Source organism: Chlorocebus sabaeus, chromosome 17 (assembly GCF_047675955.1).
Source record: "Chlorocebus sabaeus isolate Y175 chromosome 17, mChlSab1.0.hap1, whole genome shotgun sequence".
Classification (NCBI taxonomy): domain Eukaryota; kingdom Metazoa; phylum Chordata; class Mammalia; order Primates; family Cercopithecidae; genus Chlorocebus; species Chlorocebus sabaeus.
In genome coordinates this window covers 7,647,898-7,917,366 of record NC_132920.1, presented here as the reverse complement: position 1 = coordinate 7,917,366, position 269,469 = coordinate 7,647,898, and the positions used below count along the sequence as shown (strand labels likewise).

At 43.5% G+C, this 269,469-nt stretch overlaps 2 protein-coding genes across 2 annotated transcripts; one reads left to right on the top strand and one right to left on the bottom strand.

The window, feature by feature from the left end:
* Positions 1-78,545: 78,545 nt before the first annotated feature.
* TXNDC5 (thioredoxin domain containing 5) lies at positions 78,546-107,534 on the top strand. The gene is made up of 10 exons (XM_007973750.3): positions 78,546-78,839; positions 84,579-84,728; positions 89,587-89,692; positions 93,998-94,094; positions 97,469-97,584; positions 99,618-99,704; positions 100,364-100,507; positions 103,162-103,244; positions 104,655-104,784; positions 105,848-107,534. The coding sequence occupies exons 1-10, from the start codon at positions 78,574-78,576 to the stop codon at positions 105,968-105,970; spliced, it is 1,302 nt and encodes a 433-aa protein (XP_007971941.3). The 5' UTR covers positions 78,546-78,573; the 3' UTR covers positions 105,971-107,534.
* On the bottom strand, positions 106,316-267,664 carry BMP6 (bone morphogenetic protein 6). Its single transcript, XM_007973751.3, has 7 exons — positions 266,111-267,664; positions 145,657-145,849; positions 127,488-127,636; positions 126,599-126,796; positions 109,878-109,954; positions 108,945-109,055; positions 106,316-108,851 (listed from the first exon to the last, which is right to left on the bottom strand). The coding sequence occupies exons 1-7, from the start codon at positions 266,766-266,768 to the stop codon at positions 108,702-108,704; spliced, it is 1,536 nt and encodes a 511-aa protein (XP_007971942.1). The 5' UTR covers positions 266,769-267,664; the 3' UTR covers positions 106,316-108,701.
* Positions 267,665-269,469: the final 1,805 nt, after the last annotated feature.

Below are 269,469 nucleotides of genomic sequence, written 5' to 3'. Positions count from 1 at the left end.
AAAAGTCCCAGAGAAGTGAGCGCCGCCTCTCTGTCCTCCCTAGCCACGGCCTGTTTGTCGCCCAACCCAGCCGCTTCCATCCATCAGTTTTCTTTTTTTTTTTTTTTTTTTTTTTGAGACGGAGTTTCGCTCTTATTGCACAGGCTAGAGTGCTGTGGCGTGATCTCAGGTCACCGCAACCTCCATCTCCCGGGTTCAAGTGATTCTCCTGCCTCAGCCTCCCAAGAGGCTGGGTTCACAAACATGCGCCACTACGTCCAGGTAATTTTGTATTTTTAGTAGAGATGGGGTTTCACCATGTTGGTCAGGCTGGTGTCAAACTCACCACCTCAGATAATCCATCCTCCTGAGCCTCCCAAAGCGCTGGGATTACAGGCATGAGCCACCGTGCCCAGCCGATCCATCAGTTTCTTTACCTCATCAACCCATTCCTACCTAAGCCTTTTTTTTTTTTTTTTCAAGTTGCACCTAATAACTTGAATGCCCTATCATCTCTGTCCTCTAGCCTCACTTCTCTCTTAGTCTCAGAAACACACTTGAAATTCCAATTCATGTGTAGAAGCTTTCTCAAACAACACTTCAGTGTGTCATGGAAGAAAGAACTCAGAGCTCTAGGAAGTGTGATAACTGATTTAAGAATCTGCTTGTGCCACTAGCTGATTGTATGATCTTGGATAAGTTACTCCACATCCCTGGGGCTCTGTTACTGCCTCTATGAAATGGGGAGGGAGGAGTTTAGATGAATTTACATGATCCTTCCATACTCTAAAACCTATGGAATTAAGGAATAATATCTATTCCCTACCATCCTGTCAAAACCTGTGATAATGACATGCTAACAAATAATGCCACAAATATATTCTCTTATGAGACAGAAAAATTGTACACTTAATTTATATGAAATTCATCATGTGTGCTGCTATGCCCCCAGCATACTACCATGATTGGACAAGTAGTTGTGATAATAAAATATTTATAATGGGGATTTGCTTTTGTTTATGGCAGACTACTCAATTTAAACCAACCTTCCTCAGAGAACAAATTTTTTAAAAAACTTGGTTGGATACATTGGAGTCCTAAGAAGTTAATGAATAATTAGTACTGAGATCTGGGAAAAGAAAGAAGTACAGAGAGGTGAGCATCTGGGCCCACTGTTTCCTTAGGGACCTCTGCATGTTCCATTAGAGGTAGCTGAGAATCTGATAAGCTTAGCAGAGTTTTTGACAAACTCAGTGGACTAGGGAACAAAAAAACGGAGTTTGGGGTCTGATACAGCAACAGTCTGGCAAACCTCCCAAAACTTTGGATTGGGACCCTGAAAGGCTATATAGCATGGGAGTAAATGTGTATAGAAGTAGACCATCCCTCACAGACACGGCAATTCAGCTGTGAATCACCTCAATCCGTGGTGGGATCAAGATTGGTAATATCCCTAGATGTCTATAAAGAGCAAATTTATATTCCTCTTTGTAGAAATATATCATTGTCCTAGCCCTTAAATTCTCTCTCAGTTTTTATGTGTACTGTCCAGAATTCAGGCAGTCATTATTATATGCATAAGGAGTCAAGACAATGTGATTGAATACCAAGAGAAACAATAGACAATATAAATGGACTCACAGGGGATCCTGCCATATCTCAGTAATGTCATTCTCTTATACAGATTTTAAAGTAACACTGACTAATATATTTAAAGAAATAAAAGATGAGATTGGCAACTTAAGCAGGAACTAGAAATGCTATAAAAGAACAAAGTTCTACAACTAAAAATTATGATAACAGAAGAAAAACTCAATGGACAAGATTTATGGCAGATCAGAGACAGCTAAAGAGAGAAGGAGTGGAGTAGGAAAATCTGAAGAAAATATGTAGAATGAAGCACAGAAAAATAAAAGTTCAGAAGATACATAAAAGAGGCTGGGTGCAGTGACTCATGCCTATAATTCCAGCACTTTGGGAGGCTGAGGTGGGTGGATCACTGAAGGTTGGAATTTGAGACCAGCCTAGCCAACATGGTGAAAACCTGTCTCTACTGAAAGTACAAAAATTAGCTAGACATGGTGTCAGGCACCTGTAAGCTACTTCAGAAGCAGAGACAGGAGAATCGCTAGAACCTGGGAGGCAGAGGTTGCAGTGAGCCAAGATTGCACCATGGCACTCTAGCCTAGGTGACAGAGCAAGGCTCAATCTCAAAAAAAAAAAAAAAAAAAAAAAAAAAAAAAAAAAAAAAAAAGAAAGAAAGGGAGGGAGAAAATAAAGAACATACATAAAAAGTAAAAGATAGGGAATACAGTGAAAGAACATAACGTATAGTCCTGGAAGGAAAGGAGAGAGAAAATGAGACAGAAGCAACATTTCAAGGGATAATGGCTAAGAATTTTTCAAAATTGATGAAAGACTTATAGTTCTAAGAATCATTGTAAACCTCAAGTAAGATAAATAAAAACTGATAGTAAAATTCTGCTGAAAGGCAAAGAGAAGATTTAAAGCAAACCAAGTGACGGGGTAGGTGAGGAGAGATTATCCTCGAAGAATGAATCATAAGACTGACAGCTAACTTCTTGACAGAAATAATAGAAGACAGTAGAATAAAGTCTTTGAATTTTGGAATTCTATCCCTAGCAAAAACAACTATCAAGAATGACAAGGAAACAAAGACATTTTCAGGTAAACAACAGCTGAGAGAATTTACCAGAAGCATCCCTGTAATGAAGGGAACACCAAAGAACATTCTCGGGCAAGAGAAAAATGACTAATTTTTTAGAGATGGGGGAGGAAATGGAGAGCAAGAGAAATGGGGTAAATAAATGAGTAAATCCAAATGAATGTTGTTCTTCAAAAAATGATATTAATGCTATGCTTTGGGATTTAAAAACATAATTATTTAAAGTCTCAACAAAAATGAGGAGGGATCTAAACAAAATTAAAGTATTATAAAGTCGTTTGCATTTTGAAGTAAAAGTGTTAATGATGTTAGCTTCTTTTTATAAAATTAATTTTTTTTTTTTTTTCCAGTAAGAGTCTTGCTCTGTTGCCCAGGCTGGAATGCAGTGGTCTGACCTTGGCTCACTGCGACCTCTGCCTCCCAGATTCAAGCGATTCTCCTGCCTCAGCCTCCCAAGTAGCTGGGATTACAGGCACTCATCACCATGCCAGGCTAGTTTTTGTGTTTTCAGTAGAGATGGGTTTCACCATGTTGGCCAGGCTGGTCTCAAACTCCTGGACTCAAGTGATCCACCCACCTTGACCTCCCAAAGTGCTGGGATTACAGGCATGAACCACCGTGCCTGGCCTGCATGGTGTAATTTCTATAACTAAAAAGTAGTGGAAGATAATAAAATGCCAACCTAATGGGAGAAAATTATTTTAAAATACCAACTTAATTCAAAAGAAAGCATAATGGAAGGGGGAAGGAGGTACAGGAGAAGGAACTAGAATAGGCAAGAGAAGCACGAAGCCTAGGAGGATGTAAACCCTAATATGTCAAGACATACGTTAACTACATAGCAACTAAATGCTTTTATTTTTATATATATATATATATTTTTATTATACTTTAAGTTCTAGGGTACATGTGCACAACGTTCAGGTTTGTTACATATGTATACATGTGCCATGTTGGTGTGCTGCACCCATTAACTCGTCATTTACATTAGGTATATCTCCTAATGCTATCCCTCCCCCCACCCCCACAATAGGGACCCGGTGTGTGATGTTCCCCTTCCTGTGTCCAAGTGATCTCATTGTTCAGTTCCCACCTATGAATGAGAACATGCGGCATTTGGTTTTCTGTTCTTGCGATAGTTTGCTGAGAATGATGGTTTCTAGCTGCAACCATGTCCTTACAAAGGACACGAACTCATCCTTTTTGATGGCTGCATAGTATTCCATGGTGTATATGTGCCACATTTTCTTCATCCAGTCTGTCACTGATGGACATTTGGGTTGATTCCAAGTCTTTGCTATTGTGAATAGTGCCGCAATAAACATATATGTGCATGTGTCTTTATAACAGCATGACTTATAATCTTTGGGTATATTCCCAGTAATGGGATGGCTGAGTCAAATGGTATTTCTAGTTCTAGATCCTTGAGGAATCGCCACACTGTTTTCCACAATGGTTGAACTAGTTTACAGTCCCATCAACAGTATAAAAGTGTTCCTATTTCTCCACATCCTCTCCAGCACCTGTTGTTTCCTGATTTTTTAATGATTGCCATTCTAACTGGTATGAGATGGCATCTTATTGTGGTTTTGATTTGCATTTCTCTGATGGCGAGTGATGATGAACATTTTTTCATGTGTCTGTTGGCTGTATGAATGTCTTTTTTGAGAAGTATCTGTTCATATCTTTTGCCCACTTTTTGATGGGGTTGTTTTTTCCTTGTAAATTTGATTGAGTTCTTTATAGGTTCTAGATATTAGCCCTTTGTCAGATGAGTAGATTGCAAAAATTTTCTCCCATTCTGTAGATTGCCTGTTCACTCTGATGGTAGTTTCTTTTGCTGTGCAGAAGCTCTTTAGTGTAATTAGATCCCATTTGTCAATTTTGGCTTCTGTTGCCATTGCTTTTGGTGTTTTAGACATGAAGTCCTTGCCCATGCCTATGTCCTGAATGGTATTGCCTACATTTTCTTCTAGGGTTTTTATGGTGTTAGGTCTAACATTTAAGTCTCTAATCCATCTTGAATTAATTTTCGTATAAGGAGAAAGGAAAGGATCCAGTTTCAGCTTTCTACATATGGCTAGCCAGTTTTCCCAGCACCATTTATTAAATAGGGAATCCTTTCCCCATTTCTTGTTTCTCTCAGGTTTGTCAAAGATCAGATGGTTGTAGATGTGTGGTATTATTTCTGAGGGCTCTGTTCTGTTCCATTGGTCTATATCTCTGTTTTGGTACCAGTACCATGCTGTTTTGGTTACTGTAGCCTTGTAGTATAGTTTGAAGTCAGGTAGCGTGATGCCTCCAGCTTTGTTCTTTTGGCTTAGGATTGTCTTGGCAATGCGGGGTCTTTTTTGATTCCATATGACCTTTAAAGCAGTTTTTTCCAATTCTGTGAAGAAAGTCATTGGTAGCTTAATGGGGATGGCATTGAATCTATAAATTACCTTGGGCAGTATGGCCATTTTCACAATATTGATTCTTCCTATCCATGAGCATGGTATGTTCTTCCATTTGTTTGTGCCCTCTTTTATTTCACTGAGCAGTGATTTGTAGTTCTCTTTGAAGGGGTCCTTTACATCCCTTGTAAGTTGGATTCCTAGATATTTTATTCTCTTTGAAGCTATTGTGAATGGGAGTTCATTCATGATTTGGCTCTCTGTTTGTCTGCTATTGGTGTATAAGAATACTTGTGATTTTTGCACATTGATTTTGTATCCTGAGACTTTGCTGAAGTTGCTTATCAGCTTAAGGAGATTTTGGGCTGAGACAATGGGGTTTTCTAAATATACAATCATGTCATCTGCAAACAGGGACAATTTGACTTCTTCTTTTCCTAACTGAATCCCCTTGATTTCTTTCTATTGCCTGATTGCCCTAGCCAGAACTTCCAACACAATGTTGAATAGGAGTGGTGAGAGAGGGCATCCCTGTCTTGTGCCAGTTTTCAAAGGGAATGCTTCCAGTTTTTGCCCATTCAGTATGATATTGGCTGTGGGTTTGTCATAAATAGCTCTTATTATTTTGAGATACGTTCCATCAATACCGAATTTATTGAGCGTTTTTAGCATGAAGGGCTGTTGAATTTTGTCAAAGGCCTTTTCTGCATCTATTGAGATAATCATGTGGTTTTTGTCTTTGGTTCTGTTTATATGCTGGATTATGTTTATTGATTTGCGTATGTTGAACCAGCCTTGCATCCCAGGGATGAAGCCCACTTAATCATGGTGGATAAGCTTTTTGATGTGCTGCTGGATATGGTTTGCCAGTATTTTATTGAGGATTTTTGCATCAATGTTCATCAGGGATGTTGGTCTAAAATTCTCTTTTTTTGTTGTATCTCTGTCAGGCTTTGGTATCAGGATGATGTTGGCCTTGTAAAATGAGTTAGGGAGGATTTCCTCTTTTTCTATTGATTGGAATAGTTTCAGAAGGAATGGTACCAACTCCTCCTGTACCTCTGGTAGAATTCGGCTGTGAATCCGTCTGGTTCTGGACTTTTTTTGGTTGGTAGGCTATTAATTATTGCCTCAGTTTCAGAGCCTGCTATTGGTCTATTCAGGGATTTAATTTCTTCCTGGTTTAGTCTTGGGAGAGTGTAAGTGTCCAGGAAATTATCCATTTCTTCTAGATTTTCTAGTTTATTTGCATAGAGGTGTTTATAGTATTCTCTGATGTAGTTTGTATTTCAGTGGGGTCGGTGGTGATATCCCCTTTATCATTTTTTATTGCATCTATTTGATTCTTCTCTCTTTTCTTCTTTATTAGTCTTGCTAGCAGTCTATCAATTTTGTTGATCTTTTCAAAAAACCAGCTCCTGGATTCTTTGATTTTTTGGAGGGTTTTTTTGTGTGTCTATCTCCTTCAGTTCTACTCTGATCTTAGTTATTTCTTGCCTTCTGCTAGCTTTTGAATGTGTTTGCTCTTGCTTCTCTAGTTCTTTTCATTGTGATGTTAGGGTGTCAATTTTAGATCTTTCCTGATTTCTCTTGTGGGCGTTTAGTGCTATAAATTTCCCTCTACACACTGCTTTAAATGTGTCCCAGAAGATTCTGGTATGTTTTATCTTTGTTCTCATTGGTTTCAAAGAACATCTTTATTTCTGCCTTCATTTCGTTATGTACCCAGTAGTCATTCAGGAGCAGGTTGTTCAGTTTCCATGTAGTTGAGCGGTTTTGATGGAGTTTCTTAGTCCTGAGTTCTAGTTTGATTGCACTGTGGTCTGAGAGACAGTTTGTTATAATTTCTATTCTTTTACATTTGCTGAGGAGTGCTTTACTTCCAACTATGTGGTAAATTTTGGAATAAGTGCGATGTGGTGCTGAGAAGAATGTATATTCTGTTGATTTGGGGTGGAGAGTTCTGTAGATGTCTATTAGGTCTGCTTGGTGCAGAGCTGAGTTCAATTCCTGGATATCCTTGTTAACTTTCTGTCTCGTTGATCTGTCTAATGTTGATAGTGGGGTGTTAAAGTCTCCCATTATTATTGTATGGGAGTCTAAGTCTCTTTGTAAGCTTCTAAGGACTTGCTTTACGAATCTGGATGCTCCTGTATTGGGTGCATATATATTTAGGATAGTTGGCTCTTCCTGATGCATTGATCCCTTTACCATTATGTAATGGCCTGCTTTGTCTCTTTTGATGTTTGATGGTTTAATGTCTGTTTTATCAGAGACTAGTATTGCAACCCCTGCTTTTTTTTGTTTTCCATTTTCTTGGTAGATCTTCCTCCATCCCTTTATTTTGAGCCTATGTGTGTCTCTGTGTGTGAGATGGATCTCCTGATTACAGCAAACTGATGAGTCTTGACTCTTTACCAATTTGCCAGTCTGTGTCTTTTAATTGGCCCATTTAGTGCATTTACATTTAAGGTTAATATTGTTATGTGTGAACTTGATCCTGTCATTGTGATATTAGTTGGTTATTTTGCTCATTAGTTGATGCAGTTTCTTCCTAGCATCGATGGACTTTACATTTTGACATGTTTTTGCAATGGCTGGTACCTGTCGTTCCTTTCCATGTTTAGTGCTTCCTTCAGGATCTCTTATAGGGCAGGCCTGGTGGTGACAAAATCTCTAAGCATTTGCTTGTCTGTAAAGGATTTTATTTCTCCTTCACTTATGAAACTTAATTTGGCTGGATATGAAATTCTGGGTTGAAAATTCTTTTCTTTAAGAATGTTGAATATTGACCCCCACTCTTTTCTGGCTTGGAGAGTTTCTGCCAAGACATCTGCTGTTAGTCTGATGGGCTTCCCTTTGTGTGTAACCCGACCTTTCTCTCTGGCTGCCCATAACATTTTTTCCTTCATTTCAACTTTGGTGAATCTGACAATTATGTGTCTTAGAGTTGCTCTTCTCGAGGAGTATCTTTGTGGTGTTCTCTATATTTCCTGAATTTGAATGTTGGCCTGCCTTACTAGGTTGGGGAAGTTCTGCTGGATGATATCCTGCAGAGTGTTTTCCAACTTGGTTCCATTTTCCCTGTCACTTTCAGGCAGACTGATCAGACATAGATTTGGTCTTTTCACATAATCCCATATTTCTTGGAAGTTTTGTTCATTTCTTTTTACTCTTTTTTCTCTACACTTCTCACTTCATTTCATTCATTTGATCTTCAATCACTGATACTCTTTCTTCCAGTTGATTGAGTCAGTTACTGAAGCTTGTGCATTTGTCACGTCATTCTCGTGTTATGGTTTTCATCTCTATCGGTTCTTTTAAGGTCTTCTCTGCATTGATTATTCTAGTTATCCATTCATCCATTCTTTTTCAAGGTTTGTCCTTTCTTTATGCTGGTTATGTAGTTCCTCCTTTAGCTCTGAGAAGTTTGATCTACAGAAGCCTTTTTCTCTCAATTTGTCAAAGTCATTCTCCATCCAGCTTTATTCTGTTGCTGGCGATGAGCTGTGTTCCTTTGGAGGGGGAGATGCGCTCTGATTTTTTGAATTTCCAGCTTTTCTGCACTGCTTTTTCCCCATCTTTGTGGTTTTATCTGCCTTTGGTCTTTGATTATGGTGACGTACTGATGGGGTTTTGGTGGGTGTCCTTTCTGTTAGTTTTCCTTCTAACAGTCAGGACCCTCAGCTGTAAGTCTGCTGGAGTTTGAGGTCCACTCCAGACCCTGTTTGCCTGGGTATCAGCAGCGGAGGCTGCAGAAGATAGAATATTGCTGAACAGCGAGTGTTGCTGTCTGATTCTTGCTCTGGAAGCTTCGTCTCAGGGGTGTACCCCACTGTGTGAGGTGTGAGGTGTCGGTCTGCACCTAGTTGGGGATGTCTCCCAGTTAGGCTACTCAGGGGTCAGGGACCCACTTGAGCAGGCAGTCTGTCCATTCTCAGATCTCAACCTCCTCCAAAAAATAAATTTGGAAAGGAAATTCTTTAGGGAAAAACAGCAAAGTATACCTAAAGAAAGTAGAAGAAAGGGATAAATAGATTAAAGAAATTAATAAAAATAGGATTTACAAAGCCAAAAGTTGTTTCTTTGAAAAGACTAGTAACACTGACAAGCTTCTGGTAAGACTGGTGCAGAAAAAAAGTGATAACATAAATAACCAGTATCAAGAATGTGGAAGGGAACATACTTCAGATCCTACAGATCTTAAAATGAGAATTTTATTATCATAAAGATAATAAGATTTTAGACACAACTCTATGATGGTAAATGTGAAAATGTAGAGAAATGGACAAATTCATATAAAAATATAACTTAACAAAACTGACTGAAAGAAATGGAAAATCTAAGTAGTACTATAATTATTAAATTGAATATGTAATTAAAGGTCTGTCCATAAAGAAGACTCCAAGATTAAGTGATTTTTACCAGTGAATTCTTTCAAACATTTAAAAGAAAAATAATGGTAATTGTATTGATTATTGCTGCAAAACACAGTATCCCAAAACTTAGTAACTTTAAACAACATTTAGTTTCTATGGGTCAGGAATCCAGGTGTGGCCTACCCAGATGCCTCTGGTCCAAGGTTTTTCCACAGGGAAGCTGTTGGCTGGGGCTGCAGTCTTATCTGAAAGTTTGATTGGTAAAGTGTGCACTTCCAAGCTCACTCATGTGGTTGTTGACAGGCTTCAGTTTTTCACAGGCTGTTGACCGAAGGCATTACTTCTTCCTTTGCTGTTGGCTGGCGACCTTACTCAGTTCCTTACCATGTGGGTCTCTGCATAAGGCTGTTCACAACATGACAGATGGCTTCCTCAGACTGAGCAAGTGATGGTGAGCACTGAAGACTGAAGCTACAGTCTTTTTGCTCCCTAATCTTGAAGGTGATATCCCATCATCCCTGATAGATTATATTCTTAGAAATGAGTCACTAAATCTGGCCCACACTAAAGGGGGTTTATTATACAAGGACATGAATACCAGGATAATAGAATCTTTGTGATATGATCTTAGAGACTGCCTACTATAGTAATCTTACACAAATTATTCCAGAGATTGAAAGAAGAAATACATCCCAATTTGGTTGTATTATTATGGGACCAGCATAAAGTTAGCATCAGATTATGATAATTGTATTACTAGAAAGAAAAATTATAGACAATGCCATTATGAACATAGATGCAAAAACTGAACAAAATATTAACAAACAATGTAGTAATTCATCAAGAAAAGAATAATACATCACAAATAAGTTTGTATTATCCTACAAATCCAAGATTGGATTACCATTTGAAAATCAAATAAAAGCCAGAAAACCTGATCGAGAATATGGACAACACAGATTTGAACAGGAAACTCATAAAAGAGAGTATCCAAATGGCCAATAAAAATGTTAAAAAGTTGTCAAACTCACTAATCATGGGGAAAACAGATTAAAACCACAATGTAATACTATTACACAGACATGCACATACACCACACATGCCAGAGTGTCTATAATTTTAAAAATTGATAATATCAAGTGTTGGTCAAAATCCACAGCAATGGAAACATACATAGTACAGTTGGGAGTATAAACTGGCACAACATTTTGAAAAAAAGTTTTGCATTATCTACTAAAGCTGAACAGAGTTGTGCCCAAAGACCTGGGAAATTCATTTCTAACAGAAATTGTGCCCATGTATATTATAAAACACATATAAGACTTTACTTTTATAATGTAAAAGCCTCAAATTGGAATAAATATCCAACAGGAGTCAAGTAGATAAATTGTGGTGTATTCATCCAATGGAATACTATACAGCCTCCCAAAATGAACTAACTCAGCTGCCTACAATTATATAGATAATCCTCACAAACATAATATTGAATGAAGGAATTTGAATGTAAAATTAAATATAGTATATGGTTTCATTTATATAATGTTTAAAACAGTAAAACTAATACCTGATAGTGGTAGAAGACAAAATAGCAGCTACCTTTAAGAGATGGACGCATACAGGGATTGGAAGGTGGGTCAAGGTGGCGCTTCTGGGGTGCTGCTAATTTTCTAACTCTTGACTGGATGATAGTTACACTGGTGTATTCTCTTTGGATAATTCATTGAGCTGTGCACTTTTTAAAACTGTGATTATGTTTATCCAAACTAGTGTTTAATATTTACTGAACTCTATGCTAAATGCTAGAATTAGAAAAATGAATCAGAGACAGTGCTTGACTTCTAAGAATTCAGAGTCTAACTGTGGACAATGACTTATAGACAATCCACTAACATATTACAAGTGCTATCAAGGATTAATGTACAGAATAAGATTAGGACCAGTCCTGCCTTGTAGGATCAGGGATTGGTTTTTTTTAAGGAGTCGACCTGTGAATTGGTCTTATGATTTGCCATTGTGAAAGTTGTCAGAATCAAAATGGAGTCATTTGTGTTAAAAACCCTGACAAATAGAGCTGAGGAAGGCCATGAATGCAGGGCACTCATGCATGAACTACCACAAAAGACTTTGCAAAAACCACAACCCTGTACAAAGGCCATTGCAACCCTAACACACACAAAAACACTTCTGTCAAGACGTCTGCCTAGCAACTGCCTGTCTAGCCTCAGACTGGCACCATCCTTGCTATTGATCCTTGTAGCCATGGATAATTATCTCAAAACAATTATGTAATCCTCATTTTCCTTTAAAAGACTTTTAAATCTGGTTTTTAAATTAATCTCCCTGAATTAGCACATACTTGACTATGACACGCATATTCCCATTACAACCCCTATTCCCAAATAAACATAATTGTCTTTTAGAGAGTTTCCCTCTCTGTTTGTTCTTTGGATTGGCACTTTTCAACAAGTGAAAAAGAGGGAGAGGGATGTTGTATTAGTCTGTTCTCACATTGTTATAAAGAAATACCTGAAACTGGGTAATTGATAAAGAACAGAGGCATAATTGGCCCACAGTTCCACAGGCTGTACAGGGAGTGTGATGCTGGCATCCGCTCAGCTTCTGGGGAAGCCTCAGGAAACTTACAGTTCTGGCGGAAGGCGAAGCGGGAGCAGGCATGTCTTACATGGCCAGAGCAGGAGCAAGAGAGGAAGGGGGAGGGGCCACACACTTTTAAACAACCAGGTCTCATGAGCACTCACTATTGCGACAAAAACACTAAGGGCCCTGTGGTGTTAAACCATGAGAAACCACCCCCGTGATCCAATCACCTCCTGCCAGGCCCTACCTCCAGCACTGGGGATTACATTTCAACATGAGATTTGAGTAGGGACATGGAGCCAAACCATATCAGATGTTCTACGTAGAAAGTGCGTGAAATGAACAAAGTTTAAAAATGCATGCATATCAACTCAGCCACTCGAAAGATAATGAGAAAACTCAATACTTTACACATTTTGCATCAGTGCTAAAGACTGCTGAGAGGAAGGTCTGCCTCCAGTGGGCATGAGTAAAAATAGAATCATCAGAAGTTTTCCTTTTTAATCCTAAACTCCACGCCTAGTGCTATAGTCTTGAGTATTTGCATCCCTTTTTCTGTAATATGTGGGTAGGTTTGTTTTCACATGTTGGTAACTTAAATTCTCTGAAGAGAGACACCTCATCAGAGTGTGATGAGTCTTACCTTGATCAAAGTCGTGTTCACTGGCTGTCATACACAGATTTTCAGCGAGTTTTTGGCTGGCTGAGGTGAGGTTTAGCTAGATTCTTTAGGCTTGGGTGAGAACTGCATGCTTTGATTGTAGCAGTTTTGTCACTAGTCTCTTGGTCACATGTTGCATTCACATGTTGAAATCCTAAGCCCCTGGCCAGGAGAGGTGGCTCACGCCTGTAATCCTAGCACTTTGGGAGGCCAAGCTGGGTGGATCACCTGATGTCAGGAGTTTGAGGCTAGCCTGCCCAACATGGCAAAACCCTGTCTCTACTGAAAATACAAAAATTAGCCCGGCGTGGTCACGTATGGCTGTAGACCTAGCTACTTGGGAGACTGAGGCAGGAGAATCGCTTGAACACAGGAGGTGGAGGTTGCAGTGAGCTGAGATCGCACTGCTGCACTTCAGCCTGGCCAACAGAATGAGGCTCCATCTTAAAGAAAATAAAAGAAAAGAAAAATCCCAAGCCCCAGGGTGACAGTATGAGGAGGTAAGGCCTTTGGGAGATGTCTAGATTATAAGGGTGGAGACCTCGTGAATGGGATTTGTGCCCTTATAAAAGATAGCTGCCTTCCCCCTTCCACCACATGAGGACACAGTGAGAAGGTGCCATCTGTTAACCAGAAAGCAGCTCACACCAGACAACAAATCTGTCAGGGCCTTAATCTTAGACTTGCCAGCCTCCAGAACTGTGAGCAATAAATTTCTGTTTTCTATAAGCCAGCCAAATCATAGTATCCTGTCATAGCAGCTTAAATTGACTAAGACACCTGGATCTTAACTTCTTTAGAGTAGATTTATTTTATATGTTCTGTAGTAGCTAAGCACTAACAGAAGTAAATATTTAAATCACAAAATTATGCATATCTTTAGGGGAAAATGTGAGCACTTCTGTGTCCCCCTTTACAGTCTGCTCTCCAGATGTTGATGATGCTTCCCAAAGCACAGCAAGAAACACACCTAGTCCGTGGCTTTCTGGGTTTCTGTCTGCTCACACTGCTGACGCCAGCACTACCATCCCCACTTGCAAGCTGGGACATCCCCTAGATAATTCTCCAAATGAGTGGGCAGTTCTTTCACTAAACTTGCATTGAGAGGAGACACTGCGGTCCTATTTTGTGTGTGCCTCTGCTGTCACATTTAACACAGGGCTCTGTAGTCATCTACTGAGGTGTCTGTCTCTGACTAGACTAAGGCTTGTGGTGAGGCCCATCATATCCATGTTATCCTTTGCCAAGCACAGTGGGAGGCAAAGGGAATGCCCCACAGGTGCTTAACATGCATTTGCTGAAAGAAAGTGCAGGTGGTAAGTGGCCCTAATAGTGGAGCTGTGGCATCAGTGAAGCTGATCTTTAGTTCCATGAGGCAGTGGACTGACGAGAGCAGCCTTTGTCGTCCAAATGAAGACACCTTTTGAGCATGAAAGTGGGCATCACTAATACCTATGGCAGGACGAACCCAGGATTTTCTGGAGGAAACAGACGTGTGGTCACTTTCTTACGACTGTCAACACAGGATTACTACAAGGTGTCTGTGAGTCGCCCTAGGAAGCCCTGTCTCCCCTGTGTTCCCAATCCAGAGCAAGCTTAGGGAACACTCTTGTGCATTCTGGATCTCTGGAAGCAAAGGTTGCCCTGGGACTAGAGTTGGTTTCCTCCACCTGCATTTCCCCAAGAATCCTAATGGCGACACACTGTGTGTTCAACCGTTGAGCTCCCATCTCTTGTAGAATCTGTGGGTTCCTGCTAAATCACCAGAGTGTGGTGTTGGTGCACCTGGTGTGAGCCATCACAGTGACCCATGCAGGTGATGAGAGGCAGGGCTTTGTGGCTGCTTGGTTGCCATGGCCAGTGTTTACGTGACAGCACCACGCTGTGCTTGCAGGGAGCACATGTGTGGTACAGCATGCGCTCCCTCTGCCCTGATCTTCTGCTTCAGAGACAGGACCTTCCCCAGAGCAGGGTTTCCATCCTCCTTCTCTGTCTACATTAGGGGAAAGCTTGCTGTTTTTTTAATCTCACTCCCAGCACTGCCGAGCCACAGACGGGGTGGTTTCCCTGATGGCATGGGGATAAGTTCAGGAGACAATAAACGTCTTGGTAGACAGAAGACTTCCTAAAATATGTAGTCTGACAAAAAGGGAGATGAATGACAAAGATATAAATTTGCAATGAAAGAAAACAGTACCCCTAGCACCAAAAAATACTTTCCATGCTATGTAAGTCATGCATAAACATTACAGCCGATTCACATTTGATAAACTATTAACTTCCCCATTTCTTTGATAGGAAGGCTGTGGAGTGAGATAAAGCAGGATTGCACTATGGAGGACAAACATCTCAGCATCCAGTACACTTCAAAATGTTTCTTTTTTTTGTTTTCGAGACTGGCTGCTATTTCCTCCATGCCTCTTGTTTATTAATGTGTTGACTCATCTAGAGCCCAGCGCCTTGTTCCACACCAGAGAGATGGACTTGTGCCTCTGCCAAGTGGAGTCGGCTCGAGAGATAACAGCCAGCGACAACAATGGTCTTCCTCAGTCCCTCGGCCAAAAAAACCTTTGGCACAGCGGGCTGAGAATAACTTATCATCAGTGCCCTGGAAGGCTCTGAAGTTCTGGGAGCACGGAGTGGTGGTTTGCCAGACAGAGATAACAAGCAGGATGCTGCAGAGAGCCAGACGTGCTCCGAACTCAGGGCCCCACCTGGCAGACGCAGAAAAGGAAAAAGGGATGAAGCAGCCAATTAGCACATGGTTTCCTGGTTGCCCAGTCCATGCTGTCAACACAATCCAACATTCTGAGGTTTGCCAAAAGGATCTCATTTACTCCTGGGTCATGTAAAGAGTACTTAATTTCCCCCCACCCCCACTCCTTGCCGTCATCTTAAGAGTACTTAACTTTAAAAAACAAAAACAAAAAACAAAAACGAATGCAAGCAACTCATCTTGAAGAGTTTGCTCACTTTCCATTGCTCTTGGGAAAAAAATGCATGATTATCTGACAAGGTGAGGGTTTGATTGTCACATAAATCATTCTCTCGATAGTTGACACATCCTTGACTCTCAAAGGATGGGGTTGATAACCTAGAGAGGCAATTGAGAATAGCCTAGGACTGGACCTGCTTGTTTTGAGCTGCCTAAAGAGCCTCTGAAACTAGTGTTAATTGTTCCACTCACTAACCTTGCCTTCATGAGGTAGGAGGCGGAACTCAACTTGGGAGACGGGGCTCAGACACTGGACCAAATTAAGGACTAGCTAAAAGAGGACCAGGGTGGAAGCAGCTTTGCATAAGGCATGCCCACCAGTGTGCCATGTCAGTTTACCATTGCCATGTCAAATCCGGGCGTTACCGCTCCTTTCCATGGCAATGATCCGATGACTCAAAAGTTACTACTCCTTTCCTAGAAATTTCTGCATCAACCATCCCTTAATCTGCATATAATTAAAAGTGGGTATAAATACAACTGCAAAGCTGCCCTGAGCAGCTTCTCTCTGCCTATGGGGTTGCCCGGATCTGCAGGAGCAGTCATGGAGGTATGACACTGCTGCTTCAGTTAAGCTGTTTTTGTCTACCTCCAGCATACCTTGAATTCTTTCCTGGGCAAAGCCAAGAACCCTTGTGGGCTAAGTCCCACTTTGGGGCTCACCTGCCCTACACCATTTAGATGTAGAGATGGGCTACACTGCTTTGTAGCCTTCTTTAGCCCAAGTCATTAGATGCACACGTAACCATCACCTTTAAAGATTCTGTTGTAAACTTGTGATAAAAATGCCTTTCATGGTCTCATAGACATATTTTATAATAACTAAAATAGTGATTATTTTCATTACAAGCTCAGTATTGTACTATACATCACTTAACTGCTAAAGTACAATGTAAGTCCTGAATGGCAATGTCAGTGTTATTAACCATTATTAATTCAGGGACAGTGGGGAGTAAGGAAGATGAGTTCTGTTTCATCATTTTTCAAAGTCACAGAGCTTGTTCTTCAACAGTGACTCAAAGCAAATTTCATAACCTGCTTTTTTATAAGAATTTTGACACATAGTTAATATTTACCTAATGACTTACAATTCAACATGAAAGCTCCCATGTCAGTACTAAGTAACTTAATTACACCATGTATAAATACAGTACTGTCGGCCCTCCCTACCCTTAGGCTTCACATCTGCAGATTCAACCAACTGTGTGGATCAAAAATATTCAGAAAAGGCTGGGCGCAGTGGCTCATGCCTGTAATCCCAGCATTTTGAGAGGCGGAGGTGGGCGAATCATTAGGTCAGGAGTTCAAGACCAACCTGGTCTACATGGTGAAACCTTGTCTCTACTAAAAATACAAAAATTGGCCTGGCATGGTGATGTGTGCCTGTAATCCCAGCTACTTGGGAGGCTAAGGCAGGAGAATTGCTTAAATCCAGGAGGCGGAGGTTGCAGTGAGCCGAGATCACGCCATTGCATTCCAGCCTGGGCGACAGAGCAAGACTCTGTCTGGAGAAAAAAATAAATTCAGAAAAAAACAATTAAAAATAACAATACAACAACAAAAAATAACACATATAAGAATCAATGCAGCATAACAACTATTTGCATAGCATTTGGACCATATTAAGTATTAGAAGTAATCTAGAGATTTTTAATGGATGCAGGAGGACGTGCATAGATTTTATGCAAATATAGTGCCATTTTCTATAAGAGATTTGAGCATCCACAGATTTTGGTATCCACTGGAGGTCCTGGAACCAATCCCCATGGATACCAAGGAACGGCTGTATATTTTTTCCCCTTACCTAACACCTATTCACTTTTGGACAGCACTATAAAATAATCAGCATCATCTCCAGAAGTATTTATCAGGCATCTATCATGGTATTGTATTAATTAGAAAGGCAGAATGTTCTTCACTTCAGATTTTACAGCACCCCTTTTTCATAATATGTGGATAGGTTTGTTTTAAAATGTTGGTAACTTAAACCTCCTGAAAAGAGGGACCTCGTCAAAGTGTGAGTCTTACCTCGATCAAAGCCTGATCGTACAGCCTATTTTCAGCAAGTTTCTAGCAAGTTAAGGTGAAGCTTAGCTAGACTGTTTAGGCTTGGGTAAGGACCACACACTTTGCTTGTAGCATTCTTAGTCTCTTGGTCTAAGCAAGGCTGTGATTCGCCATCTGAACTCAATAGTGCCATTTCTTGCACTGGGTGGTTTGCTAATTTCGGATAGATAACCCAAAGAAATTTCAAGATCAGAAAGAGAGAAGGTTGACTTACTTGTTATAAGGGGATTTTTGTTTACAGAACCATAAAAATATAATCATGAATTTTGTGGATATTGCCTCCTTTGGGCCAGCCATCTAGGGGACAGGTGGGAAGTGATGCCGTCGTCTAAAAGCCCTAGGGTTGCAGGTGGCTGCTGGCAAAGCGACCCACCATCCATCCCTTGCTGCATCGGGATCAGGGGCTGTTCCATGAGCTGCTGCCCTGAGAGGCCTCAGTGTTTCTGTTCGTTGCCACCGGCTTCTGCATGGAAATCACCCTGAGTATTTACATCCTTTGATATTATTCCCGTTTCCCCCTATTTGCATGTCCATTAAGCTGATACTGTATAGGCTTGATGATAGTGTTTTGTTCTCAGTGATTTTCTTCACACAGTAAAATAGTGCCCAATGGGACAATAAAGTCTTCTTGCTCCATAGAAGGCCTGCATTTTACATGTATATATGAGAAAAAGCTGGTTTCTATTAGTCTACAATGTGTTAAGATGTGGTTAGTGAAAAATTGCCTTCCAAAATTCAGTTAATGTAGAAAATTAAGTGTTTTTTAAAAATTTTCAGACTGCTTATTATAGAATGAAATTGGCCCTTGTCTTATCTCAGCCACTTTACCCCCAATCTGGACATTTTATTATAAATACAGTTCTGCTTTCAGACCATCACATTTTTGGAAAAGAAAATTGTGTAAGGTGAAAGTGATTACATTCAACACATTTAAGGCAAATCATCTGAAAGTTAAAAAGAAGTAAAGACAATCTGAATTCCTACCATATTACTGTATTTTCTGAAATTTGAGGTGCACTCAAATTTTTTGCATGCTCCCTTTGCTGAAGTGGAATAATATCTTACGGTGGATATTTATACAGGTGGTCCCTGACTGATGATGGTTCAATTGAATGATTTTTCAGTTTTACGGTGGTGTGAAAGTGATAGGCACTCAGTAGAAACTGTACTTCAAATTTTGAAGTTCGCTCTTTCCCTGGGCTAGCAATACCATGTTCTGTACGGTAATCTCTCTGGATGCTGGGCAGCACCAGTGAGCCACAGCTACCAATCCGCCATGCAATCACAAGGCTAAATGACTAATACTCAACAGTGTATTGCATTGCCAGAAGACTTTTGCCCAACTGTAGGATAAGGTGAGTGTTTGAACATGCTTAAGGTAGGCTCGGCTAAGCTATGATGTTTGGTAGGTCAGGTGTATTAAATGCATTTTCAACATCTGGTATTTTCAACTTACAATGGGCTTATTGGGATGTAACCCCACTGTAAGTCAAGGAGCATCTGTATTTCATGAGGGAGTGTTCCTTTTCTCTCCAGCTCCCCCAAAGTCTGTCATCATTTTAAAATTAGTGACGTCTTAGAATGAAAGGAATAAAGAGTTTCAAGAATTAAACAGAGATATAATTTTTCTAGATTTCCTCAGATCCTGTAATTTCACATATTAAAGTTTAAAGATTAAGTTTTTTTATTTTTGATTAAGTGGCTGTGATACATATACTTAATGTCACATACAAGAGTGATCATCCTACTCTACATTTCTTGAATAAGATATAAGCAAAATTATTATCCATTATAACATTTAGAATTCCTTAGTAACTGACAGTTTGTGACTCAGAATGGTAAGAAATAAAATATAAAATGCAATAATGTTTCCACCTGAAGGTAGGCCTGGGAAATTCCCTATATACCCTGGCAACTGTTGTGTAATGCATATGTGCATATACAAGCAATGTGTACAGGCTCTGTGCATTAGGCCATTCTTGCATTGCTATAAAGAAATAACTGAGCCTGGGTAATTTTATAAGGAAAAGAAGTTTAATTGGCTCATGGTTGTGCAGGCTGTACAGGAAGCATAGCACCGGGCATCTACTCAGCTTCTGGGGAAACTTCAGGAAGCTTACAATCATGGCGGAAGGTGAAGGGGGAGCAGGCATCTCACATGGTAAGAGTGGGAGCTCAGGAGACTACTGTACTTATGACTATAGTCTCATTATAAAGGATACAACTCAAGATCAGCCAAATGGAAGAGACTTATAGAATAAGGTCTGGGAAGGTCCCAGGTGGAGAGCATCCATATCCTCCTCCATGGAATCTGAGCACATCACCCTCCGAGGACATCACTGAGTTGTTCACCAAGCAGGAAGCTCTACTGAGTCTTGGTGTCCAGAGATTTCACTGGGGCCTTATCATATAGACACGATTGATTAAATCATTGGCCACAAGATTGAACTCGGTCTCTACCTGTCCCCTCCTCTCCCTGGAGGTTGGACTGGCTAAGAATTCCAACACTCTAATCACACAGTTGGTCTTTGTGGTGACCAACCCCCATCTTGAAGCTAGGGGCCACCATGGATCACCTCATTAGCATAACAATTCCTGTCATTCAAGAAGTTCCAAAGGCTTTTGAAGTTCTGCCCCAGGAACCGGAACGAAGACTAGATCTGTGGTCTCCATTATACCACGTTATATAGATTTTGTATAAGGTTCTCATTAGTGACTCTCTTACCTTTCTACTGCCTTCCTTATAGGCTACTGCAATCTTGCAGTGTATCTTGCTGTCATCTCAACTTCAGCAAATTTAAAGTTCTGCTTAGCGTCATGTCCCAAATTAGCTTCCCAAGTTCCCCATGATCAATAAAAACCGCCTCGCTCCTGGGCATTAGAGCTCCAAAGTTTAGATTAACCCTTGACTCTCTCTTATTATTAACATTTTCTATAAATCTTGTCTGACTGCATTATTTAGATTACTCTCTAGCCTTTTTGAACATGCTTCTGCTTATTAAGTGTTAAAAATCCCAAAGCAAACAAAGCAGTTAGAATCTGGGTCATGTGAAGCTCTATACACTTCTTTACTTGTCCTTTCTCCCAGAGATTCCAGTATGTCAAGAATTTCTGGGCTAGATTTTAGTTGAATTGCAAATACACATTTAGTCATCCTCAGCCCTTCTAAATCTAAGGTCACCAGTAGTGTTTGAGGGAACTGCTCCCTGGGTCCTCAACAAACTGCCGCTAGATATCTTGCAAAGCAGGTTTTTGCATTTGAACCTGGAGGGCGGCTGCGTAGAATGGGAGCGGCAGGAACACTTGGCAGATAGTAGGTGGTTGCAGGTTACAAACAAGCTAATCTCTTTTTTCCTTTTCTTTCTTCTTTTTCTTTGTTCATCTATTCTATACATCCCTCAAAGCAACATTTCCTGGCCTACTTCTTTAGTGTATCCATTCACTCATTTGAGCCTTTGTTTATTCATCTATCCAGTCTCGAGTACCTCTTCCAGGCCAGGTACTGTTCTAGCACCAGGATGGAGCAGTGTATAACAAAACATGGCACCCATCCTCTGCAAAATCCCAGTCTAGAGGCTGAGGCAACAGATAAGTATACAGATACACAAGATAACTTTTGGTTGTGATAAAGGCTATAAAAACAATGTTAGGCTAAGGTGATAGTGATGGGAGGTGGTGTGTAGCTTAGGTCGAAAGATAAGACCTTTCTGAGGAGGCAGCATTTGATCTTAAGTCAAGTTCTGAAATCAGAGAAATTGGGCCAAAATTTGTCCAGCTTGAGTTTGCTATTCACATCAGGAAAACCTTCTGCCTTGAGAGCCCTGACATCCTTTCTGGGGGCCAGTGTGATAAAACCACATGACCAAGTTACTACATCCTACCCTTGTATGGCCCCCAGAAGCTCTTTTGAGGACACTAAGGGGACCAGTGTCCCCAAAAGAACTCCTGGGGGCCATATGAGTTTCCTGCTGAAGTGATAGCTCAGGATTGAGCCTTTTTGATGCTGCTCCTTTACATTCCATGGCTCAGCCTCTCCCTGCCTCCCTTTCCCTCTCCCTCCCCTTCTCTCTCCCTAACTAAACCTTCCTGTTTATGTAGGGTGGCGAGTGAGTCTATTTTTATGGCATACAGGCCACAGGCAGCCTGGCTGCCCTCCATGAGGCCCTTCTGCTTTCAGGCCTCTTGGTGGGGAGCGCACCTCTGGGGATTCATCCCCACCAGCACTGCAGTGACAGTGACCTGGGAAGAATGCTGGGGGCCAGGAGCACTCACAGGCATTTGCTGCTTTTTTATAGGCAGCCCCTAGGTGACTGAATGCCGTATTATTAAGTCATGCAGGGGGAAAAAAATCACTTTTGGACTGAGACCAAATATGAGTATGTTCAACACCAAAGGCAACTTGCTCAGACTATTTTATAAAGAGATGTTTTTTTAAGTCTCAACTGTGGCTTAAAGATACACTTTTGTTGTAGTCCTTAATAGCAACTCATCTGAAATACGGGTATGTCCATTTCTAGTCAACTGCATCTATACATCAGAATAATGTGTTTAATCCAACTTGTAATCGATTATGAAATACTTGTATGCAAATCCTTTTGTCTAGAAGTTCCAAAAATTCCTCTGACTTCCTGTTCTGGTCCTTCCACTCACCTTGTGCTCACCATTCCCCATGTCATACTGGGCTATCACTTTGTATGGCCTGGCAAGACTCTCGCTCCCTTCTTCCCCATCTCACTCATTACACTGAGAAATGGAAGTGGAGAGAAATAGAAATGTACACAGCATTCCCACTGGCATATCCTAAGGATAAGCTGGGAGTCCTTTCAGGTGTTTCTCCTTTGAGCTCCTGCCAAACTGATAGCTATAGCCTGATGAATTCACACAGGAAGTTAGAAAGTCAACAGGAATTTCTCCCAAGCCAGAACACTACCCTAGCTATACTACTAGGGTATCGCCTGCTCTATAAAGACTTCATTAACCACTCATCAGGAATAGCCTGCTCGTGAATAATGAAAAGTTGCCTGTAGAAAACATATTACACCCGAGGGAATCAATAGTATCAGTGCAAGAAAATAGAAATAGACAGCAATTCCCAACACTGCTCTATCAACAGGGTCTTAAGGCTCCAGGTAAAGCCCCCCACCCGTGCTCCAGGTTCATTCACTCCTGGGGTTCTTGGTTCCAATATTGGACACTTCTGGCTATTAGAGAGTTCTTTCTTTTACTGGGCTGAAATTTCTCTCTATGCACTGGAAATAGTTGTGCGTCTGATGGGAGGCATGGCGAGTAGACAGGCTACAGAATCTTTCATGTATTACATCCCTAGATGGAACACGTTGATTTCAGTGAAGATTTTTATATCAAGTTTTTTCAAATTCCCTCACCAATCTGCTTTTCCTCCTTCTGAATTCTTTCTAATTTGTCTCTGTCTCTCAAATTGTGATGCTCCAACCTTTTTCTTTCAGTACCCTCTCACTTGCTTTCAAACCTCCCTCTTCCCTTCGATCCTGATCCCTTTTGGCTCCTTTTCCTCTGATGGGAATACTGGAATGGTATCCACTAGGTGATACCCCCACCTGAGAAGTTTAGCTGTATGGTACTCCTGTTATGTATTCCTAAAGACCCTGATGGTGCGTGTGTGGATCTGAATCTATATATTTGATGGAGTTGGTAATTCCTGTGTATTTTTCTTTGTACTTGCAAACCCAGGAAGGGCAGGCATAGGACTGTACTAGGAGCATCTGCCTTCCCAGACAGAACTCATCCAAATGTCCCAAGACAATAGTAATAACATTACATACTTATGTTGAGGACTTATTTGATAACAGCTACTGTCTTTTTGGGGGGATGGTGGACAGAGTCTCACTCTGTTGCCCAGGCTGGAGTGCAGTGACACGATCTTGGCTAACTGCAACCTCCACCTCCCAGTTTCAAGAGATTCTCCTGCCTCAGCCTCCCGAGTAGCTGGTACTACAGGTGCCCACCATCATGCCTGGCTAATTTTTGTATTTTTAGTAGAGGTGGGGTCTCACCATGTTGGCCAGGCTAGTGTCGAACTCCTGATCTCAAATGATCCACCCACCTTGGCCTCCCAAAGTACTGGGATTACAGGCATAAGACACCACATTTGGCCAACAGCCACTGTTTTAAAAGCATTACATAGGTTTCCTCCTTTAATGTAGCCTTCACAAACTTACACAGTAGACAGGAAGCTATGGCTCAGAATGGTTCCATAGCTGACCCAAGGCTGTGCAGCCAGCGCGGTGGACCCGGGATTAGAATCCACCTCACAGCCGCTGTGACATCCTGCAGCCAGTATTTTGGTGTTTGTTATGGTGTTATCTTAGTCAGTTTGGGTGCTATAACAAAATGCCATAAACTGTGTGGCTTATAAACAGCAGAAATTTATATCTCACAGTTCTGGAGGGTGGAAGTCCAAGGTCAAGGGACCAGCAGATTGAGTGCCTGGTGAAGGGCCACTTCCTGATTTGCAGATGGTGACTTTTTGCTGTGCCCTCATACGATACAAAGGCAAACAAGCCCCGTCTTCTGTAAGGGCCCTAGTCTCATTCATGAGGACACAAATCCTCCTCATGGCCTAATCACCTCTTAATACCATCACACTGGGGATTAGGCTTCAACATAGGAATTCTGGGGGCAGACAAATGTTCAGACCATAGCAGTTGTCTAATATAAATTATTTGTGGATTTACTCATAGTTAAATTAACCAAAACCTAACCTGTCTTCCAATTTTATCCATTTTGAGTATCTGAGGAATTTTAAGCGAAGACTCAAAATGTTTTAGAAGTCAATTTGTTAAGTGAAAATCTGTGGATTTGGCTATATGAAGGTGTGTGCTTGTATTCTTCATGCTTGTGCTCTTAGCATGGTTTGCACTGTAATTATTATAAGCACATCAAAATTGTATACATGTCTTTCCTACACAATGAGCTGTAACAGAATGGCTGCTTTTTGTGTTTTTAAATAAACTTTATTGAGGTACAATTTATGTACAATAAAATGTGTACACTTAACAGTTTGATGAGTATTGACAAATATATAAATCCATGTACCAGCACCCTAGTCGAGGTACAGAACATTTCCATCCATCCAGAAAGCTGCTAGAAGTAGAATCATGCATACATAAGTGGAATATTTATATCTGACCTCTTTCACTCAGCCTGTTTTTGAGATTCATCTGTGTTGTTCTGTGTATCAACAGTACTTTTATTGTTATTGTTGAGTAGCGTTTTATTACTATATGAACATACCACAACTTGTGTATGCATTCACTTACTGATAGACATTCGAGTTGTTTTTGTTTCCACCTTTTGGCTATTTTAAATTAAGCTGCTATGAATATTCATAGACAAGTCTTTTGTGGATGTGTTTCCATCTCCTTTTTGCAAAATCCTGGGGGCAGATTTGCTAAGTGATATGTTAAGCGCATCCTTAACTTTGTAAGAAACTGCCAAACATTTCCAAAGTGGATGTTTTATTTTATATCCCCACCAGTGGTACAGGAGAGTTTCAGTTGCTCCACATCCTTGCCAACACTTGGTATTGGTAGTCTTTTTTTTTTTTTTTTAAATATCAAGTATGCTCTGAAAGATACATCAACATTAATACAGAAGAAATGGAGTCAAATCATTTAATCAAAATAATATAATAATATAATTCTGGTCGAGTGTGGTGGCTCACGCCTGCAATCCCAGCACTTTGGGAGGCTGAGGTGGGCAGATCACGAGGTCAGGAGATCGAGACCATCCTGGCTAACACAGTGAACCCCATCTCTACTAAAAATACAAAAAAAATTAGCCAGGTGTGGTGGCGGGCACCTGTAGTCCCAGCTACTCAGGAGGCTGAGGCAGGAGAATGGCATGAAACCGGGAGGCGAAGCTTGCAGTGAGCCAAGATAGCACCACTGCACTCCAGCCTGGGCAGCAGAGTGAGACTGCATCTCAAAAAAAAATAATAATAAAAATAAAAATAATATAATTATAAGTCTCAGGAAATTGGGAGCTGGAAACTTGGCAGGGGCTTCCACATTATGGAACAATTTCTATAGCCGCAATGAACTGAAGAAAAATACACTTAAACATTTATTAATGTATGCTTTGCCTGGAAGGAGTCTGGCAAAAACAACAAGTCTTAAATGTATACATTGATAAAAGTGTTAATGATTTTTCCCAACGCTTCCCATTCACCTTCACCCTAGAGAGAGTTCTGACTTGGCTCATTTAATTTCTTCCCTTCCTCAGTCACTCAGAAGGGTGCTTCCATTTCTTGGTCACTTATTTGGACTTTTTTGGTGTCCAGGCAGTAGGAAAAGCAGTTTATTTGAGAGGTAAAAGTGTCATTCAGGCTAGAGCTTGGATAGAACTAATTCTGAGAATGTTCTAGAAAAAGTTATCAGAGTAGCTATAAGTATGAAAAAAGTAGACAGCAGAAAATTATTGTGGCAGACTATATACATTACCTTCTCATCATAAAAACAAAGCACTCATTGTTTTTCCTGAATTGCCTGGTGGTAGATGGGGCATGTTCTTAACTAAGCACTGCTTTGACAACACAGACAGATATGGTGCCATCCTCTTTTCAATAGGAAATGTATATGTGCATATAGTTGTGTATATGTATTTTTCCTATATCAATTATTTATATATATTCATATTCACATCCTTATACATATCTATGTTTTATAACTTGAACCTATTTTTTCAACTTTATTGAGGTATAATTTATAAAAAATTATATAATTCAACTTGTACAGCATGATTTTTGATACATGTGTACATTGTGAAATGATTATCACAAGCTAATTAACGTATTCGTCACCTCAGATAGTTACCTTTTGTGGGGGGTGTGTGTGTGTGCATGCGTGCCCATGCAGTGAGAATACTTAAGACCTCCTCTCTTAGCAATTTTCGGGCATATGATGTATTATTATTAACTACAGTTACTGTGCTGTACATCAGGTCTCTAGAACTGTTTTTTTTTTTTTTGAGCTAGAGTCACTGGAGTGCAGTGGCGTGATCTTGTGATCTTGGCTCACTGCAACCTTCGCCTCGTGGGTTCAAGCAATTCTCCTGCCTCGGCCCCCCAAGTAGCTGGGATTACAGGCGTGCACCACCATACCCAGCTAATTTTTGTATTTTTAGTAGAGACGAGGTTTCACCATGTTGGTCAGGCTGGTCTTGAACTCCTGGTCTCAGGTGATCTGCCTGCCTCGGCCTCTCAAAGTGCTGGAATTACAGGTGTGAGCCACTGCGCCCTGCCAACTTACTCATTTTGTAAGTGAAACTCTGTACCCTTTGACCAGCATTTCCCTATTTCCCCACCCACAACTGCTGGCAACCACCATTCTCCTCTCTGTTTCTATGAGCTGGTTTTTGTTTTAGATTCTGTATATAAATGAGATTATTAGTAGTCTTTTTATTTTTAGCTGTTCTCGGTTCGGTATAATGGTATCTCTTTGTGGTTTTAAGTTGCATTTCTCTGATGACTAAAGATAGTGAGCATCTTTTCATGTTATTTTTGGTCATTTGTACATTTCGGGGGGTAGTGCCAATCTCTTTAGTTTATGGGCTGTGTGGTTGTGTGTTGTTTGTTCCATCGTTGAATAGTAACAGTTATTTATATTTTCTAAATTTAAGTGCTTTGCCAGACTCATTAATTACAAATATTTTCTCCTGGTTGATGGCTTGCCTTTTAATTTTCTCAACAATTAGTTCATGTTTTAAAAAGTCGTATTTAGCAAAATTTAACCAGGCATGGTGGCACATACCTGTAGTCCCAGCTATTGGGGAGTTTGAGGGGGAGGGTCAATTGAGCCGGGTGGCAGAGGTTACAGTGAGCCATGATGGCATCACTCCTCTCCGGCCTGGGTGACAATGCAAGACCCTGTCTCAAAACAAAAAAATACTATTTAGTTGCCACGTTGCCTTTATTTCCAATTCTTCATTGCAACTTTATTGAAGTATAGTTGACCGCAATACATTACATATGTTTAAGGTGTACAGTTTGATGAGTTTTGACATATATACACCATTGAAACCATCATCACAATCAAGATAATGCATATTTCCTTCAGCTCCCCAGAAAACAGTTTCTTTTGAAGAGCAAAAGTTTTTAATTTTGACGAAGTCCAATTTATCAAACTTTTCTTTTATGGCAAGTGATTTTTATGTTATTTTTGGGAAATCTGTGAAAATCTTTGCCTCAAAGAGCAAAATTTATCTCCTATAATTTTACTTATATTTTCTTACACTTTTTTCTAAATAATTGTAACTATAGTGTACATTTTCCCCTTTAGCCACTTATTATTTGAAAAAGTTTTAAAACATTTTCTAAATAGCTCTTTTTAACCAAAATTTTTAAATTAGGTTTTAATTTTTTTGTTATGATGAAGTAATGTGTACTTTTAATTATATTTTTCTTTTTTATATGTATTATATATTCGATCTGTATTTTTTGATGAATTGAGTTGTCAAGGCTAATATAGGGATGTTGAAGTGTCTCTCTTTCTCCCTTTTATCCCATTACCCTGTGTTGTGATTTCCATTGTTGTGGTTCTTTCTAATTTGGTCTTGAGGTCTCCGCCTTGAGAGTGGAGAAAACCTGGCCGGGCACAGTGGCTCACGCCTGTAATCCCAGCACTTTAGGAGGCCGAGGCGGCGGATCACAAGGTCAGGAGATCGAGACTATCCTGGCTAACACGGTGAAAACCCGTCTCTACTAAAAACACAGAAAATTAGCCGGGCATGGTGGCGGGCGCCTGTAGTCCCAGCTACTCGGAGGCTGAGGCAGGAGAATGGCGTGAACCCGGGAGGCGGAGCTTGCAGTGAGCCGAGATCCCGCCACTGCACTCCAGCCTGGGCGACAGAGCGAGACTGTGGCACGCACGCACACACACTCACACACACAGTGGCCAAAAACCAAGAAGCCACTCTCTGGGAGAGCCCTGACAGGGTGGGGTGGCAGAGCTAGGTTCACATGAGTCCATCAAGTGAGACAAAAGGAGGGGATGAAACCAAAATGACTGAAACAGAAGAAATGTACAACTTACAGATCCCGGAAAGGTCAGAGTTGCCAATAGGAGGCTAAGGAGAAGTCCAGGGGTGTCAGGGAGCTCAACCAGGGAGAGGGAGTGGGGAGTAAGGGAGAGAGGGGAGTAAGGGAGAGAGGGGAGAGCGAAAGAGAGAGGACCTCTGGGATTACGCCTTTATTAAGATCCGTGGACATCATCCCTTAGGGTTTCCCATGGGATTGCGGATTGGCTAATTTAAAAAAACGCGGTTGGGCACGGCGACTCATGCCTCTAATCCCAGCACTTTGCGAGACCGAGGCTGGTGGATCACTTGAGGTCAGGAGTTTGAGATCAGCCTGGCTAAGAAAGCGAAACCCCGTCCCTACTAAAACTACAAAAAAAAAAATAAAAATAAAAATAAAAAAAAAAATAGCAGTGCCTGGTGGTGCACGCCTGTAATCCCAGCTACTTGGGAGGCTGAGGCAGGTGAATTGCTTGAACCTGGGAGGCGGAAGTTGCAGTGAGTCGAGATTGCAGCACTGCACTCCAGCCTGGGTGACAGAGCGAGACTCAAAAAACAAATTAATTAATTAAATTTAAAAATGTGCAAAAGGGGGAACTTACATAACTTTGGTGTTGATCATTAGGTTTTATTGTGGTCAGCAGCTGTGGGGTGAAGAGCAGGCAGGCTGTATCACAAACAACCACACAGGAAGGGAATATTTTAACTAGACCAAAGGTGACAGGGTGCGATCGGGTTTCAATAACTTACGGCAGGCCCAAAATGGATGCCAAAGCAGCAACTACAGTAGATAAATGTATGCTGCCTTGTTTTATTTTGTTTTTAACACTTGGCACTGCCTAATCTTATAATCCTGTATGTAGATCTTGTACTTATTTATTTATTGTACACTAACTGTCTCCCTCACTAGATTGTAAACCCCATGGGAACAAGGGCATTCTCTGGAACGTTCCCACTGCTGGGAACATTTTTTGGCACATAGTAGGTACTCACTGTTGAATGAAATGAAAGTTTAGTTCACAGCCTGTGAGCAATGAAGAGACCCATCCTAGTTCTTAAAGAGGATTAGAACTTTGTGGTTTTTCTCCCATAAAATGTCTCAAATCTGTATTGTGAATATTAAAGTTAATAAGCTTTCTCTTCAAAAACAATTTTTATAATTGTTTTATGAACCTAGTTATAATCTACATTAATTATCCCCAGGTGTACATTCTTAATCCCTTTCATTCCTGGACTTGTATTTTAAGATCTCTGTTGAATTCAGCATTCAACTTTATATGTTATCTAACCCCAAAGATCATTTTCCTTCCCGTAACACTAGAAAACATAATCACAGGAAATTCCGAAGAATTTCAGTTCCTAAAGTGGGAGATTGTAAGAGCTGAAAGGAAAATGAGCTATAATAAGCCACAGAAGGTGAGAATCTATGGAAGTTTGGGTTGTCAGTTGATCTCTTCAGCATATGAAGCTCTTCTTCGTGTCATCATTTAATATACTTGGTGCTAAAATGACTCTCGTGAAGTAACAAAATCAAATCTGTATTTTTTTTTTTTTAAATTTATTTATTATTATTAAACTTCAAGTTGTAGGGTACATGTGCACAACGTGCAGGTTTGCTACATATGTATACTTGTGCCATGTTGGTGTGCTGCACCCATCAACTCGTCATTTACATCAGGTATAACTCCCAATGCAATCCCTCCCCCCTCCCCCCTCCCCATGATAGGCCCCGGTGTGTGATGTTCCCCTTCCCGAGTCCAAGTGATCTCATTGTTCAGTTCCCACCTACGAGTGAGAACATGCAGTGTTTGGTTTTCTGTTCTTGTGATAGTTTGCTAAGAATGATGGTTTCCAGCTGCATCCATGTCCCTACAAAGGACACAAACTCATCCTTTTTTATGGCTGCATAGTATTCCATGGTGTATATGTGCCACATTTTCTTAATCCAATCTGTCACTGATGGACATTTGGGTTGATTCCAAGTCTTTGCTATTGTGAATAGTGCTGCAATAAACATACGTGTGCATGTGTCCTTATAGCAGCATAATTTATAATCCTTTGGGTATATACCCAGTAATGGGATGGCTGGGTCATATGGTACATCTAGTTCTAGATCCTTGAGGAATCGCCATACTGTTTTCCATAATGGTTGAACTAGTTTACAATCCCACCAACAGTGTAAAAGTGTTCCTATTTCTCCACATCCTCTCCAGCACCTGTTGTTTCCTGACTTTTTAATGATCGCCATTCTAACTGGTGTGAGATGGTATCTCATTGTGGTTTTGATTTGCATTTCTCTGATGGCCAGTGATGATGAGCATTTTTTCATGTGTCTGTTGGCTGTATGAATGTCTTCTTTTGAGAAATGTCTGTTCATATCCTTTGCCCACTTTTGGATGGGGTTGTTTGTTTTTTTCTTGTAAATTTGTTTGAGTTCTTTGTAGGTTCTGGATATTAGCCCTTTGTCAGATGAGTAGATTGCAAAAATTTTCTCCCATTCTGTAGGTTGCCTGCTCACTCTGATGGTAGTTTCTTTTGCTGTGCAGAAGCTCTTTAGTTTGATGAGATCCCATTTGTCAATTTTGGCTTTTGTTGCCGTTGCTTTTGGTGTTTTAGACATGAAGTCTTTGCCCATGCCTATGTCCTGAATGGTACTACCTAGGTTTTCCTCTAGGATTTTTATGGTATTAGGTCTAACATTTAAGTCTCTAATCCATCTTGAATTAATTTTCGTATAAGGAGTAAGGAAAGGATCCAGTTTCAGCTTTCTACTTATGGCTAGCCAGTTTTCCCAGCACCATTTATTAAATAGGGAATCCTTTCCCCATTTCTTGTTTCTCTCAGGTTTGTCAAAGATCAGATGGCTGTAGATGTGTGGTATTATTTCTGAGGACTCTGTTCTGTTCCATTGGTCTATATCTCTGTTTTGGTACCAGTACCATGCTGTTTTGGTTACTGTAGCCTTGTAGTATAGTTTGAAGTCAGGTAGCGTGATGCCTCCAGCTTTGTTCTTTTGACTTAGGATTGTCTTGGAGATGCGGGCTCTTTTTTGGTTCCATATGAAATTTAAAGCAGTTTTTTCCAATTCTGTGAAGAAGCTCATTGGTAGCTTGATGGGGATGGCATTGAATCTATAAATTACCTTGGGCAGTATGGCCATTTTCACGATATTGATTCTTCCTATCCATGAGCATGGAGTGTTCTTCCATTTGTTTGTGTCCTCTTTGATTTCACTGAGCAGTGGTTTGTAGTTCTCCTTGAAGAGGTCCTTTACATCCCTTGTAAGTTGGATTCCTAGGTATTTTATTCTCTTTGAAGCAATTGTGAATGGAAGTTCATTCCTGATTTGGCTCTCTGTTTGACTGTCACTGGTGTATAAGAATGCTTGTGATTTTTGCACATTAATTTTGTATCCTGAGACTTTGCTGAAGTTGCTGATCAGCTTAAGGAGATTTTGGGCTGAGACAATGGGGTTTTCTAAATATACAATCATGTCGTCTGCAAACAGGGACAATTTGACTTCTTCTTTTCCTAACTGAATCCCCTTGATTTCTTTCTCTTGCCTGATTGCCCTAGCCAGAACTTCCAACACTATGTTGAATAGGAGTGGTGAGAGAGGGCATCCCTGTCTTGTGCCAGTTTTCAAAGGGAATTTTTCCAGTTTTTGCCCATTCAGTATGATATTGGCTGTGGGTTTGTCATAAATAGCTCTTATTATTTTGAGGTACGTTCCATCAATACCGAATTTATTGAGCGTTTTTAGCATGAAGGGCTGTTGAATTTTGTCAAAAGCCTTTTCTGCATCTATTGAGATAATCATGTGGTTCTTGTCTTTGGTTCTGTTTATATGCTGGATTATGTTTATTGATTTGCGAATGTTGAACCAGCCTTGCATCCCAGGGATGAAGCCCACTTGATCATGGTGGATAAGCTTTTTGATGTGCTGCTGAATCCGGTTTGCCAGTATTTTATTGAGGATTTTTGCATCGATGTTCATCAGGGATATTGGTCTAAAATTCTCTTTTTTTGTTGTGTCTCTGCCAGGCTTTGGTATCAGGATGATGTTGGCCTCATAAAATGAGTTAGGGAGGATTCCCTCTTTTTCTATTGATTGGAATAGTTTCAGAAGGAATGGTACCAGCTCCTCCTTGTACCTCTGGTAGAATTCAGCTGTGAATCCATCTGGTCCTGGACTTTTTTTGGTTGGTAGGCTATTAATTATTGCCTCAATTTCAGAGCCTACTATTGGTCTATTCAGGGATTCAACTTCTTCCTGGTTTAGTCTTGGAAGAGTGTAAGTGTCCAGGAAATTATCCATTTCTTCTAGATTTTCCAGTTTATTTGCGTAGAGGTGTTTATAATATTCTCTGATGGTAGTTTGTATTTCTGTGGGGTCGGTGGTAATATCCCCTTTATCATTTTTAATTGCGTCGATTTGATTCTTCTCTCTTTTCTTCTTTATTAGTCTTGCTAGTGGTCTGTCAATTTTGTTGATCTTTTCAAAAAACCAACTCCTGGATTCATTGATTTTTTGGAGGGTTTTTTGTGTCTCTATCTCCTTCAGTTCTGCTCTGATCTTAGTTATTTCTTGCCTTCTGCTAGCTTTCAAATGTGTTTGCTCTTGCTTCTCTAGTTCTTTTAATTGCGATGTTAGAGTGTCAATTTTAGATCTTTCCTGCTTTCTCTTGTGGGCATTTAGTGCTATAAATTTCCCTCTACACACTGCTTTAAATGTGTCCCAGAGATTCTGGTATGTTGTATCTTTGTTCTCATTGGTTTCAAAGAACATCTTTATTTCTGCCTTCATTTCGTTATGTACCCAGTAGTCATTCAGGAGCAGGTTGTTCAGTTTCCATGTAGTTGAGCGGTTTTGATTGAGTTCCTTAGTCCTGAGTTCTAATTTGATTGCACTGTGGTCTGAGAGACAGTTTGTTATAATTTCTGTTCTTGTACATTTGCTGAGGAGTGCTTTACTTCCAATTACGTGGTCAATTTTGGAGTAAGTACGATGTGGTGCTGAGAAGAATGTATATTCTGTTGATTTGGGGTGGAGAGTTCTATAGATGTCTATTAGGTCTGCTTGCTGCAGAGATGAGTTCAATTCCTGGATATCCTTGTTAACTTTCTGTCTCGTTGATCTGTCTAATGTTGACAGTGGAGTGTTGAAGTCTCCCATTATTATTGTATGGGAGTCTAAGTCTCTTTGTAAGTCTCTAAGGACTTGCTTTATGAATCTGGGTGCTCCTGTATTGGGTGCATATATATTTAGGATAGTTAGCTCTTCCTGTTGAATTGATCCCTTTACCATTATGTAATGGCCTTCTTTGTCTCTTTTGATCTTTGATGGTTTAAAGTCTGTTTTATCAGAGACTAGTATTGCAACCCCCGCTTTTTTGTGTTCTCCATTTGCTTGGTAAATCTTCCTCCATCCCTTTATTTTGAGCCTATGTATGTCTCTGCGTGTGAGATGGGTCTCCTGAATACAGCAGACTGATGGATCTTGACTCTTTATCCAGTTTGCCAGTCAGTGTCTTTTAATTGGAGCATTTAGTCCATTTACATTTAAGGTTAAGATTGTTATGTGTGAACTTGATCCTGCCATTATGATATTAACTGGTTATTTTGCTCGTTAGTTGATGCAGTTTCTTCCTAGCCTTGATGGTCTTTACATTTTGGCATGTTTTTGCAATGGCTGGTACCGGTTGTTCCTTTCCATGTTTAGTGCTTCCTTCAGGGTCTCTTGTAAGGCAGGCCTAGTGGTGACAAAATCTCTAAGCATTTGCTTATCTGTAAAGGATTTTATTTCTCCTTCACTTATGAAACTTAGTTTGGCTGGATATAAAATTCTGGGTTTAAAATTCTTTTCTTTAAGAATGTTGAATATTGGCCCCCACTCTCTTCTGGCTTGAAGAGTTTCTGCCGAGAGATCTGCTGTTAGTCTGATGGGCTTCCCTTTGTGAGTAACCCGACCTTTCTCTCTGGCTGCCCTTAAGATTTTTTCCTTCATTTCAACTTTGGTGAATCTGGCAATTATGTGTCTTGGAGTTGCTCTTCTCGAGGAGTATCTTTGTGGCGTTCTCTGTATTTCCTGGATTTGAATGTTGGCCTGCCCTACTAGGTTGGGGAAGTTCTCCTGGATGATATCCTGAAGAGTGTTTTCCAACTTGGTTCCATTTTCCCCCTCACTTTCAGGCACCCCAATCAGACGTAGATTTGGTCTTTTTACATAATCCCATACTTCTTGCAGGCTTTGTTCATTTCTTTTTCTTCTTTTTTCTTTTGGTTTCTCTTCTCGCTTCATTTCATTCATTTGATCCTCCATCGCTGACATTCTTTCTTCCAGTTGATCGAGACGGTTACTGAAGCTTGTGCATTTGTCACGTATTTCTTGTGCCATGGTTTTCGTCTCTTTCATTTCGTTTGTGAGCTTCTCTGCATTAATTACTCTAGCCATCAATTCTTCCACTTTTTTTTCAAGATTTTTAGTTTCTTTGCGCTGGGTACGTAATTCCTCCTTTAGCTCTGAGAAATTTGATGGACTGAAGCCTTCTTCTCTCATCTCGTCGAAGTCATTCTCCGTCCAGCTTTAATCCGTTGCTGGCGATGAGCTGCGCTCCTTTGCCGGGGGAGATGCGCTCTTATTTTTTGAATTTCCAGCTTTTCTGCCCTGCTTTTTCCCCATCTTTCTGGTTTTATCTGCCTCTGGTCTTTGATGATGGTGATGTACTGATGGGGTTTTGGTGTAGGTGTCCTTCCTGTTTGATAGCTTTCCTTCTAACAGTCAGGATCCTCAGCTGTAGGTTGTAGCTGTAGGAGATTGCTTGAGGTCCACTCCAGACCCTGTTTGCCTGGGTATCAGCAGCAGAGGCTGCAGAAGATAGAATATTTCTGAACAGGAGTGTACCTGTCTGATTCTTGCTTTGGAATCTTCCTCTCAGGGGTGTACTCCACCCTGTGAGGTGTGGTGTGTCAGACTGCCCCTAGTGGGGGATGTCTCCCAGTTAGGCTACTCAGGGGTCAGGGACCCACTTGAGCAGGGAGTCTGTCCCTTCTCAGATCTCAACCTCCGTGTTGGGAGATCCACTGCTCTCTTCAAAGCTGTCAGACAGAGTCGTTTGCGTCTGCAGAGCTGCTGCGTTTGTTATTATTTACTGTGCCCTGTCCCCAGAGGTGGAGTCTACAGAGACAGGCAGGTTTCCTTGAGCTGCTGTGAGCTCCACCCAGTTCGAGCTTCCCAGCAGCTTTGTTTACCTACTTAAGCCTCAGCAATGGCGGGTGCCCCTCCCCCAGCCTCGCTGCTGCCTTGCCGGTAGATCACAGACTGCTGTGCTAGCAATGAGGGAGGCTCCGTGGGTGTGGGACACTCCCGGCCAGGTGTGGGATATGATCTCCTGGTGTGCCTGTCTGCTTAAAGCGCAGTATTGGGGTGGGAGTTACCCGATTTTCCAGGTGTTGTGTGTCTCAGTTCCCCTGGCTAGGAAAAGGGATTCCCTTCCCCCTTGCGCTTTCCAGGTGAGGCAATGCCTCCCCCTGCTTCAGCTCTCGCTGGTCGGGCTGCAGCAGCTGACCAGCACCGATCGTCTGGCACTCCCCAGTGAGATGAACCCAGTACCTCAGTTGAAAATGCAGAAATCGCTGGTCTTCTGTGTCGCTCGCGCCGGGAGTTGGAGACTGGAGCTGTTCCTATTCGGCCATCTTGCTCCGCCCCCCCTCAAATCTGTATTTAATACAAGAAAACTTTCCAACTTCCCCTGCCATTCTCATGTTTAAGAACCATTTATCTTAAATTTTTTTTTTTCTTTTTTGAGACAATGTCTGTCTCCGTCACTTAGGCTGGAGTGCAGTGGTGCGATATCGGCTCACTGCATCCTCCGCCTCCCAGGCTCAAGTGATTCTCCTGCCTCAGTCTCCCGAGTAGCTGGGATTACAGGTGCCTGCCACCATGCCCAGCTAATTTTTGTATTTTTAATAGAGACAGGGTTGCGCCATGTTGGCCAGGATGGTCTCGAACTCTGCCCACCTTGGCCTCCCAAAGTGCGGGGATTACAGGCATGAGCCACCATGCTCAACTCATTTTTCTTATATTGAATATTGACAATGAAACAAAAAACAACCACTTTTCCTCTCATGGCCCTACTTGCAGGGCTGGAATCTGTGACACTACTGTGCGTCCCTTATTAATGTCCTAGTGGTAAGTATACTGAGGTGTGGCCTGATGGCCCATTCTGTGTAACTATCTCTACTCTCTCCAGGAACTGAGTCATACCCATATACATGAGAGATCCAATACCAGATGTCAAAAAGTCAATGTTTATTTAGGAAAGGAAATATGTCGTTGAGTGATTAACTCCTAAAAGCAATAGTTAAACTTTTTAATCATTGGAATTTATTTTAAAGCACCACATTTCTTCTTTGCTTTGTAGTCGGGATTATTTACTGGACACTTGGGTTTTCAATAAGAAAACCACATGGGCACTGTGAACATCAAGAGCTTCCTTTCTGTGACTAGTCTGTAAAATTAGCCTGGGAAATGAAGGAGTTAATAACTTCCTGCTCTGAGAGGAGCTTTTGAGCCTTTCCGGGGACTACCGGGGTGGATTCCACTCAGGTGTGAACTCCTGAAGGCAGGAGAAGCCTGTGCACATGGAAGGATGCTAAAATCTACAACTACATGGTGGTGAATGGTGTAGGCTGCTTATAGGGAATGTTTCACTCAAGGAGCATATGGTCCCTAAAACCATTCTCATTGAAAAAGGAGAGGCCAAGCGTGGTGGTTCATGCCTGTAATTCTAGCACTTTGAGGCAGGTGGATCACCTAAGGTCAAGAGTTCAAGACCAGCCTGACCAATGTGGCGAAATCCCATCTCTACTAAAAATACAAAAATTAGCCAGGCATGGTGGTGGACACCTGTAATCCCAGCTACTCAGGAGGGTGAGGCAGGAGAATCACTTGAACCCAGGGGGCGGAGGTTGCAGTGAGCTGAGATCGCGCCATTGCACTCCAGCCTGGGTGACAGAGCGAAACTCCATCTCAACAACAACAAAAAAAAAAATAAAAAAATAAAAAGGAGAGTAAAAGGTGGCCCCATCCTTCTGTTGTGGGCGAGTTGCAGGATATCTCATTGACCTGACACATAGTAGCCTCAGTCACTGAGGCTGACGGGCACTGGTGATCTTGCTTGGCTGGTTCATTTGGTTACAGACTAAGGATACCCTGTCTGGTTCCTTTCAGGTCAGTTCTCGTGGTTCAGGGGAAACACTCTAACCCATGGTCACAAGCATTACCTTTGACCAATTCACCCAAACCCAAAACACTTAAACTTCTATTATACAATTATATTATTGGTTCCATAGAAGACGACAATGGTAAACAGCCCATAGAAGCCACTTTCTAAACACTATCCTTTCCTCCCCCTCCAGGCTTATTGAGATATGATTGAAAAATAGAAGATTAAAGTGTAAAACATGGTGTTTTGATGTAACCTATCTTATGTAATGATGGCCACAAACAAGCATAGTTAACATACCCATCACCTGACATAGTTATTCTTTGTGTGTGTGGTGAAAACACTTTAGGTCAATCTCTTAGTGAATTTCAAGTACACAGTGCAGTATTACTGAGTGTAGTCACCACGCTGCACACTAGAGCTCTAGGACTTACTCATAACTGAAAGTTCGTATGCTTCCATCAACTTCTCCCCATTTACTCTGCCCTCCCCCAGCCCCTGGAAATGACCTTTCTCTGTTTTCCTAAGTTTGACATTTTTTTAGATTCCACATACAAGTGATATCTTGCAATATTTGTCTTTCTGTGTCTGGCTTATTTCACTTGGTATATCATCCTCCAAGTTTATCCACATTATTATAAATGGCAGGATTCTTTCCTTTTTTAAGGCTGAATAATATTCCATTATACAGTCTATCCTCTTGGTTTGTCCAGGTTACATTTTTTTTCTAGAGAGAAGTGTTTCTTAATGTAGGTGAGGGTATTTTAATTGTTACGTAGTAGGAAAATTAGATTGTCTGGAATGTATTTAAGGCTTTGTTAACATATTCATTTGATCAACATGGAGTATTTGTTTGGGACCAAGTTCTAAGAATATAAAAGCCAATAAGAAATAATTCTGGTCCTCAAAAAATTTACAATGTGATTAATATGCAGTTTAGTTTGTTCAGAAGATACAGCATTTTTTGAGAGGAAAACAGTAATCTGATGCCACATGAAATTCAAATATTCTCACACAATTCTACAAGTTTTTTATTTTTTCCTTCTTAAAAATATTAAACTTATTTATCTTGCCTTTGCAAGATAAACAGTAAATATCTATTCTAAAACTTTATTTCTAATAAACATTATAATTTATATATATTATATATCAGTATGTATATATATATGTACACACACACACACACACACACATATATAAAAATTATATCCAAGTGCTTTTTTTTTTTTTGAGATGGCATCTCGCTCTGTCACCCAAGCTGGAGTGCTGTGGCACGATCTCAGCTCACTGCAATCTCCATCTACCTTGGGCTCAAGCGATTCTCCTGCCTCAGCCTCCTAAGTAGCTGGGACTAAAGGTGTGTGCCACCACACCCGGCTAATTTTTCATATTTTTAGTAGAGATGGGGTTTCACCATGTTGTCCAGGCTGGTCTCGAATTCCTGACCTCAGGTGATCTGCCCACCTCGGCCTCCCAACGTGCTGGGATTACAGGCGTGAACCACCATGCCCAACCTCCAAGATTATTTTCATAGGATCGATGATTAGAAAGAGTTCTGAACACCAGGACTTGGGCAATTTTTAGTCTATTAATAGATATTGCAGGAGATATTCTTCTTGCATTCAGTGTTTATATGTCCAGAAGAAAATGGATTTAATGATTATCTGGTATTTTTCAGTAGTGTAAACAATCAGTTAATTTAGTACACAGAGTGAATGACATCACTCATGGGCTGCCTCTGCAGCAGCCACAGATTCTGAGTTGCTGGGAACTCATCTGACTGGCAAAATTGTGGAACGCTTTATTGGGCTCATGATACCTACTTAAAACACTCGGGGAGGCTATGCGGTTGCCTTTTTTTCAGCTCAAAGGAATAATTCTATTAAGTTTTTATAGGCTTAAATGCCTAATGAACGTTTTTATAGTTTAAAACCCACACCGCCACATTTTTCTACATAGGCCCCTTCCTTCACCATAACATCCAAGCTCTGAGACACGTGGCTAAGGAATCAAGAAAGATTAGGAGGAGAAGTGAGTCTAGCTGGCAGTGTGGGGTATCTGGATGTGGAGGTCACATCTGGGGACCTTATGCCTCTGTGGGCTGTGGGCATCTTGAGACATGCAGTATCCACTACCATCTCTGGAAAAGTCCCCAGAAGGTTCTGGATTCTCTCACCATTGGCACCAAAGAGAGTGTGTAGATCCTCTATGTGCCCTTGCTGTCCAGCAACAATGGGTAAAATACCAAGATCACATGCAGTGTTCATATCAAGCAGTGAGGACATTAAAGGGGTTAATTCTAGGGCCAGGCATGGTGACTTATGCCTGTAATCCCAACACTTTGGGAGGTTGAGACACAGGATTGCATGAGCCCAGGAGTTTGAGGTTACAGTAAGCTATGATCACACCACTCCACTCCAACCTGGATGATGCAGCAAGACCCCATCTCCTTAAAAAAAAATAAATAAATAATAAAAATAAAGCACTAAAGAGGTCAACTCGAATATTCCCTTAACTCAAAAGAAGTTCATCTTTTAAGACCAAGGAAAATGAGTCTTGGGTAAATATGGAAGAACTGTAAAAATTCCGTTTAGAGAGACAAAAGGAAGAATAGGAAGAATATTGGTCCAGTCAGATTTGACCTAAAGCCTCTGTATGACTCATGATTTCCAGTTCTCTCATAATGTGGATTGACTGGTTGGTTGGTTGGTGTTGATTTAGACAGCGGCTTGCTTTATCACCCAGGCTGGAGGACAGTGGCACCATCATGGTCTCAACTGCCTGGGCTCAAATAATCCTCCCACCTCAGCCTCCCAAGCAGCTAGGACCACAAATGTGCGTCGCCATGCCCAGCTAATTTTTTTATTATTTGTAGAGGTGGGATCTCGCCATGTTGCCCAGGCTAGTCTCGAACTCCTGGGCTCTAAGGATCCTCCCGCCTCAGCCTCCCAAAGTGCTGGGATTACAGGTGCGAGCCATAGCACCCGGTCTCACGATTTGGATTTTATTCTGAAATATGCTACCATATTTGTGACTTTGTTTTGTCCCTTTGAGAAAATGATATAGTGTAATTGGAAACTTTAAAAGATTGCTTTCACAAAAATACCAAGAACGCAGGTTTAAAAAAAAAAAAAAAAACTGACTAATTATAACTAAGTATTTGAGTGTCTTTCCCTAGTTTTTTAATAAACAATTAGCCTCATTTATGGGTTCTTCAAAAAAGGAATTAACTGGTAGATGACTAGTAACAGTAGTTCCTTCTTCTTTACAGAATCAAGCTGTAATAAAAAAAGGTAAATATCATCTGCACATTGGTGAACTTATCTAAATTGAAATAATCACATTACCTCTGTTAGTTAAGAAGGTGGGAAAGGAGTTGCATATTTACTTTGGTCTGCCTTGAATGCTAGCTGAGAGTCTCATTTTGTTCCACATCGTATTACTCACGAGTCATTTATAATGGGCTTCCTGAATTCATACTGGTACCTACACATTTAAAAAAAGCAATTAGAGTCAGCCAGGAATATTTTCTTAGGTAACAATATTTTTAAGGCTAAAAAAACTAGTGCCATCAATGTATGGCATTCAATAAATGTCCTTTGACTGTGGTTTAAAAGCCTGTGGCTTAAAAATGATTTTTTTTTTTTTGCCTTGAGGTATAAATAAAATTGTGAATTTAATTTGAAGTAGGACACTTTTCCAGCTTCTGTAGATTTAGCTGGGCCCAAGGGAATATAATTCTTTGTAAAATATTTTAACTCTCAGTATTGTACATTGAGTTATAAATATTGATGTGGCTTTCAAATAGGTTTTTCATTAAAAATGTAACTTTTCCAAATTTGTCTACTTCTTTACTATGATTTGGACTTCCCTAATTGTATCATATGTTGGAATATACCTATAATTTTATAAAGAAAGTTAGTTATTGATGATAAAATAAGCATAAACGTATTTTCTCACTAACTTTAAAAAAGAAAAAGTGCTATTCCGTTAAATGAACTATGACCTGGGTGTTGTGAACTATCAACATGTAATATAGATTAAGTGATTATATTTAATATTTAATAATATTTAGTAGTCCTAAACTTATTCTTACTGTTGTTTATAGCATAAATATACCCCTCTATATAATACTGAAAACAATATTTTATTTATATGTATTCCACAAGAACATTTGTCCATCATATATCAAACACTTACTATATGCTACAAGTCCTTACAAATAATTTTTTTCTGTTAAAGGAGGATAGTAACTGGGAAAAAAGTCTTCCTTGTGCTCTTTTCAGTGGCAATTAAGCATTCAACTTTAAAACGGCAGTTCAAGTTGCTTTAGTTATTTATAATGCTTCCATGTTTAAAGACATCTTTACTAGGCAGAGCGCGGTGACTCACGCCTGTAATCCCAGCACTTCCGGAGGCTGAAGTGGGAGGATCGCTTGAGTCCGGAGTTCCAGACCAGTCATGGGCAACATGGCAAAACCCCATCTCTACAAAAAATTATAAAATCAGCCCAGTGTAGTGGCACATGCCTGGAGTCCCAGCTACTTGGGAGGGTGAGGTGGGAGGATTGATCGAGCCTGAGAGTTGGAGGTTTCAGTGAGCCACTATTGCGCCACTGCACTCCATTCTGGGAGACCCTGTCTCAAAAAAAAATCTTTACTAACAGTTTTCAAGATACATGGAAAAGGTAGATACAGGTTTCCCAAATTCTTATCATTTTTTACTAATATTTTTGGTGTTTGCCTTTCTTTCAGTTCCTTTAGGTTCCTATTGGGTGGCTGGATGGTAGGAAATGTTACGCCTTCGAACATACCCAGTGCTGCTGCAAAGTGCCCCTGCCCGACAATTCTCCAATCTCTGACGGATTTCCTTTCAGGGTCTCTCCCTAAAATATACCCATACTTGACTATATTATAACTAATAGTTCCAAGAAACATTTGGGTAATTGAAAGAAGATAGAATTTTTAAATGGGGGTGAGTGAGCAACTTCCTGAAACCTGGCTCTCCCTTGTGCATAGCCCTCCTTTGTGGCACATTCAGGTCCCATGTAAGGGCAGAAGGGGTGGGCCACCTGCCTGCCCCTCACTGCTGTTTTTTAACAAGGAATAGGACAAGTAGTAAACTAGAAGCAGCTTTTCCACCCTCATGCAAGAGCCTTTTTCCCCTTGAAATGGAAGCAATGCCACCTCTGTCTTTAATTCACAAATCTTTATGGAGAGTGGCAGAATTGTGTTAGCCTTCAAAATGAAGGGCCCGATGTGGTGGTTCATGCCTGTAATCCCAGAGCTTTGGGAGGCTGAGGCAGGAGGACCTCTTAAGCCCAGGAGTTCAAGACTAGCCTGGGCAACATCACTATGTGAGACCCCTGTCTCTACAAAAAATTTGAAAAATGGAGAAAACATAAGCTATGCTATTTCTGAGCTTCCGCTGTCAGGAGGGAGATAGACAATCAACAGGTGACAATGAAATAAATAGTCTTCCAGTGGTGTGAAGAGGTAGCAGAAAAGTGTCTGCCCGACAGTGAGGCCAGAAGATCAGGGACCATTCCTGGAGGAAGTCAACAACTGAGTCCCACGGAAGGAGCTGGCCATACAAGAAAGGGGTATTGTAGACAGACAGCAGCCTGCAAAAAGAACTGGAAATGAGAGAAAACCCGTCCCGGCTCAGAGAACCTGGAGGACTTCATTATCTTGGGAGTGACAATGTATGGCTGGGAGTGGGAAGAGCCAAAAGAGGCAGAGGTTGGAGACTGGGAATTTGGGTTTTATTCTGGAGCAGTTGGGCCTTGATCAATTTTTAGCAATGCTGTGATGGTATGAAATTGGAATCGGAATTTAAAGGATTGGCAGTAGATAAGACTGAATGGTGGGAAATCAGTTAGGGGAAGGATGTAGCTGGAAAGTCAGGCAAGGGAAGCTGAAGGCCCCCAACTAAGGCCACGGATGCAGAGGATGGAGAGGAGAGAAGGAGCTCTGAGAATTAGTGAGGAGTTGGATGGATGGGCTCAGAGCTGACTAGACAAAACATTGCACCCTTCAGCTGTGGAACTAGGGACTCTCCAAGTCAGAGCGTCCACTCTCAGCTCCATCACTCAAGCCTTCCACACAACTTTCCTCTATCCTTTTGCTTCTCACTTGCCTTTTTCCTTTTCCCTGTTTCCCATCTTCCTGAGTAAAGCTAAGTTATTTATTCAAAGTTGCTTTCAATCTAGAAACTTCAGAATACTGCTTAGCCCCTTCCTTTCCCCCAACCCCACCTGGTCACTGTCATTTATGGATGTCACTTGGGAGTTTCCCAAATCTGGCTCCTTTCTGTCAAACCACTCCTGCTGTTCTGACCAGGCCTCAGTTTACCTCTTCAGATTTCCCTTCTTTCTACCATCTGCCATTTAAATCCTTGTTAGCTCTGCTTAGTGCTAAGAATGATCAGAGACAGCAGAAAGCGAACCCCATTCCTATTTAAAGATGGGACTTAAGCAAAGAACTAACAATGTTTGGGAATATTTTTAAAAAATAATTTTCCCCATCATTTCTAGTTGAATAAGAGTTGGTCTAGTAATAGGATTATAACAATGTTTTCTAGAACACACCAAATTATATACAGTAGTGCTTTCTTCTAAAATTCCCAATGAGGCTGGGCATGGTGGCTCATGCCTGTAATCCCAGCACTTTGGGAGTCCGAGGTGGGTGGATCACCTGAGGTCAGGAGTTTGAGAGCAGCCTGGCCAACATGGCGAAACCCTGTCTCCACTAAAAATACAAAAATTAGCCAGGCATGGTGCTGTGTGCCTGTGATCCCAGCTACGAGGGGACTGGGGCAGGAGGATCGCTTGAACCTGGGAGGTAGAGATTGTAGTGAGCCGAGCTCGCACCACTGCACTCCAGCCTGGCAACAGAGCGAGACTCTGTCTCAAAACAAAATAAATAAATAACATAAAATTGCCAATGAAAAAGCTACTTGTCCTTTTCTATCCTCATCTCCCCCAAGAAAAAGCTAAAATATTTTAATGAGGAATAAAAGATTTTTTAAAAGTCACCCCTATTGTATAAGAAAGCGATTATCTGTTCTAAAAAAAGCAGAATGATTGCAAGGGATTACTTTTGATGACGGCAAATAGCTTATTCAAATACTCTACACCATTGCACTTATTCTAAAATATAGATAATTAAAATGAGAAACCACTTCCCAAGTATACTATGGCTAATACTACTCTTTCTTTGCTTTTGTGTAGGTAGGACAAGTTCTTTAAGAGCTCTTGCCAAATAATGTGTTCTATTTAGGGCAGCCACTGATATCAGATTCACTTAATAAGTGCTAATCTCTTTTTAACAGACTGTATGTGATACCGGATTAATAAAATAAGCTCTCATCTCTCATGATTACCCTTTGTTCCTGGGAACTTTCTCTACTTGCCTCAAGGATGTTATGTTTGAAGATGTTTATGCTTCAGAATGTTTAGAAAACTTCTTTCTTGAATGGGAAAGGCCTTTCTATATTGCCCAACAGATATGTTTCTGGAATGGGAAAGCACAGACTATAAGCCATGGAAGCTTATGTAGCTTATCCATAGCAGAAGAATAAGAGTGCCTCCTCCTCCTTCTTTGAATTCAGTTTAAAGACAGACAATATGTGAAAGTATCTGCATTCTTTGTTGAAAGTTATAATACAAATATGATCCTGAGAAAGGTGATTTTGGAGAACCAAAATTGGTGAACTTCACACATTTGTGAGAATGCAAAGGCGACTTTAGCACTAATGGACTGTCCAGTTAAGGGGTGACTGTGGGATAGGATGGGATATTATTGAAATCTGGCAAATCTCTGTTGGTGAAGTGTTTCAGAACTCCCAGGAAATTGTGAAGCTGCCAGGCTAAATTGGGAAAGGGGTGAGGGAAGCAGGGAGGTCCCTAGCACACCTGTATAACTTGGCCTACGTTGATCTGAGGAGACCCCCTTTGTATTAGCCTGTTTTTATGTGCTGATAAAGACATACCTGAGACTGGACAACTTACAAAAGAAAGAGGTTTAATTTGACTCACAGTTCCACGTGGCTGGGGAGGCCTCACAATCATGGTGGAAGGTGAGGAGGAGCAAAGTCACATCTTACGTGGATGGCAGCAGGCAAAGAGCGAGCTTGTGCAGAGAAACTCCTGTTTTTAAAACCATCAGCTCTCATGAGACCCGTTCACTATCACGAGAACAGCATGGGAAAAACTCACCCCTATGTTTCAGTCATCTCCTACTGGGTCCCTCCCACATGTGAGAATTATGGGAGCTACAGGATGAGATTTGGGCAGGGACACAGAGCCAAACCATATCACCCTTTTAGATGAGAAGTTGTTTATACACCAGTGACCCCTGGCTATAGACATGGTATTGGGAATACACATAATAGCAGAATTTGGGTTGTGATGACAGAAAATGTAAAGAATGCTAAAGGTCAGAATATTTGGAAATAGAATATTTGGAAACAGAATATTTGGAAAAGTTCCTTCTTTTCCACTTGTTGGCACTATCACAGGAAGCAAGAATCTTGATGTGCTTAACTCTGATTTTTCTCATCTCTCAACACGGAGAATAATACAGCTTCCCTTATAGACCTCCAAGGAATGCAGTGAGAAGAGGTCATGGGGGAAGATGGAGGTGAGGGTGCTTTGCGAGGGGACTTTAGAAAGACAAGGTGTTGCTCTGTGCCTTGGTGAGTGCCTGTGGAGCAACCAGGAGGCCAAGGGATTCCTGTGGAAAGAAAATTGAAGTGAAAAGGGGGGCCATCTAAGAGGACTTTGCTTTATCTCCATTGGTGGAATTTTAAGTAATGAGCATGTTTTAATAGGTTACTTGTAATTTTAAAATGAAAGTGTACAGAAATAAAATAGGATTTTTAAAAAGGAATATTAAATCAGTTATAGAAGTTTAATGTAAAAGAAATAACTCATTTTTTCTTCAACTTTAGTTCCACAATCCTTCATTATTCTGAAATCCAAAAAGCTTTGAAAGCAAAGATTTTTTTTCATATGTTTTCAGCAAGCTTATTTGATCATAAAACATAATTTTTGCTAATGTGAGGCTAGTTTTTATTTCTGTACTTACACTTTTTGTAAATGTACACAGTGTTAACATGCTATGTAATATACAGGAACTAACTTTTGAAAAGCTGAAAATTCTGATATATCAGATTTTATATAAGGAATGGTGCCTACCTGAATATGTATATTAAGTTTATGAATAAAACACATGCTCTAGTAGTTTCATTCAGGGTAAATTTATGAGCCAGTAGATTTATTCAGGCTAAATCTATGAGCCTCAGATCCGGTAACGTTTTTGAGAGCATAATTCAGTACAACAAACATTTACTGAGCAGGTTCTGCTATGGCTTGCACGTTTGTCTCCTCTGTTGAGATTACGTTGAAACTTAATCTCTAAAGTGGCAGTGTTGAGAGGTGGGGGCTTTGAGAAGTGATTGGGTCATGAGGGCTCTGCCCTCATGAATGGATTAATCCATTCATGGATTAATGGATCAATGGGTTAGTGGACTAACTGGGTTGTCATGGGAGTGGTACTGATGGCTTTATCAGAGGAAAAGAGATGTAAGCTAGCACACTCAGCCGCCTGACCACATGATGACTTGTGTTGCCTCGGGATTCTGCAGAGAGTCCCCACCAGCAAGAAGGCCCTCACCAGATGCAGCCCCTTGATCTTAGACCTCTTAGCTTTTATAACTGTAAGAAATAAATTCCTTTTCTCTATAAATTACCCAGTTTCAGGTATTCTGTTGTAAGCAACAGAAAATGGACTATGTTTCTTTGTATGGCAATATAAAGACTAGCAAGTGGTGATTGCTGCTCCCAAGGAATTTGCATTATAGTGGGGAAAACGCTTCTTTTTAAATTTAACACAAGGTACATTGAGCTCACTGCTGTAACAAGATGATAATCAGATCACAAAGATGAGAGAGAGCCCAGGGCCGGGCCAGGAAGGTGACGGAATCCAGTCTGCAAGCAGCAAGGAGGGAGAGAAGATTGTTTAAAGGCTCAATATTTTCAGTCCTTTTTCTTTCTAAGTAGTACGTTGTGTTGTTGACACGCTTGTGTTGTTGACACCCTTTCTGTGAGCACTAAGGGGTCCTACGGATTCAGCATTCCCCAAACGTTCCCCAGGGTGATGAGACACACTGAAGGTGTAAAGATTGGGAGAACGGCGCTCAGTCATTCCACACTATGGCGAGTAGTAGTTGATAGTCTTCCTTACCAAAGGTGGCGCTGTGGCAGAGAAGACAGTGCAGGGGTTCAGAAATGCCAGTTGCCCCTAAAAGGGTAATGGTAAAGCCCCATTTTGGGGGGGTGGTTGATATTGAAATACATTGGTCTTAAAGCCACCAGTAGAGTTGTGGATAGTGAAGACAGACACTGATGATTAAAATGTTATTAAAACCAGTTTTTTCACTAACCCTATATTGGCCAGACCAAGTGCTGAGATTTAATAAATGAGGGACCAGAGAATTCTTTTTTTTAAAATCTCTTGGTGCCTTATTTATATCCAGGGTGGCTTATGGCTTTGGTGCTTCTATTATTGCCCCTTTTTCCTTCCTTCCTTCCTTCTTTCCTTCCTTCCTTCCTTCTTTCATTCTTTCTCTCTCTTCCTTTCTTCTCTCTCCTTTTCTTTCTCTCTCTCTTTCTTCTTTCTTTTTTTCTTTTTGTTTTCTGTGGAATCTGCCTCTTTTTCTTTTATTTCCACTTTTATGATTACTAGAAAGTCATAGCTCCATAATGTGGATATAATAGCATATCTGGAATGACTGTGACTCCAGAGTTGCAGGTAGAAGCAGCTCCAGGTCATGTAAAGAAGCTGTGTGTCCTTTAATGGAAGATAATTTGAGCATTAAAAAAATATATATTTCCAGCCTTCCATCAAACACAGGAGAGCAGTTGCAGAATTAGCAGGCAAGAAATACTGTGTTTATGATCCATGACAACTTCAGTAGCTGTTTGACATGCATGAGCTCTGGTAGCCTACCTGAAAAGCCCTGGTGATTAGCAGTACAGCAGAGAAAATTGCAAAGGACTAACAGCACAACAGCATAGGCACTGGTTTAAATCTTAGCCTCTAGAGTCCCAAGTTGTGAAAGCTCTAATGGGAAAGGGCTCCAAACTCACATCATTCCACGCAGAGGGAGCTGTGGCTTGTGGCTCTGGGGAAAGCTAATGGCTCCTTGTCATGACCATAATTTCATTGTAGTGTCAGTTGCCAAACCTGAAGAGAAAATGGAGAGAATAACTTTTATGAAACGATTTCCTCTCAAACACACAAAACTTGTCCACTTAGTTGGAGCTGCATTCCTCCTAGGGGATGCCATCTTCTGGGCTGTCAAACCCATAACATTTGTGGGTGGCAAGATGATGTCATCTGTGTTCAGCAGCTTGCAGCAATTTCCACTGTGCGCCCTGCGCAGAAGTTGAGATGATCGCCATAAATGGGATCTAAGCTTACACATGAAAGCCTCACTTTTCGTTTCCATTGAGTTCACAATACTCTTTAGCAGGATGACAATTGTGCTGTCGTCAACACTACATCATGCTATCTCCCTCGAAATGGCATCATTCAAGCGTGTGAGCACAGCTGTGAAAACAAAACAGATTTTGCTGTGAGCTTAGTACATCCTCAAGGCACATTCTAATTGGTTTGCTTGTTTCAAAGTAATATCAAAAGTATAATGTAAAAAGTGTTGCTGTTGCAAGCGAGTCAGAGAGAAGTTCAGGAGCTCTGGAGGCCTCGAGAGATCAGGCGTGGGTGGCGCGGCTGGGCCCCGTCAGAAGAGCCCCTGTCATGAGTCTTGTTCCTGCATGGCGGCCCAGCGTGAGCTTGGGTAGAAGTGCTCCTGAACAGCCCATGGAGAAACCGCCGGCCCGCCATGCAAATTCCCCTTAGTCCACAAGGCTGGGGGGCACTTACATCACAGCTGATAACCATGGGGGACCAAGTGAGTATTTCCCAATCTGAAGACAACATTTACTATAACCACTGTCAAGATCTGCAAGGCTGAGCACCTTTGACAATGAATAATTCCACATCTGGAGAAACATCCCAACAAATAAATGTAACAACAGTATATGATAAGCAGATACTGTCAGCTCACAGTGCAATGCAGAAGAAGCTTCCTGATGTTGGAATAAGTGTCAGCTGACAAGATGTTTCCTAGATGAATAGGAAAGGCTGACATGACTGACTGTGGATTAAAACGTGAACCAAAGGAAGGTTTACTTCCTTTATTCTACAAACGGCAAAAACTGCCTAACTCACAGAAGATGCCTATTTTGTGGCCACCAGAAATGGCTTTACTATACTTTGTGTAAAAAGTGTGTCACTTGGACCCCTGGGACACACACTGGAGAGTCACCGGCAGAGAGTTCTGATCAGTTTGGGACTTCAGGTTGTTGCCCTTCTGGACAGCGGGACAGTGCTGGAGCTCTCTTAGCTGCTCAGTCTTGTCTTGTGTTATATTATAAAAAGTGCAGAGAGGGAAAGAAAAAAAGGAAGTTCACAGGACAGCAGAAAAAAGGTGTCTCCATGCCACTGCACTCCAGCCTGGGGGACAGAGTGAGACTCCGTCTGAAACAAACAAACAAAATGGTGCCTCCTTGGAAGAGCTGTGTATCCCTAGGCAGAAGCCATCTAGTGGGAGCCAGCAATGATTCATTCCTGGGATTCATGTCTCCTTCCAAAATGGAAGGATATTCGGAGGCTCAGTATCGCCAAGTGGGGGAAGACTTAGAGGTGGTTTACGTTGCTGGGGATGCCATAACAAAGTACCCCAGACTGGGTGGCTCAAACACCAGGGTTGGTTTCTCCTGAGGCCTCTCTCCTTGGCTTGTAGATGACATCTTCTCCCCATGTCCCCAGGTGGTCTTCCCCGTGTGATTCTGTATCCTAATCCCCTGCTTGTAAGGACACCAGTCATACTGGCTGAGGACCCACCTAACGGCCTCCCTTTAACTGAATTATCTCTGTGGAGAACCTGAGGTCCTGGGGGTTAGGACTTCTGTGTTTGAATTTGGGACGGGCACAACGTGGCCCATAGCAGAGAGCATCTTCAGAGTCCGTGTCTCCCGCAGCTGAACTCCGGCACGCTCTCGGCCTCACTGCACAGGACTGCCGTGGTGTGACTGGGACGGACCACTAGAGAATCTCGGGCTGGGTGTGTGGTTCAGGCCTGTAATCTGGCAACTTTGGGAGGCTGAGACCAGTGGATCATTTGAGGTCAGGAGTTCGAGACCAGCCTGACCAACATGTTGAAACCCCGTCTCTACTAAAAATATAAAAATTAGCCCGGTGTGGTGGTGCACACCTGTAGTTCCAGCTACTCTGGAAGCTGAGGCAGAAGAATCTCTTGAACCTGGGAGGCGGAGGTTGCAGTGAGCCGGGATTGTGCCACTGCACTCCAGCCTGGGCGACAGAGTGAGACTCTGTCTCAAAAAAAAAAAAAAAAAAAAAAAAAAAAAGAGAATATCAAGGATGACACCATTTGGGTTTGTCTTTATAGCTCTACTGTAAAATTCCATCACTAGCCTTATTTGCATTTAAAAACCGCTTATCATCCTACACAAGGGACAAAGTTTAGAACTGCTATGGAAAAATTTTTTTCCTAGGGGAAGAGTTAATTTCTCCCTTCACTTCTGCCAACAGAAGTTTCCAGGGTGTCGGGCACTCCTTAAAGTCCTTATGAGGCCCTCATTATTGTGTCTGTTTTGCAGACAAAAAACTTTGCCAGCAAGTCTTTGGCAGAGACAACCCTGTAACTCAGAAATTCCAGACTCCTCCAGCCTCAGTGACACAGATGTGAGCTGCTACCACTGCCGACGAGTAGCTCTTTCTGGTGGGGTATCGTGGAGCTGCTTGGCTGCACATAGCAACACAACACACCTCAGAACCCCACCACTCTTCCTTTGATACAAGAGGGCGGTTGCCACTGTGGGTGTCAGGGTTTGGCTGGAGCAACAAACATCACATTTGTGTTTATGAAAAAATGCAGAGTTTTTTTAATTGAGCAGAAAAATTATACTTACATCACTAGGGTTTGTCCATCATTAAATGCATGTGGTATATTTTATATTATGTCTGACCCATGTGTGTAAGGCTTTAGGTTCTTCTCTGTTTAAACACTGAGCGAGGAGGCACAACTGAGTAAATACTAGGTATCCAAGACCTAATTTTTATGTTGGCCAAAAGGTTCTTGGCTTCACAGTTCTCCCATTATTATTAAGTCTGAAGACTTAAGATACTACATTGATTTTGTTACCTGAATGCATTCAGTTCTTCAAATTTCTTAACCTTTTATGTTTACACATATGGATTGAAAAGAGAGGATAAAGAAGACAACAATGGCATAGCCACAGGAGATGAAATATGGAATAAAGGCTGGGCGCAGTGGCTCACATCTATAATCCTAGGACTTTGGGAGACCGGTGGCAGATCATCTGAGGTCAGGAGTTCGAGACCAGCCTGGCCAACATGGTGGAACTCTGTCTCTACTAAAAATACAAAAATTAGCCAGGCGTGGTGGCATGCACCTGGAATCCCAGCTACTTGGGAAACTGAGGCAGGAGAATCGCTTGAACCCGGGAGACAGAGGTTGCAGTGAGCCAAGATTATGCCATTGCACTCTAGCCTGGGCTACAAGAGAGAAACTCTGTCTCAAAAAAAAAAAAAAAAAAAAAAAAAGAAAGAAAGAAAGAAAGAAAGAAAGAAAGAAAAGAAAAGAAATATGAACTAAAATTCTCTAAAAAATTTTTTTTTATTTCTATGGAGGTATAACTTCACTAAATAGCAAAGAGAGAAGAAGAAAAATATACTTGTTTTTAAAAATATTTTTCTAAGCTTTTCATAAGGGGTTCTGTTTATGAGTAACTTTGAAATTAATTTTATTGTCTTTGGTACCAGAAATTTTGACTCAAACAGAGAAAGTCTGGGTATGTGCATTCAGTGAAATAGATGTATTGAGTGATGCAGTATCCTTCGGAAGTTAAAAGGAATAAACTGATGCATCTTTAGACCATTGAATATCAAGCACTGAGAAACTTCTTTTTCAGAGACAGGTGTTAATTTACTCTGAATTACTGTACACGTAATAAGTGGTAGGATATTTCTAAATCAGCTATTTATTAAATAAAATACAATAGGGACTGAGGAGTCTTTCATTGGTTAGTCAAGGTATTCAAGTTTGCTCGAACGTCTTAATTTAAAGCAAATAAATTTACAGATAGATTAATTGTGAAGGCAGTGTCCAATTTACAGTCCATATACTCTACAATGCAAAAAGTACAAAAAAATCTAAATTTTCAGGTTTAGAATGTGCAATTTGGAAGGATCATATAGTTTAAGAGAAAAGGAAGGGAAAACAAAAACTGTTGTAATCACTACACCTAAGATAATTGTGCTTTTTTATTTTCTATTTATTATTTTTTCATTTTGAGACAGAGTCTCGCTGTGTCACCCAGGCTGGAGTGCAGTGGCACAATCTTGGCTCACTGCAACCTCCACCCCTCTGGCTCAAGCAATTCCCCTGCCCCAGCCTCCCAAGTAGCTGGGATTACAGGTGCATGCCACCACGCCCAGCTAATTGTTTTGTATTTTTAGTAGAGATGGGGTTTCACTGTGTTGGCCAGACTGGTCTTGAACTCCTGACCTCAGGCAATCCACCTGCCTCGGCCTCCCAAAGTGCTGGGATTGTAGGCATCAGCCACTGCACCCGGTCTGTTCTTTCATTTGAAAAAGATGTTCTGGGTCTCTCAGGTAAAGGTGTCTGGGTTGGGGACACAATTTATTTCTAAACACTAATTCCCCACTCAATTCTACATAAATAACCTAAAAAATGTAAATTTAGCAAAAGCCTGTACTTATACAGAAACCTAAGGAAGAAAGTCGTTAAAACGGCAGAAGTAAGTCCCACCTTGAGGGATGACACAGCCTCCTGGGAAGTGACGGGCAAAGTTCTGTTCCCTGTGAATCTCTAGGCTTGGAGGGTAGAGTTCTGGAGGAAAGACTGGGCTGCGAGACTTACCTGGGGCTGTGGTCCGAATGTTTGTGTCCCTACCAAATTCAGATGTTGAAACCTAATCACCAATGTGCTGGTATTAGGAGGTGAGCCTTTGAGAGGTGGTGAGGTCACGAGGGTGGAGTGCTTGTGAATGGCATTAGTGCCCTTATAATAGAGACCAGAGAGCTGCCTTCCCCTTTTCACTATGTGAGGACGCAGTAAGAAGGCACCATCTGTGAAACAGCAAGATCTCCCTAGAAACAGAATCTACCAGCACCTTGACCTTGCACTTCCCAGCGTCCAAACCTGTGAGCAGTAACTTTCTGTTGTTTCTAAGCCCCCCAGTCTGGTGGTATTGTTACAGCAGCCTGAATGAACTAAGCAGCAGCCTGAATGAACTAAGATACCTGGAAAGCTCCAGGTGAAGGGAGTCTAGGTATGTGGACTGCCAGGATCCCTGTTTTGGGGGGTCAATGCAGGAACTCAGACATCCAGATGACTGCAATTAGTGAAGAACTGTGGTTCTGTGCCTCTGGGGAGAGGATCTTATGCTTTTCCCAGTGTAAAGATGATCCTAATTTGGTGATGATAGTCTGGTAAAATTGCGCTGGAGGCTACAGAGCGAGGACCCCCACGCCAAACAAGAAGTTGTTGGTCCTGGTGGGAGCAGGATCCCTGGATGGGGGCTCACAGAAAGGCCAGTCTTTGTTGGCACAGTGAAAGCTATATAGAAAAACGAGACTGAACAGGTAGATACACGTGTGCCAGATCGGAGGCCTGGTCACAGCAAGCCTGCTATCAGGCAGAGTGGCTTCTCAGGCAGAGTGGCTTCTCTGTGAACAGAGGCGCAATGACACAGAGACAGAGTTCCCTGTGCAGCATAGCCTGTGGCTCAAATGCTGTCCTCTGTCCTCAAACAGATCGATGGATTAACGATAATCAGTAAGCAAGAACAAAATTAACATGGTGTCTAGGAAAAGATTCTTTATCATGACATCCCACCAGTAAGATTCAGAGATTCCAGACTCCTGGAATATTTTTGAAATATTTTTGAAATCTATTTTTGAAAAATATTGTTGGCAAAAAATAAATTTCAGACAGCATCTGCTTTTTACTCTCAATGGCATTCAAGAAATATGATCTCCCTAAAGTAAGATGAACCGTGAGAGGACATGTCAACAGAAGACTCAGCTGAGACGTAAGCAGAACCATAAAGGGAAGTAAGGGGGCACTGAGGAAGTGTTTCAGAGCTGTACAAATAACATTAAAGTTTCAAAATGCATCAGAACCAGTAGAGCAGAATCAACCCTGCCAAGAACTATTTCAGTCATACAGAAGAGAGCCCAGAAAAAAAAATATATCTGCCATAATGCAAAAAACTAATGCCAAAAAAAGGAGAAAAGAATATGGGGGATTTCATGGCCATATGATGGAGACAAAACATGTGGATAATTGGTATTTATGAAGAAAACACCAGAACAAATGGAATGAAAAATTAATATTTAAAGACATATAAAAAGTCCTAGAAACCTAAATATTTCCATTAAAATAGCTCACTGGGTACTGGACAAAATGAAGAGAGACAAACGGTGAAACTTGAAATTTACATATAAATAAAGACCATCTTGAAAAAAGGTCATACACCAAAAAAAGAGAGAGAGAGATTGGAAAGGGAAATATAGATTGGTCTCAAAATTATAATATAGATGCTAAAATCAGTGAAGCAACCAACATTTGTAGAGTTTTGAGGGAGAAACTTTGTGACCCAAAACTCCTTACGTAACCAAGCTGGTTTTCACCTGTCAGGAATGGAAAGATTCAAGGGCTCATGAATAAATAATCCATGTATTCTTCATGGAGGGAAGAGCTCTCAGAGAAGTAGCCTCTTGCTGCTCAAACTATGGGCCATAGCCCAACAGCATCTCATCACCCGGGACCTTGTTAGAAAACCAGAAACTCAGGCTTCACCCCAGACCAATGAATCAGAACCTGCAAGCTATCAAGATCTCCATGTGATTTATATGCATATTAAAGTTCAAGAAGGACTGCTGTATTAAACCAAGTAATTAATCAAACTGTAAAACCCTCAAAACAGTGAAGTCATAGTTGAGGACTGTAGTGAACATTTAAATAACCATAGACTCAAATATTAATAAATGTATATTGAAAGTCTACATGTACGTTTATATAATTTCAGGGCAATTCTTCTGGTGGCTGTGGATTAACCCAACCTTCTTCACTTTTTGCTTATGGTTCTCAAGAATAACTGTAGAACGTGCTGAGAATGAAGTATTCTGAGATGGAGGGAACTGCCTGAATCAGCGTGGGCCTTGCTCCTGTCCTGCCTAAAGACTGTAACACTTTGAGTTATGGAGGAACTGCCCAGGACAGCCCAGGCTTTGTTCCTCTCTCCCTAGAAGCTGGATGTCTTGCAAAGCTTTAGCCTAGTGTGACATATTGCCCCTGAGATATACAATCCAGGGAGGGCTGCCTTTCAGGGTCCCTCAGCTGTGGTGCAAGTAGAGCATGTACCTTCAAGACTCCATCTCTCCAAGCAGCTTTCTGAGCCTTGGGGGACCAGCTCATAAGGGAGCCCAGGCTTATTTGCCTCTCGCTGCCTATCTGCATATAATAAACTCACTTCATATAACTCATTGCATGTGAGCGTGTTCTGTCTCACTGGACTCAGGCAAGTTGGCAACCAGTGCACAGTGAACCTACTTCACAATAACATAAAATAGTAACTTGAAAATAAATGTTGTCCGAAATCTAACATAAACAGAGAGGAAGAAGGGGTAGGTGACAGGAAATAAAATGTGCCTATTGTGTCGTCTAGTTCAAAGATATTCAATAGAAGTCTTAATCTTGAGATGTTGTATTCTTGGAATTGGTAGACATATATTCTTTTGAGCTATCATTATACACAAAGAATCATTGTAAACGTTCTGATGATCATCTTTCCAAAACAGACCAATTAGTTTTTACAAATGACACCATACTATTCATACATTTTTAAAACCTACCCATTGAATATGATGTGCCTAGGTATGTATTTTGTTGTTGTTTTTATGTGTGTGTGTGTGTGTGTGTTTACTGTAAGCCTTTTTTTTTTTTTAATGCTTTAAGTTCTAGGGTACATGTGCACAACGTGCAGGTTTGATACATAGGTATACATGTGCCATGTTGGTTTGCTGCACCCATCAACTCATCATTTACATTAAGTATTTCTCCCAGTGCTATCCCTCCCCACTCCCCTCTCCCAGCAATAGGACCCGGTGTGTGATGTTCCCCTTCCTGTGTCCAAGTGATCTCATCGTTCAGTTCCCACCTATGAGTGAGAACATGCGGTACTTGGTTTTCTGTTCTTGCAATAGTTTGCTGAGAATGATGGTTTCCAGCTGCATCCATGTCCCTACAAAGGATACAAACTCGCCCTTTTTTATGGCTGCATAGTATTCCATGGTGTATATGTGCCACGTTTTCTTAATGCAGTCTGTCATTGATGGACATTTGGGTTGATTCCAAGTCTTTGCTATTGTGAATAGTGCTGCAATAAACATACGTGTGCATGTGTCTTTATAGCAGCATGATTTATAATCCTTTGGGTAATATCCCCAGTAATGGGATGGCTGAGTCAAATGGTATTTCTAGTTCTAGATCCTTGAGGAATCGCCACACTGTTTTCCACAATGGTTGAATTAGTTTACAGTCCCACCAACAGTGTAATAGTGTTCCTAATTCTCCACATCCTCTCCAGCACCTGTTGTTTCCTGATTTTTTAATGATTGCCATTCTAACAGGTGTGAGATGGTATCTCATTGTGGTTTTGATTTGCATTTCTCTGATGGTGAGTGATGATGAGCATTTTTTCATGTGTCTGTTGGCTGTATGAATGTCTTCTTTTAAGAAGTATCTGTTCATATCCTTTGCCCACTTTTTGATAGGGTTGTTTGCTTTTTTCTTGTAAATTTGTTTGAGTTCTTTGTAGGTTCTGGATATTAGCCCTTTGTCAGATGAGTAGATTGCAAAAATTTTCTCCCATTCTGTAGGTTGCCTGTTCACTCTGATGGTAGTTTCTTTTGCTGTGCAGAAGCTCTTTAGTTAATGAGATCACATTTGTCAATTTTGGCTTTTGTTGCCATTGCTTTGGTGTTTTAGACATGAAGTCCTTGCCCATGCCTATGTCCTGAATGGTATTACCAAAGTTTTCTTCTAGGGTTTTTATGGTTTTAGGTCTAACATTTAAGTCTCTAATCCATCTTGAATTAATTTTTGTATGAGGAGTAAGGAAAGGATCCAGTTTCAGCTTTCTACTTATGGCTAGCCAGTTTCCCCAGCACCATTTATTAAATAGGGAATCCTTTCCCCATTTCTTGTTTTTGTCAGGTTTGTCAAAGATTGGATGGCTGTAGATGTGTGGTATTATTTCTGAGGGCTCTGTTCTGTTCCATTGGTCTATATCTCTGTTTTGGTACCAGTACCATGCTGTTTTGGTTACTGTAGCCTTGTAGTATAGTTTGAAGTCAGGTAGCGTGATGCCTCCAGCTTTGTTCTTTTGGCTTAGGATTGTCTTGGCAATGCAGGCTCTTTTTTGGTTCCATATGAACTTTAAAGCAGTTTTTTCCAATTCTGTGAAGAAAGTCATTGGTAGCTTAATGGGGATGGCATTGAATCTACAAATTACCTTGGGCAGTATGGCCATTTTCACGATATTGATTCTTCCTATCTGTGAGCATGGTATGTTCTTCCATTTGTTTGTGTCCTCTTTTATTTCACTGAGCAGTGGTTTGTAGTTCTCCTTGAAGAGGTCCTTTACATCCCTTATAAGTTGGATTCCTAGATATTTTATTCTCTTTGAAGCTATTGTGAATGGAAGTTCATTCATGATTTGGCTCTCTGTCTGTTATTGGTGTATAAGAATGCTTGTGATTTTTGCACATTGATTTTGTATCCTGAGACTCCGCTGAGGTTGCTTATCAGCTTTAGGAGATTTTGGGCTGAGATAATGGGGTTTTCTAAATATACAATCATGTTATCTGCAAACAGGGACAATTTGACTTCTTCTTTTCCTAACTGAATCCCCTTGATTTCTTTCTCTTGCCTGATTGCCCTAGCCGGAACTTCCAACACTATGTTGAATAGGAGTGGTGAGAGAGGGCATCCCTGTCTTGTGCCAGTTTTCAAAGGGAATGCTTCCAGTTTTTGCCCATTAAGTGTGATATTGGCTGTGGGTTTGTCATAAATAGCTCTTATTATTTTGAGATACGTTCCATCAATACCGAATTTATTGAGAGTTTTTAGCATGAAGGGCTGTTGAATTTTGTCAAAGGCCTTTTCTGCATCTATTGAGATAATCATGTGGTTTTTGTCTTTGGTTCTGTTTATATGCTAGATTACGTTTATTGATTTGCGTATGTTGAACCAGTCTTGCATCCCAGGGATGAAGCCCATTTGATCATGGTGGATAAACTTTTTGATGTGCTGCTGGATTCAGTTTGCCAGTATTTTATTGAGGATTTTTGCATTGATGTTCATCCGGGATATTGGTCTAAAATTCTCTTTTTTTTGTTGTGTCTCTATCAGGCTTTGGTATCAGGATGATGTTGGCCTCGTAAAATGAGTTAGTGAGGATTCCCTCTTTTTCTATTGATTGGAATAGTTTCAGAAGGAATGGTACCAACTCCTCCTTGTACCTCTGGTAGAGTTTGGCTGTGAATCCGTCTGGTCCTGGACTTTTTTTGGTTGGTAGGTTATTAATGATTGCCTCAATTTCAGAGCCTGCTATTGGTCTATTCAGGGATTCAACTTCTTCCTGGTTTAGTCTTGGAACAGTGTAAGTGTCCAGGAAATTATCCATTTCTTCTAGGTTTTCTAGTTTATTTATGTAGAGATGTTTATAGTATTTACTCTGATGTAGTTTGTATTTCTGTGGGATCAGTGGTGATATCCCCTTTATCATTTTTTATTGTGTCTATTTGATGCTTCTCTCTTTTCATCTTTATTAGTCTTGCTAACACTCTATCAATTTTGTTGATCTTTTTAAAAAACCGGCTCCTGGATTCATTGATTTTTTTTTTTTTTTTTTGAAGTGTTTTTTGTGTCTCTATCTCTTTCAGTTCTGCTCTGATCTTAGTTATTTCTTGTCTTCTGCTAGCTTTTGAATTTGTTTGTTCTTGCTTCTCTAGTTCTTTTAATTGTGATGTTAGGGGGTTGATTTTAGATCTGTCCTGCTTTCTCCTGTGGGCATTTAGTGCTATAAATTTCCCTCTACACACTGCTTTAAATGTGTCCCAGAGATTCTGGTATGTTGTGTCTTTGTTCTCATTGGTTTCAAAGAACATCTTTATTTCTGCCTTCATTTTGTTATTTACCCAGTAATCATTAAGGAGCAAGTTGTTCAGTTTCCATGTAGTTGTGCGGTTTTGAGTGAGTTTCTTAGTCCTGAGTTCTAATTTGATTGCACTATGGTCTGAGAGACAGTTTGTTGTGATTTCTGTTATTTTACATTTGCTGAGGAGTGCTTTACTTCTAATTATGTGGTCAGTTTTAGAATAAGTGTGATGTGGTGCTGAGAAGAATGTATATTCTGTTTATTTGGGGTGGATAGTTCTATAGTTGTCTATTAGGTCTGTTTGTTGCAGAGCTGAGTTCAGGTCCTAGATATCCTTGTTAACCTTCTGTCTCATTGATCTGTCTAATATTGACAGTGGGGTGTTAAAGTCTCCTATTATTGTGTGGGAGTCTAAGGCTCTTTGTAGGTCTCTAAGGACTAGCTTTATGAATCTGGGTGCTCCTATATGGGGTGCATATGTATTTAGGATAGTCAGGTCTTCTTGTTGAATTGGTCCCTTTACCATTATGTAATGGCCTTCTTTGTCTCTTTTGATCTTTGCTGGTTTAAAGTCTGTTTTGTCAGAGACTAGGATTGCAACCCCTGCTTTTTTTTTTGCTTTCCATTTGCTTGGTAGATCTTCATTCATCCCTTTATCTTGAGTCTATGTGCGTGTTTGCACGTGAGATGGGTCTCCTGAATACAGCACAGTGATGTGTCTTAACTCTATCCAATTTGCCAGTCTGTATATTTTAACTGGGGTATTTAGTCCATTTACATTTAAGGTTAATATTGTTATGTGTGAAGTTGATCCTGTCATTATGATGTTCGCTGGTTATTTTGCCCGTTAATTGATGCAGTTTCTTCATAGCATTGATGATCTTTACAATTTGGCATGTTTTTGCAGTGGCTGGTACCAGTTGTTTCTTTCCATGTTTAGTGCTTCCTTCAGGAGCTCTTGTAAGGCAGGCCTGGTGATGACAAAAATCTCTCAGCCTTTGCTTGTCTGTAAAGGATTTTATTTCTTCTTCACTTATGAAGCTTAGTTTGGCTAGATATGAAATTTTGGGTTGAAAATTCTTTTCTTTAAGAATGTTGAATATTGGTCCCCACTCTCTTCTGGCTTGTAGGGTTTCTGCTGAGAGATCCACTGTTAGTCTGATGGGCTTCCCTTTGTGGGTAACTCAACCTTTCTGGCTGCCTTTGACACTTTTTCCTTCATTTCAACCTTGGTGAATCTGACGATTATGTGTCTTGGGGTTGCTCTTGTCGAGGAGTATCTTTGTGGTGTTCTCTGTATTTCCTGAATTTGAATGTTGGCCTGCCTTGCTCAGTTGGGGAAGTTCTCCTGGATAATATCCTGAAGAGTGTTTTCTAACTTGGTTCTATTCTCCCTGTCACTTTCAGGTACACCAATCAAACATAGATTTGGCCTTTTCACATAGTACCATATTTCTTGGAGGTTTTGTTTGTTTCTTTTTACTCTTTTTTCTCTAACCTTGTCTTCTCACTTTATTTCATTAATTTTATTTTCAATCACTGATACCCTTTTTTCCACTTGATCAAATCGGCTATTGAATCTTGTGCATGCGTCACGACATTCTCGTGCCATGGTTTTCAACTTCAGGTCATTTAAGGTCTTCTCTATACTGTTTATGCCACTTAGCCATTCATCTAATCTTTTTTCAAGGTTTTTAGCTTCCTTGCGATGGGTTCGAACATCCTTCTTTAGCTCAGAGGAGTTTGTTATTACTGACCTTCTGAAGCCTACTTCTGTCAACTCGTCAAAGTCATTCTCCATCCAGCTTTGTTCCATTGCTGGTGAGGAGCTGCGATCCTTTGGAGGAGAAGAGGTGCTCTGATTTTTAGAATTTTCAGCTTTTATGTTCTGATTTCTCCCTATCTTTGTGGTTTTCTCTACCTTTGGTCTTTGATGTTGGTGACCTACAGATGGGATTTTGGTGTAGATGACCTTTTTGTTGATGTTGATGCTATTCCTTTCTGTTTGTTAGTTTTCCTTCTAACAGTCAGGTCCCTCAGCTGCAGGTCTGTTGGAGTTTGCTGGAGCTCCACTCCATACCCTGTTTGCCTGGGTATCACCAGTGGAGATTGCAGAACAGCAAATATTGCTGCCTGATCCTTCCTCTTGAAGCTTTGTCCCAGAGGCTCAGCTGCCTATATGAGGTATCTGTTGGCTCTTACTGGGAGGTATCTCCCAGTTAGGCTACACAGGTGTCAGGGACCCACTTGAGGAGGCAGTCTGTCTGTTCTCAGAACTCAAACGCCATGCTGGGAGAACCACTACTCTCTTCAGAGCTGTCAGACAGGGACGTTTAAGTCTGCAGAAGTTGTCTGCTGCCTTTTGTTCAGCTATGCCCTGCCCACAGGAGTCTAGAGGCAGTAGGCCTTGTTGAGCTACAGTGGTCTCTGCCCAGTTCAAGCTTCCTGGCTGCTTTTCATTTGACTTTTTCTTACCTACTTTAGCCTCAGCAATGGTGGATGCCCCTCCCCCAGCCAGGCTACTGCCTTGCAGTTCAATCTCAGACTGCTGCGCTAGCAGTGAGCAAGGCTCCGTGGGCGTGGGGCCCAGCGAGCCAGGTGCAGGATATAATCTCCTGGTGTGCCGTTTGCTAAGACTATTGGAAAAGCGCAGTATTTGGGTAGGAGTGTCCCGTTTTTCCAGGTAGTCTGTCACAGCTTCCCTTGGCTAGGAAAGGGAAATCCCCTGATCCCTTGCGCTTCCCAGGTGAGGCGACACCCTGCCCTGCTTCAGCTCACCCTCCTTGGGCTGCACCCACTGTCCAACCAGTCCCAGTGAGATGAACCAGGTACTTCAGTTGGAATTGCAGAAATCACCCATCTTCTGCGTTGATCACACTGGGAGCTGCAGACTGGAGCTGTTCCTATCGGCCATCTTGCTGTTGTTGTTATTTGTTTTTTTTATGCTTGGGATTCTCTGAGCTCCTTGGATCTGTGGTTTGATGTATTTTGTTAATTTTGAAAAATTCCTTGTAAATATTTCTCTGAACAATTATATCTCTTTTCTGGGATTGTAACCACTCATTGTTAGATCATTTGATATTGTTCCACAGCTCTTCAATGTTCTCTCTCTGTGTGTGTGTGTGTGTGTGTGTGTGTGTTTTAACTCTTTTTCTCTTTGTGTTTTGGTTGGGAGATTTCTAATATCCTATCTTCAAGTTTATTGATTCTTTTCTTGGTTCTCTCAAGTCTACTGAAGAGTCAGCTAAGTCACAATGGTTTTCTTTCCCCTGGTATTTTCCTTTTTAAAAAAGTGTTTTAAATATATTTTTTAAATCCCCTAGTATTTTCATTTGACTTTTTCTTACAGTTTCCATCTTTTTGCTGAAAATGTTCATCTCTTAATGCATGCTGACACTTTCCCCCTAGAGCATCTAATATATGAGTTATAATTATTTTAAATTCCTCATCTGGTAGCTTTAATGTCTGGGTTCTTCCTGAGTCTGGGTGTGTTGATTGCATTGTCTCTTGAATTTGGTTGTTTTTATCTTGTTTTCCATGTGTGTCTTCTAATTTTTGATTGAATATTGGGCATCAGGTACAGAATAACCAACACTATGGTAAATAGTATTTATTCCTGCAAATGGGCATGCCTCCTGTGCTAGGCCATTAGTGTTGGCAATGCTATATTATGAGATATTACATTCTCCTGAGTAAATCTACTTAGGAGTTGAGGTGGGTTTGAGTTTTGTTGTTGCTATGGTGACCTTCAGTACATCACTGGCTTCAATTTTTCTAGCATTACCTTGTGCTTAGGGTGGAGGCTGGGGTTCCAGGAGTTTTTTCCTCAGAGCTCCTGCTTCACCCTCAGTTTTCAGTCTTACCTGTTTGTGACAAAGATGGGGAGGCCTATCTCCATGCTCTTGCCCTCTCCACGGAAATAGATTGCTGTTGCTCATTACTTGTTGCTTGCTTGCTGGTGGAGAGAGGGAAGGGAGGTTCTCTCTTGTCCAGATCCAGCTTCAGTCTTAGGCAAGTCTGTCTGCCTAGGTCTTAGGAATGGGACTTTCTCAGTGATCCTGCTCTTCTTCCCAGTGACTCCCAAACTGCCTCATATCTGTGCTGGGTCTTGAATAGGACAGTTCCTCGCCCCTCCCCCACATGTTGCAGACCCCTATTCATATTGTCAGATATATGACCCTGGATCCAGAACTCTTTCCTGTGCCTTCTACAGGGGTAGAGCATGTTACTTTTTTCTTTTCACCCTTTTCCCAGCTCCCCCAAATTTGCCAGTGCCCTGGAAACCTAAAATATAATTATAGGAGAGGAGCATTCAGACAGGATTTTGTGACTTTCCTACAACAGCAACCACTCCCATTCTTCAGGTCTGCACCACCAAAGAAGGTTCCCTTGGTCTCACTGCTCTGCTTCCAGACTTTCTCATGAGCATCTAGTGGAGGCCCAGCAGAAGGCCCAGCAGAAGGTCCTGCATGTGAGTGCAAACTCCCTTTGTGTCTGGAGCTCTCAGGGGTGCTGTACTCTTGTGCCAGCCCACACTTGACCTTTGCTCTTAATCATAAAGTTTAGCCAGATTCTTCTTACCCACTTGTACAGTCCCAGCATCTCTTCCTCCTTGTCTCTGCTACAGAGACATCAGTGAGGGTGTGCCATCTTTCCTTGGAGAAGCCTGACTTTCCTTGGATTTAAGGATATTTGGTTGCCCTCTGCCCTCAGCTCTTTGATGAGTTCATGAAAAGTTATCATGTTGTAGCAGATCTGGTCTTTTTTGTTTTGTTTTGTTTGTAGTTTATTTTTCTGTTTTTAGGGTAGGGGAATAATTTTTCCTGCTTTCTACACTCTAAGTGGAACCAGACATAGTTTCAAATAGTTTATCTCTTCTTTACAAAAAAAAAAAAAAAAAAAAAACTCTGAAGTCTCTAACAGATGAAGAAATTTAAGCACAGAACATTTTAATCACCTGAAGTTATACAGCCAGGAGTAGTGCTGATAATCAAGCCTCTCAGTAGTCTGATGGCAGAGGCTGCACCATGAACCACTAAAATACACCACTGTGCACATTGCACGTGGTCTAAATATGCCATTTTAAATTTATTCAATGCTTTCCTGAGGGGTAGCAGTTTGCTTCCCATCGTTTGCTATTATAAACAATGCTGCAATGAAATTGTAAAGTTATCTCCCAAGGATAAGGTCCTGGACCTATTGCTGGGTCAAAAGGTATTCTTATGTAAATTTAAAATACCTGCTGCCCAATATCAACTAGGAAGAGTCCTTTAAAAACTACATTGAAACTCTTTTCAATGACAAAATTACAGAAGTGGTATGAAGACAAACTTACTGCAGAAATTCAAATGCAAATGTTAGTTATATGCACATAACCTAGAAATACTTAACAAGAAAAAACTAGGTATGTCATGATTACATAAAATATATGTAGATTCTATCATTTCTACCATAAAATATGCACAAAGCTATTATAAAAAGTTAAAATGCATCAAAACTCATGCATATAAACACAGACCATACATGGCACCATTCGCAGTCAAGAGACATATAAACAAACATAAAGATGCAGTATTAAATCATAACTGCACTAAATTAACTGTAGCATGTACTGTACTACTATAATAATTTTGCAGCCACCTCCTATAGCTATTGCAGTGAGCTCAAGTGTTGTATCAGCTTCAAATGCTGTGTGATGCTTATCATCTCCCTTCAAGCAGTTCGTCTCTTCAGTAAATGGCGTATCACAGTAAAAAGTGATCTTGTGGTTCTCATGTATTTTTCATTGTGTTTGCTGCAATACCATAAACCTGGAATAACACCAGGGGACCCGTACAAGGCAGGACTAGGGATGCCGGAAGGGTTCCCAGGAAGCAGAGAAAAGTCATGACATTACAAGAAAAAAGTTGAATTGTTTGATATGCACTGAGGTCTGCAGCTGTGGTTGCCGCCATTTCAGACAGGTGAGGCATCTTGTAAACAGACGACATCAACTTATGGTATTGATAAATACAGCACAGTGGTGCAAATGTATTTTCCCTTCTGTATGATTTTCTCAATAATATTTTCTTTTCTCTGGCTTACTTTATTGGAAGAATACAGTATATAACACATATAACCTACAAAATGTGTGTTATTTGACTGTTTATGTTAACTGTAAGGCTTCTGATCAACAGTAGGCTATTAGTAGTTAAGTTTTGGGGAGTCAAAAGTTACACATGGATTTTCGACTGTGTGCGGGTCAGTGCCCCTAACTCCCACATTGTTCAGGAGTCAATGTGTGTATATATATAAAATACACACACACACACACACACACACACACACACACACACACTGTGTATATATTTTATATATATATATGTCTCTGTGTGTCTTTACTCCTGGCCCACTCTAGTCCTACCTCTCTTCCTATACCAACCACTATTGCTGTCTGCCACGTATAGTGGATAGGATTTTGAAAGCAGAGAGGAGAGCATTTCAAGCAGAAAGCACAGCACGAGCAAACAAAGAGAGCTGGAAATGACACACATCTGGCAGGAACAATAGGAAAGCAAGCCTGTCTGAAGCAGAGTTATGCAATGTCAGAGACAAGTTTGCATAAGGAGAGGGAGCTACAGAAGCCAGGCAGAGGACTTGTGGTATGATATCATTGGAAATACAGAGCTATTCTTTATTATGGGACAGAGCAGTGAGATGATAAAGCTGTTGTCTCAAGATGATCCTGGCCCAAACAATTGTACATTGTTTGGATGTTTGGATGGGAGCACATGGAATCAGGAGTCATGGCCAAGACACTGTGGAGATAATCCATGAAGGAGGTGGCGAAGGCCTGAGCCGCGTGGTCATATTAGATATAGAGAGGAAGGCATAGAATATTACTTCTCAATAAATTAACTGACACGTGACCCACTGGAAGTTATCAACATGTCAAAGAGATAATGAGCTTGTTTACTGTGTGTATACAAGGCTGAGTATTACAACTTCTTAAGATAAATGTTTTATTAATTTTCCCTGCTTAAATTCCATAGTCAAGTATTATCATTTCTCCCCTACACTCTCCCTCTGTTGCCACCCTCTGCCTTTGTTTCCTCACTTAGCTAAATCATAAGCCTGACTAAACCCAGCTGCCTGTTGTGTGACTGAACCACACAGCAGAACATACCTGGAGAAACTCCGGGTATGTCACACTGACATCAAGTGGAGCCTCAAGGCCACCAGGCATTAATACCAAACTGCCTGTTTCCTTCCCTCTCCCATTCTCACCGTGACCTCTATTTCAGACCTTTGCTGCCCTCCCCAAACCTCCAGCACTTCCCCTGTCTTCAGTGTCAGCTCATGATACTGCTTTCTACTACAGTGGAAAACAGAAGCCACTGGAGGGGACAGGTGCCAGCTCCTACCATTAGCCACCTGGACCCACCTCTCTGGATATGTGCCCACCCACTGTGCCTGCCCTCCTCTTATCACAGACAACCACTGGGGCTCCTTGGAAAGCCAACCTCTGCCACTACTCACTGGTGACATCCGCCTGCGCTCCCTCAGGGCACTCCTCCAGAAATTCTCCCTTCTGTCTCCTGTGGCAGCCAATGTTTTCTTCATTTCTGGGTCATCTAACAATCAAACATGTTGACTCTTCTTTCATGTTAAAAAACAAAAACAAAAACACAAAACCCTCTGGGCCCCTCTCTGCTTTAGTCACTATTGTATTCTTTTCCGTGCTTTATGAGGCAAGTTCTCTGAAAGAGTCATATTCATTGTTTCTAATTCCTTTCTTCTCCCTCTGGAAGCCACTCCAGTTGGATTTTTCCTACCCCCTGTCCACCAAAACTACTATCACCAAGGTCTCCACATCCAAAGGTGAGTGCTTAGAGCTCGTTACACATGAACTGTCCACAGGATGCCCTGTCAATCAATGTACTATCCAAACTGGGACATGTGGGAGGGGGAATGGCTGGGAGTAACGACTAGACCATGTCAGTAGGTGTAAACTGGGATTGTCTGGGGCAAACCAAGATGTATCAGCAGATTCGAAACAGCCTTTCCTTCCCTCTTTTGAAACATTTCTACTCTGGGCCTGTGGACAACAGTTATCAGTTTTCTTCCTGCCTTCCTGACTACTCCATGCCGGTCTCTATTTCCCATTCCTCCTAATCTCCTGGTCTTCAAAACAGTGAGATGCCCCAGGACTCAGCCCTTGAACCTCTTCCCTCCTCTGTACTCACTCCCACGGGGATCTCCTCCTGTCCCAGTGCTTTAAATACCATCAAATGCTAATGACTCTCAAATTTATATCTGGCTCGCATCTCTGCCCTGGACTTGAATAGCCATCTGCCCACTCTGTGTATCTGCAGACTTCCCCAGTGTAATATGTTCAACATTGAGCAACTCTTTCCCAAAACCTGTTTCCCATCTCAGATTATAACAACTCAGTGCTCCTAGCTGCTCTGGCTGAACGCCTCAGTGTCATCCTTAACTCCTCTCTTTCTCTCACAACCCTCAGCCCACATCTGCTCAGTCAGCAAATCCTGTTGGCACATACATCAAAAGAGACCCGGAACCTGCTTCTCATCACCCGCCCACCTCCGCCTTAGTGTGAGTCACCAGTATCTTGTGCTGGGATGGTTGTAATTGCTCCCTGAGTGGTAGCCTCGCTTCTGCCCTTGCCCCCTTCGCATTCCTCACTACAGCTCTCAGAGCCATGCTGTAGAAATAACTGGAAGCCAGATCCTCTCGTGTTTCTTCTGAAAACCCTCCGATGACTTCCCTTCTCATTCGTAAAAACCAGTGTTCTCATTCTGGACTGCCTTCTTATCCATTCGCTCTGTAAGTCCTTCATAGTTGCTGATCCCTCAGCTGGAACTAGATATTCACATGTGTTACTCCCTCACATCTTTACTTGAAAGCCATGTCCCCAGTGAGCCTATCCAAACCCTGCCATCCCATCTGAACCTTGACACGTCACACCTCCTTCCTTGCCTTGTTTTCTTCTGGGCGCCTGCCACTGGCTAACATAGTATTTATCTTCTATATCTTATGTATTGGCTGTTTCCCTACCTACAATGGAAGTTCCATTAGGGCTAGGGTTTTTGTCTATTTCAGTTGTTGCTGATCCTCAGCACCTAAAATGGTGCCTGACACAGACTAGATCCAATAAATATTCGTTGAGTGAATTCTCTTGCAATTAAATGCACACAATGGAAGAGGAGATGTTGCAGCTATAATAAGCAAAGGAAACCAGACATTGATCATTCCATGTGAAATATGACTCAAACTTCTATATCTAACACTTTACAGAGTGTTTTACAGAGGATTATCAACACAAGGGACACCACAAATAAAAAGGAGTCCACAATCAAATAAGTTAAGAAACACTGTATAGGACACTTTTAGGGATTCAGATGGTGCGATCACAAATAAAAATGTCTGATAAATCATTTAGGAAATAAATTTGCATCTTTTTCTTTCTTCCTCCATTAGCACTTCATCCAACCAGTTCTTAAGTAGTCTTAACAAGACACGACACAGTGTCTTGGCCAGGCGTGGTGGCTCATGTCTGTAATCTCAGCACTTTGGGAGGCCGAGGTGGGCAGACCACCTGAGGCCAAGAGTTGGAGACCAGCCTGGTCAACATGGTGAAATCCTGTCTCTACTAAAAATACAAAAGTTAGCTTGGTGTGGTGGCGTGCGCCTATAATCCCAGCTACTCCGATGACTGAGGCACGAGAATCGCTTGGATCCAGGAGACAGAAGTTGCAGTAAGTCAGGGTCGCAGCACTGCACTCCAGCCAGAGAAACAGAGTGAAACTCTGTCTCAAAAAAAAAAAAAAAGGGACTCAGTGTATCAACAGTTGACATTCTTTCAGGCTGTCCAGCTTCACTGGACACCTTTCCTGTGTTTGTGGAGCCTCTGACCTAACCCCCACAAGGATAGAGCATAGACCATTGAGCCCTACTGCAGTGAGGCTTCCATTGGAAGCTAGTTTTGTGAAGAAGCAGGAGTCATGCAAACTCCATCCTGCAGGATAGTGGTTGCAGAGGTTCCCATGGTCACATTTAGTGTCCTGTACCAGAGGTGGGACAGGAGGAATCTACAAGTCGAGGTGGTAGCAGTGGTGACAGTATTGTGATCCAATATGAGCAGTATTGCGGTATAATTTGGGCATTGTTCCTGGCTTCTCTATCTCCTAACCCTATCCCTAACCCTAACCAAGTGTTCCTCAAACATGTCTCAGCCAGAGCTCTTCTCTTAAGAAAACACCTATTAACTTCCAGCAAACATCAGCATTCCTTTGGTGGTCTGCTCCACATCTGTGCTCTCAGAGCCCTGCTACAGTCCTCCACAGGAGCACCAGGGACTGAGATCCTGGCTGTGTCTCCTCCAATCCCAGTGCTTCTCAGCCCTAGGAAGTAGGACAGAGCCATCAGTATCGCTTTCAAGACCTAGATGATTACAATATGCAGCCAGAATGGAGAACCCCCAGGTAGGATAAACATTTTCCTGGATTCTGAACTTGGAATAGTGTTCTGGAATTCAGGCAGCTATGAAGAGCTGGCCCCTAAGTGCTGTGAGAGGCATATCCCCATGCCCGAGTGCAATGCCACAGACCCACGGCCAAGGCCATCACTGCAGGCCAGCACAGCTGAGAGAGGAGTGGAACGACTCAGTGAGCAACCTGCATCCTCAAGGAGAAATCTCTCCTGTTATTAAATCCAGGTGCTGGTGAGCACCAGCTTCTGGATCAGCCTATTGGCCCTGCACCTGGGGACTTTGGGAGAAAGAAGAACTCCTGTAATAGCATCTAGCAGACAAAGAGCTGGGAGAATGACAGGGGCGTGAAGGAGAAGAGCCAGCACTTGCACAGACTGAATGAGCTCATGGGAGCTGGAGCGAGTGTTCTGTGCACTTTGAGAAACAGCACAGATCATTCAGCTTAGTGGTCATGATCCAGTCAACAAAGAAACTCTCTTTATTCTCCACCGCCCCTAACCCCCCGCCCCCGAGACCTCACAGATCCCATGTGGATTTTAAAAGCTTTTATCTGCCAAATACCTGAATCTATTATGTTATAATGTAATGTAGGTTTTTGGTGCTTATTAATTGTTTAGTAGGCTGTGTTGCCCAAGGAGCTTGTGAGTAGTGAGTAAATATGAACTTTCCATTAACCATTTCAATACACTGAAAATAGCTCTACTCCCTGGGTCACTCCAGCCTGGGAATTTGCTTTGGTCTTTTTCTTTAGATTTTCTCTGATGAGAGCAATCCTCTAGCTTTTTCCCTGCTTCTCAACAATCACATTTGAATGGTCACATGAGCTCATCAAGAAAACACAGTTTTTCTTCTTCTTTAGAGGCACCTACCAGGGTGTTCTGACCAAATTAGAACAACACGATGCAAATGCTTCAGTACCTGCCTAAAAACAGTACTTTTAGCCCAATAATAACTCAGGATGCACCTGTTAAAGTGGTTCAAATGGTGGCATTTCAGTTTCTGAATGGCCTGGGGTTGTCTTGACAACGTTACATCACATTTGGGTCTTGTGTTATCCTCTGGAGGTGGAAAACAAAAGCTATATTTTTCCCATTCAGTAGCCATTCCTCCCATGTCAGTTCTCATGTGCTCCCTGGGATAAGGACACCTTCCAACGAGAGGCTTTGCCAAGGCCTGTAGGGCTGCTGTGGGGAGGGAGTGCAGCTCCTTGAAGGCTGTAGATTTGCAATAAGAAGGCAGTGTAGGCTTGGTGTGGTGGCTCACGCCTGTAATCCCAGCACTTTGGGAGGCCGAGGCGAGTGGATCATGAGGTTAGGAGATTGAGACCGGCCTGGCCAACGTAGTGAAACCCCGTCACTACTAAAAATAAAAAAATTAGCTGGGTGTGGTGGCCGTGCCTGTAGTCCCAGCTACTCGGGAGGTTGAGGCAGGAGAATCACTTGAACCCAGGATGCAGAGGTTGCAGTAAGCCGAGACTATGCCATTGCACTCCAAGCTGAGTGACAGAGTAAGACTCTTATCTCAAAAAAAGAAAGCAGTGTAGCAATACTATTTTGCTAGAAGTAGTACTAACTTCTAACAATACAGACCGACATACCTATTGCCTCTTCTGCTTGGGAAAGGCCATGATTTTGAGGGGGGACTCTCTCAAGCAAGCCATCCTCTGAAGGTAGACAGATGTGACTTTTCATCCATTCCTTCATGCATTCATTCAACAAACAGGTATTGTATTAGTCCGTTTTTGTGCTGCTGATAAAGACATACCTGAGATTTGGCAGTTTACAAAAGAAAGAGGTTTATTGGACTTATAGTTCCAGGTGGCCGGGGAGGCATCACAATCATGGCAGAAGGTGAAAGGCACGTCTCACATGGCAGCAGACAAAAGAAGAGCGCATGTGCAGGAAAACTCCCCTTTTTAAAACCATCAGATCTCATGAGACTCATTCACTATCATGAGAACAGCACAGGAAAGACCTTGTCCCCATGATTCAATCACCTCCCACTGGGTTCCTCCCACAACACATGGGAATTGTGGGAGTTACAATTCAAGATGAAATTTGGGTAGGGACACAGCCAAACCATATCAGGTATTAAATGCCTGCTGTGTACCAGACATCATGTTAACACCTCGCAGGCCATGGGGCTTACAGTTTAGAGGGAAAGTCCGAGGCTCAACAAAAAATTACACAACCAAATAATTACCCTTCTGTGAAGGGATATGGGGAGAAAGGACAAGACATTAGTGCAGGAAGCCTAACCCCAGCTGGAGCTCAGGGAATTTTTCACTGAGAACATAGTATTACTTCATGGCTGTACAAATTCAGTTGTATCTTCACTTTTAGGCTTTCTGAGCTGGAAGCCAAGCTGCTCGGCGATGGGAATCTAAGCAGGACCATGTGTGGCTGCTACCATATGAAGCAGCATGTCAGTCCTTTGGGAGGGCTGGGAGTTCAGAGGAAGATGACGCTGAGCAGCTTGTGTGGAGTGGCGGTCGGGTCATGCAGGAAAGGCCGCATGTGAGAGAAGGTGTTTTAGTGGAGTCTGGGAAAGAGATATGGTTAGAAAGACGGGTTCCCTCATCCAACGCTTGTTAAGCCTCGACTGTATCCAGGCATTTGGGTGCTAGGGAGAGAGTAGTGAATGTAGCCCCTGGCCTTCAGGGAGCTTACTGATGGAGAAGACGGCCACCTTAACTAGCTAAGTCTGCAACAAAATGGCATCAAATGATAAAAAGTGTTATATGCAGAAATTAAACTGTGGTACTGGCGAGAGCTCAGTGGGCAGAGGAAGGCTGCTGCAGAGAGGGGCTTGGAAAAGGCATCGCCAGGCACTGAGGAGGTGGCGTGGGGGCAAGAGACCTGAGCGTGCAGGGAGTCCAGTCGCAGAAAACAGGAAGGGAACAAGCACGGGGCACCACACACAAGGACCTGAGAAGGGGAATGCTGGGAGGGTATTTAGAATCATCCCAAATGGCTAGAATCTAGGCGAGCAGAGGGCAGAGTGGTATGGGATGAGATTGCATCTTTCCTGAAGGCCCCTGCAAGCCAAGGCAAAGAGCTGGAATTTCACTCTATGTGAAGGGAAGCCCCTGAAGGAAGTTAAGCAAAGGAGTGACATGATTCAATTCTAGCTGCTGGATGAAGGATGGATTGGAAGGACTTAAGGGTGGAAACAACATTCAGGAGGCTACTGTAGCAGACAGGAGGAGAAGGATATGGCAGCATTGGAGAGGAATCAGTCAGTGGGAGCTGTGGCTCAGAGATGGCAATGATTGGACTTGCTGATGGGGAGATGGAGTAGGAGGCAGGGATCAAGGCACTGCAATAAGGAAAAAGGGGAACAAAGTTTACAACTCAGAGGCCAGGTACGGTGGCTCACACCTGTAATCCTAGCACTCTGGGAGGCAGATCACTTGAGGCCAGGAGTTTGAGACAAAGTTTGCAACTCAGTTTTCTGGTTTGTGCAACAGCGAGGAAGCACCATTTACTGAGGAGGGGAAATCGGAGGACAAGCAGATTGCTTCGGGGAAGCACAAGGTCAACTTCAGCACACCTGCAGGACAAACAAGAGGAGGTGTCCTGTAGACAGTGAGAGCTCAGAGAGAGGCCTCAGCTGCAAATGTACACTTTGGCATCAGCATAGAGATGGTGTTAAAGCCATGGCTATGGATGAGATCACCTAGGGAGTGAGTGTAGAGAGACAAAAGTGGGTTGGAGGCTAAGCGCTGAAAACTGACATCAAAGGTTGGGTTGAGGAGCCTGAGGAATGATGTGGGGATGGCAGGAGGTAGATCAGAGAAGCAGAAAGGATGGTGGATTCAGATGGGGCCAATGGCAGTTTTACCAATGTGCTGAGAAGCCCAGGAAGATGAGGAACATAAAGTATTCATTTGACTTGTCAACGTGGACATCTTCAGTGACTTTGAGAAGACTTGGTGTGTGGCAGGTTTGAGAGTCAGAGTGGCATGAGCTGAAGGATGAATGAAAAGTGAAATACACATAATTCTTTTTTATTTTTATTTTTATTTTTAGATGGAGTCATACTCTGCTGCCCATGCTGGAGTGCAATGGCACGATCATGACTTACTGCAGCCTCTAACACTTGGGCTCAAATGATCCTCTTGCCTCAGCCTCTTGAGTAGCTCAGACTATAGGCATGTGCCACTGAGTCCTGCTAATTTTTAAAGATTTTTTTTTTGTAGAGACAGGGTCTTGTTATTAATACATTGCTCAGGCTGGTCTCGAACTCCACCCTCAAGCCATCCTCCAACCTTGGCCTCCCAAAGTGCTGCGATTACAGGCGTGAGCTACTGCGCCCAGCCTTCTAATTCTTTAAAGAAGTTTTGCTGTGAAGGAAAGTTAGGGAACTGGGATAGTAACTGGGGGTATGTGAGGACAAGGGAGTAAAAAATTTTTAAATGTTTAAGTTGGGAGACACTAAAGCTTGCTTATACACTGATGAAAATGGTCCAGTAGGAAGGTGTGATGAGTAACTTGTGCAAGAGAGAAAGAGAGGAGCTGAAGAACAAAGCCTTTGAGCAGGGAGCAGGGAGGGCATATGAGATTCCTAGGGCTGCCATAACACCACACACTTGGTGGCATAAAACCACATACATTTATTCTCTTACAGTTTTGGAGGTCAGAAGTCCAAAACCAGTTGCACTGGACTATAAATTGTCCACAAGACTGCAGGTCCCTCCAGAGGCTCGGCGGGGAGTCTATTTCCTTGCTTTTTCCAGCATCTAGAGCTGCTTTTCCTGGCTCTTGGCCCCTTCATCTTCCGAGTCAGCAGTGTAACATCTTCAAATCTCTTTCTGCTTTTGTTACGTCGCCTCCTGCTGTGTAGTCAAATTTCTTTCTGCCCCTCTGTTATGAGGACACTTGTGATCACATTTAGGACCCACTGAGATAATCCAGGGTAATCTCTCCAGTTCACAACCCTTAATTTAATCACACCCGCAAAGTCTCTTCTGCCGTATAAAGAAACAATCAGATGTTTCAGGAATTAGGACCTGGATGTCTGTGAGGGGCATTATTCCGGAGGACTGGGCTTTGCCAGGCAGGGGTATACTGACTTGCTCCTTTGTAGCCAGAGAGACAGGCGCCTGTGCAGGGGTGTGTAGTTTTGGCGGGGGAGGAAAAAGGGAGCTCGTGGTTTTGGCTTCATTTTTCTTAGAAACATGAGATAAAGCTGGCAGCTGAGAGGATGGCGACTGACAGGGTGGGGTGGGGAGAGGAGAGGAGGGGCGGTGTCAGTGGAAATATGGAAGCATCTCAGAAAGGGGGGCAGCACACTGCCTAGGGAGATGTAGTCCGTTTTAGGGCAGGGGTGAGGAGGAATTTAAGGCTTATTTTTACAAATGTGAAGGAGACGTGCTGCTTGACTGTGCGATTTTTCTCCAGTGGAGTTTGGCTACCTGGTTGAAGACACAGGGAACCCGAAGAGACAAAGCTCACCAGCATCTGTGGGGAAAATGTGGCAGGACAGGAAGTGAAGGGTGAGACTCCATGGGCTGTAACTTGGCCAAAAGGCAAGGGAAGACAGAGCAGTCTGTTGGGCTGCCAGGGATTGTAGAAGATGGTGGGGTGGGTAGCTCAGAGGTCATGAGGAGGAAGAAGCATTGCAGAAATGGGTTTCTTGAGCAAGCAGATTGCCAGTCGAGGAGGTGCTGGGCAGAATGGATGCCTTCAGATTTTGGAGATGGCGCAGATGCTGGTGATGACAAGGGCTAGGGTCTCCCTTTTGGGTGGGAGTTACTGAGGGAAAGGTAGATGGAGCATCCGCCTGGGTGCTGAAGCTGCCAGGAATGAAAGACAGGAAAGGGGTAGCCAGGAACACTGTGAGCCAGGAACCAAAGTCTTCACTGAACCAGGAAGAGTGATGTGAAAAAACGACAGGAACTGGCAGGGCAGAGGGTGCCATGCCCAGTAGCATCCATTTAAGGAGAGCTGAGGGTTTTGTAGGATTTGGAAGGAGCCATGGGGAACCAGGAAGCCTTTACTTCCTGGCTCTGAGGGATTCCAGGTGTGAAAGAATGAGGAGCCAACACTTGAGGGAGCTCCTAGAACTGTGCTTCAGTTAAAAACGAAAGACACTGATGCTGTAAGAGTGTATGGCGATGCTTGTGGGAAGGGTTTGGGAGGTATGAGGTGTTGGAGAACACAGGGATTAGAATTTGGCAATAACAGTTATTGGAGAGAATCCCTGGATTTCTAGTAGAGTGAGTTTCACAGGGACACAAAGTATGATGCAACCACATCACGGAAGGCCTCGAATGGCTGCCCCAGGAATTAGTATTTCATCCCATAGGCCAAGGCCATGGGGACATTGGTGGTGTGTTGGTCCAAGTTTAAGCAGCAAACTGTCTTGGTCAAAGGCAGGCTTTAGGAAAATTAATTTTCCAGCCGTGTGAATGAAAGAGACTCTTAGAAAGCTATTGCAATAGGCCAGGCTTCAGATCTGTTCAGGGTATGAACACTGAGAATGCTGAAAGGAAGTCATGGTTACAAGAAATGCGGTTGCTTTGAATTTTGAGACACAGGGAAAAGAGCGAGCAATGCAAGATGCCTCCCATGTTTCAAGCTTAAGTGGCTGGGAGAACAGACAGGAGGGAGATTGATGGTTTTGGTGTTTGCCAACCCATGGTTAAAGGTTCACAAGTGGCTGGGCTTAAGGCAGGAGCAGAATAATGACAGGTGAGACCGTGGGCGTGTCCCATTGCCAAGCCAGGAGTTAACTACCTGGGGCTTCCTGGATTGAGGATAATCAAAGAGCAGGGAGGATCCCGGAAAGCAACCCGGTGATTCTCCCTAATTTAGCCTCAGATCCCCTGGGTAGGGCTGGAACTTTCGATTACCATCTGCTATAAGGTGTGTGTGCAGGTGCGAGTTACAAGGCGCCGGGCAGGGATGCCTTCCGGCCATTCCACAAGGCTGAGTTCAGCGAGAGCAGGCGTACTGTCATTCATTTTAGTAACCTGGATAAATTAGGGCACAGTAGGACCCCAGCCAGTCCTGTTAGGTGCCTTCTTGTCTAGAAGAGGCCGCTTTGACGTTCTTTCCTCTACATCCCCGAGTTAAGGCCGGGCAGGGGTAACCAGCAAGGGGTTCACTTGGTAAGAGGGTTTCATCACCCCTCTGGGCCCAGGTCTAGAATCACAGTTGAGCGCTGGCCAAGAATCTGACTCATTCAGGTGCAAACCGCACCGTCTTTTGCCCGATTTTCTACATTCTGCTGCTGACAGCAGCTCTCTCCTTCCTTTGGCCTGAAATCCCGGAGTGCTTGTGTGAGCTGTGATTAGCCGAGGCTGCCCGGCCCCTCTGTGGCTTCCCGCTGGCCTCATCGTTACTTTGTGTGTTCACCGCCGCTCTGAGCGGAGCGGGCCCACGGGGAAAGGGGTGAGGGCCTGGGTTGCGGAGGCGCAGGAGCCTCGCGGGATTGGGGCGAGCCGTCCCGTGGTGGGAAGCGCAGGAGGCCGGACTCGGAAGGCCCTCCCAGACTCCGTCCCTCGCTCCAGCCCTTCCCTCCCGGTGCGCGGACCCGGGCCTCGGGCGGGTAGCGAGCGCGCGCCGGCGCGGGCGGGCGGGGAGAGGAAGGGGCGCGGCCTCTCCGGGGCGGGGCGCAGGGCGGGCGCTGCGAGGGGACCGGCGGCCGCGGCGAGAGCGCGCCCAGCCCCGCCGCGATGCCCGCGCGCCCAGGACGCCTCCTCCCGCTGCTGGCCCGGCCGTCGGCCTTGACCGCGCTGCTGCTGCTGCTGCTGCTGCTGGGCCATGGCGGCGGCGGGCGCTGGAGCGCCCGGGCCCAGGAGGCGGCGGCGGCGGCGGACGGGTCCCCAGCGGCGGACGGCGGGGACGGGCAGGACCCGCACAGCAAGCACCTGTACACGGCCGACATGTTCACGCACGGGATCCAGAGCGCCGCGCACTTCGTCATGTTCTTCGCGCCCTGGTAACGCCGCGCAGGCCGGCGCCCTGCCCCGCACCTGCCGCTTCGGGGGGCGTGGGGCGCTTATGCCCGCGGGCGGGGGTCCCGGGCGGGGGGCCACGTGGGCGCCGACGGCTCGGGTCAGCGGCGTGTGCGCTGCGGGCGCGGGGCTCGGGGTTCAGGGCTGCGGGACGTGGGCACTGGGGGCGCGGGGACCCTGCGGGCTCGGGGCTCCGGCTGGGAGGTGTGGGGCGCGGGCGCCGCGGCTCGGGGCCGGGAGCTGGAGACGGCAGGGGACCGAGGGCTTGGGGCTCCGGGTTGGGGGGCGTGAGCGCAGCGGACCGGGCGCTCGCGGCTGACGTGGCGCTTGGCGGCCGGGGCGGCGCGGGAGGAGGGGGCGGTCCCCGAGGGGCAGCCGGGAAAAGCCCGCCCTGTGTCGCGCTCCTGAATTCAACACCCTCTTGGACCTCGGCACCGAGGGAGGGGAATGTGGGGTCGTCGCCCTTTCGGGCAGCCGGGAGTCCAGATGTCACCCCGCGGTCCCTGCCCAGAGCCCCAAACTTCCTGTGCCGGCCGGACGCGCGGCCTGCCCGTGGGCCACGTGCACTCACCGGAGCGGCCTTGCTGCTGCCGCGGCCACCGGGGTCGGCTGGGACACTTAGACGGCGGGCACGTCCCCTTCCAGAGGCTTTAATTGAAAAACAGAACTCAGGAAAGTGTCGTTTCCCACTTTGTGCGTGTTTTATGGGATAGGAAGGAGTGGTCCAGGCAGAGGAGGGTTGCCTAGCTACCCCGGAAAGACCAAGGTAGTGCGAGTTCTGGACCCGCCCCCCCCAACTCTCTGCAGCTCAGGGTGGGTGTGCTCTCTGATCGGAGCCCACTGGTCCTCAACTCCAGGCCGTCCTGTCACCTCCCCCCTGCTCTCTCGGGGCTAGGTCACTTGTTATGTGTAAGATCCGGAAAAGCCCCTCAGTTGAGCAGATGGTCCCTCCTGTTTTGGTTCTCTGGGCGGGGCTTTGGTGTGGGCCTCGCTGCTGACCTGAGAGACCCCTACCCTGGCACTCATCCCACGGAAGGGCTTCCTGTCATTCACACAAGCATGTGCACAGCTTTCCTGCCAGCGCTGGGATGCCCCGAGGAAGGGAAGTGATCACAGGCCAGGGTAGAAAAGCCATGATTTTAGGACACAAGACCTTTGAGAGGCTGGAATAGCCTGCAGGTGCTTGTTGCAGAACTTGGTGTTCTTCCCCAGAGCTAAGCAGAGGCTCACTTGGGAAAGGGATGTAGGAAGGCATAGAGAAAAGGTACCCTAAGAAAAATGGCCAGTTCAGAAATTGTACATTTCAAACTGGGAGAAACGTTTTTCTCTTAACCCTGTATTCAGGCTGTTACTGTGTTTCAGTCCATTTGGAGTTAAATCAACTTTTTGGACCAGTGTGGGTTTATTAACAATGTACATATGAAGTACATTGTGTTTCAAATTCCCAAGAACCAACTGACTCGAGTTTTTTAGAACTACTAGTGGTATAGAAATTACTTTGTAACATAAAACAAGCAGGCAATATTAACAGTTTCTCTCTGTACAGGAGTATTCTCAGCAACTATTGCAATTAAATGTACTACTTAATTGGAGCCCATTTCAGTGGAATAAATCTGTCCATGGGTTTTCTTTTTTCTTTCTTCATTATTTATTTATTTTAGAGATGGGATCTTGCTCTGTTAAAACGTGGTGGTATGCAGTCACAGCTCACTGTAGCCTCTAACTCCTGGGCTCAAGTGATTCTCCTGCCTTAGCCTCTGGAGTAGCAGTGACTACAGGCGCAGGTCACCACACCCAGCTTATTTTTTTGTTGTTGTTGTTGGTAGGAACAGGGTCTCGCTATGTTGCCCGGGCTGGTCTCAAACTCCTGGTCTCAATCAGTCCTTCTGCCCTGGCCTCCCAGAGTACTGAGATTACAGGCATGAGTCATCACACCTCGTTCTTTCACCTTTTTTTTTTTTTTTTAAAGAAAAACTGACGTGTAGATGTAATAAGTCCCTGCAGTGCCAAAGGAATTTTAAGTTAGAATCTCTGCAGTAAATACCAGCTAGTCCTGGGCTGAGTGAGACAGAAAACTGGCACGTCTGGACACTTGGTATTAAGTAAATTCCTTTTCCATTATATGTGGCTTCTAGACATTTAGGTGGATGCTTCCCAAAAAATTAACTGTTTATGTTGTTATTTGTTGGCTTTTTTTTTTTTTTTTAAGAGGTGGAGTCTTGCTCTGTTGCCAGGCTGGAATAGTGCAAGCTCCTCTCGCTGCAACCTCCATCTCCTGGGTTCAAGCGATTCTTCTGCCTCAGCCTCCTGAGTAGCTGGGACTACAAGGTGTGTGCCACCATGTCCAGCTAATTTTTGTATTTTTAGTAGAGATGGGGTTTCACCATGTTGGCCAAGATGGTCTTGATCTCTTGACCTTGCGATTCGCCCGCCTCGGTCTCCCAAACTGCTGGGATTACAGGTGTGAGCCACTGCGCCCGGTCTATTTGTTGACTTCTTGATAGTCTACTACAAATATTTAAATAGAGATATGTGGGTTTCTATGACGGTGTTTAAGTTGGACTTTCAGGAGGGCCCTTTCAGAAAACTGCAGATAACTGCAGTAGGGCTCAGGAATAGGCTGCCAGGAAAGGAGGCTGAGTGGACAGAGAGGTCAAATGGGAGGTCAGGGGGGCCAGATCAAGTAGGACCAACAATACCTGAAACAACAGCTTGCTTGGTAAGTGTAATGCTGAGAACAAGGTGGTGACTCTGGAGGGGCCTTTGCAGGGGAGGGAAGGAGGTCCTGGAGTGGTCAGCTGAGCGTTTAGAGCTCAGATAGAATACTCAGTGGACTCCCCCTCAACACACACATACCTTTTTCCAGTTTCCACTGCCGTCAAATGGTGAAAGCCCACGTGTGATTAAGGGGCTGGAGCCCCTGTAACAAAAACATTGATCTGTGTATTTTTGCCCTGAGCTTGGCAGCTGCAGGGTTGTCCTACTGCTAGGTCACAGCTTCTGTATGGCTAGTTTGTGAGTCACCCCGAACCTGGTGACAGTGAGGTCAAGATTTGGACCAGGTAGCTTTGCTCTACTTCTTGGCCACAGGCTTCTTTGTGAATGCAGCTGTCTGTCTCAGAGCTGGGTGCTGTAGCCACAGGGCCAACTAGATAGCATCTGTGGCCCCATCACCGCCAGGATCAAGGGCACATCCAACTTGGTGATGGCCCAGAAAGGTCAGTTTTGATTTAGTGTAGCACAAACTTACTTATTGTTTATTCTCATTCTTAATCTAATCTTGTGTTTTCACACACAAAAAAACAACAAAACAAAACACGGTAACACAACAAAACCTCATCAAGATTGCAGAGGAGTTCTAAAGTTCCAGAATGAGCATAACTGATCAAAGTCCCCTAGGGTCAGAACTGCCCTTGACAGTCCCTTAGGAAGGTACCTTGTTGGACACCGCCCCAGTCAGTCAGTAAAGTCCTCACTGGCAGCGTTTCCTCCAGCCTTAGAACTATCATGGCTTCTTTGGTTAAACACCAAATGGACTAGTTCTCAAACCTGTCTTTAGACGGCAGGTCACACTTAATATAGTCAGAGAAATGCTCATGCCATGAGAAGCATGCGGGAACCAAGACCAGCTGAGGAACAAAAACCTCACATCTCCCAGCGTGCACACACGTCAGGGTTCTGTGGGAATTGCCTTTTTTTCTTGTTTCCTTCTCCCCGCCACACAAACTCACTTTGTTGAATCTACAAAAATTAAATCTGTATGTATAGTTTCACTGTGCTTTTTTTCTTTTTTTTTGTATCTGAGTGTCTCATAAAGCAGGGATTCTCTTAGCTGGCCAAGAAAGTGCTGTTTAGGGAAGAAACATTATCTTGAGGCAGACTTTTTCAGTGCTACTTTTAAATCCTTTTTTTTCTTTTCTTTTGTTTTTTTTGAGACGGAGTCTTGCTGTGTTGCCCAGGCTAGAGTGCAATGGCATGATCTCGGCTCACTGCAAACTTCCGCCTCCCAGGTTCAAGCGATTCTCCTGCCTCAGCTTCTTGAGTAGCTGGGATTACAGGTGCGTGCCACCACGCCCAGCTAATTTTTGTATTTTTAGTAGAGATGGGGTTTCACCATGTTGGTCAGGCTGTTCTCAAACTCCTGACCTCGTGATCCACCAGCTTTGGCTTCCCAGAGTGCTGGGATTACAGGTGTGAGCCACCGCACCTGGCTTAAATCCTTTTTTTCTTAAGAGACAAAATCTCACTCTGTCACCCAGGCTGGAGTGCAGTGGTGTGATCATAGCTCACTGCAGCCTCAAACTCCTGGCCTCAAGTGATCCTTCTGCCTCAGCCTCCCAAGTAGCTAGGACTGCAGGTGTGTGCCACTATACCAGGCTAATTTTTAAAAATTTTTTGTAGATGGGGGTCTTGCTGTGTTACCCAGGCCAGTCTTGAACCCCTGGGCTCAAGCAGTTCTCCTGCCTTAGCGTCCCAAAGTGCTGGGATTACAGGCATGAGCCACTGGATCCAACTTAAATGCTTATTTTTGAGGTAATCTATCAGAAAATAAAAAAGATTTAACAGAGATTATTAAATTATTTTGAGGAAGAAGTCACAATTCTAAGCGTTGGGTATTCTTATAAGCAAGTTTTTTTTTTTTTTTTTTTAAACATTTTAAAAAGCGATACAGCAAAGTGGTTATATTGTAGGCATCAGTGTATACCTACCATATTAAATAACAAACCCATGTGTCATCACGCTATGGGATTGTAGTTGAAACTTGGGATAAAGTTTCTAGGGTTGTCTCATTAAAAATTCGGGTATGGCACTGTAGACGTACTGTCCTGAGAATGCAGGAAGAGCTGTGGTCAGCTGTATGACTCAAGATCTAGTGTTGGGAAAGATGGTGATATCCTCATGGAATGTGAAGCATGGAAGAAGCCTAATTAATACACTCTTTTAAATGATAGGTGATTTAAAAATATTTGTACATAACTGAATTCATACAATAAATACTGTAGACGTTTGCTTACTTCAACCCTAGACGTTTAGGTGGCCACAAACTTTTTTTTTCCTTCTCATTGGAGAAAATTGCAATTGAGTAAATTTTGAGATTGCCTTGTATTTGTCGCTGTTTGGTTTGTGAGTAAAAGTAGCAGATACAGCAGGAAGTGCTAAGCTACTGTCAAGGGAGGAGTAGAAGGGCTTTCCAGAAGGGCAGGAGAAGAGAACGGGCACTGAATGACCCGGGGAGTCGGGGCAGACTTGCTGGAGGAGGTGACACCCAATCTACCTGAAGGGCAGGTAGATTTAGTTAGGTGGAGTTTACAGAGGAAGTGTCAGAGAACGTGTCCCAGGGCCAAACCAAGCGATAGCCCTTTGGGAACACTGCAGATGCTGCAGTAGGGCTCAGGACTAGGCCGCAAGGGGGAAGGAGGGTGGACTCTGGAATAGAAGTCAAGTGGGAAGTCAGCAGGGCCAGAACAGGTAGGATCCAGAACAACACTCTGCTAAGTTTCATGCTGGCACAAGGCCGAGGGTTCATGCTGAGAACAGGGCAGCGACTCTGGAGGGGAGGGAGCAGGGGAGAGAGGTCCTGGAGTACTGGTCCAGGAGCTGCCATCTGCAGTGGTGTAAAGAAAGGACTGAAAGCCCCATTGCCTCCTGGACAGGGCTGAAATTGTGGGCCAGCTGCCTTGTGACCTGGTACTCAGTGCGCTTGTACTCTCGCTTTGTTCCAGGTGTGGACACTGCCAGCGGCTGCAGCCAACTTGGAATGACCTGGGAGACAAATATAACAGCATGGAAGATGCCAAAGTCTATGTGGCTAAAGTGGACTGCACGGCCCACTCCGATGTGTGCTCCGCCCAGGGAGTGCGAGGATACCCCACGTAAGTCGGAAGAAAGGGGGCACACTTCCCAGGTGGTTCCTGGTTACAAAGAAAGTCCTAAACTTTTGGTAAAGGAGTGAAGAGATACTAAATTTAAGGAGGCAGTCCCTGTCATTAGGGAGAAATTGCATTTAACGCTGTGTCTATTTTAGTTGCCTTTCGTACTCTGGATAACCTTGAATTCATCAGTGTTGGGTTTTCCTGTTTATAAGAGAATGTGTTTGCAAGACGAAAATGGTGGCCCCGCCATGCTAGATGTTCACTGGTACAGTTTACACAGTGTGCGTAGACTGTCATCAGTTTTGGCTTGCTTTTTCTAGTGACTCGTATTCGCAAACACCCTTCCTATAGTTCCTTCCCGTGTGACTCCCACAGGGCTGTTTCTGTTGGAAAGAAGTATAGAGTCTGACAGATGATGATACTTACTTCCTTGACAGTTAAGAATTTTTTTGGTTATAAGAAATAGAAATTGAAACGTTCTCAATTCTAGAAATATAATTGTTCTCTTATTAAACAGAAAGAAAGGACTATTTAAAAGGCTGTGGAGGAACCTCTGAGACCCAGCTTCAGGGGTCCGGGGTCTGTTTCTGCTGCGCCTCCCTTGAGATGACGGCTTTCCAGGCCTGTATCTGTTTGCACAGAAGGGCTCACCACTCACTGGCCCTGCTTGGCTGGAGTGTTCGTTCCAGGAATAGTCACTGTGGCCAGGGAAACAGGAGCTTATAGCAAGACACGTGCCCATTCACACCATGTGCCAAGTGTTGGAGGGAAAAGCAGTTCTTCAAAAGAGAGAAGAAGCTGTTTCTGAAGGAGGTGGAGGGATTGCCACGGTCACTTCCTTGCTGTTTGTTTCAATTGAGGAATGAAGTCAATTCTATACAATTTATTGCTTAATTGGGTATTATAGGGGGCCATCAATAAAGCATAAAATTGGAGCTTATATTCAAACCTGGGAGGCAGAAAAGTGGAGGGAGCTCTAGGCTTGAACCTAGAAGTCATAGTCAAATCCCAGCTCTCCCATTTACTTACCACCCAGCTCTGGCCTCATCATTTAACCTGTAAGTAAGGTGATCCCCCAAACATTGTTATGGGACTTACATGGAATGTGTGCAGACACCAATTTGAGCACACCTGATACATGTTAGGGTTTACCCTCCCATCTGGAAATGTGGGCATTTCCACAAAGGACTCTGGAATTCTTCGTCTTTGGTGACTACCTGCTAATGTAAGTGCCATAATTTGGGTTTACCTTAAATCAGATCAATGGAGATAAAATTGCCTACTATCTGTATCTACATAAAAGCATTAGCTTTTCTATGCTTTATAGTATTGCTTTTAAAGTATGGATCAAGAGCATCCCAAAGCAGCAGGTAGTGAGCAGAGATGAGGGCCAGGAGGTAAATGCTTACCTGTGGAGAGCCTGCTGCTGTCAAAGTTCAGGGGCAGTCGGGGTGGGCTGGCTGTGGTGTCTTTCCTCTTAACCTGCTGACCATCTGTGGTCTGAGACTGTGTGCACCACACACCATGCCACGGGGAAGGTGGCACAGGACCTGTAATGGAGCTGAGAGTGGTATATGTTAATGGGGCGTCAGAGAAGGAAGCGAAGGCTTCCGCCTAAGCCTGGCCATAACAGCTATCAGCTGCAATATCAGCTACTCCGTAGTTGGTATTCACCAACAACCATCACAAATTTAAAAAGTCACAAATTTAAAAAGGCCCGTATTGGATCATGTGTTTAGATTTTTAATGAGAAGATCTGGTCTCCCCAAGTAAACCATGGGCTGGTTTTGTGTTATTAAAAAGAACACAAACGAGCTTACATCACACTGAACACAGTTTGGGAAGGAACCTCTGTGGCCATCACTGCCCTGCAGAAGCTCCCGAGAACAGATTACTTCCCCCCGAGAATGCAGAAGGTGGAACGTGCTGTACGAAATGTGGTCGTGTCGGGGCATCTGTGGCTTGACTTGAGTGAGCTTTTACTCCTCTAAGAAAGTACCCATCCCATAGGGCGGTTGTGAGGCCTGAAGCAGGTGTTGTACCTGCCTGAGTCCAGGCATGTTTCAGGACATGAGCTTTCATGTCATTCTTCCCTGGCGAGTGTAACTGGAGTAAAGGATTGGAGGGGCAGGGAATTTGGGCTCCCATGTCCCCTAGAGATGGCTGGCTGTGCTCAGGAAAATGTTTTGAGGTCTTCCTGTTGGGCCAGTCACGAATCATTACAGCAGGGCAGGACTGACGGGGGAAACCACCTGTGTTAGTTTCCTAGGCTGTGCATAACAAAATTCCACAAACTGGGTGGCCAGAAACAATAGAAATGTATTCTCCACAGTGCTGGAGGCCAGAGGTCCTAAATCAAGGCGGCAGCAGGGCCATGCTGCCTCTGAAACCTGTAGGGGAATCCTCCCTTGCCTCCTCCTGGCTCCTGTTGGTTTCCTGGTCATCTTTGGCGTTCCTTGGCTTGTAGATGCATCACTGCCATCCTCTGTCCTCGTGTGCCCTTCTCCCTGTGTGTGTGTGTGTCTCTCTCTGTCCAAATTAACCCTTCTTACAAGGACACCGGTCATGCTAGATTCAGGCCCATCCTAATGACCTCATTTTAACTTGAATATCTCTGTAAACACCTTATTCTAAATAAGGTCACCTTCTGAGATTGATGGTTATGACTTACACAGATCTGTTTTGCAGGATACAGTTCAACTCATAACACTGTCTACAGGAATAGAACTTTCATCATGCTGTTTGCCAAGGCAATACCTACATGGGGGTTTTCTCCCTGCTGTCTCCTGGAAAGAGGAGACTCAGATGCTGGTGTGGAGGCGTGGTAATAGCAGAAATCTGGGGCAATACTTTGTTTGGGCTTGTACCCTGTGGCCCAGTCTCCATCACCTTCTTCACCGCCATCGACAGTGAGAATTGAAGTCAGATGCCCCAAACTGACTGGAAGGTCTGGACCAGAAGTGCCCACTCTATTTCTGGGCTCTGTGAACTTACCGAGGAAGAATCTCAGACTTCTTGGGCAGGTTAGAACGATTTTCAGTCCAACAACAAGAAGAGATTTTTTTTTTTTTTAATTTTTTGTTTTGCTCAAATGAATAGCAAATTACAAAAATCATAGGCTAGGTCTTACTGTATTTTACTTTTAGCGAAGACACAAGGAATGAGTGTGACAGTCCCTGTTCCTTTCTGATGTCTTGAGGATCCACCCATTTCCCTTCCTGAAGAGCGTTGGTGGGAGGCAGAGCCATGCAGGAAGCAGTTTCTGTTTCCAGGTGCGGAACACACCTTGTGGGAGCCTGGGGAGGTGCCAGGCTAGGTGAGAGCAATCATCTTTGTTACTGCAGATGTTGCAGTTGCTTATCATGTTGAACTTCGTGAAGTAGCCAGTGTACTGGCCAAATCTAGTGAAGTTTTGGCTGTTTTTTGTGTTATGAGACTGAGCTACTGAGGAAGCTAGGTGTATGTTTTGCATTGGAGACACATTAGGGACCTTACCTATGCCCCATGGTACCATCTTAGGTTCTGGGTAAGGCCAGTATGCCTGTTTTCATTTCAAAGCCTAATCTAGCCATGTGACTTCATTTTAAGGAGAATTAGCCATTTTTTATGGACTGAATGTTTGTGTCCCCCAGCATTCATAGGTGAAACCCTGATCCCCAAGGCTGGCAATAGGAGGTGGGCCCTTAGAGAGGGAGTAGGTCATTAGGGTGGAGCCCTCATGAATGGGGTTACATACCTTATGAAGGAGGCCCCAGAGAGTTCTGTTCCCCTTTTGCCACAGGAGGACACAGCAAGAAGACGCCATCTGTGAACCAGAAAGCCCTCTCCAGACACTGGCTCTGCTGGCACCTCGATCTCAGACTTCCCAGTCTCTAGAACTAGGCGAAATAGATTCTGTTGTTTCTAAGACACCCAGTCTGTGGTCTTCTGTTACAGCTGTTGAACTAAGACAGTATTCAAACTTTCATGTCCGATTTTTACATATGTTGCCATCTTACAATTCTGATACTGTACATTGGACATCTACTCACAAAATCCACATACGTGCTGTAGAAGTGGCAGGGGTGTTTTAGATGAGCAGGCTTGCCAACAAATGGTACTCGGTATTTCTTTTTTTTTCTCTTAGTAGTCTGTGAGTTTTTATCTAGCGCATTAGAGCATGTTTCACCATGACTGCTGGAGGGATGCAAAACTGGGAGTGTTAATTTCATCCTCTGGTGATGTCTTTCGCTTATGGTTAAAGAGCCTGCTCCCATATCCTCTCTGCAGATTCCTTCAGAGGCCAACATTTGTAGGAAAAAGAAAAGATTCCTTCTCTGGGGAGGTGAATGGACTGCATCAGTCAATGTCACAGATGTTCTTATAGCTGGAAACTTGAATTGTCACAGTAACTGGATATTCATGCTTTGCAAGAGTTGAATACCTGCCAGGGTGGCCTGGAAGAATACCTTGATTGCGAAACAACACTGTATCTACTCCGGTCCTAATTTGAACACATACACAACAACTGCTGAAGCTGGGAAAGCATAACAGTAGCTTGCGGGGGAGGCCCGAGGCTGCTGCAGAGGAGCACTGAATACTTGTAGCTTTTAAGGCTTCACTCACAGCATTAGGCTGGAAGTTTTCACCTCATTTTAGTTTTCCTTGGATAAAATCAGAAACTTCTAAAAGTTTAGGATTAACTAAATGTATTACCTCCTGGAACATTAGTTTTGTTTCCTTTTTATCAGAGAAGAGCGGATGTGTGCCTGGCTGCAGCCCCTTGACAGCCCATTTTCTAATTGTCTCACTAAATGAGTTTGCTCTCTGGTAAAACAACTTTCTTTTTGCTCTGACTAATCCTTTGCTATTCTTTCAGCTTAAAGCTTTTCAAGCCAGGCCAAGAAGCTGTGAAGTACCAGGGTCCTCGGGATTTCCAGACACTGGAAAACTGGATGCTACGGACACTGAACGAGGAGCCAGCGGTCAGTGCCTACCTGCTTCCCTCCCTCCCTTTCTCCCTGCCTGCATCTTTGGGGTAATATGTAATGGGGCAGAGGCCAGTTGCGGTTAATGATTCAGGCTGCCATTTTAAAGCAACTCTACTTTTTTTTTTAGAGCTCATTGATATTATAGGTAAAGATGAACTTTTACAAAAATTTTTTTGGTATGGAAATACCGAAATGTGCACAAAAGTCAAGAGAAGACTAAACCCTCAGCTTCAACAGTTACCACCATTTTGGTTTTGTCTTTCCCGCCACCCTGCACCTTGTTTGGCTGTAGTCAGTCTTCAGGGAAGTCACTTGTGTGGTCTCACAGATAAGCACTTACTCCTTGTTAACACTGCCACCCTGCCACTGTCACAGGTAATACAGTTCACAACTGTTCCCCAGCATCTGAGACTGACTCTGGACCACCTGGGGTCAGGGCCGGGCCCAGCCTAGAATTTCCTATCCAAGCCAGCACTGGAGCCTCCTCCCATCCCCCCGACCTTTGCCCTCCACCACCTGCAGTCCTCTGGCTCAGGCCTAGCCCGCCAGCTGTACCCGTAGGGTGGATCCTTCCTTTTCTTCTCAGTGCTCAGTCCCTGAGTCCCTAATGGGCTTTGCTTATAACATCATTTTGTACCGTTAATACTCTGTGTCTTAATGCACTTCCCATACTAAGGCTAATATCAGGAGATTTGTAGACTCTTAGAATATTAAGTACTAAAAAGAATTTATAATCCTCCCCCTTCCCAGTTGATGTTGGAAGTCTTCACTTTGTTATAAATCATCATGATCATAACCCACTGGTTAAGTGTCCCTTTGTGGGTGGTTTCTTCTGATTAATGCCGAGCGCTCAGGCCCCGGGAGTGCGGGTAGACCTGGTGGGTCATGCTGGTGTGTTGGAGAGGGACTGGAAGAAGACCTGTGTTCCTACACTGTAGGATCCTGATGAGCTAGGAAGACATCTGAAGTCTTTGTACTTTCAATTTCAACAAAGACCTAGGACTACCTTCTTGTACCAGCTAGGCGCCCACTCATTTGAAGGTGGTCTGTGGTGGTCCTTTTGGAGCTTTGCCGCTTACTGATGCCATTTTCCAGTGTGTCTGTGCGGCTCTTCCGCTCTGCCCCATCTTCTCTGATGATCTAATCAGAAACTTGGCTGCTGATTCAGTACTTCCATCCCTCACCTGTAAAGACTCTGTCAACTCGGCTGGGTGCGGTGGCTCACGCCTATAATCCTAGCACTTTGGGAGGCTGAGGTGGGTGGATCACCCAAGGTCAAGAGTTCAAGACCAGCCTGGCCAATGTGGTGAAACCTCATCTCTGCTAAAAATACAAAAATTAGTGAGGTATGATGGTGGGCACCTGTAATCCCAGCTACTTGGGAGGCTGAGGCAGGAGAATCACTTGAACCCAGGAGGTTGGAGTGAGCCGAGATCGCGCCACTGCACTCCAGCCTGTGCAACAGAGCAAAAACTCCGTTGCAAAAAAAAAAAAAAAAGACTCTCTGAACTGTGTGGTGGAGACTGTTGGTGTGTGATGTATGTCACTGAACCAGAGACTTACCTAACTTTAGCTTAAAGGGAGAACCACAGACCTCTCAGGAAATTTGCATCTTTGTCCTGGCAAGAAAGCTGAATAAGCAGGTGTGACTTTCATACAGATTTAAATTTGACATTGTTTCCTTTATGAAAATATTATCTTTGTGGGGTCACGTCTATTGGATGGTAGGAAACCAATTTGAAGGAGGAGTTAATAGCCTCAAATAAATTTCACCAAAAAAGCCCGTCTTCTGTGATGGGTTTATTCAAGAAACCGGCAGGCAGTATCAGGATGGCAGAAAGACCTCATCTCACGGCCCATTTCCCTTAGTGGAGGTCGTGGCCTCACCTGCAGTTTGGGAAGGGCTGAGAGGGCGAGTCCAGGCTCTGCAAGGGACTTTCTGTCTCCTCAGTGTGGGAGCAGGATGGCTGTGTGGGATCCCCCCGTGCCACCCCAGAACCACAGTCACCTAACTTGCCATATTTTGGTGTCTCCCAGCAACAGGAGGTCCCAGATAATTGCCAGAAACAATGACCATATGCCTTATTGTGGAAAAGGTTAAGTGTGCATACTTTATACTGCAAACCAGAATTCTCTTAGCTTTTTAAGTGAAAACTTTAAAGAAAGTTCTTTATCTGTATACCTAAGTAACTTAGTACCTACATTTTGTAATATTCATGTGGGATAAATTTAGATTTTTTTTAAAGTGTTGTGGCAATATTCAAGAGACTCAGAAGACGATTTGTCACTTTGTACATTCTACTGCAGTTTTTATATTTCCATGTTTGCTTCTGTATTTTTTCTTGAACAGTTATAATCATACAAACATGTTTCATCTCATTAATGATTTTATATATTTATGTGGTCTTTATATTGACCACGCCTTACATTATTTTATCATGTGGATTTGCCATAATTCAACTTTACTTCTGTCTGGATATTTAGGTTATGTATACTTTTTCCATCATCAGTAATGTTGTAGGGAACAAGTTTATCGTTGTAAAGGACATTTCCCCCCCTCTTCTTTTGAGTGATATTTTTAGAATATAGTCTTCCCAGACATAAAATTGTAAGCCCAAGAATAAAAAACAAGATCATTTTTATGGCTCTTGATGAATAGTGCCAGGTTGCTTTCTTGAGAACCGTATCAGCGTATGCCGCCACTGCAGGGTGAGACGCCACCTGTTTCTGGGATGCACTGTGGTGTTCCCGGGCCGGGGGACTGCTCTGGAGTCTGCCAGGAACCCAGGAAGCAACTAGGGGCGCCCCGCACGTGCCGTAAATGAACGCTTCGTACCGAAAGGCCCTTGAACGTCTCATGGAGAGCGGCACACAGTGTTTTATTTCACCTTATGTGAACTCACTGCCTGTTCACTTAGCCATCCTTCCCTCGGGCATTCTTTCGTGTGGGTATTTAGCACTTTGAAAGTCTTGACACGCTCGCAGCAGAAGGGAAACTTTACGGTTCTTTATGATTCCAGCCCTGCACAGCTTTGAACTGTCAGCACTTTTAAAGCGTTTAACAACTTAGCTTGGATATTCTTTTTAATAGGAATATGAACCCCCAGATAAAAGCTGAGTAATACACACTCGTGTGTCTGCAGCAGAACAGTGATTCCATTATCTTTCCCTCATTTCTGGTTACTTTAGTTGGAAGCCACAGCTGTACCTGGTCTGAAAAGTCGAGAAGTGTAGGATTGTGACTAGACGGCTGCACACATTGCTGTCTGCTTGGGTCCTGTCAGAAGTGTCTTTTGGAAAGCCCCTTTCCCCCTCTTTCTGTACAAGACTTAGTCACGTGAATTACCTTCTTTCTTGAAGGTGCAGCTTATGTTCATGCCGTGGTTTTCTCTCTGTTGCCTTTAATTCACCTGCATTTTCCTTCTCATCACCTCCTTTTCTCTTTATCCGTCTTCCACAGTTGTGTCTTCCTTACAATTTTCCCTGTCATTTGTGTGAAGTAAGGATAACCAGGCCCTCCTGGTCCCTGAGTTTCTCGTTCTCGGCTTTGTCTATTTTGCTACCCTGGTATCTGTGTGTTTTTTGAGACAGAGTCTCACTTTGTTGTCCAGGCAGGAGTGCAGTGGCTCATTCTCAGCTCACTGCAGCCTCCAGCCCTGGGATCAAGTGATCCTCCCACCTCAGCCTCCCAGGTAGCTGGGACTGCAGGTGCACATCACCATGCTCAGGTAATTAAAAATTTTTTTTGTAGTGATGGGGTCTCACTCTGTTGCCTAGGCTGGTCTTGAACTGCTGGGCTCAAGCAGTCCTCTTGCCTCAGCCTCCCAAAATGCTAGGGTTACAGGCGCGAGCCACTGCGCTGGGCACCCTGGTGTCTGCAAGTGCTGTCCCCTTCAGAATATGTCCATCAGGCGTTGTATTTTGCATTCTTTGTGAAGTATCCAAGCACATTTCAAAGAAGAGGACAGGGTGTAGGGTAAGACTGTCCTTTACGTTGTCTGCTTTGTTTGGTTGGGTTTTGGGATAGGGACAGCTATCACTTGGCTGCCCTGGAGCCTCAGACCGGGGCTTTCACCGAGGGTGAGGCTGGCGGGAGGCTTTTTGCTGAAGCTTCCGGAAGGCTTGATGAGATCAGTTCCTGACCTGCCCTTACTCAGCACAGCAGCATCGTACAAAGGTTCCAGGTTGTTGAGTGAGGGAGGCCTCTGCAGGCGGTTCCCCACAGACACAGTCACCTCCTGGATGGTTTCCCTGTGTCTCCACTGACACCCCCATGACTGTTTTATTTCCTCCTGTTAGACACCAGAGCCAGAAGTGGAACCGCCCAGAGCCCCTGAGCTCAAGCAGGGGCTGTATGAGCTCTCAGCGAGCAACTTTGAGCTGCACGTCGCACAAGGTAAGGGGGACGTCCTGGTGCCAGCTTCAGAGAACCACTGACTTACTCCTTGGCGTGCTGGGCTTTTCCTTCCTGCCACTCATGGGCTCTTAGCAGCATCAGTGGCACTGACAAAGGGTCACTCTTGAGGCGCTGTTGGGACCGTTGTTCAGTGCACCTCCTCTTAAACATGAGTTCTCCTTTTGTCTGTGCCCTCACAGAAATGCCAAGTGTAATGCTAAGCTCACATTGCCCACGCACCAGCTGGACAGTGCAGCCTTGGCTAAGACTGTTTATTGACAGGCTCACCTCGCTTGATTGCTCTTTACTTTATTGCACTTTGGAGATACTGCATTTTTTATGGATTGAGGATTTTGGCAGCCCGGCATCTGGCAGGTCTAGCCATTTTTCCAGCAGTTCGTGCTTGCTTTGTATCCCTCTGTCAGCATCTTTTTAGCAATAAAATATTTTTTAATTAAGGTACATTGTTTTTAAAGAAATAATGCTGTTGCACATTTCGTAGACTATGGTGTAAACATAACTTTGATATCCACTAGGGAACACAAAAATTTGTGGGACTTGTTTTCTTGTGATATGATCTTTATTGCAGTGGTCTGGAACCGAACCCACAGTATCTCGGAGGTATGCCTGTGTATTAATGGTAATCATATGCTTAATGACCTCAGACAGAAACAAAAGCTTCTCCCTGTCTAAACAGAATTGAGATGGGGCATAGTGGCTCATGCCTGTAATCCCAGCACTTGGGGAAAACAAGGTGGAATGATTGCTTGAGCCCAGGAGTTCGAGATCAGCCTAAGCAAGACCTTGTCTCTACAGAAGATTTAAAAAAAAAAAAAAAAAAAAAAGCTGGGTATGGTGGCGTGTGCCTGTAGTCCCAGGCACTCCTGGAGCAGAGGTGGGAAGATCGCTTGAGCCTGGAAGGTCAAGGCTACAGTGAGCTGTGATCACACCACTGTACTCCAGCCTTGGTGACAGAGCGAGACCCTGTCTCAGAAAGCAACCAAACAAAACCCAGAATGTAATGACACCATTATAACATGAATCAAATTAGTTACTCTTTCCACTTAAAAGATCTTTCTATACCACATCCCATTTTTTGAAAATGGTCTCCTAATATCAGAATGATCCCCATTAAATTTCCAATGTGAATATGTAAGCGTCCTTTATTCACCCGTAGATGTGTTTCAGAAAACTTGGCCCAATGCTGAATGACTTGAAAGCGAATTTGGCTTCCTGGCTGACTCCCATTACCAAATGCTACCATGGAGAGAAATCCCCTTAGAAGACTGGGTTGGAAACGTGAGAAAGGGCTTGGATTGCCTCCGGCCTTGTGACTTGTGCCTGCTGGGAGTCAGAGCCCCTCCCCCACCACACTTACTGTCCACAGTAACTGATCATGAGGCCTTCAGCCGTTTCCCATTTTGTTAAAAGTTGTTATTTTATCCGTACTGGTGCCCTGACAGTGGAACTTCAGCCGTTCTGCTACGGGAATGCATTTGCAGCTGGAATTGGCTTGGGCTCTGAGCAGGATGTGTTTCCCAAATCACCTGTTACAGACTGGCTCTGGCAGGCCTCGCCAGCGCCTCCCTGAGTGGGTCACTGCCACAGAGCTGTGTCATGTAGGCACCATGGTGGCTTCCTGCCCTTGCTGGCTTCCCATCAGTACTCTGATTAGGTTCCCGGAGAGCCTGTCTCCATCTTACAGCGCAGGACCTGCCGTACACCTGCACGTGGTTTCAGCCTTGCACGTTTTTAAATGGAAGTTGTTAACTTTTAAAGGAAGTTTTGCACCGTTTTCTTCAGGTGCATCGTTGCTGTGCTGATGAGGCAGTAGCTGTTAGCCTTAGCGTGGCACAGTCCTGCTGGGAGGCCAGGCCACATGCCACTGGTTAGTTCTTTCCCTGACCGCAGCCTGATTTCAGTTTGGTATCAGCCCAGTGTCAGGGTAGAACAGCTAAACACCTTCTGTGTCCAAAGAATGATGCTGTGAGGGCTTGTTTTTTTCTGTGTGTGTGTGTCCCCTAGCCAAGGGGATGATGTTTTACTTTTTAAACTTTTTTTATGATAAAATGTAATACAGATCGAGAGAACAAATGTAGGGCTTAATGAATTTTTATAGAGTGGTCACACTGTAACTACTGTCCGGTTCAAGAAATAAAACTGCCAGCCTCCCGTGTCCCATCCAGGGCTCAGCCCGCCCTCCCTTCTTCTCCAAGAAGGCAGTTTCCTGACATTCATGGAAACTACTTATATTAGTCTGTTTTCAAACTGCCGATGAAGATACACCCGAGACTGGGCAATTTACAAAGGAAAGAGGTTTAATGGAGAACTCACAGTTCCACATGGCCAGGGGAGCCTCACAATCATGGTGGAAGGCAAGGAGGAGCAAGTCACATCTTACGTGGATATTGGCAGGCAAAAAGAGCTTGTGTAGGGAAACTCCCATTTTTAAAACCATCAGCTCTCATGAGACATACTCACCATCACGAGAGCAGCACGGGAAAGACCTGTCCCTGTTACCTCCTACCTGGCCCCTCCCACAACATGTGGGAATTGAAGATGAGATTTGGGTGGGGACACAGCCAAACCATATCACGACTCCTTTTATGGTTTCATCACTGAAGTGCGCATTTCTGAGCACTGTAGTTTCGTGTGTGTGTATATATCTTTTAAGGCTCTTTTAACCTGCATGTTCTCCAGACAGCTCTTTCTCTTTCTTGCTGAAGACATAGGTGGTTTCACCTGTAGAGCTCCCTGTGGTCCAGACTTTGCTAATTGTGTCCCCGTAGTGTGGTCTACATGCTTCCCTGATTTCTCTGTTTCCTGTAAATTGGTAGTTGGGTCTGGGGACAGAATCAGTTTCAGTGTGATATTTTTTGGGGGCACAGGAAGACCTCATAGCTGGTGGGGGCACAGTGTCCAGTTGTCTCTCTTTGGGATGTGGGTGACCATGACGGGCAGGGCCTGGCTCCATTCATTCCTTAGGGCTGCGAAGTGCCGAGACTCATTCAAGCATCCCTTCATTTTTTAACCAAGAGAAACTCGCCCTCATTTATCACCTGGTTATTCAGTGGTGCAGTGCATATGGGAGAGGTGGGAGAAATGCCTCATTCTCTCCCTTTATTACAGTTTTCCAAATAATGAGTTGTTGCTGATTGTCCATCAAAGATGACAAATTTGGTTTTGAGTATTGTTATGAACTCATGAATAGAAACACATTTGATGGAGTCCCTTTGTACCAATTACAGTGCTCATGCTGAACTGAGATTTGCTAAGCAGGACAAAGATCTGATTCTTCAATTAACTCTCTAGTGAGGTCTGACATAAATCACAGTTCCTCTTTCCCCCGTCTCTGCCTTGGCTCTCCACTCCAGGCGACCACTTTATCAAGTTCTTCGCTCCGTGGTGTGGTCACTGCAAAGCTCTGGCTCCAACCTGGGAGCAGCTGGCTCTGGGCCTTGAACATTCCGAAACTGTCAAGATTGGCAAGGTGAGTGAAAGCCCTTATTAAACTGGAAATGGACTGCTTTGGGCTGGATTAATTAGCAGAGTGGCCCATTATTCATTCTGTGTGCAAAGTCGCAAACTTGATTTATTAATTCCATTTAGTGTGCCACTTGATAATTCATTTCACCTTCACAGATGGCAGCCTGATTTTGAGTTTTGCTGACTTTTCCACAGCCTAGAGATAAATTATGGCCTCGGCTGCTTTGTTTATTTTGAAGAGATGGCCAAATCTGAATTGGCAGCCCCAGAGCCCGTTCTGCAAAGATACGGGGTCGAGCCTTGTAGAATGTTCACTGGACGAACTTGGAGACCATCCACGTTCGACCTCACCCAAGAGCTCTCTGTAAAAGGACCCTGGCTGTGTGCTCACCCAGGCACGCAGAAGACCCTGCCTCAGTTTGCACTGTGCCTGGGATTCTTTCCAGGGTTTCCCACTTTATACAGAGAAGCCAAGAGTGATGTCTGACAACTTCTGTGTAACTGGATTTTCTGGAAATATGCAGTGTGGCTCCAGGGACATCACTTTTATTCTTGTCCACTTTCCAGCACCCACCAGACACCATGCATAGATTTCCTTTCTTAAAAATCTCGTTTTTCTACCTTGCTACGGGGCTGATTTGTATACAAAAGTAACGCTGCATGTCTAGGACTGGATGTTAACAGGATGATCTACTTGGGATGGTGAGATGGTCAAAAGCGTAAACCTGGGGATTGGGTAGACCTGGCTGGCTGACCTTGGGCAAAACCTCTCCACGCCTTGGCCTCCCCCTTTGCAAAACTGAGCTAAGATCTACTGTGTGGTGTCTGGGCAGGTGAAAGTACACTGCTGAGTGTGATGCTCGGCACGGGGCGGATGCTTAGTAAGTTGCAATCACTTTTGTTGTCAGGTAAATGGATTTTTCACTGTTGCCTCTTAAATGCTTACGATAATATATACTAATTATACATGTTATGATGATCAGTTTATATTTATTGAACATTGCGGGGAAGTAAGTATAAAATAATCTTGTCTACTGTCTTACCCCATTCTTTGTATCCTTACTTAATTATTGTATGAAATTTTATGGGAGATTCTTTTAGGTTTATGTCCATAGAGGATCCTAGCAGACACAAGCCTAGGTGACCATGCTAAAGCCCTTCATCCCTGGCACCTGTGGCTGGGTTACACCAGACCCTTAAAAATGTTTGTCCTCTGCCGACCTTGGGCTGAGGCCTGCCGTACTTCAGTTCTGCACCTCAGCTGCTGTCTGATGGGTCTTAGGTGTTGAAATAGTATTTTTACCCCTGTTTGCTGACATAGTGAAAAACAACTTAGTCCTGCCTATTTTCGTGCTGGTAGAAAATAAAAAAGAAAGCAATGACTTAGAACAAGATGTTTCATGAAAATGTTGGGCAAGCAGAATCTTTTTGAGATTGAAATGAAATAAAAAGCTTGAAGAGCTGTGCTTGTTGGTAAATTCAGTTTATAGAATTAAGGACGGATTATAATCTTGACATCTTTTCAGTCTTACCTTTATTATATACCAACTACTCCTGTTTAAAATTCACTTCTTGCTCCCTCTTGATTTTAAGACCCTCTAAGCCCGAGCATGAGAGGAAATTCTAAGCTGGCATGTGAACTGGTCTGGGTCCCAGACACCGACAGCCAGGTTAACCCCTCCCACCACCACCACCACCAACAAATGTCAAGCCAGGACCCTGACTCCAGCTCCCAGGTGCTGACTTGACTTGCTTGAGTTGAAGTGTTGCTTCCTAAAAATTGGCATGTTTAACTGAGCTATTAATACAATACATCTTACCTCTAAAGTAAATCTTTCCCTTACTCCCTTTAGCTCAGGTATGTTTTAGCGTAGCTTTTAGGAACATTCTCTTCAAAAACTGCACCTTGCTGGCAGAGTTGCTACAGAATCTGGATTTTGAAAAGAATATTTGTAAAGTACAAAGCATCCAGTAGTCCCATTAGCAAGAAGGTCCATGAAGAAACTGACTGGGAAGTTGATCTGCCTTTATTCTCAGGTTGATTGTACACAGCACTATGAACTCTGCTCCGGAAACCAGGTTCGTGGCTACCCCACTCTTCTCTGGTTCCGAGATGGGAAAAAGGTACGTCTGCCCTTCTAGGTGTTGAGAGTTCTTCATCTCTTAACCCCATCAGGCCGAGCTACTGAGTGGTTTAATGGGTACAGTGAATTGCCAGTCTTGATTGTTAGGGCACTGGTTTGGAGAAATATGTATAATGGAACAAATGTCTTTCTCTTAATTGATAAGATTTGGGTTGTGGAGATAAATTCATTTGTTACACTACCTTGAAACATTTCAGTGGCCCAAGTTATCACTAGAATAACTCAGATCTTAAAGTCATAGGGTTAACTGTGCTCTGGTCATGAACACAAACCTTCAGGCCTTTGAACAGAGCTAAGGCTTGCACTTGGTCCGGTTCTGCCTCTCTCCCTCCTTCCCTGGCCGATGGTCAGCGGCTCAGAGTTCCCCATCAGCACACCAGCTTGCTGGCAGGCCTCCGCCCCAGACTTCTGTGATGTATAACCCCACGGAGGGAAGAAGGGCCTGTATAGTTCTCTAACCAAAGCCGAAGCATTCAGTTATCCTCTCTACATTCCCGTCTAAATACGAACATGCAGACTTAGCACCACAGCTAAGACATCTGGGAGATCCGACCTGGGCAAGCAGGGGTTGGAGGAAGGCTTAAGTGATTCAGAACCCCTAAGTGGACTCACTCAGCAGTGTGCCTGTGTCTCGGACAGGTGGATCAGTACAAGGGAAAGCGGGATTTGGAGTCACTGAGGGAGTACGTGGAGTTGCAGCTGCAGCGCACAGAGACTGGAGCCACGGAGACCGTCAAGCCCTCAGAGGCCCCGGTGCTGGCAGCCGAGCCCGAGGCTGACAAGGTGGGTGCCTGCTGGGGTCGGGATCCGTGCAGGCCCATGGCCCCTGGCCCCAACCACCCACCCTCAGAGGGCCTTCTCAAATGCTTTGGACAAAATGACAGTTTGGGGACAGAGTCATTCTGATGGTTGGCTATAGCTGCGTTTTCAACACGTATTTTTCATCGACTTTTGCATGCTTTCAGGGGTAAATATAAACAAAAGCTTCCCTTTTAAAAACATGAAATGGATGTGAGACAAATCCCAAGACAATATCTGGTGTCAAAAATCTCTAGAGAATCCTTCCTTTCCTCTTCATTTTAAAGGATGACTATGCTCGGCAGGTTTCTGCTGTGAAATCTTGGCTGCTGGCCCTGGGGCCCCGATTCTGTTCCTGGCCTTGTCCCGGGCATTTCCTTTCACCTCTGTTGTGAAGGCCCTAGAAGACCTGTAGGCAAGAGGGTATCCACAGGGATCGGGCTAGTGACTGTAGATGTAACCTGCTTAGGCCGTCCCGACACACTGAGGGGTTTCCTTCCTCCCCTCAGATAGCAGGAGGCTTTAGATTCGTTTGTTCTGCTTTATCAAGCCCTTGTTGTATCACAGGCACTATTCTAGGCCACCAGGAAATAAAAATAAGACCGGTTTCTTGCCTTTGAAGCATACAGGTCTCTGAGGCAAATGGTGAGAAGACACAGAAGCCAATGGCAGGGGGCTGGGGCAGAAATGTGTGCAGGGCTGGTTGCTAGAGAGAAGTGGGGGCAAATGGGCAAGAAGTGTCCCTAAGGAGCTGACTGATGGCATCTGCGCTGGACAGATAGGCTGGGCAGGGCTGCCGCTGAGGCGCTGCACCAGCAGAGATCAGCCGGCGTGTCCGCAGGGCCAGAGCTGGGGCTGGGGGAACACAGGGGAGACAGGTCGGGGTGTGGTGTAGGATCCCTGAGAGTGAGAGAGAGGAGCTGGAGTTGAGAGGATGTGGGCAGCTGGCCAAGGATTACGACCTGTATCCCATATTCACAGGGAGCCCACGGAAGTTCTGTGCAGAGTGGAATTGTAGGATAATGACTGGCATGCACACGTGCTGGGGGTGGGAAGCTGCTCTATTAGGCCATTAAAGATGACGTGTCTCATGCTGCGGCTACTGTGGGATGGTGAGGAGGAGAAAGCCAGCATAAGGAGTCCAGCCTGCTGTGCAGCGGGGAGGAGAGGGAGGGAGGGTCCGAGGCGAGTCTCCTTCCTGCATATCTGGTGGAGGACGGTACCCAGCACGGGCAGGGCCAGAGCTAGAGCTCGAGGAAAAGGGATGAGCTTGGTTTTCAAGGTGTTGATCTTCACGGCTGTTGGCTGCGTAGGTGGCAGTGTTCAGTGGCAGTTCCATCCATGAGCCTGGGGCTGCGGCAGGAGGTCTGCACTGGACGAGAGTGCCCGCGTCATCCTCTTCAGGTAGAAGTCACGCCTGAAGGCCAGGAGATGGGATTTGGAGAAACCAGTGGAGCCACCAACCCCCTTCTCACTGGGTGGGGCCATACAGGGCCTCCTCACCCCCACGGCCCCATCCCTAGTTGGACTCTTGTAGGTCAGGGATGGCCTGAGTGATGTTTTGGTTGAAGAAGCAAGCAGCTGGTGTTGTAGGTGTTAGGACCACATATGTTAGAGGAGTATGTGTGTCATGCTGGTTACAAAGGTCATCCCAACTTAAGTATAATGATATACCATGGATGTTTTCATCACAGCACCATTTCTATTTATAATACAGTTTTCCACCACGAAGTGGGCCTTTTCAGTGCGTGCGGCGTCATGTTTCTGGACATAAAGATGGTAGTGTTCCGCAATGGCCCCGCTTGGCCTCCGTCACTGACATCTGTTACTCGATGCCAGACTCAAATGGAGCAGCCCTGGTACACTTAGCCACGTGATAAATCATCCCATTCCTGCTCTCAGGAGAGAATCGCAGATCCAGTTTTGGAGAAACACATAGACGTCATTCTGTAAAGAACTGTCAAGGGAGAATGGCTTTAAAGCAGACTACCATGTAGCACCTTTCCCTTAAATTCTCCAGCCAGAGCTTCCATCAACATTTTTCACATTGACTTAGAACAGGCTACTTTCCATTTTTATGTTCACTATAAAACACATATCATTGCCTGTGCTATTGTAACTCAATTCTTTCTGTTGCATAGAGAGGATGTCAAAAGGGTGCTAGGAGAACAGGGTGGCCAGTGAGAAAAGCAGCTGAGAATCAGACTTCAGTGGGTGTCCTAGAGACTCCAAGCCTAGAGGTGCAGACTCAAGCGTCGGACACCCAGGGCTGCCTGGTCCACACCACAGAGCCCTGGAGCGTTGTCAGAACAGTGGCCTGGGAGTTCTCAACCTGCCTCATCCCCAAAAGACAGCCCCTGCCCCCACCATCCCCGTACAGTGTCCAGCCACCTCCTCACCGCATCTCCCAGGCTTGGGACCCAGGGACTCGTACTGATCTCTCTGCCCTTCAGAGGCTGCCAGCCTCCCTTTGTATATAGCCTATGAAATGCAGGTTGTGTAGGTATTTCTTTGTGACTTTGGAGCCTGCATAACAGCATTTTTAAAAAATTACTGATTCGTGTATCTGCAATCCCAAAGCATGGCCCTGCTCAACTTTAAGGGATGTACTTGAACTGTGGCTTTTCCCTCCCTTGAAGGGCACTGTGTTGGCACTCACTGAAAATAACTTTGATGACACCATTGCAGAAGGAATAACCTTCATCAAGTTTTATGCTCCATGGTAAGTGGCTGTTTAATTAGAAACTACTTTGTCCATGTGCACTAAGTCACATCATGTTTTCCAGCTCATCTGCCACCCCTCCAGACTCAATGTTGGGCACGTGTTGCATTTACATGTAGGTCATGTTGTAGGAAATAAGGAACCGTTATTATTCAAATATGTTAAACTTCAGTGGCCTTAATTATATATGGAGAATGAGGCTAATGTAAAGTTCTATCAACTTTGGAGAAAACAAAAATTGAGGCAAATTATGATGGTCATATTCAGTGTTGTGGTATCTGCACTTTTCCAAATAGATGGCTTTTTTTTTTTTTGGCGAAACAATGAGTATCATGACGTAGTTTTGCTCCTCGGTTCTTTTAAGTAGCCAGATTTCTTTTGTAGAGAAATCCAGTAGAGTCTGTTAGAGCCATTCGGTGTGCTACGCAGTGTCCTGGACCTGTGTGCCACACGGTCTCGGAGACCAGAGCAGAAATGGATTGCAGATAGTGTGAGATCCAGACAACCTTGGTTCTAAGACTTACCGTGAGTGTCCTTTAATTCCTTTGAACCCCGGTTCCCTCAGCTGAAAAATGGGAGTAAGTTTTTGTCTTCACAAATAAAACAATCCATTTGGAAAAGCAGAGTGTTTAGGACAACATTAAATTCTTTATCTAAACATGATAAAAGGCGCCAGTTTTCTTTTTGTTATGCTCCACATATTCCTGAGAAACTTAACTGTAGGGGTAAAAAGTTAATAAGCACAGGACTCAAACGAACCGTAGCGATGCCTTTCAAATCATTTTCAACTTTTAAAAACCTAAAGCTCCATAGATCAAGTATCAAGAAAGAGGATCCCCTTTGGCTGAAGGGGAGCCATCCATATGGCAGGAGGGGGTCAGAAGAGACAAGGGAACAGAGTCGGGTAGAAGGGAGAGTTTGAACCAAACTTAGTCATGGCCTTGATGCGCACCCCAAATCACTGAAGTACCAAGGAGGCCTTAAAATGGTTTTGAACTTCTGAGACCCTAAGCGATCAAATCTAAAATGTCTTTGGCATTCAAGTGACTTTTTTAGAAATTGTGTGGCATCTGCTCTCTTCCCTGTTCCTCTGCTCCTGTTGCTTTCATAAACCAGTTAGTGCAGTTGACCATGGCATGGGAATGGTCTCAGAATCTCAACTTGTTTTCAGACTGGCTTGCTTCTGTCACGTTGTCTGAAAGTCTATCTTAGATCAACTTTTGGGTTCTTCGTTTGGGATGGGAGGAGGAGGAAGAGTTAATGTGCACCCAGTGGGAGAATTTGGTATTTTACAAATTTCTAGGCAATTGTTTGTCCCAAACAGAAGAAACAGGGCTTGTCTTGGCAGCAAAGTGTAGGTGAATGATCTTGACCCAGGATTTCAACAAGCTGTCCTTTTTCTCTTCCTAGGTGTGGTCATTGTAAGAATCTGGCTCCTACTTGGGAGGAACTCTCTAGAAAGGAATTCCCTGGCCTGGCAGGGGTCAAGATCGCTGAAGTAGACTGCACTGCGGAACGGAGTATTTGCAGCAAGTACTCGGTGGGTGCTCGGATGGCTGCTTATGGGAGCAGATCCCGAGGGAACTGTGCCTCAACCACGATCACTCACTCTGCCCTCATCTTCTCAACGATGTGCCTTTATGTCCCCTTTGAGTTGTTTTGAGAAGCAAAAGAGATCCTCTCTCAAAGGAAAGGCATTCTTCTCCGCCCACTTTTTAGTTAGTATCCATGTTTTAGTGCAGGTTTTCAGGCCTTGCTGTCTGAGTATAAGGCCATGAAGTAACAGACCCCACACCATAGACTGGGGGGCTTCCCACACCACTACTCTTGATGATTGACCAGTGGTCTGTAGCCTTTGCCATAAATACCGGAGTCGCTCATTTTCCACACATAAGCCAGCATTCTAAAATGCAGGGGCTGAATCTCAGAATCATTTCAACGTAACCTCCTTTCTGAAAGGGCCATGCCAGCAAGTCGGTCCTGTGCTTGGGTTAACTACTGCCTTCATTCCAAGCTGTTAGCACAATCTGATGGCCTGGAAGATTTGTCATTTTTATTTCTCCTTTTGTGCCATTCAAACACTTTTGGAGCCTTTTAGATGGAGAATAGACGTAACCCAGACATAGTTTCCTTATCATTAAAAGATACCAGTTGTTTCTTGTGCCCTAAAATTCTTAGAAACGAGTTGCAACTGAAAAATGTATCCTCAAGAGGATCTTGCTCTCATGGTCTGGTCTGCAGACCACCAGGGCATCGCAAGGGAGGTCGTTGGAAATGCAGACTCCCAGGCCTGCTGAATCCAAACCTGCATCCTCACCAGATCCGCAGGTGATCGTGGGCACGGTAAAGACTGAAAGGGTCTACTTTAGGGTAAAATTGTTCCTTTGATGCTGATCTTTAATGATGTCATTTTGAATTCAGAAGTACCCCACGGCTTTGCTTTCTAAACAGTCTGCTCCTCTTTTAATGGAATATGTACCTTTAAAAATTAGCCACAGAATTTTCCAGCCACAACAGTAGGAGTGTATCTGGTTTTATTTAGGAAGCAATTTGTATGTGATCTGGACCGCTGGTTTGCAAACTTTTTTCTTTTTTGGTTTAAGGTACGAGGCTACCCCACATTGTTGCTTTTCCGGGGAGGGAAGAAAGTCAGCGAGCACAGTGGAGGCAGAGACCTTGACTCATTACACCGCTTTGTCTTGGGCCAAGCGAAAGACGAACTCTAGAAACACAGTTGGAAGTCACCTCTCCTGCCCGGCTCCTGCACCCCGCATTTAGGAGTTCAGTCCCACAGAGGCCACTGGGTTCCCGGTGGTGGCTGTTCAGAAAGCAGAACATACTAAGCGTGTGGTATCTTCTTTGTGCGTGTGTGTTCCAAGCCAACACACTCTACAGATTCTTTATTAAGTTTCTCCAAGTAAACGTGTAACTCATGGTCACTGTGTAAACTAAGTATTTTCAGTGGCGATATATCCCCTTTGACCTTCTCTTGATGAAATTTAAATGGTTTCCTTTGAGACTGAAATAGAGTTGAGGGAAATCAAATTGCTGGACTATTTTTGGCTCCTGAGTTGAGTGATTTTGGTGAAAGAAAGCACATCCAAAGCATAGTTTAACTGCCCACGAATTCTGGAAAGGTGGCCTTGTGGCAGTATTGCTGTTCCTCTGATCTTAAGGTCACAGTTGACTCAGTACTGTGGTTGGTCTGTAGCATGGAGCAGATTTAAATGCAAAACCCCACACCTCTGGAAGATACCTTCATGGCCACTGCTGGAGCTTCTGTTTCTGTGAATACTTCTCTCAGTGTGAGAGGTTAGCCATAATGAAAGCAGCGTTACTTCTGACTGTGCCTGAGTAAGACAATGCTGATGCCATAACTTTACGTGTCCATACTTGTCAAATCAGTTACTGTTCAGGGATCCTTCTGTTTCTCATGGGGTGAAACGTTTCTTTAGTTCATCATGTTAACACGAAGCCAGTCTACGTGAACTTTAAGATTGGATGTCTTCCTTAGAAAGGGTAGGCATGGAAAATTCCACAAGGAGTTGTATTTGTCACCTGGGGCGACAAGACCAGACAGGCTTTCTCAGGCCTGGGTGTCCAGGGAGGCTCTGCAGCCCTGCTGAAGGGCCCTAACTAGAGTTCCGGATTCTGTTCCTCAGTAGTCCTTTTAGACGCTTGCTATACTTGGTCTGCTTCAAGGAGGTCGACCTTCTAATGTATGAAGAATGGGATGCATTTGAGCTCAAGACCAAAGACAGATGTCAGCGGGACTGCTCTGGCCCTGGTGTGCACGGCTGTGGCAGCTGTTGATGCCAGTGTCCTGTAACTCATGCTATCCTTGTGATTAAACACTTTTACTATCTCCTTCGGGAATAAGCACTTATAGGACTAAGCTCTAAGGTGTTTGTTCTTTTACCATCGAGCTATTTCCCGTAATAACCACTTTGCGTCCAACACCCTTCACCCACCTCCCACGCGCAAGGGGATGTGGATACTTGGCCCAAAGTAACTGGTGGTAGGAATCTTAGAAACAAGACCACTTATACTGTCTGAGGCAGAAGATAACAGCAGCATCTCAACCAACCTCTGCCTTAAAGGAAATCTTTATTAATCATGTGTGGTTCACAGATAATTCTTTTTTTAAAAAACCCAACCTCCTAGAGAAGCCCAACTGTCAAGGGTGGCTTCAGCTTTGCATCACGCGTCTTGTATTCCAGGAAAATCAAAGTGGTACAATTTGTTTGTTTACACTATGATACTTTCTAAATAAACTCTTTTTTTTTAAAAGTCTGGTCTTTCCTTCAATGTTACAGCAAAACATATAAAATAGACAATAAATTATAGTTTATATTTACAAAAAAAGCTGTAAGTGCAAACGGTTGTAGATTATAAATGTGTTATTTAATCTGTTTAGTATGAAATTGCCTTCCCAGTACATGATTGTGAAAAAGACATTTAGAAAATATTCTAAAATTTGATCTGAGCCTCACTTTCTACAAAGGAAATCATGATTTCAGTTCATAAACAGCACGCTTATCCCCCTATCGCTATTATAAGCTGGGCACCCTCATTTTATCTTCTTTGTTGGTTCTCACCTTGTGGCATGGTATGCTGTATAGTAAACAGGCAGAGAACTGCTTTACTGAAATAGATACTAGAGCTGGCAGTCCAGAAGTTAATGTGCTGGTCAAAGAACCGTTCTGATAAAGAAGAGGTGCAGCATTGCCTTCACGTGTTACACACCCCTTGCAGCCTCACCTCGGAGTGTAATCAGTCTACTTTTGGTACTAGCAAAGAGTACAGCAAATGGAGGACTGAGGTGTAGAAATGGTATTTTTGGCAGAAATAAGTATATATTCACACCAACAAAACTCCAGCATGAACATATAACAGCAATGACTGAGACAAAGGCGCCCCATGGAGCCCTGGCTGTGGCCTGGACTGTGGGTCATGTATGAAATTGAACTTCCTGGGAATGAAATCTGAACAGAGGCGTTCCCCCAACTTCCCCAATTTCTGTTCTCTGTAAAATCTACCTTTGATAGACAGTACTGAACAGACTGACACTTTAACCAAGAATACATTTAACTCCTTTGAGATTATTTTCCCTATTTACTAACACCCCAAATCGCTTGATCTACAGCTAAAACTAATTTTGGTGGGTTTTTGGGGGAGGAGGGGAGGAAGAGCTTCACGGTTGTTTCTGCAGTTACCGGACCTTGCACTACAGACATCCAAACTCAGCTTGCTACAGACCAACAACTACTCACGTCAATTACCAAGTGAGCAAATTATTAATGAGGTCCTTTAAAATCTTCTTGGGTAATAAGGCACTGGCATGAGAGAGTTTCCAAGTCTCATCGTCCCACCTCCAACTGTGCTTCTGTGTTTTTTAAGGCAGATGTAATCTAGGAATCCAAGGCAGAATGTGTGTCCCCAGCATCTGGTTTCGAGTTAGTGGCATCCACAAGCTCTTACAACCATATTCCTGTATTTTTTCAGAATGACATTGGAGTTGTCATCAAAGTAAAGAACCGAGATGGCATTTAGTTTAGTTGGCGCACAGCACGGTTTGGGGACATACTCAGGGTTCATAAGGTGAACCTGTTCCAAAACAGAAGGGGAGAAAGGTACCTTAGAAATGACACCTGGTCTCAGCTTACTCCCACTTAGAAAACAGAGTCTCCGAAAGCTCACCAAGGTCTGCACGATCGCATGGTTGGTTGCATTCATGTGTGCGTTGAGTGGGAAGGAGCATTCCCCATCACAGTAATTGGCAGCGTAGCCCTTGGGTGCAATGATCCAGTCCTTGATTTAATGCAAAGGAAGCAAGAAAAGATTAGCATGCACTTCTCACACGATTTGTGCTTTTCAGGAATGCTGTGAAAAGGTATTTTTCACATGGGACAGGCAAGGAGACAGATGCAGGGAGCTTTTAGGAATTTGATTGGCAATGCTGGCAAGTGAACCTGGTCGATCTGACCCCAGAGCCCTCGCTCCTTGCAGAGGCCCACAGGGCCTCAGCTGCTACCTGGAAGCGTGTAGGTTGCCAGCAATATGTGCTTGGACCCAAGATAGCCCCTCCAGGAGCCCACGGTGCTCCTGTGGAAATAGTGCCACCTGCATATGGAAGCTATCTTTTATTGCTCACCACTTATGATGAAAGTTGCTGCCTTCCTTACAAACTAGTGATGGCTCTCAGGTATGGGGCAAACGTGTGTGCTTCTGCATCGTTTGGGTGAGCCAGTTTGTAGCCATTGGAGAAGTTAACCATCAGTTAATTTTTTTTCCAACCCTGTCTCAATTAAAATTCGTTTAAATGCCCAAATAAATATATGTCTTATGGGCTTTGAAAGGATGAGGTAAGAGTATTGGGAAATGTGACTACTGATTTTTGAGGGATCACAGAGCTCAGGCACCCTAGGAAGGTGATGGAACGCTTGGTCCCCACAGACTAAGCTTCCTCTGCCTCACTCCAGGAGCCTGAGCGTTTGGGAGGGCTCCTCAGGACTTCCATGGAAGGAAGCAGCTCAGCCTTCAAGCTCTGGGTGTTTGGTGATGGCTGCCACCATTCAGATGAGAGTAAACTGCTGAGAAAGGACCTTTGTCCTCCATGTCTGGAGAACTCACCTGCCATCCCAGGTCTTGGAAACTCACATACAGCTCATGCTTCCTGCAAGCTGTTTTCAATTCACTGCTGTTGTAATCTGTTGGAGATCAAAAGACGCACCCATCAACTCATTAATTCCTTCACAGAGAGTCTGCCACATGCCAGGCGCCATACTGGGCTCAGGACAGCCTCCTAGACACAAGTGTGGCCACCCAACAGCTATATCCGGTTCCTGACTGTTGGCTTGAATGTCTTATGGAGCCTGTTTTGTCTACCCTGGGGTCAGTACTGGGCACAGGGTGACTTGGACACCTTTGAGCAACAGAGGTATGTTGTGAGCCCTGCTGCATGCAAGGCCTATGGAGGACTGGGCCAACTTGCCCGGTACACCCCGGAGGCGCCTGACTGGGAAGGCGTCACATTCACATGATCAGACAATGGTACGAGGCAGGATCTGCTGCCGTCCAAACAGGGACCATGTTGAAGCCGCACAGGGGCTTTAAAGACAGCTGCCAGGCCAGGAGGGCATCCGGAAGGAAGAGTAATGATGGAGTGGGGCCTCACCAGGAGAAGAGCGAGAGGGAGACACCGTGCAGGGGCAATGCTCTCTCTGGCTGTACTCCCACCTCACTGCCAGGGTTGAGCCCTTGTGTGCTAACGCAATAATACTAAGCCAGTGGGTCCTCATGAGACTCTGCTGAAGTGCACATGCCCACCCTGTGCAGCACAGGAACTGCTAGCCTGGCTTCACTCATTCACCAGCAAGAGCACTGGGAGGGCCCCGATTCACTGACACCCACTGGAGCGATTCTTCTGTGACATGCCTTCTGCCTGGCACCACGGCAAATCGAAGGTAAGTCAGACATGACTTCCCTCCTCCGAGAACTTAGTGAACAAAGGGGTGGTGTGAAACAGACACCAAATAACTCCAGTACAAACCAGAACAGGGATGCTACGGGCAAAGGCCATCGGCAAATATCACATAGGCAAGGGCCATAGGCAAATGTCCCTTCAGAGAACAGACAGTTCAGAGTGGGAGTGAGAGGAAGAGAGAGGAATTCTGCTGGAATGGATTTAAGGATGTGTCAAGCAGGGTCAGATGAGATAAAGCTGGAGAAACGAATGGCCTAGGCTGCCAACCACAATGCTTCGGACTTCCCACCAGCGGCTCAAAGTGAGCCTTTGCAGGCTTTTGAGCTGGAGAGCAACATTTCAAGTTGTGGTTCTAAAGGATTAATCAATCTGGAGTTGTGTTTGAGAGTTCTAGAGAGGATGGAAGGATAAAAGCCAAGGAGAAGGCTTTAGAGAAAGGTCGTCTAATGTGAGATGTCAGTGGGTGTAAGAGCCTAGGTCATTTGCGGGCTATCCCTTCCCTTTTCAACTACATAAGCCAATAAGTCACCTAATTGTTGAAAGCCTGTTTGAACTTGATTTTCTAACTTCTAACTCCCAGTCTTCCTGGCTCTGAAGCAGGAGAGAACATGCAAATTTTTTTTTTTTTTTTTTGGAAATAGAGTCTTGCTCTGTCACCTAGACTGAAGTGCAAGGGCATGATCTCGGCTCACTGCAACCTCTGCCTCTCCGGCTCAAGCAATTCTCCTACCTCAGTCTTCTGAGTAGCTGGGACTACAGGTGTGAGCCACCATGCCCAGCTAATTTTTTGTATTTTTAGTAGAGATGGGGTTTCAACACCTTGGCCAGGCTGGTCTCGAACTACTGACCTTAAGTGATCTGCTCATCTCAGCCTCCCAAAGTGCTGAGATTACAGGTGTGAGCCACCGTGCCCCACCAGATTTCATGATTTTTTAAGGAAAAGGGACAAACAGTAACTCAGGCCAGTGGCCTATACTAGGAGAAGAGACGGGCAACATTTTTAGGTGGTTTATAATTCTAAAGTTATTCATCCTCTCCACCTGCCTACGTTACCCAATAGAACCACCCTGCCTGTAACTTCAAGAATCCCAGAGAAGCCCTGGAGGGAAATTTTCACAATGCAGGACAAGGACTCTCAGTAAAAAACAATCAACCACTTATCACCATGAGACAGAAACTTCCTACTGAAAAGAACCCCTGAACAAAAATGAATCAACCACACAAAGTCTCACAAGAGTATGGCTGGAATGCAAGGGAGGACCCAGAGGACCCCAGAGACTGTGGATAAGAGTCGTCTGAACTAAGCTCTAAAGGAAGAATACCAAAACAATAACAAAACTAAAAACAAACAAAAACTAGAGAAAAAAAGGAAGAATACCTAAAATAATGGAAGGAAGACAAGCAGGACTAGAAACCCAAAGCAAAATTATAGGGAAAAAACATGAAAAAAGAACAGGTAGATGTAAAAAGAGTCAAATAGAACTTTATAAAAACCATAATCGTTGAAAATAACAATGAAATCAGATTAGATATAACTGAAAATCAGATTAAACAGGTTAAACATTAGTTGTCTAATTAACAGATTAAACAGATTACTTAACAGATTAGTTATACATTAAACAGATGAGCATCAAATTACACACAACTAAAGACAGAATTAAAGAATCCCACAGTATATTTGAAGAAATCTCTTCAAATATACCACAGAGTCAAATGGCCAAAATATATGACTCTCTCTCTGTAAAAAGACAAGGAAGAGAGAATGAAAAGTCTAACATATTTCTAATAGGAATTTCTGAAGACGGTAATAGGGGAGTAGTAGTATTTGAAGACATAATGACTGGGAATTTTCTAGAACTAAAGAAAGGCAAACATCTTTAAGTTGAAAAGGCCCTGTGAGTTCCAAGTAGATCAGATACATTCTTACCTAGCCACATCTAGTGAAACTGTATCAAACACATAAAATCTTAAAAGCAACCCAGAGATAAAAATTATTTACAAATAAACACAAATTGGATAGCAAACTTAACAAAAATACACATTAAAAAATTAAATAATATGAAAATGATGCCATCAATCTAGAATTCCATACCCAGCTGTAGTGGATATTTACTGCTTTTGCTACCCAGCTTTCAGGAACACTTCCCACGTGGGGGAATACCTAGATAGGAGGGGTTCAGAGTCCCATTTCCCATGACAGATAGCTCCCCTCTTTGTCCCCTAGCATCTGAAGTATGGACTCATGACTTCATCAAAGCCAGTCAAATGTCTCCACCCTGCAATATCTAACCTGAGGGAGTGACTCAAAGGTGAAATCAAGAATGGGCAGAATGGCAGCCAGTAATCTAGGGTGATGACCCCATTGGTGGGATCCCAAGCACATTGTCCCATGACTAGATCTGAGCCTTGATTTCCTGAATTTAAGTCTCCAGCCTTTTTGTTGATTGGGTAAGTTCCCTGGTATCCTTGAGTTATTTTTCTCTTTCATTAGAGTCTGCTTCTACTGCGTGCAGTTGAGAGCACTGTGATAACTAATTTTGTATCAGCTTGACTGGACTATGGAAAGACCACGTAGCTGATAAAACATCTTTTTCTGCAACAGGGTTTTGCTAGGTCACCCAAGCTGGAGCACAGTGGCACCATCACGGCTCACTACAGACTTGACCTCCTGAGCTCAAGTGATCCTCCCACTCAGCCTCCCAAGCAGCTGGGACTACAGGAACGGGCCACCATAACAAGCTAATTTGTCACGTAGAGATGGGGACTCGCTATGTTGCCAAGGCTGGTCTCGAACTCCTGGCCTCAAGCAAGCCTCCTGCCTTGGCCTCCCAAAGTGCTGAGATTACAGCAACTGAGCCTGGCAACTGGTAAGACATTATTGTTGGGTGTGTCTGTGAAAGTACTTTTGGAAGAAATAAGTATTTGAGTCAGCAGACTAAGTAAACCTGCCCTCACCAACACGGGTAGGTATCATCTCCTCTGTTGAGGGCCCAGAGAGAACAAAAAGACAGAGGAAGGGCAAATTCTCTTTTACTGAGCTGGGTCATTGTCTTCTCTTGCCCTGGGACATCAGAGCTCCCAGTTCCCAGGGCTTTGGACTTCAGGACTTACACCAGCAGCCCTCCCCAGTACTCAGGGCTTTGACTTCCAACTAGGACTTACACCATTGGCTTGCCTGGTTCTCAAGCCTTTGGACTCAGATTGAATTACACCACCTGCTTTCCTCGTTCTCCAGCTTGCAGACAACAACTCATGTGACTTCTTGGCCTCCATAATTGCCTGAGTCAATTCCCAAAATAAATATCCTCCTATATATATCTCTCTATATATCCTATTGATTATTTCTCTGGAAAATTCTGACTAGTAAAAACCCCGACTAGCTAAGTTATTACTCAATAGTTAGGGCATAGAGTGTGCAGAGTGGCAGTGTGCTATCTCACATAGTGTTGACAAACTTGTCTGGATTTTTTTTGTTTTTGTGGGTTTTAAAAAATTTTTTGAGACAGGGTATCACTCTGTTGCCCAGGCTGGAGTACAGTGGTGTGATCATGGCTCACTGCAGACTCCATCTCCTGGGCTCAAGTGATGCTCCCACCTTAGCCTTCCGAGTAGCTGGGTGTACATCACACACCCGGCCAATTCTTTAAATACTTTGTATAGATGGTGTTTCTCTACATTGCCTAGGCTGGTCCTGAACTCCTGGGCTCAAGTGATCTTCCTGCTTTAGCCTCCTAAAGCACTGGGATTAGAGGTATGTCACCTCACCTGGCCTTGTCTTTCTGTTAAGGTATCTTCTAAGCAAAGGAGGAGCCTCGGAGTGAGGCACGAGGCCATCTGGGGTGAGAGAATTTCCTACAGTGTGAATGACAATGTGGAGGCCCCGAGGAAGCAGCCGGCTTCACATATTCCAGGAACAACCATGTGGCGGCTGCGACGTGTTTATTGGCAACCCACATCCTCTATCAACCTCCTGAGCACACAGCCAGATGACATTTCCCACTGCAGTTAGGTGTGGCCATGTGCCTGGATTCTGCCCATGAATGTGGGGAAGAAGGGATGTGTGGTACTGCCAGGCCTGGCCCTCCTAACTACCCGCCCCCTCCTCCATCAGTCTTCCATTCACTCTTTCCTTTCCCGCCAGATGGGTGCAGCAGGGGAGTCTCCTGAAGACCCCAAGGTCCTAACATCCTGTGCTCTTAAAGGTGTCCTGGGTTAGATGATAAACTGCATGATCACACTATTTACAGTCTGAGTCTGGAATTGTTCCCCATCCAACCTCATTCTGCTGGTGAAGTAAGCTTCCTCCAAAACACCGTCTCTGTGCTAGGGACCAAAGTCTCCATGAAGCCCATCTTGGCACCATCTGGTCATGTAAAAAGCAAAGATTTCTACAAACAACTTTCTTTCCAAGGTCACGCAGACATGGGCAGTGTGAAAACAATAAATATATCTGGTCTTTGTCCCCAGTTCCTGGCACCAAGCTTTGACAACCCTTGGACTTTCCTGAGTGTCTTTGTTACGCTCCTGAGGCCCTAGATTGTACACGGTGAGCCCCACACTCTCTCTAGGGCCTCACTGGCTTCAGGATGGGGGCCAGTTACCAAAAAAACCAAGCACAAGATTAGGGGGTTGGAACTTTGGCTTAGCCTGGCCTCTGGGGGGCTTGAGATAGAGTTCAATCATGTGGCCAATGATTCAGTTGTGCAGAGCAACTAAACCCCACATAAAAACTCTAGACAGTGAGGCTCAGTGGAGCTTCCAGGTTGGTGAACATACTGATGTTTCAAGAGGACAGTGTACCCAAAAGGGTGTGGAAGCTGCACCTACCCATGCCTATCCCCTTGACCTTGCCTAAGAGTCTCTTCATTTGGCTGGTCCTGAGTCATACCCCTTACAATAAAACTATGATTGTAAGTATAGCACTTTCTTGAGTTCTGTGAATTGTTCCAGCAAATTATCAAACGTGAAGGGCGGTCATGTGAACTCCCAAATTTGTAGGCAAGACAGACAGAAGCATGGCTGCCCTGTGGACCTCACTTGTGCCTGGTGTCTGAAATGAAAGCAGTCTCCTTGGGGACCTTGCTCTTTAACTTGGGTCTGTGGCTAAACTAACTCCAGGTGGCTACCATCAGAAGTGAACTGAGGCCAGATGTGGCGGCTCATCCCTGTAATCCCAGCACTATTGGAGGCTAAGGCAGGAAGATCGTTTGAACCCAGGAGTTTGAGATCAGCCTGGGCAATATAGACCCTGTCTCTATAAAATATAAAATTAGCTGGGCATGGTGGTGTGTGCCTGTGGTCCTGGCTATTTGGAAGGCTAAGATGGGAGGACTGTTTGAGTCCTGGAGGTTGAAGCTGCAATGAGCCCTGATTATGCCATCATACTCCAGCCTGGGTGAGAGAGCAAGACCCTGTCTTAAAAAAAAAAAAAGAATTGGATTGAATTGTAGGACACTTAATCGGTGTTGAAGAATTGCTGGCAGAACACAGGCAGAGACCACTTTATGTCTGGATTTCCAGTTTCTTTCTCTGCTGGATGGAACCAAGATGACATAGTCAAAGGGCTTTGCTTCTAACTTCACCAGCAGTTCTGGGTTTCTGTGAACCTGCTGTTGATCTGACTCTCTCAATGCTCAACAAAGAGAACGTTCTCTGTAAGAACAGCTATTTCTTTTAGGGCCAGACACTGGTATTTTTGTTGTTAAGTAAGGATCAGGGCCAGAGAGAGGAAAGGGAGGAATTCAACTCTCCTGTTTTTCTTCCTACAGATACTCTCGGGCCATGCTTAAATTTCCTTATAATTCCATGTTAAGTGCTGGCAAAGAACGTATAAATATTTGTGAAGGTTGACGCTCCTCGGAAGACTTGTGTCTGCAGCTCAGGATTTGGTACCCTGGGTTCTGCATGGAATTACACTGACACACCTTTTTTTTTTTTTTTTTAAACAGATTGACAGATTACAGAAAAAACTTTCCCCTCACTCCCACTGCCCTTGGTATTGGTTTTGATGAATGGGCTGAAGAGGGCCAGTGGAAATGTATGTGGTAACAATTCAACAGGAACATGGTCACTCCAGTGGGACAAAGGGAGGTAACACAGCTTTGCCCCAATGGGTTTATCAGTCAAGGGCAGGGCAGGGCAGGGCAGAGAAAGAAAGTGAGAGAGCTAGAGAGAGGCAACAAACCAAAAATCAGAGAAGCAGACCCAAGACAGAGGAACCTCCCCCGCTGCCGGGACAGGAGCTCTCGGTGTGTGACTTGTGGGTGGCCTATGCCGAATACTGGGGATCATCAGGGAGCTTCTCTAAAGTGCAGAGTTCTCAGCCCAATCCCAGACCCATGAGTCAAAGTCACTGAAATCAGACCCCTGGCTGTCCAGGTGCACCTGTGACTCCAGAACTGGAACCGCTGCCCTCTAGACAAGAGGCTCACACACAGGTAGTGCTATTGCCCTGTTGAGACACCAAGTCTGTCTTAGGACACCAAGGCTCCTCCAGCATCCCCAGACACAGCTGCAGTCAAGGCCCAGTATTGGTTCTGAGAGACATTTTCAAGGGATCTGGCTTTTTCAAAGTCGAACGCAAAATGAAATCTGGTCCCCCTCGAGGGCAGGGGCACTGGCTGCTCAGAGGCGATTTTCCCCCTCAAGACAAGGCCCCAGGTGCTTATCCAGGGCAACTTGGACAAGCAGGACCCAGCCATAGGTGGGTTTGGGCAAAAAACTGTGAGTGATCAGGTGACACAGATGACAAAATCCAACAGTCATAAAAGCCCCCCAGGACGATTCCTTCCATAAGCAGAAGGTAATTCCCTGGCCTGCTCCTACGCAGGGAGAAGCATTCCCCTGGCCAAAGACTTTTGAGCTTTGAATATATCAGATGTTAATTGCCTTTAGCAGCACGGGTTTCTATCCCTTTTAATAAACTGCTTCCATAGGGAAACCTTCAGGTACAATTAGTATTAAGAAGCCCAAATCCTTCCTCTCTTCTCCAAATGAACATTACAGATATTTGAACATGGGTTTTTTTTTTTTTTTTTTTTTTTTTTTTTTTTTAATGAGACGGAGTCTAGCTCTGTCGCCCAGGCTGGAGTGCAGTGGCCAGATCTCAGCTCACTGCAAGCTCCGCCTCTCGGGTTCACGCCATTCTCCCGCCTCAGCCTCCCGAGTAGCTGGGACTACATGAACATGGGTTTTAAGTGGAAGTTTTTTTTTCTAGCACCAGAGTTGACTTTTAATTTGTCCTAAAGCCACTGAAGCAAAAACCATGATGAAACATTCTGCTTTCCTTTATAACCCCTCAACACACACAAACACACACACACACACACACACACACAAACTATTTGTAGGAAAAAAATGGCTTTGGACATGAGATTTAAATGGGTTTCATCTCACAGTGTGGGACAGGTAAGTGGGGCCCATCATACAGGAAGCTTCTAAAACTCCCTTCGGGGATGGAGATGAACTCTAAAGATCCAAGCCAGGCTGGGCGTGGTGGCTCACACCTGTAATCCCAGCACTTTGGGAGGCCGAGGCAAGTGGATCATTTGAGGTCAGGAGTTTGAGACCAGGCTGACCAACATGATGAAACCCTGTTTCTACTAAAAATACAAAAAATTAGATGGGCGTGGTGGCACGTGCCTGTAGTCCCAGCTACTCGGGAGGCTGAGGTAGGAGAATCGCTTGAACCTGGGAGGCAGAGGTTGCAGTGAGCTGAGATTGTGCCACTGCACTCCAGCCTGGCAACAGAGCGAGACCTGTTTTTTTTTTTTTTTTTTTAAATGATCCAAGACAGACATGCCTGTTTTCCCTAAGGAAAGTTCTTCAGCAAGAATCTCCATGATCTGTAGTGGAAAAGAAGGTGGTAGAGACAGGCACCATCCCCCTCAGAAGGAGAACGGAGTTGGGCAGAGAGGTCCCGGCTGTGGTGCCCAAAGCATGTCCTTTATGAAGCCTTTATGTTTCTAATAGTTAGCCTTCATTTTCCCAATACTTTGCCAAGGGAGGCTTGCATGTCATTCAGGCCTTCTGCACAATGAGATCAGTGGTAGAGAAATAGGCATAAGTGTCCCATCCATTCCCAATGGCAGGACCGTGTGGAAGTACCTGCCATTTTCTACCATAAGAGACCGGTGTGTTCCAATGCAGAATTCATCTTGGAATAAAGCATCAGGTCCAGCCATGGCTCTGACATCCCTCTCCCAAGCCCCAGGTGTGTCTTTCATTATCTGTCATTCCTCCAGGTTACCTGGGGGCCAGTACACCTGGGAGGGGTTGGGGGCCAACTTGAAAGGAGCCATATGGAGGTGCACTTTTCTGGAGTCCAGCGGAGGGATGGGAGAGAGAACACAGTGATGGAGTCTCCTTGTCCTTGAGACACAACTGAGCTTTCATATCTGAGAGTCCTGTTCTGAGGGTGGTGGTGGAGGGGCATAGCTCCCTTCCTGGGGGCCCTCAGGGGTAAATGCTGCAGCTCCCAGCACACATGCCTCTGGCTGATCCCCTTTGTCTGTCCGCTAGCATCTTCCTGCCCCTGTTCCTCCTGTTGCAGGTGCACATTCCACACAGGCTCTGCTGAGCTCCTACAGTCCGCTCAGTTCTGGTGGGGAGTTCTCATCTCAGTTGCTGGGTCTTGGCCCTGACAATCAGCTTCCTTGCTGACAGCCTCTGCTCCCCAACCTTAAGTCCCTGGCTCCCCTGTGATGACTGAGGAGACATTCCACAGGAGAAAACAAACGGGAAGCTGTCTGGGCCCATGTGACAGTGATGGGGCAGGGCATCCTAATCGTCCCAAGGCAAACCGAAAACTGCAGAGCAGCTCTCTCATCCAGTGCAAGTGAGGACAGGGCACCCTTGGCCCCAGTAGAAGGTGGCTAGCTGGGCTGGGACTTCCACACAGAAGCCACGTCCCCAGGCAGCAGCACACGCACTGTACACATTGCCTGTACCCCCAATGCAGGGGTCACACCCCACACTAAGGATAACACCTGGGTTACTTCCATCCAGCATCCTTTTTATCTGGCCCTCCTGAAGAGCCACGCACACAGCGAAGTGCAAAGGAGCCCACCGTTTGTTTAGCTCTGAAGCTCCAGCTCTGTATGCCATGACCGGCCAGTGACAGGCCGGCTTCCCTGGCAATGGAGGCCAGGAGAGTCCCACAGGTATGAGACCCAGAGGAGAAGGCAAGGGCGCAGCCACTATCCTGACTGTCAGGCAGGCACTGTGCGGGGAGGTTGCACTGCGGGGCTGGAGGGCCACCACGCAGCTGCTGCTGTGAGCATGACGGGACGAGGGCGCTGCAGCAAGCCTGGGGCTCCCAGGGCGGGTGCGCCTGCATCATGGCAGCCAGAGCCAGCCTGGGTCCCAGTGACCCTGCCTGCTGTGCTTTGCAACTTCAGTAGAGGAGGAGAGAGAAACAAAGGGCAAGACAAGGAGAAGGGAAAGAAAGGCAGAAGAGAGAGAATGTCAGGGACACCACAGAAAGCAGGTGAGAAGGAGGGACAGGGAGAGAGGCGGGCACGGAGCCATCTCCTCACCAGGGCTTCTGCAGAGGGGCCACTCGGGTTGCCCTGGGCTGACCCCACAGGCCCTGCCAGCTCAGCCGGGTGTCCCCACTCAGCAGGTCACACACAGCCAAGAAAATACCAGCACGGCAGGGGGCTGGACAAAGCGGCATACTCCACATGTATTTCCCAGCTTTCCTGAGCTCAGGCTGCAGACTCTTCCCAAAGGAAACTTGTTTTTTAGAGGGAATAATTCACTACTTTAATTTCCCTTCTCTCCTAGAATGACACGGGTGGGGGCCACATAGAGGCTGTTAAAGCGGCACCTCTGTCTTCATGGGCCTGGCTGCTCTTTCCATATCTCTGGGCCTTATCAGCCCCATCTCATCCAAAGCAAGCCTCTCGCTCCCGCTGTCCCAGCAGAATCAATACAGCCATTGAGGAATGTGCGGCAGGTGCCAGCTCCTTGTGTCACCGACACTATGGGAGGCCCGGGACCAAACCAGGGTTTTGATTTCTGGTGTCAATAATCTCCTAACAGTTGATGGGGTTGGGGTGGGGGTGGACGGTTTGATTTTCAGAGTCTAGATTTTGTTTATAACTTAGATGGTCAACATTGAGAAGCAAGAGCGGGGCCCTAATTTTTGGTTGCTCTGGGAGATTTTAGGATCTCAAAAGGCTCCATTTAATCTGGGCGGGACTCTAGTCTCTTTTCAGCCTTTGTCTTGATTCTAAAAGAATATGGAACTGTCCTACAAATAGACAAAGGTTTCCTTTGAAGACCTAGTTCTAACACCCTCTGTGCTCTAAGCACCTTCTATACTCTCTGCCACTTCCTAGGCTGAGTCTCCTGGCCCCAGTGCCCTCCCAGGGTTGGCAATGATTGGGAATGACTTAGGCATCTCACGGTACCTGCATAAGCCTCTTCTTAATGCCTTTCAGAATTGTTGCCATTTGCACATCTGCAAGGAGTGAACCTTGGGAGGAGGTAGAAGGGAACTTTCCAGTCTGTTTCACTCTTTGATAGCCATTATCCTCGAACGAGAGTTGAGCATGATAGAAGTGAAGCTTTTGATTCTTTTTTTTTTTTTGGTGATTCTAACTTTTAGATCACTATTTGCCATGCCTGTCCTCCATGTCTATGGAGAAGTAAGGTTTGATTTCATATAGGAAGCCCTGAACCAAGCCCTACTTAACCAAGACATCTGCAAGCCAAGCTGCAGGCCCTAAAACTTCAAGATCACGATGACAAATTACAATTCCCAACTTTCCTGGAGAATGATAAACTGTTAGTTTATAGTCCTGAGCTGTGTCTATTCCTCCCAAGCTTTGAATGTTTGTGATGGACCAACCCAGTCAGCTCTGGCTATCCCCAACCCATGGAAGCCAATGGTGAAAGAGCGAGGACACTGTAACAATGAGACTCCTGGTCTGGGCTGGATTTTCCTTGAAATGTACAGCAAAAGATTGCACAGTTATAATAAACTACTCAAACAGTTGTTTTGCAAGAGATGAATCCTAGTTACTTTATGCTGAAAGCCTACTGAATGGTTCTAACCGGGAAGCTTAAAGGACAGAAGATGTAAACTATCAAGAAGAAGGTCAGCAGAATCTCTGAATGTACTAGAGCCACATTTTCCCCCAAGGTCCTTAAAGATACATGTTTGGGTGGGTGGGAAAAGGAGGGAAGGAGAACTTACTCTAAGAAATGCTGGCCGGGCGCGGTGGCTCATACCTGTAATCCCAACAGTTTGGGAGGACGAGGCAAGTGGATCACTTGAGGTCAGGAGTTCAAGACAACCTGGCCAACATGGTGAAACTCCATCTCTACTAAAAATACAAAATTAGCCAGGAGTGGTGGTGCATGCCTGTGATCCCAGCTACTTGGGAGGCTAAGGCAGGAGAATCGCTGGAACCTGGGAGGAAGAGGTTGCAGTGAGCTGAGATGGCAACATTGCACTCCAGCCTGGCCAATAAGAATGAAACTCTGTCTCAAAAACAAAAAAGAAATGCTAACAGGTGGCATTAGTGCAATGGCAGACTCATTCTAAAGGACAGACAGGGTCTCAAGAGGCTGCTGAGTCACAGATGGTTGGCAGAGCTGGTAGTGACACCATAAACATCAAGACTGAAAGCGACTACTCCAATTTCACAGGAATCATTAAAGTGCAGATGTTTCCAAACTGTCATCTATCAAAACAAAGACCAATTCTGCATCGCAGCAGCAGCAGCAGAGCAGACTTCAGACTTACTGGCTGACTTGAAATTGCGTTAGCTATACTGTCTCAAGAGAGGTCTTGGAAAGATCCTGGAAAATTACCCAAATGAAAATTTAGAATCACCCAGTGGAACTTCAAGGCCATTTGTTCATGGACCTTGTCATGGATTGGCCACGTGGTATCACAGCCCCCCAGAAGATAAAATAGTGAACCCCAAGTGAGAGCTACCATAAAAGAGGGTGAATGATAGCAAGTAGAGGAGACCACCAAACTGGAGCTACAGAACCTGAGGACAGGTGCTATAAGAGCAGCAGGCTGGTAAGAAATGGAGGCTGAAAAAGAATTGGTAGATTGGTTAAAATCCCCAATGAGGCAAGGACGGCTAGGACCAGGACTAGTCAAACATGTGTAAAAACAATAAATGATACCATGCAGAGGCTATCCAAGCCCCTGGAGAAGTGTAACAGAGCCAACATCCAGCCTTCATTTAGAGCAGCCAGCTGCAGAGAAGCAAGGGCGAGTGAAAGCCATCCAGGGAGACGTCGATCCAAACCACTATCCAGTGCACATGTTTGGAAAGTCCAGCTTGAAAGCCAAGTACAAATGTTCGAGGAGATTTTGGTGGGCGGTGGGGCTCCTGGACTCTCCCCTGTTGTGCACTAGTCTTGCTGTCTCAGGCATAGACAGCTCAATTCCAAAAATAGCCTCTTATTTTCTTGCCACGTTTCACCCTGATGACAGGCAATTTGATGAATGAATGCTAACTTCTTTACCCAGATGTAGGACGATCCCTGGTGGGCTGCTTCTGGTGGTGGTGGTTGTTTTGGAGGAGAACTATCAACTCCCTGGGAGCACGCCATGGAAGAAGGGGGCAGCAGAGACAAAGAAATCTTTTCCTTCCACCTTCCAAAAGATTGACAAGCAGAAAGTCTGCCTGCAGACATGCCAGAGGACACCACTTTCCTGTTACTGTAACATCTCTCCCTGGTTCATGAAGTCCCAGCGACATCTGGCCTCACAGAGACCCCGAGGGAGAGGAAAACCAGACAGCCCCTCTCTCCAGGTAGCAGGCCATCTCTCTGGAACTCTTTTCTGGCAGATGAATCTCTTCCTCAGCATGTCCACTCCCATTAATGGAAGAATAAATAAGGAGGAAAGAGCCAAAAACATAAAGAAGTGCTTCGGTGGGGCAGACACGGGCGATTTCCCAGATCACTTAGAGGATCTTTGAAGAGAATGAGAAGGAGGGAGCATCCTTCGGCATCATTCTTTCTTGGGGGCCTTTCAATAGGTGAGGCCAGAGAGATTTGGTATGAACCCTTTTGCCTTTGTATTGTTGAAAGGGACAAAGCAAATTTGGAAGTACTGGCTTGGGAGGTGGGCGGTCGGGGAGACCAAGGGAAAAACAGAGACACTTGCACCTCTTACCAATTAGATCAACTTGAATATCCATATTTAATTTAAACTCATCAAATTGAAAAAAAAGTTGAAAGGGACTTGGAAAATAGTAATTGGTTGATATTGCTAAAATCAAAATCAGACACAACATCTTTTCTCAATTTAAAAACATTAGTGTGTGCATTGGGTGCGGGGATGCTGAATAAAATCAAGTGAAATTTTGATTTTAAAAAGCAATCAACATTTCAAGAGATGCCTCTATGTCTGAGGTCCCAGTACCAAACTGACCACAGTTCATTAATAAATTGAAGCCTACCATTGGCAGACTTCATCATCATAGCCCGAAGGAAAACACTGAGATTATTAACTCTCTTCAGCAGGCTGCCTCTGAAGTGAATAAAGGAAAGCAAGCATTTCTTCTTTTTTCCAAAAACCCCAACCCTGGCTGTTTCTAGTGGTGAATACAGGAACACCCGTGCTGTGAGCGATGCTTCCAAGAAACACCAGGATGACAAGAAGCAAAATGTCACATCACACTGGGTGGTGGATCCTCAAGCTCCACATCCAAGTTACTGGTGAAAGAGACAGTTTATTTAAATCAGAACCCAAGATGGAGACACTGCTTCCCAAAGAAGAAATCGGTGCTTTGGGAAGCTGCATTAACTTTGGCCACCAAAAATGACATTTCTGTACAATTACCTGGAAGAATTAATGCATCCTCCAGAATTGTTTTACTTCTTTTCCAGGGATCCCAACATACACCCTGAGAACCTCCTTCCTACAATGGCATATAAATAATCTTTGAGTGCTATTATGAGTCAGATTTTGATGCTTTTCATTTAATTCCAGCAAATCTGCAAGGCATTCATCACCCCCATCTTACAAGTGAGTAAACGGAAGCTGAAACAGATCAAATGTGTCCAAAATCACAGGGTAGCAACGAGGGAAACAAGTTCTCTGACTGCAAATCCCACTGCCAATCTTCACCTTTATGGTTGATTCTCAAGCTATTTAAACAGCCAAAGGACCCCAGAACTCAGAACTTGCAAGCACCCACACTAGACTCAGAAGTGTCAGGTTTCCATTCGATCCTCACTAGCTATGGGACTGGTTGTGGGGAGGGAACATCCACTCTCCCTTCTTCTGGGCTTCCATGGGTGGACTTCCATGCCACTTCCTAAAAATGCATTGGGGAGAACTTTTTTTTTTTTTTTTTTTTTTTTTTTTTTTTTTTGTTGCAATGGAGTCTTGCTCTGTTGCTCAGGCTGGAGTGCAGTGGCAAGATCTTGGCTCACTGCAACCTCTGCCTCCTGGGTTCAAGTGATTCTCCTGCTTCAGCCTCCTGAGTAGCTGGGATTACAGGTACATGCCACCACACCCAGCTAATCTTTTTAGTAGAGATGGGTTTCACCATGTTGGCCAGGCTGGTCTCGAACTCCCAACCTCAAGTGATCTGCCTGCCTCAGCCTCCCAAAGTGCAAGGATGATAGGCATAAGTCACTGCACCCAGCCAGGGAGAACATTTCTGAAGGACCACTCAGCTGACACTCAGGCAGTAGAGCTGGTTTCTCTCTCTTGCCCTTTGAATGTGTCTGTTCTGAGCAGAACTCACCTTATTCCTTAGCTCCAGGATGAGCACACAGTTCAGGTCTGGCCAATCAGAGCACTCCCCACCCAGCAGTGTGCTTCAGGGTGAGGGACGCAACCCCAGCCAAGCCAACCGGATTGTGCCCCGGATTTCTATTGAAGAAGGGCTCTGTCTGAGGTTGAGGTTGCCAAGGGTAACAAAATCTTGGAACCACTGGTTGCCTTCCTGGCCACCATATAGAGATAGTTTTACTAAGAATTCCACCAACAAAGAAAAATAGAAAAACAGAAAAAGAGAGAGATTCCTGATATTATCTGAGCCCACGGATCCAGCCATGCCTAAAGACAGAACCCCTGGCCAGGCACGGTGGCTCACGCCTGTAATCCCAGCACTTTGGAAGGCTTAGACGGGTGGATCACGAGGTCAGGAGATCGAGACCATCCTGGTCAACATGGTGAAACCCCGTCTCTATTAAAAACACAAAAAATTAGCCAGGCACGGTGGCAGGCGCCTGTAGTCCCAGCTACTCGAGAGGCTGAGGCAGGAGAATGGTGTGAACCCGGGAGGTGGAGCTTGCAGTGAGCTGAGATCATGCCACTGCACTCCAGCCTGGGTGACAGAGCGAGAATCCATCTCAAAAAAAAAAAAAAAAAAAAAAAAAAAGATAGAACCCCTGAACCTCTCTGTTAAATGAGCCAATGAAATCCATCCTAGGGGGCTGAGTTGACCTTCCTTCCCTTCTAGCCAAGAGCACTGACACATACAAGTTCATATTACACAAGTGTACCAAGTTTGCTTGTACATCATAACCCCCCCCAGCATAACGCAACTAGAAAAAAGAAACTAGGTGCTCCCAGGGTTTTGATAGGAATTTTAAAAAGAGTTGGAGACATGTAACCAAACAGAAAGATGCTTGTCTGGATCAACCGGCAGTCATGATGCCTGCAGCCTGGGTCTTCAGGTAACAAGTGTTCCACACTGAGGGCCCTCACAAACCCACGTAGATGTTCTGTGACTGTACAAGGTACCATCATGCATATGACACCTACCTGCCTTTGGATTTGCTGTGCAGAAGCTGCTCAGCATCTGAAACTGTGGACACAACTTTTGTTCTGAGGCCAAGAAGGCTTTCTGGAAATACAGGCTCCCCACAAACCCACCTGAAGCACTGGAGACCCGCGCCACGTCCTGGGACTGGGTAGAGCGATTACGACTCTGTTGTCGGCGCCGGCCAGAGGCTGACCTGGTGGTGCGCACATGGACCTCACTCACTTTGAAGAAAGCCACCATGAAGGGCTGCTTGTCATAAGGGCCGTCTCTGCCCACCAGGCCTGCGGATCGGGGGTGGATGTGGACTCCTTTAAGGCAAATCAAAGCATGCATCTCTTTATTCCACAGAAACTTATTCCTGTAGCTACAACAGTTAAGGGATACTTCCTAGTTTCCCAAGTGCTAATAATTAAGAATGAGTGTGAAGAAGAAATCATGTATCCCCAAACCTTGGTTGGCACTCCTGGGATGGCACCTTTTGGCAGAATCAAAGCACTCCTTTCAAAGTTTCGGAATCACATGAAGGAGTGGCTGAACTCCTGGGCTCTCCTGTTTCTGCCAGATTATGAATCCACCCTCCCTGCTGGACGGATCAGCAGTGGGGACCTCAGCCTGCTGGCTCTGATGCTGCAGGAGGAGCAGGTACTGCAAACCTGTTCATCCATCAGGATTTCAACAGATGCGCCTGCCGCTCTCTTACTCGCTGCATCCCCCGCAACCTGCCTCTGCCTAGGAAAGCTGTCGTCCCATCGCCATCCTCTTGGAAACATTACCACTCTCCTGTCTCCAAGTGGCCCAAGCCTGTTTTCAATTCCTGTCTAGGTGGCCTCCGGGAACGGTTTTGGTTCTCAATGTAAGTCATGGGGGAATCAGTAAATGAGGCCATCCTGAAGTTGAGGACTTGACTATATAGCCCACGGTTCCATCACAGCTGCTGTAAGGGAAATGCATGAAACTTATGACCTGCTGGATGTTGGGGGCTTGTGGATAATAACTTACCATCCCGCGTCACCACACTCAGCTGAAGCCCCATGTTATGCTGCGGGGTCACAACCCACAGATTGCTAGTGGCCGTGATGTCAAATTCCAGCCAGCCTTCTTCTGAGGCCCACACTACGCGGGTGTCCAACAAAAAAAGGTCAGAGTCTCTGAAAGAAAGAAAAAATGGCCCGGTGAATAGCGCATTGCCCAAAGCTCCTTCCCACTCTGTCCTGTCTCAGCGTCAGGATAAAAAATGCCCAAGTCAGATCACATCCACTGGTGAGGCACAAGCACAGTGACCTGCCATAGCTCTGAAAGGTGTGGTACCACCCAGGACACAGGCATGACACAATTAGGAGAGACAGGTACACCTGATAAGGTCCCTGGACACGGGCAGACCCTCTCAACTTTACCAAAAATCTTGCTGGTGCTGCTTATGATAGATCTTTTTGTGAATTAGGATAAATTACAAATAAATGATTTTTTTAAAAAACGTTATTTATTTATTTATTTTTTGAGACTGGGTCTCACTTTGTCACCTAGGCTATAGTGCAGTGGCATTTAAATTTTCCTACTTCTATTGTATTTTTAAAATTTATGATACTATTTATTAGTGACTAGCTTACTTTATGGCTAATACGCTCTAAAAGCAGGGAAAGTAGGAGACAGCAAGAAACAGGATTAAGAAAAGATAAAAATCAGGATCCATATGAGCATTTACAAATTGGGCTTTGCTCATTTTTTCTTTTTCTGAAACTGAGACTGAAAATCTTCACGTTTGTTCCTGTGAAATAAGGAGAAACAAGAAGCCACATCACATGCCTAAGTAATCATCTACTATTTTAATTAAGGCCTCTGTATGGTCTGCAGTGAGTATCAGTCCTTCCCCATATGGACGGTGTAGCCGGGGGTGGATGCTGAGTGATTATAAAGTTCATCCCAGCACCACTGTGAGCTACGGCTGGGATTCTTTGAGGCAAAGTCATAGAATCCATTCCTTCCATCAGGCTCCTCAGGGAAGACTTTGACATTTTTCACAGTTTTAAACTAACATAATCTAGGGGCTGTGGGATGATGGCGTGAGGGTCTCCTTCTGTTCACCCGCGGTTTTTGATAAGTCAGTGCCGGGGACAGTCATCTTTGTGTGTTTTAGGGACAACCTGAATCTGTGTATCCATCCCACGGCCACTGGAATGAGATGGCCTGGGACTCCCATGACAGGGAGGGCTATATTTTGGCCATGGAAAGACTCAAAGCTCCTGGTATTGGAAATATTTTGCTGCAATATCTTACAGAGATAGAAAAATGACTAAAATTAAATACTAAGTTTAAGATGAGCATACATTACTAAGTTACAAAGTGCTTTCATCTACTTCTCTTTGCTTGGTCCTTACACCAATCCTAAAAGCTAGGCAGAGTGTCACCGTCTCCACCTTACAGCTGGGGAACGTGAGACTCAGCCACGAGGCTACCATCACGTGGTCAAGATCTCAAGCTAGTAAGTGAAAAAACAGGACTTAGTTCTGGATTCAAAGAGCTTTCCATAATAACATACTGTTTCATTGAGATGATTACCAAAGACAGCCTATGATGAATGAATGAACTTCATCTCTAATCCATCAGATACTTATGAGGCCACTAACATCAAGTTCAAATGGTTAGATTTCTCAGAGGAGGAGCAAACAGTTTCTCCTGCCTCCATGGTCACTTAGAGTGAGAAGGGAACTCTATTGTCATCTTTTCCAAGTATAAACAGTAGGCACAGCTAAAAGTCGTTTACTCAGCTGCTTAACAGAGTCTGCGGGAGGCCACATTCTGGGCTGCCCGGTTGAAAGCTCTCTCCTATTTGGATGCGTCACACCCCCTGTTGACAAATTACCCCCCATCACTGAGGTAACAACTGTTAGCAGGGAGATGGGGTGGGGGGTGTCCATGGAAAACAGCAAGCAGAGATTGGAAGGCCAAGGCTTTGAAGTTCAGATGTAAGAGGACATCAATTCTGTTCTGGAAGGTCACAGAAGACCCTTATCCAGCAATAACACAGACAGCACTGTGGGAAAGCAGCCCCGGCCCAGAGGAAGCACAGCACACACAGGTGTCACGGGCAGAATGTGGCTGGCACTCTCCAGCGCCAAGACCCAGTAGGAACCTCGGGGGTAAGGGTGCCTCCCATGAGCGCATGCCGAGTTACCTCTGACGACTAGATTAGGCACCTACATTGTAAAGACTTATAATGAGGATACAGAGAAATACAGTTCAAAGTGTGAGGGTAGCACAGCTGGCAGAATGAGCTTTTATTTTTAAAGATCAGGGTTTGTGATAAAGAAAATGGCAGCCTTGTACAAGAGAAAGTGGGGAATGCGACAGATGCACATCATCCAAGGAGGAGGAGGAAGACAGAGAAGGGCAGAAAGAGAAGGAATGAATTAAAGAGGGAGAACATGAAATCAAAAGTTAAAGTTGGTGCAAAGGCAGAAGATGAGGATGACCCGTCATGACACAAAGCAATTGCAGTCAGTGTGGATTCTTGGATGTGGGGAGACCAGTTTCCATCCCGACTCTGCTACCGAGTCACTTTGGGGCCCCATGAGTTTGCGTTGTTCTGTGGCACACTTTTTCTAATCGTACAATGAGAACACTGTCTGTTCTCACTGCTTAAGAGGAATGTGAGGTCAACAAGTGCAGTCTAGTGGTTGAGCCTTGAAAGACAAAAACTCTCTGGGGTCCTATGGCAGCGAGGAAGGCTTGGACTTCAATGTTTAGATCTAGAATGCTCGGGGCCTTTGCAAAGGGAGTGAGGCAGAGCATGGACTTAAGACAACTGGGCCAAGGGGGATGGAGGAACAGGGAGTACTGACTGTGTCAACAGCCTTTATTCCTCAGGACAGCCAGAAAAGGCAGGACCTATGATGTCTCCTGTACAGCTGAGCCCCAGAGAAGCTCTCAAGCTCACATGGCTGTTAAGTGGGGCAAATGGAATTTCATCACAGCCCAGGCCCTTAGCCGTCACATATCTAAAAGGTAGAGTCATGAAGCAGACAGGGCAGAGGCTGAAAGTACTGTCCAAGGGCTCAGAATAAAGTAAGGGACCAAAATCTACCACATACAAATGCTAAAGTCAGCTGGATACAGAAAACACATTAAGATACACAGGACAGGCACAGGTTAAAAATCACCAGTTGGGAAGGCTGGGTGTAGTGGCTCATGCCTATAATACTAGAACTTTGGGAGGCTGAGGTGGGAGGACTGCCGGAGGCCAGGAATTTGAGATCAGCCTGGGCAACATGGCGAAACCTTTCCTCTACAAAAAAATACAAAACTTTGCCAGGCATGGTAGTGCACTCCTGTAGTCTCAACTACTTGGGAAGCTGAGGCAAGAGGGTCACCTGAGTCCGGGAAAGTGGAGGCTGCAGTGAGCCATGATCACACCTGTGCACTCCAGCCTGGTCAATCAATCAATCAATCAATCACCAGTAGGCCTCCTCCATCAGGGTCAGGTAGGTATGAGAGGTGCATGCAGGAAGGTGCCCGAGATGGCTGGTGTCGGTTGCAGATGGTAGCATTGGGGTGGAGCCCCAGTGACCCTCCCAACCTTGCCCTGCTCCTTCCAAGCAGAATGCTGTGTCCAGCATGAGAACATCACTAACGTGGTCACACCACCAGGGAGAGGAACTTGAAAAAGGAACGAAGCTTTAAGACATAACTTCATGGGCTCACCCTCAAAGCTTCCAACAACTCAGATATTGAAGAGATGCTATCGATGGCGAATCACTAAAACAATTCTGGTCTGACCCGCATCTACTAACATTGCCTCAGGGATACGTGGCCTTCCGAGTCTGCGGACTGTAAAAGTGCAGCCTCGAAGAAGATGCATCTGAGTTTGCCACGTGAAAAACAAGCTTTCCCTTCTAAATCTCACTTCGGCAGAGTTGAGAAGAGATGTTTTCACCTAAAATGTGTGTCACTGATAAAGAATCCTAGAGACTGGCCAAAATCATCACCATGCCTAGATTATTTGGACCTTCCTACTGAGGTGGCATACTCTCAAGTTGGCAAACCATGAAAGAAAATCTTGAAACAAGGGAAGATAATTTTGAATGCAGTTATTAGCTCTTTTGTTCTCAACTAACTCAGACCCTATATTTGCATGGTGAATACGCTTCCGATTTTTCAAGGATGTAACAGCGTTATTCTTCTCAATGTTATTCCAACCTTAGAGCATGATATTCCTCATATTGTGGTCATCCTGGGCAAATGAGGTTCTTAACAAATTAATACAGCTAATAAGAGATTTCTGGAAAATTTCAAAAATTCACCCTGGCATTAGAGTTGATGAATCAGAAAGCCACTCACAAAGACTTGTAGAATTGGTGTTTGCGGGCAAGATTTATCCCTGCATATCCCTCCCATCACACAGCCTCCAAGGCGCATGCCCACATCAGTGATACACCACTGGGCCAACAGACCGAGAGCACCACTGCCAACACACAGCAGGCCTTTCTCTCCTTTGCCCTTGGAGAAGGGCAGGAGGTGCCTGAGTTCCTGGTGGATAGGCTTTGACCCTTTCCTGACAAACCACACACCCATCAGGTCACAATGCCCGGGTCAAAGTACAACACTGTTTACTACTAACCATTTTGCTAGAAAAATGCTTTTGATAGGCCGGGCGCGGTGGCTCAAGCCTGTAATCCCAGCACTTTGGGAGGCCGAGACGGGCGGATCACGAGGTTAGGAGATCGAGACCATCCTGGCTAACACGGTGAAACCCCGTCTCCACTAAAAAATACAAAAAACTAGCCGGGCAAGGTGGCGGGCGCCTGTAGTCCCAGCTACTCGGGAGGCTGAGGCAGGAGAATGGCGTAAACCCGGGAGGCGGAGCTTGCAGTGAGCTGAGATCTGGCCACTGCACTCCAGCCTGGGCGACAGAGCGAGACTCCGTCTCAAAAAAAAAAAAAAAAAAAAAAAAAAAAAAAAAAAAAAAAAAAAAGAAAAATGCTTTTGATAAAGTGGCATTTATATATTCAAAATGAGCAGATTTACAAAATACTCGATAAAGTGACTCTGTGGTCTTGTTCTTTATTTCTTCGTAACACATTCCTTTGCATTTGTGCATCTGGACTTGATGTTAAATTAAAATGCAAAACAACTTTCAGACACAGAGGAACCGACTTTCTGCAATAAGAAAAATTCAATTTTCAAATAGAATGAAAGTAAAAAAAATCCATTTTCATTTTAGAAAATTAAAGAGTCAAGCTCATGCTCTTTCCTTTTTCCTTACATAAGGTACAGTATAGATTATGTTTAAATTTTTCCCATTAGAAAGATAGAAAAGGCATCATGTGTTTGAAAATAGAGTACTACAAACAGGAGCAAACTGCTGCATACATGTACACATACACATTTGAGTAATGAAGATGAATGAACATTATTATTATTTGGTTCCCGTTGCATTTTTTTACAGTCTTTGATATTATTCAATTTTCACTCAATGGCTAGCATGATATGAAGAGATGTTTCAAATATCAAATGCACCTTGATTCTGTAGGGGCTATTCCATCTTTAACAAACCAATATAAATCATGTTGCTGTCAGAATATTAACATAGCAAACCTTAACATGGTGTTTACTATGTGACTGTTCTAAGTGCTCTTACATATATTAATGCCTCACAACAATCTTAAGAGGTAAATACTATTAATGCTATTACAGGTTTATAGATGAAGAAACTGAGGCACAAAGAGATTAAGTGGGCAGGGCATGGTGGCTCACGACTATAATCCCAGAACTTTGGGAGGTTGAGGCAGGCAGATCACTTGAGCCCAGGCGTTTGAGGCCAACCTGGCAAAACCCTGTCTCTACAAAAATAAAAAAATAAGCTGGGCATCAGCTGAGGTGGGAGGATCTCTTGAACCTGGGGGGTGCAGGTTGCAGTGAGCTGAGATTGTGCCACTGCACTCCAGCCTGAGCGACAGAGCACAACTCATCTCAAAAAAAAAAAAAAAAGTGTTCCTATTTCTCCACATCCTCTCCAGCACCTGTTGTTTCCTGACTTTTTAATGATCGCCATTCTAACTGGTGTGAGATGGTATCTCATGTGGTTTTGATTTGCATTTCTCTGATGGCCAGTGATGATGAGCATTTTTTCATGTGTCTGTTGGCTGTATGAATGTCTTCTTTTGAGAAATGTCTGTTCATATCCTTTGCCCACTTTTTGATGGGGTTGTTTGTTTTTTGCTTGTAAATTTGTTTGAGTTCTTTGTAGGTTCTGGATATTAGCCCTTTGTCAGATGAGTAGATTGCAAAAATTTTCTCCCATTCTGTAGGTTGCCTGTTCACTCTGATGGTAGTTTCTTTTGCTGTGCAGAAGCTCTTTAGTTTAATGAGATCCCATTTGTCAATTTTGGCTTTTGCTGCCATTGCTTTTGGTGTTTTAGACATGAAGTCTTTGCCCATGCCTATGTCCTGAATGGTACTACCTAGGTTTTCCTCTAGGGTTTTTATGGTATTAGGTCTAACATTTAAGTCTCTAATCCATCTTGAATTAATTTTCATATAAGGAGTAAGGAAAGGATCCAGTTTCAGCTTTCTACTTATGGCTAGCCAATTTTCCCAGCACCATTTATTAAATAGGGAATCCTTTCCCCATTTCTTGTTTCTCTCAGGTTTGTCAAGGATCAGATGGCTGTAGATGTGTGGTATTATTTCTGAGGACTCTGTTCTGTTCCATTGGTCTATATCTCTGTTTTGGTACCAGTACCATGCTGTTTTGGTTACTGTAGCCTTGTAGTATAGTTTGAAGTCAGGTAGCGTGATGCCTCCAGCTTTGTTCTTTTGACTTGGGATTGTCTTGGAGATGCGGGCTCTTTTTTGGTTCCATATGAACTTTAAAGCAGTTTTTTCCAATTCTGTGAAGAAAGTCATTGGTAGCTTGATGGGGATGGCATTGAATTTATAAATAACCTTGGGCAGTATGGCCATTTTCACGATATTGATTCTTCCTATCCATGAGCATGGTATGTTCTTCCATTTGTTTGTGTCCTCTTTTATTTCACTGAGCAGTGGTTTGTAGTTCTCCTTGAAGAGGTCCTTTACATCCCTTGTAAGTTGGATTCCTAGATATTTTATTCTCTTTGAAGCAATTGTGAATGGAAGTTCATTCATGATTTGGCTCTCTGTTTGTCTGTTCCTGGTGTATAAGAATGCTTGTGATTTTTGCACATTAATTTTGTATCCTGAGACTTTGCTGAAGTTGCTTATCAGCTTAAGGAGATTTTGGGCTGAGACAATGGGGTTTTCTAAATATACAATCATGTCATCTGCAAAGAGGGACAATTTGACTTCTTCTTTTCCTAACTGAATACCCTTGATTTCTTTCTCTTGCCTGATTGCCCTAGCCAGAATTTCCAACACTATCTTGAATAGGAGTGGTGAGAGAGGGCATCCCTGTCTTGTGCCAGTTTTCAAAGGGAATTTTTCCAGGTTTTGCCCATTCAGTATGATATTGGCTGTGGGTTTGTCATAACACACTGTCAGTGGGATTGTAAACTAGTTCAACCATTATGGAAAACAGTATGGCAATTCCTCAAGGATCTAGAACTAGATGTACCATATGACCCAGCCATCCCATTACTGGGTATATACCCAAAGGATTATAAATCATGCTGCTATAAAGACACATGCACATGTATGTTTATTGTGGCACTATTCACAATAGCAAAGACTTGGAATCAACCCAAATGTCCATCAGTGACAGACTGGATTAAGAAAATGTGGCACATATACGCCATGGAATACTATGCAGCCATAAAAAAGGATGAGTTTGTGTCCTTTGTAGGGACATGGATGCAGCTGGAAACCATCATTCTTAGCAAGCTATCACAAGAACAGAAAACCAAACACCACATGTTCTCACTCATAGGTGGGAACTGAACAATGAGATAACTTGGACTCGGGAAGGGGAACATTACACACCGGGGCCTATCATGGGGAGGGGGTGAGGGGGGAGGGAGTGCATTGGGAGTTATACCTGATATAAATGACGAGTTGATGGGTGCTGACGAATTGATGGGTGCAGCACACCAACATGGCACAAGTATACATATGTAACAAACCTGCACGTTATGCACATGTACCCTAGAACTTAAAGTATAATAATAATAAAAAATTAAAAAAAAAAAAAAAAGAGAGTGAGATTAAGCGGCTTGCACGTGGTCACACGGCCAACAAGTGCAGAGCTGGAATTTGAACCGAGGCAGTGTGGCTCACGTGTTGTACGTGCTCTTTTACCAGCAGTTCTCAAGTGTAGCCTGCATCAGAATCCCCTGGGGGGCTTAACACACAGATTGCTGCCCCTTACCCCTGGGGCTTCTGACTCAGTAAGCTTGGGGAGGGGCCTGAGAATCTGCATTTCTAACAGGTTCCCACGTGATGCTGATGCTGTTGGTCTAAGAACCACACTTTGTGAGCCCAGGACCTAAAGCCAGACTACCTCTCCATGAAATATGAGCAGTATTACCTGTGCCTGTTTTGTGAACTTAGGGTTGAAAGCTATCTGCTCTCAACATTTCTTGCTCCTCTCCCTAAAACAGTGCAAACCAAATGTAGGCTGCTCCACAAGTCAGTGTGTCTTATGGATTGGCTTAACGCTCAGGGAGTCATCGAATTAGGCTAATAAGCAGAACTGCAGGTAAGATCGAGTCCAAAGTATCAGTGTTATTAGAAGTCTTAGTTCTATGTGCCCAAGGCCGGGTAAGAGCAGGAAAGAGGATGGTAACTTTATACAAATTCACGGCTACCCAGTGTGTTCTCTTTGGCCACATAAACATAACAGTGCTTCCATACACTGGGGTGTACTCTAACCTTCACTAGTGATCAAGTGTGGAGTTTGCCACCTGTTATTTTTATTTAGTTTATTTATTTATTTTTGAGAGGGAGTCTTGCTCTTTCGCCCAGGCTGGAGTGCAGTGGCGTGATCTTGGCTCACTACAACTTCCACCGCTACAACTTCCGGGTTCAACTGATTCTCCTTCCTCAGCCTCCTAAGTAGCTGAGATTACAGGTGCATGACACCACACCTGACTCAGTTTTGTATTTTAGTAGAGACAGGGGTTCTCCATGTTGGTCAGGCTGGTCTTAAGCCTCTGACCTCAAATGACCTGCTTGCCTTGGCCTCCCCAAGTGCTGGGATCACAGGCATGAGCCACTGTGCCCAGCCCCCACTACCTTTTAAACATGTGACATGCAAATCTTACATGTTTTAGTTCTCATCACCAACCCTACATTTCCACATTCCTGTCCAAGGTGGGGAAATGAAATAGTAAAAGTGCTATTGATTTTTTTTAAAAAAGATGTTTTACAAAGTAATCTTTTAAAAACGCTTTTTATTTTTAGTTTTTATGAGTACATAGTAGATGTACCTATTTATGGGGTTACAAAGTAATCTTAACCACTGGCATGGCCTGCCTCCCACAAAGCTGGACAACATAGTTTGGAGATGTACGTAACCAAAGCGATCTGTCTCTGGGCATGAATGATAAATATAAGGCATAGTTTCTGAAATAAAAACCCATTTTCTTTTCTCTTCACGTTTACCAAGCAGATAAGCAGTTTCCAAAGAACAGCATCTCCTGCCCACCACCCACTGACTCTCCCCGTCAGCATAAAATGTTTTAGCATTGAGGGTATATGATTCTTTATAACTTTAATTCCTCTCCATAACATTCTCTTCTACCCTGTGCCTTACAAAGAACAGAACATAGGCTGAGGAACAAGAAGGTCTGATAGCTCCTTGAGCTGTCATTTTTTTTTTTTTTTTTTTTTCCCCAAGTAGACCATTCTAGATATAAGGCATATGCCCTTGACTAGGAAGATGAAACTAACCAGTTACATAACCTGAACCATGGGTCACTTGTATTAGCCTTTTCAGGGGCAAAGGAACAAATACTGAAAAGCTCACTGCTTGCCTGAGGCCCACACAGAGGGAGCCAGAGATGATCCAGTCAGCAGTAAGATTTCAGGAGTCCCTAAGGATCATACCTGTGAAAGCCAGAGACAGAAAGAGAAAAAGGTGCGGCTGGGCACAGGGATAAAAGGCTTTGGTTTTCTTCTGCCCAAACTATAATAGTGTTCTCCCATCTTGGCTTTCTCGAATTTGCCCTTCTCTTCAAAAAAGAAACCCATCTCAGGTATCTAAAAAGGGTGAACTTTTGTCTTCATTTCAGCGGGCAACACTGAAAATCCAACAGATTTTACAGAGCAATCAGTCCATAGGTAATGCTTTTCTAAAGAAACTACTCTCCGCCATCCTGGCACTGGATCAACTACTGGGTTCAGATCTTGTTTCCAGGTCTATGCCATTTCATTACTGAACCAAATGTCAAACATTTGTTGGGATTCATTTAAAAGATTTCCAAATGAAAATGATAAAACATACTATACTTCAAAGACTTAAGCTTCTGGTCATGATGTATCAAACTAACATTCCCACCAAAACAACTGAATTAACTTAAAAGCAAACTTGTTTGAAGTTCTCTTAGAGCAACCAAGCAAGGTAACACTCGATGGTTCAAGACCTCAGGGAGAAAGGAAATGCATTAAGGTGAGCCTTGTGTTTGCCGCTGCCTTTTCCTTTCAGGGCATTTGATAATTCTAGAATGAGGCACAGACACCAACCAGCAAGTGGTAGTGGCCTAGAGCTTTACGCAATATCACTGGCTGGGGAGAAAATCAAAACTCAAGGCAGCTAGTGTGTGAGAAGAGCTAAAGTCTCAGAAAAAAAGGAGGCTGCATGGGAATGGGCTCATAAAAGTGAGCTCATAGAAGTTTGGTTCACTTCGATGTAGTCCCTTTTCTCTAGGACTTTGGCTCTTCAAGTCCTGGCCTCCTTGAACTCCAACATTTCCATTTGAGGTATTTGCCAGATATTAAGCTGTGTTTATATGGGATGAGGAGTTGAGAAAACAAGCAGAAAGGAACTGTTTAGAGGCTCAAAAGCAAAGCAGAGGGTTTGGCAGTCTCACAGTGCTGAGGAGCTAAAAAATCGAGTGCAGAGTCCACCAAGGAAGGGGGGCTCTTGTAAACATTCCAGACTTTTATGTTTTTTTTTTTTTTAAAGATTTTTAAAATTTAAAAAAGAAATGTTTTGAGACAAGTTCTTGCTTTGTCACCCAGGATGGAGTGCAGTGGTGCAATCATAGCTCACTGTAGCCTTGACCTCCAAGGCTCAAGCAATTCTCCCACCTTAGCCTCCGAGTAGCTGGGATTAAAGGTACGAGCCACCATGCCTGGCTAATTTTTTTTTTTTTTTTGTAGAGACAGGGTCTCCTTAGGTTTCCCAGGCCAGTCTTGAACTCCTAGGCTCAGGCAATCCTCCCACCTCGGTCTCTCAAAGTGCTGAATTTATAGATGTGAGCCACTGTGCCCAGCATCCTAGACTTTTAGCTGAAAGGGATAAACTCTAGGAGAAAGGGACAACCAGAAACAGAGAAGCCTTAATACATCCTTAAATGCTGCCTAAACTGGAACAAAAAGAAAAAGGTGATTTGACCATATTTTGTCTGCCTTACAGAAGAACATTGAGTCTAGTCTGGAAGGAGAGAACAGCATCTAGAACTTCCTTCCTAAATAATGTCCAGAATTTCATAAATGGAAAATTAGCAGGCTTGCCAGGAAATAAAACCAAATAAGGAAAAATTAAGGGAAAAAACAGATAATGGAAATAGACCCATAGGTGATCCAGATAGCAAAGTTATCAGATATGGTCTTTGAATCCAGCCTTATATAAAAAGAATGATAAATCACAAGCTGAACTTACTCTAGGGATGTGAGGTTAGTTTAACATTTAAAAGTCATTTAATATGGCAGACACATAACATTATAAAGGAGAAAAATCATGATTGTCCCAAAATTCAGAAAAAAAATTTGATAAATCCACGCCCATTCCTAATTTTAAAAAACTCTTAGAAAACTAGAAAGAGAAGAATTTCCTTTATCTACTAAAGAGTTATCTACAAAAATATTTAGAGCAATCATCATTCTTAATGATGAAATGCCCTGAGATTAAAAAATCTGACAGAAATCTGAACAATTTTAACATTGTACTGGACATCCTAGCCAGCACAATAAAACAAGAAAAAGAGAAATAAAAAATAGAATTGAAAAGGAAAAAATAAAATATTTATAGATTATAGTCACAGAAATTCCAAAAGGCCATGCAGAAAAACTCTTTGAATTAACATGTCAATTTGCAAGGTTGCTGGATACAAACAAAAATCAATGGTATGCTATATGTAAGCAAAAACCAATTAGGCACTGAATTTTTAAAAAAACTAATAATACCATTTATAATAGCATCAGAAACTTCAATACCTAAAATTAATCTAATAAAAATGTTCAAGACATACAAAAACTATATTATTGAGAGTTATTAAAGAAGGCCTGAGTAAATACCACATTCTTGAATTGAAACACTCATTATTGGTGAGATGTAAACCCTTCCCAAATTGATCTCTAGATTTAATGCAATTCCAATCAGAAGCCCAGCAAGTTTTTTGTTTTTATTTTTTGTGGAAACAAACTGATTTTAAAATTTATATGGGAATGTGATGGGTCATTAACAGCCAAGAAAGTCTCAAGAACAATTTTGAGGTTACACATCAGATATCAAACCTTATGATAAAACTGAAGGAATTAAAACAGTGGAGTATTGAAGAGAAAAATTAACCCATGGAACAGAATAAAGATCCAAAAAACAGACTCACACATATACAGTCACCTAATTTATGAGAAAGGTGCCACTAAAGCACATGAGAAAAAGATAGTATTTTCAATAAATAGTACAGGGTCAATTAGGTTTTCTATTCTTACACATCTGGTCTATGTAATCTACTTCAGTGGCTCACCTATGGTCTCAAAAATCTCCTACTGTAGTTTAGCTCATTCTGCTGAGCTCAAAACTTCTACATCCCACATCGTCTCAGGTACTCACACCATGACTCAAACATGCAAATCTGAACTCATCTTCATTCCCCTGCTTATTCCTGTGTTCCCAATCTCTGTGAATGGTTCAGAGTGCGGTATCGAACTAAAAATTCTGGAAAATATATTTTTTACTCTTTTCTCTCCTGGGACAATTACATTCTATCTGTAAAATAGGTAAGATTTAGTGAATTCTGTCAAAAATTAAAGCAATAATTCAGTCGGGGATTGTTCCTGGAGACGCCAGCAGCAACCTTCTGTGCTGGCCTGAGGAAATCCTCCTGTTTTAGTGAGGAGGGAGGGATGAAGGGGGAAGAAAAGAATATAAATTTATTACCACTGAACTATACACTTAAAAACAGTAAAGATGGTAAATTTTATATGTAGCTTTAACTTCAATAAAAATGTATTAAAAACATGAAAACCAACTATAGAGCAGCATTTCCCTCCTTGATTTTAAGATGCATTTCTTCAAATCCTAAGGATTCTGAAGTTAAGATGAACATATAAACCAAACTCTAAAATCAAATGACAAAAAACATCCTTACCTATTTCTACACAGAGGAGTAAGTTGGAATATTGCTTAAATGGAACATAAATTTTAAATTTGGTAATTCTTCAAATGTCTCCCAAAAGACTGTCCCATGATAGACCATGGAGAAGAAAAGTTATCATATGCACAGAAGATAGATCATCACTGCCAAGCAACACAAATGCCAAAACACAGAGAGCAGAACACGGAATTTCAAAACTAGCAGAGATGAGTGTGGCCGATTCACGGATCAAACAGGACCATGATTCAGATATTGAACATGTCTGTTACAATTTCTGGTTGGCTTTCAAGAGATGCTCTTTGACTTCTAGGTATTCAAAATTCAATTACAACAGTAAAAGTATGCCTTTAACCAAATAAAAAATGTAGAAGAAAATGATATTCTCTAAAGACCTCAAAATGTCACTATTAATATAAAGGTGCTACAGAATAAAGGTCATGAGTGCATGTTGTGAAAAGCACGTACTCATGATGCTACCGTGCGTGACTATGAAAGGTCAGAAGTTATTCAGAGCAGTCTATACTCCCGGTGTGAAGTCAGCTTAGTATGTATGCAATACAGAAAAAAAAGTAAAGAAGTAAACTGACAAATATATCATACTTCTGTGTAAATTTATTCCAGTCTTTCTTCCCCTCTACTCCCTCCTCTAGAAAAGCTGTTAATAGACCAGCAGTTGATCAAGAGATCGATAAAGTTTTGCAAAGGTTTTCTGTAGGAAGGCCTTAGACATCCAAGTACCAGAGTCTGAATTCTAACAGACACAGATCTTCACTACCTATGAAACTCTCTCCTTTGCCATTCAAACAGAAGCATCCTTGGGATGTCTGCTTCAAACCTAAGGAAATGAAGGTGTTAGGATGTATCATAAGGAGGTTGCTTACCTCTTTCCAGTACTTCATCTTTATCTTGAGACTGTACCCACACCATCGAAGTGACTTTTAGGAAGCATAGCAGACAACAGTTTAGGAATTATTTGGTCTTGGCAAAATTCGTACGTGCCATACTTTGTTCTCTCAAAGATAACATGCCTGCCCTGTCTATCTGATCGGGTCATGGTAAAACCCTAATGAGAAAACATAAGAGAAGGCCTTTTCCAAACTGTAACTACTATATAAATGCAATTTTTTACCTGCATCATCACAAGGACACTATGATTTATAACACCAAATTTTAACACCAAAGCCATCTTTTAACCACTATGCAGTACCATGGAGTAAACTTCTAAAAATAAAAAAAGCACAAAGGCATCCTGTGCTACTCAAGCTTAACAATGCAGACTATTGTTGCAGCCTGATGGGTTCTTCTTGCCCGCTGCCTAGAAAAGCCAATGCACTGAAAACAGCAGGTATTATAGCAAAGAGAGGTTAATAATCATAGAGCCAGCCAACTAGTAGGACAGGAGGTATTTCTCAAATATGCCTCCCCAAGAATTTGAAGGCTAGGGTTTTTTTAGGGTACTTTGGCAGGCAGGGAGCTGGGGAACTGAAATCACTGATTGACTGAGGATGAAATCACAGGGGTGTCTAAAACTGTCTTCACACAGCTGAGTCAGTTCCTGGGAAGGAATCTCAGGACCAGGTGGCATCTCGTGGACTGCCAAAACACTAAATCTGAAAAATACCTCGAAGACCAGTTCTTTAGATTTCACAATAGTGATGTTATCTATAGGTGTAGTTGGGGAAGTTACACACTTTGTGAGCCCCAGTTACATGATCCTGGGGCAGTCAGCAACTTATGGACAAGCAAGCTAGTCAATGGCAGGTCACTGTTTAACTCTGCCTATTCTTTAGCAAAGCCCAACCCCCTACCATCATTCTAACCTTGTGACCTCTTTACAAATATAGTTTCGATTTTTAAACATGGAGGGGATCCATTCTAGGAAAGGACCACTATGGCCTCTGCACAAGAATGATCAAGAGCAGTTTAGCCAAGTAGAAGCAACATGGAGTCAGTTAAGTCAGATTCCCGTTGCCACTACAATTTTTGCAAAAACTGTTTCACTATTAGGTTGCTGATTCCATTCTAATCTATGAGTTGCTTCAAATCGTCCATGACTTAGACTCCATCTAAGGGCTTATTCTCAACTTTTGAGTGAAGTATCAAGTGTTTCCTTGTTCTTACTAAAAGCACCGTCTATTCAAGTATCCACCTTTTTTTTCTTTTTAAACTTACCTGGTCCAGTGATTTCCTTTCAGTCAAAGGAACATGTTTGTGCAGAGTTCACAGCAAAAGCCCATCTTGCAAGAATCTTCCCTGACCCTCCCTGGGTCAGGCTTCGTAACCGCCTTTAATATCAGAAGGCCCGACACTTAACTTCTGCCACCCCAGCTGAGTGTGTGACTCAGCATTTCAAACCCTGACTGTTTTTTCTTTTTCAAGGAGGCCAACTATTTTGCAACACAAACACTTGTTAAATGGAGTTAATCCATCAACTACTACAAATTTCACTGAAACACAGATTGGACAAATATGTTTCTTCACAAGCCTGGAGAATTCTTTTCAGCCAAGACACCCCAAGACGGTACAGATGGGGAGATCAAACCTTCCCCCGGAAGGAGTCCTGCAGCTGAATCTGGAAGTCTCTGGAAGATCGCTAGGAGGCAGCAGGAGGCCTGGGCTCCTGGCCCACAGATAAGAAAAGAAAATCTCTTCCTGGCCAAACTAGAGCCCTTCAAAAGCATGAAACTCTCCCAATTCTCCCAGAATTTCCCCTCTCCTATGCACAACAACAAAACACGCAGGTGCCAAAAGCTCCCATCCTAGAAGGCAAAGAAACTACAACTCTCTGCTTTGATAAAGAGTCATCAAAGGTTGGGACCATTCAGGGTTTTATTTTCCAAACTCACTGCTGGCCTCGAGGAAGTATGACACCACCATCCTAAGCACAGGGCAGCTGTTCTTTTTTGGCTGGAGTTCAGTATAAACCTTACAAATGTTCTGCTAACTTTCTCTCTCTCTTTTTTAAAACAAATAACAATTTTTTAAAATGCCATAGTCACTTAACTCCCAGCCTAGGGTTTTCACTATAAAGGTTTTCCTGCAGGACGGAGAAAAACATGTATTCCTAATATATTTCTGAGCCAAAAAGATGCCAGTAGGTTATTCTAACCAGAGAAATGTAATGGAATAAATAATTAGGCAGATTGAAAATCAATGGCTAAAACAGTTCCAAAGAGTCAGTGAATTCCAATGATCTCTGAAGTATTAACAGACAAAAATCTAGCAACAAAAAATGTACTTTTCAACAAAGGCCTTCAGTAGTATAGCCACTGAATATACTTTTATTTAGGAGTGAGAATCAGGTATCAGAAGACTTCCCTTTCATTCCAAAATTGTGGCCCATTATAAAGATACCACAGTGGCTATATTTTACTTATTCAGCTGTCCTAGCTATAAATTACCTATAACCAGCAGCATGTACGTTCACACCATGAAATGTCCCAAAGCGTGGCATCTGTCTTTCCTCCCATGCTTCCCCATTACAGATTTAAATATGCACAAGAGCTGGATGCTGGCAGTGCTTTCAAAACAAAAATGAACCTTTCACAGGGCAAATTAATGTGCCTTATGAGTTCAGTGTGTGTATTTGTGACAGACCCACACACAGATCAATATTCAGGAAAAACTAAAGTCATTCTTAAGCCTTTGGAAATTCTTGGGAAGTCAATAGACTCACGAGACCAAAAGTGGGAACCTAGACTTGGTTTATCAAACCAAAGCTGACAAATCCTTTATGGAGTCTGGAAGCGTGGAGTTCCCTCCCCCTATATGTTCACTTCCCTTCATTTTTACCCTTGTAGCTGCCATATGATTGCCAGACCATCACATCACCTGCTTAATTTCCACCTTGTACACACTAAGAACCACATGGTAATCCTAATCTACTGTGCATAAAGGCCTTGATGCTCACTGACTTACTAAACTGACCCCTAAATACTAAGCAAAATTCGAGGTCACTGGCTTCTGTGTATTGACTTCTTCTATACTAACTACTCTAAAACTTCATCCCTCAGCCCTTGCAGTCCTCCAGCAATCACTCCACGGAAGTTTTTCTGTATTGCTAGGCAGCTCCATGCACATGCTTCACTGCAGTTCTTTTGTAAAATGGTCTGGCCTTGTTTCAGGACACAGGAATAATACACACATGGAAAAAGTCTATTGCTCCCTTGTATCCAAATGATAACAAAAAAAAAAAAAATCCATCACACACAAGCTTATTCAAAGATACACGTGTGTATGTGTATCTTATGTGCACAAATACACAGCCTGTATTCACTGGAATTATTATCACTTACAAGCATCATATGATTTTAATGTATGAATTTATTTTAGCCACCCTCACCTATCATTCCAAATGAGGACTAAACAATAGTGGGAACATTTTAGCCCTAATAAATGATGGAGTTATCTAATCACAAAGGATGCTTATAATAAATACATTCGCCAGCTTTCTTAGGAAAAGATAGCCATTTGGAGAATCAAATAGCAAAAGATCTCACCACCTAAACACTCCCATTTAGAACACCCACCTCATCGTACTCACACGCTGCCTCTGAGCTCCAAGTCACCCTGCACAGACACAGTTGGGGTTATTGTCATGACAAAAGGTGGGAAACAGGGGCCAGCCCCACCTTTGGGGCTTTCTCGAGCCTTCATACCTGTGCTGATGCTCCTGTAAGACTTGATAAATGCTGATAAGAAAAGTTTGGTTTTTAAAACTCCCCATAACACAGTCCTTGTAGATGCGGAATTCTGCAGCCGTCACCGCCTCACCCTCAGGAATCTGGGATAAGTTGAACTTGAACTCTTTGTGGTGTCGCTGACGAGGGGAGAACTCCTTGTCGTACTCCACTATAAGATTAAACAAGAGAGAGTGACAACTATTGTTACTTGACTAAGTGCCACGGGCTCACCTCACCAGTTTCCCCGTTTGACTTCACACCTGGATTACCAGTTACCCACAGCTTATTCGGGGGATCGGCTAGTGAACAGATCACTGGTTGGCCCATGAGGAGGAGATGAAAATCCTTCATGCTACCTGAGATTAAGCAAAATTCTTAGATTTTATTTAGTTTAAATACTTCCGCTTGTATACTTATTTGAATGAATTTGCATAGAGCAAGTTATGAAAACTCTTGGCTTAAAAAGTTTTCTCATCTGCAAAAACAGGAAGAATATGACTTCACAGGAAAAGGTGTGAGAATTAATGAAGCAATGAAGAAGAACCCGTCTGCCCATCCTGGCCCCGTTATGCCCTCCTGGCCCCCTTTCCTCCCAGCTACTCTTCCCTCCTCAGGCTGATTCACGCGTCACCATCAGCAGTCGACATGACCAGGGACAGCCCTGAGCTGAACGTTGGTGGGGATGGCTGAGGGTGGGGAATGGGGGTAGGCAAAGCATTCTGCCTGGGCCTGAAGTGTAAAGGGTCTTCACATTTTGCCTGTTCAGTGGATATGTTTATGCCTTCCTCCTACTGGTAGATCCTGAAGGCCTCATGACTCTGAGCGGGGGGGGGCTCTCCACACCGAGAAGTTGCTGGAACCCCCATTTGATCTGCATGTAGATGCCACAAAGATGTGGAAGGAAATCACCAACAGAGCCACTGCCATTTTCTCATGGTTTACATTGAAAAAAAGAAAAAACTGCAGGGAAAGGATAGACTCTAAAAGGTTTTTTCATATGGAATCAACCTATTGTGCAGTGAAGGATGAATGAAGAAAATGTGGTATGTGCATAAATGCGTTTGTATTTGGTCTTAAAAAAGAGGGAGATTCTGCCACTTGCAACATGGATGAATCTGGAGGACGTTATGTGACGTGAAATAAGCAAAGCACAGAAAGACAATCACTGCACGATCTCACTTATATGCAGAATCTGAAAAAGTGGAACTCACAGAAGCAGAAAATAGAATGGAGGTTACCAGCAGCTGGGAGAGGGGAGGAGTACCGGGGAAAGGGTCAAATAGTACAAAGGTTCAGTTATGCATAACGAGTAAAGTCTGGAGACCTAACGTACGGCATGATGACAAGAGTTAATAATACTGTATTGTATACTTAAAATTTCTAAAAGAGCAGATCTTAACATTCTCACCACAAAAAAATAAAGCCGTGTCTCTGTGAGGTGATAAACACATTAATTAGCTTGATAGTGGTAATCACTTCCTAATGTATAATCCGTATATCCAATCACATTGTACCCCTTAAATACATACAATATTTGTCAATTATACCACAATGAAGCTAGAAAAAATACATTTTTAAAATAAAATCTTTTTCCTGCATGAAGACAAATGAGAAATTGCAATTATTGATGATTTTTCAGTCAGCTTTTAGATGTCTATACAAAGTCCTGTGTGAGAAAAGTGATATCAAACTTCAGATGCCTCACTTATAATTGCTGTAAAAGGAAAAAAGGAGTGCTCCGCTTCCCACTATAAACCCTTGACTCTTCTCCCCAGAGTCAGGAACACTTCTGCCTTGCTGTTCTTGTTCGTTTTTCCTTAATGGCAACCAAAGTGAAATCTCATGAGCAAATTAATCCTTTTAGCAGAGTTTTCCCAAGGTTTGTGGGTACAAAAAATAATTATTAGCTACCTCCAACTTCCCACTTTCTCTTACACATGTTGTTTTTCATAATTACCAGAGAAAAGCTTTGGAGATTTAGCTTCTTTTAAAAAAAAAAAGAAAGAAAGAAAGAAAGAAAAGAAAAGCTAATAACTTCCCAGAAGAATCTAAGTCCTCAATGGCATTTGCAGAAGCTAGGTTAAGCCATCTATAGGTACAAGATTTTTAAAAAAGAATTTCTGAAACTGCCATGTAATTACACAACAACATTTTTTAGATTCGAGACCTTTTTTTTTATTTTGAGGTTAAAAAAGAATAAGCTTTGGCTTCTGTGAAAGCTTGAATATAAGCAAAAAGAAGTCCAGCCAGAAAAGTAAACCACAGTTTAGCCCCAACAAGAGAGCAGGTTTTCTAATTAGTGGCTACGCATGAAAAGCAATATTGTTGGGAAGTTCACCCAAGGACACCCACACATGACGGTGTATCACTTTTCCCTAAAACCGATCTGCCTTTTAAGTTTGATATGTTATCATCGTTGGTTAAAAAGTGAATCAAATCTGATTTTCCAAAGAGACTTTCTAAAAACAGTCACACAGCTTTTCTTCAAAGAGCCTTTTGGAGGCCTAATTGTAATATTACTAAATGAAAATAATATTTTAAGATTCGCTGGAAAGCATGTATAAGAATTCCTCAAAGAAGTCTTTCAATAAACTTCCTTACTATAAACAATGAGAAAAAATATAAGAAATAAGATGTAAGACAGTAACTTTAAGATATTTCAGTTACAAGGAGCAGAGAAAGGGGCAGACATTTTTAATAAAGGAGAAATGTGGTAGCTGGTCTTTTGAGAGGTATGCCATCCTCCCTAAACCACTCCTCCCAGCATCCATGCCCATGGGTGGTCTGCTCCCTTTGGTGACTCTAAGCTGGCTCTGTGGCTGGCTCCATGACCTGTTTTGGACCCACAGAACGAAAGTCTTCAACAGTGGTGCTGAGTGACTTCCAAGGCTGGGTCATAAGCTTTGAACTTCCTTCCGCTTAGGCTTCTTGGAATGCTTGTCTGAGGAAAGACAGCTGTCATATAAGAAGTGTGACTACTCTGAAACTTCCATGTTGTGAGGAAGCCCAAGTTAGCCATGTAGCAAAGCTACACAGAGGGGTGGAAGAGGCGAACAGAGATGGGGGGTGGGTGGGAGAAGAGAGAGACAGAACACACAAACTGTCCAGCCTGTCCCCAGGCACCTCAGCCGAGGCACTAGAAGTGTTAGGAAGACGCCATCTTGGATGCCCTTTGCCTGACTCAGCCCCAGCTACCACCTGGCTGCAGCTGCACAAGAGACTTTGAAGAACCACCTAGTTGAACCTGGTCATTCCTCAAGACTGTGAAAGACGGTAACTTGCTGTTGTTTTAAACCGCTATGTTTTGAGTGACTTGTCACACGGTAATAGGCAACTAACACAACAAGAGAAAAGGGGACGGGAGGACAAGAGGAGGGATGAGAGAGAAGGGAAGTCTAACCACGCCAGGAAGGGGACAAATTGCATGCAACTCTTAAGGATAAGGATTGTGCAATGCTGGGAGGCAATATGTACGACTAAGGAAGAATCTTGGCAAATGCTCTCAGATTTGAAGATGTGAGGAGATAAAGAATCTAAAAATGAGAAAACAGAAGCACAGTTCAAAGCATTCATTTTATTACAACGTAAAATAGAACCCATTGCCTCATATGTGGATTTTCCAATTTTTCCTCTACCAAAACAATGTTATCGTGAAGCACTCTGAACTTTCTTTTCCTTTATCCTTCTTGGAAAAAAATGCATGGCTTCCTTAGTGCCATCCAAGAGATTCTGATTGCCACCCATACCCCTTTAAGCTCTCACACCCATCCCATTACTCTCTGGTCTTCTAAGCTGCTCCTGTGCCTTTTACCTCAAAGCTATACCACCTTCCTCACTCTGCTCATGAAGTCTGCTCAGAACTCCTCCCTTCCCCGCACTCTTTTGCCTGCGATTGAATTTACACAGCGCGTTTGTTAACGTCTCATAGGGATATAAGAAATAAATACAATTAGGTTACTGCCTATATATGCACTTGAACACCACAAGGGTAAAACAGTAATGTTTCCAATGAGCTCAGCAATTCAAGCTATATGAGTCAAGACTCCTCAAATGCCAGACAGTTCAAGAAATATCAATGGGAGAGAAAGGGAGAGGGCTGAGTTCCAAATTCAGCCCTCAGTACCTATTTTATACCCATTAGCATTTGGGTTACTGATGATGGGGTCAGATGAGGTCACAATTAAGTCGTAGTCAAGAGTGTTGTTGACATGTCAAACTGCGACACTGGTGTTGAATTCTAGCTTTTCTTTTTCTTACCTATATGATGCTGAGTTAAAGTTATATTAACATTTCAGTATCAGTTAAATGGAAATAATAACACTTCTAAAGATTAGGTGAGACAATCTATACTAAATAGCCAATGCCATGGTGTCAATGCCCAGTCAATGTTAGCCGTGATCATCACTGGCTGTTATTTGAGAATCCAGGTTCTTGGAGCTTGGAGTATGTCTTTGTTGAGTAATCCAAATGTATTCACGAGTCTACAGATAGGGCTGACGGCTGCTCCCTCTAAATTAGCTTTTTCAATCAGAGTGAGGCATTCCATGAAAGTGCAGTCAGTGAAATCTCACTGAGCATCAGCCTTGGTGGCCAGCTCCCAAATACAGTGCTGTGTTCTCTGAGGCAATAATTCCTAGAATTTTTAAATTTCAAGGACCAGTCAAGACAGTTTTTGAAATGGTAATCACCTTACACAAGGTTATCTGCTTCTTCTGTTTGCCGTTTTTAAGGACAATAAAAACAAAACAACATATTGCATGCTCTAACTCTACCACTGCATTTCTAAAAGTCCTCTCAATACTAAATAAAACAGGGAGGACATAACGCACAAATGCGGCTTTATAAAACCCACTTCCTTCTCTCCTTTCTGCCTCAGACTAGACCAGTGGAAATTTCTGATCTGTCCTAGACCTTTGGCCAACATGTAGGAACAAAAGCCTTAAGGAATAAGAATCGCTGGTTTAAGATTTAAAATGTAAATTATGTAATTATACATACAAAAGGATGTATGCAATTTATGGAGGTAATGAAGCATAATAATAAAGCATCAAGGAAACCATCACCCAACTTGAAAACCAGAGAGTGACTGAGACTGTTGTATTCTTTCCTGATCCTCTCCAACTGCTTCTCTCCAAAGGCACCTCACATCGGGAATAATGTTTATCCCTCCCCTGCCCTTTAAAACCTAACAATTCTACTACATGTGTGTATCACTAAATCATACAGTGTTCCGTTCTCCTCCTTTCCCTTTCCTTTTTAGAGACATGATGGAAGTTGTACAGGCAGGCTCACATGGAAAACCTAGGCCTGGTTATGGTTAAGAGCAAGGCAGCCTGTGCGGAGGGTCGTCTGCCTGTCAGCGGGTGAATGGCTTATGTGTCATAGGTGGGCATGGCTGCTGTGCAGGCAATGGTGACCAGTAACTCCTCTCCTCCTTCGGCCATACTTCAGAGAGATCTATTAAAAATATGGGCATTTTCTGACAAGTGTTGATAAGGATTTAGAGAAACTAGAACCCTTGTGCTTTGCTCATGGGAACGCAAAATGGCGCAGCACGGTAGCAAATAGTGTAGCAATTCCTCAAACAAACATAAAATTAGCATGGACCCAGCAATTATCTTTCTGGATATATACGCAAAGGCATTAAAAGCAGGGCCTTGAACAGATATTTGTACACCCATGTTCATGGCAGAATTATTCATAATAGCCAAAAGCTGGAAGTAACCCCGCATGTCCATTGACGGATGGATGGATAAACACAATCTGGTACAGACCTATGATGGAATATTCTTCAATCTTAAAACGGAAGGAAATTCTGACACATGGCACCACATGGATGAACCTCGAGGACATTATGTGAAGTGAAATATGCCACCCACAAAAGGACAAATACTGTATAATTCCACGTATATGAGGTACCAAGCCTAGTCAAATCCATACAGCTAGAAAGGAGAATGGTAGTTACCAGGGGCTGGGGGAGAGGGGAATGGGAAGTTCATGTTTAATAAGTACATAGTTTCAGTTTGGGAAGAGGAAAAAGTTCTGGAGAGGAAGTGGTGATAGTGGTACAACCAGTGTGAATGTCCTTAATGCCACTGAACAGTACACTTAAAAATTGTTAAAGCAGCCAGGTGCAGTGGCATTGCCCATAGTCCTAGCCCCTTGGGAGGCTGAGGCAGGAGGACTGCTTGAGCCCAGGAGAGCGAGGCTGTAGTGAGCTATGATTACACCACTGCACTCTAGCCTGGGCAACAGAGTGACACCCTGTCTCCGTAAAATAATAATAAAAAAATTGTTAAAGTGATCAATTTCTTCAAATATCTAAACAACTGTCTAAATTTTGTTTGTTGAAATCAGGAGCCAGTGTTCACTAATGACACTTCATTATTCTATCTCTTAAGTCTCTTTTATGGCAAACCAGGAATAGAAAGAACTCCATTAGCCTGATAATGAGTCTATATTAAAAAAAAAAAAAAAAAAGCCTACAGCTAAGGACATTCTTAATGATGATACATTCACATCACTGCCTTTGAAATCAGGAGAGCGGCAAGGACTCTGACTTTCAGTCTGATGTTAGAGTCCAGTTCAGTACTGTTAAGATTAAATAATAGGAAAACAAATGACATATTGCAAAGCACTGGACCTAATGAGAAAGTTTAGAGGATTGCTTTCATGTATACTATTTGGAATTATTATGTTTGAGTTCATAAGTGAGACTGGCGATGTTCTCATCTCCTACGGCATTGTGTGGTTTCGAGTTATACAATTTTCCCCTCTTATCTGAGGGAGATACCTTCCAAGGCCCCCAGTGGATGCCTGAAACCGTGAATAGTGCCAACCCTATATATACTATGTTTCCTCCTATACATACATGCCTAGGAAAATAAATGTAAAGTTTAATTTACATCAATTAATAATAAAACAAATACAACAATATACTGTAATAAAAGTTAAATGAAGATGGTCTCTCTCTCTCAAAATATCCTACTGTACTAACTCAACTGTTTTCAGACCCCAGGAACATACTGTGGAAACCGAAACCATGGATACTGAAACCGTGGATAAGGGGGGAACTACTGCACTTTCTCTTAGAATAATTTGGGGAGCCTTTCTGCTCCTTCTTTTCAAGAATATACTTCCCGAAAATCTGGCAGACTTCTCTCTAGAATCATTTGATTCTGGTGTTTTCTATTGGGGGACATTTTAAATTACTTATTTTCCTTTAAACACAGAAATACTGAATCTGTTTCTTTTTAAGTCCGTGTGTGTTTTCTAGAGGTTTTATTTAATTTTTCAAGTTTGTTGCCAAAATTTGTTTTAAATTTTATTTTATTTCAATAGTTTTGGGGGAATAAGTGGGGTTTGGTCATATGGGTAAGGTTTTTAGTGGTGGTTTCTGAGATTTTGGTGCATCACCCAAGCAGCGCACACTGAACCCAATATGTTGTCTTTTATGCCTAAGCCCCCCTCAGTCTTCCCCAAGTCCCCGAAGTCCATCGTGTCATTCTTTTGCCTTTGCATCCTCATAGCTTAGCTCCCACTTATAAGTGAGAACATACAACATTTGGTTTTCCATTCCTGAGTCACTTCACTTAGAATAATGGTCTCCAACTCCATCCAGGTTGCTTAAACTAGTACCACAAACTTTTTCGTAGAATCCTCTCATTATTTAATCTCTGCTCTATCTATGGTTGTTTCTCCTTTTTCATCCTAATATTAATTTGTACGTTCACTTTTCCTTGGTCAAAAGATTTTTCTTTTTCTCACTACTGCTTTGTTTGATGCTAATAAAGATATTTTAATATAGATATTTTCTCAATGGTATCTGACTAAGTCTGAATTATTTCAATTACAATTATCCAGAGAAAAACAAAGACACTGCCTATCTCAAACTACGAACATAAAAGAGAAAATAAAAAGGGAAACAACAGAGAGGGAAACGAACAGAACAATCTATTTAATACATTTACTTTAAAAGTAATCACATATTCATTTTTCTCTCACTAACTGGACTTACTCCCTGGTTTAGTCTAGATTCGTTAAGACAATTACAATAATTCCCAATAAATCCTACATTTTCCAAATATTTCACATTTCCATTTACAGTTACATACCAAACTTGAAATTGTTTTGAAACATGGTCATTCCACTGACTAATGTAAGCAATTTTTCATGCTATGGCACAAGCTTATTTGATTTTAGGCAACAAGGACATTTCTGGCTGGTCTTCCAAGGGTTGTAATGACAGCGGCCTTTTGACTTTTATGTTGCAAGCGTATAACCTTGAATAGTAATACTGACACTGAGCTGAACTTTCCAAATCACTTTTGACCAAGGTGAAATGAAAGCCTACCCTCCAGGGTTCATCAAATATTTCTAAGTATTTGTATTCACGTTCTATAATATCAAGAAGAATTTATTTTTTCTGGCTGCCATGCTACAAATGACATTTTTAAACTTTATTCGTTTATTGCAAATAATTATAGTCCCACAAGTAGTTGAAAAAACAGTAGAGAAGCCCCATGCACCCTTCACCCAGTTTCCCCCCATAGTAACATCTTACATAACTGAAGTACAAGATCAAAACCAGGAAACTGACATTGGCTCAATACATTCACTAGACCACACCCGCTCTGATTTCACCAGCTTTCACAAGCACTTTTTGAGTATGTATGTGTATTATTCTATGACTCCTTATCCCGTGTATAGAACCATATTACCACCACCCAAATCCAGATCCGGAACAACAAAACTCTCTGGGGCTACCCTTTTATTCCAAATAACTTTTTAAGAAGATATCCAGTGCATGCACTGTAAAGAGCTTTAGGACATTAAGCACCTATATATCATTAGTAGAAACGGTTAATAGTCATTTATTATTATTATCATTATTTTTTTTAAATTTTTTTTGAGATGGAGTCTCGCTCTGTCGCCCAGGCTAGAGTACAGTGGCCCATGGTCTCTGCTCACTGCAAGCTCCGCCTCTGGGTTCACGCCATTCTCCTGCCTCAGCCTCCTAAGGAGCTAGGACTACAGGCGCCCGCCACCACGCCCGGCTAAGTTTTTGTATTTTTTTTAGTAGAGACGGGGTTTCACCATCTTAGCCAGGATGCTCTCAATCTCCTGACCTCGTGATCCACTCGCCTCGGCCTCCCAAAGTACTGGGATTACAGGTGTGAACTAGTTATGTATTATTTTTAAAAAATAAAGTTAAAACCATTTTCATACCCAAATATAGGTATTAATGTCACTTTAAATTGGGGAGATAGGCCGGGCACAGTGGCTCACACAGGTAATCCCAGCACTTCGGGAGGCCGAGGCAGGCGGATCACCTGAGGTCAGGGGTTTCAGACCAGCCTGGCCAACATGGGGAAACTTTATCTCTATTAAAAATACAAAAGTTAGCCAGAAGCACTTGGTGGCACACGCCTGTGGTCCCAACTACTCAGGAGGCTGAGGCAGGAGAATCGCTTGAACCCGGGAGGCAGAGGTTGCAGTGAGCCGAGATCACGCCACTGCACTCCAGCCTGGGCGACAGAGCGAGACTCCACATCTAGGAAAAAACAAAAAAACAAACAAACAAAAAAAAACTGAGGCGATGCTCGTAGCTAGCACTATACACGTCTCATTATGGAAATTAGTAGCAGACCTTGGCTTCTATGAGGGAACACACTCAGGCACTGAAGTCAATAAACATGCGTCAGGAAGAAAGATTTCAAATGAATAATCGCGGCCTTGATAGAGTTCCATTAATGTCAAATAACCACATTTTTGCCCCCTTACAAGGGCTGCCTTCAAGAAGCAATCAGACCGCATTTAGTAAAAATCAGTCTATACAACACGCCTTTTTTCACATTTGAGAAAAACTGCTACCTCTCCAGTCAAAACACAGATGGGCCAGCCTAAAGAGAAAAAGAAAGATCCTCCCACACCTCTGATTTCCACTGCCGAGGAACAACCGGCACAATATCCTCCACGTGACTGAGAGAAGAACTCTCAGCCTGTATTCATCCCTTCAGGCTCAGCATTCCCTCCTGGGGGATCTGGGTTCTGCGGTCCCACTGACAATGGCACTGTCTTCTGGTAGGCTGCATTTGCTACAGTGTTTTGCGCCTACTTGTGTGTTTCTTTTTATTCATCCTGCCCTGCTCAGATGCCGTCGTAGTTCATCTGTCTGTGGGTTCCTAGCTCCCATGGGTCCTGGAAAATTCTCAACCAGTCACTCATCAATTATGGCCTCTCTGCCATCTGTTTTAGAGTTTCCTTCAAAAATGACAATTAGATATATATTAGACTTTCTAATGTTCACGTCTCTTGGCTACTGATTTTATACCATTTATCTCCTGATCTCTGGACTAGATTTAGATAATGTCTTCTATTTATACGTTTACAAATTCTCTCCACTGTTTAATGTGTAGTTCAAATCATCTATTAGTGAGTTTTGTTTATTTGTTTTTTTTTTTTTTTTTTTTTTTTTTTTTTTTTTTTTTTTTTTTTGAGTCAGCACCTTGCTATTTTGCCCAGGCTGGTCTCAAACTCCTGGGCTCATGATCCTACCTCAGCCTCCCAAGTAGCTGGGACTACAGGTGCATGTCACCACACTCTAGTTTTTCCACCTTGATTAAAAAAAAAAAAATTCAAATTGCTCCCTTTTTCTTTGGTTTGCGCTGTCATTTTCAATGGTAAATTGTCATATATTTACTATTATTTATTATACTATCATTCTTTCTGTATTTCTATATTATTGTCTTGCATTTTCTAACTTGGTGCCTGTTCTCCCATATGTGAAGTTCTTCGTGGACTGAAATTACTCTCTCATCGCTCTGAGGATATACATTTTGGTGGTATATTTCCTTGTGTGCGTGAAGATTTTTTGATTTTTTGGTAGTTTTTAATTGAAATTCATCCTGAACGTTTAAATTGGGTTACTTTTTTTTCTTTCCTAAAAAAAAAAAAAAAAAAAAAAAGACATGCATTTGTTTTTGTGAGGAACACCACCAGCCAGTCACTTTATCTCCCTTTGACAGTCCCGGCTTAATGTGGGAACCTCAGGGACAGCTCCCCCCTACCCTGTCCCAGACTCCAAGCTGGTCTCAGGATCAGCGGTAGTGTTGGTCTTTGTATTCACAGAAACCCAACTTTTATGTTTGTTTGCTCATGGAAACCCCCACAGGGGAGTCCTGAAAGCTGTCCCTGAGCCCGTGACACTCATACTTTAGGCAAGTTTGCTTTTGTTTATCCTGGATCTTGTCGTTTTTTAGCAGGAGGCCCTGCAGATGATCTACTCTGCAATACTTCCAGAATTTGAAGTCTTTGTTTTATCTTTCATGTTTGGAAAATAACATGTGGGACACATTCCTCTCCACTCCTAAAGATGTTGTAAACTCTGCCTAATGTCTGAAGAGTTTACAAAGCATTTTCATGCACGTAATCTCATCTGAATTTTTCAGAATAGTCCCAGAAGGTAGACAGAGCAAATATTATGACCGCCATCAAATCAACAGGAACCTGAGGCCAAAAGTAGTGAAGTGGCTTCCCTGTGCTACTTACTTTTATGATCTCACCTCTCATATTTAACACTGAAAGCTCTCAAAGTTCTATCTCCAGCCCGGCATTCTCCAAAGAGGCTTTTCTTACTGCTGGGCATATTTCTTCCCCCAGATATCTCTTGCACTTGGAGCCAACATGCACACAGTGGTACTCATCATTCCCCGCGAATTAACCTGCCTCTCTGTCTACAGCTTGGTCTACCCTGCCACCCTCAATTGCCCAATTAATCATCAACTCTTGGTGCTTTTACCTTCTAGAACTACACTGTCCAATATAGAAGCTACAGCCACGGGGAGCTATTTAAATACATTAAAATGTAAAATTTGGTTCCTGTCACATCAGTCACGTTGAAAGTATTCAAGAGTCGCAAGTGGCTGGTGGCTCCTGTATTGGAGAGTACATCGTTGGATGCTTCCATCAGCTCAGAGAGTTCTACTGGACAGCACCATTCTAGAAGTATCTCAAATCCAGTGGGTCCCACTCCCTTCACTACCACTGCCCTCATGCAGAGCCTCGGTCCCACTGCCTCGCGTTTTGCCCCATGTCCATCCACTCTCCACACTGCAGCTGGTACCAGGGTCACAAGTCTGACTTGCAACAGGCCTGCCTGCCTACAGCCCTTCAGCCTGTATCCCACAGCCACCTCCCAGCCTTGTTCCTCACCTTTTTCCACCTTAAACTCTACCTTTGAAGGTCTTAAATTGCTCTATTTGTCCCGCCACACTGCCCAGGACCTCATGACTTCGCCTTCCTCATGCGATATCCTTGCCCTTGAAGTGACCTTTCCTTCTCTCACTTCCTGGATTGAGACTGTCACAGAACCCAAATTCTGAAAAGGCTTGGTGCCCCTATGTCATCCTAAATAATGAAAGCCATAAAACAAGGGTAGGTACATCAGTGTTCTTACTTCTCTTATAATTATTCATGCTTTGGTGCAAAATACCAAACTGAAACTCTTCGTAAGCATGTTTTCACTCAGTTTTAACAGTTCCTGTTTTGCTACTACTCTAACCACCTACTTGCAATACATAATGGGTAACTGTCTTAGTCCATTTGGGCTGCTGTAACAAAATATCATAGACGAGGTGGCTCATAAACAACAGAAATGTATTTCTCACAGTTCTAGGGGCTGGAAGTCTAAGATCAAGGTGCTGGTGGGGGCCTCTTCCCTGGTTCATAGATGGCTGTCTTCTCGCTGTGCCCTCACGTGGTGGAAGCAGTGAGGCAGCTCTCTGGGGCCTCTTTAATAAGAGCACTAATCTCATTAATGAGGGCTTAATCACCCCCAAAGGTCCCACCTCCTAATACCACCACTTTGGGGGTTAGGTTTCAAGATACGAATTTGCAGGAGAGTGGAAACCAGCATTTGGTTTATTGCAGTAATTCAGCAATATTTTAAATCTTTCTTTAAGACTGAATCCAGGAAGCCTTCCTTAGTTGCCTTCTTCCAGCAAACCTCACCCCCAGGTAGTTTTAGTACCCTCAACTCTAGACCTCTATAAGTTCCCATGGAGATCTTCAGCATCAAACCCCTACCTTATACCAGAACAATCAGCTGTCTGCGTGTCTACCTTACCTGCTGGGCTGCAAGTCTCTCAAAGGCAGGGTCCATGTCATGTTCACCTTCATACACCCCATAGAGGGCTTAGTACATGGTGCCCAAGAATGTGTGTTGAACACCTGTATGAGCCAGGACTGGGTCCTGCTTCGTGCTTTTTCCTGAGCTCTGCAGTATCCCCCATGGGCATAAGGAGGCAGAACAGAATTCAGGCTTCTGACCCCAGCCCTAGTGATCTTTCCCCAGGACCCAGGAACAGTTCTCCAAGATGCAAACAGCTAAGCTGGAGAACCTGGTCAACACATCTGTCCGGGTTTGTTTTTTTAAGCAGCAGCACTATTGGCCCAGAATACTAATCCACATACTGCTTTGCATTCTAAATTCAGGATGCCAACTTCAAGCATGTTAAATTTTAAGAAGCCAAGGAAGGAAATTAATCCACTCAAATTACTTCAATTATACTCAAGCCATATCACAAGGTCACCATGCATAGGAAAGTCAGGCCAGATTTCTAAATTGCATCCTTAATTCAAAGCAATAGACCTCTAACACATTCCTTCCTTTATCTTTTGTTCTTTTCAATGAGATAAAATTGACATAACATAAAATTAACCATTTTGAAGTGGACAATTCAGTGGCATTTTAGTACATTCATAATGTTGTGCATCCACTACCTCTAAATGGTTCCAAAACATTTTCATCGCCTCCACAGAAAGCCTGTGAAGCAAAAGCTCCCTACTTCCTCCTCCCCTGTGGCCTTGGTAACAACCATCATTCTGTGTTCTGCCTCTCTGGATCTGCCTGTTCTGAATATTTCACATGAATACAGTCATACAACATGTGATCCTTTGTGACTGGCTTCATTTAGCATCATGTTTTCAAGGCACATCCATGTTATGGCATGTATTCAGCATCCCATCCTTATTTATGGCTGAGTGACATTCTGTTGTGTGGATACATGCCACATTTTGTTTATCCGTTCATCCATTGATGGACATTTGGACTCTTTCCACCTTTTGGCTATTGTGAATAGTGCTTCTATGAACATGCATGTACTTGTATGTGAGTACGTGTTTTCAGTTCTTTGGGGGCATATACCTCTTCCATTCTCTTCTGCTCTTCCTCTTTGATATGGTTTGGCTGTGTCCCCACCCAAATCTCATCTTGAACTGTAGCTCCCATAATCCCCATGTGCTGTGGGAGGTACCTGGTGGGGGGTAGTTGAATCGTGAGGGTGGGTTTTCCCATGCTATTCTTGTGATAGTAAGTCTCATGAGATCTGACGGTTTCATAAAGGGCAGTTCCCCTGCACATGCTCTCTCTTGCCTGCCGCCATATAAGGTGTACCTTTGCTCCTCCTTTGCCTTCCGTCATGATTGTGAGGCCTCCCCAGTTATGTGGAACTGTAAGTCCATTAAACCTCTTTTTCTTTGTAAATTATCCAGTCTTGGATATTTCTTCACAGCAGTTTGAAAATGGACTAATACACTCTCCGTCTCTCCTTCTCAGCCACTGATTCCTCAGAGGTCATTCTGGGGGGGCTGAAGATGGTCCATCAGAGCTCATTTACAGCCCACCCCAAACACAAGGGGATTAGCTAATCACCGTCACTCCAGGGCTAACTATGTAGGACCTCCGAGCAGAAAGAGGCTGGAGAATCAGTGAATACTGAGTGATAAGCCCAGCACAGCACCTGGCACATAGTAGGCTCACAATGAATAGTTGCTGAGTCTGAGCAGAAACAAGGCTTAATCCAGGGGAGTCACAGAGAGACTAAGAGAAGGAGAAATAGACAGTCTGTAGACTGAGGATAGTCAAAAGAAGAAAGGATACCTCAGAGGGCAACACTGTAGGAAGAGGGGCAGGGGGAGGAAGATTGAACATGGATATGAGAGAGAGTGGAGAGAGTGAGCTCACGTGTGAGAGAGAGAGGGTATGCTCTTGCCAAAAGAAATCCTGGAAAAGTTGAAAAGTGATAAGCCCTAGTCAAATGGTGACTGTCTCTTTTTTGAAAGTTGGGAGTCTAATATGAAGAGAAGAACACAGGACCATCAGGCTGAAGATGTGAGATCAAAAGGCAGCAATGTCTCTTTTTAACTGCATCAAATGACTTAACTGTTTTCAGTGCCTTGAAGCTTCTATAGAGTGACCATAAAATCTGGAAACAAAGACGATAGTATCTTACTGTATGATGGAATGTAATATCAATAACCCATTTATTATGGATTTGCCCATGTTTACTGATTTGGTGACCAACCTCCCTCTACTTGTGGGGTAGTAACATCTATATACGACGAGGTGGGAGGGAAACGAGACCCTATCACCAAAATGCTCTGCAGACACCCAACAGCGCTACATGACACCAGATGGTGCATTTTTATCTAAGACAGGGTCTCCCTCAGTTGCTGAGGCTGGAGTGCAGTGGTGCAATCACAGATCACTGCAGCCTCGACCTCCTGGGCCCAGGCGATCTTCCCGCATCGGCCTCCTGAGTAGCTGGGGCTACAGGCTAACACCACCATGCAGAGCTAATGTTTTCCTTTTTATTTTTTTGTGGAGATGGGGTCTCACTATATTGCCCAGGCTGGTCTTGAACTCCCAGCCTCAAGCAACCCTCCTGACTTAGCCTCCCAAAGTGCTGGGGTTACAGGTGTGAGCCACTGTGCCTGGCTAACTGCATTCTTTTTAAGAGCCTTACTTATCAGGATCCCTACCATCAAGGTTTTTCTTCATATACACCCTTACCTGGCCAATAAATTTTCCTGCTCCCATCAAAATTTCTGGAGGGAGGTAGGGAAGGAAGGAAGGAAAGACAGAGAGAAGACATGCATAAAAAATCCACAAGATGGAAAACTATCCCTTGAAAAATGGAGAGTCAAACTCCACTGGGCAACAGTTTCTCTCATTGGGTGGCAGCTTAAATAAACACTAAATCCTGCCTTTCTCCACAGTGGACTTCTGACCATGACAATGGAGCTATTTGGTTTAAGGAAACGTTCAAGTTTTGAAAGTTAAAAGTAACTGAGAGGCCAATTCCTTGCTTTGGTTCCCAGGGTTACTGGGGATTCATATTCCTATTAAGTTACACCGCATCAGACGGCCTATTATTTGCAGCGCAGCACCACCGTGCCAAGCCCTGGGACACGGGGAGAGTCCTTTCTCATGGTTCTGTCCAACCTCTGGTCCGTGTGATGGGCCCAGGCTGGCCTGAGCCCTGGGCAGCCGTGGCCAGGACACGTCCCTAATCGGGGGCATCTGCACACGGCTGTTCCTCTTTACCTTAACAACACCGAAACGGTAGCCAGTGAGACAGAAAACAGGCATGCTCCTGCTGAGGGTTAAACTCCCCTCCAATGTATGCCCCACAAGGGAAGGCAGGGAATTTTGTTCTGTTTCGTCATGCAGTCCAAGTGCCCGACACAGTACCTGCACATAGCAGTGGCCAGTACGTATTTGTTGAATGAGTGACCTGAAGGAGCCACACTTCTCAAGAGCTGGCTGGCCTGGCCTGGAAGCAGCAAGGGACAGACACTTGACTCTTTCCTTGGTTTAGGACCAAGACCTCAGTTCTAAACCACCACGTGATCGCAGATGCTGAGCTGCGTGCAGGACATGTGTCTAAATGCCCAGGGGTTCGAAACAAGAGGATGGAAAAATACCACCGCGGGGTGCACGAACCTCTCCGAGCACAGCCGTGCGCTCTGAACACACAAACAGAACGGGCCATTCCTTTCCTTTCATAGACAAAACTTGGATCCCCACGTCCTTGCAAAAACACAACAAAATGCTTCTCCCAGGACCGTTCTTGGAGAATATCTTTCCTTTTCTGGGGCAACCAGGCCTCCTGGTCCCTTTTGAGCAACAGCTGTGCTGGTGTGTTCAGCCCTATTTGACTGTAAATATCTATCTGAATAGGCAATGCTTCCTAACTGACCAAAAACAAGCAAGCAAATGAAAAATTCACCAGGCTCGAGCATTTGAATGTATGATTTAGAAAAAAAAAACAAAAACAGAAAATACCTGTAAGAAACTTAAAAGAGTGGGAAAAATAGTGCCTTATCACTCCCATCTTTCTGTTCTTAAAAAATATAAATCATTTAACTTCTGAGTTAACTAAACAATCCCCACCTGAATCCTGTCATTTCTCAGGCAGTTTTATTTATAAGACCCAAATTGACTCCAGTCTACCAAGGTGCTTTCGGGTGCTTTTACTCACGGATGACGAGAATGATGGATAGGATAAAGTCAGAAAGACAGAAATAAACTGGGAAACATTCAAGTATGACAGATTCGTGGCATGCGCTTATTTGCATTTTTCATTTGGTTTTGATTTACTAATTAACAAGTGGGGCAAGAAAAACATATTTGGGTTGAGTTGGAGGCTTACGCTCTCACAGTTCTTCATCTCCACTTCCTGGGGCCTTTGGTGAAATAACAATCTTGGATTTGTTGCTCTGCAATAATTTCCATGTCTAACACGGCCTTGTCATTTTACTGCAGGATTGAGGTTAGGAAATACTGGGCTGGAGACGAAAATTCTTATCCAAGCATGTATCTGAGAGAAGGGAAGGGGGAGCTACAAGGAACAACAAAGTGACCAGCCAAAGTTTTCTCAGTTACTCTCTCTCCCTCCTCTAATTCAAAACATTGTACTTTATTATTGGTGTAGCACCAGAGAGCACATTCTTCGCTCCGGTGATTCACTTCATCTTCCTGGGAACACAATGGAGAGAGTATCTAAAGTTACTTGATTTGCCTCCGGATTAAGTCCAAGCTAAACTGTCCACTTAACATTCTGTTTTCCCCTGAAGCGCAGCAGGTCCGCGTAGGGGGCTACGGGGTGGGGGCGGGCACAGGGTGGGGCTACATGGCGGGTAGCTCCCCCTGCTGAGTCACAAGATCTTGGTTCTTTCAAGACCTCAAATCGCAGATTGATGAGATCAGCAAACAGGCCTTTCCGCAGGTTGGGGAGAAAGTGAAGAAAGCTGTAGACATGGGCAGGAAGCCCCCAAGAAGAGCTGCCTTGGTTTCCAGGTTGATGGTGGATTTGTACCAACATTCCAGCCTCACTGAGGCATGGAAATTCTAAAACATCATGGCTCATAGGGCAAAACGAAGACAAGAGATAGGAGAGGAGCGGAGAGGGCTCTGTCTGGAGATGCCAAGGAGTACCTCCCCCACAAAAGACAGGCAGCATGTATCAAGAAAGGAATCAGCCATGCGGCGTGGACAGACACACACACAGGGCTGTGCTCCCACGAGAGGTGACTGTGTGGCTGTGCATATTTGGGACAAGATCCTGCTACCTTTTGATTCACCTGCAGCAGACGCTTTGCTCTGCCTTTTGCTCTTCCTATCTGGTGTTGGCAATAAGCAGTCAAAAGAAAAATCGGAATGAGGTCAGTCACAGGTGATTATTCAACCCACCTTTGACTATTAGCGTCTTTCCCACAAAATCTCCCACCAAAGTGATTAGTAATCAGCGCAATCGATGGTCTGAGTTTTGATTTTTCTCTTTTTATAACCTCCAAATGCCCAGAAGTTGGCAGTGAGGAGCCCAGTGCAACATAAGTCTTGAATAACAAACTAGCCTGCAGGTCATTCAAACCTGGGCTAACAGAAGGCACTTCCTCAGGCCCCTCCAGGTGCATGGTCACACTGCTCCTCTGACCTGTGCTGCATCCTGAGGATTAGGAAGCCACCTGGGAGATCAGTACATCAAAGGTGTATGCCACGGAGGACAGTAAGAACAGGAAGAAGTGAACGTGAAACCTACAGCGGAAGAAACTTGACTGGAAGCGACCTGTAAGAGAACAGGAAGCTGATTCCTGAGAGCTTTTTGAACCAAGTAGAAAGTCCACCCAACCAGACTCGCAGACAGAGAGAGAATGACACAAAACACAGCCGGCCATCACTGCCAACCGCCCTCAGGCACCAATGCATGCTCCTGGGGGACCGTGGTCTCAACTCACAGGGTACCCGGAGCCCACTTCATCCCTGGGGGTCCTCTGGCTGCAGAGCTGGCATATGTGACCAGGCAGGGCCAAGGCAGGAAAAGGAAATATTGGCCACTGTGGTGGACAGAGGAGTTATTTTACATCAGGGTCTGGAGTGACTTTGCTGTCGTGTGTCCCTGCCTCAAAATGCGGATAGGGAAGAAGGCTGGGGAATATTCTCTCAGACAGGCTGCCTTTCGGTCACAGTGGAGTTGCTGATGCCCATGTGGTTGGAAGAAGTGGTGTGTACTTCAAATGACAACTTGGGGAAACACTTTGTCTCTAAAAACCACTAAAGTTTTTTTTTTTTTTTTTTGAGACTGAGTTTCGCTCTTGTTGCCCAGGCTGGATCTCCACTCACTGCAACCTCCGCCTCCCGGGTGCAAGCAACTCTCCTGCCTCAGCCTCCCGAGTAGCTGGGGTTACAGGCACGCACCACCATGCCCAGCTAATTTTGTATTTTTAGTAGAGATGGGGTTTCTCCATGTTGGTCAAGCTAGTCTCGAATTCCTGACCTCAGGTGATCCGCCCGCCTCGGCCTCCCAAAGTGCTGAGATTACAGGCATGAGCCACTGCGCCTGGCCTAAAAACCACGGAAGTTTTATAAGTTCTCAGAGATGGCCAGATTTTATTGTGACATAACAATGTCAATAAAGGCCAACCAAAGAAAAACTTAGAAGGTCAATGTGAATTAAAGTCTATACATTTTCATTCATTCTTTCTTTCTCTTTTTCTTTCCTTTTAGAGATGGGGTCTTGCTCTGTTGTGCAGACTGGAGCACAGTGATGCAATTACAGCTCACTGTAAGCTTGAACTCCTGGGACTACAGGTGTGGCCACCACACCCAGCTAGTTTTCAAAATATTTTTTGTAGAAATGGGGTCTCACAATGTTGCCGAGACTGGTCTCGAACTCCTGGCCTCAAGCAACCCTCTGGCCTCGGCCTCTCAAAGTGCTGGGATTGCAGGTATAAGCCACCTCATCCAGCTGAAGTCTACGCATTTTTCAATGATACAGCAGGGTGTGAATCCTGATAGTGAATGCCTGGGATATAGCAGGAAGATTCTTCTGCCTGTTTGATCGACAATGAGCCAGTGGTGTGAAGTGCCTTGGTTAAATGCCTTTTCCCCCTTTTCCCATCTCACTTTCCTCATCTGGAAAATACTGGAAACACTGACACTCATCCCACCCGTGACTCTAACCACAAATACAGGGCAGAGAATTGAATACAAGGTTCCAGAAAATAGCAACACTCAATATTCAACCACAAATCACTAAATGCAACAAATACAAACTGGATATCTATTATCTACAAGGTATGTTAATAAGCTTTTAGGATCATCAGATTACCCTATGGGATTATCAGATTACCCTTTTGGGATTATCAGATTACCCCTGTGTAGTTCACAGTTGCACATGAAACAGACTTTAAAATATACTACAAATAGACGGAATGTTATCTTCCTATTTAGCTGGATATTCAATTAGGGCTTCCCCTCCCTTTTGATATCCTTGAGATAAATTAAAAGATCACACAACCTCCTCCTCTATTGTTTATCAATCAGAAAGGATCAGTAAACGTCTGTGGTCAAAGGTGGGTTGACAGAGACAGAGTCCCTTCTTAGAGGACTCACAGTAGCCTCCAGGAGAAGGTGCCAAGCCAGACAGAGACCCCTGCTATTCACTGCCCTTGCTCAAAGTGGCTCTGGAAAGATCGCCAGGAGATCTGGGCCAATCAGGAAGTCTAGATCTGTCTTCAGCCAACCACAACATGACTATACAACTTCTTGAATTCTTCTGAGCTCAGGGTCCCCCTGACTCCTGTCTTTCTTGGACACCTGCCTCCATGACACCAGCAAATCCTGCCTGCCCTATCTTCAAAATCTATGCAAACCCAATCTGCTCACCACCTCCACCACTACCACTGTGGACTAAACCATCATCATCTGTTATCCAAACCACTGCAATAGCCACCTAACATGTCTTTCTGGTTCTACTTTGCCCCTCCAGCCTATTCTCTACACAGTGGCCAGAATGATCCTTTTGAAATATAAACCAGATGATACCATTCCCAGCAGGTAACCCTCAAAAGTCCTCCTCCTCAGAGCAAAAACCTTTTCAGGATATTTTTTGCAATCATTAGGGTGGTGCACAAAACCTAATCCAACGCAGGGCCCTAGTTTGCTCTCTGACGTAGCTTCATTCTACTGATGCAGCTTCTCAGCAGGGAAATGCTGAAGGCCCCAGCCAGGCGCCTGCCACAGGACCTTTGCAAGTGCTATTTCCGCAGTGCAGATGCTCTTACCCTAGACAGCCACAGAGCGTTCTCTCTCCCCTTCTCACATCTCTGCTCACATATCATCTCCTCGGAGAGACCTTCCCTGCCCACCTAACACAGCGTGTCTGGTCATACTCCATCCTCTTCAAATGCCTGCTTTTTCAAATACACATCTCCACAGCATTGGCCACTATCTGGCATTATATTGAATTTATTAATTTATTGTTACCTCTTCCACTAGAATGCACATTTCATGAGTGCAAGAAGTTTGTGTGGTGCCTTTTAATATCCCATGTGTATGTAACATAGCTGATAGTCAATAATTCTTTAAGAAACCTTCTCAAATTTATTTTCACCATTGGCTAAAGGGAGGTGATAATGACTCATCTGCCTCAAGGAGCTGTCCAATGCTAAAATAAAGTAATAAACGTGCCAGCATTTCAAGAAGTATCAAGTACAATATTTTCTAAGTGGAAGGTGTGATTTGTTTGTCCACTGCCTTGGAACAAAGCAGAGTCCACAATTCGGTCAGCCTCACCATCATCTACAGGAGATGCTCAGGAAATGTTGCTTGGGATATGTTGTGGTGGTAACAGCAATCCCCCAACTCAGAACATTTTCCATGGAGAAAGAAAGTGAGGGGTCTGGGAGAATATAAGACAGAAAAACTTGGGGTTCAGAATGGTACAAGAATGTTAAGCAGGCCTGCTATAATGTGTAATTCTATATTCGGAAACTTCAAAATAGACCAGTGCTAGAAATAAAGGAGCCCTATTTACCGGCATATACACACACATACACACACACACCCCAGCACCAACCCTACTATAGCATGGGGGGTCCTGTTGAGGTTTCCACAAGCGAATGGCCTGGAGGAACTAGCTACTATGGCTTAAGATCCAAAACGTTCTCAATGCTGGCACTGGTGCCTTCTGGAATTCGGGTTTTAGAAAGTCTCATCACCCTTTTGGTCACTTGTACCATTTTGCCTCATTTTGTACTGCTGTTCTCAACAATTAGGATGGAGAATCTATAAAGGTAGTGAGAAAAAGGAGAGCGTCTGGGTTTCGATAGCACTGTAAGAAGAGGATGGAGACCTCAGAGTCAGGGTGGGCTTGAGGGAGGGGAAGAAGGTATTTGTACATACACTCCCAGGATAGAAATAAAACCCACAGAAATAGAGCAGTGAGGTGGCACCACTGCTGGCTGCAATCAGAGCCAGACAAGGTGGTTCAGGAACTGGGCTGCAGGCATGAGGAGGGAAGAGAGGCAAGAAGATTTTCAGGGACCTGATCCAGTGCACAAAGGCAACTGCACAAAGATGACAGAGAAACGAATGCACCCTGTTTCTGCGGACCACATCCCATTTCAAATGCTGGGGCTGCTTAAAAGTCCTTCCCGGGTGCGGTGGCTCATGCCTGTAATCCCAAAACTTTGGGAGGCTGAGGCGGGCAGATCACCTGAGGTCAGGAGTTCAAGACCAGCCTCACCAACATGGTGAAACCCTATCTCTACTAAAAATACAAAATTAGTTGGGCATAGTGGTGCATGCCTGTAATCCCAGCTACTTGGGAAGCTGAGGCAGGAGAATTGCTTGAACCTGGGAGGTGGGGGTTGCAGTGAGCCGAGATCATGTCATTGCACTCCAGCCTGGGCAACAAGAGCGAAACTCTGTCTCAAAAAAAAAAAAAAAAAAAAAAAAAAAAGGTCCTTCCTGCAGTCCATGGCAACGTGCAGTCAGTTGATGGTTTCACTGGGTAGAGGGAACATGGATAGTTAAAATTCATAACCATAAGCCCTATTTTAGGTTAAATCCCTGCAACTTTCCCCTTCACATTCCAAACAGCTAAATCCCTTTGTATAGACCTTTTCAATGTGCCTTGTGTTGAACAGTCTTAGATGGTGGAGAATGTGTTAAGAATGAATATATTGACTCCTGACAGTATGCCAAATGGTTTGCAAAGTGGCACACATGCACTGTCTTACTGCATCTTTATAATCACCACACATGGTAGTCACCATTACTATATCCATTGCAGTTTGGGAGAAAACTGACTCTCAAAGAAGAAAGTAACTTCTCAAGGTCATGTGATTGATGAGGGCAGAACTGGGACATGACCCCAAACATATACAGTCATCATTACACTACGATGCCTACAGGTAACTACAGGAGTCATTCTTTAATATTTCTTTTATGATTTTTTCAGTTTTTTGTAGAGATGGGGTCTCACTATTCTGCCCTCCTGACCTCAAGTGATCCTCCCCCCTCAGCCTCCCAAAGTGTGGGGATTACAGGTGTGAGCAACCATGACCAGCTCACTTGAGTAATTCTGAGAGCAGAGATGACAAAACAGTTGGCCTAAGGCTCAGCAGTGATAGGCACAATGCAAGAACCCAGAAGCAAACATCAGTTCTGCCACTCAGCCTAGGTGAAGCCACTCCTGGGTGGGGACAGGAGAGTCCTTTAGGGCCCCAATTCCCACCATCCTTGGGTCAAACTGCCAGACCTGGATAGAAGAACAAGGTGGAAAGCTTTTAAAAGGCTGGTGTCATGTTCAGCTCAAGAAGGCTGAAGTTGCCCTGGAAGAAAGGGACCACTGGAGAAACAGCCCACAAGAGGCAGAATGATGTCCCATAGAAGAGGGGTCCCCAAACCCCCCGCCGCGGGCTGCAGACCGGAGGCACTGGTCTGTGGCCGGTTAGGCATTGGGCCGCGCAGTAGGAGGTGCATGGCTGGTGATGAGCATTTCCGCCTGAGCTCCACCTCCTGTCCGATTAGCCTGGGCACTAGCTTCTCATAGGAGCACAAACCCTACTGTGAACCAGGCACGCAAGGGATCTAGATTGTGTGCTCCTTATGAGAATCGAATGCCTGGTGATCTGAGGTGGAACAGTTTCATCCCAAACCATCCCCCTCCCCACCTGGTCCGTGGAAAAATGATCTTCCACAAAACTGGTCTCTCGTGTCAAAAAGGTTGGGACTGCTGCCTAAGACACACGTGCTAGGGGATAAGGGAAAGATGAAGAACGAGCAACTCAGGTCCTAGAAAAATGGGCTGCAGGCTTCCATCCAGGGTATGCTCACCTGCCTCGGGGAATGAGCAGCTGGGCCAGGCTCTGGTTCACCTGATTCCCTCCAGACCGGGAAACAGAAAGATGCTGAGGGCTCCCAGGCCACAAGGCAACTGGAGCACTAGGAAGACCACCAAGCAGAGCTCCCTTTGTTGGGGACAGAAGGGGTCACGTGAAGCAAAAAGAGCTTATGCACAGTCATCAGCACGTCCTGAGAGCCAGAAAAACACTTTTCTCAGAGCTTTCAATTTGCGAGGTCTGTGGAGTTTTGGTCAGCGCTTCCCAGCAGCTTCCCAAACCACCACCAACACACCAGGGATGGAATCTATCATCTTGAGGTGAAAGCTTTAGTCCTGTATTAGCAACGCTGCGATACCCAAAGCAATCTCAAAACAAAAGAGAACAAACCTTTAAAAATTTACTTACAAAACCACATGTATGGGGTGATGCCATTTGTATATGCACACACATTTTAAAAGGTACATACACACACTTTTTAAAAGGCTGAAACAAAATTGTAGTTAGCTGGATGATGGAGTATGAATAATTTGTATTATCTTATTTTTGGTTATCTCTATTTTAGCAATTCTTCATAATAGATACATTCTATTTGTAATAAAACACACTTACATTATTTATAACAAAACGTTTAAAAGTGTATCACTTAAACAGACCACCAATATCCCCACTTTCACCAACTCTTAACTTTATTCCTTAAAGAAGTTGTTAAATACTCTCAGATGACTAGAAACATATTTGGAATGCCTCTTTCCATCTGATTAAAAGATTACTCACTGTAGTCCAATTTATGGTAATGCCACTAGAAAAAAAACCCCCAAAAATGCAGCTTCTGTTTCTGTTTGAATATCACAGTATTACCTCAACTCCAGCTGGAAGATGGAAAAACAACATTTGGGATTTAAAGACCATCTTCACTTACATGCTAAATTTTGGAAGAAAATGGTAACTGGAGGGAAAAAACTTAAATACAACCAAACAGGATTTCTAGATCAGATTCTTGGTTCCTGTGGCTGGGCTCATGTTGGTTCAGTGACATTACCAGGACCTTCCCAATGGGGCTTAGAGGCCTTTTCCCCTTCCCTTTCTTCCTTTCTTTCACCTTACCATCCCTTTTATACTTCTCCTTCTCCCTGTTTATTTCAGTTTGCCAAATTCAAATTCAACTGTTTTTTGGATCTGATAGTAAAAAAAAAAAAAAAAATACAGTTATCAGCCATGCAGTCCCTAAAACATTAGCACATAAATTGACCAGCCAGCAATTTGTGTAACCTACAAGTTATACAAATTCATTGTGGAGACAAAGAAATATATAGGCAATTATACCCGGTACACTCAGGTTTGAGTTTCATCTGATCATCCTCTCCAGCTGCTAAAGCTGGGACAGACTGGTAAGACTAGGACAAATTGGTCACCCTACTGTCATAGAACATGTCTTCAATAAAGCCTCACATGATATGGTAGACTAGAGGTCGCACATGTACGCATGAACACACAGAGTCACTCACTCACATATGTACTCACACACAAAGACACCACACGCCTGTATGTGTGCCTAAATCTCACACTGCAGCTTGTCTTTTTCCCCCTTTCTGCTCCAGCCAATTTTCACATTCCACCTTGTCATTATGAACAACGTTTCTCCTTCGAATTACTCATGTCTTACCCTGGTTGGACATGGGATATCCCTCTCTGAAATCTGGAAAGAATGTCTTGCCAATTTCACGTGTTTATAAAATGCAATCATTGGCTCAAAAAGATCTCCTTTCCCCAGATCCTGATGGTCTCTTCCTTTCTCTGATAGTATCAACGTGTCTAAAAGTGATGTGCCTCTGACCTAGGCGTCAGGCATGTGACCTGACAGTTGTATGGGGTGTCAGATCATAAGTGGCTACACATCCCCTGTTCGCTTGGAAAGCAAGGGCTACAGGGCAAGGCTCCAGGACCTCAGGCCCTGGAGGAGGCCCCTTGGTTTGAGCCGATGTGCTGCCTTTGTTTGTGATGGAGACAGCTAGAGGCACTTCCCTCTAGGGGCTGGTTCTTGATTAAACACCGTCTAGCAGGAAGAGAAGCCTCTAGAAGTGCCAGGCCCCTCTAAACTTGTCCAGTTATCTCTGTCGACAATGTGCAACTTATATAAAGACGTCAGTTACTGCCTACAGCTGCTAGCAAGTTGGAAGGAGAAAACAAAAACACTTTCCAAATCAGAATTACAAGTGCTGAAATATTCCACAAGTTGTGGCCGTAAGATAAATAACAAGATTCTACAGGGAGTATTAAAGATTCCAAAATCTCTTCTATTTTTTCACCCCAAGTCCCCTTTAGCAGAGTGGAATATAAAATGTCCCAAAAGTATAAAACAAACACGAGGTTGCCACGCTCATCTTGACATTAAAAAAAGAAATGTTTAGAAACGCGTTTTCACACTTGCAGGGCAATGAGATCAGAAAATCTGGAAAGCTTCTCCGGCTCTAATTCGTCTGTTTGCTTATTTTTGATCTGCTGCAATCCTTTGTATTTTGTAAATTCTGAGAAAAATCGGCAGAACAAAACAGTCTAAGGCACAGATTTGGTCTATTTTATGCTTTTTAGAAGTTTTCAAGTATCCAGTCCATTTATAAATGTGTTTTTAAAAATTTGTGACCTGATCTAAATTTACCCACCTGTTGGGCCTGCAACATGACGACCCAGACCCGCTGACTGATGGCTTGCCATCCACAAACCTCAGTTTTCTCACTTTGCAATGTGAGGCGTTTGTACAAGATGATTCCCAAAGCCCATCGCAACACCACGTTTCTATAATGACAGGAGACGTTCTAGATAATCGAATATCCTGGTTAGCAAAAGGCTAAATCTAATTCAGCTTTAAAACATCAGGCAGTTTTTGACCTTAATATATAAGCACATCATTTTTTAATAATTGAGCATCCTGCACCACCTCCACATAAGCATCCACTGAAAAGGTAAGTCCAGTGTTGTTTAGCTGACAGAACTTTGAACACCAGAAGACCTGGGAAGAACAGCATATACCTATTTTTTCTCTCATACAAAAAACGTGAGAATCAAAGGAGCTCATTAACACGCTTAAAAGCATGTTGCAAATTGTAAAGTTAAAAAGCAAGGCATTTAAAAAACAGACAACTATTTAAAAGTTGGTTTCTCTTGAGTGGACTGGTGATGAGAAGGTGAGAGGGTGCATCTTTGTTTGCCTTTGTTTCTGAGTTTATTGATCTCTCTCTCTTTTCCGAGTAGAGTTCAGAACAACAGACAATCCTGGTTAACTGAAGGAGCTGATCTTAGTAATTGAAATATTGCCACAATAAAAAAGAACGACCAGCTAATACTCCATATTAAAGACAGTAGAGTAATAACTTCTGCTTACATAGCATTCTACACTATTTTCCCCTAATGTCATGGCGTTTTTGTTTTGTTTTTTTTTTTAATCTAATATATTATCCTTGCGAGGGAAAACTGACATTAAGGGGTTAAAAAATAAAAGAAGAATAAAAGAAAAAACAATCACTACCAAAACAAAGTATACTCCGCTGTGTAATCCAGTAAAACTAGTTTTCACAGTTTAATTAATAAACAAACCATTAGTCTAAAATAAAGGTCAACATGAACAGAAAGCAATTATGGATGGGGATTTAACTGACAGCCCTTCCACCGGAAGGGATTATCTCAAATTTTGCTTTAACTTCATCTCCCCCACCAGTGATGCCATGGCTGACTGTACTGATACTTTCCCAATTTTACTTCAGCTTCAAATCTAAAGTCAAATTAGTGGAAAATGCATGGGATTTGTGGTCACACAGACCTGGGTTTATATTCCAGCTCTACCACTTATCAATGAGTGTGACCTTGAAGAGTTTTTTTTGACCCCCAAGTTGCTTACCTTTAAAATGGGGGAGGATATCCATTCTGTGGGTTATGGAGGGGATTAAATGAAGAACCTACAAGTTACACAAATGTAAACTCCATTCTCTTCAACTACTTCTATGTATTTCTCTGTTTCCACTATTTCCTGCTCCCTTCTTAATCCATTTGTCAGAATACATCCTCAATTAATGCTGAACAGTGGTGTAAAAGTCACACACAAGCCTCTCCAGCAATTTTCTAACCTACTAACCGATGGCTTTGCAACCTAGGAGACCAGACTTCCTTAGTCCTTTACTGTGTGAAATATTCTAAAATAAAATCGCAACCCCATCCTGAAGACTCACCAAGTCAGACTGTAACAATTTTGCCAACAAACACAGCTTAAGCCATATCAATACACCAGTGATTAGTAAAATGCCCCTGCCAACCATTTGGTTTCCAGCCAGAACTACTATTTATTTCTACAATGCTACTATGTTCTATTTCCTCTTGCTCTATTTTTGGATAAATGGGTTGTATGAGGAAGTCCAGCAACTGGAGACAAAGGAAAATGTTAACACGAAGCACATCTTTACTGTTAAACACCCACTGTTAATTATAACAGGAATGAATTAAGCCATTTTCTTCCCTTCTTAGGGGTCTAATTACAGTGTGTGTTCTCTATTTTTAAAAATTTGGTATTTTGTATTTTTAAATTTTAGTATTTAAAACTTTTTGAATTTACAATTCAACTGTGTGATCCTTCTATGATCATTTTAACCTCCAAAATGTTTTCATAATACTGTAATTTCAACCAAGGGTAAGGTTTTGCCACTGCCATGTTAATTCTTAGCAGCAAAAGTAACAGAAGGTACTATTTATTAAACATTTATTATGTGCCAAGCATAGTGATAAGCTTTTTATAAACATCTGATTTATTTCTCTCAATTCCCATTATTATCCTAATTTACTGATGTGAAACTTGCTCCAATTCTTAAAGCTTATCAGTGGCAGAGCCAGGATTCAAGCCCAGATATTTTTTCTTCAGAAGTTCTTGCTCTTAGTCACCCTGCTAGTCTGCACCCATAGAGGCAGTTGCTGCACATCCAAAAATACCTCCAAGTTCATCAGTGTTTAGGTGCCACAGCACTTGGCAGAGGTCTGGAGTCCTCAGCTTCCAGGAGGTATTTTGAGTAATGACTAATAGCTTGGTAAGAGAAACCAAGGCTGACCCTTTGATGAAGTCCCAGGAATTCTTGGGCATATCACGAGAGAAGGGATCCCAGAAAAGGAAGAATAATCTGACAAGAGGTGATTTAGGAACTTAGCATCACATAATTTGAATATTTTAAAAGACATTTAAATAGGCTCATTTTATACTCTAAACAGAGAAAATCATTATTTTACTTTAAGTTCTGGGATACATGTGCAGAACGTGCAGGTTTGTTACATACGTAAACACGTGCCATGGTGGTTTGCTGCACCTAACAACCTGTCATCTAGGCTTTAAGCCCTGCAGGCATTAGGTATTTGTACTAATGCTCTCCCTCCCCTGCCCTACCCCCACAGGCCCCAGTGTGTGATGTGCCGCTCCTTGTGTCCATGTGTTTTCATTTAAACAGAGAGAATTATTAGTCACTACTGATTGAAGAGACCAAGACACTAAGATCAAGCTACATACTTAATGTAGGGACAGAACAGGAACTGGAGTATGGGTCTCCTGACTCTCACATCATTACATTTCTCCTGCCAATGGCTTGAAGAAAGAGAATGAGAGGAAGAGAAAGGTAGAGAGAGATACTTCCTAGTTACTCGTGAAGGATTCAGAGACTGTAACAAAGGATAAGATTTAAAAGGATATTGTATACTGTATGTGAAAGAAAAAAAACTCCAAAACTAAAGCAAAAGTTTGCAAACACAGGAAGACAGAAATGAGGGAGTACAAGAAATACAACCTTATGAATGAAGAGAAGCTAAGAGTTTTTGACATCTAGCTGTTTTAGGCAAATGCCTGAAATAGACTCCTAAGATTTCTTGCCCTAATTCCCAGGACTATAAACATGACGAGATGTCATGTCCTGATTATGTGAAGTGGCAATAGGGATTCTGCAGATATAATTAAGGTTACTAATCAGTTGACTTTGAGTACAATCAAAAGGGAGATTGCCCATGTGGACCTAATTGAATCTTAGCAGCTCTGTAAAAGCACACAGTTTCTCTAGCTGGTAACAGAAGAGAGAGGCAGAGGGATCCCAGGCATAATAAGCTGTTACTGGCTATGAAGATGGAAAGGGCCACTTGGTGAGAAATACAGTCAGCTTCTAGGATCTGAGAGCAGCTCTGGCTGACAGTCAGCAAGAAAAGGGGGACCTTGGTCCTATGACCACAATAACTGAATTCTTCCAACAACTTGAGGGAGGACTGGACTAGCTAGATGCCCCCAAGCTGGCCACTGGTGGTCACAACATCTAAGAACAGCTGGGCTTTTCCCTCCATGGAAGAAATCAGAAATGGGAGTGACTGATGGGATAGTAGGGTTGAGGGCGTCACCCCTCAAGTGACTCTTTCCAACTCAAGTATTCAGAATCAAGGGAATTACCAAGATAAATTGCAGGGAGATGCTATGGAGTAGTTATAGAAATTTTCAAATATATATTTTCTATACTGGGTTTTGTTGGTGTTTTTTTTTTTTTTTTGAAACAGGGTCTCACTCTGTCACCTGGGCTGGAGTGCAGTGGTGCGATCACAGCTCACTGCACCCTTGAACTCCTGGGCTCAAATGATTCTCCCACCTCAGCCTCTCTAGTAGCTGAGACTACAGGCATATGCCACCATGCCCGGCTAGTTTTTTAAACAGTTGGTTTTGTTTTTGTTTTTATTTTTTTGTAGAGACAGGGGTCTCACTATGTTGCCCCAGGCTGGTCTCAGACTCCGAGGGTCAAGGAACCTCTTGTCTTGGCCTCCAAAAGTGCTGGGATTACAGATATATGCCATCACGACTGGCCTCAAATGTATTTTTATGTAATGATTTACTTAAAACCCATGTCATTCTACAAAGTATTGGAGGTGTTTCATAAAAATCAAATAATATATCATCATAAAAATAAATGAGAAACTAGAGAAGAGAGAAGAGAAATACAATCAGAGATATACAAATTATGTGTCATGAAGATCCCTTATCTACCACCATACCTGCTAATTTTTTATATTTTTTTGTAGAGACAGGGCTTTACCATGTTGCTCAGGCTGGTCTTGAACTCCTGGCCTCAAGTGATCCGCCTGCCTCAGCCTCCAGTGCTGGAATTACAGGCGTGAGCCACCACACCTGACCCAGCCTGTTTTTTTTTACCTTTGCAGAAATCACTGAAAACACAGATACGTAGCCAGTTACAAAACTCAGCGAAAGGTAGCCCAGGAAAAACCCAGACCTGAGGGAAATCCTGGTGTGGGTCCTCACAAATGGGACATCATATCAATAGTGTGGGTGAGGTCCCCACGGCACTTTCAGAAACACAATAATGAAATTCACAGAGCCATTGAAAATACACCACAGGCATTTATAATTCTTTCTCAATTTCTTTTTCATGTGTTCTACATATTTTAAATTCAACTTTTCTTCTTGATTTTCTTCTTGATTTATGTGGGCTTTTTATATAAGAATAGGTCTTTGTCATATTTATCGTCTATCATATTTGCAACAAATATATCAAAGGGTTAATGTGTATATGTTTAATTTTGTTTATATTTTGACGTGAGTTTGAAAATTTTATGTCACCTAATATCTAGGTATTTCTTTATGTATACTGTATGTGTAAGAAACATATCTACATGTGTACACGTACATTATACAGTCTCCTATTACTTATAGCCAGAAAGCTTTTCTCCATTGAGAGACCAGTTAAAACCATCACCTTTATTTTCTTCTAGTTTGTAGTAGTTTAATTGTGTAAATTTCTGTTGCCCAAAGTCTACTGAATTTCAAATGTGTCTAGGCCAATGTTCATAAAAACTGGAATGGATAGTGTTCATCAAGCAAACCAAAGGAACTTTTTTCTAAGATTGAAAATTTAAAATAGTTACTATGTGGAATTAATTCACTGAGTTCTGAGAACACGCAGATGGATTCACTGATTACTCCCTCTCCCTAAAGTCCTTCCATTTTTCTCAATCCAATTATAACACAATTCTGTCAAAGTATATAAAATGTACAAGCCTTGATCTAACTCAACCCTAACCCAAAACAGCTAAATGTTGAATTTGGAAACTCAGTCTCCTCGGTTTGGGCCCCCCACCCTGTTCTCTCCATTTGAACACCTGCCTATGTTGATACAAAGCTCTGAGCAGAGGCACTACCCTGTTCTAACTATTTACAGAGCAGTAATTTTCATATATACATTTTTCATTTGGTTAAGAATCTGTTTTTTTTAAGTAAATATTTTCATCACCAGAGGCTTTTTATCACCCAAAAAGAAAATTAAGTTGCTCCATTACTGAAGTGATCTGCAGAAAGCGTTCTCATCTCTGCAAGAGTTTAACTGGAAGTTTAACCAAGGGAAATGTGAACTGATGTGAATTTAATAAAGAAGGGAGGAAGATGTTAGAGAGACAATGAAGACGCCTGGAATCAATTAGGTCAAATTATACCCTGTGTTAGTTGTGTAACTCCCGTTACAGTCAAATGAAACAGCAGAAAAGAAGACTACCCTGAACTTAGGCCCCATTTCAGAGCGGAGAGTGCTTCATAAGCAGTATCCGAATCAAGTCGTTTCAAAGGGTGGGTCAGAAATTGCCGACCGAAAATGCTTTTCTCCGGGAACACACATTTGCCTGAACAGGGGCTCATCCCCATAGCAACCAGTGGAAAGGAGGACATAGCAACTAGTTACCGCGCCAGCGCTAGATCCCTCCGAATCAGACCTTCCTTCCAGATAGCCTCCCATTTTCTCCCCCAAGCAAGTATTTCCCAACCCAAGACCCCCAGAGGAGCTTGGGAAGCCGTGCACCTAGGAGAGGTGTCCTGGACTTCTGGGGCCAGGAGCAAGGGGGCCTGGGGGAGCAGCTTTGTTCACCTGGGAATCATTGCTACAGTCATTGAGAGTGTAGGCTGACGGGTATCAGCAGCCTGTCACATACTGACAGGTTGATGCCTTCTCAAGACGAGAGCAGCCCCATTTACACACTGGCCTTTGGTGCCCTTGAGCATGAGCCTTGAGATTTACTAAGTGGAACTGATCAGTAACAAAGCATGAGCTGTCCTGAGGTAACGGGGCACCTATCAGGCCCTGGTGGGGGCCCTGGGGGCCACATGGGGGCACCTATCAGGCCCTACACATTGAACATACTTCAATGAGGGCCCAGTTTCAGACTCAGGCTTCAAAGTATGGCTGTGGTAGGGTTTGAATCACAGCCCCACCTGACTCCACTGTTGACATACCCACAGGATCGTGTAGCTAAAGACGGTTCCTCTCAGAGACCCCATTGCCAAGAATCAGTGTTGGCCTAGGTAGCGGAGAAGCAAGATAAGAAAGAGCCAAATCTAGCATATACTTTGAATGTCCCCTTCTCTCAAGAACAAATGCTTTATAAACATTCTTTTAGTAAAATACAATGAATACGATTAAGTATAATGAATGACTCAGAAAATAATCTGAAGGATTCTAAGATCCTTTGGTTAATTTTCACACTTCATAAGCTTCCAGTTCGTAATATCCAAGGAAGAAAGATCTAAGACAAATATGAATACCGTGAGCTACCCAAGGACAGGGACTTCCCATGCACCTGTCTGGAACCAAGTCAGTACCTCGGTAAGAGTTTGGTGCACGCAGAAGACCTGGCGGGAAACACAAGAAAAGACCAACCACGGCTCCTGGGATTGGCTCTGCCACCGCCTGCCTCTGGAGTCTTGGGGAAGTCACTTGAGCTATGATTACTGGGCCTTGGTGAGCTCTTATGCAAATTCAAGATATTGAACTGATGTCTTCTAATACCCCTTGGAGCTTTAAGAATTCCATAATGATATCTATGTAGCTGTTTTCTTAAAGTTTGAGGGTGGGTTGGGGGTTATCCCACAACTTGAGTGACACTGTTTTGCTGTTTATGGATAAGATGAACAGTTGGCCTGGAGCAAATGTCCAATTCTTATCCTCCAGTGAATCAAAGAAATCTATTTGAATATAATGACTTTAAAAAATTTTCCCCATCAATATATACAATTAACCAAGAAAATAAGATCCAACTTTAGGAATTTGTAGAGGATATATAAACATATTTGTTTTAAAAAAATGGTTTGAAAACTTTGGACTAACATTCTCTAGCTGTGCATAATAGGTAACAATGAATACTTGCTCAGTGAACAAATATATGAATAAGTGGTCTCTGTACAGGATTTAATGATCTTACTCAGTTTCCCTTAATTTTGCTGTTTTTGATAATGTTTTGTTCCCTAGAAAAATTCCTAAGCATTCAAACCAATGAGGTTACTTTGTACGTAGCAAGTCTTTTTTGCAAGCTCAACGCAGTATGAATTCGTACTCAATCATGCACTGTTCACCCATTGGGCTGTCAACCCTGAAAAATCAACAAATAGCATTTGCAGTAATAACCATGTCAGCCTAGTTTACAGAGTCTGAAGCTTCCGACTGAATGGTGGTGGGTGGAATGTGGTCAATGGTCAGGAGTATCTCCTGGATTAAATGTTTTCTGGCATTCTTCGGAGGAGGAAAGCAGTTAGTCTGCATTTAATTTTTAAACCGCATTTCATCCTTTTCCGCCTCTACACAGCCACACACAGGAAAAAAAAAATCCTGTTGCTCATGCTACGCATTCTTTTTACAATTCTTCTGGGCTGTTCTTCCATTTCTGTTTAGAACAGCTAATCTTCCACAAACCTGGATTGAGTGCAAGAGGCACATTTTGCACATCCCTAATCACACAAATATAAATAAGGTTTGGACACCATTAACCCCTTGAACAGCAGCTTTTTTCCTGGCCACGGATCCAAGGAAGGCTCAGGAAACATATGATATCTATTTCCCACTCATTCCGATGAGTTTATTACAGGTTGCGAAAAGCTACCAGAAAGTTCCACTGAAATAAACTCAAGCCAAAAGTTTTTAAAGGATGAATGTTTAAGTTATCACTTTTACATTTTTCAGTCAACATATTCTATAAGGGTTTTTTTTTGGGGGGGGGGTACTATACACCCATTGGAAGAAATGGAGCCCTCACCAAACCCGTATATTTTAAAAAATTAGCCCTAAATTTTCCTCATGATCACATCTGCTCAGGATTCTCACATCACAGAAACGCTAATGGGAAGTGGATGCCTCTGATCAGAGTAGCTGAACATTCACCTAGTTTGCTTTTTTTTTTTTTTTTTTTTTTTTTTTTTTTTAAGAGACAGGGTCTTGTTCTGTTGCCCAGGCTGGAGTGCAGTGTCACTATCATAGCTCACTGCAGCCTCCACTTCCTGGGCTCAAGCAATCCTTCTGCTTCAGCCTCCTGAGTAGCTAGGATCACAAAAGCATGCCACCACACGGGCTAATTTTTAAATTTTTTGTTTGAGACATGATCTTATCATGTTACCCAGGCTGGTCTCAAACTCCTGTACTCAAGCAATCCTCACACCTTGGCCTCCCAAAGCAGTGGGATTATAGGCATGAGCCACTGTGCCCAGCCTACATTTTGAAGGTAAATAAAATTGGACAAAATTTTGGTGCTAGCTGGAAATGAAGAAGGAAAGCGTTTCCGGGAACATCCAAATCTTCTTTAGACTTCCCATGTCCTAAGAATAAATGCAAAGTTTAAAATTGACAATTCAGAACTGGCATTCTGAAGAAGTTATCTGTAATGCAGAAATTTCAGGCAATTGGTTTTGTTAAGTTTGCAATGGTCCCCCCAAGAGGTTCTGAGTAGTTTCTGGTAAGTGAAATGCGTGATTAATAGATTTCAGAAATACTTCCTCATCCACCTATCAGTAAATCTTCAGATTTTGCAGAACTTTGTTTTCTACCAACCAAAGTCCAAGCTGACTAATTTTAAGTGCAATCACTTTATATGCATATTTTCTTTTAACATTTAAAGACTTTCCCTTAGTAATACAAAAAGAACTGTGATCAATTGCAGGCATAGGCATTCGCAGACTTATGTCTGCATTCTTTGGTTGTCGTCAAGATGTACCTGAAGTACAATGGAAGGTGAAGGCTGTCCATTCCTCTTAGGGTAGTTGAATTGTTGTCTTTCTGACTGATTCTCTCTAACCTCCAATATAACAAGGGTTTTCAAACTTAGCATGCATTAGAACCACCTGGAGGGCCAGTAAAAACACAAATTGCTGGGACCCACTCCCAGAGTTTCTGAATTGGTAGGTCTGGGATTGGGCCTCAAAATGTGCATGTTAAACAAGGTCCCGGCCCGGCGCAGTGGCTCACGCCTGTAATCCCAGCACTTTGGGATGCCGAGGCAGGCGAATCATGAGGTCAGGAGTTGGAGACCAGTCTGGCCAACATGGTGAAACCCCATCTCTACTCAAAATGCAAAAATTAACCGAGCGTGGTGGCCTGTGGTCCCAGCGACTCTGGAGGCTGAGGCAGGAGAATCACTTGAAACTGGAAGGTGGAGATTCCAGTAAGCCAAGAGTACGTCACTGCAGTCCAGCCTGGGCAACAAGAACAAAACTCTATCTCAAAAAACAAAACAAAAACAAACAAACAAACAAAAAAACAAGGTCCCAGGAGATGCTGATGCTGCTGGTCCATGGACCACACTTTGAGAACTGCTGCCCTTGTGTATCGAAAGGATGGAGATGGAACAGGAGGTCTAAGATTCCTGTGGGGCACCATTCTCTTCCCCAACCACAATCATAAGGAGAGTATTACATAAGAGAAGGACCCTCTGTTTCCTAACAATAACAGAAAAATTGACAAGCTGAAGCAAGAGATGCGTAGACTTCTAGAAAGTTGTTAAATATTGAAATGGGATAGCAGAGAAACAGTGGAATTCTCTTGTCAGGAGGTTATTAAAACTAGGGACAACTTTCAAAATTCAATGGTATGATTTAAACGGAAGACAGGGAATGTCAACCAACCCATTCCTATCTTGTGATAGGTGAAGTTTTTCTTTCCTACCTGCCTCGCTGTGCTACATTAATTGGCCCCTTGACAAGGCATGAAACTTTAATCTTAAACTACATTTTTCTTTTAAAAATTGGTTAGCAATCCAATTTTTTAAAAAATTGGTTAGCAATCCAACAGTTCAACAAGATGATCTATTTTAAGTGGAAAATATTAATTTCAATAGGATGTATAAAATATTTAAAATTGTCCAACCCAAGAAAAGAAAGATAACTAAGAATAGTCCATACCAAAAAAAAAAAAAAAAAAAAAAAAAAAAATCTCTGTAATGACTTTGTACTTGCTTTGTTTAAACACCTTTTTTTTTTTTCTTCTGGTTGTCAGGATCAGAAGTATGTGTTTCTTAGAATCAGAGAAACCATCAATAGCCAATAGAATACATTCATACGATTACAAAAGCCATACACATGTAAGTCAAAATTTCAGGTAGGGGAAGAAAAAGTTTAGCAATTTACACATGAGAAGAGCTACAGAAATTCTCACCAGGAGAATGCAAATAGTTATAAAGATGTCTTCACACAGGCAATAAGCTGGTTAGTAATCCTAAAAATGGGACATCGGAAATGTAACTTATAGATTGCCTAGTCACGTGTAGAAGTGATAGGTACTAAGAAATCAATTTCATCAAGTTGAGGTGGATCACAACGTATGTGTCGCCTGCACTTGAAGACCCTGATCCGCTATGTGTGAGGGTGAGGGAAAGACTCAGGATGCTGGAAATCCCCAGAGCAGTGCTTGCCCCATGTCCCCTGGGACCCCAGGAGGCTGGCACCAAGTGGTTAACTTGTTGAGCAGGCTTTGTAGAAAATATGTTCGATGTTAATCTCCTAAAAAACATCCAACCACATTGCTGACCCCACATCTCGGAATGCAGCAATCTTTATGTGTGGAAGAATGCATTCTTTCAAAGTGGACACTTCACACTTCAGCAGTAATGAGCCTGAATGTGGCTGCGGTCATGTGTCATTCCAACCCGAGATAAACAGATTCAAATGTGCCTTCTACGACCTCGCTTAGTGTGGGAAGCCTCGCTGGGACATTTTTTCAAATCATGGCATATTTAAGATTTTAATGGTCTTTTGATTTCTGTGCTAGAATATTTTATGATCTCTACTGACCCTCAAAATTCTCTTTGTGGGGTTTTATTTTGCTGTACATGGCCCTTACACGGTGCTGTTTTAAAACGGAAAAGCTCTTGTACCAAATATTGACACTTTGTTTTCCCCCAGTCATAATGAAATAGGCGCTGGTTGATTCACATTCATTGCTGTTACTTGAAACCTCCACAAAACTCTAATGGGGGTAGATCTGGTTTCCTTCCAAAGGATCTGCTGCATCTACACAATTAAAATTCCATCCTCCTAAACCATTAAAATAAGACAGCAGGACCGGCTTGCTTCTTTAAATGAACCTGATAGAAAGCCACAAAGAATAGCAGTATCTCAGTATCTCTCATTAAAATAACACAAATTTCATTCTACTTTTTAAGGTGACTACAACCAAGATAATAATCGTGTGTGTGTTGAATAGATACAGATCTCTTCACATACCTGTGTGTCAGTGTGCAGCTCTGTAATCCAAAAGATAACATTTATGAAGTCCACATTGTATAAGATATGGACAGTGAGCTCAGCGATTATTCTGGCTCCACTGAAAAGATGACAGATGAGCAACCAACAAAGCTCTTTTACACGGGAAAGACCTCAGGGAGGATTCATAATCCTTCACGTCACTCTTTGTCTATTGGATCTAACAGAATCTGTAGACTAGGGACAAAACATTGAAATGGGCATAGAAAATTCACATCACATCAACAACAGTATTATACAAATAGGGTTAAACTTTCAATAATAAAATTGCTTAGGATTTAATAGTAATTTGTTTTCTAGAAAATATTTCATCCCTCTGGTGTGACCTGAGAGGGCGTTTACAAGCATTAGGTTGATTGGAAAGTGGGAGATTATTTCTGTGCAATGGCTGTGTTTTTTAATACACTAAGAAAAAAAAAGTCAGTTGTACAAAGAGTTGAAAGATATTCTTAAAATCCTCTAGTCCCATCATGGAAATCATCTAATTTAAACCAATCCAGTACAGAAGGTAGTCTATATACATCTATACATGACACTGTATAAATAATCCGGTAACAAACTCTCTTTGTGTTTAGAATAGAAGCTGTGTGAAGGGACCGAGCATATTTTTATCTGTGTATTCTTCAAACCCAGCACAGTGACTGGCATGTAAAAGACACCAGATGTTTGCTAAATGAATGAATGAATTTTCCATTCATAGGGAAAGAGAAAAAGACTTCCAGCATTCCCCATGTGTCTTTGGGTTCTAAAATCTTCATCCCCATTGAAGTCCAGACTGAATGTGAAATTGGTCATTTAAATGAAGGACTTTGGCGACTGGTCCCAATAGTCATAGAGCTGCCTGAAAACTCTGTTCTGACAATCACTATGCATAAAACCAGCACCTCTACTGAATAATAAAGAAAAAAGCAAAGGAAAGAAAGAAAGGAGTGTTGAAAGCCAGTTTGCATGGCCAGATGGCTAATGAGAAGAGGAGGTAATTTTTTAAAATATGTTAGTTTTAAGTGAGAGTTAAAAAAAAAAAAAGTTACTTTAACCTCTGCTTTAATTTCCTACCCAATGGCTTTGCCTGTAATTTACAGTCTGGGATAATCCTTGAGAGATCAGAATTCCTTAGCTTGACATTTGGGCTCACTACTAAACAGGTCACCCACCCCTCTCTAGACGTTTCCATATCTTATAATGCTCCAATTTAGTGTGTCGGATCCAGCTGGAACAAATCCCTTATTGTTTCCTGCACATTTTCCTCTCATTTAGCATTTTATATTCATTGGAGGGCACCAACTTTGCATGTCAAAAAGTGTGCTTACCTTGGGATACAGAAAGGGGGACCATGTGGTCCCATGCTCAGAGATCTGATTTCAAGAGGGGAAAATGCAATTATATTGATTACTGTAGTACTTGGTAAAAATTAATTACCATATTTCATCCAATCTAAGATGCCAGTGATGGTAAAATGCAGCATTCATTTATGTCACTGCTAAGAGAAGAAAAGCATGGCCAATTAAACGACAATACACTAGCAATTGTTAGGCCCGACCTGATTTCGGAAGTTAAATGTGGGGAAAAAAAAAAAGTGCATCTTGAAATCAATGAAATACAGTGGTATTCATAAGTTACAAAGGGCTGGTAGAGAAGAGCAATCACATCTGGGCCGAGAAAACTACAAAAGAGAGGCACGGTGAAGGGGAAGCCACGTGAACCAGGCCTTGCAGGGTGGGGAGTTTTCTGTAGGTAGAGACAGTGGCATGGACAAAGGCTTGAAGTAGAATGTGTGTAGGGAGCAGAGGTTGCCATTAGGTTGGAGCTTAAGGGGCAGGATGGGAAGAAATGAAAGATTAAGACAAGCTGATGCCAATGAGAAGGCAGTGGGGAACCCCCTAAGATTCAAGTGTTGTATCATCACCCACAGAAACCATTAACGTGGTAGTAGTATCCAGGATAATATCGCAGCTATACTCCAACCCTTCAGTGGATTCGAGTTGGACCAAATCCGGACTCTTTTTCAAGAAAGCTAAAACTCTCAATGATCTGGTGGTCACCTCCCTCTGCAACCTATCCCACCTCTCTTGACCACGGATGGTCTAGCCAAGCTTGAGCCAGTCACGGTCTCTCTACCTTGAGATGGATGTACGCTGCTCCCTCTGCCTGCGCCACTCTTCCTTGGGAAGAAGGGACCCGCCCTGGCCAACCCCATCCCAAGTCTACTATCTTCCCACCGAGGCCTTTGCAGGCTTCCTTCCTAGCACCCATCACAGCTTGAAGTGCTTTTCTCCCCAGGTCGACTTGCTTTTGTCTCCCTCCTTGGAATGAAAGGTTCATCGGTATAGCGACCACATCTCTCTTAGCATCTGTTGTATCCCATAGCACCTGCAGGGAGCAGGCATTCTCTGAGCATTTGGTGAATGAATAAGTGAGTGTCTGACCCCCTCCTCCCCTACCGCATATTCAGCTCTAAGCCAGAAGGCCAGATGGGCCCCAGACCTACTCAGTCTCACCATCTGGAAAGAAGGCAATTGCCTAAGAATGTCTCCCTGGGATGAGGAAACCGTTCACTGTCAGGTGACAATCCAAGGACTAGTTTCAGTCCATCCGAGGACACTGCCACCTCCCTCTCCTTTCAGTGACCTGCTCAGAATGTGCACAGGTTGTTGTTGATGGCAACACCCTTCCCTCCTCATCAAGTGACTGCCCTGTCTTCCTCCCTCCCTGATGCAAGCCCATCAAATAGTGTTGTCCTCACTCAACCCTGCCACAAATCCAGTGTTGTGCTGAACATGGTGCCTATTCCATTCATTTTGACTGCTTTATTAAAAAGCCCTTACTTGTGAGGATTACAACCTCTGGGAAACAGTTTAAGAGAGAACAGCTATTGGGCCCATCATCGGTTTCTGAATGCTACTCCATCATATGACTGAATGGGCCTCAAGGGAGGGGTAAGGGACCACACCTGTTTCATTACCATCATAGCTGGTGCTGAGAACACAGAGGTCCTCAATTAACATTTACTGATTGAATGAGGGAAAACATCAAATAAGACACTCTTCCCATTGGGCTCCATTATATAATCAATCATATTTTTCTCTTAAATCCAAAATCTCTGTAAGCAATAGAGCTTTTTCTTTAATAACAGACACAAAGAGATGAACTGAGTTAGGTAGCAAATTAAATGGCTCACATAAGGTTCTCATCCAGGCTGCATTTCTCTTGAGCATTCCACCAAATGCCTTCTAAATGGCCTGTTGGCAGGTCCTCTGTGTTCAGGAAGCAGATTTGGAATGTACCCTCTGGATCTCTGTCTGGTTGGGGGCACTCCACATCTCCCTGACAGAAGGGGCCTTCTATGAATTTCTGGGCAGTGCCTACGTCTCCCTGACCTAGAGCAAGCTGACCAGATTCATCAGTGGTAGTATAGGACCATCTGCACCCCATATTGCTTGATATCAGTCAGGCTGTTGCTTCTGCCAACAAGAACAACATCTGTTGTGTCTACTGTGGCTCAGAAGCCCACTAAATCATGAGCAGCACCTCCATGTCTCAGTTCTCCATAAACCTTGCAAAGATGCAGAAGGCATCTGTGTTCATGCTGCGTTTTGCGAGCCACTTCAGCTTCCCACCCACCCCAGTCTGGCACACATCTCCCAGACAGGGAGGGAAAAGTAATGGGAAAATTTTCCTCTGACACTACTCTATTATCTGGACAGACTTCTTCAGCCCCTGAGCTATTTCACAGAACCCCCTGAGGTCACAGGTGATGCCAAGCCTATGGATGAAACATGACTTGGCAGCACCCAATTGTCCTGGGCCTCCACATTTGATCACTATGGATCTCAGAGCTCAGTGTTGACCAGAAGGAAATGATTTCCTGTTCACCTGGGTTTGCTCTTAAGGATTTATTCAGATCCAGCCTGGCAGAGTCCACCCAAGCGTCACTCACTGCAGGTGCTTCTCTATCGAGTTTCTCAGTGCGTCACTGCTCAGCGATGAAGCACTGGATTGAGGCCCAATAGTATCAGCCAATGCCAAAACACAAGAGGACTGGTCTTCAAGAAAACAGTAAACAGAGCAGTTTGGAAATTATGCAAGAAAATTTTTAAGAGGATTTGGTTCAAGTTAATAAATGCTGTCTTAAAAAGTTGGTGCCAAGCCACCCAAAGTGAACGAATACTATTCATTGTGCAGGAGAGATCACCAATTCAGAAATATTTTGCTTCATTTTTGCCTTCATTACTGGATTCTGGAACTGAGATACACATCTTCCTCCAAATTAAGTGGCCAGATGAGAACAGTCTCAGTTCTGAAAAGCTTAGGTACCTGCGGCAAGCTGTCACAGAAGTACACATGGTGGCACTGACCAACTTGACTGACTGGAGCCAAAGTCAAGGACATGTGGCCTCCCTCTGCTTTATTTTATGACCACAGCCTGAATACCTAACCCTGGCCAGTTCAAATGACAAATCACTGGCCCTAGAACCCTAGAAAATGTGGGTTGAATATAATTTCTTTAAATTAATGAAGTTTTATTGAATTAATTTATCGGCTGGTTTGTAAAACAAAGTCCAAGAAACACTTCTATCGTGCTCTTGCATATGGAAATAAGATGGAACAATAAAAGGAACCCCAGGATAACTAGAAGTAAATATATAAATCCATCCCCTAACCCTAGAGGAAAAGAAAGCTGCTTTTATAGTAGGGGAGAGCTACAATCAACCCCCCAGAGCTTAATGAGAAGAGAACAAAGACCTTGCCACCCAGACATGGTTTAGACTGGGCCTCCCAGACACCACAGGCAGGGGAGGGACAGAAGAAGAGCTTTTTCAGGATATAAATGTTAGAAGTTTTGTGAGACACTCAGGCTATAGAGACAAAGGCCATTCAGTGAAGGAGATGTGAGATCTAATGTAACATTTTATGGACATTATTGATTATCTACAAAATTTTCCACTAGAATTATCTCTTTTTTAAAGTCTGTATATAAAAGCTCTCTCCCTAAGAGTTCAAGGAATGTTCCTATTTACTATCTCATTTGTCTCTACTACTCACTCTGAAGTAGGAAAGATAAGGATTATCCCATTTTATAGTACAGGCATCTGAGATAAAGGATTGCAGTAAATCTGACATGTTTGGAAGTGGGTATGTGAGAAGGGAAGAAATCATATGCCAGGGTGGCTTCTTTTAGATCACACACACACACACACACACACACACACCCCTACCTTTATCGTAATAACACTCATCTCTTTTGGATGAGACAAGATATCCTGATAAAGTTAATATAAACAACTCCAAAAGAACCATGCAGAGCTTCATCAATTCAGGACTTCGTGATTTTGGAATGTATGCTTATTGATGACACCTGACCCTTCAACATTTGCACCTATCAATAAGTGATCGGTTCCTTAAGCAAATGCAGATGACACCTAGGTCAGGGCACAGGCTCAACTGTGAATGAGAGTTGGGAATAAAATCAAGATCCTTTCAAGTTTTAAAGACTCTGATAATATGCTTTTAAGCACCAGAGACATTATCTCTCTCTCTTTTTTTTTTTTTTAAATATATAAACAGTGTGACTACGATATAAGTCAAGGAGAACAGATTTTGGCTGGTGCTCTTGTCAACTATAAATCACGGCTGCTTATTTACTAAAGTAAGCTGAGTGGTGAGGATGACTCTGCCAGCTCATTACCAGTTGCTGTAGGTATTTCAAAGTAATAGGTCTATTCTTATAGGATGTCTGCCTGGAAAAGACCTTAAATTTGATCATGGTCTATACTCCTTATTCATAAGGAAGGCCCAGGAGAATTCAATAACTGGCACACTAACATTAAGTTGGAATCAAATAGCCCCTCTTTGAAAAAAGAAATCATAACTTTAATCTTTTCAATAATCTGAACAGGACTTCCCTGAATTAATCCAAGTGACTAGCAGTTTTCTGAATTCTACTTTATAGAGAATTACTGATTTAGCACCTGACCCTGTCCCCTACTTTGATTGGCTGAGATGTGGCGACCATCGCAAATCTACAACATAAATAAACCTTGAGATGGATAATTGAGAATGGAGTGTAGTAATTTCAACAAATTAGCTTGGCACTCCGGCCTTAAAATGAGGTTATTCCGTTGAACAAGCTGCTCTCTCCTCTCTCCCTCCTTTGGAGTCATTGCCAGATTTTTGCCATCCAAAACCTTAGAATTTGCAGTAGCCAAAGTTTTCATGCTCTATGTTGGAAAGTTCGAGTAAGCTTGTTACTCTTCAGCTACTGACCAATTAAAACCACTACATGATGTGTTGAGAGAAAGTGAGTGAGGTCAAGAAGTAATAATTAAAAATGATGTAATGAGATGATCCAATCTCCCTAGGCCTGCCAGAAGGCCCACTGGTGACCACGTTCCGAGTTTCTCTGGATCACTCTGGCGTCTGGCCATGGAATCTGTGAAATAAAGTTACCTCTAACCCTAGCAGGGGTTTCTCTGGTTCCTGAGCTAGTTATTACAAAGTCTAAGTCTAAGGGAATTACTTTATAATTTTCCTTATGCTACATGTGGTGTGGTGGCAAGGATTATTTTGACATGGTTTTTATGAACAGGTGGAGGTCTGTCCTTGTTCCTGCAACCTAAGCACAGTGTGTGGCATGCAGCAGTGCCTAGTGAGTGTGGAAGGAACATCTGAGGATTGTCCCCAAGATGAATGGGACTGGCGAAATGTCACTGGCATTGGGAACAGGAAGCAGACTGTGGGGAACAGGTAGAACACGGACCCTAAATTAGTGTGGCTTTGCTCATTTGCAAAAATGATGAGATATTTGCTGAGATGCCCATGCACACCATACCAGAAACAGTGTTGGACTGGAAAGGTGGTCACCCAGAACCAACTCTAAGGGACTGCATGACTGTGAACAGGGACTTGACCTCTTTTGGCTTCAGTGCAACATCCGGAAGGTGAGGAAAGTGGTCCAGACCATCCCTGTGGTCCCCGCTGGGCTCAAAGTCCTCACCCTCTGGTCTTACATCTGGTTCTACTTTGTGACTCATGGCAAGAACTTGGCTGAGTGGCCTAAGGGTGTACCCTGTGGCCTTCAGATACAGGAAGCCTAATGGACTCTGCAGAGATATGGACATATGTGGAATATAGGTTGACTTTTGTCATCATCAAATCCAAGACTTGGTTTCCTTGGTACTTCACCGGACCAAAAAAGTCGACTAGTTAACAGACTGTAAGATTAGACTCATAGAGAGTACTAGAGCATATTTAGCTTAAGGGAAAGGATGACAGAAGCATAAACACAATGGCAGCGGAAGTCACCACATCTTAGGGGAAGGACAAACCAATGTATACATCTGATCTTTTCAATAACCAGTTTCTACATTTCTCAAAGCATCATGATGGAACAAATTACCAGAGAAGATTGTTTAGTAAAAGAAAAATACACATAAAACAAAAAAGTAGGATCTAGAATAAATTTGCTTTTCATTTTGAGGTTCTCTAAAACTTGCATCCATCTCTTCTTTTTGTTGCTGTTATTAATAAAGTTAAGGTCTAAGAGATGAACCAAGCCATCTCCTGGCACATGGAACTTACTACTCATGCAATTTGCACTCCAAGAAAGAGATTTACAGACCCACTGAGAAAAATAAATCAAAAGTATGCTCGTGAATAATGTCCAATGAGAACAGTGGTGTGATGAAATGTTGCCATTTACAGTTGGATGGTTTATTACTCCCTCTCAGCACCCACTCTTGTTTCTCACCTCAAACACAATTTCACATTGGTATAATTTATAAGCATCAGTTTGCCAAGGTTGATTGCTAACCTTAACTTTTCACTCAATGAATTCTTAGGTGCTTATTAGGATTAAAATACATCACCTCTTAGAATATTAGCTCCTTAGCCTCAGATGCCAAGAGAAAGTTGAAGCGACTATACACTTCATTGCTTGGGATGTGTAACAGCTCATGTTTTGTGTGGCGGATGGGAGGGGGGTGCTGCCCATGCTAGATTTATTTTGGAGACTGAGAACTTAGGGACACATTAAATAGAGCATACATTTAAAAATAAGCACCACCTGAAATTTCCAGCGTGTCATCTCCACAAAGAGTATGATGACGTATATTTGTTGTAGTTACTGCAAAGTTTCCTATTGCTTTACCAAATACTCATTATTGGGTTGGTTAGTCTACATTGAAACATATTACAAATAGGTAGTACTTTATAATAAAGTATTCTTTCAAGAAGACACTGAAATCCAGATTCTTACAATTTAAATTGACAAAAAATAAACCCTAAGTCACACGACAAAGAGAAACAGAAACAACTCATGGGAGTTCTGTTTGTGAGCCTACGATTGTGCCGATATCTGGGAAACAGAATGAATTATCCAAAAAGATTTAAATAGCTATGGATAAGATGATTATTTCACAGAACTAGTTTGCTAATTTGGAAATCTAAAGATTTGATTCAATGGTGAATATAGCAACCTTCTTTTGTTTAAAAAAAAGTCACTTTAATTTGCTTACAGAGTAAACATTGTATGAAATGAAACTAAAATTCCATTATCTATTGGTTCTACTAAGTAGTAAAAGAGAAAACAGCATTTATTTTATAAGTATCACCTTTTCTGGCAAAATAGAAACTTCTTCACTATGAAGATACCCTCAGAGTTAAGGTTTAGGACATACGGATGTTTTTTTCTCATTAGAATGTCCATTAGGTACCTGATAAGAACTTAGGAAAAATTAGTTAAAATATTGTGACAGCAAGACAAAGCCTAAGATTAATATTTCTATGGATGAGGAAGGGGGTGATGCTATTTAGCATGCTTAATGCAACAGTGTGGGGAACAGGGTGAAAAATAATATTTTTCTACCAAACACAGAAGGGACTTTCCTGCAACAGGATCAAGGCCATCTTGGCCACGAGGGTGGCAGTTTGGCTTCATTCTCATAAAATCTGCCAAAACATTCCTCCCTTGGGCCACCAATGTGTTCCCTCTGGCAATCCAGATGGCACTCTTCTTTTTAAGGACTTATCTGCAGAATTTGACATTACTGATCCCACTGGCCTCCTCCATTTTTGAGATTCCATAAATGTCTGATTGTGTCCAACCTCCTCCCCAGGATCCTCTTCACTGCTTGCTTCTTTGTCTATCTCAAGAACTATTTCATTTTCACCCTGGGTGCTCTCCCTGGGCAATCTCATCTGCCTTTATGGTGTTAACTCTTACTCCAGGCTATAGACTTCCAATCCTACATCTCTATCACCTTTCTTACAAATGACAGACTTGACTCCAATTGTACTTGCCATCTCCAATCACCTGAAATTCAACATATATCTAACTGAACTCATCGTCCTTTCCCCAAAATCTACTTCTGCTCCTCACTCTCTAACTCATTTAGAGGTGCCTCCATCCACCCATACACTCAAGATGGGTGCCCAGGAGTCATCTTCAACACCTCATTCTCTACCATCATTCTCCCCTTTCCAGTCAGCGCTATGTCCCACTCACTTGACTTCCCAGGGGTTTTCTGGCTTTGTCTTCTGCTCTCCATTGGTTCCATCTCTACCTTAGCCCAGGCCTTTATCTCTCTGTTGGACAATGTGATGGCCTTCCTTCTCCAAGTTCTATCCCATGCACTCTCTTCGTTGCCACCCAGCAGTGTCCCTAAAAACACAAGTCTGGTCACGTGACTCCTGATTAAACTCCCTCAATGGCTTGTCATCAGCTGTGGGGGTGAATCTAAGTGGCTTCATGACAAACTAGCCCTTTGTAGCCAGGACCTTGCCTCTCTGTCCAGCCACATCCCTCTGCCTCGGGGATCCATGAACTAACAGGGCTATTTTACCACTGCCTTGCTTTATTTCTCCATCCCCTCAGCCTGGAGCACTCCCCAGTCACACTCTAGATCATCTTCCTAGGCCACTTCCTTCTTCTTCTTAGGACTTGACTCTGTCTTTCAAGAACCCACACTGACCATCTCAGACCAGGCCAGGGTCCTTCCTTGGGGTTCTGGCTGCCCTTGCGCATGCCTCTTTCAAAATCTCAGAGTGGGGATGAATGAAAATTGCCTGCCTCTGTGTTTTTCCCCATGAAAGGTTACAGACACGGGGACTATGCTTCATTTCCTTTGTCTGCAAAACCCAGCACACAGCAGGAGCTTTATCTCCAGTGCCTGGCAAAGAGATGGTCAACATGCTTTCCTTCCTTAACTGGGTGGCTGTTATTTTGCAGTTTAATAAACACTGGAAAAACATAAATGTTTCCTGTCAAGGACTCCTGTGTTCCCATGGATAGTATTAGAATCCTGAGGTCTTGAAAAATTTCTCTGTAGAATAGCGAGAGCCTTTCTAGGATTCAGAAATACTATAAAGGGGTCTTTTCACAGAGTTGGGTGTCCCTTAGAAAGTGATCGTTCCTCCACGTTCTCTTCTTATGAGCAGTATGGCACAGTGAAGTCAGACCAACGTGTGTCCAAATCCCTGTCCTATCACTTATGACCCTGGGCAAGTGAAGGCTCTTCCAACTCCCTGCGTCACATTTCCTCACCTTCAACCTAGGGCTGAGAATACGATCTCCTAAGGTTGTAAATGTGGCAAATTTATTGTAAGGTATCAACTAACATATTACTTTCCCACATCCTTTACATTCTTCTTCTTCTTTTTTTTTTTTTTTCTTTTGAGACAGGATTTCATTCTGTCACCCAGGCTGGAGTGCTATGGCACGATCATAACTCACTGCAACCTGGAACTTCTGGGCTCAGGCAATCCTTCTGCCTCAGCCTCTGTGGCATGAGCCACCACACCCAGCTATTTTTTAAAAATTTTGTAGTAGAGACGCTATGTTGCCAGGCTGGTCTAGAACCCCTGGGCTCAAGGGATCCTCCTGCCTTGGCCTCCCAAAGTGTACACTCTTGTTTTTACCCCATGACACTTTCCCATTTGGGCTAGTAGACATGAAGCAACCCATTATTCCAGAGAGAAATCCTTACAGCAGAACAAGAGAACCAAAGAGCCCAACTTCTGGCTTTCTAGTTTCAAAACTCAAGACCCTTGATAAGTAATAGGTTTGCCAGCATGCGCTGAGCCGGGTGTACCTCCCTCCACTCCTTCCCAGACACACAAAGAATCTCCAAGGCAAGGGGCCATAAGGAGCAAGAGTGAAGAGCATCAGTGCCACGGGCCTCTAAGTATGAGCCTTACCCGTGGACAGAGATTGCGAATGAGAGCAACAGAACTCCCAGATAGGTCTGTGGATCCTGTGCTGGGGAATAGGCAGCTGGCAGCTCCGAAAATGCCATGCAGTATGATGGCAGCAGATGCGAGCCTGGACTAGGTGGCTGGGGCTCAGGCAGAAACACAGACACATCAGCAGGCATCAGGGTGGAGGGAAGGCGGTGCTTGGGGACAAGATGAGAAGACTGACAGCCCGTAGATATCTGGAATGATGGTCACTGAGGATGGTCACATGCCTCTCACTTCTTTGAATCCATGTGAACTCCTCATAAATGAAATGCAACCCCAGTGAGGACTAAAAATACTTTATTTTTTAATAGACTTTATCTTTTAGAGCACTTTTGGGTTCACAGCTATATTGAGTTCTCATATGCCCCCTGTCCACCTCTCACCAAGCAGAGCCTCCCGTATATCAACACCCTGCACCAGAGTGGTACATTAGTTATCATCGGTGGACCTACATGGACACACCATTATCACCCAAAGTCCACAGTTGACAGTGGAGTTCACTCTCAGTGTTGTATAGTCTATGGGTTTGGGCAACTGTATAATGACATGCATCTACCATTGCAGTATCATACAGTGTTTTCACTGTGCTAAAAATCATGTGGGCTGCATCTATTCATCCCTCCTTCCCCCAAATCCTTGGCCACCACTAATGTTTTAAACTGTCCCTACAGTTTTGCCTTTTCTGGAATGTTGTACAGTTGGAAATATATAGTATGTAGCCTTTTCAGTTTGGCTTCTTTAGTTAATAATATGTAGAGCAAACTCTATATCCCTCTGTAGCTTGAAAGCTCATTTCTTTCTAGTGCTGAATAATAGCCCATTATCTGGATGTGCCAGTTGGTTTATCCATTCATCTACAGGAGTATTAAGACTTAACTGAAAAAAACTCTTAATCGACTGAGTTTTCCTGGCATTAACTACATTAAGTTTCTCCCATCAGGCACAAGTGGGGCATATGAGACAAACCAATTTGTAAGATGATAAAGAAATTCTATTTCTTGCAAGTTTGTGACATGAAAATGCATAGTTGCTACACAATGAAAAAATCATGTAAGGATATTTGTGCATCTGATACATGGTGCTCAATAGTTAGTTTATGTTACTAGACCCTTGAGTGTGAAACATTCAGTTGCAAAGGGGCTCATCTTTTCTTTGGTTTTCCTCTTGCAGTTTCTCTGCTATGGCTGAATCCAGACCTAGGCTACAGTAAGCTTTGACATGTTGGTTGTAGGGCCCATTGAAACATTGTTCATATCTGACAACCATTCCCTGCCATCAAATGTCCTCTGTTACTGGCTTGGCATTATTAGAATGTTGCTTCCTACAGACCATCCACGAAAAAATAGAAGGCTAAGAACATGCATTCATTCATCCACTTTCAGATATGTACACGCATCTGGGTATGCCTGTATGCCTGTCTATGTGTTTGCATCTGTTTGAGTCTGTGTACGTCTGTGTGTATTCTTATTTTACACAGCCATTAGGTGGACAAGACATAATACCTGCCTGCAGTCCCGTGGGGGACACAGGTGAGTACACAGCCCACTTCAATAGAGTAAAATACTTGTTAGAAGATGTGTGGTGTGGAAACATCCACCCAGAGGGAGAACTGTGAGGGTCAGTTTTACGTGTCAACTGAGCAAGGCTACAGTCCCCAGGTATGTAATCAAACACTAATCTAGGTGTTGCTGTGAAGGTGTTTTATGGATGAGGTTAACATCCTCAATCAGTTAACTTTAAGCAAAGGAGACCACCCTTGATAATGTGAGTAGGGGCTGTCCACCCAGTTGAAGGCTTTCAGAGCAAAAATGGAGGTTTCTCAGGTAAGAAGAAATTCCACCTTGGCACTTAAGCATCACCTCCTGTCTGAGTTTACAGCCTGTCCTACAGATTCAGAAATATTAGCACCCTCCTCCCATAATTACGGATTTTGAACTGTCAGCCTCACGATTCATTCCTTAAAATAAGTTTCCATCCATCCATCCATCCATCCATCCATCCATCCATCCATCCATACAATCGGTCCTGTTTCTCTGACTGATAAAAGAATCTAACCTGTTCTTATGAGGTCAAGGAAGTCTTCCAGGGTTTTGATTCTTAAGTAGGAAGCACAGGGTGGGAAAGGATAAAAATAAGTAGACAGAAAATATATTGAGGTAGAAAGGATGTGATTTGGCAATTGCAACTAGGAATAAGACAACAGATAGGAAGGAATCTAATATAAAGCCCTTTTTGCTGGCTTAGGAAGCTGAGTACATGGCAATGTCATTCGCTGGAGAGGGAACACAGAAAGGGTGGCAGGCATGAGGGTCACAAGGAAATAAGTTTCCTACATGCTGAATTTGAGGGGCTTCTGGGACTTCCAGGTAGTGATGTTCAGAGCTCCATTAGGAGAGTCAAAAGTTCCAGAGACAGAATTCTGGGTTAAGGGGCAGCAGCAGCTCAAGGATCAACTGAAGCGCTGGGAGGAGGTGAGATTGCCATGAAGATGGAGAAGCAGAGAGGCCCAAGGGCAGTGCCTGAAAAACACTAACATTTAAGGGGCCAGAGGCAGTGACTGTAGAGGTAACAGACAGAGATGGGGTGGCACAGAAGCTAGGGGAAGATGCTGCTCCCAACAGGAAGAAGATGTAGCAATGAGAGGGTCACTGAGCCATCTCACCGAAGCAGTGGGAGTGGATGCAAACACAGAGGAGGGACTCACAGGTCTACTGAAAATGCTTTAGGATCGTCCAAAGTCATTGACGTTAGTTAAGTAAGTAGTGGAACAGGATGTGATTTGCTCTGGGATGGTGTAGAAGTCATATATTTTAAGAAAGAAGGAACTTTGCCATCCTCTCACGCAAGTGACCATGCCCCCTCCACCCTCTGGTGGGATAAACCAGAGGCAAGGGAGTCGAGGGCAGCAGAAGAGAAGAAAGGAAGGGAAGTATGAGTGTAGACAACACTTTTGGATTTTGTCTGAGGAGAGGGGAGAGAACACATGTGCTTTAGGGGGAAGAGGCCAAGGGAGGTTTCTGTAAGACAGACTCAAGCGCGTATAAAGGCTCACGGGAAGGAGCCTGCAGAAAGGGTGGACTCGAACATTCAAATGGAAGGGAAGATAAGTGGATTTGTGAGGCTAGAAGAGCTGGGAGTAGAAATTGACCCAACAGAGTCAATCGTGTTAGAGTCCTCCGTGTGACAAGGACAGACCTGCAGGAAGGAGTATTGGGCCATGTGGTGGCATCCTGTGGAGTGAGAGAACTGGTAGTTGTGTGGTATTCTGTTTTGTTTATACTACAAAAGCCTCAAGGACCATGATGCCATGGACAAACTCTGCGAACACCATCAACCTGCTGTCCCTGCTAGATGCTAGAAAAATTATCACCCAGTAGAAGGGCAGGAGGCAGAGAAGCTTACTTAAAAACAACTTAATATATACACACCCCAACAAGAACAGCTGTGTGTGTGTGTCTCTTTTTTTTTTTCTTTTTTTTTGAGGCAGGGTTTCACTGTGTCACCCTGGCTGGAATGCAGTGGGGTGTTCTCAGCTCACTGAAACCTCCACCTCTAGGGCCCAAGTCATCCCCCCACCTCAACCTCCCAAGTAGCTGGGACTACAGAAGTGCGCCACTATGCCCAGGTAATTTCTGTATTTTTTGGTAGAGATGGAGTTTCACCATGATGCCCAGGCTGGTCTCAAACTCCCGGGCTAAAGAGATCTGCCTGCTGCCGCATCCCAAAGTGCGGGGGTTACAGGCATGAGCCACTGTACCCAGCCTTGTGTGTGTGTTCTCAAGCCAGCATTAAAATAAGCAGCGCAGGTTCAGAAAGCTGACTGTAGCAATTAGTAAAATACAAGTGATTTCTGGAAAGGAGCAGGGGGCATGTATTGCTTACAGAAAATGGACAGAGGGAACAGCCGTAGACAACACCTCCACAGACACCGAACAGTGCCAAGCAGCACTGGCAACCCTGAGGAGCAGCAACAGAGCAGGGCCAGGTCTTCGGACAGAGAACTCAGCCAGCCTGCTCCTACAGCAGACCCAGTTATATCAGGCTGAGTTGATCATTTCATCAAAGTGACTTGCTCTTATTTTTTTAAAAAATCAGTCTACCATAATCAGCAATCCAGAAGGTGTGAAAAGCCGCCTGTCTCCAGGTCCCACAGGCTCAGCGTGGGCTGGCAAGGGGCATCAGAGGGCCTAAAGAGCCTGCTTCATCATGAAAGGATAGGAGGGTCATACGTTTTTAAAAGGCCAGCCAGGGAGAGTCTAAGAAATCCCATAAGCTGGGAAATGATTACTAACCAGCCCAGACTACTTCCAGAAAGGAAACTGTCACGACACTTTGGAACTGGCTGCTGGGGAGCAAGTGATCCCCTCTCCATGAGACTCCAGGAGCACCTGCCAGCCTGACTGTCCGTCTCTCTGCCCCTCAATATCATCCACATATTTTCACATCAACGATCCACGTGAATTACCATCTCATGGGTCTCATTCTTCTTTCCATTTTTCTACCCATGTTTAAACTTCCCCAGTTATCCCTTTTAGAATTCTATGATAAAATACAATTTTATTTCTCACAGTATCTTTGGAAATATTTTTCTTTGACCTTTTCCTCTACATATATGCCTGGTAAGAGTCACACACTACAAAGATTTTCTGGAGGAGGCACAAGTATGGTTGATTCTTAAAAGTAATTACATTTCCAGAACCTCTGTTTCCATATGAACTCTTTCCTGAAACCGATTAGCCTGAGATTGCTTGTTCAGTTCTCCTTTCCTCTTCCCCTTCCAAATCTTGGAGCTCGCTGACCAGTGTAGTAAAGCCTTGCGGGAGACCTAGGGCTAGGGATACAGAGTCCCTGCTGTGCAAGATGAACGAGTTCTGAAGGTCTAGCATACAGCATGCTGACTATGGTTAACAACACCGAGGTGATGGATATGTTACTTGATTGTACTGGATATTTTACAATGTATACATACAACAAATCATCAACTTGTATACCTTAAACATATACAATTAGTTGTCAACTATACTTCAATAAAGCTGGAGGAAAAAGCTCCTTGGGTTGCCAAATACAAGGAGTAATTTGAGAATGCATTCCTGAGAAAGAGCCTTGAAGAGCAAAGCACAGAACACTTAAAAAAAAAAAAAAAAAAAAAAAAGGCTGGGCGTGGTGGCTCAAGCCTGTAATCCCAGCACTTTGGGAGGCCGAGACAGGCAGATCGCGAGGTCAGGAAATTGAGACCAGCCTGGCTAACACGGTGAAACCCCGTCTCTACTGAAAAAACACAAAAAACTAGCTGGGCGAGGTGGCGGGCGCCTGTAGTCCCACCTACTCAGGAAGCTGAGGCAGGAGAATGGTGTAAACCCGGGCAGCGGAGCTTGCAGTGAGCTGAGATCCGGCCACTGCACTCCAGCCTGGGCAACAGAGCGAGACTCCATCTCAAAAAAAAAAAAAAAAAAAAAGAGATAGGAGGGAATAAGGGGTGGGGAGGGATCTTATTTCTACCAGGTGACAAACTCACTGCAAAGCCCTTGCCTTTTCTATCTACATATCTTAGGAATCTAAATTCAGAAGCAAGATGATTATTTGAAAAGACATGTTAACATATTTACTTAAATTTTAAAAACAAAGTCACCTTTCTGATTTGCTTCATCATAAGGACTGCTTTTGCTGCCATTTGTTTTACAATGATGAACATTTTCCAAGTATGGAGAAAAGTCCGTAACTTTGACTCTTTGATGATAATACACTTAAAGCTTATATACAGTGTTACAATTCATAGGATATTATACCTTTTAAAACTATCCAAGTTTATTTTTAAAATTCTTTAGTTATTGGCATAAATACATATGAAGGGGTTCACCGTTGTTGAGCCTAGACACAGAAGACAGTATTTGAAGGCAGCCAGTCATTTTCCCCATTGTATACCAGCACACAATAGCATACACTGTTTTTCTTAAGTTAGTGATGGTACACATAGTTTGGCTGGAAAGACTGAAGTATGATCCCCAGTTCTTTACATATTGGATGCTTATGATGACCCCTGGTTTGAGCTACAGCCTTAACATGTGGTCAATCACTAATGCCCTCAAATAATTACTACACAGACTTTGGCCAAGAACACTTACAGGTGGAAAGGTAATTGATTGAGCCCCTGGCAAGGTGTTTCCAAGGACTCCATCTTCTTTCAGTGATTCGAGAAATATACTCCAGAGTTGTGCAAAGACTGCCCATACCTGAGAGTCTAAACTATTCTTATAAGTAAACATTCATCATCAGTTTCTAGTATCTCTAAAGGGTCACATTTATTACATGTGGTGTGAAATTATACTTAAAGTTATATCAGGCTGGGTTGATCATTTCACCAAAATGACTTGCTTTTCTTTAAAAGAAAAAAATCAATCTACCATAGTCAGCAATCCAGAAGGTGAAAAAATCATGCCAAAAATAAATGTGAACCCACCAATCAGCAAAAAGGAAGGATGGCTCTAGAAAGAAAGTGTCAAGATCAAGTGAGTTTTTGTGCAAGAAATCTTGTTATTAATATAATGAAAGCCGCAAACATTCCATAGGAGTTGAGAGGCAGGAATTCAGGGAAGTTATACTAGGGTCTAGTATTTACTAAATTGAGAATCTTCATTCCAACCTAACATGCAAATATGCTAGAGCTGAATGAGAACATGACCTTTTCAGACAGAGCAGCCACGGCTAAGAAAAAGTGGCCAAGTAGCACACCACACAAAGCAAATGGCACCTTGGTTTGCTAACAGAATTGCGAGCAAATAGATCCCTGCTCTGAGTGAGGAGTCTAACAGATTCCTCTTAGAGCTTTTTTTGCAGCCTGCAACAATTCATCTGTCAAAAAAGTACATGAATGGGAAAAATCCAGGGTCCAAGCCAAGGACTGTGTTGCAACTGTCTAAGATTTTTGAGAGCTGGCCAAACACGCCTTGAAGGATTGTTTTCACTCTCTTGGCTTTGCAGCACCTCATCCCTAAATACTTGATAACTGTTTTAGAGGTGTAGCTTCTTTTCAGACACTGACTCACTCAGGCGCTTCCAGAGAAATTCATGCACATTTTTCAGTACAGATGGTGTATCTGCATATGTACAACTGGCCAGAAGACAAATCAACACATTTTCCTAAGAGCTGATCAACACTTAGTTATTCAAGGAATGATCTCCCAAACTCTATTTCTGTTCCCTCCCTGATATTACCCTCTTCGATGGGACTTTCACTTCTTCCTAATATCTTTATCAGAGGATTATTGGGAAAGAAACAAAAGGAGGCTGAACTTAAACTCGTCACTTTAGTTTGGAGAAAAGGCAGCTCTCGGGAAAAGGATGAGAAAGAAGGATGTGAAAATCACTACCACGATTTGGGGATCATCCGTGGATCTTCATTATTCCTGCTCTTCCTACCTCTGAAGGTCAAAGATATTATTGACAGCTGGCTGCTGGGGAAGTTTGAAATGGGACAAACGTGTCAAATTGCTGTGCCCTCAGGGAAACCCTCCCTGCTTTGACCCTGGATTGAATCACCTGCCTGGGACTTTTCTACCTGATGTTCCGAGTGAGACTCATACATTATAAGTCAAGTTTTCCCTTCTGCTTTCTGTGTATTCTTGTGAAATGCTAGGGAGGGCTTGCTTGTCACTGGGGGCTGTCTGTTCTAGGCTGATTGAATCTACAGTTCTGATCCACATACACAATATTACTTCTAACTCACAGAACAGCAATCTGCTAAATCGACGACCTGCCTATAGTAACAGGTGCTGGTTGGGAGGATGTCATGGCATAGAATGCAAGGACTTTTACTAAGGAAGCATTGCCAAGGATGTGAACTGAAAGGTTTCCAGAGGGATTTTATTTAAAAACACACACACACACACACACACACACACACACATACACACACACACACAAAACAGACTAAAGAAGGGAAAAGCAGCTGTTTGGAAATAAACTGTAAAACATCTGTAGCACACGACCAGAATTCTCTAAGTGTGAGTATGAGGTTTTAAAGGGACCTCATCTTTCATAAACAACACTCCAAGCACAGAGCATATGCCACAGGCAGGCAGTCCTCTCCAGTGTTCCCAGTAGTGGGGAGAAGAGGTGTGGTGTGCCCAGATGTGCCATCATGATGGGACATCCAGCTTTTCTGGAAGCCACTGAGCACAACTGTCCTTCACCACAGCAAGTCACAAAGAAGGAAAAAAAAATCCAGAGAAAACTTTGCCATCAGGCAATCTTTCCTTATTCAGATGCAGCTTAGAGACCAAAGACGCGTGTACCTGCTCTCCCTCTACTAGGAGGCCAGGGCTTCTGCCTCCTGCGTTTTCAGGACTCTTTAGGGGCACATTCGTTAATAAAAGGCCAAAGAAACATTCTGCAGTTTCTCTGGCTTCATTTGCATCACTGCAATAGAATTCAGAGATTTTTTTTTTTTAAATAAAGGTTCAAGGGTCTAAGTAGCTCAATTTATTTTTCAGTAACTAAGTTACCAGAAACTTGTAGTGTGGCTGTATTTATTTTCTGAGGGAGGCTCCAAGTTGGCAAAAGGGTCCTCGGAAGGACATATTTCTTCACGTTCTCTTGATCTCAGTGTGTGGAGATTCGCTTAACAGCTGTTTTATGTACAAGTGTTTTTTCAGCCATGTCCTCCCCCTCCATAAACAGACTTTTTTTTTTTTTTAAGGCAAAAGAAGTCTGCAAGACACAACAAAATACTAAGCTGCTCCTCACTCTCTTCCAGCAGCAGACATGGGAAGAGTCTAAAGTCATCATGTTGCACGACCTCCATTTATTCCTTTAATAGCTTCAGAACAAATTGGAGTTGAAAACAAAAGTGCTTCCTTCTCTTACTGTCAGTGAAGGACGCCTTTCCCAGTTTCTCATCACTCAGAATGACAGGCTTGACATTAAATCCTATAATATAACACAACTAATAAAACACAACTAATCTTACTGTGTCTGACAATTCTGAGTTTCTAACACCAAATAACTCTTCTGATTTACAAAGGAAGCTACAAACAAGCACTCAGTTATGACACATGAAAAGAAATTAAGAGAAACAAGCAAATTAGCCACCACACTCCCAGCTGTATTTATTAATTACAGCAATAATTCCTTGCATTTTTTAAACATCATCTCTTTGAAGAACACCCAACTCAGTAGACCTGCTATCTTCTTTACTTATGACACTAGTGGGTAGAAGACAAGTACTAGTCACTTTTTGTAAAGTGCTAAAAGCAGACCACCATAAAAGCTATCTGGTGTACTTCCACACACCTTCAACCTTGAGGGGCTCCCTGCCTCTAGCTACCTGGAACAGGTGCTTGGGGCTGGGAGATCAGAATTCATCTAAACTTTCTTATCTCCATGACTACACTTCTCGGTTTGCAAGCGTTGGTTACCCTTTGCTACATGGGAAAAGTTCTAGGGGCTTCCCCTTCCTGGAGTGAAAAGTGCACCTCAAACTGTAATAAACACCAAACCTTCTTTCACTTCCTCAACATAAACTCTGCAGCCCCAGCAAGGAGGAGGTGACTGTGTAATCCCAAGGTAGAAAGCTGCCAAGCTCCATGGGGACAACTGGTCCCTCCTTCCCTCAGCTGCTCCTATTAGCTGTAGGTTAGCATCCTACTGAGAAAACAGACCACTTCAAAGTATGGTCCAAGATCAACTTACTACACTTCCTTCTCTTTTGTGTTTGATCTTCCCCCTTGCTCATATAAAACATTGTCATTTAAAGTTCAAAGGAGTTTGCAAGAAAAAGTGAATTTTGCCAAATGTGTGTGTGTGTTTTTTTTTAAAGCAACTCTGGAAAACATATCTGAATTGAGACATGAATTTTTAAAAAATGTATCCTGGCATAGAGAAGCTTTATTTTGCAATAACACTTGTGATAACACTCTGAACACTTTATTATCACATGATCCGAACACACACTCAGACACATACACACATTCAGACGCACACACAGTCCCATCGAGCACTTTGAAAAGACAGTCAATTCATTTGGAAAGAACTGGCACTAATGATGACTTTCATACTTTCATATTCCTTAAAAATAGATAGGATGGACTTAGATAATAAGCAGGGCGGAGGTACAAGAAGATAAGTCATAAATTTAACGATGAAATGTAAAAAAAAGTCAACAAGCACAAAAGGAAACTGTGAGGAAGGAAAGACTATTTTTGGTTCCTATGTGAAATACAGAGTAAGCAGGCTAGAAATAAATGCATCTAACACCTCTATATAATATACAAGATGATTTAAGGAAATTGCTAATGTTTAGATCCATTTAATTTTAAAAATTGAACTTAAGACATTCATACAGCCAACAGACACATGAAAAAATGCTTATCATCACTCGCCATCAGAGAAATGCAAATCAAAACCACAATGAGATACCATCTCACACCAGTTAGAACGGCAATCATTAAAAAGTCAGGAAACAACAGGTGCTGGAGAGGATGTGGAGAAATAGGAATACTTTTACACTGTTGGTGGGAGTGTAAACTAGTTCAACCATTGTGGAAAACAGTATGGCGATTTCTAGTTCTAGAGATCTCAAGGATCTAGAACTAGAAATACCATATGACCCAGTGATCCCATTACTGGGTATATACCCAAAGGATTATAAATCATGCTGCTATAAAGACACATGCACACGTATGTTTATTGCGGCACTATTCACAATAGCAAAGACTTGGAATCAACCCAAACGTCCATCAGTGACAGACTGGATTAAGAAAATGCGGCACATATACACCATGGAATACTATGCAGCCATAAAAAAAGGATGAGTTCATGTCCTTTGTAGGGACATGGATGCAGCTGGAAACCATCATTCTCAGCAAACTATCGCAAGAACAGAAAACCAAACACCGCATGTTCTCACTCATAGGTGGGAATTGAACAATGAGATCACTTAGACATGGGAAGGGGAACATCACACACTGGGGCCTATTATGGGGAGGGGAGATGGGGGAGGGATTGCATTGGGAGTTATACCTGATATAAATAATGAGTTGATGGGTGCAGCACACCAACATGGCACAAGTATACATATGTATCAAACCTGCACATTGTGCACATGTACCCTAGAACTTAAAGTATAATAACAATAAAAAAACTGAACTTAAAAGGATTAACAAAAATAGAAATAGAAAGCATGTTGGGGGAAATCAGCCATGGCTTTAGCCTCATTCCCAAATACACATCTTCTTATCCACAAGGATGAAACTCTGTAGGGCTCATCCTGAGGGCTCGTGTGTGGCATTCGGAGGGCAACAGTGACCAGAATTCCACAAGGCCTGCAAGATGTTTTGAATGAGGGAATGTTTAATGTCATTTGTTAGGAGACAGAAACCAAATAATAAAGGACAAGGACCATGCTCATTCCATGAAGAAGAGGTGAACTCCCTCTGCTGACTATTTGCAATGGACTGAATGAGGAGGTCTCCCCAGTCAGAAGGAGTATTGAGGTCCTCAGGCCTCAGAAAACAATATGTGCATAATCTCAGGCTGTGAACAAGAGAAAGGAGGGGGAAAACATGACAGTCAATCTTAACAATTTTTGCAATGCCTCTTATTTGCAGACCATTGGATTTATGTTATTGCACCCTTGCACCTTGATTTATCGTATGTATCTAATAGTTTTTATGAATTGTTTTGAGTTGTAAACTCCTATACCCTTTATTAAAATGGACCTAATTAAATGAAAAGAAATAGAAACCATGTTTCTATATAAAGAAATTAAGTGGCAAAGAGGAACAAAAAATAATTAAGACTTTTCAGACCCAGAAAGATGGAACCTTCGAAAGGACCCAGTAAAAATATACAGCGTCATAGAGGACAGGAACAGCAACTGCTCTGGACACTTTACATGGCATCTCATTTCATTTTCACAAAGTCTTATGAAGAAGATAGTTCCATTTTACATTTTCAATCATCCATTCTCTCTCCTGGAGAGTGAGCTCCTCTGTCTCCACTGGATCCTTCCCGGAGAATATTTACATACACTCAGATCTCTCCTTCTCTAATCATATGAATGCCACAAATGCTTCTTTGCTGTGCATCCTCTCCAGTGCAGACCTTTACTCTCTCCTCCCCTTCACAGCCAGATTTCCTAAAAGCTGTCTTGACCCTATGTCTGCATTTCCCTATCTCTTATTTTTACTCTGACCCATTCCTATTTGACTCTTGCCTAGATCTCTCTATCAAATGGATCTCGATGGTCAGTGACTACCACGTTGCAAAGTTCAATGGCCAAGTTCAAGTTCTCATATTTTAGGATCTCATTTACCGAGATCTCAGCAGCAGTATTTTAAACTGTTAATTGCCTTTCCTCTTGACATGGCCTTTCTCAGAACTCCTCGTTTTCCTCTTACCTTCCTGGCTACTCCCTTTTAGTTTCTTCTGAAAACTCAGTCCTGGGCTGTCTCATCTACTCTATACTCCTTTCCTGGGCAAGTTCATCTATGCCCACTGCTTCAGTTACTTTGGTTTTTTTTTCTTTTTTTCTTTTTTTTTGAGATGGAATCTTGTTCTGTCACCCAGGCTAGAGTACAGTGGCGCAATCTTAGCTCACTACAACCTCTGCCTCCTGGTTCAAGCGATTCTCCTGCCTCAGCCTCCCAGGTAGCTGGGACTACAGGCATGTGCCACCTCAACTGGCGTGTTTTGTATTGCTAGTAAAGACAGAGCTTCACCATGTTGACCAGGCAGATCTCAAACTTCTAACCTCAGGTAATCTGCCCGCCTCAGCCTTCCAAACTGCTGGCATTACAGGCGTGTGCCACCGTGCCTGGCCTGCTTCAGTTACTTTGTACATACACAGCACCAAGTCCTATCCCTACCCCACCTCTCTTTCCACCTCCAGAACTCTAACAGCCAAAGTGTACTCAACAATCCCCCTGATGTCTCAAAAACACCTCAAACTCAACACGAGCATGCCCCAATTACAATCTCCCTCCACCAACCTGTGGGGGCCTTCCTAGATCTAGTTCCCTACCTCAATGAAGAAGGTGCCTTCCTTCTAGGTTGGCAAGCTGGAAGCCTGTGCATCTTGTCTCCCTCTGGCACTCCTTCACATCTTATCCATCACCATGTCTTGTTGGCAGGTAGCCCCTGAACCTCTCAAGTTCATCTGCTTCTCTCCACCTCCTCTGCCATTCAAGCCACCACCATTTCTCAACCCAGCTACTAAAAAGCTTCCTAAATTGGCCCCCTGTCCACTCCATCCCTTCCAAGTGTGACCAAGGCAGCTCCTACCATCCTCACTACAGTTGCTTAAAACACTTTCATGACTACTCACAGCTCTTGGAAAGAAGGTGGAGACCCTGAATATGCCCTGAAAGACCTCGCACTTCCCACCCATCTTTTCAGTTCTCCAAGAGTTTCATATCCCCCCACTGACATGGGGCCTCTGACCAAGTGCCATTTGTTTCAGGAAACCTTCCCAGACCTCTCAGTCTTCCTTAATGGCTTTTGCTCATTCAGGGAACTTCACTCAGTTTGTCATTATACTCAGTACTATGATTACTTGATTGATAACCATGTCTGTTTTTTATTTAACTGTATCACTGGGCATAGTTTCTGACACTCAATAGGCACTCAGTGAACACTGAGATGAATGAATGAATGAATGAATGAATGAAGAGACTCAGTTAAATAATGTGGTGAGGCGGTGGGTGACAGAGTACAATCCTAAGCCAGATCTAACAAATGCTAAAGGCCATACTCTTTGCTCTAAACCACACTGCCTCCCACAGTCAGGCCTGCTGTGTACTTAAGGCTGAATCTGTACAAATACAGCAAAAACAGATGAGCTCACTAAGCCTCAGCCCACATCCCCAAGGAGCACACCTCGAAGCTGACAGAGACAGTGGTATGGTACGTGTGAAGGAGCATGGATTTTGCCATTTACTGGCCATGTGAACTTTAGCACATTACTCAATCTTTCTGTGCCTCAGCTTCCTCATCTGTAAAGTGGTAATAAAAGTAATGATACTACTTATTTTGCAGATATTTGGTGAGGATTAAGCACAATGTAAACAGTCTCTTGACTACTGAATACTAAATATTCAATAAGAGGGGACAAGAAGTAACCATGGACATAGCTTTAATGATAGTGTTAGGGCAAATAAAAGACAGTAACATGATGCACTGTACTGTTCAGACTAGGAAGTTGTTAAGAGGTACAGATTGAAGAAAGAGTTGTTGGCCGGGCGCGGTGGCTCACACCTGTAATCCCAGCACTTTGGGAGGCCAAGGCAGGAGGATTGCTTGAGCTCAGGAGTTTGAGACCAGCCTGGGCAACATGTTGAAACCCCATCCCTACAAAAAATACAAAAATTAGCCAGGTGTGGTGGGGGGTGCCTGTAGTCCCAGCTAGTTGGGAGGCTGAACGGGGAGGATGGCTTGAGCCCTGGAGATCCAGTCTGTGCAACAGAGTGAGACTGTCTCAAAATAATAATGATAAATAATAATAATAAACAATAAAATAAAAGTAGAATTATCTATGTCACATTTAACAAATATATATTGATCCCTTACTGAGTTAGAAGCTGTCTGGGGGACATTAAAAAATATATATATATTAAGTCAAGGATTAAAAGAAACTAAGTTTGAAGAGTCTCCCTTGCTTTTTTTTTTGAGAAGGGATTTCACTCTTGTTGCCCAGGCTGGAGTGCAATGGCGCGATCTTGGCTCACTACAACCTCCACCTCCCGGGTTCAAGAAATTCTTGTGCCTCAGCCTTCTGAGTAGCTGGGATTACAGGGGCCAGCCACCACATCCGGCTAATTTTTCGTATTTTTAGTAGAGATGGGGTTTCACCATATTGGCCAGGCTGGTCTTGAACTCCTGACCTCAGGCAATACACCCGCCTTGGCCTTCCAAAGGTCTGGGATTACATGCATGAGCCACTGTGCCCAGCCTCCCTCACTCTTTTAAAAGAATTAGAAGTGCCACTGTGGTGGGTGAACAGTCTAACACCCACTAGGAGATGCAGAATTAAACTGGTCACAGAAACACAACACAAATGCAAGAACATTTATTCCTGCTTCCCTAGAATAAGCCTGGACAAATAAGCACTACAGTGAAGTGAAGGAAGCACAGAAATAAACGAGTGTGTGTGCTATCTAGAGCCTACTTAACTCAAACACATGCTCAACCACACAGCCCATGAAGTAAGGTAGAGTGAGGTGAACCAGAGCTGTAAATTGGTTTCCCAAAGGTGGCCTGTGGTTTCAGGGAAGAAAGCCCATACACACCCAAACACACTCACCAGACACCACAAAAAGACATAGCAAGCCCCAAGGAGGTACCAGGAAAATGCTGTTTGTCATCAATCCCTTCCTGACCTCAGATGGCATCTCTTTGCTATTTGAGTACCCCTTTCCCTCTTCACTTTGGTTTTCTTGTCTCTAAAATAAGGATAATGGCCTCATGAGAGCTCAGTACAGATGAAATGAAATCGTGCACCTGAAAACGCTTGGGCAAAGAGAACATTCTATGTAAGAGTAATGGCATTTTATTAACGTTCTTAGTAAGTGCATTATTGGCTAGGCGCAGTGGCTCACGCCTGTAATCCCAGTACTTTGGGAGACCGAGGCATGCAGATCACGTGAGGCCAGGAGTTCGAGACCAACCTGGCCAATGTGGTGAAACTCCATCTCTACCAAAAATATAAAAATTACCCAGGCATGGTGGTGGGCGCCTGTAATCCCAGCTACTCAGGAGGCTGAGGTAGGAGAATCATTTGAACCTGGGAGGCAGAGGTTGCAGTGAGCCAAGATCACGCCGCTGCACTCCAGCCTGGGCAGTATAGACAGAGAGAGACTCCATCTCAATAAATAAAATTTTTTTTAAAAAAGTACACTATTGACAAATTAAAATCTTACTAGAGCTTAAATCTACCCAGGTGTAGAGTGGAGGTAATAACTTGAGCATCCCCCAGAGGGCACCATGGTTGCCTGGCACTGGGGACACTTCAATAAAGTATTGGATTTCTTGGGCACTCACCACAAATATTTGCTGGGCTATAGCCTGGGCCACAGGGCAAGAATGGGTTCTCCTACTCGGCTCCTTAGGGAGACCCTCAGGATCCAGAGCTGAGTCTGGAAACACTGCTTCCCGAAAGGCACAGTTGTATGGCACACCTAATGCAACACTAAAATCACAGTATTTGAGTGCCTACCTGTTTGAGGCAGTGGACTATGAGCCTGGAGAAAAAGAAGTTGCACAGCACCTGTCCTCAGTGTATAATCTTGTTGGAGAAATAAGATAGGAATACAGGAGAAAATAATCAGCGAGGCCAGAAGATGAGTAAACACCAAATGATGAAAAGAGGTAACAGAAATGATAGACGGCGCCCTCCTGGAACAGGAAGCATGAAGGCCAAATGGCAGAAAGGTGGAGTCTGGTGTCCAGACTCGATTCAAGTTCTGCCGCTGACTCATTTAGCGACTTTGTAGAAGTCACTTCATACAGACTCCAGCAGAAACAGTGAATGGTGAAGACAAGATAATCCCAAACTCTTTTCTAGGTCTAAAACCCTAAAATTATGACACAGTTCCAATTTCTCCTTCAAGTTTACCCTGTGCCTCAGTTTATGAAACTTAAAAGTTTACCGCCACAGAAACAATGTCTGGGAAGCGGCTCCCCACATGTGCTCAGTTACAAAGAGGCAGAATCCTCTTGTGACCAAGGGATGGGATTTGGAGTCAGACACACGTGGACTCTGCCACTGCTGGTTGTGTGACTTTGGGCAAGGCACTGAACTTTTTAAAGCCTCAGTCTTCTGATCTCTAAAATAGGAATAACAGCAACTACCTCAAGGATTGAGGAAATTCAATGAGAAAGCACTTTTAAAGAACAGAGTACGATGTTTGGAACAGAGTACACTCAATACATGTGAGCTGTTAGTAATATTTGTGTTTTAAAGTTCTGCACCCATACACACTTCTTTCTCTACAACATGCATTTGTCCTGTGTACTCCCACTGCTTTGAGAGGAGGGTGTCTAAAAGATAGGTCACCCCTTTTATTACACACCTCTCCCTACAAAGTTTCCTACTGTGCTCTGATGGTCGCCAACAGTCAGTAAACAGTAATTTAAAATAATTTCCAAATGGCACAGTCTCCCTCTCCAGGGAGATGCACTTCTGCCTGGGAGAATGTAACCAGACTTCTGAGCTAACAGGTAATGTTCCTTATATAAAAGTTATTAGCACTCATTTTGGGAAAGGGGGAAAAACAGAAGGGCAATGTCATCACTATTTCACATTCCTTAAGCCAAAGAAAACATGAACTAATGTATACAGTGGTGTCCCGGACGGGGGCTCTAAAGAGTGTTTGTCACTTGGGAGAGTCCCACTGCCGCCCAAGCCAGCAACCTCCGAGAAAGGTCACTCCCAAAGTGGTTCCAGCTCTAAATATAAAGGTGTGTTTGTGCAGAGCACTAATTTGGTAGTTCTGATGTGTTTACTGGGGTTTTATGCTTTACTTTCAGCTTTTTCTCCCCCCCTTTTTAAACTAGTGATGCTGGAAAGATAGAGGTCTTCATCTGGTTTATGTGTTTATATTCACCTAAGGTCCTCTCCCACCTCCCTTCTCAAATCTGCAAACACCAGAAGTCTTCTAAGAAACATGGCACTTCCTTCTTACCCAACTGGCCTCCGGGGAGTTCAATTTCCTCCGTACCTGCGATTCCCCAGTCCCCATACTGGAACCAGAGAGGGGGCATTCCATTGACACAGATGCACTCTGAGGGAGCTTTAGAACACTTGGAAGAAAGTATTCATGTATTACTTGTATCATTTTTAAAACCACAGCACATAAAATTGCATCCAGTCCCCTCTCCCTTGCCTTGAAGGCTGCCTGTTTAAAGTATGTGCCTGAATGTGCATGACTGGCAGCTGAAACACACATGAAGGCCACCTGCCACCACTAGGGCTAATCCGAGTGACTCAGCCAGCACCTCTGACCTCCTTCCCCTCACCACATGCACAGATCCAGAAGGCACCTACCAGTTCCAAGGATGACCTTCTCAGGCGGAAGATATCCTTCCTAGATCATGGCGTATGAACTTCCCCATGGGAGCCCTAAAGGCTGTGATTTAGAAGGCTTAGGAGCCATTCTCAGCTCTATACCACAAAGTTTCTCATTATATTCTCCCCATATTGTAGTAATGTAGGTGGCCTGATCTTCGAAGAAAACATTTGGGTGTAGATAGTTGAGTTGTAGCCACACTGAGCAGTATTTCTAAGAATCCAATTATATGCCTACTTTTATATGCCTTCTTTTATATCGTCTCCCCTTCTCTTCATTGCTATTATTGTAAGGTAAACTGGGGCACAGACCTAAGTGGCTTCCAATATCAATAAAAATGTTAAAATATACTACCTGCCTGTGATCCCAGCTGGTTGGGGCACTGAGGTGGGAAAATTGCTTGAGCCCAGGAGTTCAAGGTTGCCGTAAACCATGATTGTACCACTGCACTCAAGCCTAGGCGATAGAGCAAGACCTTGTCTCTAAAATACATACACACACACACACACACACACAGTATTTGTACCTAATACTCTAATTTGACAACTACCAATAGTAAAGTTGGGGAATGACACATAGAAACAAGTTTTAGAGAAGCAGTGACTCTGAGGAAGTCACCCTAATGACTAGATGGTTGACACCATGAGGTTCTTCCTCCTGGAAGACTGGAAACGGGCACATGACTTGCCAACTAAATAAAGGTTTGTTGGGCACCATCATTTTTACTGGGGACCCATGAAAAAAGCTATACATCTAAGCCAGACAACTTTGCTTCATGTTACTGTTGATTCATCTTTTATTATATCAAAGTCTCTCTAAAATCTCCTTTAAATGTTCCAGTCCAGGATCAGCTAGATAAAGCCCTCGGGCCAAAGTGAGAAAATGAGGGAAGGGAGGCAGTGGTGGAAGTTCTGAGCTCCATGTCTGCATGTATAACTTGGGCGACTATCTCAGTGACTAAATTCTTTAACTCAGCTCTAAATTCTGCTTCAACTTAGGTAACTGCCCCTAAGAAGTCACACAACTTCCAAGCATTGCAAAATTTACCTTCTGTTCTCTCTCTTGCTTATAAAACAAACATCATCTAGTGTTTTAGTTAATTGTTTTAATTAAAGAAAAGCACAGAAAACGTACTTGAAGTGCTGTTTCATTCTAACGAGATCAGGTGCGTTCAGGGTGGTACGGACGTAGATGAAGTGCTGTTTCATTCTAATGTAAGTAGAACGAGTGCAAAGTAAAGTTATTTGAAAAAAAATATAATTTCTTCTTAAAAGACAGAGAATGGGCCGGGCGCAGTGGCTCACGCCTGTAATCCCAGCACTTTGGGAGGCCAAGGCAGGCGATCACGAGATCAGGAGATCGAGACCATCCTGGCGAAAACGGTGAAACCCCGTCTCTACTAAAAATACAAAAAAATTAGCTGGGCATGGTGGCGGGCACCTGTAGTCCCAGCTACTTGGGAGGCTGAGGCAGGAGAATGGCATGAACCCCGGAGGCGGTGGAGCTTGCAGTGAGCGGAGATCGCGCCACTGCACTCCAGCCTGGGCGACAGAGTGAGACTCCGTCTCAAAAAAAAAAAAAAGAAAAGGAAAGAAAAGACAGAGAATGGTATATTCTTTGCTACCCCAAATGTTTAGTTTTGGAATCACAGAAAACAGATTATAAATACTGAACTAAGTCATTGGAGTTGATGAAGAACATTAGCAAATTTATCTCCAACAATCAAGAAGAACCTGACCCCAGATGCCAAGTAGATAAAGAAATGTTTGACTTGGGAAGCGAGCAAGGGATAGGCTAACAGAATCAGAGAGCTGACCTTGCCACATTCCTACAACCGGGGACATGAACCTGGTCCCTTGATTACTTGACAACAGGCAGGCAGACACAGACTAATGAGCCCATCTTCCTCCTATTTTAATCACTAGGAGATAATCACAAACATTATTTTTACATTACAATAAACAGGGATGTATTATGGATAAAAATCAAAATCTGCTTGATGCTTTGAGAGCACGTGGGAGATTCTTTTTTAAATCCCAAGCTCATGGGGAACACCATGGGTGTTCTGTATCTTTCCAGAATCAAAATTTGGTCTCCACAGCCATTCAGGGCCACTTCAGCAGCTCTGAGACCCTCAACATTTACCACCAAGGTCATCATCCTTGGAGCAAGGGAGAGAGAACTTATATGTCCTAGAGATCTCCAGCTTAGCCTAAAGTCCACAAGTTTGTTAACACCTTGTGCCTTATCTCAAACATTCATGTTAATTTCCATTATATTCCTCCATATAGCTGCTATGGTTTGAAGGTGTCCCCCCAAAGTTCCTGTGTTGGAAACTGAATCCCCAACGCAACACTGTTGAGAGGTAGGACCTTTAAGAGGTGATAAGGTCACGAGGGATCTGCCCTCATGAATGGATTAATGCCATTATTGTGGGAGTAGGTTAGTGAACTCAGGAGTAGATTCTTGATAAAAGAGTAAGTTCAGCTCCCTTCCTCTGTTTCTCCTTTGAGTGCTCTCTTGCCATTCCACCTTCTGCCATGAAATAATGGAACAAGAAGGCCCTCATCAGATGCCAAGCAGACGATGGTGCCATGCCCTTGAACATCCCAGCCTCCAGAATTGTAAGTCAAACAATTTTCTTTTATTTATAATTGCCAAGCCTGTGGCATTCTGTTATAGCAACAAAAAAGGAACTAAGGCAATATGCATGTTTGTTTCAATAAGGAAAGAAAACTGAGGGTCCAGGAAAATGTACTGTGTTGATCTTTTTTTTTTTTTTTTTTTTTGACAGAGTCTCACTCTGTCACCCAGGCTGGAGTGCAGTGGCAGGATCTGGGCTCACCGCAACCTCTGCCTCTTGGGTTCAAGAGAGGCTTCAAGCTCTTTAGTAGCTGGGACTAAGGAATGTGCCACCATGCCTGGCTAATTTTTGTTTTGTTTTGAAACAGAGTCTCCCTCTGTCGCCCAGGCTGGAGTGCAGTGGCACGATCTCAGCTCACTGCAACCTCTGTCTCCCAGGGGTTCAAGCAATTCTCCTGCCTCAGCCTTCTGAGTACCTGGGATTACAGGTGCCCGGCACCATGCCCAGCTACTTTTTGTATTTTTAGTAGAGACAGGGCTTCAACATGTTGGTCAGGATGGTTTCAAACTCCTGATCTCAAGTGATCCACCCTCCTCAGCCTCCCAGAGTGTTGGGATTACAGGTGTGAGCCACCACACCAGGGCTAATTTTTCTATTTTTGGTAGAGATGGGGTTTCGCTGTGTTGGCCAGGCTGGTCTCAAACTCCTGACCTCAGGTGATCCGCCTGCCTCAGCCTCCCAAAGTGCTAGAATTACAGGTGTGAGCCACCACGCCCTGCCAAATGTACTATGTTGATCCCTTATGCCTTAGGAGCCTCCCAAGGATATGTTCCCATGTGGCAGCAGGTGGAAAGAACCCTAGACTGGAAGTTGGAAGATCTGGGGTCTATCCCAGTTCCTACTACTAGCCAGCTGTGGACCTTAGGCCAGTCACTACCTCTTTGGACCTGATGAGCCCCAAATCTCTACCACCTCCAGAGTCGTATAATTAGACTGACACATTCAATGCTGCTTCTTCTTTTTTTTTTTTTTTTTATTATACTGTAAGTTCTAGGGTACATGTGCATAACACGCAGGTTTGTTACATATGTATACTTGTGCCATGTTGGTGTGCTGCACCCATCAACTTGTCAGCACCCATCAACTTGTCCTTTACATCAAGTATAACTCCCAATGCAATCCCTCCCCGCTCCCCATAATAGGACCCGGTGTGTGATGTTCCCCTTCCCAAGTCCAGGTGATCTCATTGTTCAATTTCCACCTATGAGAACATGCGGTGTTTGGTTTTCTGTTCCTGTGACAGTTTGCTGAGACATTCAATGCTTCTTAGTGTCCCTCTCTCCTGCCCAAATTCTGAGAGTAACTGGCACTGACTTATTGCACATATTTTGCTCCTTCTCTCTAGTTTTTATAACCCTAGAGCTATTGTTACGGGAGAAGGTGAGGGGCAGACTCCCACCTTATGATGGGAGAGATGGAAAGGAAGGTGGAGATTTCAGGTTTTGCTGTTGCAAAACATGTCTGTTGCCATAAAGTCTTTCATCCAAAGAGTTCGAACCATTTAACGACATGGCTTCTAAGCTTTCCTAAAAGTCGAAACTTATTTCAAAGTAAAAAGTTTAAAAAAAATAAAATAATAATGGAGGGAGGAGGAGAGGAGGGAGAGGGGAAGGGGAGATCCTCACAGGAGCACCAATGCCCTGCTCGCTTTGCGATCCAAGCAGGGAGAACATTTGGGCACCACCATGCAGCAGCATCTGTATTAGTCAGGGTTCAGTAGCAGATAAAACCCAACCTAGCAACTTGAAGCAAAATGAATCTTAATTTAGGCAATTAGGTGGCTACGAGATCAGAAGAAGGGCTGAAAGGGCAGACTCTAGGCTGGTCCTCCAGTTATAATGCTAAGAACCACTCAGGAACTGGCCTGCCAAAGGAATTGTTACCTGTACCCTCTGGAAGGCACTCCCCAGCACTGGTCCCAGAACCACACAGGGCACAACCAGGGAAACAGGCAGCCACTGCTGGACCTATTGGTCCCAGAGCCTCAGTGGGCTTGCAAGATTAGCACCAACCAGTAAAAGCACCTGCCTCTCTCCGCCCCCAAGTTGGTTCCAACTTCAAATCTTCCACTAGTACATCTGATTGGGGAAATGCAAATCGAATCCAGAGCTGGGGCTGGCTGTGGCGGGGCGTGGGGGATGGAGTTGTTAGCTCGCCACCTCTGCAGCACAGCAAGGCACACCAGGCCTACTGCGCGTGCTGCCTCCAGCGACCAGAGGAAGTTCTGTCCACAAGGCAAACACCTTGGCAGGCAGGGAGCAGGAGCTCCAGTCTCCTTCTGAATCACCCTCATTCTACAGAATCCCAGGGCAAGCCCAAGAAGGCCTCTTCCAAGACACCCCAGCCTCCACAGAAACGACGGGCACAGCAGCAGCGTGCTGCTCAGCTGAGGACTGAAGGCCGGATGCCCATCTACCCCACTTCCTGCCCAGGGGAAGGCTGGTGACAGCACTAGCAAGCACCCTCTCCATGTCCTCTGGCCACGCCCACACCCTTCCAGAGACAGGCCCCTCCCTGATATTGTTTTTGAGACAGATCCTCCTCTACTGTCCCTTTCCAGAAGTCCTGGGAACCATCATCCTTCCTTCCTTTAGCTGGATTCCTGCCCCTGCCACCAGGGAAGTAGGTAGCTCTGCTGTGACGGAAAGAATGCTGGAATTCCAGTCAAAAGGAATGGGTTTAAATCCCAGCTGGGCCACTGACAGCTGAATGAATCTACACGAGGTTCTTTAGCACACTGAGCTTTAGTTTTCTGCCATGTGCCCTGTTGAGTCTAGTACCACCCAGGGATGTTACAGGATGAAATGAGAGGAGATGCCCTAGAGTGCCTGGTGGACCAGGTTCATGACAAGCACTCAAATATCCCTGCATCCTTTGACGGGGTCTTGTTGGCTGCTTGTTGCTTTCTCCCAGCCCCTCTTACTTGGTGATGCCCAGTGACCACCCTGACATCAACTGCCTCCCTCTCTGGGCTTCTGATTGCCTGCTACTGAGCAGTAGCCCAGCTCACAGTCCCATCTGAGGGCCTCTTTTGAGCCTGGTGGTTTTCAACTACGGTGAGTCATAACCAGGTGGAATAAAACACTGGAGTTTGCAAAAGACTTACTTTTTTTTTTTTTTTTTTTTAAGAAATGAGATGAATTCAAGGCTGATTCTGTGTTAGCACCAGTCTTACTCACCTACTTGCATTTTGCTATGCTTTCGTTTTTTGTTTGTTTTGTTTTTTTGAGACGAAGTCTTGCTCTATCTCCCAGGCTGGAATGCAGTGGTGGAATTTCAGCTCATTGCAACCTCAGACTCCCAGGTTCCAGAGTTTCTCTTGCCTCAACCTCCCGATTAGCTGGGATTACAGGTGCCTGCCACCACATCTGGCCTATTTTTTGTATTTTTAGTAGAGATGGGGTTTCACCATGTTGGCCAGGCTGGTCTGGAACTCCTGACCCCAGGTGATCTGCCCACTTTGGCCTCCCAAAGTGCTGGGATTACAGGTGTGAGCCACCGCACCCAGCCTGCTATGCTCTCTTGGGTGGAAGGTAGAGAGCTGCAATGAGAGCAAGCAAGCTGAGAATTTTCTCTGTCCCCAGGCTGAGGGAGCCACCCAAATCCTGCCGTGGATTGAGCACCATGTGTCTCTCTTCATCAAAAAACACCTTGTTCTAGCCTCTAAGACCCATTCTGTGAAGTCCAGGTGCCACTGCTAACTGCAGTCCACTCCCACCTTGGCCCAGGACTATACCTCCTCCAGCAGGTGAGGCTGGAATGACCACATCTCCCTGGAAATAACAGAGGTGATGTTCAAAGATGTTGGGGGCTGCTCCCAGCCCTTTCATACATTCCCAAGGAACAATGACCAACTGGATAAAATGCCATTATCCAAAAATTCCAAACAGCCTAGGAAAACAGCATCGCCCAGAAGAGAGAGAAATGAAGGGGAGAACCTATCCCATTAACCCTAGCCTACACAAGATGACCAAAAGTCAGGTAGTAAATGCGTGGAAATCCCAAGCAATCTAGTGAACTGCTTCTGAAAAGGTCCCATGAACATAGTTCAGTTAAACTAGAAGGCTTCCCTTAGAATATTTAAATGTTGAAATCCTATGCTTAAATTTAACCATTGTTAAAATGTCTCTTTATTGCTATTCCTTTTAAAACTTTTGGATGCTTTTTCCGAAAGAAAATACACTGAATGGAAACAGAGCTGCTGTGCACATTCTGCTATTGTATGAGTCATTTGCATATCCTTTCTGAGCCTATGTTTATGCATGATGTAGAGACTGGCTTACTCACCCCTTCCCCTATTTCTGATCTTGTCTGTAGGATACTCTCCAGTGACCTCTGCCTTCCAGTCTCTCCCTAGAACCCTGCCTAACCACCTTCACTAGGAAAATGCACCATGGCGAATAAACACTTAACAACAGGTCTTCTCTGCTCTTCCTGCCCTTCCCTAATTCCTTTTGGAACATGGAAACTCATCTGGCTTTGCCTAAAATGGCGTAATCTACAGAGCTAGTTCTCCTGGGCTGTATACATGTGTGTAGATGGAGATGAAGGGCAGAGGGAGGGTCACACTGGGGTGTTAGGTGCACCATTTGGGAGCAGGTACAAGAAACAGCACCACAGAAACAGCATCAGGCATCAGTTGGGCAAAATTTCATAACAGAGCATCTGCTACGTTCATCTAAGCATTTTTTCTTCTGCCATTTTCCTGATTGTTAATGGCACACAGGGCCCTTGGAGGGCCTTGGAAGAGTCCCCTCCAAGACTCTGGAAATAAGAGAAAATTGCCCTCAGAAAACTGCATTTTAAAATCAACCCATAATGAATTCAATTAAGACAAATTAAACCACCGCAAGGAGATAGAGTGGTTCCCACCCAGGCCTGTCAAGCATGAGAGTAATCAGATCAAATGTTCAGTAAAATAGCTAAAGAAGAAATGTGAGAATGGGAACACCAACTAGGGGAGGGGAATCTGTCACCTGCCAGCCATGGGACCTTAGATAGAAGGGTCCAGAGACAAAGACAGGACACGTTCTCCCGAAGCAGTGTCCAGAGGGAGAGGAGACTTCGCCTCATGGATTCTGAGAAGAAATCCAAATTTTGGAAGTCTCATTGCTTCTCGCATCCTGGTTCTGGTTTTGCCTAACCAGTTCTTGGTTATAATTTTAGCCCTGTGGCACTGGCCCTAAGGGAGAGGACGCACTGGCAGAAAGGCATGGTGCTCGGTCCCATTGGCAGTTGTCATCCTCATTGTAAATCAACAAACTGGCACTGAGTTCGGGAGTTGGCTTGCTTTGGCCCCACCTACAGGGAGAGAATGTTCTGGCTGTTTGACTAGAGTGGTCTGGTCCCCTCAGTCGTTATAATTTCATCATAAATAAATTCATTACTGACAGATTGGGCTGTGGGCCTTTAAGACAGGCTCTAAAGTCACCAAGGAAAAGATCCCAACAGGTACAATTCTGTATGTGAGAAAGCAAGACAAGTAACAAACAGGACCATGCCTTCACTGTGAACAATGACAAGACGATACAGGGTGTCTCATTAACTGGAGGTCACTCTGTTGGCTTAGGACCTGGATGAGTTTGGTTATTCACATTGAGAGCAGAGTGCTCTGTAAAATAGAGGGAGGGGAGTGTGGGGTTCCCAGGGGTGACCCTAAGAGGGTAAGGCATGACAGCTAAAAGTGTTTTTTGAGACAGAGTCTCGCTCTGTCGCCCAGGCTGGAGTGCCATGGTGTAGTCTCAGCTTACTCCAACCTCCACCTCCCAGGTTCAAGCAATTCTTTCTGCCTCAGCCTCCCAAGTAGCTGGGATTACAGGCACCCACCACCAAGCCCAGCTAATGTTTGTATTTTTAGTAGAGACAGGGTTTCGCCATGTTGGCCAGGCTGGTCTCGAACTCCTGACCTCAGGTGATCCACCCGCCTTGGCCTCCCAAAGTGCTGGGATTACAGGCATGAGCCACCGTGTCTGACCTAAAAGGACTTCTGAGGAAAGGAACGACTGGTGTGCAGTTTTGGGTTTCTGCTGTACAGCCTGCCCTCCACCACTCTCTGTGGAACGCCCCTCAATGCCCTGCCAAAGTCATCAGTAGAATGCTGCTGAGAGGCCAGCAAACATGACGACAAAACCTCAACACAGGCTGTGGGGCCAAGATGCCTGGGCTCAATGTCCGCTCCACCACACACTTACTGAATAATCTAGGAAAACGTTATGTAACTTCTCTGCCTCAGTTTCCTCATCTGCAAAGTGGGGATGACAGCAGTTACCTGATGTGGGTGCTATATACACATGGTATTATTATGAGGGTTTTGTGTGAAGGAGGGGTGACTTCACACCTGGGTCAACTCAGTGCAGAACTGTGGGCACAGCAGCAGACACACCACGGCAGAGGCCAGTAGAGTCCCACTTACTGGCCCAACTTAGCAGATGTTCTGAGGACATGGACTGGAGATTCAATGCAATCAGCTTAAGGAGCTGGACAAGCCCAGCTGACATCTGGATTCCAGTAACAGTAAGTAATGTTTATCAAACATTTACTATGTGTCAGGTACACATCTGTTTATCTGCAGCAGCTTAACTGGGTGACCAGTATGATTTTAAGCAGAATTAAATTCAAGAGAGACGAGGAGGTAAAAAATAAAAATCAGAGCAGAAAGAGAATCTCAGTCTCATTTCTGTTATGCAAAAACAGAGTCTGCTCAGTTATACCCAGTCTTGAATTTCCAACAAGCCAAAGAATTGACAATGATCTCAAATAATACCACTCAGTTCCTAAGAATGCTGAAACTTAATGACTGTCAATGCTGGCAGAATGTTTACAAAATCCTGATGCCCAGGCCCCACCTACAGAGATGGATTCACTCAATAAGGGAGGCCTGGGCATCAAGGTTCTTAATGCTCCACAGAGATTGTAATGCAAGGCAAGGTTAGGAGTCACTGCTGTGATGAATTTCAAATAATAGGGATCACCTGGTATAACTGCTGACTGCACAGATTTCCCCAGCCCCCTTCCCTAGAACTTCTGAGTTAGTAAATCTGGAAAGGAGCTCAGGAAGCCTTACGGGCACCCCAGATGATGTACAGAATCAAAAGGATTCAGAAAACAAGGAGCACTTTTAGGACAGGGTGTGGGTAATACGATAAAACCAACAGGGATGTTAAATTGACAGCAATGACTCCAAGTACACACATTCACATCCATTAATCCAGAATCCCTCCCTCTGAGGTTTTGTTCCAGTCCCAACCTATGTCTAGGACTCAGATGAAGACAAAGCGTGAAAAAAATTCCCAGTTCTGAGACTATGCAATCTTTACTGAGTAGGTCACAAGGCCCAGAGACAGAACCAATTGTTACATGTGGTTCTAGTCATTCCTTAAGGGATTTTTCTTTCACTATTATTTGAACCAAACCACCAGGACCTAGTAGTTAACAATGATGTAAGCTGTATTCACATCACTGAAGAAGCATTTAGATATCAATTCTCTTGAAAGTATGTTCAACCGCTTAAAAACAGGATGTGGCTTATTTTCCTATTTAAATAAATCTTATACTGTATTATTTAAACTGCTTCACAGCATTTTTTTTAAAAAAGGAAAAAGGCAGTTTCCAAGCTCACTCTTGAAGTTTACAAGTGGTTATATAACCGTGACACGAAAACCCGACAAGCAGCATTTAAAAAGGGTGTGGGGGGGGTGTCAGAGGAAGGGACATAGGCAACCTCATTTGACTACATCCAAAGATGCTAAAATAGTAGTCTATTAAAATAATCATATATGATGACTAAGGGTTTATTGATGCAAGAATGATGCAACATTAGAAAATCTGTTTACACAAGTCACTGGTTTTCAAGGATGCCTGTTGTCATTATGATCTATTTGACAAGGTCCTAGACAGTGAAAGACAAGAGTTATGAATAATGGAAAGAAAAACTATCTGCATTTGCAAATATGCGCTAGGACTCAAAAATTCAAGATCAACCTCTTTGCATCATAGACTGTCTTGTGACTTTTAAAAGTAATTGTGAAATTACAATTTACACATTGTAACAAGAATTGTTTTTCTAAACGGTTTCTTCCCCCTGAAATTCCAAAGCCCTAAGGCAACTACCATAAGGGTTTTTCCATGCTTGATTTACCCGTGATCCTTCCAGTTAAGTCTTTCAAGTTTTAAATCCAAAGGCCAGAAAATGCTGAAAAACAAAAACCCTGCAGAGGTCTTGTTAACAAGGGTGTGAGGTCAAATACACCTGTGCAGAACTTGACCCCCACTCAATGCATCTGATGCAAAAGTCAGGCGACAGCAAACTCTGCTGCATGCTAGAATCACCTGGGGAGCTTTTTAAAGGTGCTGATGCCAAGCTCCCACCCCCTAGGCATCCTGATTTGGATGGGGTGCAACCTGGGCATCAGGCTTTTAAAAACTCTCCAGGTGATTCTAACATGAAGTTTGGGAGCCACTAGCCGAAACAATTCTCAGGTTGCTCATCATTTTGGCAAGTCTGGGCTCTGAAGAGCTGATCAGTGCAGTTCCGCTTTGTCCTTCTCAACAGCTAGCTCAATTCCCCTACCTTTAGCCAGTCTCATTTGGAAATTACCCGGGACATTTGCAAAACTTGTTTGGTTTGGTTTTTGTTTTTCCTTCCTGCATGAGCATATTAACACGTCACATACGCAATGAATATGTTTAGTTTTGGGGAGAAGTGTATATTCCTTTTGAACTGTTGTATCTAGTCCGTACAGTAAAGCTGTTATGCAATATTTATTGACTGCAATATATCATTCCTGGCACTAGAAGCAATGGCACAACAGCAATTGGTTAAGGTTCAGTCTCTGGCCTCCTGGTTTGATAGTTTATAAAGTGGTAGAAAAGGACACAAATAACTATAATATATGAGAGATCATGGTAAGCTGTGATGAGCACAAGAAAGCCACAAAGTATTAGGGGAATTCAAGAGAGGGAGAAATATTCCTTTACTGCTCAAAATAATGACGCAGGATTAAATCGGCACTCTTAGAAAGCTGTTGAAATAAACAAACCCCTCACATCCCTGTGAGACTGGGTACAAGTGACAAAAAGATGCTAGGCTGGGTGGAATGACTGGTTTTTCAGAGGAACCACTACGAGAATCGTAAGAACGGGGGAAAAAGAATGGTGAGCACATATGTTGAGGAAGCTGAGGTGAGGCCATTTCGAGGCTCGAGACCCATGCTCAGAAGCAGGTGGCAAATACCAGAAGACAGCCTTGGGACATAGATGCAAAGAGACCAGAACCCATGGCCTGGAAACACCCAGAGGACCCAGCTCTGTCCAGGGCAGAACAGAGACGCAAACTTACCAGAGTAGAAACCTCCATAGGAACCAACGCCAGGGAAACCCAGAATCCTAAGTGACGAATTGCTGGAGGCTCAGCGTGGACAAGTCTGAGAGTGAAAAACTCCAGGGCACCCAGTCATGGGAGGGGCATGCTTTCACAGGTTTTACTTCCAAGAGCTGGACGAGGTCCTCAGAGTGAATGTGGGAGAAAAATCCTTTCATACTTCACAACGGGAGAGGAAAAGGAATGGTTTGCCATATGCCAGAATGCTCCGTTCTTAACAAGGCCTGCCCTCAGGAGAAACTAATAAACCAGAGCCCAAACCACCCAGGGGAAGGGATATGCGCACTTCCTGCCTGCTCTTGCCTCCCCAGAAGAGAAGGAAAATACCTACCTCCAGCCATCCTGTCCCACCCAAGACCCACTGAGCATGAGCTGTTATGCAACATTTATTGACTGTAATATATCATTTCTGGCACTGGAAGTAACAGCAGTTGGTTAAGGTTCAGTCTCTGGCACAGGCTCATTAAAGAAAAAACCTGAGCCCAGGGCACAGGCTCATTAAAGAGGCCCAGACCTAATCATAGACGACAGAGGGCTTCCCCTCCCCAACACATTACCTCCACTTCACCAAAGGCCTAGCTACAGCCATTCCTTTCACCGAGGACATCATGTCCAGCTCTCAACAAAAATTACAAGGCACACTAAAAGCAAAAAACACAAGAGACAGAGCAAGCACCAAAAGCAGACTCAGCTGTAGTGGGGCTGTTGGAATGATCAAATCAGGAAATTAAAATAAGTAGGACTAACTGCAGGTACAAAAGATTTGCCAACTGGTTCCTGGATAAGAAATTATCTCTGGCTTGAATGAGCTCACAGTATGAAATCTTCACCCTAAGATAAATACAAGACGTTACAGATTTGTATCTGGAGAAAAACAGCTGAGAACTAGGCTTCCTGAGAAGCTTGACGCTCCCCCCGCACCTCCACAACCTACTGCATTCTGCATTCAAATCTCTGTGGTGGGGCTCGGACCTACACTTTAGAAAACACCTTAGGTGCTCCGACGATCATGCAGGGTGAGAATACTGCTCTATGCCAAAAGAAACTCAAAGAGACCAATCCAGAGACACACATTCTAACTGTACCAACAGAAATGAATGACTTCATTGGAAGACTGTTGCTATCTTTTATAAAAAGCACAATAAGCATAAAACATCTTAAAAATGTTACACTATTCCATATCCATTTGATGTATACCTTACTGGGCCAATCCTAAGTCTGAAGGTATTTGATGCTTTTTTATTTTGTTTGACTTTGTAAAAAATAGTCTTTGAAATGGAGCAATAAATTCACCAATAGGATAGGGATGATAGCAAAAATGTCTTCACATGTACCGTGAAGACATAGAAGATGCCTTCAAAATATATAACTGATTTTATTTAATTATGTAGGCTATTCTTTAAAACAAGTCTACACTTAGGAGCAAGGAAATAGTCTATGAATTATGTACCTTCTAATTAGTGATTTCTTTTTATTTATTTATTTTATTTTTTATGAGACAAGATCTCACTCTGTTGCCCAGGCTGGAGTGCAGTGGTGTGATCTTGGCTCACTGCAGCCTTGATCTTCCAGGCTCAAGTGATTCTCCTGCCTCAGCCTCCCACGTAGCTAGGACTACAGGTGTGCACCACCACATCTGACTAATTTTTTTAAAACATTTTTTTGTAGAGACAGGGTCCCACTATGTTGCGCAGGCTGGTTTTCAAACTCCTGGTCTCAAGCAATCCTTCCACTTCAGCCTCCCAAAATGTTAGGTTTACAGGTGTGAGCCACCACACCCAGCCTAGTGATGTGTTTTAATCCACTTTATTTAGCTCATTATTAGAGGTAGATTGCAAAGCCACTCAGAAAATCAGAAGACAAGACACAGTCCTCAACATTCATAGGATCTTTCTTCCATCTGCCAAATAAAAAACAAACAAACAAAAAACAACCGGAAGCACACACTAAATGCAGAAAGAATCTCCCATTTAAAAATTGTGAGTCATTGTAAAGACATTACGTTTATTGTGGCCAATGGAAAAATGCCATTTCCCCACCCCTCAAAAAAAGATGTCCTCATCCTAATCCCTGGAAGCTGTGAATATGTTCCAGGAATGCTTAAGGTAAGAATTTTGAGATGGAGAAAGGATCCTGAATTATCCAGATGGGCCCAAAAAGGGAACGCAGGAGGCAGGAGAGTCAGAGAAGCAAATGTGGTGATGGAAGTGGGAGTAACGGAGAGAAATCTGAACTTGAAGGAGGGTGCCACGAGCTAAGGAATGCAAGCGGTTACTAGGAACTGGAAACAGCCAGGAAATTGATTCTCCCCTAGAGCCTCCAGAAGGAACATAGCCCTGCCAGCACCTTGATCTTAATCCAGTGAGGCTCATGCCGGACCTCTGCTCTACAGAGCTGTGCGAGAGTAACTGCGCATTGTTGTAAGCCACTAGGTTTGTGGTAATTCATGACAGCAGCCACAGGAAACATGCTTGCCGTCTAGCAGCATGTGCTAAAAGAGGGTCAAGCCGATGAGTGATAATCAGAGGAGGATTCGGGGTGGTCCCTCCCCCTGGGAGATGATGCTGCTGACATGGCGAGAAATGTACCTTGGTTAATGTGTTCTTGATGCACTTACACACCCCTTATTAATATCAGGTGTGGTCACGGGGCAAGGTAACCTAACTGCACTAAGCAATAATTGACCCAGCTTTGTATTTCTTTGTTTTTGAGGGGAGTCTTTTTTTCTTTACCTGTGCTGCTGAGAGTTGCTCCAATTATTAGATTATTACATTATTACATTGTCCCTCCTACAATCCTGAGGCAGCAAATAAAATAATAAATGTGGTCAAACTGGGGTTCCCCCTCTCTGGGAAACTAATTTAAACTTTTGGGGGAATAAATCCACAATCCTGGGCTCATTAGCATCCCTGCACCAGCCAACTCACCCAACCAATCAGAAGGCAGAAGTATCAACCAATCATGGGGAAACTCGAGGCCTACAAGTCTCGGGAATGGTCCTTGCCTGGGCAGTGATTTATTGAACAGGACACTGCAAGTGGGAGCAGGGAGGAATACAACTGCAAATAAGCCAGAGTTCAAACTTACGACCAGTTTCCCACTATCGAGAAAAAATTTGGCCAGGAAGTCAATGAATTACCTGCACTCCGTAAGTATATAGTAAATGTCTACTATATAAATGAAGGCATGAAGGAAACCCCCAAGCCATCAACTGCCAAGCCAAGAAGATCTCCATACATAGAGTAAATCCTTCCTTGACCTCACTCCCCTACTCTCCCTTGGGCCTCCTCCTGCATCAGCTACTGCTGAGGGACCTGCACTTCCGGCAATAAAAATGTGAAGGGCAGCCGGGCATGGGGGCTCGTATCTGTGTCCCAGCTACTCCAGAGGCTGAGATGGGAGGATGGCTTGAGTCCAAGAGTTTGAATCCAGCATGGGCAACATAGTGAGACCCTGCCTCTAAAAAATTTTTTTAATAAAAAGAATCGGGGACTCGGAGGCAACCAAAAGCCAGAGGTCCATCATGGTGCAGAAATCTGACCTCCATATAACACCATCAGAACGAACATCTGATGTGCAAATGGCAGGTCCATCGCAATAGCACGTTCTCTACACAATATAGATACTACCTAAGTTTTAGCTGTAGAGAGAGAAAAGAGACAGGAGTGAGGCCCAAGACTTCATCTTAGCAGTAATTGATATAAATTAGCAGTAATTTATATAAATACAAGCTGCTGGACCCGTGAGTTTCCAATGTCTTTTACTCCAAGTTGCAGATTATTTTAAAATTAGTCGAGAAAAAGATACAAGTTCCCTTCCACCACCTCCAGAAAAAGGCAGCCAAGGTCTTGTATGTTAAACAAAGGTTTAATTTGAGGAAAGCAGATGAAATTTCAGAATCCTCTTCCCTCCCAACCTTCCCACACTCATCATTCTCCATGCTCCACCAGCCTCAGCTGAAAACACAGAATGGCCTCTCCTGGAATACGGAGGAGACACATGGTCCCAGCCCTGCTGCGCCACGCCTGCTCCTCCCAAGCCCTGGAACAACTCTCCCCTGCTGCGCTCTCACTGGCAGGGCATGGCTGTTTTTTTCACCATTTCTGAAGACAGATCCTTCACTCAACAGCTGTGTTTGTTTACAGACCTAGAAATGAACGCAGGACACATACGCTTGATCCAACAGAGTTTTTCTTTTGGCATTTTCCCCTCTAGACTACACAATATATTGGTCCTTGTAGTCCAATTATAACTTGCCATCGGTGTGAGCCAAGAGGGTGGGTAGAGAGAAGGTCACCATGGAGGGCAAACTTGTATTATTTGCTCCACATTCTATAGACAGATTTTTTTTCTTTCCTTTTAGCGGGGCCAAGGACCGCACCTGCATTCACCATCTGAGCCTGCCATTTCCTTCAAATGGAGGGACAGTGTCCCCACTTCTCAGAGGGGTCAGCCCAGTAAATAGCCCAGTGGACTCCATCAGAGATTCTGCCCAGCCCTGATAGGACAAACCTGAATGTCAACACCCACAAACCACACTTTCATATCTGGCAAATTGTCCCCTGTAGCAAATAGCTTTTAGCATGAAACCCGCCAGCCTCTTTCTTTTTAATTGGTGTTTTAAAAGAATAGGATAAAAGGCTAGGACATAAAAGGCAATGGGATGTTTTCTTGAAGTTTTCCTGTTTAGAAAAACACTTTTTCTTCTTGTTTTGTTTTTGGTGTCTTTTTATTCCCATAAGAGTGCCTCCCCATAACTTTTAAAGTAAGAGGATCATCATTCTGTAAGAACACAGAATTTTACCAAGACTTTTTACATGAGTACTTACAGGCCTCTTGTTTCAAAGTAAAGTGGTATCTTGTGCTTTCGTTTCTTTGAGTTCTCTTTTATATTATTCCTCCCCTGGGGTTGGCTGCAGACAGTGGAGGCTGAAAACACTGGAGAACTTTCTCCAAGTTCTAAACTCACTTCTGAGATGCATGCTTTGTACTTTAAAACACGGGTTTCTAAAAGCTAAGCTATTTACCAAGACTTGCAGAATTCATAGGAGTATCTGCAAAGAAGAGTGTGAGGATGCAAAGGCACATAGGAGTTTAGAGGTCAGGTGTAAAGCTGGGCCCCTGCCGCACAGCCACGTTTTATGGGCTGGGGCTACATCTCACAGTCGTTAAGAGGCTTCTCCTCCAGACTCCCAGGATACCGTCATTGCAAAACGGACTTCAGCGGGCTAAACATCTGCATCGCCCAGCAGCTTAAACATCAAGCCAACTATTAAGATCCCCTCTAGCAACATACTCCTATCCCCTGGAGAAGAACTGCGAGAATATGGATAGAAAAACAATGTGTTGATAAGACATATTATGGCCACTGGAAAAACACTTAAAATGTTTGGACACACACTCAGACATGCACACTGAGTTGCATCTTTTTTCTAAATCCGAATATAAGCGTTGTTACAGATGCAATCATGTTCAGAGCTAGAAAGAATATTTAGTAAGCTGGGGATGAAGCTTATATTTCTATAGAATTTATTTGCTGTTTTACTCAGCTAGCACTTAGGACATATGTATATATGTTTTATATATATATATATATATATATTTCTATAATGTCATAAACTCCAAGAGGGCAAGGCTGACTGCAAAAAAGTTTTGAATTCCCCCATGTCATGCCTTAGCAAAAGTCAGTGCCCAGTACTATTGTGAAAGACTATTAAAGCAAACTTTCAAGATCATTAAAGCAGACCTTCAAGTGTCAACCCAGGAAGTCACTGGCTGAATATGGATGTGTCCTTTGAAAAATAACATATAATAACTGCATTGACACTTGACCACTCACACTTTAATCAAGATACAACTCCTTCCTTTTAGGAAATCCAAGGTGGGCCAGGTGAGGTGGCTCAGACCTGTAATCCCAGCACTTTGGGAGGCTAAGGTAGGTGGATCATTTGAGGTCAGGAGTTCGAGACCAGCCTGGCCACCATGGTGAAACCCCATTTCTACTAAAAATACAAAAATTAGCCAGACATGGTGGTGGGTGCCTGTAATCCCATCTACTTGGGAGGCTGAGGCAGGAGAATTGCTTGAGCCCAGGAGGTGAAGGTTGCAGTGAGCTGAGATCATGCCACTGCACTCCAGCCTGGGCAACAGAGCCAGACTCCATCTCAAAAATAAATAAATAAATAAACAAAATAAATCCAAGAGGAGTAACAACAAGTGGGGGCAATGAGATGATAACAAATGACAAATGACAACTGAGCGATCAGAAAGTACAAAGAAAATGCTGTGAAGACTTTGAGGAAAGGGAGTCTCTGAGTCTACTCTGAAGAGGTCAATGAAGCTTTTTTGAAGGAGCCACCATTTAAGGTGGGCCTTAAAGGTTGGCCAAGAGCAAGTAAAGAACAGCCAGTGCCAGCAGGTGCCTGAGATACTGACTAACACAGACAGGCAGTGCTGTGTCAGTGGCCACATCTGTGTCTTGTGTTACGGCCAGTCCATCCTTCCATCCACCCCTGTTGGCTCCAGGGCTGCACTTGGTAATGCCCCAGCTGCACTGGAATTTTTCTATGCTATTAATTGATCACCCTGAGTCTATTACAGAATATTATGTGTCCTTCTCAATCTTACAAGAAGAGAAATGCACTTGGAATTCTATGTTAAAATAATACACTGTGCTCCTTCTGTCTACTGCCCAATTATATTATGCTGGAACACTCTACTGGAAAACTTACTATCATAACCAGCCAAGTGCTGAAGGGCATAATGTTTTGATTGTCAAACAGGTTGTACATGATGCAAATATATGACTTAAGAAGTGATTTCACAAACATTTTGGTAACAGTAATCTGACTCATAAGCTCCAACAGAGTCTCATGAAACAGCTGTGTGTATAAGTAATCCAAAGATAGTCTTGGAGAAATGTGACATAGAAAAGCATAAAATAAGAGAAAAAAGTTTGAATCTTGAAGAGGATATTGTATTGCATTGTAACGATAATGCCGAACATAAGGCAAAGCCCAAATTGACCCTCGTTCAAATAACATGTGCTACTGCCATTCAGATCTGCTGGAGTTGTTAATCCGGGGAGAAAGAACAATGTCTGTAATGGCTTATATTTTACAAAATTAACTGGAGACTTTCTACTCACTAATTACAGCACGAGGTGAAGAAAACTCACTTTGGAGACCCCGCGTGATAACAACACTTATTTCACAGAGACGTTTTTGATGCATTCAAAACTTTCCTTTGACTTTTATTCACCAGACATCTACTTTTCACACGTTAAAACACTATGGTCTGGCCAGGCACAGTGGCTCATGCCTGTAATCCCAGCACTTTGGGAGGCCAAGGCGGGCAGATCACCTGAGGTCAGGAGTTTGAGACCAGCCTGGCCAACATGGCGAAACCCCGTCTCTACTAAAAATACAAAAATTAGCCGGGCGTGGTGGCAGGCATCTGTAATCCCAGTTACTTGGGAGGCTGAGGCAGGAGAATCACTTGAACCCGGGAGGTGAAGGTTGCAGAAAGCTGAGATTGCACCACTACATTCCAGCCTAGGTGACAAAGTGAGACTCTGTCTCAAACAAACAAATAAATAAATAAATAAAACTATGGTCCAAGAGAGTTAAACTACTTGCCCAAAGTCACCCAGAGCAGCAAAGTCAAGGTGGAAAGATGGTGTTCCTCGCTCTACTCTGATTTATTTACTTTAATTCACATGCAGACTGACAAAGATACTCAGGAAAAGGAACAAATAAATTATAATTTCATATCTCCTGTTTCAATTTCACTAGTCTATCATACCACCTCAAAACATATATTTGAAGGCCAGGTACACTGGCTCATTCCTGTAATCCCAGCACTTTGGGAGACTGGGGTGGGAGGATTACTTGAAGTCAGGAGTTCGAGGCTGCAGTAAGCTATAATCACTACGCTCTAGCCTGGGTGACAGCGAGATCCTGTATCTTAAAAAGAAAAAAAAAAGTTAAAAAATAAAAATTAAGATGTGAAGTTCTGGTTTCTTAGATAAAATTGAGAAAGAGGCCAGGCGTGGTGGCTCACGCCTGTAATCCCAGCTCTTTGGGAGGCCGAGGTGGGCAGATCACCTGAGGTCAGGAGTTCCAGACCAGAGGTCAGGAGTTTGAGACTAGCCTGGCCAATGTGGTGAAATGCCATCTCTACTAAAAATACAAAAATTAGCCAGGTATGGTGGCTGTCACCTGTAATCCCAGCTACTTGGGAGGCTGAGGTGGGAGAATTGCTTGAACCTGGGAGGTGGGGGCTGCAGTGAGCCGAGATTGCACCACTGCACTCCAGCCTGGGCAACAGAGCGAGACTCTGTCTCAAAAGAAAAAGAGGAAAAAAAAGAAAGAAATCAGTCTTTAAAATTCACTTCCTTTTTTAAAAAAAATTATTTTATTTCACTCAAGCTTTTAAAATCTGATTTGTTTAGTCTCATGTGTTCATTACTTAAAACTCAAAGCAGGTTCAAGGCAAGAGTTTAGGGTTATAAGGGCTTTAAAGAGTATGTGTTTTGCTGATGAGGCAAAACTAGGGTCTGCAAAAGGTTAAGTGAATCGAAGGTCACCAGCGCGTTAGAACCAGGACTAGAACCAAAGTGTTCTGGATGTCAGCAGCTGGGTGGTGGCTGAGGACCTCAAGGGAAAAAAAGCTGAGTTCTAACTTTCAACAGCATTGCTTGCATTTTTTATTCACTCATGTGCGCAGAGGTCCCCTCCACCTGGAACTGCTCAAGGAACCATTTGGCAAGATTCTGTGGCAATGTATGACCTTCCTGGGGACACCGGGTTCCTGGTAAGACTGATGATATTACTAGTATCAAGCATACATACTTATACATGGTAATGAGGGACTTAAAGGGTATGAAACTTCAAGAATCATTTCGTGATTCACTGAATGTCAAATCCCAAAGACAGCAGCAAGACATTCTTTAGGGGAAGCCTTCCTTGTACCATGTAACCATTCAGGGGATCGTTCAATGGCTGTCCTGAGCAGGCACTGTGCTGGACACTGAAGATGGAAAGAAGAATAAGACAGTCTCTGCTCTTAGGAGCTCTTGGTCTAGTGGGAAGCACAGATGAGTAAACAGACCACTCATGTTAGTCTTACATGAGGACCTGTATTCTCCCACGGCTGCACTGATTCCCCTCCAACCACAAATGCATCCGTGAACAAGGGAGCACACAGAGAAGGGGACAGTGGCTCCACCTCGTGTGCATGTGAGCATGTGGAAGGGGGTGGAGACAGGGTGAAGGGGTTTGTGGTTGGGTCAGAGAAAAGACTGGATGCCAGAATTGCGAGGCACAGCTGGACCCAAGGGCTGCGTTTTTCTTCGGTGTCAGGCTTGGCAAGCCGCCTTCTATGACTGACCCTCTAAGGCATCTTGAAGCTTCACCCTTTAGCCACTGCCACCACAGCTATTCAAAAGAAGTCAAAATTAACACTCAAATACCACAAGGTACTGTAGGGAAGAGAGGGGTTTTGTTGATCTTGTTTTAAATAGGCTTGGTTGCAAACCGTAGTTGTTGGTATGGCAATTTTCCAAACACAAATCTAGTAAGGTCCTGCAAGGACCCAACAGAAACCCAGATGGATTTCTTTGTCTTGAAAAAAAAAAAAAATGCCTGGCGGTGAGTTTTGAGCCAAAACTCACGGAATCTATTCCTGATTCTGCCAGTTATTTCTAACCTTGAGTGACCATCATCGTCTCTTTATCCAGCTTCTTGCCTGGATAGCTGGGAGATCACTTGTCTAAGTCTGGTGGCTACTCAGTCTGCATTCACATTCTCAGTACGAATTCACAAAGATGCTGGGGCCTGCGTGGACTGTCATCTTTCCAGAAAGAAGCTGGGCTATAACATAAGGCAATATGGAAAACATTTGCAGAAAATGTTATATTTGATTGGCATCTTCCCCATGCCGGAGCATTCTTCTCTACCAGCAAGAGTAATCTACTGTAATTCTGTTTCTCATCTGCAGGACTTCGATCTGGAAAAGGAGCCACTTCTAGGGAAATGCACCACGCAGGAAACTTGTGAAGATAATTAGAGGCAGGATTCTAAAATACGCAGACTTTCAGAGTGGTCATTTTAGCAGGGTTAGAGAGTGATGATGAACAGTTATGACTGAAGCTACGAAGGGCATTCAGAGGCACACCAGATGGAATTTTCTCACCGCCCTGAAGTTCAGAAATAGACAGGGAACCTGCAAGGAAAGGGGCATTCCTGATCTATGAAGATGAAGCTGTGGATACGTTGTATAATTATGAAAGAACACTGACCGATTACCAGGTAGGGTGCAAAGACGTAGACAGAGCAGTCTGGAAATGATGCAGGCAGCATATCTGAAACTAGTCTTATCTCAGCATAAAGAATTTCCTTATCAAGGGATCAAAGCAACTTTGGGATTCACAGTTGTCATACATACTAGGTTGAATAGTGTCCCCCCAAAATTCATGTCCTTCCCAGAACCTCAGAATGTGACATTATTTGGAAATAGCATCCTTGTGGATATAATTAAGATGAGGTCATACTGGAGTAGGGTGGGCCCTTAATCCAATCTGACTGACGTCCTCACAAGGGAAGAAAAAGAGACACATAAGCAGGCATAGAGAGAATGTCCTACCGAGGTAGAGATGGAAGTGATGCTTCTACAAGACAAGGAATGCCAAGGATTGCCAGCAACACCAGAAGCTAAGAGAAAGGCATGAACAAAATCCTTTCTGGAGTCTTCAGGGGGAGAACAGCCTGCTGACACCTTGATTTCAGACTTCTAGCCTCCCAAACTATGAGAGAGTAAACTTCGTTGTTTAAAGTCATCCACTTGTGGCAGATTTAGGAAACTAACACACCATGCTATGTATTTCACAAATGGAAGGATACTTATATGTTTATGTGGCAGCCCAGGGAGAGGGCTACCAAATAGGGTCCAATAATCTCATCGATTTTAGAAGACAGAGATTGGAGTTTGGGGAGGTCAAGTCATCTAAATTTTCAGGGCTAACTACTGGAAAAGAGAGTGCTACATAGAGAGAGAGCTCCAAAGATCTACAGAGGCGTCTTCTCTAACCTTTGGCTGAGTTCTGAACTGCTTGTGTACAAAGAAAACCTCCAAGGCAGGGAAAGAACTATGGGAAAACAGTAGGAAAAAAATTACCAGAGTTTACAGAAGGCTGGGGAAAGTTTGTGTGCTGGAGAACCAGAATGTAGCCATCTCATAATATACGAAGTATTAGGTAGAGTTCTTAAAAGAATGTCTCTTAGGAGCGGATAAATTAATCCTAAAATAAAGGCCTGTCTGAATCCACCACAACAAAGCTTAAAAGCAAAGTTCAAAAGGATCGAATTGATCTGCAAGTTACTTCGTTGCATAAAAGAATAAAATCTGACTTTTTTAAAAGGAATATAACAAAATCCAGCACACATCATCTTTGCATGCTCAAAAATTAGTGAGCATTTGAAGATGTAGGAAAAGAGCTCATAACTAAAAGAAAAATCAATCAATAAAAACAGACTCAGAAATAAGAGGTAATAGAATGAGTAAGGCAAGGACCTTACAATTGCTATTATAAATCATAAATATATGCTCAAGAATACAAAGAAAAACATGAGCATGAGACGGAAATACAAGACATACAAAATAAGCAAATGAAACTTTTAGTCGAATGAAAAATGCATTAGATGGGATTAACAGCAGTTTAGATACTGAAAAAGAAAATATTAGTGAACTTGATGTCATAGCAATAGAAACTTGCCCAAATGAGACAACACAGAGAGGAAACAAAACAAAACAAAACAAAATAAAACACTGAAGCATGAGATATAAAGGAGTCCAGCATATGGGTAATTTGAAACCCAGAAGGAGGTGTCAAAAGGGGAAAGCCAAAAAGTGACTTGAAGAAGTAATGACCAAAATTTTCTGAATTTAAATAAAACTATAAACTCACAGACAGAAACTCAAAGAGCCTCAAGCAGAAGAAACCTAAATAAAACAACACCAAGGCACATGATAAAACCATTTCTGAAAACCAGTATAAAGAGAAAATCTTAAAAATCAGCCTGATACTAGAAGACAATTTATGTACAGGGGAACCAAGATGTCATCAGGCCATCCAGGGTAGAAGTCAGTAAAACACTATCTTTAAAGTGCTGAAAGGAAAATAAATACTGTCAATCTCAAACTATAGACCCAGTGAAAATCTTTCCACAATACAGACAGAGAATTTTTTCAGATAAATAAAAGCTGAGGGGATTTATCACCAGTAGACAAGTCTTACATGAAAAATTAACAGAAGTTCTTCAAGCAGAAGGAGCATGATTCTAGATTTAAAAAATGTTGATCTACAAAAAGGAATAAAGAGTGTGAGAAATGATAAATAGGTGGTTAGACATAAGAGATTTTTTTCTCATTTTTAATTTATTTAAAACGTGATTGACTACTTGATATAATATGGGGTTTGTAACATAAACAGAAATAAAATATATGAAAACAGTAGTACAAAGAACAGAAGAAGGAAATTGAAGTATACTGTTGTAAAATTCTTACATTATACACGAAGTGGTAAAATATTCACAAACAGACTGTGGTAAGTTAAGCACATATACTATAAACCTTAGAGCAACTACTAAAAATAAATAAAACATAAAGGTATAAACCAGTAGTGGAAATAAAATAAAATCTTAAAAAATACACAATCAAAAGAAGGCAGAAAAAGGTGGCGGAAGGGAACAAAGAACAGATGGGACAAACAGAAAACAAATAACAAGATGGTAGATTTACACACAGATACATCAATAATCACATTAAATGTAAATATTCTAAACACACCAATTAAAAGGCAGAAATTATTAGATTGCTTCAAGAAATAAACAAGACCTAACTCTATGTTATTTATGAGAAACCCACTTTATAAAGACTAAAGATACAGATAAGTTAAAAGTTAAAAAGGTTAGAAAATTATGCTATGTGCACACAAATCAAAAGAAAGCTAGAGTAGTCATATTAATTTCAGACAAAGATGACTACTGAACAAAGACTATTATCAAGGACAAAGAGGGACACTATGTAGTGCTGAATAATCAAGTTCATCCAGAGACATAACAGGCCTAAATGTGGATTGTTTTGAAGCCCATGAATAGGGCTTCAAAACACAGGAAGGAAAAAAAAAGTGATAGAGCTGAAGAGAGTAGACAAATCCTGAATTATAGTTGGAGATTTCAACATTCAGTAATTGATAGAGCCAGTACAAAGAAAGCCAATACAGACTTGGGCTGGGCATGGTGGCTCATGCTTCTAATCCCAGCGGTTTGGGAGGCTGAGGAGGGTAGATCACTTGAGCTCAGGAGTTTGAGACCTAGGCAACATAGAGAGATCCGATCTTTCCAAAGACACAAAAATTAATCGGGCATGGTGGCATATACCTGTAGTCCCAGCCACTTGGGAGGCTGAGGTGGGAGGATCGCTTGAGCCCAGGAGGGAGAGACTGCAGTGAGCCATGAGTGCACCACTGCACTGCAGCCTGGGTGACACATTAAGATGCTGAGAAAGAAAAGAAAAGAGAAAAAAGAAAAGAAAGGAAAAGGAAGGAAGGAAGGAAGGAAGGCAGGCAGGCAGGCAGGCAATAAAGAACAACACTATCAACTAACTTGACCTAACTGCCATTTATTGAACACTCTACCCAATGACAATAGAGCACATATTCTTTTGACGGGCACAGGAAACATCCACCAAGATCAACCATATTATGGCCCTAAAATAAGACTGAAATTTAAAATGATTGATATCATACAGTATTCTCTCACTACAACGGAATTAAACCAGAAATCAGTAAATCCCCAAATATTTCGAAATTAAACAGCATACTTCTAAATAATCCACAGGTCAAAGAAGAAATCACGAGGGGAATTTAAAAAATATTTTGAACTCAATGCAAATAGAAAGCACAACATATCAAAAAAATTGATGTTAGATGAAAACGTATATCCTTTAATGCTTATTTAGAAAAGTCTGTATATCAGAGTGATGAAAGTACTCACAGTTCTAGCACTCAGAATAATTTCATTTTGTAGATTTCTGGGCAAAGTTTCACTGCCATTGGAAGTATGACATCTCTCCTTTACCTTATCTCCCCAAAATAACTCAAGCTCTTTGTAATATGGGTGCTTCTGAAACAAAGATGGCCCTGCTGGGTTACCTCTGTGCAGGAGGAAGGCTATGGGGTTGGATCAGTGCTTCTCGAACCTTACTGTGCCTATGAATCACCTAGGGGTCTTGTAAATGCAGGTCTCTGATCTAAAGGTGCCTGGGGTGCTGCATTTCTGATACATTCCCTAGTGAGGCAGCTGCTGCTGGTCCACAGACCACATTTGAGTAGCAGGGATACACACATTTCATTTTAACCAGGAACAACAATTCCCACCAAATCTGGTTTTTCATTTCCTCTTGTGCACTCTCCCCTCTCTGGAGAAAGTGCTGAGCAAAGGTCAGTGGGTGACTGGGGTGAAGTCACTATAGAAGAGACAGGGCTTACCAGTGACCATTTGATCAATTTAAGTAGCAGGTGCTTGATTGAGGTCAGGGCTAGCTTTAATAAACATGACTTAAAATGTTCTGAAACCTTTCTTTAATGTCTAAAATTACTTTGGACTCCAACCAGTTTTTTTTTTTTTTTTTTTTAACATCAGCAGGGCTCTTACCATATATAATGTAAAATCTTAAAATGAGGCTGGTTCTGGGCTTAATATTACCAGCTTCTGCAGCATGATAGGCTGACTCCTGGCTGACCCAGTTTCTTGATCCCTGGAGCTAGGTGTAGGTGTTTATTATGCCCAGCAGATAATATGCTGGCACTACCACAGCCCTATAGAAGAGCCAAGAGAAAAGGGGGGAAACACATGCGCAATGCTTCAGGTAGCTATTCTGTGCAGACATCTAAATGATAATCCATAGCTCTGAAAGGAGGGTTGCATTCAGAACCATAAAAATAGTCTACACTTTTAGGGCAAAGATTTTTGTTCACCTGTATCTTTCTCACCTCCAAATGGCCACCTCCCATCCCAGAAAGCTCAATAATGGAACACTAAAAGCACCTTCCCGAAGGCATGGCTTTCTGGCACACACACACAAAATTACATAGCATTAAAATGACCTCCTTTTAAAAAGCAAACAAACAAACAAACAAACAAAAAATTGAACTCCATAATGATATGCGCATATTTAGAACCGCAGATAATTCCAGTTACAAATTCATTTCTATAGGACTTTAAAAACTTTGATAAGATTAGTTGAATGGCACTAGATAAACTTTCTTAGTTCGCTCATCAGGCCCATACAAAGGGAGAGCAAATGCCTCTTATATGTCAGGGAACCAACCTGGAATTAAGAGTTTGAGTAATTCATTTTCAGGACCTAGATTACACAGGTCTAAAGTGAGAGTCACCAAGCTACATACAGCTCATGCGCCAGTCACCTAGTTTTATAAATAAAGTTTCAACAGAATACAGCCGTGTCTGTCTGTTGAAGTATTGCTTCCGCACTGCCATGACAGAGTTGAGTAGCCGAGACAAAGATCACACCTGCAAAGCTGAAAATATTTACCATTTGGCCCTTTAAGAAAAATGTTCCAACCCTTGCTCTAGAAGGATAACCAAGGACCAAGAAGTTTTAAGGAGGTAGAAAATTATTCCACTGAGCAGAAAGCTATCAATGATCACAGTACAAAGTTCAAATGAAGTGTCTTTGTGAAGTAGTGAGTTTCCTGTAGCTGGAAGTGTTTAAGCAGCTCTGAAAGGACCCCCAGCTTAGAACTGTCATGAAGAAGATGTATGCACCATTCAAAGGTACACCATTAAATCACTTCTGAGATTCTGCAGCATTTTATGTCATCAATTACTCAGAGGTCCAGATTAGACTTCTTGAAAAATAGTCTCACTTGACTAACAAAGAAAACATCTTACATTCTAACTAAGAAAATTAGGCTCGCTAAGGAGATCCCTGGGTATCTTCTGATTGCCAGTTCATCTGTAATTGGCCCAATGCAGTGACTCCACTGGACAGCAGCCATGTCTAATTCTGTGGCCATTATAAGTCTTAACTTGCTATGGTTGTTCCACAGAGATCTGTAAATATAATTTAATGATGTTTCTGTGTAATCCAGATTGCCAGATCTTTCTGCAACCTTACAGAGAATGCCGAGGCAGAAAATATATGTGTCAACCCAATTATATACTCTGAAATATCTGCTGCACGGTTAGATATTGTATTCTAGAAATTCAGGTGGATGGGCTAGTGGAAGAATAAAGTAAGGCTTAAAAAGATGTCAAAGATTCATCCTTGTTATTCATTTCTTAACAAAATTGCTTTTAAAATAAACTAAGGGTTTGGGATGGGTATTTTTTGGAAGTTTCCAATTAAAGTGTTTGACATGTCTACTACATTTTAGTTAGGGAGCCCCATGAGATTGATGTGAGCTCCATGTCTTTGCCAGAGGAACACACTTTGCAATTCTCAAGCCAGTTCTTTGACCAATTTGGCAGAGCAACTGGCTGGGTTTGCAGGTAGTAGAGCGAGCACTCTTAGTAAAATGTTCATTTTTATGGTGTTGGCTTCCACCTAAATATCAGCGGGAGGCAATACCACTTGGTCAAGTCTGCCTTCAAGCTACATCAAAGGCTCTGAGCTTAATATGGCTGGGAAGAGAGTAATCCAACAACATTTGAAGCTTTGGGTTGTAGCCAAGGATAAGTAGGTTGAGAATTTTAGCTCTCACTCTAAATTAGAGTCACTTAAGCTGTATCCTGAGATGGATCCATCCAACATCACTGCCAATACAGTTCAGGACAAGAAGCGAGGTGGGCAGAATTACAGCTCAAACATCTCAGAATGGGCAGAAGTGGACAAGAGTGAGGAGGTTATCTTATATTTAGTCATAAAGTGTTTGATGACCATGGAAACCTGACTTAAAAAGAAATGAAAAATAACCAAGTTATTTAAAATCTTACCATTTTAAATCTTTCAAATAAAAGTCATTTTGTTTTTTAAGAACAGGGAATAAAAAGTCAAAGAGGACTTTAAATTTTTTTTAAAAAATTTCAAGTTCCAAAACCAGCTGGAAAAATCTCAAGATACACCTAGTCATGGCTGCTACATTTATATAGGTCATTTAATTAAGCAGCCAAAAGACAGGTAAAACACAAGCAAACCATCCAATAAAAATAAAAGTTATTGTTATGGCAAAAGTCACTGTGAGAATGTTAAGCTAAAACACTGCACTGCACAATTTCAGAAACTCCAAAGAATAAAAATATCTGCTCAGCTTTCAGTTTCAGATCTCCTCTGCTTCCTCATCCTGCCCTTATCATTTCCTCATTGATATTCTCCCCAACATATCTCTATCATAGTACCTCTGTAGTTCGGAAGTTCCATGTATCTACACATCAGCCTCTCCTTCGGAACAGCATGCTCTTAGACGAATGTGGCCTTAGTATTTCAGGATCCTTGGCACCTGGCAAATCAGCCAGCACACAGTAGGCACCCAGATGTTCAAGGGCACACAGCATGTAAAAGGTTTGAGCTAGCACACTCAAATGTGGACGTTGAATGTTTCAGTGTTGATGTAGAGCTACAAATGGCATTGACAGTGAGTAAAAGCACCCTCAGTGTTCATGGCACCCACTCTTAAGCATCCTGTCTCACCCCCTGTGCACATGGCCAGAATCTGTGCCTCTGTTTCCACCAGTTCCATCCTCTGAAGTGCATACCCCTTCCTCTTTAAATCCTACCCACCCTTTAAGGCAGTACTTCTCAAAATCTGGCCCATGAACCACTTGATTAAAAACCATGTGGGATGCTTCTTAAAATGCAGATTCCTTGGTCCCAGATCAGACAAACCGAATTGAAATCTCTGGGAGTAAGCCCCTCCATTGATTCTGATGCCCATCATCCACAAACCATACTTTAAGAAAGTTTAATGTCAAGTCAAACCTGGTAGTGATGCCTTCACAATGAATCAACCAGGCGATGTCACGGTGTCCCATCTGCACCCAGGGCTGTGCATGACACATAACCACTTGGCAAAAGACTCCAGTCCCACACACATGGTGACATAATACAGGGTGTAGGCTCATCCTCAGAGGAGATCCCAAAGGCATGACCATAGAGATAGGTGTGGGACCTACTGGATCCCATGACAACAGGCTATAGTTCCTTTTATCATTTATTATTGATTTGGAGCAGTAATTTGTTTTGCCCCTGCCTCGTTCTGAAAATAGATCTAAGACAACTTATAGAAATACCATTTTATGGAATAAACATTGAACATATGTGGAAATAGGAATGAAGGGAAAATGGGGCAAGAAAATAAGATACTGTTAATATAGGATAATAAATATCATATGATAAAGAGAGGTTGCTCTGAGTTTCATAATGGCCAAAGAATATAGAAACATGATCATTTACAAGAGTCTCAATATTCATAAGATAAAACAACGGTTGGTTAGAAAAATGCTGAATTTTCCTGATACTGGCCATCTGAGCTAAGCACAGCTTCATACTCTGCAAAGCATATTGGTGACGTGGAATCCTGATCTCCATCCCTCCCCAGTGGAGGTACAAGGGTTCATCAGTGATTGCCTTTTGTAGATGAAACACACTGTGGACACCATTGTGTGGAAATCTGCAGGAAAGTGCTAAGCTCTTGTCCTGAAGGGTAGAATACCAGTAGCATCAATGTGGAAGATCAAAATGGTGATACTACAGATTTTGCCTCTTTTACCAAGACACCTCATGTAGCTAAATAATACAGGATTTCCAGATTTTTTGCTTTGACAGATTCATCCTCTACTGATTCCAGGATTAGGACATCATCATATCACAGCAGGAAATTCACAATCCTAGAGATGGGGGTATCGTGAGATGCAAGAACATTAGAGGACTCTGGAAATTTTGGGAGTATGAACTTCTGAAATTGTACGACTAAGGAATTGGAAATGTTTCTCAGGACATGATGATTATCTGGACATTGTCAATGAATCTTGATCGTTCACCTTGGTAAGCCTAATAACCGGAAACATCTCCACCCCAGTCAGAAGCTGACTGTAGGAACTGAGCTTATTCATGGGGTATTTGTGGTCCTCCAAACTGGTATAGCCCCCAAGGGTCCTACTTCATTTTACCCTGCATTGACATAATGCTTCAGCTTCATACGTTTCTCTCATAAGCATGATCTGCTCAAGTGCCAGAGGGTCCATCATATATAAGTGCTTTCTAGAACTTAGAAACCCAATAAGTGCTGCCTAAAGTGTTCCAGTTTTCTTTTTGATGGTTTCCTGCTCTTAGCATAAGAGGATGATGTCTGAAATAGTGTGACAGGTATGGAACATGAAGATCTTTTTAATGGCCCCTTATTGCAAACAATTCTAATAAAAGTTTATAACTACTGAGTACTTAAGAGGTACCAACCACTGGGCTAGGCTCTTTACATGTATCATCTCAATCCTCCCAACCACCTGAGAACTCAATGCAGTTATTATTTCCATTTCACAGTGCTAAACTGGAGCACAGAGAGGAAAACTCACCTAAAACCAAACACTCTCCAAGGAGTAAGCCCATATTCAAACACAGTCTGACTCCAACACCTGCCAATCAACTGCCAGCATCCCAGATCACTCCAATTTAAAAGGTTCCAAGGGAACAAAGCCCTGCATGAATAACACTGTACTCATTTCTTATTGCTGCCTTCAGAAACTGAGCAGCTCGGAACAACACAAATGTATTCTCTCACAGGTCTGCAGGTTAGAAGTCCATAGCCTGGCACAGTGGCTCATGCCTGTAATCCCAGCACTTTGGGAGGCTGAGGCAGGAGGATCGCTTGAGGCCAGGAATTCATGACCAACCTGGACAACATGGAGAAACTCCATCTATAAAAAAAAAAACAAAATAAAATAAAATAAAATAAAATAAAATAAAATAAAATTAGCTAGGCAAGGTAGTGCATGCCTGTACTCTCGGCTACTGGGGAGGCTGAGGATCGCTTGAGCCCAGGGTGCTGAGGCTACAGTGAGCTGTTATTGTACCACTGCACTTCGGTCTGGGCAAAAGAGCAAGACCTTGTCTGAAAAAGAAAAAAACGTCCAACAGGGTTCTCCCTGTGCTAAAATCCAGGTGTCAGCAGGACTGTGCTCCTATCTGGAGGGAAGAGGGAGGATATGTTTCCTTTGCTCATTCAGGTTGTTGGCAGAATCCAGCTCCTCACAAGTACACAGCTGGGCTCCCCATTTCTTTGCTGGCTGTCAGCTCAGGGCCATTCCCAGCTTCCAGAGGTCACTGCATTCCTCAGCCTGGGACCCCTTCCTCCATCTTCAAAGGTGCTCATGTTTCAGGTCCCTCTTGCCTCTTCTTCCATCAAATCCCTCTGATTCTTCTGCCTCCATTTATAAGGGGCTATGTGACTAATAATCCAGGATAATCTCCCTATTTTAAGGCCAGCTGCTGAGCAGCCATAATTCATGTTTGCTATATATGGTGGTATATTCGCGGACGCAACACCAGGAGGCAAAGCCCACAGGGCTGGAATCCCGCCTACCGCAAACACTGACATAGAACATCTAAACTTCTCTAAATCATCTCCCATACACAGGGCTGCCCTTGTTTTTGTGAACCGAGGTAATGAAGTTTTGTGGATTGTACTTGGTAAATAAAACTTCTTAAGAGTCAGGACTTATGGGATTCATTCAGGAGGTAGAAAGGAGGAGAGTGTCACCGGTTTGAACTGGCACTGACTAATCCCCACCCCTAGGAGATGACAGCGCTCTCACATGCTACCTGGAACAGGTGTGAGTTGGCCAACAGAGTAGAGACAAACCAGGTGGAAAATGAAGCTGGATTTCAATCTGGTCATTTCAAGTGGCTGAGCACCTGTGAACAAGGCCCAGCTCGCTGACGAAGTTTCCCCGTGGGCCAACTAGCTTCAAAGACGGGAATACTGTGTGCACCCTGACAGCAGATGACGCTCCTAATTCTAAGCAACCAGCCCACAAATGTGTGTTTTTAACTGTAAGGAGGAATGAGGGAAAGAGTTCCAGGAGAACCAGGTTAAGTCTATTTAAATGTCTATTTAAATTGTAACCTCTCAGATTTTAGTTACTGGAATTAGTACTTTTTCCACAAGTTTTAATCTCTTGGGTGCAATTCACGAATTTGTCACCTAATTGCCCCTCTTGATTAAACAGTCTACATTTAATTGCAGGAAGGAAAAAAATGTAAACTATTTTAAAATTTCAAAAAGACCCTCAAATGCTATAAATACAGATTAAATGGCTGGGGCGGGGGGGGGGGGGTGGGGGTTGTTACCTAGACAATTGCAAAAATGCCCCAGTTGGTCTCCCATTTCAGGCCTTTTCCACACTGCAGCCAGGAATATCTCCCAAAGCACACATCAGTCATTCAACAGTCTTACTAAAAAGTTGTAAATAGTTCCTCATTGCCTACAAAATAAAGTCCAAACTCCTTAGACTGACTTCATTATCCCTCACCATCTGGCATCAGCCTACCTTTGCAATCTCTTCCCCTGCCGAGTCCTGTGCCACCACCAGTAGCCACTCACGCTCGGATCCAGGCACCTCAGACCTCTCACGGCTCCCAGAGCACCATCGAATCAACACTGCCCATGGTGCATTCCTTGGGCGGGAAAGGCTTTGCCTCTATACCTACCAAGGGAAATCCAATTTCTCTTTCCACACTCAGCCTGAATGTCATGTACCCCGAACTTAACCATACCTTCCTTGGTGCTCTGTCAATATTCTCTCTCTCTCTTTCTCTCTCTTTTTTTTTTTCTTAAGACAGTTTCACTCTTGTCACCTAGGCTGGAGGGTAGTGACACAATCTCGGCTCACTGCAACCTCCGCCTCCTGGGTTCAAGTGATTCTCCTGCCTCAGCCTCCCAAGTAGCTGGGATTACAGGTGTGCACCACCACACCTGGCCTCTTTTGTTTTTTACCTCTATCATAGACACAATCATGCTCTGTTTGGGCCAGCCATCTGTGCATCTCCTTCCCTCAAGTCAGCTGCGACATCTTCCTGTTATTTGTATCCTCATCCTGCCCCCTCCCTACTGCAGTCAGTGCTCACTGCAGTGCCTTGAAAGGGATCAATAAACACTGGACAACCAAATTAACTCTGTCATGTCTAACACTGAAGACACTCCCTGAGTTTAAAAAACCTTTTATTTAAGCCTGGGCATGGTGGCTCATGCCTGTAATCTCAGTGCCTTGGAAAGACAAGGTAGGAGGATCACTTGAGGCCAGGAATCTGACACCAGCCTGGGCAACAGAGTGAGACCCCATGTCTATAAAAAAAAAAGAAACAGCTGAGTGTGGTGGTATATGCCTGTAGTCCCAGCTACTTGGGAGGCTAGGGTGGGAGGATTGCTTGAGCCCGGGAGTTTGAGGCTGCCTTGAGCCATGATTGCACCACTGCACTCCAGCCTGGGTGACAGATGGAGACTCTGACTCCAAACAAAACAAAACAAAAAGTCTTTCGTTCAGGGAGTCCTCAGATGCCATTTGGTTAGAGACACACTGTCACTGCATCTCCCAGAACATGACACAACGCAGCAACAGGACCTATGCACTTTTTCCTTCATAGGCTATTTGAAATCCTTTTATAAAGAGATCTTTTGGGCATTCCACACACAAAAGATTATTAAAACCATGAACAGAGTTCCATGTCTGGCAATGGCCAATAAGATCCTATGGGACTGACCTGCCCACAGATTAGAAACATAAACTCTGGCAAAAACGATTTTTAAAAAATAACACCCGGCTACCTGAAGACGCTGGAGATTGACCAAAACCAGGCACATCTGGGCACTGACACTGGAAGCAGGAAACAGCATGGGATATATTTCCCAATTTCATGACTTCTGGCTTAAAGGGAGGGCCTGGTCTGCACCAGGCTGGCCAGCAGGAATGCCAACAGGAAACCAGCAGTCTTTCTGCCTGGAGAATCAGAGAACAGATTTGGGGCATCCCAGAAAGGAAGGGAACCTCGGAAAGGAAAGATGAAGAGAGGCATGGTCCTACATTCTGGGTGATTCCTGGACCACCCATGCTTAGGGCAGATAACAAGCAGCCTGAAGGAACTTTCTAGTAACGTTCTGTATCTTGACAGAGGTGCGGGTTACACTGGTGTATACACACATCAAAACTCATCAAATGGTATGCTTAAGAAATGTGCATTTCATTGTATAGAAATTGTACCTCAAAAACTGTAAACATTGAACTTTAATGGCAGGCAAGCAGAATTATTTAGAAAGCAGTGTACTGATGTATGCAACCTTTTTTTTTTGAGATGGAGTCTTACTCTGTTGCCCAGAGTGAAGTGCAGTGGTGCGATCTCGGCTCACTGCAACCTCGGCCTCCCGGGTTCAAGTGATTCTCCTGCCTCGGCCTCCTGAGTAGCTGGGACTACAGGCATACATCACCACACCAGGCTAATTTTTGTATTTTTGGTAGAGACAGGGCTTCACATTTGACACCAAACTCCTGACCTCAGGTGATCCGCCCACCTTGGCCTCCCAAAGTGCTGGGATTACAAGCATGAGCAAACATGTCCGGTGATGTCTGCAACTTTACTTTGAATTGTATCAAAAAAAAAAAAAGATGGACAGCTGAATGGGAAAACGGATGGATAAACAGAATAGATACCTGATAAAGCAGATACAGTAAATTTTAATCACAGAAGCTAAGTGGAGGATACAGATATTTGCTATACAATCTTCCCCTTTTTCCATATGTTGAAATTTTGTTCACAATAAAATGCTGGTAAAAGTTAAAAGATGCATCACAACTTGGAATTTGCTTCCTCAAAAAGGTGTGGAAGTAAATCATCATATTTATAGAAATCAACATGAAGGAAGCCAGGAATTCATTGTGGAATTGTAAACAGAAAGCACTTAGGTAAGAGTTTAGTAAAACATGTTTGCTGCCCAGTAGGAAAAAGCAGCATGTACTACAGTTGAACCTTAGAGAATCATGGAAAGAAATTCCTCATCTCAGTGAAATGTTCTGGTGACATATTTTATTTGTGTAGTGTTAACGGGGCCACCCCGGTCATCTCTGGGGTTAGCGATGCTAGGTGGCACCTCAGGAGAAGTTTTGATTCTGAGTTCAGCTTCCTAGGAGTCAGGTCTCAAGCACCGAGCAGCCACGAAAACAACACACTCAATGAGAGAGGGAGGGAGAGCATGCATGCATGAGAATAAACAAGCATTTATCCTGCCCTGAAAACAAAGTCCTCTAGGTGAACAAGAAATCAGAGATGCCCAATCCATTGGCTTCAGAAAAGAGCATCTCATGTCATCCAACACTGAGAGGAGAATAGCAGTGCCCTAGTTAGATTGCATCCTACAGGCACAAGATAAATGATTCTCACAGAAGCCAGCCAAATGGAAAAAGAGGGCACAGATATTTCAATGGTCAAAACGCATTAACCTTGTCAATCCTGAATAATGCAACATTACATACCATCTCTCGTTCCTAAATACAGCCTCCCAAAATAAAAAGCGAAACAACAATCAACTACTTATTTGGGAGGGGGTAGAGGGAGTGTACACTATAGAATACACTTTCCTCTATATCTGCAAATATTTTGGAAGTGTAAAAATACAGAAGATTGCCATTTGATAGGACAGATGCATCTGAAATTATTTTCACTTTTCCCTTGCTACATTCTTGAAGTTCATGGAATAAAACGTGAAAGATATTTGCTACTTCTGTAGTCTGTGTCAAGCCATCTCTCTCTCTCCCTTTGCTCCATCCTAAGACTCCACTATATCCTGGAAATGAAAGTGTTTATATCTCACATACTCTGGTAGGGAGTGCAAAATTTAAGTGGGATAAGAAGAGGGAGGGAAAGGTCTCTGTTCCAGGACCTACCTGTCTCATTATACATAATTTAAGTACTGAAGAGTTGTTTAATTTTAAACAACTTTTATAGCAGTCTATAAAAAGAGAAACATCACATCTTGTATGTGCCTACCCTGATTTGACATTTTTTCCAACCTATTTGGACGCACTTGTGCCCACTTAAGCAGGCTCTCCGGATTGGCCACTCAGGGTTTAATTCTGCCTGATTCATTTCACCAATAGTCTGGAAATACAGTGAGGCAATAATGCACATCTGTTTCGGGCAATGAACCAAGAGACCACCCGCCCCCTGGGTAAAGGTATCTCAATCCTGCCCACAGCTTTGATCAGTTTTCAGTTTTTAAATGCTCCCTGTTGCCTAGTGGGGAGCTAAGTGACTTTGCTTCAATAGACATTATGTCACCCCTCAGTCCTTATGTAAACGGAATGTCTAACACCTTCACAATGTATGCCAAGCCTGCCAGCCTGAAGTGGAGGTTGACAAGATAAGTGTTTTGCAGCGGCACCTGCGTGAGGAGTCGTGCCTCCTCGCATGCACGAAAGCTCGAAGCTTTCTGCCTGGCACAGCCAGGAAATTTAAATTTAGACTCAGTAGCATGTCTTTCTGACTTGTATTCATGCTTATTAAAGTCATAATGACATCAGATAGAAGGAAAATAATATTTCTTCTTCCCGAAGCCTTTTAAAAAATGTTAGAAAGTCACAGAACATACACCCTGCGAGAGGAAGGTAACTTCTCTTTTCCCTTTTTATAACCACTGCCGCATACGGGACTTGATCAGCATTTCTTATAACGGCACACATGCTTCACAGTGTATAATTCTCTCATTCAAATGCTTGATGTTATTTGTAATGAGAGAATGGAAGGAGATGGCACACACCGGTTTTATTTTTGAGAAACTGACCTACGTTTACCCAATGTGCACCTATCGAGTATCAACTAAGGAAAGGCACCACGCTAGGCACTTGAGCGTAGCGGGGATGTGTGAAAGATCAATAAAACGTTTTAATAGGATAGGAATCAGAGAAGTTGGTGTTGAAGGCGATTCAACGAACCCACAGCTGAGGGGTAGCAGAGCCAATACTGGAACTTCAGGCTCCCAGCTCCTTCGTTGAAGCCACATGGAGCTCAGCTGCAAACAGACATCAGAAATTAGAATGCTGCTCTAGGCTGGGTCTGGGGGCTCATGCCTGTAAGCCCAGCACGTTTGGAGGCCAAAGCAGGAGGATCGCTTGAGCCCAGGAGTTTGAGACTAGCCTGGGCAACATAATGAGACCCCGTCTCTACAAAAAATTAAAACAACTAGCCAGGCATGGTGGTACAGGCCTAGTAGTCCAGCTACTCAAGAGGCTGAGGTGGGAGGATCACTTGAGCCCAAGAGTTCAAGGTTGCAGCGACCTATAATTGCACCACTGCATCCCAACCTGGGTGAGAGAGAGACCCTGTCTCTACTAAAAACAAAAATAAAATAGAATGCTGCTCTATGCCTCTCTGCATAGGACAAGTCCCCTGTCATTTGGCCCCAGATGTTCTTCCAAGGAGTCATGGCACGTGGGTAAGCAAATTTCAAAAAGCCTTTCTTGACGAGATGGCATTTGAGCTGGGGCTTAAAAAACAAAATTGAGAATGTGGCAATGGGTAGTTTCACTAGGTAAATAGGCAAAATCACAGAGCAGAGTGTGCTGGCTAGATAACAGTATATGAAAAGAGGAGTAGAGGAGATGGACAGGGTGGACCTCAGAGACATCAGCTTAATCTAGCAGCCACAGGAGCCAGAGCAGGTGATGGAGGAGGACTAATAGATCACACCTGCACCACAGAAAATCCAACCTAGCAGGGATGCAGGGTTGGATTCGCAGCAGAGAGACCACTGCAACAGTCAAGGCCAACGATTATAAAGACCTTGTGCAGGGAACTTAGGGATAGATGGAAAAGAAGATGGGAAGGCAGGAGTAAGAGATTTCAAAAGCAGGATCACTGAGCCTGGCAACTGACTTGATGTGGGCGTGAGGGCAAAGATTGAAGTTAAGCCTGAGTAACTAGCACTGTGGTTCCCAAACCTCAGCCACCGCTTGTTAAAATGCAGATTCCCACATCCAAATCCCCCAAGTCAGGGGTGGGGTGCAAGAAGCTGTTTGTTAATAGATCTGTGCTGATCCACAAACTTTGTTACCAGCTTGCAATGAGAGTACAGAAATGGAGTGTTTAGACAGTTTAATAGCAAGTTGACTGACAACTTTCTACAAATGGAACCTAATGATTAAAAGTCGAGGCTTGATTTTGAACATATTTCGGGGTTTTTTCATGTCATTTTTCTAGCAAAAGTATGGGTCCACAAAATTTAAATTAAAACAAAAATTTAAAAATTTGAAAAACCAAGTGGTTCTTGCACAAAGTTTGAGAAAAGCTGCGCTGCATGAGTCTGGGATGGGACCACACTTGGAGCATGCTCTGAACAGATGGATCATAAGAGAGAAGGCAGACACATGAGGAGGCACTCACAGCTGGGGGACATCTCTGCAGCTGCATCCATCTGACTTTCTGAACACAACGGCTACCACCAGGCCACCGAGCCTCGGTGGCAGGTCACCTGGGAGCCTGGTATATGCCCATCATCCTGACCTTTGGCCACATGTTATCTTTTTACTCCTGCAACTGGCTGTGACCTCCTCCCTACGCCCAGCTCCCTGCCTGTTTCCTGTCTCAGCCCAGTGTGCAGATCTCATGCCACATGCCAACCCTTCTGAACCTTTTGTTGTATTTCAGAAAATATCCCCAAATACAGCAGCAGTCTTCGAGACAGGAAAGGAACCAAGAGTGAGCAGGCTGTATTGTAGAAACTAAGGAGAGGATTTTTTAGAAGAGCTAAAAAATAGCCCAGTAGGGAAAAATGCATAGTCAACATGATCAAGGCTTTTGGAAAGGAGGATGAGGACTCAGGACACAGTCATTAGCTGCCTTCAGTGAAACACTTGCAGCCAATGGATGGGGATGGAATTCAGACCACAAGAGCAGAGGAGACAGTGGGAAGGAAAGAGTAACATCCCCAAATGGTGGGCCGCTAGGGGACAGTTAAGTTATTTCCCAAAACTGTTCTATTATGAGACTGGGTGCTATTTGGAATATTCAGTTAACATTACTCTAAATATCAATTTTCTCCAAAAACCTCCAAATTCTCCCCTATCTTACGATTTACTAGTTCTTACTGCATATTTGCAGCCATAAAAGTGTATTTGCCTTGCTGAGATAATAGGATAACAAGTGACATCAGCCATTCTTTAAGGCAAAAGGCCATAAAGAAATACAATACTTGTATTTTTGTGCAGAAAAAAAAAAAAATGCAATTTCTATTTAAGCTTCCAGAACATTTGCAGAAGGATGAGGCTAGGGAAAATGTCAGGGGTAAACTGGAGTCTACTTTCCTAGAGTTCTTGGATTTGTGCCCTACCCAAATTGCCCAAATTTAAAACAGAAACACAGGGAAGCATCTTTGTATTGTCTTCCGGCAGGATTAAATCTTTTAAATTTCAGTCTTTACAGACAAAATGCTGACAGGGTCACCACAACGCAAAACTACTCCCAGACACTTGCTTTCAAAATTAGAAAAGAGGTCTGCCTATTTTTATTATTATTTCCCAAAATCAATGTGGAAAGTGAGATACAGGGTAAAGGCCAGCTGCCAAGAGCAGGCTTGACCCTACGAAGATTTGACCCCATGGTTCTCTGATCCAAGAAAACAAGCCATGAGGATCTTCAGGAAATTCCATTCTTAAGGATGTTCAAAGCCCATAAGAGAAAAGCAAGAAAAACCATAGTGTCGATGAAAGATGGGACTTTGCACAGCACTTCCTGTGTGTTAGGAGTGATGATTTCATTCCCTCGCATAGGAGATTCTTTCAAGTGTAGCTCAGAATGTATTCACTATTTTCCCTGCAGTGACAGTTGCAGCTGTGCCTACCTATGTCTAAGTTTATCGAATGGTACACTTTAAGCAGTTCCTTGTATGTCAATGTGTCAAATTAAGCTGTATTACCAAAAAATTTTTAAAGTATCATCTGGGGAATTACCTAGTCTGGGATTTCTCAACTGTGATCCAGGGAATTAAGAGCCCTTAGCTCTTAGAGTACAACCAGGAACAGAACCTTCTGCAAGAGTTCACAACGGAGGGGATTTAACGCAGGGATCTGGTGGCACAGAAGTGGGAGTGCTACGCGGCCAAGCAGGTCATGGTGAGGCAGCCCATGGATTGTCAACTGCAGGAAGCCACGTTCCCTCTCATGAAGGAGGGAGGAGAGCCCAGGGGTCCCTAGCATAAGGTGGAAAAAGGAGATCCATCCAGAGAGAGCTGGAGCCACAGAAGAGCAGAGCAGCTGGAAACGCAGCCTCCTGGGGTCCCTCCCCTGATCTATGAGGACAACAGGAGAAGGTTCAGGAGTGGGTGTGGGGGCAGAGGGGCCTGGGTCTGACTCAAGGGGGTTTCAGCCAAAAGGGATTAGACAGTAAAAGTCAGTTCAAACAAAACTCTGTTGAACCAAGTTAGCAGGCATCTTTACTTCTGGCCTTGTCAGGGCATTAACAGGAGAAAGATTTGTAAACCTCAAAGAGAGGAATAGAATAGAAAGTGCTTCTACGGTCTTCTCTTGCAGAACATTTTGGAAAGGTAGTAACTTTTTGGAAAATGCAGATCTAGCCAATACAGTTTCCAGACAAGGAAAGAGACCTAGAAATTTGATTAAGTGGTTTGAACAAGATATTACAAAAAAGAAAATAAAAAAAAGAAGAAGAAGATATTACCAAAAAAGAATAATACTGAGAACTAGAGGCCAAAATCAAGCCTCCTGGATCTTAATCCAGTTCTCATTCCTCTATAACAAACCGATCATAAGCATGTTCCAGCATCGTCAAGAAAATCAGCTACTTAACCATTGTAGTGGGCGAAAACGAATCGTTTCTGTGGTAGAAAACTCCCAGACTCCGTGGACGTGTATAATCTGCTGTGCTAGATCCATAATAAAGGCTCCAAAACTATGGGTAAGAGCACATATGAAAGTGGAAATAAGTGCAATGGAGTTGCCAATTTTATTAACGGGAGGAAAAGAAGAGAAGGCAAAAAAAGGGAAAGCAAGACCGAAATGGACGCTAACATCCCTGGGTACCGCTTTCACCCCTGCAGCCCTGTGGGATCATCTACAATGATGACAGGAATGTGAATGCATTACGACAGGGTCAAACGATCTCAACTAATCAGAGTTGGTGTTAGGAGGCTCTGCCCTAAACAGACCCCATAAAAATGCAAAGGCCAGCTCCATGGCCCTTGGGGAGAAAGGCAACTCTCCAGATATCTTTGGCTCCAGGCACCTATGGCCTTCTTACTCTTCCCTTCATACCTTAGTCCTGCCCATGGATATCACCTCTCTTTCTGCTCCATTAAACTCCCACAGAGAAGTATTAAACCACAGCACATCCTAAGTCAGATGTTATGAGACAAGGCTGAATTTCTCAAGCCCATTGACATTGCCATGGCCCCAAGCTCTTACCTTTGTTTTTTTTTGAGATGGAGTCTCACTTTGTCACCCAGGCTAGAGTGCAGTGGTGCCATCTTTGCTCACTGCAACCTCTGCCTCCCGGGTTCGAGCGATTCTCCCGCCTCAGCCTCCCAAGTAGCTGGGATTACAGGTGTGCGCCCACACCTGGCTAATTTTTGTATTTTTAGTAGAGAGATGGTTTTGCCATGTTAGCTAGACTGGTCTTGAACTCCTGACCTCAAGTGGTCCACCTGCCTCGGCCTCCCAAAGTGCTGGGATTACAGGTGTGAGCCACCGTGCCCGGCCCTCTTCCCTATTTTTAAGAGGTTTCCTCTGTAAGGGAGCAGAATAGGGTGGGAGATAAGGGGTGGGCAATTTAGCTAGAATTCAGTAATACCCCATTACAATGAGTAACTGACGTGAAGAGAGATGGAGAGAATTCACTAAATGTCTCACCTGCACAATATTTGTAAAGGAATAAACACAAACCCCTAATGGCCCTCAAATGAATTGCTCCTCACTTACCACATTGCTTGTTTCCATTATTGTCTTCTCATATTTATTTACCATTAACCTGTGTAGCTCTTTTTCGTAGAAAACAGTCTAAAGGCAAATAAGCCTATTCGATATATCACGTACAAAGACCTCTGAATCAATGGCGTCTCTATTAATTTAGTTTTACTCTGATCTAAACAGCCTCTCCTGAGGAAGCCTTTTAAAGTCCCCTGATCCTGCCTCTGGGGCCAGGAAGAGATTTTCGTCAGTTCCTCAATTCTAAAGTCATATTAAGTTTTAATATAAGTTTTCAGAAAGGAAGGAAAAATATTTAACCTCTCCCCTAATAACTCCCCAAATTTTAATAATTCACAAGCACAGAATTCCTATAATTCTTGTTCATTCTTCAGCCTTCTTTATTTTACTCCCCCAAATCCTGCCTAGCATGGATCAAACAGGGCACAAGCCAGGGAGAAATTTAATCACTCATATCTCTGCCTGAGGGATTGTCTAGGTACTATGGTGACAGACACCTCAGTGAAACTATGTGGAGGAAAAAAGATTTTTAAACTCCTAGACTTAAAAAGAAAGAAAGAAAAGAAGAAAGATTTCTGATGGATTTGTTGTCAACACATAGAAGCACTATAAAATAAATCCCACATGGTCATAGACAATCAAAATTACTTCTTTAGGGACCCCTTTAGTAAAACCCCAGAAACAAACTATTCTTCAACTGAGGTATTTTATAATTCTTTCTCCAAACTCTGCATATTTTGAATTTTTATACCTTCATTGACTTGTTTTTCCTTGCTTCATGTACAGCTTCTCCACAGAGGATTTGTAGGGCAGAGGAGTTTCCTCGGCATGATATTGTAGTGGTGGATAACGTCATTACACATTTGTCCCAATCCACAGTATCTGCAACACTAAGAGTGAACTTGGATATAACTATAGACTTTAGGTGACAATGATGTGTCCACATAAGTTCATCCAATTGCAACAAAGATACCAAACTCTGCTGGGCGATAACGGGAGAGCCTGTACACCTGTGGGGCAGGGGGTACATGGGACATCTCTGCAAAATTTTGCTCCATTTTGCTGTGAACCTCAAACCGATCTTTAAAAAAAAAGCCCTCTCTTTATAAAAAGTGTACAGCTTCTCCGTTGGTAACTTATTCTGATATGGGAGTCTACAAATAAAATCTGAATAAAAATCAAAGTCAAGTAAAAACTTTTAGTCCTTAATTTTGTAGTTTACAAAACTCAGTCTTTGGACTATTTAAATGTAATTCATAGATTTAAAAGGAGGGAGGGAAAATAACTGGTCTCAGAGAATAAGCAAGGCTAATATTATAAAACATCGCCTGGCCTAATCAGCACATAAAACAACTCTCACCAATGACATGGTTCACTCAGGCTCTGCTGAGACACAAATCAGAATTTTTTTTCCAGCCCATGTTCATGTACAGGAAACCAACAGGACTGTAAACACAGGAACAACAATCAACAAATGCAGATGTTCTGGACGGTGAAAGGGCAAGCGGCAGGAGAGTGATAATAAGGCCTGTGGCGGGTATCGGAGGTCAGGGCGGAGCGGGCTCCTGGACTCTGCCTCCGAGGGGCGCTGTTTTCTGCCCGCTGTGAATCCACTCCACTCCACTCCTCCTGGTCGCCAACTGAGCTCTTTAGTGATGAGAAAACAATCTGAACATCTAATCGGCACTGTGTGGCAAGGATGTTTCAGGCCTAGGACACTCCTGACCTGGCCAGCAGGAGGATCAGTCATCAAGGGCGTATGCCTATGAATCTGAGAGTCAGGAAGGCTCTCCCACTTGGAACCAGAACCTCATCCTGCAAAAATGTTTGAAGGAGAGTCTTCAACCCAGTCATCTGGGACTGTGTTTGAGATAACGAGACCCTGGGGACCCATCAAGGAATTACCTGATGTAATTTAGATATCATGTCTATTATGGACCTGATCTCTTTAATAATGGAGATGGGAAGGGCAGGAAGAGAATCAGTGGATATCAGTGGAACAATGCCGCTCAAAGCAACGTGGTTTTCAACTCAATTTCAGAGCAGAAAACAATTCTTTGGGGTCAACAGTCCTTTGGCGTACCAAACAAGAGGATATTTATAGATACGCATAGCATTTTCTTTTCTAAAAGTAGAGTTCTTGGAGAAGATGCTATCCACTAAGAGAAAACCCCAACAATTCCAGATTTGGGCTTCCTCGGCTCTGGCCTGCTTTTGTAATTTCTCCTTCATTATCCACTCCGGCTTGCCAATAGCCCTATTGCTCTGATGCACTAGGATCTCTGTGTGTTTCCATGGATTATCCCTCAACCTTAAGAGGTAACAGCAGTAAAGAGAAAATGGTGAAAACATCTAACAGATTTAACTGCAAACAAACAGATTAGATGATATCCAAGAACTTTTTAAGCTCTAAATTCTATGACCTATGGTGAACATACATTCACCAGTCATCCCAAACTCATTTAACCAATAAACCCCAAATGGGTTTTCTGTTGCTGGGGCATCTGTGTCCCCAGAAAAACCATGTTAGGGATGGTAGCTGTGTTCCCAGCCTGGCTTCAGACTCTAACTTTATGCATAGGGTGTGCAAATACTATATAGTCACATTGGAAAAAAAGTATAGAGAACAAAATCTTCAAAACACTAGTGACTGAACAAAAAATCTGATAAACTTCAGTGACCCACAATGTGTTACTGATTTCTAATGCTTGTAGCAAAAGGTGAACAGGGGGAACACAGGTTCTGAGAATTTCTGGTACTCTCAAAATTTCAGAGGTTAATGGCACTGAGGTTAATGGCACTGAAAAATTAGAGTTAACTCTAATTTTCACTAAAGTGGTGATGGCTTTCCTTCCCCTTCATGCACCTATCACCACTTTCATATATTCCAGGAGAGACTGGTGCTGTTTTCTGACTCACACGTTTCCAGTGGGTAAAAGCTGGATCAGAGATGGGAGTGAGGGTGTTGAAGAGAAGGTAAGAGTATGATCAGAAAAGAAAGTGTATTTGAACAAAGTTAACTCCACTGTCATGATGAAAACAGGGAAATAAGAACAACACAATGCACTGGCTCCTTGTGGGGAAGACAAGAGAAGATGCCAGCCATCCCCTATATCTGCCCCCCAGGTGACAGCCTACGGCTGGAGCAGCCCAGCTGCTGGGCACGTGGCTGTGTTGTGCTGTGGGCCTCGGGAGGCTGGGACAGGATGGTTAATGTGTAACAGCTGTTTGCGTGAATGCGGACTTGGTAAATTGTCTACTCCTCTCTTAGGGAGTTTCTGTAGTGATTTCTATTCCTTTTACTCAGATATTTATTAAAACTCCTAGCAAAAAACAAAATTGTCTAATTAAAATATTGTCTCCTTTTCTTCCCACTACTGGAAGAACCAAAGATGGCAAAATGACTAAAATTCTGAACAGAAGAGAAAGAAAAATAGGATAAAGATCAAAGTAGAAAAATTAAAACTGTAATGACGTTGTGCTAAGTTAAACAATAGTCATTCCTGGTTGGACGCAGTGGCATGAGCCTGTAATCCCAGTACTTTGGGTGGCCAAGGCAGGCAGATCACTTGATGTCAGGAGTTTGAGACCAGCCTGGCCAACATGGTGAAACCCCAGCTCCATTAAAAATACAAAAAAAAAAAAAAAAAAAAAAAAAATTCGCCAGGTGTGGTGGCAGACATCTGTAATCCCAGCTACTTGGGAGGCTAAGCAAGAGAATTGATTGAGCCCAGGAGACAGAGAGGTTGCAGTGAGCCAAGATCTCGCCACTGTACTCCAGCCTGGGTGACAGAACAAGACTGTCTCAAAAATTTTAAAAAAAAGTCATTCCCTAGAATAATTCATTTTTGATATAAGATGGGAGGCAGAGAGTGAAGGACTGGTTTGTAAAAAAGTTACAGAAAGCTGCTTAATGATGCAAGAGATTGTACCCTCTTAATTCTCCTTGTCTAACTCACCTTCATAAATAGACAAGAGTGAGGCAGAGATAGCAGACCTGCTATCTTTTAGTTTGCTATACTATACTACATTTGATAGCCAGTATTCACAGTCAAGTAAAATATCAATTTGAAATCCAACATATAAAGTAGTTACTCTCCGAAGACACAGGGAGGCAACAAATTATTACATGCTAAATAAAGCGCTGAACATTGTTTTTGTACTTAAACAGATTCTTATCACAGGGTAGCCCTCCTCCAAGCTGATCAGAGGTAAGCTCGCAAATAGAGGAACAAACCATGATTCAGCACATTTAAAAAGGATTTATACCCATTCTTAGAAGGACACCCAGAGGAAACACCATCTGAGGTCTGAACAATGGTATCTGCTTGCCCTTTGATCTTAGTTTAAGAACACTTTGTACAACTTTTTTTTGTTGAAATGCCACTGAATTTCAGATTTACTCTTTGTAATCTCTTTAGAAGAACATCCACTGCTTCTTTGAATCACACTCTTGCAACCAAATTCTCCAAACTGTTTTTGCTGTGAGTAGCTTGCAGGCATGGATTTATTTTCTGCTAACAAAAATCTTCATAAGTACAGGTAGCTTCAATGAAAAACAGTACTACTGATGCGATGTTTAGGAGAAAGAGATAGTGCAGCATATCTAGTTACAAATACAAGTAGGGAGTATTCCATTTTTCTTCTCGTTTATGTTTCCCAAGAGTAATTTTGTTCAGAAGATTGCCACTATTTTTAGCACAAATTTCTTGCTGCTTGTACTAATATATACTGATTCCCTTTTCTGAGCATCATTTGAGTTTTTTAAAATTTCCATTTAATCCTAGCATTTGGAGATCAATACCTCGTGAATTCAAATAAACAAGTGAAATCTGAAATGCAGATATTTAATTAGATGTTTTTACTACTCTCAAATGTAATGCATATTACAAATTAATATACTTATGGGTGACTAATCAGAAAGGTATATTAATAAAGCATGATGATTTACCTCAATTACTGTGAACCTCCCTGTGCTAAATGTCTTCACTTTAAACTTTTTCCTCAATAAAAATCAGGTATACCTTTGTAAATAATCAAATCTTCCAGATCAGTGAAATATGAATTTGAAGTATGGGCTATGTCTATATTTTCACTAATTCAGTCTTTTCAAAGCACCTTCCATGGGGTCAGCATTATGTTAGGCACTCGGGCTACTGTGGTGGGTTAGTATGGTTTCTGCCTTTAGAGGCTGACATCCTATGGGGGAGACAAACAAATGAGTAAGCAAATTTAACAAGAAAAAAAAAACAAAAAAACTTGTGATAAGTACAAGGAAGGAAATAAGCAGAGTGCTGTCATGGTACAGAAGTGGGTGGGATGGAGGCATGACCAGTTTAAAAATACAGAGTGGCAGAGAAGGTCTCTCTTCGGTGAATTTTAAGCTAAGACCTGAAGGATACCTCTCCAAGGTCACCAAATTGGCAGGGATGCTGATTAGGCTGTCAAGACATTTTTAGCATTAGAAAACAAATAGAAAATGGCATCTGTGGCCCTGAGTGAATGCAAGTCCACGAGCTCACCCAGGCACTCTGCACACCAGCAACCCAGGCAGCAGACGGTTAGTATTTAGAAGGTGACACATCCCAGTCTATTCACCCAGAAAGAGTTTGAAACAGTCAACATAAACAACAATGAGCTGGTTGGATGACCAGCACTTGCGCTATGAGAGAGAAATTTATCCTGTTGATTCATACTTCCTGATAGTCCGGCTGGCTTACAAGGCTCAGGGTGTTTCAAATGTATTTCATGAGTAAATTATTCCCCCAGTCCCAGGGAAGTCGGATGTTTACAACTATGTAATACTTTCCCTTATACTTCCAGTTTGTAATTTACTTAACCTAGTAGGTATAAGAGTACTTTAAAACACAGGGCTGTAATGTTTATCTTTCTGTAGATTCTTTAATAGATGAGTCAGGTAATATGGCAGTTAACATGGCATTGACACCAATTAGGAAATCTGTAATTCTCCAGCATCCCTATATAGAGAATCCAACATTGGTACACAATAACTTTTTTCAAATGAACTGTCCTTCTTATGTTCAGAGTCATGGCAATCAGATTTTACCCCATTCTAGCCTCTCATGATGAAATACCCCTTTTCCTACTGCTAAATGGATTAAGATGAAATAGAATTGCTTCACTGGCAGGTGGCATGGCTTGCTGCTTGGATTCTACTTACCTGCAAAAGGTCTTCTCTTCATACTATCAGTATAGAGTCCAGAACTGGACCTACAGTAGCTATAACTTGTACAAGGAGCCCAGTGATGGGATATGAGGGGCTTGGGGTAGAATTCCCATCCTAGAACTCTTTCAGTTCCGTGTCAGCCTGTCCTGGGGCCCAGAATTGCACTACTGGGTGAGTTCTCTTGAAATTTTTCAGGAGACTTTTTTTATATCTTTCAAAATCCTTTATGAAAAATGTCAATATCCCTAAGGAAATAGTATGTTGAAACATCACCCTAGCAGGATTAGTTGACAGCCAGCTTTAAGCAGTGTGACTCAGAGGCAGTGTGTCAGAGAAGCAAAGGAATAAGGGGAATTTGGGGGTCACTAAATACAGTAAATGTGACTGTATTTACAAACTCGCCTTAGGCCCAGCTCTTGAAATTTCAAATACCATCTAAGGCAGTGGTTTCCAAACACTGACATCACCTGAGATCTTGACAAAACACTGACACTGCTGGGCATGGTGGCACACTCCTATCTTCCCAGCAACTCAGGAGGCTGAGGAAGGGGGATTGCTCGAGGCCAGGAGTTTGAATCCAGCCTGGGCAACGTTAGGAGATACTCTTTATTTTTGTACAAAAAATACTGCTACCTGGTTTCCACCTCCACACATTCTGATTTGATATGGAGTGACACCTGGGCATCTGGATTTTTTTAAGGTGTTTCCCCCCACCTCCCATGTAACACCCAGGTGATTCTAATGTGTAGCAATGTTTGAAAGTTTTGCTCTTCATCTCTTACTGGGATAATGTATCCATTTCCTTCAGACACGAGGATCTCCTGTGCCAGTGTTTCTTGACCATAGTAGCATGTTAGAAAAACCTAAGGTACTTAAAAAAAAATGATACCTGTGCCCCATCCTCAAAAGATTCTGACCTAACTGATCTGGGTCTACGTAGTGACCCTAATAACCCTAGATCTCTAAGTCCCCCGGGTGATGCTACAGGGCAGCTAATCCTGAGAACCTCAGTCCAAGCCCAGGAATTGTTTTCCCAGGGACTGTAACACGATTCTCTGTGAAGTAGCCAGGAGTGCCAGTCTTCCTCCCCTTTGTCCAGGTTAGGACTACCCCCAAAAGGCAATAAAACATTTCCCCAAAGCTGCCAGGAAACCTGGGGGCGGGGGAGGGGGGTGGAAGGAGAGGAGAGGAAGAGGGCAAGGGGAGGAATTTACTGAGTCAGAAGCAGCAGAAAAGTTAGAATAAGGAACAGCGCTGGTCCTCTGCCACCCTGGCCCCCACCCACTACAAATTTTATTGACTGGCATGAGAATTTCCTTAGAATGCTTCCTGGAGGTGGCTCAACCTTGGATTTGGTTCCAATAAATTGTGAAAATTCTTGTCCAATCAGAACCTCGGGCAGTGCAAGCTGCCAGATTGGCAGGCCCTGAGCCTGGACTCCCTGTGAGATTCTGTTTCACGAATTTCCCAGGAGGATTTCTGCACCACTTGGATGCCAATCGTCCTGCCTCCACATCCTCCCTTCCCCCCCTTGGCTCTTACCCCCCACATTCTCTCCCTCAAAGCTCAGCGGAGTTGGGAATCATAGATAGGCTGGTAAAGAAATCACCCAGATAGTCTAAGCGGGAATCATTCCAGTAAGTAATGCCGTTAAAAGACGAGCGTCTTTGACGTGGCTGGGAGACGCGTGTGCTCCTTTGGCGGGTGTCTGCTCACCCACTCCAGGGCCTGGGCACAGCCACTGTCTCACATGGGAAGGAGGCCCGCGAATACCCACCCCGCCGCGCAGCTGCACCCATCCCGGGCGTAGCCACTGCGCCCCTGGTCTGCCCGCCGACAGCGCGTCCCTCCATCGTATGTCTGCGCTAAACTAAGTCAGCTTATGAATGAAAAGCAGTGCAAACCGGAGGCGCTAACTCCGAAGAAAAGAGTCTTCTTCGCACCCTTCTCATTTACAGATGAGAAAACTCAAGGGGGTGGGGGGGGGGAGAAAGGGCGATGTGACTCGGTCCGGGTTTGCCACAGAACGTTTGTGGCGGAGCTCGATTTAGCCGCCCTTGAATTTCCATTCTGTTGCCTGGCAACCGGTTCAGAGGAGCTCAGCGCCCAACCCCGGCCCCTACCCCGCACCCTTTCTCTGCCCGTGCAGCTTGGGCTGCATCGATCAAAGGTTCAGCCTTTGGGGACAATGGCCAAGGGCATGTGAGCGGGGGCACAGGATGGATTACCCCAGCTGAGCTTTCATCCCGCCCCAAATAGGAGCGAGCCCCGCCCGGGCGGGATCCGAGCGCCTTCTGCGGTGCTTTCGGGACTTTCCTCTGCAACCTCTCCCAGTGCCGTGGATACCTCTAAACATACTCATGCCAAGTTTTCAAAGTTCCCAACCGCTGTCGGATTCCCTAAAAGTCTCGGTGGGAAAACTGCACTCCGAGTTAAGGGGCAAAAGAAGTCAGTTTAGAGGGAATAATCGTACTGAAGAGCCCTCTTACCAGGATGGCCACGCTCAGGCTGGACTTTTCTGCTGCAGTTGAGTTAACCTGACCAGAGCTGGGCAAGAGTGAAAAAAAAAAAGCGCGGAACGTGCTCAGGGAGTCCGCAAAGACACGCCCGCTGGGGACAGCGCTCCCGGAGTCCCGTGCCCCGGCCGGCCAGCCGCCTCTCGGGGCCTCGGCGCGCAGCCCTGCCCGCGGCGCGGGGGAGCGCATGTGCCGCCCACCGCCGCGCAGGTGGCGAGAGCACAGCCTGCCTGTGCCCGCGGCCTCTAGAGCTCCAGGCGGGACCCGCGCGCCGGGAGCTCCTCCACCCCCTCACTCCATCCCCTGGGCCCGGGACTGAAAAGGGGGAAATGTTCTCGTCATTAGGTTACCCCAAATCCTTACCCAGGTTCACAAAGCTCATGACCATGTCTGCGTCGTTGAGGAAGGCGCTGTCCTGCGCGCTGGTCAGTGGGGACGCGCCGCCGCTGCCAGGTCCGGGGGCCAGGAGGCTCTTGCGGTTGAGCGGGTGCGCGGCGCCCGGGGGCGGCTGCCGAGGCTGGGACGAGCTGGCTCCTTCGTGGGGCCAGGGCTGCTGCCTCTCCCCCTCCGACGCCCCGTCCTCGTCGTCGTCGGCGGACAGGGCGTTGTACAGATCCAGCATGAAGAGGGGTGCGGACTTCAGCCGCCCGGGAGGAGGCTCTCCGCGAGGCGGCTGCTGCTGCTGCTGCTGCTGCTGCGGGAGCGCCGGGGGCTGCGGCTGTTGGAGGCCGTGCAGGGGCCGGGGCCGGTGTGGGAGCCCCAGCACCGACAAGATCTCCTTCTGCATCTCCCGCTTCTCGTGCGTCTTGAGCCGCCGGTAGAGGAAGCCCGAGGAGGATTGCGGCGACGGCGGCGGCTGCTCCGTGCGGCCGGGGCTCCCGCCGTCCCCCAGCAGCTGGCCCCCGGCGGCGGCGGCCGCGGCAGCGGGCAGGGGCGGCCGCAGCGGCGGGGGCCCGCAGCAGCTGCACAACAGCCCCCACCACCAGCACAGCCACTGCGCCCTCCGCCCCAGCCCCGGCATCCCCGCCCGGCCGGGCTGCCCCCGCGGATCCCGCGAGGCGTGGAGCGGCGGAGCGAGGCCGGAGCGCGGCCGCTGTGGCCCTTGGCGTGAGCAGCCCCCGCCACCTCTCGGCGGGCTCGCTTCCCCTTCCTGGCCCTCAGTCCTTATCTCTCATGGTCGTCCGGGGCGCCCCTAGTTGCCCAGGCTAGAGGGGTGGCGAAGGGGTGATCACCGGGAGAACCGCTTGGAGGGGAGGAAGGGGAGCCCCACAGCCCCGCGCAGGTCTCTAGAGGCGCGCGGTCCAGGCCAGGTGCGTCCGAGTCCGGGCTGCGCTGCAGCCTGCGCCCTGGCTCCTGGGCGGGTCGCGGCGCGGTGACTCTGGGCCTCGCTGGCCGCTCACGTGCGCCGCCCCGCGCCCTCCCTGGCGGCTGAGTGGGACCCGGGGCGGCGGGGTAGCGGGGCGGCTCACGAGCTGCGGGAGATGCCAGGCATCACCGTGGCGCACGCCCCTCCCCGGATCGCAGGGCCACTGTGAAGTTTACCCCGGCGCAGGGCCCACGCTGCGGCGACAAGGCGTCCCCAAATGCCAGTCTATTCCGTGAGGTTTAACTTCGTTCTTGTTCACGAACTCCGCGCCCCTGAGCCCTCGGTCACCGTCGCTCCCCCTCAAAATCTCCGCGTGCCGCACGCCTCAAGTGGAGACGGCGAGGATCTTGCTTTCCGTTCGGCGCTCGCCTGGCTGCCCAGCAAACCCGCTCGCAGAAGGGATGGGAAGGAAGGGGGCCAGTGCACCCAGCAGCGGCCGCGGCGGCGGCGCTGGAATTCGCAGTCTCCAGCCTCTCCACGCCGCGTTCCCCGCAGCGGCCAACGTGGGCTTTCTGCGGCGCGCGGGGCTCAGGTACCGCACTCCAGCCCCGGGACTCCCCGCCCCGCTGTAACCGACAGGCTAGCAGCCAATCGGGACCCGAAGCTCGCGGGCTATTTAAATAGCCCCGCCCCTTCTTTCACCCTCCCTCTCCGGAGAGGCGTCGCCTCCGCCGCGCTTAGGTTTCAAGACCCGGGAATTCTTGGAGGCAAGCGGAGAGCCGCGAGGTGCCAAAGGCGAAGAGGTCGTCGCTAGTAAGAATGATTTGACCAATACCCCCCGATCTGAAACTTTCTCTTTTACCATCGTTTAAAAGGCCTAAGTTGATGCTTTAACTAAATAAAAATAATAACAGCGATTAAATCACCATACTGCCAGAATTGAGGAAGAAAAGAAAAATGATAGCTTTTCCATCCCTTCCTTAGTTTCTCTTATTGATGTAATGTAGGCGTTTAGCGGACACGTGGCTTTCCACGGCAGCTGCTGGAAGTTGGGACACACCCTCTGGGAAGGCTACTCACAAACTGACCACAGAGAGGGCCGCATGTAACCCAAGCCAGCGTCCTGAGGGTTTGGGGTCGCATGTGTTGACTTATCTGTTCATTTGGGCTTTGGTTTGGCTTCTTAAGCTACACCCAAAAGAAAGAGGGTGTATTCAGACAATATATTAGAAAAGTCGTCCCCTGTCTTCTTGGAAATGACTCAGTGCTTCTCCAGCTTATCTATTAATGTTGCATTTTAATATTGAAATACAATGTGACTTATATGGTGCAAGATAAAACTTGAGGAGAGGTGATAAAGATAACTCCAGGAAGAGCAGGGGCTTGGCATGCACTCTGAATGGTCAGGACAATAGATAGGGTCCTGAAACACAGGTTGCCGTGGACTTTAGGCAAGATAACACCAACAACAACACCATTTGCCATTGAGGATGCAAATTTATTTGCCTTTACCCCGCCCAAGAAGATCCAGTCATCTATGGATCGTAGAAGCAAATTCACATAAAACATTAAGGATTTTTACCTGGTGAAAACTGTGTGGCGTAGAAAATAAAAACTGCAGTTTTCTGACTTGCCAGCCTTAGTCCAAATGGTCCTAGGCATTTGAGAGTGAAGTCAAATAGATTATAGACTGTGGGATTCATGAATTTATGACATCATAGGCTTTCTGCCGGTCCAAATATTATAAGCATTCCTATCCTATTTCCAAGAATCTATTTCTTATGGGTAAAAGTCTTTACCTCCAACCACCCACTGAGTCCTTCTTTCTAGTTCTGTCTTGGCCCAAACACAAGTGGTCATTTAGAAGAGTCTTTATTTCTACAAATATCTGATAGCTATTAATTTCAGGCCACAAAACTGAGCACCCCTGAATGCCAGTCTTTAGCCACCTCTACAGGGATTTCTTCCATCTGAAAAGATAATACGATACTTCATCTGGGATGTCAGGATCCTTAGAATTCAAGAGCCCTGTCACTTCTTTTTTCTGTTTGGAACATGTTAGGGACATAAATTCATTGCAGTGCCCCATAGCAGCCAAGAGCTCTGCTCAGAAGGTTTGAAATTCCAGCAAATACACCTAGGCTTCCTGCCAAGAGCCTCCTTTTTTAAAACCTAGTTGCACCTTCTTCATAAGACTTCTGGTGAGATGCAGGCTGAGTAAAAGACTTTCCACCTATGAGGGCAGTGGGGAAGACACAGGAAACTCAACATTTCAAACATGGACAAGGGCACCTTGGTGGGGCTATGTCATTTAAAACACAAAATCAAGGCGTAAGCAACCTATTGTAGAGGTTGAGCATCCCTAACCCAAAAATCTGACATCCGAAATGCTCCAAAATCTAAAGATTTCTGAGAG

Excerpts from the sequence above, each read along its gene's own strand:
- BMP6 (XM_007973751.3), bottom strand. The coding sequence starts at position 266,768 with ATGCCGGGGCTGGGGCGGAGGGCGCAGTGGCTGTGCTGGTGGTGGGGG. Across the intron at positions 126,797-127,487 it reads GAGTGTGGTGACGCGGGATG|GAGTCCACATCCACCCCCGA; the intron begins GTAAGTTATTAT and ends TTTGCCTTAAAG. Across the intron at positions 108,852-108,944 it reads ATGCGATCGTGCAGACCTTG|GTTCACCTTATGAACCCTGA; the intron begins GTGAGCTTTCGG and ends GTTTTGGAACAG.
- TXNDC5 (XM_007973750.3), top strand. The coding sequence starts at position 78,574 with ATGCCCGCGCGCCCAGGACGCCTCCTCCCGCTGCTGGCCCGGCCGTCG. Across the intron at positions 97,585-99,617 it reads AAACTGTCAAGATTGGCAAG|GTTGATTGTACACAGCACTA; the intron begins GTGAGTGAAAGC and ends CTTTATTCTCAG. Across the intron at positions 103,245-104,654 it reads ATCAAGTTTTATGCTCCATG|GTGTGGTCATTGTAAGAATC; the intron begins GTAAGTGGCTGT and ends TTCTCTTCCTAG.